We start from the raw sequence: 288,358 nt of genomic DNA, 5'->3' as shown, positions 1-288,358 counted from the left end.
GGAGCAGGCGGTGGGCTATCATGAGAGGCAGCTTCCACCTGCGTGGGGGCGAGCCACAGGGAATTCGGTGCAAGTTGGTTTGCCCGGTGGTGTCAGCTCCTCCCTGGCCTGTTGGGATTTTTGCCTGAATGCAAATGCTCTGACCTCTCCTTTCTGCAAATCCGTTGCCCTTCTGAGCCAGGACTGTGTCACAGGGCGAGGAGCGGGGTCATATATACGTGAGAAATGTATTTGAACGCAGACAGTACATCACTGAGGCTGCTTTCTTTTCTGCACTGATGTCTTTCACTGAGGCTCAGATAACTCGATTTGGCACCATTCACGGCTAAGTTTTCCATACCAACCGCAGCTGAGCTTTGTTTAAATGAGGTTTGCTGAAGCTGTGCTGCGAGCGAGTTTAAAGGTTCACGGTCTCTGGAGCCGATCCAGGAGGCTCTTTGTGCCTTCAGCTCCCTTGGAAACTGCCAGGGGCCGGGGGAAGATTTGCATGAGCAGGCTGTCCCCCAGCCTCTGCTCAAGTGCAGAGGGGAGCAGAGAGCAACAGCAGAAATTGCACGTCGTTGGCCAGATCCTTCTCCTCCAGACTGCCTTATCTCACTGTCTTTACTACTGTGGTCTAGCAGTGCTCGAAACACGTGTACACGGCGGCACAGGCTGCAAGCAGCGAGCAATCAAGCAGTTGTGGGGATGAGAAACCCTGCCCTGTGTTGTGGCGGTCGGAGAGGAGGAGGCTAATTTTGCTCAGAGGATTTAGGTAGGCAGGCGCCTTTAGCCCCGACTGCTTTAAGGGCAGCTGCACCTGCGGCGCTGAGTGCCGAGCGTGCTGCTTTGCAGCTGCCATAGCAAACATACTTGGTGGCCCCCCAGCTTTCTTCTCCTGCAGTCAGCTCCTCGCTGAGGAAGCAAGCTGCTGAACAATGTGGAAGTTGTTGTTTTTGTATCTGGTGTGCCTTTGTTCTCCATTCTCTCAGGGGGAAAAAAGAAAGCCTGGTCAACCTGCCTCTCTGGAGCCCACAGAGAACTTCAGATTTGCCAAGAAATACAACCCATACTAGAAAACTGCCCCTAGCCTGCACAGGAGAAGGATTAGTTGAATAAAAGATGATTTTTACCTTCCCCAAAGGTATCATCTTCTTCTCCGGGTGCAGTCGGGTCTTCTTGGGCGTGCTGCATCACGGCGAGGACGCAGCTTGGGGCAGCAGCCAGAGCTGAGTGCCTGAACCGGCCCCTACGCTACTGAGAGACTGCTTCCTTTCACCAGTTTCCTAAACATCGTGGTTGTAACAGCTTCCGCATCTGCCCCAATGAAAACAGGCTCATTCATACAAGTAACGCTCCTCGTCGCAACCCACAACCCCTGAGGTGGGGCATCCTCCCTACTGCTGTGAGGGAGAGGAGGGGAGAGGAGGGGAGAGGAGAGGAGAGGAGAGGAGAGGAGAGGAGAGGAGAGGAGAGGAGAGGAGAGGAGAGGAGAGGAGAGGAGAGGAGAGGAGAGGAGAGGAGAGGAGAGGAGAGGAGAGGAGAGGAGAGGAGAGGAGAGGAGAGGAGAGGAGGGGACGGGACGGGACGGGACGGGACGGGACGGGACGGGACGGGACGGGACGGGACGGGAGAGAGGTTTTCCCAAGTCACTTTCTTTGGAGCTTTACCAAGCCTAAAGACCTTTCTGATGATCAGGTGAATGATATAAAAACATCTGGAGCAAAACCAGTGATAGGCACATTATTTGGACATCGCTGTCATTGCTGATTCTGCAACACACCATCACCCTTTTCTGAATTTTATGAAGCAAGTTGACTCTCTCCCACCAGTCTCAGTTTATGAGAGGACCATGCCCACAAACTGACTTACTCTGGACTGGCACAAACATACATCTGGGCTTCAGGTAATGCCTGAGCCTTGGATAGTCCTGCTGGCTCCATGGGGCTGCTCACGTGTTGTTCATGTGCATGTGAATGCACATACAGGTGTGGGGCCTGAAACTGGTAGCCTGTAACATCTCTGCTGTCAGCATAACTCAGTGGACTGAGCTTTGATTACCCTGTCTTGTAATTGCATGTGTCACCACACCCTTGAAAGTGAGATTCCCAGCACAGCGATGGTGGTCGCTGCAGCTTCCAGTAGATGAGTCACAACCAGATATGAGCTCATCCCTAATTAATCTAGGTTTTTCATTATTTATTTATTTATTGAAAGCTCTACCGCTGGGTTTCTGCAGGGCTGAAAACGGAGACAGCTGGCCAGTGAGTGGGAGAGAAGACTTGGCTCTGGCCCCGCTGGACAGGCTTGGGGAAAACACTTCTCACTAAACTTCCTCCCTCACCCTCTTTCCCGTCCAGTCTGTACACAGCAATTTCTTCAGGTGGGGACCATCTCTGATGAGGTCTGGTGGCTGCAGCCTATAACGCTCCAGGGGAGCATCCCTCTGCCTCAGTGAGGCTCTCTGGCCTCTTGAGCAGTGGGAAGTAAATGAAGAAAGGGGTAAAAAGAGAGAAGCACCACTATGGGATGCTGAGAGGAAACAAAACAGGAGAAGGGATCAGTAAGAGAGAGGAGAGAAATGTCACAACAGGAGTAAAGTGATGGAGAAATGAGAGCTGGGGAGAAAAAGCACTGATCTGGAGGGAGGGAACGGCACCACCGTGGCTGTCCCCAAAGCACATGTGGGGACAGAGGTGGAAGTGCTGAGCTCACAGGGGTGGTGGGAGCCGGCCGTGAGAAGGCTGCTGGGGGTAAGGGAAAGGAGAAGTGCAGAAGGAAGGGCAGCCACAGGATGTACCTTGCATTAAAGCGCTTCCTGGCAAGAGCTGCTCCTGGCAATGGGCGGCCACTGCCCTATCATTTCCTTGAAACAGCAGGAGGTGGGTGAGAGAAACCTCCAGCCCTGTAAGGACATGGGGTGCCATGGAGCCCATCAGCCTCTGAGGACCAGGGAGGGCTAAAATGACTTTGCTAATCTTAATGATTTTTTTTTCTTTTTTTTTCTTTTGTGGGCTCGATTCAAGTAAGTCTTAAGGTGAGCAATGCTGCACATACAGGTGCAAAGCACTCAAACCCCGCAGCCAACTTTACAGAAAGAAACCTGGAGAAAATACTCTGCTCACTAAAATACAAACGCTAACTTTTCTGTGCTTCCCTGAAATGGGAACTCATTTGTAAATTGGGCATGGAAAGTTTTAGCCATTTACTGCTTCCTTCAGAAAGATGAAGGAGCGAGCCACACTATCCTGGTGATTGTGGCAGTTCCCTTTTGTGCTGCATTTCCCTGAGACTTAAAGTTATTTCCTTACCCACTGCTTTCCCTCAGCCTCTCCGGATGCCTGTTACCTTGACAGCCCTTTTTTCTTTTAGTTTTGGGAATTAAAAGACATCAAAAGCTGTCCTCTCTCCCGAAAACAGCTGTCACCAGAATGAGCACACCAGCCGGGCTGGTGATGAATGGTAATGACTCAGCCTCCATTGCTAATGCACAAAGACGAGTCGCTTTGATTCGTTCCCGTTTGCCCCATCGGTTCCTGATGGCAACCTCACCTACATTGCCCACAGCATTCGATGTTCCTCCCATCCCCGAGGCGATCGCTGTGCTCCTTCCCTCGAGGTGGGATAATTCATCATGTACAGAAAGCCCACCTTGCTATGGTGCCTGGCCCCCTTTGCCCTGCCCCATCTTTGCATCTAGGGAGGTGTAGTTTTGCCCTGTGGGTTTGTGTGCTCATGTCTCTGCTGTTCACTGACCCCAGCCATCCAAACTAACAAAGTGGTTTCCTCCCAGCTTTATTTTGTAACACCTCAGCTTTTCTTCTGCCCTCTGAATGCACGAGAAGTATTTCTGTCTCAAACCTGTTGAGATCTTTCAAATCCTAGTAGCTTTTCTTTTCACCTGTTGGCTCATGAAGCCCCACTCCACACCCAAAAAAAAAAAAAAAAAAAAAAAAAAGAAAGAAAAACAACCTAATCAGCTCTGCAGTCACTGTAAAGCCCTCATGTATGTGGTTTTCATGTAACCACATCTGATGCTTGCTATCAGAAAAAGCCACCACCCATCCTCTAAGAGCCTGTCAACAAAGAGCGGGGGCGACAAGGGCAATGTCAAAAACAAGGGTGGATCAAGCACGAGCAAGCAGCCTTTAGAGAAGCTCTTTTTAAATTGCCCTAAACCTACTCCTCTTTCCCTGCAACTTTATTTAAGCAATGCCCTGCTCCGCAACCTGTCCTGCCACCCCAGCTGATGGGTGGTGTGTAAGTTGAACCTCCACGTGTGTGCTGTTCTGAGAGCCACGTCTTCTCCAGAGGAGACTTCTGGGTCTTACTAGTGTCCTCAGGAAAGGACACAGGGTCTGAGCGGGATGCATTAGTCATGCGCTAAATATGGGATAAAAATAGCCATTTAGCACTTGCAAAGAGGGCAGAAGTTGCATCGTGGGTAACGTGCAGCCCCAGAGAGTGGAATTATGTTCAGTACCACAGTGTAGACAGGAAAATTGCCTTCAGTGGTGAAGGGCTGGGTTCTTGGACAACATTTCTACCACTTTGTAGGTGGCCTTCCCGAGGAAGATATTTGCCACGCCGAGGAAAGAAAGTATTTTGCATTTGTGGGGTTTGTTTGCTTGTTTGTATTTTCTACAAGAAGTATGAAGTACTACACCAACTAATCTGTATCAGACAGCAGTGCTGAGTGAATAAGGATTTCTGACCCAGGAGAAAAATCTGTTATTCTGGCATTTTATTTGTAAATACAAGCCATGATGTTTTTTCTTTAAAAAGGTCTAAAAAAGTACGCCATTTATCACTGTCAGATGGGGTTGTTTTAATTCATCCTTATGTTAGATTCAACATGTCCACAAGCAGCAGGAGAGAAGGTTTGGACCTGGGGTCAGCATCTGCTTTATACACATCCCCTCCTGCTCCATTGCAAGGGGAAGGCCCAAGACACAGCAAGGTCATGACCCAAAGTGTTTGTTAGTGCTCTTTTGTTGTTGTTGTTGTTTTTGTTTGTTTGTTTGTTTGTTTGTTTTTGTTTTTGTTTTGTTTTATTTTGTTTTTATGGGGCTATCGAAGAGTGAAAATTGCCCTGGGGGGAGAACCTACACAGCAAACAAGGAGAAAAAATCAGGGGGGGAAGGCAGGTGATAAAGGAATGGCAGGTGACCCTGGTGAAGCAAGTTGGAGCAAGGTGGAGCAAGTATGAAAGGGCCATAGGAAAGGTGTTTGAGGCTACTTACTGGTCAGTTGTGGAAAGGAACTGCCCACATGGGCTTAAAGTACCTGTATAAATTTTGCTCTGGATATTGCTGCATTATCAGTTCTCCTCATAAACATCCTCCTTAGAAACCTCGAGGACTGAGTTACAATATCATGTCTAGCTGTTAACTCATTCGCAAGTTACAGGGACTCCCGGGACTTGGATTATATTTAGGCAGTCTGTGGCAGTGAGTGACTGAGCTTAGTATAATTTTTTCTTTGCCAAACTTTGAAACTTTTTACTTTTTTTTTTTTTACTTTTTTTTTTTTTACTTTTTTTTTTTTTTTTTTAATAGGGATATTCAACTCCAGAGAAAACTTGGCAGAAATACTCCCTTCTGCTGTGAGGGAGAAGAGTCAGCAGGCCAGGACAGTAAAAGGTACGAGTGACCCACTCCACACACCTTTACAAATTTTAGACCTGTGCAAAGATCTTCATAAGGATACAAAATAAAAACCATCTATTTTGGAAAACTGAAAAAAGGGCAAGGTCCAGGAACTGGTCACCCACAGGAGAAGACAGTGATTTCTGAGGAACCTTGTACTGTTTTAGGCAGTGGAGATAAATGTATGAGCTGACCTGCAGGAAATCCAAACTCTTGTGCCAGGGAGGTTATGGTGCCAGTTTGGGATGCAGCTTAATGGATTTGAACTATGCAAAAGTCATGGTGGCTGAAGAACTGTGTGTTGGCTCCCCTAGACCAGCCAGTGCCCACAACTATCTCAGACACCTTAGTTTCAGGTACTGTGGGGATGTCTGCTCGCCATCTTGCAGTTGCTGCCCCAGCAGACATTGCAGTGAGCAGGAACCTTGATGTGTTTTTGGTGCCCTGTTGTTTCTCTTCATGTGCCCCCCATGTTGTGTGCAGTGAATCCGTCACATGCCCTGGAGGTCACTTGTATGTGTATCCATTCAGGTGTGTCACTGCAATTCACAAAGCCTACCACATCCCACCAGGCCCATCAAAGATAACTTTGGCTTTCTTCTTCCGCTCTCTTACCCCATTTTTCAATCAAGCATCCCTTGGCCTATGAAAGTAAATTATTACCTTCTCAAGGCAACATACCATTTCAATTTGAAGGGAGAAAGCAAGACAGCCTGGACGAAACCCCTACAGAATGAGCATAAACTGGAAAATTGTTCTCAATACCTAGTTCCCAGTGGTTCATTATCAAAAAAAAAAGAACATGGCTGAGTGTGATTTTGCAAGGCTCAGCCTTGGATCTGGAATTATCCAATGTACTTTAATACTGTTGATGATAGAACAGATATGATAACACTCATCACATTTGCCTGGCTTCCCAGGAGTGTACATACACTAGAGGACAGAATTAAAATTCAGGCTAATCTTGACAAACTGGAGAAGTGGTCTGGAAAGAATTAAGTGCAATCCAAGAGAGAGAGCTGTGAAGTACTGTGCTCAAGCAAGAATAATTAACCTCACAAATGCAGACTGGTAGCTTAAGTAGCATTTTGGATGGATGGTTGCTTAAGTACCATTTTTTTTTTTTTCCAGAAAAGAGGCTGGAGGCAGCCAAATGTGAGCCAGCTTTAACACCTGAAAACAGCTGACAATGTGCCATCAGGTGTGATCAAAAACAAACATGAGGTAATTCTCTCACTGTGGTCTGGGTCAGCAAGGTCTCTGACAAGGTAGGATGCCATCTTCAGGTATCTCAGTTAAAGGAGAAGAGGGACTATTTGGTGACAGATTTGAGAAGAACAACATCTGATCAGAAGGCTGGAAAACTGGAAATTAAGGAAAATACAGGACAAACTGGAATCCCTTTGCTGGAGGGAGAGGAGATTGAGATGAATAATAAAAGCAGTCCTGAAGACCTCTTTTCAACCAGTGTACAAGGAGTCATGGATTTAGACAGCAGAACAGAAGAGGCAAAATAGGTAGGAAACTAGCAGAAACTAGGAAGAAACAAGTTAGGAAAAAGCTTTCTAACAGTAAAGGCAGTGAAGCGGCAAAATAGTCATTGAGTGAGTCAGTGCTGAGTGAATCAGAACTGCTTTAAACTTGCAAAGCATCCATAGAGCTTTGAAGAACAGAGTAGACAAGTAGCTATCGGGAATAATATAAGAATAGCTGATTCTGCCTTAGGGAAGGGTGGTGGGAGTAGGGGATCTCTTGAGGTTATGCTCAGTGCTATTTTGATAGAGCAGCTATTGAGTAATGCTTGATTTCTACTTGTTGGCTTTCTTTCTCAGTGACACTTAACTGAAAGCTATGTTGTCCCGCTGCTTGAAGGGTTCAGCACATTCCAGTGGCTCGTGGTTGGCATGGGAATATCTCTGCTGTTTCAACTAATTTAAGTAACCCTATCAACTTTGCCTTTATGTAAGAAATCTTCAGATCTTGTTCTTCTGGATCTTCACTCTTTCCTCCTAGTTATTTTCATACGTATTCCTCTGTGATCTGGTGAGGTCATTTTCATCAACAAAGGCTACAAGATGGATTTTTTCACCCTTTGATGATTAAATTCCATGGGTTTTTCTCAGAAGCATTTCAGATTGTTTCCATAAATTGTTAAAGAGAAGCAATCTGCATACAATAACATGCAAACTATCTGATGCTACCCCCAGCAAAACCAATAAATATGCTCAATCCCTGTAAGCATCAAAACCTTATTTTTTAGTAAGAGTTACATAACAACCATGTAATCTTTCTACCAATGTGAACAAATTCTAAAATCAACCAAAGAGGTCTACACCATACTGCAATGATGTTGCCAAATCCACAAGATTTCCCAATTTTCTGTATCATAGCATTTATTAATCAAACATTTTTGCCAAATGCTACTTCTCTTGGGGTTTGGAGGAAATACAGGGGAAAAACTCATCTCATTGTTCAGCTAAATGTCTTCCATCTTAGGCAAAGTAAATTCCAATAGATAAGGGACCCTCTTCTCACCTTCCAGATAAACCACAAGAAATTGAGTGAAAGCTCAGGATCATTTATTTTGGACACTTAGGTCACACTGTCAAACAAATGGAACAAACAGATTAATGCTTCTCCCTCACCTTAAGTTAATTCAGCTTTGGGGACTTTACTGCTCTTCCTTGTGCACTCCCCATTTCTAGTTTCTCCAGTAATTGGAAAGAGTTCAGGAATTGGCCTTCTTCCTCTACTTCTTTCAGCTCCAACCAGCACATCATTCTGCTGCTGTGAGATGGTTTCTCACAGTGCTGACCCCAGGCATTTTTCAAGACATTTTTATTTTATTTATTTATTTACTTATTTTCTGCCAAAGGAATCTTTAAAGACATTTCATCATATTCTTGCAAACCATGGTTAGGATGGGCAGCTTTGGTTGTGTGATGGCACAGACCCTGCCTGTAGGAGCTAGAAAAAGTTGCATGTGTGCATTTTTCTAAGAGAGTCTGACCTAGCCCCTTCCATCACAAGGCCACTGATGGTCTCAAGTCTCAGCATTTCCCCCTTTGCCCACAATGCAGTCTTTTAAGATGTTATAAATGACTGTTTAACATCACTGCTGCTGTCTTACAGAGCACCACCAGCAGGGCCTGGCAGGTATAGGAAATTGCTGCTGATTTCTGTGAAACCTGACTTAGGTGCTTACTTCCAGGCCATATGTTACTCAAACCTGATACCAAGGTCCCAGGGGGGCTGAGCATTTAATTGCAAATTTTGCGATAAAGCCAAGATACATGTTTTTTAGACTTCTGCAGTTGCTTGTTCCCTCCTGTGCATTGCAGTGACCGTGGCACCATCAGCTGTAGGGTTGTGTCAGAACCAAAGCACGGAGCTTGTCTTGGTTTTAGAATGATAATCAAATGCTTATCTCCAAAGGTTGGATAACCTCTCCTATAGTACATTTTGTGAATGTGGTAGCAGATGAGAACTTTTTGTTAAGTACATGAAATGAGGATGTTCTGTTCTGGCTCTCAGCCCATTTTTTTGAGAACTCTTTCTGAAAAATGTCTCCGCTTTGTACTTGCAGACTCTTGGTACATTGGTGCCACTCTGGGATCGAGTTCTCCGAATAATTGCAACAGCAGGATTTACTTCTCTCTTTTTTTTTTTTTTTTTTTTTTTCTATTTTTTTTCTTTTCCTGCAACCCCAGAATAAAAGCATCGCTGAGAACGGAACCTGTGGTAAAGGAAACCTCACCGCAAGGCATCCCCGCCCTGCTTGCCTTCCTCCTTGAGCAAGACATACAGGGCATGCGCAGGGCTGGATGTGCACAGGGCTCTTAATAGCTGTCCTGGAGGGATTGCTTCATTTTTACTCCTACAAAGTAGGACAGAAAAGAGGAATATATATATATATATTTAGCAGTGCCTCACTTTTGCTGAAGTGATTAGCAGTTCAGAAACAGTGTAATGATCACAGCAGACAAATTTAGCATTACTGTTTTTGGTTGCTTTTAAATGAATAACACCTCTCGCTTCCCTTCCACCAAAAGATTTGGTAATCACCAAAGAAAGAAGTGAAGACCCCGATCCATATCTTTAGGGAAGAAATGTTGGTGTCTGAGTGGACAAGCAATGATAATAGCCATAGAATGAGGAACTCCTCTTTGAATGAGGAACTCCCTAAAATCATGTACGTGCATCTGCAATTCCATATCCCATGAAGGTACGGTAGGTTAAGATAGGACGTAAAGAACAGCTTTCCCACCTTCATAGGATGGGTTAGCATGTACTTATTCTGCCTTCTGTTGACCTTGGTATGCTGATCGAATTGCACTTGTAAAATGCACCTAAGGCTTTCTACTGGTGATACATGACAAGGGTTTTGGTCCCATCCTGCTGCACTGCTACATGAATATATAGCTGACTCGAAATAATATAATTACCCACTGCATCAGTGTTTCTTCAGCAGCCTCGATTTTGTTAATCAGTCTTTCTTTCATCTTGGCCTTGTTTGCTGAGAGAACTACCTCACAGAGAGCCTGACAGCACAGAAGAATAAAAATAACAACACGGGTTTCAGCAACATGCGGCATTTCATGCATTTTTTCCCATTTGCAGCTCCTGAATTTTCTTTTTCTAATTGACTTAACTCTCATGTAGAGGCCACCCCCTTCCCCTCCCCCCCCGCCCCCCCAACATATTTAGGCTAGTGAGAGACTCTCCCAAATAGCAGAGGAACATGGAGCTGGCTTCTCAAAGTAAATAAAAAATAGCTCAGCCTGAACTACAAGTGCTAACAGGTGTTAGTATTTTATACAGAGGCAGTTCAGAAATAATATTCGCAACTGACAGAAAATGACATAAGCAGGCCAGAAGGAAAATCTGAAACAAACTAGCTCATCTCCTTGGGCAGACTCTTTGTTCCAGTACAGGACAGTGCTTGGTTGATCTGACAACCTTGGTACAAGCTTTGGTGTTGCAGAACAAACAAGACTCAGCAAAGTGATAGCAGAGTAGCGACTTCCAGCAAATGACAAAGCAGCTATTGTGGGAGATGCACCGGCATGCCCTACTTAATGCTCTGCACATGGAGGGTGCTGCCATCTTTGAAACAGCTTTAGGGGGTGGCTCAGGGGAAGAGAATATTTCATCTCAGTGCCGGTTCATGCTGCCCATTTTGCTTTGAAGCCAGGCAGGGAAACAAAGGTCACAGCCCAGGGATTGCTGCAGGGATGGAGGAGCCCAGGTGCTGGTGCTGATGTGGAACCAGGGGGCTCCTAGAGCAGGGAGCCATGCTTTCAGCAGGCTCCTGAAGCCCCTCATTTGGGACCCACACCTGACAGAGAGAAACATGAAGGACACCCCACTTTGGCCGCAGAAGCTGCAGCCTCCTGGTGGATTAACAGGTCTACCTGCAGGCTAATCACCCCATTCCTCATTACCAAGGCTGTTGCTGCATTCTACCACACTGCAATGACATCTACTGCAAAGCAGTAAGTGGCAACAGTTGTCCACCAGAAGGCTGGAAGGTTTACTTCATCCCTGGTACCTCTCGTGTGCAATAACATCTCCCTCACTGTCTACAAGATGAAGCTGAAAGGATTGTTCTGTCCTGTCCTTCAAAGCCTTCTACAACCCCTCCTCCAAAAGGGAAAAAAGGTTAACATTTTTTTTCATCGTGCTTCTTAGCAACAGCACCTACACGAAGATCTGAGAGTAAGATCTTCTGCTTATCCCCTCCTCACCCCTTTCCGAGCAATTAGCATGCTGAAGCACAGGCAGGAAACAGGATGGCAATGTCAAAACTGGCACACATGAAGTCTGTTGCCTTTTTGCAAGGGTTTTCACCATATGGACCAAATTGACAGAGCAGTTTCTGAATCTTTCTCCTCCCTGTGGAGATCTGTCTCCACAGCAGTTTTGCTAAGTGCCCCAAGCCACCTGCTTTTTGTGATGGTAGTTGTTGCCCAGAAGGTCGCACATTTTCAAACCAAAAAATTCTCCATCCCCAGGTACTGTTGTCCCCAGGCTTCTGATGGGGAAGGTGTGGAAAGACTTTAAAAGTAATGAGCTGGAGAAGCCCAGTCCATGGGTAATTAATTCCAACCATTAATTAATTTAATTTAATTAAATTAATAAACAAGCATTTCATATGAGAAAAATGAAAGAGGCCATGGCAGCGTTGATCACCAGGGGTGTTCCTCTTTCTCACAGCCCTTGTAGGAAAATGCCAAGCAGAGCTCCAAGTTGTGGATCAGTGAAACTGGGTTGTTCAGAAACATCTGAGAAATGTGGAAAATGAAGGCTGCCTGTCTGAAGTTGCTCATCTTTTAGAGCAGAGTAGAGCAGAGAAAAAACGCAGCTGGTGACATATCCAGTGCAAAGCCAGTGCTGTCTGAGCCTTGGTTCATCAGCCAAATCTTAAATTGATCTCAATCTGGTCTCTGAATCTTGATGGCAAATTTTCAGGTAAATTCAAGACTTAAAGGAGGCTAAAAAAGATGCAGGCCAGATAAATTCACATTGGGGTTTCCAGGTATGACCAGAGGTGCCTGGGACACTGTGTTTGTGAGGTTGGGGACTACTGTGGAATGTGTCCCTGTGTGCCCCTCCAGCACCGCATGCCTCTTGCATGGGATTCACACTTAGGGTGGACAGGCAAAGACCCACCCGCTGAAACACAGTGTAGCTGGCCACAAAATAAGGCTGGGTATTCTCATGAGCTGTTTGCCAGGACCTGGATCTTGAACACAGAATCAGGTGAATCCAATCTTTCTGCTTTTGCTGTGTTTTTCTTCCCAGAAGCAAAAACTGTGTGTATATATATCACAGAGTCACAGAGTCACAGAATAGTAGGGGCTGGAAGGGACTTCGAGAGATTGTCAGGTCCAAACCCCCTGCCAAAGCAGGTTCCCTAGAGCAGGTTGCCCAGGTAGGCATCCATATGGACCTTGAATATCTCCAGAATATCTCTTGAATATCTCCAGAGAAGGAGACTACACAACTTCCCTGGGTAGCCAGTTCCAGTGCTCCATCAGCCTCACTGCGCAATTCTTTTGTGTGTTTTGTTATATTTTGCATATAACCCAGGGACAGGAGGAGCACTTCACCCCAACTTGGTGTTGTCTGCAAACTTACATTGCACTCAATTCCCTCATCCAAGTCATCAATAAAAATTTTGAAGAGGATGGGCCCCAACACCAACCCCTGGGGAACACCACTCGTGACGAGTTGCCAGCTGGATTTCACTCCATTCACCACCACTCTCTGGGCCTGGCCGTCCAGCCAGTTTTTAACCCAGCAAAGAGTGTACCTGTCCAAGCCATGGGCTGCCAGCTTCTCCAGGAGAGTGCTGTGGGAGACCGTGTCAAAGGCCTTGCTGAAGTCTAGGTAAACTACATCAACAGGCTTTCCCTCCAGCCTGAATGATGACGAGAGGATAGGAGCCCTCTGGTTTAATGAGCTGTGACAGAGCATCCCTAACATCTCTAACATGCACTCCAGGAAGACAACACACCTCTCTGAAGAGGTTATCCAGATGGCAATATATATATATATATAGAGAGAGAGAAACTGAACTCTCTACAGAAGTTTTCTTTTAATTCCTTCACATTTGTTGAAATTCGCCCTCTGAGTGCCTCATCTGTCTCTTATTTCTCCTCTTGTTCCACAAGGCTTGGACGATGCATAATCCCAGCTCATCCAAACATCCCTTCCCAGAGTGCCCGCTTATCCCTGAGCTGTGTCTGGGGCCTTGTGACTGAGCAAAATAAGAAAACGGATGCTGAATTTAAGATATTAATACAACCCCCAAGAATCCCTGCTTACTTTAGCAGTTCAGTCAGCTTGCTGACCATTTGACCACCACTGTGATGCAAACCTACCTCTCTAAGTGTGCCTGGGTAAGGCTTTTTCTGTTTTCAAGGCCCAACCTCAACTTTTGAGGCAGTCCATAAGCCTGCAATTAAGCCGTTGGAGTAGATTGTGTTTTAGGAGCTGCAGTAACATGTGGAATGAATCATCAAACTGGATGTTGCCAGTTGTGTTTATTTTTTTTCCCCTTAGTGGTCAAGGTTAAGTATGAGAAGAAAGTAACTCAGTGTAGGAGGACCACGAAATATGTTGACAGCATAACAGCAATTGAAGGATTGACCCAGCCCTATGAATCTGTGGGTTTTACTATGTTAATTGCTGTTCTCTCTCCAGGGAACTACTGGAATAGCAGTACTCTGAGCTTTTAGCCCACGTTCTCCCATTCCTTCATCTCAGTCTCACCCTCAGTCAAAGCCAAGTGACTCCACCTGGCCTTAGCATGCTTGAGCAAGCAGCCCTTGCTCAAGCCTTCTTTCCTGAGAACAGGGAAGGCAGAGCAAAGCTGTGCTGCATGGGACAGCCTCTGGCTTTCAGACCGTGTCTCCTAACACACAATAGTGTCATTACATTAATTAAATAAACCTCACAACCCAGAAGCAAACAGCTGACCTCAGAGGGCAGGAAAATAAGGGAGCTATGGCAGATGCCAGTCATGCCACCCAGCCTGTCCCTGTGAGGTTGCGCTTGTCATGGGCCTGAGCCCAGACCCAAACCTCAGCAGAAAATTGTATTTAGCTCCATGCAGGCTTGCCTGGTACTCGTTTTACCTGAACTCGAGGAAAGCCTTTTAAGCAAAGATCTTTGTGTAAGAACAGTGGCCCATCCTGAAGATCAGGGTCATCTTTATTGGCAATGTTCAGAAGCTCTGCTAATGGACATATTAGTGCTGTCTGTAGGTAGCATGCCCTGAGTTACTTAGAGGAAAGGCATCACAAAGCAGAACTGGGCACTTCTCTTGCCTGAGCTGTGTTTAAGATGATGTCTCTCGTGCTCTAAAAGAGAGATGTCCCCAAGAGGACATAAATATATTACAAAGCAGCAGAATGGTCAATAATTAATTTTCAAGCAAGGACAAAATTTTATTTCAGCCAGAACAAAGTAAAAAGCATTTGGATTTGCACCACCTGTAAGTGAAAAGCTGAGACTATTCAATCCAAAGGCTGTCATGAAAGGGCTAAGCCAACATGATCTGATCCCCACGCAGTGACATCCTGACTCTGTTCAGGAACAAATTTAATTTTCAGTGCTGTTTCTCAGTAACAGAAGTGTCAAGCAGCAGATCCCCTTTCAGTCCTTTCATCTTACTTTGCAGTTCAAAATGGTTTTGCAAAGTGCCAGAATTACACCAGCCCGGCGAATTGTGACACTCTTTTCCATCAGCAGTGAACTCTGCTAATTCCTGATGCTACTCCCTGCTCCTATACAGCACATTGGTGCTTTGGGAAATTGAGTGTTTCAAGTACATTAAGGCAGGGAGGGCTGATATATTGTACCAGTACTGCTTTGGATGTATTGTGAACAGCTAAATAATTCCTTTGATGAATTTTTGAGATACAGATGGAAGCTCATGAAGGACTCAGTCTCAGAATGAATGACTCAAATAACTCAGCTCCACTCAAGTAACTCTAGCTGAGGACAAATAACTCTTTTCATGTGCATTTTGAATGGCAGAAGGCAGAGAGGCAGTTATGCTTGTGTAAGAAAGATGAGGTGCCTACATGACATAGCTAGCAGAAGAGAAGTAACAGGAGATTTTCTAAAGATGCAAAAAACCCATGTGAAGGAAACTTCTACAATGCTAGCTATTTTTAGTAATTTTATCAATAGGAAGGTGTATCGGTTACCGACTGAATGACCTATAAACCATCTACGTTAGTCCAGGCAGTCATGTATGCACACTTATGGGACCCAAACATGTAGAAGCTGTGATTCTTCATGGGCATGCAGCAAAACCCAACAACAGATATATGAACAACCCTATGCACTGCATTAATGCAGTTTTCTTTTGCGACTGGGTTTTATACCACTCTGACTCTTATTTTTTGTCATTGCTCATAAATCTTGCCAGGGCAGTAGCTTGGCACCAGCTGGGCTTGTACAGCCCATGGGGCAGTATCTCCTTGTGATGTTTCCTTGGCTCTGCCCCACCTGAGGAGACGTGGGCAGAACTTGTAAAGGGGCAGCCCCAGATCCAGAAGCTGCAATGGCTGCACCAGCCCCAGGCTAAAGCCTAGTAATGCAAATAAAAGCCAGACACACCAGCTCCTGGTGTTACGGCTAAGGTTCAAGCCAGGAAGGTTTCCTGTGAGGTTGGTATTTCCTCACTGCTTTATCCAGAGGGTGTGGAAATTGGAGACAGGGAGGTTCATCTTTGCTGAGAGTGCTGCAATTTAAATGCAGTAACAAAGCCATAACTCCTGCATGACTGACAGCCAGCAACAGGGTTGCAACCCTCCAGCAAGGACTGAAGTGGCTGCAGAAACCGGGTGCACTCATAACCACCTCCCAGCAGATTCAGCAGCAGCTCTACAAGCAAGACGACAACCCCAGTGCTCTCGGAGTAAGGGCTGCCTACACCTTCTGCCATTCCTGCCACCCGTGGTGACATGTTATCTTATGTTATAATATCTTTGTCCACATTTCTATTTGTCCAGTGGTGTTTCTGCTGGGAAAAAGCCATCTCTCTGTTGTACCAGCATTCTGTGAATTCTTATGGGAAATGTTTTAGAGCTCACTTCAACAAGTTTCCTCAGTCTTCCTCAGTATGAAGTGCTGCGTGTTCCTATAATAAGGATGCCACTTGTAGCTAGGAGGTATTTTTCATACATTATTTATTCATGTAGTCTATGTGATGGATGTGGGAGGTGTGGTGAATCCATGATAAGAGACCTGGAAGTAGACTTGTTTGCTCATTGTACTGTGCGATTAAAAAGGAACTCTCTGCTTGCGTAGGCAAGGAAGGTATTGAATTTCTCTTATCGCTGAGATGGTAAAAAACTTCATTTCTTTAATTTCCTCCATCAAGGAAGCAATGACTGCCAGCACAAGCACACAGTGTGATCTGTTCAGAAGATACACAGTTGCCAGACTAGACCTGTTCTCATCACTTGCAAAATGAAGAGCCAGGAAGTTTGCAGTTAGGGGATAAAACTAAATATTTAGGAGATAAAATCTGCATAGAGTGTAAAATGAAAGATTTAATCTGAGCCTTACCTTGAAGACCTAGATCTGATTTCCTGTCTAGGATCTACTGCCCAAATCCAAATGAAATGTTAGAAGATATTATGCTTGGGTTTAGAGAGTGTACAGTTCAAATTTGCCTGCTTTTGGAACTCAGAGGTTTGCTTCTGCTTATGACAGAAATACAGACCATAATAATAAACAGGAGAGAGGGCCAGGGGTTTCATGAAAGTTTAAAAGGGGATAAGTGAAGGCACATCCTTTTGGTTTCTTTATAGCCCTAAAGATTCACCCTCTCTTCACTACAAAAGAACCCAAACCAAAAAAAAAAAAAAAAAAAAAAAAAAAACAAAACCCAAAAACAATCACAAACCTCAGCAACTTGAAAGAAAAAAGAAAAAAGAAAAAAGAAAAAAAAAAAAAGAGGTCAGCCCTTTCTGAAAGCAGGCATGTGGATGTCATTCAGGAAACTGCAGGGAGGACAAACACATAGCAGTGATGCTCCTTAGTGGGGGGGGATACAGGTACCTGCAATCAGCACCAAGAGGTTTGTCTAGATGTGGAACAAAGAACAAAAAAATTTTGTTCACAACCAGTAGCTTGAAGCCACGGAGATGGGAGGAGCAGTCTGATAGGCATGCCCAAGGAGCCAGAAGATGGTGGTCTTCTGAGGCAGAAGACAGTCCTTCTTCAGATAGCTGGTGGTGATGGTTGATGTGATGGTGGCTCAGTAGTCACTCATGGTGGCTTCAGAGACACTGAAGGTGTTATTGGAGAGGCTGCGTGGATGTACTGCTGGAAGCGTGGCAGAAATCTGCTTGGCTGGAAAACACCCAGGGGCTTTCCCTCCACACTTCTGCCTGCTCATGCCCCACAGGTCAGCCATTCCCTCCCTTTGGCAGAAACCTGTTCCAAGAGTCAACAGCACAAAAGTTTTGCACGAAGTTTTCCTCTGCTCAGTTTGCCTGGTTTCACTTCTGACCATGTTCGCAATGTTCCCTTTGATGAATTGTTGCATTTTGTTTCTTAGCATGTAACTTGCTCTTTTGCTGAGTATCTAGTGCTGAAGAAAAGGGCTGGAACAGGGAGATCCAAGGGTATAACATGTCTTTAATCTGGTAGCTCACTGAAGGCCAGGGAGCCTGCAGGCTGGGAGTCCCACACTGCATGGGAAAACCTGCTTATAAGGGCCTGATACACAAAAAAACAATCCTGGCAGTTGGGTTGTGGGCTCCCAAGCCACCTGTAAGCCAAAGAACCATCAGACACAAAACACAGCAGACTGAAACCCATGCTCAAGCTAATATTCAAAAACCTATTAATTTATGTTCTTTGTTTTCTAGAAAAGAGAATAGCAGCCATCAGCAGTCCCACCAACAATAATGCACCTTGCACACAGATATCAGTATGTGGTTTTTGAGCTAGCCTGGTGTTTTTCTGAGGACAAGGAAGCTGTTCTGACACATGGCAGCACTATGCCACTGTCCTGACCTCCTGCTCTCAGCTTTGCCAGACCTTATCCTGGGGCTTACAGAGGCAGTGCAGAGCACAGCTGGCAAATATCTCTCATTCAAAGGCTTTCAGCAAGGTCTTGGTGATGTTCCTTGGGACAGTCCAGTGGTTAAACGGTGCCTTGTGACAGCCAAGAGAGCAGCGTGAAGCCTCACCACCCTCAGCAGCGAGGCTGCCAAGTGTTGGGGACAGATAATGATGCTATCAATCTCAGCATTTCCAGAGCAAGTTGTGAAAATTCACAGCATCACACCCTCGAATGAAGCATCCACAGCTGCTGGGTACAAAACAGCCTAGTGGTCAACCACAGGCTGAAGGTGGGTGGAGAAACAACTTTTCCTGTTACAGCTGTCTTTATGTTGGGAGGGGAGGATGAAGAGCACAAAAAGTTGGGATATATGTACACTTAATCATCACAGAGCAACTGTGAAACGAAGTCTAGTCAGCCCTATTGAAAGCAATGAAAGTTCAAACTATATGTGAAATAAAACATTATTGGTATAGCTTTCTAAGCACGTGTTTACTGATACCAGGTCTCTCCCCTGCTGTTGAAATGGTGGGAGTTGTTTTTTGATTTTGGTGGCAGGAAATGGGATCCAAAGACAGATTTTCTATCACTATGCTTTAAAAGGATGCCAACAACAACAAAAATAAAAATTGACATACAACAACAAAAAGGGACCCACAAAATACCCATAGTGGAAATACAGAGCTATAAAACTTTTTTTCTGTGCAGTTGAAATTCTCATTTAAGAATGCAAGACTTTTTTTTTTTTTTTTTCTATTAAAAACAAAATAAAGAAGAATCGAGTAATTCATACATTTCTAGTACACTGGAGGGTGAATGCAAACACCATGAAATCAGCATGCTCTCAGGGCTGGGAGTTTGGCAAAGCTTTGCTGATGCCCCCATGATCAGGCTGTGTGAGTGATGGCACCTCAGGTTGGGGCTATGAGCACTGGCAGCTCTGGTGGACTCAAGGGTAACTTCTTACATCATTTAACTTGTTATCACTGCTGTCATGAAGACAATTTGTAAGTTATAGATAAGTGATGGGGTTACTGAACTGCACAAGAAGAGTGGTATAGAGCCATGGGTACCAGAGCTACAGCATGGGTACTTCTGAGCCAGATTTTTCTCTAAAGGAGAGGAATAAGAGAAAAGTGACAAGGAAGGAAAGAATTTGGGGAACTGGAATTTAGTATCAGCTAAATATAAAGCCTCTGGCCCAGCTGAGACCCAGCAGCTGGGTGGGAAAGCCACTCCCTGCCAGAAGGCCTCAGAGAGCCACTCCCTGCCGGAAAGAGATGCCGAAATCCTACATGAAAGTTGAAGTTAACCTGAAGTTAAAAATCTCTTCAAGATGATCCCCAGCAACTTTCTCACAGGGCATTTTGCAAAACTATCTCAGTGAAGTTACGCAACTTCTGGTAGAGGCAGAAATGACCATCAGCTATAATTTCCATTCACTGTGAAAATTGTGGTTATTGGGGGAAGAGGGTGTCTGTAAGGGTCCATTTCACCAGAAAACCCTCAGCAGCCATATAACTCTCTCATAAACATTTGAGAGTTGACAAAGCTCAGGCACCCACCAAGAAAATGGTTACCCAAAGTCATCAACAAATCTGTGGGAAGTGAATGGAAGAGTTTGCTGAAGCTGCTTGGCAAAACATCCTCTCAGAGATGAACCTGACTGTGACCAAGTGTCACCTCTGATAATGCAATCGGCAGGAGGACCTCAAAACCTCTGCCTCATGGCAAACACTCCTTCTGATCAGGTCGACAATAAGTCAGTCTTTAAAGAGAAGGAGAAATGCTGAGAGATTAAAATAAAATAAAATAAAATAAAATAAAATAAAATAAAATAAAATAAAATAAAATAAAATAAAATAAAATAAAATAAAATAAAATAAAATAAAATAAAATAAAATAAAATAAAATAATTGATCCAACTGTTTGTAACTTTATGAAGATTTCTGGCCATGGAAACTCTGTGAATAGGCAGGACACCCACCTCGCCTCTCAGTCCTAGGACAGGATCTATAAGTGACAGCCACCCATCATGGACAGGGGACATCAAGTTAAGGACAGAGTTACAGAGGAGAAAATGTAGAAAGTAAAATCATAGAAAAATAAGGCTGGAAGAGACCTCCATAAATTCATTCTCCTGCCCAAAGGCAAGGTTACTCTTGACAGACACCATCTCAATCATTCCCTAAGATATTTGGTGCTGGGGATCTGAGCTTTCCCAAGCAGCCTGTCCCACTGCTTGTTGTCATCTACTGTTAGAAAAAAATAACATAAAGTCTAACTCAAATCTGTCCTGCTGCAGTTTAGGACCAAACAACAATTCAGCATTTACCTTTTAGCAAATAATTTGTATTTATATCCATTTTAAAGGAAATATATTGACTTAATATATTGTGTTTTCCTTTACTTCTCCTGAACAGGATATTTAGGAAGCCTTCATTCACAGCAACCTCAAGCCTTTCCCCTGAATTCCTTGTTAAAAGCAGTCAGCAGCCTGAGGGATGGTGCAAGAGCAGAGATTCTTTCAGAAATCAAAAATGATGACTCCCGTGGGTGAGCAGACCCCTTGCCTTGTGAAACCAAGCCTGTGCTGGTGGCCCCCAGCCCCCAGGAACTCACCCCCACCCTGGCGCCTGCTGCATGCCCTGCCAGAGGCTCCTCCCGCCCCGTCCTGCTCTGACCTCGCAGATGGCCTTGCACAAGCAAAATGAACCACACCTGATCTGTGCTGCTGCCAGGAGGGGAGCTTTCGGATGTTTAAGTGTGGCCACAGCCCGCGCACTTGGCTCTGGTTCAGCTCTGCTTGCTGCCGGCCACTCGAGCTAGCAAGCATCTGATAATGTATGTACATTGAGCTGCAACGGGGAATGAGCTGCCAGGAGGTAGAGGGTGAGGTGGAGAGCAGACAGTCTGAGTGAAGCAGTCCCACATTGGTGGAGGTGGGAAAACTCATTCAGTACATGACAAAGAGGGGCAAAACTTGTGCTGCGTGTGGTGAGGAATGAGTGGGTTGATTCAGCTAAACCGCATCCCACATCATCTGTTGCTGGTCATTTTCACAAGCAAAGGAAATGCTTTGCATAAGTAAAGGATTATTAAAACCAGTAATCAAGCAAATGAAAGCCGGGGAGGTTCATATCTAAGTTAGGACACATTAAGGAATGTGCAATGCCCAGCTGCAAGCACCAGAACTCTCCAACCACCAGCGCAAACAGATGATGCTATGCTGTACTGCTCTCGTTAACGGCTGATTAGAAATGTCTCACTGAGAAAATTGAGGGAAGTCATAAAATTGCAGCAAGTTGTTTATTTGCATGGCTGTCCCAGCAGGAGAACACGGTTTTGCGCAGGGTTTGAAATCCCAGGGAGCAGAGGGTGTGAGCAAGGGAACGCTCACCCAAAATTGCAAAGCACGGACCAGCAACTCCAGCAGGCCCCCAAGGAGAAAAACCCTCCAAAGGAAATGTTTTGCTTGCGTCATCAGTATCACAGGGGGTTTGACAGGAACAAACTCTTTCTGTGTGTTATCAACATCATGAATGAAGCAAAATGGTTATTAAAACTTCTCTAAAGCCACTCCTGGATATCAGCAGTAAGAGGCAGGACTTGGTGTGGCTACATGCATGTTTCTACTGCTTGCTTTACAAGGGTGTGATGTCCAGTTTTGTGGGGTTATGCAACTAGTTTTCCTTCACTTATGTATGGTGTGGTGGAGCTACTGACGTCCTGTTGTCATGGAGTATTTTCTTTAGCCTCTTGTTCAGTGTCAGGCCGAGCATGCTGAGCTTGCCTTGCCATTGCCAAGCACTGTCATCACCCTGGAGCAGCGAGCTCAGATGCTTCTGAGGTGGATAAATGAAGCCCCCTGTTTTTAGTGCCTGTAAAGTTATTGTCTGGGACCTTAGCACTTCAAACTCCTGCCCGTTCCATGGGACAGTGGGAAGTGCCAAAGCTCTTTGCCTAAAGCTGGTTTTCCATAGGTTTCCTTGGTTATAATATGTGCCTCTACCTACTGCAGCACACTTCATGCATGATACACTATTTTTGTGGGTGAGGTATTTCAGTTTCATTGATCTGAAATATGCTGTGGGCATTTCCAAAAAGCCATACATGAGTTATTGTATCATTTAGGGATGCTAGTCACAACCCAGAACTCCTTCCTTTTTATACCCAAACTGGTTAAAGTTGGTTGAGACAAAAACCAGCAGTTCAAACCAAAGCTGGAAAGCCTGTGGCTCTCCTCAAGCTGATTTACTGGAACAGCCCAGCTGTGCTCAGCTCCATCTTCATTAAACGTGGGAGCTCCACAACAGCACAGCCTGTGCTCACAGAGCCTGGCTGCAATTGAGCGCAATCTTTGACTGCAATAAAGAATCTTTAATGATAAGATACACTAAGGAAACATGAAGGAGATAAGATCAAAATAACTTGAAATTGGAAAGCTCTAAAATTTGGCAGAAAATCTGCTTAGAAAGTTTACATGTCAGGGAGGAGTGTGATCCCTCAAATGCTGGGGCTTAAATTTCCAGAATTGCAGCAGGGATATGCAGTAACAACTCCATAATATTTTGATTTGGAAGGAAGCAAATAACATACTGCAGGATGCTGCTTCCATAGCACAGCCCATTGGCAACACCCTCTTCCAAGAAAAAAAGTAAATTAAAATAAAAAGGAAAAAAAGAAATGTTCCCATTGCTTGAAAATATGTGCTGGTAGAATTCAATGCTTAGAGAAGGCATTTTTCAAGAATTCCTTCCCTTGCCACCATTCTCCTCCTTGAACCCATCAAACAACAATCTGTCTTTACAGAAACCCAGTTGTAGCCAAGAAGAAAATCTCTTTAAGACCGTCACAGCCAGTGATGGTTTCTTTGGGATTTAACTGGTCTGACAGGCTTTCCTCCTTTGCTTTTATATAAATTCCCTAATTTATTCTTCATTCCTGGTCAATTCCATTAACACACATCTCTCACACAGTGGCATGCAGTGGCCTCTAGGAGTTGGGAGAGGACAACCTCTTTCTTAATGCTCCATTTCTGACACATGGAGGTTCAGGGCATTTGGGACTGAGGGATAAGACGCAGCCATAGCAGGAACTCAGGAGCTATTCTTTCTTTGCGGGCTAACTTGTTCTTGAAACCAGGTTATTGGGTGTTAAGTAGCACTATCAGTTCCTCTTTCTGGGTGCCAACGTAAAATAGAGAAGTGTCCCAAAAACTGTGTGCCTGTCCAGGGCACAGGAGGAAGGTAATAGGTTATTCTTCCTAATGCTGCAACAACTCTCCGTGCTTAAGTTCTGCTTTCATCCTGGAGGGACTTTCTTGCTGTATCTCATGACAGACCCCAAACCTAAAAAAATAAGGTAGGACTACCTACAAAATATTTCTGAAGACTAGAGTGGAAACTATGGAAACTAAAATTTGTAATTCTACTAATATTAAAAAATAATTAATGCAATAGAAAATTTGATTCCATAGCACATAGTAATTCCCCTATGTCTTATTCCAACTAATTCCTTTATAACGACCCCTCTCTTGCTATCTCTATTACAGGGGCTAATGACTTCCTCACCCTATTTCTGTCTAGTGTTCCCCACTAGTCACAAGCCACCATTTTCTCTGAAGACATCTAAATGATTAGCATTGTTAAGATAAGCTGCAATTTTCTGAAGCTATTGCCTAACTCTGAGTGTGTTTGTCTTGCAGTTAAAACATATTGCTTCCAACCTGAAAAGCTTCTGGGCCCCAAGACATGTCTTTTTATTTGCAGTTACCTCTGTAATTGAATAAGAGAAGGTCCCCTTTGGTCTGGTCTCACTGCAACTGTTAATTTGTTGGTTTCTCCAACAAATGACAGAGCCTTTTGAGCTATTGACTGAACAGTTTTAGTGAGGAAAGCAGCGTGTGTATCTAACAATACAGACTGCTGTGAGAAGTCTCATTTCAGGCAGAGCAACCACCTTGCAGTTAGAGAACAGACTTAGAAAATGCTGAAATTCAGAACTGGGTTATATTCCTGACCCCTCCATTACACAATTTGTATAATTAGGCATAATTGCAAAGTTACTACTTCATATGTGGCATCTGGTCCTCCCACAGACTCTGGTAACTTAATGTAGCTTCATAGATTTCCCGTGTTTTCCTCCCTAAGTGTTCCTATTGCTAAATATTAAATGTCAGCAGTTAGCAAGTAAAACCTCTCACATCTAAATGGTATCCCAGCAGAATGTTTTTCAGTCCAAAACAAATCTTTGGCCTTATTCTTGACAATTTAAAAAAGCTTTTTAACAACCACTAATCTACTTGTAAAGGGTCACTAGAAAATACATAGGTTATCAGTGAAACTATCTTTATACCATCCTTCAAATTGAAATCAGTTCCAAAGTTAATTTTACCAATCCTGAATCCTTTGTGACTGTTGTTACAATGATAAAAACTTTCAGAGGGAAGAAAAGGAAAGGACATTATTTTTCAGAATCATGTGTTGCTACAAATGTAATTTTAAACACAACAAAAGACAGTGAATGAAGTGCAGTGGAAATGTGTTAAAAAGGACTTAGAAAATGTTAAACTAGAATTCCACTGACTCTCTTGTATGATCCTGGTTGCTTATTCATAAAGGACAAGATGAAAAAAAGGAAAATAAAAAAGCATGCCTGAACCTAGAGTACAACTTGGGTTGGACCTGGACACCTCAGTCCACTGATGGCACTGAGACCCAGTCTAGCCAAAGCTCATCAAAGGTGATAGGCACCAAATATTCACCAGTAAGCACATGCATCTGAAGTCTTACTACTGACTCCCAGAGAGGGTACTGAGGATCTCAGCACCTCTCAGACCTGAGGCTGCTTTCAGTGCAGTGTCCAGGTGACCCCAAGAAGCAGGAGGAAGCTCCTTTGCAGCATTAAGCCATTTATGTGAGCCTCGTAGTGCTGCTACCCACCCTGGTGTTGATACCAGTATTCCTCTGTACCCACCATGACCCCTTTGATGGTCTTCAGTCAAGAAAACCCAACCTACAAAAAAACCCCCAGAGCAGCTGGGTCTCCTGGGTGTGCTCATGGTACTCCCAACATATGCACCAGCACGTGGTTTGGCACAGCACAAAGCAGCTGTGTCACTTTATTATTCAAAATACACAATTGTCAGCGGTGCTGGCCGCACCTAAATCCTCTTGTGGCTCTGGGCTTTAATTAGCAACATTTTCAAAATACTTTCAGTGCTTCTGAACAATAGCTATAGGTGTCTGCCGGCATGCCTGATGGTGCCAGCAGCTCTGTCTAAAAGAGAAATGGAGATGAATGTTAATGAATGTCATGGATGCTTAGCGTCACTCACACAAGATAAAGATTTAATTTCTATCAGCGTCTTTATTTATAGCATCTCTGTATATTTCACAGAGAAAAAACAGTGGCAAGTCATTTAAATATATATATATAAAAAAAAAAAGTCAGAAAACAAGGTTTTTAGACCATTTAAAATACGTGAAACTATTGTGGCTGATTAACCTGAAATCAGGAACTGAAGGTAATGAGAACAAAGTCAGCTTCCTCCAAATCACCCCAAAGCTTGACCACACTACTGATGACACACAAATCAAATAAACATAGAGGAGCCGTAGAGCAAACAACCCTCCAGCTACACACCTCACTGCATGCACTTTCCACTTTTGCAGAAAACTCTTCCCTGTGCACACTCAGGGCAGTGCTAACAGGAGGACCTTGACCTTCCTACAGTATTTGGGGTTGTTCACTGTTGCAAGAAATTCACTCTGCTTCCCTCTTGGTCTTTCTATTTTTGCCAAAGCCAAGAAAATGTTTGAACAGTGGCGGTGGGTATCACAGAGCGTCCATGCATGGAGCATCCATGGTGCAGCTATCACCACGCTTCTGCTCCAGCAGGGAGCTGCTGTCTTGTAAGGATCACAGCTCTCAGAAAAACATCTCACGTGGGATGAGACATGCCTTCCTTACAGTCTGACACATTATCTGAACAAAAACGTATTTGTTTGTCTTATCTTGCATTTTAGCTTTATGAGCTGCAACATCTCAGCATGACTGTTTTGGCTTCAGCTGATAATTTTACTAATTTTTATTTCTAAATAAAGCCACACAATATTTAGGAGCAAAAACCAGTCACATTACAATGTGTATTACAGAAATGTTGAATGAGCACTATGAGGAAATCCTTTTGTGATGATTGTCAGCTGCCTTTCTTGGAGCAAACAAGCATAAAGGCATTGTGAATGAGGCAGGCTTCTCTTTTCTCTGAAGAAAGAGGAAATTCTGTTCTACCTATGTCTTCTCTTTTTAAAATCTTCCTTTTTGGACAGACTTGATAATGAATGCTCTATTATTATTATTTTTTCATGGCAATGAGAAGCAAATTGGGTCTCACCTCCCCCAGGCAACACTTTTATAGAGTCACAACTGGTAGTATACAACAGATCATAAATTTTTCAGGAAAGTTTCATGTGTCACAAGCTCTGCCAGACATAGATTCGTTCAGTCAGTGCTGTTAATTCTCTGAGCTCACTGTCTTCCCAACAACATGACATATTTGCTGGAGTTTCACTGAGCCCGAGGTAGGAGGCTCATGAGGTGTTGGTGGCCTCCTGGCACTTGAGTTGTGGCTGGTGGCCCAGGGACAGAACTCCTGGGTGGAGCGAGCCAGGGACCATCCACCTGGGCCAAGTTGCTCAGAGGCTGACTCTTGGGTAGACTGCACCTGACTCACCTTCCTCTTTTCCCCAAACCACAGGAAGAATACCTAAAAGACAAAAAATACCTCTTTGAATTAAAAAGAGCAAGGACATGCCATCTGTGAAGATGTGGGGACAAGTTTTGAGCCCAAGAGGGGGTGACTCTGTAATGAAGGTGCTTTCTGTGGAAGCCAGACTTTGGTGATCTCTTTCTTTTAGACCTATGGCTAAAAGGAGAGTTTATGAGAGTTTTGAGAAAGGTTGTTTCCTTTTAATTGTTCATTCTGTGTGTCTGCACAAGAGATACACCCAGCTGATTGTGATGACCTTGGCAATAGTAGACTGCAGACGCAGATGGTAGGGCCAGAGTGAAGATCTGGTTCTCCTCTTGGTAGGTTCGATGCATGGATCCCTTCAATGCATATGGCTGTGTTCTTTGTTAAGAAGGAGAGGAGGTATGAGCCCTGTTTGGGGGGTGCAGGGTGGGCAGGACAGGCTGCAGGCTGTGCTCCATACCCCTTCCTAAGGAAAGTAAGCAGTCACAGCCTCCTGTGGGACCCATGAGGACTGGAAGGAAAAGGAGTCAAGTTTATCTCACAGGGCATGGACCTCTTGAGCCCCTGATTATTTGCTGTAAAAAACATGTGCCACCAAGAGTTGTGACCAAGGTACTTGCTCTATTCTGTGTTAGTAATGCAAGTGGACCTACCAGGGTGTATAGATTTATTAGGCAGATAATTTATTTCCATTTCTTTAGACTTATCCTGCCTCCAGCTGGATACTTGCAGCTCCGACCTGAGTATTTCTGTGGAGACGTACTTTGTTTCCAGATGACTGAATAACCCTCATGAGGTAACTGAGATTTAAAAAAAAAAAAAAAAGTCCCCTTATTTTTGGCACTTTCTTTAACAGAACTTAATTAGGGGGGTCTGGCATAAGCAACTCAACATCTCTGCCACAGCCACGTTGTAAGGTCACTGCGCAAATGAGGTCATAATTTGGATGCTCATTTTTGCCTTCAAGGAATAAATGCATCCCTAAATGCCATCTGCCACCACAGCAAGAAGGCCTTAAGCTTCTGCTTTTCATCGACAGCAAGAGAAAAACCCACAAAACAACAAAAGTCAGAGAAAGGCCTTCCAAGGGTGACTCATGCTGCAGGATGAGTTGTTTGATGGAACAGAGAGCAATTTAAGGAGAGGGGCTTGCTGGGGCCATGCACAAGTGCAGCTCTGCCATTCCCTTCCCATGCAGGTAAGGTGCACCCAGAGCCTGCTGCCTGAGCATCCAGCATGCTCACGTTGCTCTCATACACATGGAGCCTGTGCTGGAAGAAAATTTAAGCTTAGAAGATATAGCAAACCTGTTATCTTTTTTTGGTGTGTGTGTGTGGTTTGTTTGTTTGTGTTTGTTTGTTTTGTTTTGTTCTTTTGTTGTTGTTGCATTTTTAAAGTAAATTACCTTTAATGAAAATATCTGAGAGACAAAGTACCTTGCTTCCATTTTAATTAGCAATTGTGGTTGCTAATTAGAGTAATATCAAAATAATTGTGTCATGGAACAAAAATAATGCACACATTTTTCCATGCCAGAAAAATAAGATAATGGCCCCCAGTCATAGTTCCAGAACAGACAATGCTTTACTCTAACTTTTACAATGCTTAATTCAACCTTCACGTGACAAAGAAGAACTCTGTAGCTTCTGATGCATGGTGCAGCGTACCATGGCACGTAAAGATGCAGAAAGAGATCATAAAGGTCCCTTTTCTTAGTGTTTCAACACAATTAACCTTTAAGGTTGTAATAATCAGCTTCAAATAATGTCATATTTCTCAGTTCCTTTTTTTTTTTTTTTTTTTTTTTTCTCCAAATCTTCTTTGTATATAAAAATATCATAATCTGTAATCTTGCTGGATTTTCTTTGCCTAGTGCCTTCATTTAGATACATCTTCCACCATTTACTAAGGGAAGCTCTTATATGACAAGACAAGACTGGTTTCCTGCAATTACTAAATAGTCTTTTTTTTTTTTTTTTTTAAGAAAAAAAGAAAGTCACTTCCTCCACAAAAGCTAATTCATGCAGCATGACGCTTTGAATATATAGCCTAGCAATACACAAGTGTTGGAAGTGACACAAAAGAACTCCAGAAAGACCTCTAATTGATTAATTCAGCAGGGTAGCACAGTGTAAATGATTGATTTCAGTCTACCAGGCCTCCCTCTGACCTTTTCTGAGGCTACGTTGATAGGTACTTGAATAGACAAATTTGAATACAAATGGCATTATGACAATAGCATCCAAATTCTTTAAAGCAAAGTTTTTCCATCATTTTTGTGTATCAAAATGACTAAAACAGGTTAAAGATGCCACCAAAGATGAAGGCATTTTTTAAAGATACATTTCTCAGTTAGTAAAAATATTAACACTAGTAGTAATGACTGATCCAAAAAGAGTGATCTGACTGACAAATAATAGGTGATTGTGGTCTTCTTAGACAATAACGAGGCATAACAAACAGGGAGGAGGTAAGGGCTACTAGGACGGGCAGATAAAGCTACAGTAACAGATTTTTTTGGAGGTTATCGTGTTTTCCTGGTTTAGCTGTCTTCGAAGCAGCCTTTGCAGACCTAACCAAGAGCATGCACATCTCCTAAACTTATTTAAACTTAAACTACCCTCACATTGCCAATCAACAGAAAAAAATATTCATTGCATGGGTTGATATATCTGCTGCTCAGCCAGAATTTGAGAGGTGGGTGATAGCTGCACTGATGGCACCCAAAGTGAGAGATGCATGTTGCAAGCAGAGCTATTAGCAGATACCTTTCCAGCTTCAGTCTAGCACCACATTTCTTGCATAAACACCTGCAACAGCATCAAGAGACTTGCTGAATACATTTTCTGAGGATAGGACAGAGGTTATCATCACCTTGTTTCTGCAGCACGCACAGAAGATGGCCCTGCAGTGGGAGCCCCGGCTGGCAGCAAGTCTTGGCTTGGTCCTTCAGGACTGCATGAGGAGGAAGCATGCAAAGTCATGCGTACCGAAGGTACTTAGGTACCTTCTGCTGGTAGTTGCAAAGAGGGATTGGTGCTTTGATGTATTTAGGGGGTCTAAACCTGCTAATGTGGTTTCACATGAGCACTAATGTGGTTTCCAGTGGTGGCCAGCTTCTGTCAGCTCAGTTGTATCTTCTGACCAAGCTTGTGTCATCAGACCCTACAATCTCAATGAGGTTACAAGTGTTTTTCCAGGTATTGTGGTTGAGACTTATTTAGGCTGGCTGGGATTCAGTTTTACATGCATTTCTTTGTCTTAAAACTTGCCAACTTGTTCTCTGGAATCTCAGCTCTTATTTATATCTGTTTTCAAAATCTCTTACCCTTGTGGCTGTAAAGTGAAGTTTTTCACAGAGTGTAACCAAGCAGTATAAGCCCAAGCTATGAGCCCAACCTTGAGTGAGGGGTCAACACAGATGCTTCATGTGGTCACCCAGTGATCCCCTCCCTGCTGCCCTATGGCCTACAGCAACACGTGGCTCAGATGAGGAAAGGACTTCTTCATATGTACCTAAAAATGCTTCCCAGTGAATGACTTAAACAGATGGCATTCCCAATGGAGTGAGGAGCAGCAGCTCCTGGGGGAGCCCTGCTTTCCCCTCCTCTACCTGGGTCATCGGTCAAAAGGGAGGGGCAGAAATCCTTGGTGGCTGGGGCTCAGGTGGCATTGAGGAACCATTAGTCCACCAGGAGGGCTCCTCCCTCACATCTGCTCCCTTCCCTACAGCTCTTGGTCACCTTGCAGTGGGGGTTTCTAGCATAATGTTAATTTTAATTACAGATGCGTCATCAGCTCAACCTCATCTCAACAACAAAAACTGCTGAAAAGCTTGGTGAAGTACTTTGGTGCTTCTGAACAGCTGGATATATTAAAAAGAACCAATATACATATGCAGGTAAAATATTAATTACTGAAGTTTAAAACCATAGTGAGTTTATCCAGCATTCTTGCACTAGGAAAGCAAATGAAATATAAGCAATTACAGGTAAACTGAGTTGTTCTATGTTCTTCTTAGAAGTTTTTTTTTTTTCTCTGTTTCAAGTCGATTTGACATTTTTGGGTTACACTTTAGAAACTCAGTGCGGGAACCTGGCTTTGTACCACCGCTCCAAACAAGCAGTGATTTAATTAGGCACCAGCCCACCCCTTCCCCAAAACTAAACCCTCTCAGATCCCAAACTCCCTTCAGCACAGTTTTTAAATAGAAAGAATAAGTAGGGTAAAGCCGGTTGTGGGAGCTACTTTATCTTCCATATTTTCCACCATCATGCTGATTCCTCTGACCTGGCTGGGCTCTCAGGTCCCTGGCTGTTTTCTCATGTTGGGAAATGCCGATGTCCACCTGTAAATGGCCATGAGTGGGTTCAACTCTTCTCCCCAGTTGTGGGTCCATCCACTATCGTGCTGTGATCTGGTGAATGCAACAGCCATTGTCTCAATACAAAGGTTCAAGTTCGATCTCAGATTTTCTATTAAATAAACAGGCCCAGTTTTGCTGAAGTGTGGTTGTTTAAAAGCATTCTGTGACTCTACAGCCTTAGATATAACAGATACTCTTGCTAAGCAGTTTTGCAAACTTGGTGACAAGGTTACTGCTATTCTTTTATTGCACGCTCTTTCCCTAATACTTGGAATACATTCATCTCTTTTCAGTCATTGTTTTAGTGGCCTAAAATTGGGATGTTACAAACAAAATTGAAGATTTAATTTTAAATTGTAGTTGTTTTCTGAAATGTTAACATGCATCCAAAGAACTTATCCCAGCAATTTCACTCAGATCAGAAGAAGTGGTGTAAATTTTTTGAAAGTGGAAAGTTGTGCTTGTCACAAATAGGAAAACATCTTCTCACGGATATGCTGGAGAACAATTGACATGAAATTTAAAAGTGAAAGCTCACTTCAAAAAAATGGGCAACCCTAAGTAAAGTGAAAACTGTTACATATTTCATTATTTCATGAAACTACTAGAGCTCAGCCATGGCCTACTACATCCCATGCTGGCTTTTGAAAGTGACTTGCACAGAGGACTTCAGGATCCTGTGGCATAACAAACCCTACAAGTGCAGCTGCTGCCCATGGGACAGGATCTACAATGGACTAAAAACCATTTCTGCATAAACACCATGCCTTAGATTCTACCATGATGACACATTTACCATGCTTGGGTTTAAGTCTTCCTCTGACAAGATCTAAATTTGGTTCTTTTTGATCTTTTAAAAAACTAAGTTACGTGTTTGTATCTGGACTTCCCAAACTGTAGTTCAGGTTAGCATCCACTCCATGCCTGGTGACTGCACTACTGCTTTTAGGCAGTGGTGTATTTTGCATTTCTTTAGCCCTGGCATCCTCTGCTCTGCTCAGACATAATCTGTTGTTCCTTTTCATCACTTTCTCTTTGCTTTCCAGCTTAGTTTTCCAACATGTCACTCCTTACTCAGATCAAAAGGATTAACAGAGCTAAAAAGCTTACGTAAACCATTCGCTATATTTGGCGCAGGTTTGCGGTGCCTGTGTTGTGGACATTGTAACCACTCTGTTTAAATGACCAGCTCCGGACCAGCTCATTATTTTCTTCAGCTGACTGCTAATCCCCTACCTATTTTGAAAAAAGTTAGGGTTGAAATCCTCTTTAGCAGATCACTATGAGTGGGATTTACCTTGACTAATTTTATCCCTCTCAAAGTTTTGGGACAAGACTAAGCCTTCACTGTTCTCAGGGAGGAGAGTGGAGGAACCTAGGATCTTCAGCCCCTCCCCTATATAGAGGATGAATTGTTTCCTGGAAGAGCCTGAGCTTGTTTTTCACTGTTGCGTACCAACGGAGCACAAGTAAGCAGTGTAAAAGGGATACCCAGCAATTAGTGGGCTGAAGGAGAATGAACAAAATCCCTGCAATCCTTTGCTGGACTTTGTGCTGGGCTCCTTCTGTCTGCTGTGGCAAGCCACAGCTGCACACCTGAATATCACTCAGGCAAGTTTGACAGGCTGTACTCAGCAAAAGGCAGTGACACAGCCATGTGAATTGTCTAGACTGCTCCCCTCCTTTTATCCTCAGAGAAGGACCTGAGGGGCTGTGTTACTCTCAGACCTGGAGGCGTTCTGCACACCTCACTTGCCAGTAAATGATCTGGGGCATTTCCCCCACTGTGTAACTCAAGGAGTATGTAACTTCTGGTAGTACACAGTAAGTGGGAATTAAGTGAGGTTGGCCTCAGCCCACTGGGGGATTTAATTCCTTTGGATTTTATGTAAGCAGTTATCAAAGATATTTATCCCAGGGCATTAGGTAATGTAACCTGCTGCGAAGAGGCTTGTGGGTTTTCCAAATGTTCACCATCAAGTTCTCTCTTATGAATGCAATGGTTTTACTGCCCCAGGTGTCCTCAGCCTTTCTTCACATGGCCCTGTTACCAGCTTTGTTGCCTGCCTCTGGATGCTTTCAAGGACCTTATCATCTTTTTTATATTGTGGAGCCCAGAGCTGCACACAGTACTCAAGATAAGGCTGGATAAATGGTAAATACAGTGGGAGAATTACCTCTTCTCTCTAGCTATGCTGTGTTTAATGCATCCCAAAATGCAGTTCTCTCTCCTGACTGCCAGGGCACACTGCTGCCTCCTGCCAAGCCTGCTGCTGACCTGCACCCCCGGGTCCCTTTCAGCTGCTCACTCAGCTCCCAGTCTGTACCTGTGCCTGGCATTATTCTGTCTGCCCAGGTGCAGAACCCAGCTGTTACCTTTGTTGGACTTCATGACACTGCTGATTGATTGTCCAGTTCTCCAAGGTATCTAGATCCCTCTGCAAGGCCTCTCATCCCTCCAGAGAGTCAGCAGCACCTCCCAGTTTAGTATCACCAGCAAACTTGCTGAGGATACATTCCACTCTTGCATCCAGATCGTTCATAAAAATGCTGAACAGAACTGCCCTAGAAGTGATCCTAGATAAAACTCACTGTAGGTCACACACATGGTGGGAAATGCTGAGTGGCTGAGCACCTTCCTTTAATTTGGTAGCTGCCTCCTAAGGCCAAGACATTTTTGAAAAGGCTTCAGAGGACATTGGCAAGCTTGTGTTGTATCAGTGAGGAACAGCAGTGCCATCCCAACAAGATAACTATCGCATCAACACCATACTTTCTAACTGAAGGAGAGAGGGATGCCACTATTGCTCTGTATGTGCATTTTCATACTTGCTAATTATTCATCCAAGAATTGCTGAGACTTTCTTGTATCCAAAAGGATGAAATGGAGGGAGGTTTATATGCTAAGCCTAAAACCATGAAGCAGAGCATAACCCTCCCAAAGACGGGAAAACAAAATAACCGTTCCTACTACTTTAAGTTACCAAAGTTTTTGTCTGTCTTGTTCAGATAATTGCAGCTATGACCGTGATCGTATCGTACTGTGATGACCTGTTTCCTAGGAACTCTTGATATTTGCACGTGTGACTTATTGCATTATACAAATGTATCTAGTACATTTTCTTTGCCAGCTGTGCTATCAGGGGGCTGCTGCAGACTCACCATTAAGCTGTCAGAGTCCCTGACTGCAGTGAGTGAATAACAAAGCAGTTCCAGCTTTTCTGAAACACACCTAAAACCACTGAGTGGTGTTGAGGTGACGTTAAGAAAAAAACAGAACAAAATAGGGAAATGTCTTTAGGGTTGCATTCAAAGGCTTGTTGATGTGAAATTCTTAGCATGCTAATTTGGATTCAAAAGGTACCCAGAAGCCCACTGTTATTTGTCAGTTGGTGAAGAACCAAGTGCAGGCATCACATGGGTACCACACTAACAAAGGCTCGGTGGGAAGAGGTTTTGCACAGCAATGGCTGAGCATTAGTCATACTTGCATATTCTTCTTTCCACACGTTAAAGGTCTGCAAAGACAAAGAGCCGTGCCCTTGACGTTTCTGAAATCCATCAGTCTTAGTCGGTTCTCAATGGGCCCCTTGAAGTGGAAAGGCTTTTTGCCCACACACGTATCACAGTGCTGCATGGAGCGTCCCACTGCTGGGTACGTTACAGCATGCTTTCCAGAGAACATTTTCCCGAGGTAGCAGGCAAAATATAGCTCTTGTATCCAATACTGCTTAAAGCCTGCTTGTCTACAGGAAAGCAATCTCCTCCTCCCCTCCCAAAACAAAAACACCATTTAAAGCTGCATTATTGCCAGGAATGAGTAGGACAAACAGTGAGCTCTTTTTTGTTGCCATTTAAGGGTAGTTTAAAGTATGGCTCATCTATTAGCCTATAGAAGATTACTTCCATTTGTGAGCATAAACAATATATCTGCACTGCTTTCACTTACACCATTGACTTCTATAACTTTTTTTTTTCTCCTTTTTGTTCCCCCTATGAACCAACTATATGTACCATGAAACACAGTACGTTTTGATATCATGTGAAGCTATGCAGATCACATATGAATTGAACTTTTGCCATTTTTTTCAGATGATTTTTTTTTTTGCTCCTGGTTTCTTACTTTTCTCCATTTTTATTTTATTTTATTTTATTTTATTTTATTTTATTTTATTTTATTTTATTTTATTTTATTTTATTTTATTTATATATATATATATTTTTTTTTTTTTTGGTGGCCATTGATTGGTGTAGGGTTTTTGTTTGTTTGTTTTTGTGGTTCTGTTTGCTTGTTTGAGTGCTTGTTTGCCATTGAGAGGCAAATCAAAACCCAGTGTAGACATTTGACCAAAGATTTGAGAAAACTTGCCTGCCATCAGTTCATTTTCCTAACAGTTAAAGGCTGTCCGAGCTGCATTAGCAGCAGAAGGGTGTAGATATTCTGGCAAATATATATATATCCCATGTGCAAATGCTATAGTCAGCCCCCTGGTACATAGCAATGCCCTAGGATGGGTTTGTAGTGGTGGCAGGCAGTAACACCAAGGGCCAGACTTCCTCTATGTGATTTTTTTTTTTTTTTTTTTTTTTTTATGCAAACCAAATCTGCTACATTTCAAGAAAAAAAAAGACAGAGAAACCTCCTCCCCAGGGTTTTGACATGTTTCGGTGGCCAGAAGCCAAGTACATATTGGGGAACAAGAGCAAGCAGCTGTTTTTCAGACTCTTCCTAATGCAGCTTTAAGACTTGTTCCACTCCTGCAGTGCATTATTAGCATTATTCAGTCTTAGATTCCAACACTGACATGAGCAGGGCTTTTTAGCCTGCTTTCCTGAGGAAACCTCGTACATGTGATGACACTCTAATCAGTCTTTCCGTCAATGTTTTTGAACCAACTGGCCAGTTTCAGTCAAAGCAGTCGGCCAACAGCTTTGGAAACCAACATTTCTTACAGTGTTCCTGAACCACATGTGGTTGGGCAAGTAAAAACAAAAAGAAAACAAAAACAAAAACAAAAACAAAAACATTCAACCTGAACAAGACCCCAGAGAGACCACAGAGCAGGTGATACATAGATGACCTCCTCCAGGGAAGCTTTCCAATAGTTTTTTTTGTTTGAACACTGGTGCATCCAGCAGAAGAGCAGATGCCATTAGTTCCATTATCATTTTTTACAGCACTATCATGAACTTACACTTTCTTTCCAATTTCTCCCATGTTAATGGAGTCAGCTCTTGCTGCGAGGTGAAAACTGAGAGCAAGCTTTGTAAATGTCAGAGAGCTTCTCTGGCACGAGCTGCACTTGCTTTCCCTCAGCTGGAAGGCACAGCCAGATCCACCAGGACAGCGAGGAAAGCTTTACTCATCATTTGAAAGCATGTCTTTGTTCAAAGAGGCATTTCTGCCATGAGCACACGTGCCTGCAGGGAGCTTCCTTCAGGGACTCAGCTGGAAAATGGGGCCACAGGGGCAGGCACAGAAGTGCTGCAAAATCTTCCCTCTGTTCCTCTGAAAGGCTGCTTTAACAAGAACGTACAGTGACAGCCTGTACTCACAGGGACTACAGAAAACAGCCAGAAGTAGCTTCCTTACTAGATTCTTTTTGTTTGTTTGTTTAATTCTAAAATGCACTTTTATAAGCAGAACAGTGTCCCATCTCCTGGAACATCAGCAGTCCTGCGCCTCAGCAGAAGGCATCTAGGGAGGACAAACAGAGTGCAGACACAAGGAGCCAGGAGTACCAGACCCTGGTGACTGGCCTCAGCACAGGCCAGACCAGCTCACAGAAAGCCGTGCTCCTTCACTGGTGCAGGCTAAAGCGATCTAATTAAGGATGACAGAAATTACCTCTAGTAACAAAGCCAACAAGCATTCTTTCAACTAATTAATATTTTTCAGACATATATGTCTCACTCTTTTTCTTTCTCTTCAGTACTGCACTGCTGCCCAAAAGCTAGAGGCAAAACAAAAGAGGGGCTCTGGGAGATGTGCAGAGACAGCACCATTGTCAACCAAAGGAACCTCCTTCAATTATTCAGTGTCTGCCGTTCTCAGATTTCCCATTCTTACAGCTTGAGCTAAGCAGTGCTGCACGCCTTTGGCAGTAGTTCTTGTTAACTCAGAGGACAGCCAGAGTAAGGTACATATGTATTCATAGGATATTTAATGTTTAAAGATTAATGTTGTGGTAACAAGTTTCCATATACATTCCCAAACTATCTGCCAAATATGTATTTATCAAGAGTAGGGAACCTCAAATGGAAAAGGTAAACATAATCCTAAGCAGACATGAAGCAGAACTGTTCCTTTTTTTTTTTTTTTTTTTTTTTTTTTGTCTACTTCATTAACAACCATAAAATTGATCCTTAAGCTGTGGCACACCAAAGAATGTGCACCAGAGAAGCAAATGCTGAAAACCCGTGAGCAACTGAGTGCAATCAACCAATAACTAAGAAAATCAGTCTTTCTGACATCTACCAACAATATTTTGAATCTGAAAGACAAACTGGAGCTGAATTCACGACAAAACAATATTTAAGAAGATAACGGGATACCTGTGCTGCAATGCTAAGAGACTGAAAGATTCAAACCAATCTTGGTATCTCCAGATAACATGGCTGAACTAGGGAAGGGAAATGACATGAACTCTAGGCAGAGGTGTTGACAGGCAGCATACTGATTTTATCATATTTATCTCTTGGAAGAGTGCTTTGAATGGCATCCTTTTTCCAAATCCCTTTTACAATCTATCTCCCATTTGATAGGAGAGTGGATGCTTCACTTTGCCAGCCAACATGCCCTGTTCTCCTGATCCACTGTGCTACCTCTCTTTTTGACAGACTAGACACTACAATGGCCTAAACCAAGGGCATTGCCCTTTCTGAGTCTCTACAGAACCATAGGCAGCATTTCTCTCCAAGACACCATCTGATGGGAGCCCGAGTACACCAGCTAGAAGTACATGGTTCTCTGCACAGCAACACGCATAGCAGCCTACAGGATCTGCCATGGAAGGCAAGCAAGATACCTCCAGTAAAACCATGATGAAATGAGGAATAATATGTTACAGCAACTTCCAGAAAAGCTATATATATGTTAGCTTGGTGATGTGCACAGCTTCTACCAGTAGAAGAAGGAAAGCTCCCAACATTGTCTCTACAGTCTTACAAGCCACCAATCTGGTTGTGTGTCCTTCAGTCAAACCTGTTTGATTCACGCAGCTGATCAAAAGAAGATGGTGGTGGTGGTATCATTCTTCATTTTTTATATTCCCACCCACCCCCACACCATCTCCTCTTAACACTCCATTAGAAATGTGAAGAAGCACCTATCCATTAAGAAGGAACACTTCCAAGCCACCCTCTCCCACAGGCGACCCATCGGGCAGAGCAGGGAAGGGTGTGAGGAGGGATCTGATGCCACACTTACTGCAGAGCCGCCGCCGCCGGGCCCCGCGTCGACAGAGCCGCGTCCGCACCCACTGCAGGCATGGGGCCAGGTCCATGGCTCCGGGCAGTGCCCGTCCCCGGAGCCCCCTGGGACTCCCTTCTCCCAGCCAGGCAGACCGGCGGCAGCCCCAGGAGAAGCCCCAGCCAGAGGGGAGAATGCCGTGGGCAGCTGCCGAGGCCCTGCCATCCCAGCATCTTCGTCGCGCCATGTTTTATGCATGAAGACGACGGGGCGTAATTTCATCCTAATTCCCTGCGCCTGCTGTGTACGTGAGCTCCTGCGACGACACAAGGGAGACAGAGCATCAGCCAGCGCCTTGGTATCAGGATACCATACAGAAATCTGCATCACAAAAGTGTGTATTAGGATGCCATACAGAAACCTGCACCACAAAAGCATGGCCTGTGTTTGAGGCCCTGCTACTGTGCATCCCTGGCAATGTGTGGAAGCAGAAACTCTTGTTTGTACCACAGTAAAATGGCCTCTACACCAATGAGTTTATAACTTAAGCACATGATCTCCTACCTATAAGCTTTCCATCAACAAATATGTTTGTGTTTCTTACCATAAATGTTCCCTAGATCACAAGAAAGAAGGCACCATTCACACACACCAGCACATCCTAAGAACAAAGCTAGCAAGCAGGTGTGGAGTGTACAAGGTGCTTTGCAGGCCCATAGGCAGTTTTCTCCCTGTAGGACCTCTGGAGCCTCTCCTGACTCAAGGTCCTGCTGTGAGAGTACTGTACAGTGGCCAGGAGGGCTGCAAGCCATGCCAAATGCATCCAGTGTAACTGGAGAGTGGTGACCAACTGAGTTTCTGGTGTCATCAAAATGTGAATCTTGTTGTGGGGTCACCCAAAGGGCCGTGGACGAGTTTTTGGTCTGATGTAACCAGGTAACTCTTGCACTCATTGCAATGATAGACAATAGCCAGCAGATGCCTTTAAGCTTCATTTTAAAGTTCATTGGATTCATTCCAGTCTGGGCTAAAAGTGCTATTTTGAATCCCTGTTGGGAACATGAAAATCTCAGTGATATTTGCACCTGAAATTTGCATTAAAGACCGTGCGTACCTCATTCACACTAGGAATTCACACAGGATTCAGAGTGACAACCCAGAACAGTCTGGAAGTTTAAAAAATATAAAACCCAAATCACTGTCAAGGGAAGCTATATAATTCTGCAGGCTTCCATTTAATTTTGTCAGACATCAGTCACATCAGATTATTCATTCAGTGTTGATCAGAAATGAAAGAAATGGGTAGTGTAAAAACACTTCTGAAACCATGAAGAATTTGCTCCAAGTCTTGAGTTATTGTGCAATAACTTCATCTTGAGACCAGTCAGAGTGAATTAGCCACATGCTGTGGTGGACAGCACCACTGGCATCACAGGGAGCAGCTAACCTAGATTATTTTCTTCACCAACATGCTTCTGATATTTGAATGGGCACCATCATCTATTCCTGTTCCCATCAAGAAGGGCTGACCATGCTATGTCTTGGCTCTGCAGAAATCATTGCTATACCAGGCTGGAAGGGATTGCTGGGTCAGCACGTTTTAGGCAATACAGCCTTAAATAAACTATGTCTCAGATTTAGTCTTCCTGCCCCTCTTGCCCATCTTTAGCTTGAGGAATAAGGAAATACTGGTTGAGGTGACTTTAAGTGGTGCAGAGTCACTTTGGGATTAGAATTCAGCACAGCTGTGATCTCAGTTTCATGCCTTCATTGCAGTGATTCTGATGCACATAATTTAGAGCAATAAATGAGATATAACAGCAGGTATGTGTGGGCTGGAGATAGCAATTAGATCTGAAATGAGAAAGGTATGACAGGTCTGGTGCACTTCGTGCTTAAATGGTGCTTATAATTGTATTTTTATAATCATACAGACAAATAAATAAGAATAATGTTACAGACTAGCTATGTAGCATTCAATTTTGCTTGTTTAAGGAAAATATGTTACAATGACAGTATATTTGTGCTGATGATAGCTTGTTTTCTTGAATATTTGATGTTTGTCCTCCTTTTTGTGCTTTTTTTTTTTTTTTTTTTTTTTAAATCAGAAACTCATCTAAGCTTAGAATAAGATACTTGTAGATCTATTTTTACCCTTGAGCAGGCAGAAGCCAACATTTTTATGCTTGATTGGTTCCGATTCACTGTTATTTTCATCACAACATTTGGGGTGATTTGCATGCAGTCGTGTGGCACCAAAGTGCAAAAGAGAAATTCAGAAAAACTTAAATATGCAAGTCATTTTCTCCAACCCATTTTCTGTAAATGAATGTTGACTTGTCAGAGTCACATAGCAGAGCACACAGTACATATCTTCCTGCACTTCACTTCAAAAATTTCTGTGGAGAGGAAGAGACATGCAGTTACACAGTAGAAATAGGAACCACTGAGTCAGGTTACATCTAGTTGTGTTGCTCCTGTAACTCCAATCAACAAGAGCCACTCTGGAGTACAATGGGGCAACAGCTTCCAGTCATCAGAGTTTCCAAAATTAAAAGTAATCACTCAAGACAGTGTTCATCCTTGACCTCTCAGCCCAAAGTAATTTTCTAGTGGCTGCTATTTCTCTAGAGAGCCCCCTGCAAATGGCAGTGTCCAGAAATTGGTGCCTCAAGCCCTGACATGTGGGCCTGCTACCTTTTTCCTAGCATGATGCTGACAAACAAACATAGTTAATGAACCTTTTCCATCAGCAGATGGGGCTTATTTTGCACTTATGTTCCCCCACTTCTCTTGCAGTCTTTGAGATGCTCTCATGGCAATTCAAACAATATTTTTTCAGGTTAACAAAGCACAAGTCTGCTAAAAAGAGCATTGCGCTTTGGCATGTCAGATGTCTATTTTGATGTACAGTGGAAATCAAACTTATTTAATGCTTGAAAGCAGGTAATAAGGTATAGTGATGTTAGTGGATGTCAAGAGCACGCTGCACTCAGGGAGGAAGTAGCTATTGTTTAGAGGAGAATTTCCACTTACTCTGTGGGCTTCACTGCAATGATTTTTTTTAGTTAGTTAAATCACTAGGCAATAGGTTTTATAAAATACTTTATAAAATACTTGGGAAAGAAAAAGACAGCATTAATGGCACAGAATAAAGCCACTCGCTCAGCTGCAGCCAAGTCCTGTGCTGTTCTTGTGCCACCTACTGACCAGTTCCTTACAGCTTCGAATTCATCACTTCCCTAAATGGAACTTTTTTTTCCCAGTTTATTTGTAAATCTAAATATTTGATTTGTTTTTTGCCTAAGTGATTAATAACTACTTAATACAGTCAGTCTTTGTGTCATGGCAATAATCTTTAGAGCTGAATTACCTATCCTGTGCTTGTTGACTCAGCACAAGAACTGGATGTGGTTGGTGTTACCCAGCATGTCAGACCTGACAGTGCTTTCTGTCCTTAAATATGGAATTCCCGACTGAAATCATTCTGATTGCACAGATGTTCAAAAGCAGGAACCACATGGACAATATGGTCTCTGTCAATAGGAGCTTTTCCTGATACGGCTGAGCTACAGAGAAGGGTTGACTTCTTCCTTCACCAGGAAGAGGTAATGAAATGCAGGCTGTGGGTCCTCACCCACCAGGTGTGCTAGTGAATGGAGAAGTGCTTTTCTTTCACCTTTTCATAAAATCAGGAACTACCCTGCACAATTAAGAAGATACTCTGAACTTTGTAACTGAAAGTCAGGGCAATCACTAAATGGATGTGTGTGTCCACCCTGGGGCATTCCTGAAATTTATACAAGGTGGAAAGCCCTGTTTTAGCTCTAAAGCTACCTGTTTGCACCTATTGTGAGTACGTAAAACACAGACTGGTAGCCTAGCCTGACACTGTGAGGTGGTCTGCTAGTGGCCTGTTTTACCAGTGAAGAGTGGCACATGGATGCAACAAGCCTGGGCCTGGGAGTCTTAAATAGCTGTGGCACCAATCAAAAATTTCTCCAGATTAACAGCATCACTGGACCATACCAGCTGCTCAGGAAGCACATAGTGCTTCTGGAGCTTCTTGTAAGGAAGATGAAGCAGGCTGCAATGGAAGAGGCTGCCCAGAGAGGCTGTGGGGTCTCCTCCTTGGAGATCTCCAGAAGCCGCATTGACATGGTCCTTGGCGACCTACTCTGGGTGTCTCTGCTGGAGCAGGGCTGGGACCAGGTGGCCTCCAGAGGGCCCTGCCAGCCTCAGCCACGCTGTGAATCTGAGGAAAAGTTTATCAGAACAGAACACATGGTCTTAAGTGGTCACTTTGCAGCCAAAGCAGCCTTCATCAGGCCAAGGTGTGATGCTGAGAAGTTGCTTCCTCCAGCTGTGGTTGCTGGTGCTCTCTAGCTGCGATCTTCAGTAGGGCTATGATCTCCTTGTATACTTTTGAAAATGTGCACAAAACAAGATTTCAGCTTTCTTCCTTGCTAAATTTTCTGCTTCTTACAGCTCTGTATTTGGTAGAAAGGTAAAAATGGGAATAAAGGATGACAGGTTTCTTCACACTAATATAAAGCAAAGTGGAAATTTCATATACTCTTTCAAAGGGATCACAAAATCAAAAGGGAACACATACATTTTGTGTTTGGGATCACAGTGTTTTCTTTTAAGTTATTTAAAGAAGAGCACTTTTTTTTTTTTCCTTTTTTTTTTTTTTCTTGCATTAAACTTGAAAATACCCAGCTTCTTGGTATTTTCTTCTAAAATTAGCTGGATTAATCATTCTAGAAATCTTCATGTGAAGACTAAGTATCAACTAAATATTTTTAGAAAGAGTTTTAGAGGTTGACAAACATGTGGATTATCTTAACAATAAACTTGGCACAGCATTGTATTGGGGAAAAAAAAAAGTTTTTTTTTAAGTAATTATGATAGCCTTTTTTTGTTCTGTACTCGACTGTCCCACAGGTACCCACTCTAGAGGCAGTCTGCCACAAAGCACCAAGTAGTTAGGATTTAGAGATAAACCAACTCTATCTCCACTTGCATACCTACATTTGAGTCAGAAATACTGCAGGAAGGTCACCTCTGACCAATAAATAAGTAAATAAATAAAATAAAAAGATTTCAGAATCTATTTCTGGGCCAGAATGACAACAGGAGAAATAAAAGCCATACTTCTTAAAATATTTATTTTAGCATTTTTATTATCAAACATTGAAAATACAGCTGCAACACTTATGGGTCAACAAACAGATATCGTACTTCAGGCACAGGTTTGTTGTTTCCTTAATATTTTCCTAAACTTCCACATCCTCTCTTGCAGACAGCTACTTTATGCAGTAAAGCCAGTTCAGTGAAGGCAACCTTTTGGCAATCTAAACTTAAACAGGTGTAAGAACTAAACCACCTGCTAACCCCTTTCACATGGATAAACTCAGGCCGAATAAGACTGTGCTTCTGTAAAGGAAAAAGCCTAAAATGGGATCTGCTGTGAAAGCAGAGCTTATGTAGAAGCTCCTTATACAGCTTTGCAGTAGTATTCCTTCTTGCAAAGATGCACTCAAGCAAAACATCAAAAAGTACGTAGAAGATTTGTATCTGGTAAGAATGTTTTACTGTGATGTTGTAGCTACTCTTTAATTAGATAAGTAAGCTTCACTATAAAAACCTCTTAATCAATAATAAGTATGCTTTTTAAGTGATATTGCTTCTCAGATTTGCTGAGCTGCTTTTTATCTCTTCCTTTCAAGCCTACTTCCGTTACTTACTTAAAATATTGCTTCTGATTGTCCTCTTAATCATTTGTTTTTATTAATTTAATTTAATTTTTCTGAGTACTAAAAATACTTGATATCTTTCTGAATATTTTTATCTCTTATTCTTTTTAACACATGTAGTTGTCTTAATGTACATCGCTATTTTTCATGGCCAAACACAACACCCCAAGAGCTTTGCGAGGACTACAAAGGTTGGAACATTATTTCCTGTAGTGTCATTATGCATTTACAGGCCCCTTGATATATAGCCCCCTATCACAAGGCAAGGTTATATCCTGTTTGCTTCTTCAATATTTGCAACTGACTTTCTGTAAGGAAATTTATTTCCTAGGATTCTGATTTCATATTTATATGAAAGTGATTATTATTATGCTTCAATAATTTTAATAACACTTTGTGGAATAAACAGTGGTTAGATGTGTCACAGAATTGTCTTAACTCATACTAGAAAAGGAGGCAACACTTAAACTAGCAATAATCTTTTTAAAGGTAAGTTAAAACTTATATTAAAGGCTAGAAGAAATCAAATAATAAATAAATAAATTTGTTGTAAGGTATGGGTCACCTCTTGGAATGCATATAAACAAAAACTGTTATTATTGTAACTAATATAACATAGACTCCTCTGCAATCATTTGGTTTCATGATTTCTGATTTTGTAAAACTGATAGAGATGCTAACGGCATGATTCAAAGCCAAAGAAAGGTGTAAAGCTGTATACTAAATTGTTGTGTTTTCTAAGCAGCACACAAGAAATCTGGTGGTGGGTCTAATTACTCTATAGGCTGATATCAAAATTCCCTTCCACTCATTGATGACTCAGATGCTTTTACTTGTTGACCATCTTAGGAAAAAATTGAAGAAAAATTTCTGGGCATTGTTTCTCCCCCCTTCCCAAAATAATTATTATTATTTTAAATATTTTGGGCTTACTCCAGAGACTTTACAGAGGATCAAAGACTTTAATTAAGACTTCAATCAAAGACTGCATGAGTTGTCATCTGGAGGAAAAAAAAAAAAAGTGTGCAAAGTCATCTTTCAAAAATACTTTTCCTCCACCACATAGACAAAAGGTTCCTTCACTTTCTTCTAAGATTCTGATATTTTAATGTTTCAAAGCTGAAATCTGAAAATTATATCCTAAATATTTGTTATAAAACTGCAAAAGGGGGCGTCCTGTATTTCCAGCGAAGCTGTGGTTTTCAGACCATGAAGTACCAGGGCTGCAAAACATAAATAAACTGTGAGTTAGGCTAGAGCTTCACTTCAAAGCAAAGGCCCTGATCATGGCTTTCTGAAAATATTTCTATATTGAGGCTTGATTTGACATCTTACAATGATTTCTGGAATACCCATAACTCAGAGAATCAGAAAAATAGAGGTTGGAACAGGCTTCAACACATGGCATTCCTGGAAATTAGTGTAATTTAAATGATTAAAAGCACATCTCCACATAGGAGGAAATGCTGGGATCAGTGAGAGATGTTTTAAGCCTGTTACATTTTCCAATTCCTTGAACTAAATAGATTGCAGAGTCCCATTTTACTTATTTTTAATATGGCAATTAAGAAGCCAGAGATTGTAACAGGATCACAAACTTTATATGGAATTTTAATGTCCAAAGCAGAAACAAAATCCGGAATCAGCAGTAACATATCCTGTCCCCTGATTATGGTGCCCCTCTCATGTATTTCTCTTACTTTTCCACCCTCAGGTCTGGTCTCAAATGGGTAGGGGGGACATGGCTGACAGTCTCAGCAGTTTCCATTCTGAGGTTGCACCAGGTGTGCTTGCCCACATCTTGAAAATATTTTCAGTGGAGTAAAAATATCCTTCAAAGGACTAGGTGCAAATCTCCTGGTGAGATGACCCTTGAGTCTGGGTGGAACAAAATCCCCTATCTAGCTGCTGGAGAAGCAAATCGTCCAAAGGTTTTTCTCTCCCTGGAAGAAAGGAAGTTCAATCATACTTAACAATATAAAAACACTCAGGAAAGAGCACAAAGCCACCTTAGTCTGATATTTCTATGACTCTTTAAAAACCTAAATAAACAATGGTTAAAGAAAACCTTGGCCTACAGGGAAAGAATGGCTGGATGATCAAAATGTAATAGGATTATTTTTTCTCTAACACTTTCTGGCCACAAGGTGTCAATCCTTACTCACAAGAAGAACTAATGGCTGGTACATTTCTCTGAAGTAGAACTGTAGCAAGTTTTAAGCTCTTCCAGGAGCAATGGCAATTGAGGAAATAGAAAATGAAAAGGCAGTAGATTCAAAGGATGAATATAGCCCTCAGCTGCAAAATCTCCCTTCATCTTGTAAGGACATCTCATGTATGCTTTGTAGTATTCAATGAGCAGCTGCACCTACTTAGCTAATAAATAGATTAAATCAGAACTCAATGCTGTTGTTATATTTTTGCAATGAGATATTAAGTAGCCGTACTCTCCTGAACATATTTATATTTAACAAACATGTGAAAAATATCAGAAAAAATGAGAACTTTAGAGACATGTCCAGAAACACCTAACACTTCTGAATAACAAGTCACAGAACAAAACAGTAAGGAAAAAATAAATGGGACAGGAAGGCCTTTAAAAAGTTTGGCACCATCTAAATGTCTCATAGCCAGGTTTTCAACAATGCTTTAATAATGAAATAGCCTTTTGCCAACTAATGCTGTTTATACAGCATTTTGTCTTCAGAAATCCTAAAGGAGCAACTGAAATATATCAAAGATATTTTTCAATTCTACCGTAGCTAATGGACACTGTATTCCCTGCAGGTTCATGTGGTGAGCATCATTTGCTCTTAGTAGCAGTCCTGCATGCATGTGTTCACCTTAAGTACTAGCATGGGAGTACAGCACTGATTTACCCAAGAGGGAAAATACACATTACACTCCACGTGCATTTTAGTGTTGGTTTCAACTGCTTGTTTCTATTCTGCTATATTTTTTGACTCTGAGTAAGCGTTGAGTAGTGTGTGAATATGCATGAATTTACGCTCTATGGTGTCACGTTGTTTTCTGGGGACTAGGGAGGCATTTTTGTCTCTCCAAGGATTCTTTCCTGCGTTGGCAAAAAATGGAAAGGGAAGAAAACTCTTCTTGTCCAGTCCACTGCAAAATAGTCCCCTTGCTGAGAGCATCAGCTGATGGCTGTGCAACCAGGATCTGGAGCTTGCCCGCAGGACCCTCGATTGCCAGTGATGATGCATAAAGTGGAAGAAATCCGGCTCAACTGCTGGAGACTGGGCTGAGTTGGCAGCTCAAGAAAAACACTTTCTCCTTGAACCCAAGTGTGTTTCATGTGGAAATCATCACTAGATGTAAACAATGCAAACTCTGAAGGGTCTCTGGGGAGCACAGAGCTGCAGTTCAGCAAGGGAAATAATAACAACTAGATGGTACTTCAAAGGGAATGAGGGAAAAAAATATATAATTTAGTGTCCTTGGTAAAAGCAAAGAGGCTCCTTAATCTGATGAAGCAAAAAGCTGCTGCGTTAATTTGCGTAAACATTGCAGTGAGTGCAGAGGGCTTCACCAGGCTACTTCCAGCCCCTCACACTTCCCTCTTCCCCTATCTGGCTACAGTGTCTGTGCTTGAAGGGTTGAGTGTCTCTTGCTGCCTCACAGCTCAGCAGGCCCATTACATACTGAATTCATTGCATTAAAAGCTGTGGCACATATTGCATTAAATGCTCTAGCGTGTTGCATCTCCTCAAGCTAATTCATGTGCGTTGTGTGCTAGTCCCTGCGCGATTCTCCTTCCTGCATGTGGCAAGGACATCTGGCACACTTTCTCCAACACTGAGGCGAAGGTTTTGTGGCTGAACAAAACTTTTCCTTGTTTTGGAAATACTGCATCACAGGGGCCCAATTCCTTTGCTGAGAAAGGAAATGAGTCGGCTGGGTGTGTGCAACTGGGAAGAGTGAGGAGGAGTGAATCCTTTGTGTCTGTGGCCGTTTTTCCCCTCTTTTTGTTGAATCAGGGTTGTATAAATAAATCAGATCAGGACAGACATAGGATAAAACCTGAAGAGTGCCTCTATGTGTAGGTAAAGCATAACTAAGATCTGCTAAAGGTCTACGTGTGTCTGTGTTCACACTGAGATGCTGACAACGCTCATTTTGCTGCTTATTAAACAACATTAATTTCAGATGCCGTCTGATGCAGAACTGAAAATAGCTACAGCTACTCCCAGAGCAGCAGCAATAAAGTACAGGCTGGTGGAGCTGCTAGCTTGCTGGGGAACGTGCCTACAGCACTGCCCTCGGACAGGTCTGTGCAGCAGCCAGCCCATTTCACACCAGGTTCTGACTGCTTCTGCTCCACTGGGTTGGGAGGAAGCCGTATTGGTCTTGTGACTGCTCTGTTTGCAGCTGGGGTAGAAGAATGCTGCATCTCCTCAATGTTTTCAAATTTTATTTATTTATTTATTTATTCTTTCCCTGATATCCGAACTGTCTCAGCCTATAATAAACAGCCCACCTTTTCCCAGAAAAACAAACAAACAAACAAACAAAAAAAACCAAACAGGTTTCTCTTTTCCAAATCCCAACCTTCGGGCATCCTGCTATCACTGCTGCAGAGCCCAGGTGCCTTGCTGGTTTTTCCACCAGGGCCCTGACTGTGCCGAGCTGAATGCTGAATTAGCTTCTCAACTTTTATTTTCAGCCAAAACCACAGTATGCTACCTCTGCTTCCTTCCAGCCCCGTGTGCAAATATTGCAGTATGTATATTGTACTGCCAGCTTACTGTTTGGGCTATTTTTAAGAAGACTGTTTCCAGCTGTCACTCTCCAGATTTTGCTTTTGAGTTATTGCAAGCTTTACCCTTTGTGTTTCAATGTGCTGCAGTTGAAAGAGTGGTAGGAAAAACAGGGGACCATCTGTCTGCTTGCAGTACATGGAGCAGCACTGCTGCTTCCTTCGTGCTGCCTTGAATGGAGCAGGTCAGAACAGCTCCGCTCCAATGCCTGGGGACCTTGGTGGCAGCCAGCATGGCTCCTTGTTTCCTATGGACCCCTCAATCTGCCACATGCTTACAGTCAGATTTGTAATCTGCATGTATACCCATCAGAAACACACTAAATAATCTAATGGAGGTAGTATGACAAAGATTTTAGGCTTCTGTCATGCTGATTGTAAATGAGAGTGTGTGTAACACTGACCCAGGCGTCCTACAAGGAAGTTACTTCTTTGTAGAAACCTACAGGAACATCTAGCTATTGCTCTTGTTTAAGGTAATAAAAGGATCTCAGGAGCCTCTGTGTGCACAGAAACCAAGAGGCTTTCTTAAGAGTAGGCTAAATAGTAATAAACTGGGCATGGACAGTGGTAAACCACAATCCTCTCTAGGAAATACTCTCTGCTGCCTGACTCATTCAGTATCTCCCAGTGAACTCTTCTTCTGCTGCGTGTTAACTGAAGTAACAGCCTAGGTATTTGACATTGGGGAGCACTGGAATTTTCCAAAGCACAAAATTTAATGGGTTGTTACAAAACAAAACTCGCTTTTGACCTCTTGCTGAAGAATGTGGAGCTAATGCTTTCTATCAGCAGAGAGCTGTTAACGCGCTGGAAAGATGACGCTGATTCCTTGATGGGGCTGCAAATGAATTAGAATGAGGGGAAGAAAATTGTCATCTCGTACTGAGCACCTCATAATTTTGCTGTCACTTGAAGAGCTAAGATTACTGCCAGCAGCAGATAATACACAGCGAAAGGAACCAAAAGAAACAAGTTGGAGAAGAAGGAAGGAGAAGAAAAAAAAAAAAAAAAAAAGAGGAGAGCACTTGTGCAGTGAGGCAGGGAAGGAAGAAAGGGTAATAAAAACCTGTTCTGAACAGTAAATTAACCACTTGGAGTGGACTGAAGGCTGCTAAAATCTGCTACGTTCTTTCTGTAGAAATGAAGATGAAAAAAATAAAATAATATCCAAAGTCATCCTCAATGCTGTTTTGTTTTACAGTACATAATCATAATAAACCAATACATTTGTGCTTTGAGAAACTGCGTTAGAGGAAATGACAGCCAAGGCTGGTGACAGGGGAAAATGCTTCCAAAAATCTCTAATCAAATCCATGAGCAGGTTTTGAGTTCACCATGGGAGTAACCATTCCATAATTGTTTTCAGAGATCATTTGAGCACTTGAACTTGATTAGAACTGGTGCTCGTATGCTAAAAGCAAACTTCAGGCTGATTGTGAAATACGCTGTCCTTGTTGTGCTGCTTTATTATGCAAATCGTCCAGAGGGGGAGCAGAAATGACATGATTTGACCTATGTCACTGACTGAAAAGTGCAGATAGCAAATTGTGAATGTTACAGCCAGCTATAGGGTTCTGTATTTTCCATTTCTATGTCCTGACCTAAATAATACAGTCTTGTTTCTGCTGCCCTAGCTGGGAGGTGTCTGTAACAGATCAAAATGTGAGATGAAGATTATAAACTGCAAATATTTATTCTTAAAATTGTATTTTGCAATTCACTGATGATTTTCTGGAGTAGTTCTTTTTTTTAATAGCCTATACGTTCAGTAAGATTGTGGTATTTTCAAAGGTAGTTTATGACTTAGAGGAATGAAAGTGAAGAGTGTTTTGCTGGTGGGGTAGCAGGGAGTTGCAACACAGTCTTCCCTTCTGGGACCTTGTCACATCTGTGGTTTATCTCAGGAATTTTACAAGTGTTTTTCCTTCTGCTGTTCTCGTAGAGCTCCTTTGGCACCTCTGCCTTGGCATTGTTGACTCTCCAGCAAAATGTCCAGTGATTTCATTGCACCGAAGAAGTCCTCTGAGCACCCTGTATCAACCTGAAATAAACCATGCCAACAACAGTGCCCAGCCCCTGAAAAGCATTAAAAAGCTGCTCCACTGATGTGATGAACTTCTGCTGATGTGGTGAATCTTCCCTCTCCTTCACTGAAGAGCAAAACACCTAACTGGACTGCGAGGTGAGGACAATTGCTTCCCTGCTGTACCCTGTGAGGGCCGCGATAAATGGCAAGGACAGTTTCTGTCCCCCTTTAGCAAACCAGAACCTCTCACAGCATTTGGCTAGATGATGGCATTTGTCCCCAAATACTGGCCACTTTTAGGTATTAGACGTGGGGTGTGGAATTAACAGCCTAAAGACATTTTTTCATTAATACCAAGTAAATGGCTTTAGGTGGAGGTAAATCTTCACAGAGGAGCATATGAATCTACACCAGTGATAAGAAGTTGTGTGTGCTGGTGATAATTCTGTGGGAGATTTTTCATATCTAAAAAGCAATTATTTGAATAGCACTTTTAAAAATAATCTGCCCCAGATTATTGGTGACATATATGTGTCCAGAAAATTGGTGTGACCTCAACTTTACTGTTAGTCAGCCCTTATGTTAGCATCCTGTTATGGCCAGGCCCAGGAACAGCAACCTCATTTTGCCAGTAAATTCTTATTACATTGTAATATCAGATCTGATGCTGTTTTTACTGTAAAACATGCAGCTAGGGTGTTCTGTTTGCTCATATCACTTTCCCTGCTTGCTGATTCCTCTATATGTTTGTGAAACTTTCATAAGTTGTCCAGATGACAAGATGACTGATTTTCCTTACTTTATTTTATAACATGTCTAGGACAACACAGGACACCACAGCAATGGCACAGATCCCCCTAGAAGGATCTCGTTCTCACATGGAGCTTTCCTGAAGCCAATAAGGCACCCATGGATTTTACAAAATTCAGAAGGCTTAGTGTATTTAGAAAGCTTTTTGATACTTAAAATTTGCCTGTAATTGTTGTCAGTCTTCTCTTTTTCACCATAAAGTCAACTTTTTCTGCTCCCAAGGCAGAAATGTTCAAGAAAAATTTTTATCCATGCTTTTCACCCTCTCTTCCCTGTCTCTAGGGCCATCACATGGTGAGCTAGAGGTTTATTTATCAACCCATCTAGGCTTAGCACATGCATTTAAAGGTTCTTGTTGACAAACTGCATGGTCAATGACCTCTCCAGAAAGTACTGCTTAGAGCTAAAGAACATATTTTTTGCAGCGGGGGTTTTTAGGTTGGATGAACAATATTGGTATTGATAGAAAGGCTGTTAGTACTTTCTGTGGGGGAAGAAATAAGGATAGTAAAAGTGGAGAGTGAAGTTCAAACTTCTAAAAGGGAGAGAAAGAATCATGTTCGGTTTGAAATTTAGGTCAGAACTACTCCAGATTTATTTTTGTACAGGTTCATTTCCACCTGCTTCACTGGCCATGAAGAAAATCTGTCTTCTTTTTCAGTTATTTCAGACAGTACAAATAATGTGTATGGAGCATGTTTCACCACCTCGATTTCAAGGGGTTGTTAATCTCTCAAGGCTGACGGAAACCCAATCAAGAGGTGTTGTTTGATTAAGCTGGAGTCAACAGTAAGAAAAAGGAGCTTGCTGAGATACTGGATGCATGAAGGCCTGTACTGGAGGAGAAATGGGATTTCACAAAAATGGGGCGCTTTGACTTAGTGACAGATGAGCTGAGGAGCTGCAACACTCACAGACCTGTTTTAAATGGATTAAAATGTTTTATTTCCATTTGGGATCTTGCTAAGTGTATTCCAAGCATCACTAGTTATGCCTGGTACGGAACAGAGGAAGTTAGGACCCCGGTTTAGGTTCTGTATTTAAGAATCATTTGTTTTTGCTCTCCAGTTCCACATCTGAAGTCATAAAAATTGTAACAGTTTCTAACTAAATGTGATGGGATATGCAAAGGATTATGCTTTCACGTGAGAGCTAAGTAGCAGAAGCAGATGAGCTCTTAAGAAACAATGATCCCGGTTTTATGCAAATAGGCCTGCTAAAAGCGAATGAGGGAAGAGGAATATGGAAATAGATGATAATAATAATACAGTAGAGTAACCAGAATTATTCTGAATAGATTCCTCCTATTAAGATTTTCACGAAGCGTCAGCTGCTCTTTGTAATTCTTTTCTTAACATTACCATCAAAGTATGCCTTATCAAAATATACATCTTTGCTGCTGCATTTATAGTCACCTTATTTAAAATCAAGACAAAATACTTTTTTTTCTTTTTTTCTTTTTTTTTCTTTTTGTTGCAGGGTACTGAAGCAATTGTAAAAGCGTACGGCATGGCAGCCCAGAGTAAAGGGTTTGAAAAGTGTGTCATTTCCTTTACCAAGCTAGTAATTGATGGAGGATGTGCATTTTTCCCTATTAATTTTGTCACAACTGGTGAATTCAAAACCAGGCATCCAATTGGGGAAACCCTGGCTGCACGTACAGACTGGGCAATGAGACGCTGGAGAGCAGCCTAGAAGAGAGGGATCTGGGGGTCGTGGTAGACAGCAAGTTGAATATGAGCCAGCAGTGTGCCCTGGCAGCCAGGAGGGCCAATCGTATCCTGGGGTGCATCAAGCACGGCATCGCTAGTAGGTCAAGGGAGGTGATTGTCCCGCTCTACTCTGCGCTGGTGCGGCCTCACCTCGAGTACTGTGTGCAGTTCTGGGCACCACAGTATAAAAAGGACATGAAACTGTTGGAAAGTGTCCAGAGGAGGGCTACGAAGATGGTGAAAGGCCTTGAGGGGAAGACGTACGAGGAACGGCTGAGGTCACTGGGCCTGTTCAGCCTGGAGAAGAGGAGGCTGAGGGGAGACCTCATCGCAGTCTACAACTTCCTCGTAAGGGGTTGTCAAGAGGCAGGAGACCTTTTCTCCATTAACACTAGTGACAGGACCCGCGGGAACGGGGTTAAGCTGAGGCAGGGGAAATTTAGGCTGGACGTCAGGAGGGGGTTCTTCACAGAGAGGGTGGTTGCACACTGGAACAGGCTCCCCAGGGAAGTGGTCACTGCACCGAGCCTGTCTGAATTTAAGAAGAGATTGGACTGTGAACTTAGGCACATGGTCTGAACTTTTGGGTAGACCTGTGCGGTGTCGAGAGTTGGACTTGATGATCCTTAAGGGTCCCTTCCAACTCAGGATATTCTATGATTCTATGATTCTATGATTCTATGAATCGTTTACCAATAAGATACCTTTATTATTTTGCAATTAGCTAGCAAATTGTTTTATGCCTTTTTTTTTATTATTTTTTTCTAATGAACATTTCATGTCAAAATATTCCTAAGTCCTGGGTCATCTACAGGTTTCTGACCAGATGTGGTCAATGTCCAGGACTCAAATATCACATTTAATAGTGTCACCAAACATAGGCAATTCAAATATAATTATAAAATTGGACAAAATAATTAGAACCAAATACCTGGAGAGATCCGAAAACTGGAAGTGCTAAAAATCATTTTTAGGCTGAGCAGAAATAAAGCTGGTATGGATTGGTAGACCTTGTGTACTTCTGAGCTCCCACATAGTTGAAAGTATGTGACTTAATTGTACTTTGCATACTTCCATACAGTTGCAGGTTAGCTGCCTGTTGGTCTTTAAAATGCTCATAATAATTCCAGTGATTGAAAAGGAACACTTCTTTAAACAATGCTGCTCTTGGCAATGTCTGACTGGCTAGGATGGTGGCAGATGAGAATGTGTGGCCCAATTTGACTTCATTCACTCAATGTAGTGTACAATACCTGTGGAGTTGTGAGGGGATAGCTGGAAAAGAAACCCACCCCTTTTAATTTATTCTTAGAAATGCAACTAGCAAGGCTGGATCATCTATATCTAGAGCTGTTTTCTGCCCTGTTTTTCATAGACATGAGTTTTTGCTGCACATTGCAAGGCAGCTTTGCAAATCAGATTTGATCACCTGATTCCTCCTACCCTGATGCTGCTCTGCAGCAGGATGACTCCGTGGTGTGACTCGAATGTCAGTCTGGCACCCGCTGTCAGCAACAGAAATCTTTCCACTGGCTTCAGCAGGAATAGGATCGTGCTACAGATCGCATCATAATATTGTTCACATCATGCTCCTAAGGAAAAAAGATTGAGATTCAACAGTGCTAAAGCCTCGGTCCAAGTGACAGAGAAGATAGCAGGGAGGACATTCAGCAGTAGAGACTACAAGTAGCCTACCTTATGGCAGTGAGTGTGGCTTGGCACCAGCTCACATTGACACCTGCCTGATCTGCAGGAGAAGACAGTATTTCAGCTGAGAAGGAGGATGAGGGCAGCAGAAGGGCTGGAAAACAGAAATACAACAGAGTATGTGTCAATGCAGGGTGTGACATACCCTAATAACATAGAGACCTGTGAGAGGTGGTCAGAAATTCTTTGTGAGCTACTTCTTATAATTTATGGTTAATCTGATACATGAACACACAGTTCTGAGGACATCCCCCTCCTCCCCCAACCACCACCTTTTTCTATCTCAAATGTCTCCCTGCTCAGAGTCTTCTGATGTCCCCAGTTCTCCCCTGCTCTGTTACTGTCAGTTAAGTCTAAGCTGTGGATGCTGTTCTGTTCCCCGCAGCAATTTAACTGGTGCACGATCCAACCCACTGTTCTCGTCAGCATTTTTGTCACACCAGACACTACAGTAGCTTGAACAATCTTTAGAGGAAAAAAAAAATAAAAATCTACAAGCAAACCACACAGCTCCCATTTCTGTGGCAGGCAAGTTGGTTATCCTCTGAATGACTTATTTTAAAATGACTTCCTGGGTCTGCTCTGGTGGAAGAAAATGTAGCCTCCTTCCTTTTCAGTAGGCCTGCTGCACACATGATATGCAAATGCTACATGACTACTGTAGTGTGATCCTAGCTAGGACATCAAGCCATGATAATTTTTACCACTGCAGGTAACATAAGATGAGGAGAGCCCACTGACAGACATAGCAATGACTGCTCGGGAGCAGCTCGGGGTAAGAGCTGCACCCTAGGGTTACAGGAATACAACTGAGCTCATATAGAAACCCAGCTCCATTTGCCTCAGCCACCCCAGTTTCACTTGGACACCTCTGTTCTTCTCAGCTGTACTGATGTGCCTCTGTTGGGGGGGTGGTGTGGCTTTTCCTTTAAGCTGTAGAGGACAGTCTCCATTTGGGAGGCTCTGGGAGCCAAATGTTTGGGACCCCTGGGGAGGTGGTCCAGGCTTCTCTGCTCTGGGAGGTGGAAACATCCTTCTTTTCACAGGGCTTGCTGATGTTGCAATAGCGCCAGTATCCAGGCACTACTACAGCTGCAGCTTGCCTGAGCGACCATTTCCTGCCTCCTCTCTAGGGAATAAGGAGTGGGAAATGATGCAATCTGCTGATTGAATCTGACCTTGGGGGCATTAACCCACCCAAATTTAGTCTACCTTCCCTCCCTTGAACCAGGTTAGTCTTCTGGGCTCCCAAAAGGAATGATACAGTAGCCTTGGCAGTACTACTTCATTAGCTTGTTATGGTGGCGATTAAACAACAGAACAGAAAAAACACTGCCTGCTACCACCATTCTTTTTGTTTGTTTTCTTTATTTTTCTGTATGTATCCTAGCTTTGCTGTGCTGGCTGGTTCGTGTGAAAGGAAGCAGAGATGGAGGGGTGCTCGCAGTACCCAGCAGAGTGCTGCAGGCAGGCCGGCCTGGAAGGAGCACATCGCTTCTGCAGCTGGTGCACACTGAGAGGCCTACAGTCGTGTGGCAGGAGCCAGGAAAGCAAGATCCGCACTTCAAGTACTGTTTCAGATAGAAATGAGGCAATGAAACTGCTTCTGCTTCATGTATGAGCTGTCATAGTTCCAAAAACATTCATTTTTGCAGAGTAAGTAAATAGTGATGGAAGAGAAGGTATCTTTTGGGGAAGTTTTAGTCAAACACAGGTCATTAGACTCAATACAGAAGTAACTGCATGAAATTATATATCCTTTCTTATGCAGACCTAATAATCTGATTTTTGCTTCCTGGGTATTAGAAAAGATATGAACTTCAGAATTCCTATTTTGTTGTTGTTGTTTTTGTTTTGTTTTCTGCCCAAAGATGCTCAGATTCCTCAGTTGGAAGTAAGCTTGCTTATGTGCAACAAGCAAAAAATGCATATTTGTGCTGAGCTATGAGGAAAGACTGTCAGGTATTCTGCAGAGAAAGGAAAAGGATGCAGATACAGTGAAGAAGAGGGAGCAGAGGACCATCAACAAGCAGGTATAGAGCTCTCTTTCTAGGCATATATATGGCCAGGTAAGGTTTGACTGGCTGTGCTGTGTGTTAAAAGCACACAGCTTCTTTTACCAATATACCCTATATTTACTGTTTGTTTATTTTCTTTAAAGAATGTCCCTATTTGCTTCCTGTAGTTAAACAACAAAAAGGAAAGGCAGCAAATTTGTATCTATTTCTGTAGTAATTGTATCTGTGTTGGTAAGATAATAGCTAAAGTTATTTAGTGTGCTGGTTGTTGCTGTGGGGAATCATAAAATTGTTTCACAAGTCGCAACAATTTCAAACTGCTAGTTATGTTTCTTTTGAAGACCGGGGAATGTGTAGTCCCCTAGATGCACAGAGCAGCAGCACAGCATTTTACCAGGAAAATAAGTCATCTTCTTGGATTTGTGCTGTTGCTCTCACTGAATGCATTTCAGGCGTCTTAAATAGGCATAAATGACTTTGATGTTGCAGATCCGTCACTCACTTGTAGAGCGCCTGAAATATGAGGTTTATGCAGTAATCCACCCCTTCAGGATGCAGGAGGACCAATCACAGTCCTGCTGCAGTGAAAATGATCTTCTCATTGAAACTGTGCGTCGCTACCAGGAGCAAGCTGAAGTATTTCCAGAGCTGCCTAGCCTCTTCCTCTCCCCTCATCCAATGAGCTTCTTTCTGCCCTTATTTTTATAGGCACAATTAGGCAGCTCACGTGCTGTGTTTCTGTAACGCGTCTGTTGCACATAACAAAAATGCTCAACAGCACAGTGCAACAAGCAAAACACTGCTATTTGTGGGTTTTTCTTTGATCCTGGGGAAGGAGGCATGCTTCTGGTTTCCTTCAGTCTAGCATAAGCCCAGATATTTGCCTTTCCCCTCACAAGGCATTCGCTAAACAACCCATAACAAGGGCATCACCTTAGAACAGGTGACATCCCTGTGGTGATGAGGTGGGGGAGTGCAGAAGAGGCAGATGAGCTCTGGATCAGAGGTTATCCTTCGCCGGGGTTTAAAGCGATCCAGCCTTGGCGATCTCTTTCCCAGGCAGCAGGAAACGAGGGCTGACTTGATGGTTACAACCACTCCCTTTACAGCGTCAACCTTTTTTTTAAAGAAACACACGAGAAGGAGCACTCCTCTGGGGCAAGGCCAGCGGGTGCATCTGCCGAGGATGAGGACCTGTTGAGGAGGGCCAGCAGTGAGACCTTGAGACCTTGTTGCTGTAGGCGGCTCTGCATGGCTCCTGTGCTGAGTGGCGCTGGCTGGAGAGGCCACGTCCATGGAGCACCATGTCCTGCGGGACCTCACGGTGGCTGAGCACAGGCTGCAAACATCTGCGCTTGGTGCTGTAGCAGTGTTGCAATGCTTCCTCTTGGCGCTCAGGGCTTGTCAACAGCCAGCACCAGCACAGCCAAACCGTGGAAGAGGAGACGGTTCATCCATGCAAGAGGCTTCCTGCGAGCCAAGGACCGGGCAGCTCAGCCCTCATGCTGCTGGCGCAGTTATTTATTTACCTGTACTTGGGTCATGCCCAGGCTGTCACCACGGCCCCTCTGTAGGGCCAGGGCCTCAATGGTGAGCCCAAATCAGACCCCAGACTCTGCCTGGAGGGAGAAGGAGGCAGAGAGCAGGGACCAAAGCGGAGCCTGGGGCCGGGAAGCCCTTGGGGGCCGCGCCATGGCCGCTCTCCCCGGGGGCTGTGGCTGCGGGTGGGAGCGGCGGCGGCCGGCAGGTGGCCCCCGTGGCCGCCCTCCCCTCACCCCGGGGGGCTACGGGGGGGCTGGGGGGGCTGCATTTCCCTGCCTTCCCCTGCCCTGCCGGCCGTGGGCACCACGGTTCCCCTTTCGGGAGCTGCGGAGGCCGGGGGAGGGCACCCTCCCTCCATCCATCCATCCCTCCCTCCTTCATCCTGCCGCGGCGAGGGGGAAGGAGGGCGGGCAGCCCCCGCCCGGCTCCCTCCTCCTCCCTTCTTCTCCTCCCTCCCTCCCTGCCTGCCTCGGGGCTGGCTTCCTCCCCGGGAAATGCCCCTCCCGGCCGCTCTCTGAAGATCCCCATCCCCTTTTCCCTCCGCTCTCGCACGGCACCCCGGCGCAGGGCCAGCCCTCTTCGCCCTCCTCCTCCTCCTCCTTCTCCCCCGCCCCGCGGCTCGCATGCTCGCCCGGCCCTGCGGAGGGGCGGCCAGCCGCTGAAGCAGCCCCGCCGCCCGGCATGGCCGAGGAGAGCTCCGAGCTCCCCCGGGAGCTGATAGGTGAGGGCCGGGGGTGCCGGGCGGGGGGCACCGGGGGGCTGCGGGCTCCCCGGGGGACGGGAGGGCCGGGGGACGAGGCCCCGCTGCTGCCTGCGGGGACCCGAGCCGGGGGGGATCCGGGGGGGCTCTCCAGTGGGGGTGCAGGATGTGGAGGTCCTGGGGGGCTCCCGGGGGTCCCCCGGGGCACGGACACGCGTGGGGAAGGGCCGGTAGCAGTCGTGCTGTCAGCCTCCAAGCTTCGCCCGGGGGGGGGGTTACATGATGTTTTTTCCCCCCCCCTCCCACCCCACTGGGCTTGTTTAAAACTCATTTTTTTTTCGTCTGTGTGCACGTCCGAGAGGCTATTTGTAATTAAAGTTTAATGGCTGCATGGGGTGACCTCCCCCCCATACCCCCCCCCATGTTCCACGGTCTGTGCTTAAGCAACGCTGGCTGATGGCGAGGACCTCCTGAAAATGCTGTCATCGCTACTTGGGAGTGCTCAGTACATGGCGATACGGGCTGCTGGCAACCGGTGTCATTTGGGGATAACAGGTCTGATGCTTTAGGATCCAGCTGTTCTGCTCAGGCCAGGCGCCCACTGGTTTTAGATGCCGGGTCGCCTGTTGAAGGGCAATACGAAGCTCTCACCTACACTGGAATTAATTTAAAGTACTGCCTCAGTGACAGATGGAAACAGATTTGTCATGCAACCAGGTACATGTTGCACTGAATGCAGCTCTTACAAACATCACCTAGCTCATTTATACTGTTGCTTTGCCTTTGATTGCTACAGGCAGTGCTTTTGCTGGGAATTAGTTTGAGTGTTTATAAAATATCGGCAAAAATCTGGATGGCAAGTTGCATTTGTCACAGATATTTTTTTCCTCTGTATAGAAAAAATAGCTTTATTTATGGTCTTTTTAATGTGCAAACCATGGGGGGTTACTAGTGTTAGTATGTAGCCTGGCTACTGGGAAGTGATGAGCTATGTTCAAAACTGATTTTTTTTTTCTTCTTTTTTTTAATACATTTGAGATACTAACACATGATAGTAATTGTTGTGCATCTGCACTGTACCATACTATACCATAGGGGGGATGTAGTGCACATTAAGGAGAAAGGCAAAGCTGAACATCCCAATGCATCCCATCCTCCAGTGGCTTTGGACAATTTTAAGTGCTTCCCCCCACCCCCAATCCTGTCGCCCTGTGCCCACCCACTGCACTTTGTCAGGGCTCTTTAGGGGCTTGTGGGCCAGTTCAAGTGGGAGGGTTTGATTTCTCCCAGCATTTTGGCATCTGCATGTTAAAATGTAACCTGATAAACAGACTTTTTGGAATAACCCTATGCTTTGGGAACAGGATGGAAGGATGTGCCTTATACCGTAGTGATTACAGTGTGGAGATTAAACCGGGAGTGAGAATTGTCAGAACTGCAGGTTTTTGTTGTTACTCACTTCCTGCATGACCTTTGCTAGGTCAGGAAGGTTGAAGTCTTAAAAAAAAAAATAAAAAATCAAATCTCTGTATTAATGTTGGCTTACCTGGATCTGTTCCCCTGAGGTGCTGGTGTCTGAACATAGGCAGTCATAGCCACAGGTGTTAAAAATGAGTGAGTACGTGAGAACTGGAGCCTTAACTTTGTGCTCCTTAATTGCTTGCAAACTACTTTGCAAGTCCACCCGCGGCCAGTGTGTTTGGAAGAGCCCTCAGTTACACGGGAGAGACCTGTGAAGCTGAAACCTTAACTTTGTGCAGAAAAGTCCCCAGCCCCTTCAGGCAGGTGGTGGTGTCCTGGTGCCTGGCCGAGCCACAGGTCCCAGGCCTCTCCCCAGCTGTGCTGGAGCTGCCGACCTGCGGTCCTTTTCACTGTTGCTGCGTGGCACCTGTGGGATACTGAGGGAAGTGGGTCTCACTCCCCAGAGGAGGAAATACCCTGCTTGCCCGAGAGGAGAAACCAAAAGGCAGAGGCTGGGGGTGGAAGTACAGGAGCAGCGACCCCCACAGCACCTTTCCTTCTGCGAGGAGAGCGGGCTTTCCTTTATGAAAAGGGCTCTGTGGTCAGCTTGCTCCTCAGCTACCACCCAGGGACAGAAAGAGCAGGACTGGGCGTTATTGGTGCAAGAGGAAGCTTTGGAAAAACAGCTTGCCTCGGGAGGGAGGACGGGGCTGGACTTTCCCCCGGGCCCTGCTTACCTGGCTGCTCAGGGAGCTGGCTGCCTGGCTCCCTACCAAGCAGTTGCCCTGGGAGCCGGGCGCGCTGGCAGCCTGCCACAGGGCTGCCGCCGCTCGGGGACGGCCTTCTCCGGGCTCGCTCGCTGCTGCCGAGGAGCTTTTGTTTCCTGAGAGGAAAATTGAAATTCCTGGGGAAAAAAACAAAAAACATTCGGATTTTGCAGAAGGAATGCTTTCTGGCAGAGAGTCGCGCTGACCGGGCGTGTTTGTGTCCTGTGTGCCCTTCTGCCTTGCAGGCAGAGCTCCTAGGCTGGAGAAATGATGTTTTGCCTGAACGAATGTATTGGGCAAATGGCTGAAAATTGTGTGGAAAAAGTAGCATTCTGTAATTAAAAGCCTTACGAAGAGTCTATTATCTTCGGTTTTAGCCTTTAAACTTTACTCTGCACAAGGGCGAAGTGTGTGCGTCTGGGGAGGGTGGAGACTTGCCATTTAAAGGTTCCAGTAGTGGTGCGGGAAATAGGTTAATGTGTTTAAAAGATTTCTTCCTCAGCCCTTGTCTGGGGGGGCTGGGGAGTGAAATGTGCGGAAGGTGCCAAATTGGCTCGTCCAGATGAGCTCCTCTGTTTATCTACCGCTTACATCAGTTGTATAAGCTTTCTGACACGATTCCATGTGTGTATGTTCCCTTCAGTACAGGGTTCAAGCCTTTAGGGGAAAGGCTGGTTCATGTGGTGCTTGGCAGAGACTGTCTATGTGTGAGTATGCCTGTACATATAAAAAAAAAAACTATGGCAATTAATGCAACTTTGGCACCATGAGGTGCCTACAGCGACTTGGGCTGAGACCAGCGCTGCCTTCCACAGCATCCGCTGCATAGCTGTCAGGTGTTAGTGGCTGGAAATCTGACCGGTTGGCTTTGCATCTTGAATGTGCAAGTACCAAATGTGCAAACTCTAGGTTTATCCATCATCCCCCTTCTCCCAGTATCAATAAAAAGCAAGCATCTTTGCGGTACAAGGAGTTAATTGGCTTTAGCAAGCTTTTCAGGTACGAATAATAGCAAGTGAGGAATTCTCTCTCTTTTCCTTGAGCAGAGCTAAGCAGTGCTGGGGCTTGTCTTGGGAATGCTTTTGATGTGTAACTAGCACTGGAAAGAAATATGCGATTATGTTTAGAATGCTGGCATATGAAAGCTCTAACCCCACCATAATAGAAGTAAATTATGGTGTGGATGGTGTACTTCTTACAAAAGTTGTGTTAGTTGGTGTTTAGTACTGTTACGTGTGCATGAGAGTTCTGTGAGTGCAAGCAGTTGAGCAACATAGCTGTGAGTCTTCCTGAAAACAGGACTGTGGTGTTTCCTTCTCATGTTGACAATAAAAGTGTTTAATCAAAGTGTTTTCTTTTATTTCAGAAAGTGCCAGGGATGTTATTGGGAGGAAAATCAAAATTTCGGTCAAGAAGAAAGTAAAGCTGGAAACCAAGGGAGATAAAGTGGAGAACAAAATATTGGTGAGTAAGTAGAGTGAGTGATTCAGTTTGTGGAGGAAAAGCCAATATATTTTCAGAAGGCATCAATTCTCCTCTTGAAAGATTCTTTGAACTTTTGTTGTACTGTAAGATTCGCATACCTCTTACTTCCTTGCTAGCCTGCATAGCAAGTTGGTGTGTGGTATGCACGTGTACGCACACATGTTTATCACTGAGTTATTCTTCAGGGTTTAGGGTATGGTGTTGTGGATTGATGCTAAGACTAGTTATTATTAGAACCTGTTCTACAATAATTTGATGCCTTTGCTGGTGAGGTTTCCCATCTACATCAATAGGAATTTTGAGTGGACAAGAAATGCAAAATGAAGCATGTAGAATTATTTATCTTTTGAGAATCTCTTGAAGCTGTTACATGGGGAAGAATAATTGTAAAGCTGTTGTGCTTCTTATAGTCAAATGACTATTTGTACTTTTTAGTATTCTCTGAGTCATTATCTGCGTTTTAAAAGAAATGCTTACTGTGTGGGATCTTCCATTGTCATTCCTAAAACTGTAGTGGGGGAAAGTGTCAGATTAATCTCACTGAAGCACGCTTTCCTGTTTTCTCAAGAATAGTTTTGCTGGCCTCTTTTGATAAGAAGAGAGCTGCAGTAATGAGCTGGTATGCGTGCATACTATCTTGAATACTTGGGTATGCAAAAAGAGATGGAACTTCATTTCTTCTTTCCTTTGATACCTCTCTATCAGGAAAATAACAAATGCAAATAACTACAATGCTACTATAATACTTCGCAAGATGTTTGGTGCTTTGTGTCAATAAGAATGCTATTGTACGTTTGAAAGTTTCATTGCCAAGACTTTGTTTGAGATTTTAGGTACCTTCCACATGTCAATGTTGTGTTTTTATATTAAAAGAAGCAACTAATTAATCAGTTCTGAATTATCTTCAGAAAATACACGTTGCTTGTTCTAGGGCAGTAAGACTGTTGATAATGGCCTACCTTCAAGTGAGAGCAGCTACTTATGGAATTTGAAATATTTTCTGCGTAATATCTACCCATTTTATTTATAGCTCCTGGGTTAACAGGTTGTTTCTCTACTGGAAATAGGTCGAGTGTTTGAATGTTGATTGATCATCTCTGTTTATTTGAAAGCCACGTGTAGAGGGAAGGCTGACAGTTTCACTGAAGCAGTAACACTTGATTGACTTTTTGGCTTATTCCGAATCATTACTGATATCAATAGTGAAATACACTGTGGAAATACTGTAGTACTGTTCTGATCTGATGGGACCAAAAGAATGTCAAGTTCTGAATCCTCAGTGAAGCTTCTGAGGGATGTACTGCTCAGCAGTAAAATGCCTAAATGTGACGACTCAGATCATTTTTCTCAGTCATCTCCTAAGCTCTCAGGTGTCAGACTTTAACCTTTTATGGCTGGAGAGATACTGAAAGGGAAGGAACATCTTTAAAGGGTTCACAAGTTTTTTGAGCAGTTCTTGTATGCTTGCATGATGCCTCCAGTGTACAGGATAAGTCTTTCAAGAATATGAAGGGGGTTGTTGTCCAATAGAACCATTTGTTCTCTGATACAACCATGCAGAGGACTTATGTTGCAAGGAAAAAGAGAATGCTTTCATGGTTAGGGAAATTGACAGTTGACTGCTGGGGTTGGATTTCATGTTTTCTTCGGCTTCAGATTCCCTGTGTGAAGCTGTACAAATCACTAATGTAATTTTTTTTTTTTTTACAATGTTTCTTTGACTGCATGTGTGCATCTTTATTTTATGTGGTTTTCTTTGCAGAAGTGCTGAGTGTTCTCTGCAGTGGCTGAGGCCAGTAGAGGCTATGGTTTCTTTTGAGAACAGAGTTCTCTGAGAAGCAGAGCACTCTGAAAAAAATGACATCAGTGACACCTTAAGTTGGGTACCTTAAATTAGTGGAGACTTTTAGGCCTTACTGTGTCTACAGACTGTCATTTCTTGCATGTGACACAGAGGAGATGAACCCTCCTATCCTCAAAAGTTTCTGAAAATAAATGACCTTACTTCAAATATATGTGGGTGCTTAATGCTAAACACCATTGGAAAGCGCCCAATAAAGCTGAGAAATTTGTAATCCAACCTAGGATTTAACAGTACTCAGTAAATAACGCATATGGCTGTGTGCTGTCCAATGCAGGTAAAAGTGGCTACTGAATGCTGTGCCTTGACCAAGCATGCAAACTGAATGCTGAATAAAATGTTGGCAGCAAAAACACTTCCACGATTAAATACTATATCCTTAAGTGCATGCACCACAAGGCTCAAATGCGATTCCATGGCCAACCTTCGTGCCAGCACTGCTTGATACCTGGGAGCTTACTTCTGAATTGTTAATAATCTTCTGAGCATGGCCTCTTGAGTTCATGTGTAGCAATTAATTATTTTAAGATTTAGATTAAAATTGTATTAGTAGCTGTGTGTTTACAAGCAAATCTGTTAGCATGCATTGGGTCCAGCACTTATTAAATAGAAAATGCCAGTTGCTCTTGGTCTAGCTAACCCCAGCGCTGTTTTGGAACGTACTCAAGATTTTAGAAGAGGATGATCATAGAGGTTGAATGATCTCTCATCCTTTCTTCCTAGGAAATTCCAGCAAAATGAGTGACACTTTGAGAAAGGAAGATTATTTAAAAATTGTTGCTTTTTGCAGATAACTGTAGAAACATTTGACCTCTGGCCCTGTTGTCCATGGTATATTCAAGATGCAAAGTGCTGGAATATAGATATAACTATCCAGTCAAGTCACTCTACTCTAGCAAATTCCTCTGATAAGTAAGATGGAAATTTCTCTAAAGAGAAAAGTGCGAAAAGAAAATTGATGTTGTTTAAAATGAGGTTCCTATGTTAAGACAGTGACGTTGGTGGATAAAGTCCATGCATGCCTTAAGGTAGCTTTAGGATCTCAAGTTTGGGTGTCAGAGTCTGGAATTTTATGACTTGGGAGTTTTGAAGTAAGACTGGTTTATCACTGCACAACAAGCTTGCTGCCTCAGTAATCTCAATTTGCAGTTATTTACCTTTTCAGTTACTCATAATGATACAAACCAATAAACATGGCGGGCGGCTTAACTGACTCTGATTTGTGGCGTTGTGTCTGGCCACAGGTGTGCAGGCCGCAAACTGGAGACCAACCCTGAAAAGTCAATAACCGACTTGAAAAACCAACAACCACTCTGAATGGGCTTCAGATCAGTCCTCAAGCAATTAGGGTGAAACCCCAGCCCTCAACAAGTCTTCTTTATATTGCTCTAGTAGAGCAAAGCTGCCCAGAGGGAGGATCAGGAAATAACCCGTGTGGCCCTGTGTGTAAGGCTGAGCACTGTTGCAAGGGCAGCCATCACTTCTTCTGGGTCAATAGGGTTCTTCCAAAGTAGGCTTACTGGGTTAAAATCAATAGCATCTTGTAATCACGTTAACAATTGCTTTGGTCTTGTGGGATTTTTTTTTTTCCTTTTGTTTAAACATGGTTTCTCTGAGAACAAGGCTTAAGGCATCATGTCCAGTGGCTGATGTGTTTCTCCTCACACTGACAACTTCTGGGCATCGTGGCTGGTTTCAGCCGAAGCTGGTGGATGTGTAGAGGTCTAAGTTGTGATGATAACACTGTGGGTTTTGTGGAAAAAAGCAGTCAGAAAAAGAAGAAAAACTTCATGCTTATTCACCCTGAGGGCCCCATGTTTTGGCACCCTAAAGGATCTCAGAGAGTGCCCTGTCCATAAGAAAAAAATTCAGTGTTGTGTTGTTTATTAATCCAGAGGCTTTGGTGTTTATCGGATTATCACCCACAGAAAAACCCTGGTAGGAAATGGGGCTTCTTAATTTCACTGTTCGTGATGCTACTCTTTTCCTCCTCAAAACCAAAGCTATCTGTATAGTGTTTTGCTGGATATTTCCCATTGCAGTTCGTTCCCGTTATACATACTGTAATTAATAGCAATCATTGAGAAGTTGAAATTGTAAGATAAAGGCAGTATGTTAAATACATCTGATCAGCTCATTATAAAATACTTACATTTTTAGGAGGGATTCATAACAGGTAAAAATTCCAGGGTCCTGTTACTTTTTCTTTCTTTATTATTAATAAAAGGGAACAATTGTAGCATAGTTTTGTTTTAGATTTGTTTTTCTTTTGAAAATAAAATAATTTTAGATATTAAAGATGAAGAAATATTGGCATTTCATACATACTGCAAATGACCATGCTTCCTGTATGGCGGGTCTGTTGTATATGTGCTTGTGTTTCTTTTTTTTTTCTTTTCTCCAGTGTTTTCTTAACCTTAAGGTCAGAATAGTGTGATGTGACGTAGATATCAAGAGCACTTTATTAGGAAATCCCATTGAGGAGTCTCGGTTACGCTGCTGCCCCAGGTCGTTTACATTCCCCTTGTTAAAATATCACAGTGCTGCTTCTGGAACCATGACAGTTGCCTTGGCAGGTGGCTCTCCTTGAAATGTTCTATATGCCCAATATGGATTTACTGGGAGTAATTTGTATGCCCTTGTCACTTTCTTTGGGGCATATGTTGCCGTGGTCTTCTAAAGCAAAATTTCTAGTTGAATCCTGTCAAAAAGGTTTATATTTATTGTGTGCACAGGACCTAAGATTTCATGTTCTACTTCTACACAGTTGCATGTATAGAGTGAATTTCTATTAAAAAGATGTACCTGTATTTACTTTTAAAGGAGCAGTTATGGGCATCTTGTGCACCGACCGTGTGGCTGCTTTAACAACTTGGCTGACTTTACTGAAGTAGCTGAGAAAAGCTGAACAGGCACAGCAGCTCATACAAGCTATAAGGATAGCAATCTCGGCGTGGAGGCAGTAATGTTTTGCACTGCCAAAACTATTTTGGGATGAAAAGCTCTGGCGTTAGTTTCCCATTGCTCATCTTTTTGTCTTAATCCATCAATGATAATTTATTTGAATACAGATTCTATATCTGTTTAGGTGTATTGCCTTTAAAATATTCACTCATTTTAAATCTCTAAGAGCATGAAGCTTACAGGGTTGTCCAAGGTTAGTTTTACATAAAATGTGTGTGATCTCACAAGTTATATCGTGACAGCTGGTGTGTGATAATGATCTTAAATACGGACATTCTTGTAGAATAATGGTGTTTCCTCTTCTGTGCCCTGAACACTGAGTGTTATGACATATCTGAAGTGTGTTTTTATGAAGATGACATGAAGTAGGTGTTGGTACATCCCTTATGTCAGAAAGTCTAAATAGAATGAGGTACAATAATAAAAAATACATAAAAATATATTTTAATCAATTTACAAGGGGTCTCTTCAAAAGCACTTGAATTGTCTTAAATTCAAAAGATCACTACAGAAAACTGAAATACGAAGAGTAAAGTTCTCTGGAAAGAGAACTCAAAAATCTAGTTGTATTATGCAGTTTGTTTATTAATGCAATTGTATATAAATTTGTTAAAGTGGTTGTACGTAGTCCCCAAAAAGGAAATGTTTTAAAAAATAATCATTTCTGTCTACGTTTTAAATAAATCTACATATACATTGTACACTGATCTATAGTGTCCCTTTTTAACCTTTGTGAGGTTTTACAAATGTAACATTCTCACGCTCTGATAGTGCATGCAAATGTTAAAATCATCTTTCTTGAGATGTTTCCACTTGCAGGAAGGGAAATTGATCAGTCAATGCGATTAACCAAGTGGAGAGGAACGCAGACTTTTGCTTTGGGTTTGTGAGGCTGGGAATTGCATTTATCTCCTCAGTCTCTGCTTATGCTTCCAGTTTTGTTCTCCCTCCTCACCTTCCTTATTTCTAGCCTCTCCCTCACTGAAAACACCCACTGCAGGTGGAACAGTGTGTCTTGTGTTTAAATCAGTGTTGACACACTTGTATAGCTTTTTAGTATAATAACAATATGAATAAAATGTGAGGCAGTGCTTGGACATTCTGCTCCTTTCCCTCATGTCTGTCTGCCTTAAGGCTAAGGTGCAATCTACTCTTTTAATTAAATTGGCCTTTGACCAAACTGAAACAGTCCTTTTTCTTTGTCTACCCAAGCGAAAATGTGGATTTCTACAGTCCTGGCACTTCTGTGTCCTTTTGAGTGCAGCTCTGCCTAGAGTTGTATGCTTTCTTTGACACTGGTTCAAGCATAGATATCTTGCTCACTGAGAGTACGGTATATTCTTATATTCTCTGTAGCACACACTTTGGGAGGATAGTGTTACGACTGTATCAGAAGGGCAGCTTGCTTGCACTCATCGTCTTTAGTGTTGGACAACTGGTACATATAGAAAAAGGTAAGAAAAGGTGACTCAGCTTTCACTTGCCTGGAAAGCAGCTGCCTTTGTTCTGTCTCAGGTACTCTGTGCTCACCTGCATGCATATGCCCTTATCTGTGTCCTGGAAGGAGGATCACCTCACTTTCAGTGGCTTCTGGTTGTCAGTTCACAGCTCTACCAGCTGTCAGAAAAACAGGAGTGGTGTGAAGCAGGACTCCACTATGGCTCTGAATGGTTCATAGGATCTTTTCTTCTATCAGTTTTTCATAATCCAATAAACCAATGTGATTTTTAAACCATCATACTCTTTCTACTTCTTTTACTGAATATATAATGTACCAAAGTGGTTTGCTAATGTACTTTTGTTTCTAGAGTGCCTGACTCCTTGCCACCATTATTTATGAAATGGAATCTTTCTAAGCAAGGATTTGCATTGAAATCTGTGCATAAAAGTGGCAGAAGAGTCAATATTACATATAATTTCCAAAAAGCTGGAAATGAAAAAATAGAAAATGAGCATTAGGGTCAACTTCTCGTCTCTGTCACTCTGCTCTACTGATGGCTGCTTTATCAAGAAAGAAAAGCCTTGGAAGGGAACAGAATGCATGTTATTAGATGGACCAATACAAATGCAAAAAGCTTGTCTGTGGTGTGTGTATTTTTAAATATCTAGTGGCTTGTTTAGTCTGCCTGGAGATACTCAAAGAGCAGTGCATCTTGCACATGGAATGTGGTTCATTTTACTCTGAGTGGAGGAGGATGCAGTAAACTTGAAAAAGGCTGGAAAGGCTGCTAATTGAAAAGTTAGTGCACCACATGGTGAAAAATACTTCTTATTGGTCTGAGCCCCTCTCTTCAGCCATTGTTGTGGTGGAAGAATTGGTGAACATCAACAATTTTTTCTGTTTATTAAAATATTTACTTTGGATCACCTACATCACCTGCTTTTTTTTGCTTTTTTTTTTTTTTTTTTTTTTTTTTTTTTTTTTTTTTGTCCTTGTGGTGATGGTAATTTAATTCAGTGTAAAGTAATTACAGGCCCAGGATGTAAAATTATTTGTTAAATATAATTGCTGCTAAATGTGCTCTGTATTGCTGCCACGGTCCCCAAGCTGATTTTTGCCCTTTCTAATCATTCTCGATCTCCATAACACCCACTCTGCCATAACGTGTGAGTGGTATCTTTTGGTTAATGATAGGTTCCTTAATTCGAACAGTTAAGATGACAAGCTATTGCTATGAAAATTTAATTACAAAAGCTAGGGCCTGATAACCCAGCACTCCTGAAATAAGCTTAACAAAATTAATTGGCCTGCTCGGGTTTGGGGAGCCAGGGTAGCAGAGTAAGGTCCAGATATCTGCAGGTTGGGATTTTAACATCAGCGAATGAAGCAAGTTTCTTCATTTGGTTGGTGCAAAACAAGGAGAAAAGGTCACAGCCTGCAGGATGGAAACCAAAAGCAAGTGAGGAACAGCTCTTACATGGATGGGTTATATTTCTGGGTTGCAGAATCATAGAATCATTAAGGTTGGAAGAGACCTCCAAGATCATCCGGTCCAACCATCCCCCTACCACCAATGTCACCACCATGTCCCTAAGCACCAGGTCCAACCTGTCCTCAAACACCCCCAGGGACGGTGTGACTCCACCACCTCCTCGGGCAAGCTGTTCCAAGCCTGACTGCTCTTTCTGAGAAGAAATGTCTCTTCATGTCTAATCTAAACCTCCCCTGGTGTCTTCTCTGCATAGTGGCTTTTGTAAAAAATTGAAAACCATGTGCTGGATGTTCTGCAGCTTATTCCCTGTCTGACACATGGCATTTGTAGAAGATGTAGTAGAAGGCCTGTGTGACAGGAGGATGAGCTTAGAAGAGTACGCAAATAGGGATGGAGAACAACAGCATTAAGGCTGGGTCTAGGTCTTCTTTCCCTTTAAGAGTTCTGTCCTGCATTGGTTTTGTTTGTTTCTTTGTTTTTCCCAGAGGTGTCTATGCTTTGCTTTTTAGATGGGTCAATAACTTCATTTAACTTTTTCCCCTCTGTGCAGTTAGCACAGTGGTTAGCACCAGGCAGCCTGCAAGGGCGTTTAGGGTCACTGGAAGGTCTCTCATAGCTGCTGCTTAGGAGGTTGAGGTCACCTGGAACAAGCCATTTCCATGTCATGCTCCTGAATGCCTGGAAGAAGCATGCCAGAGGCACATATTTATGAAATAAGTGCTTCAGGTATGTGCCTCTTCCTCTAAACACATCCTCGGATCTCTGATCGAACAGCATCCCACGCTTGTGCGTAACATTTTGCCAATCCACTGCTTCTGTAGTGCTTCATGAAACATGGATTTGAGCTCAGCTATCAATACCTACTTATTCCTGGGGGCTGGGAGGAAAACAGGAAGGCAATATAGTTGCGACAGAGCAAGTTTCTACTCGGATCTGATTAGGGGAAATGAATGGCTGTTGACCCTTATCTGAATCGGGAGACAGGGCACTGCTGTGTTTGTTCAGGGTTGACCTCTGAATGAAAAGGCTTCTCTCTCTCTGCCTCCAAGGCCATTAGCAAGACTGAAACTATTCATACAGAGCTATTGATAAAGGGGAAACCTTTCCAAGGCTCATCCCTTAACAAGCACTTGAGCCTGGTGCTTAAGAATGATACTGTCTTCAAGCCAGTGAGCTTCTGCAGATGCAGAGCTGGAGGAGGCTTAGGTGTGGAGCAGTGAAGGTAGGACAGTGTTTGTTTGGATTTGTACTGCAGAAAACTGCAGCTGAAGATCTTTTTTTTTTTTTTTTTTTTTTTTTCCTGGTCTTTACAATGCTGCCAGTAAATATTTGAGGAAATGCTAACTTTGTAAAGTGCTGATGCATAGATGAGAAATAATTTCTGACATCTCGGTAAGTTTATTCATACTCCACAACTAAATTACATATTTTATATTATTATTTAAAAAAAAAGTAACATGAAAAATGTATTTTAAATATAAAGAATAGTTTTTTTGACTGCATCACTGTTCACGTCTGTACCTTGCAAGTATCAGAAAAGCAGGGTTTGTGCTCTGGGCTTTCTGTTCTCTCATCTCACAAAGGTGCTGGAATACCTGCAGATTTTGTGAAGCATATCCCTGTATGCTTTGTATACTTGTTGCATTCACTACTGCTGTCTTTATACTCCCTTTCCATCTCCCTCTTTGCTGTCCTTCTGTCTCTGCTTCAGCAAGTCCCTGAAAACTTTTATATGTGTAGATTGCTCTCAGGGCTCATGTTTGCTTTTTAGCCTGCCCCTCCACTTACACTAGCATCACCATTTTCCCAGCGGTGTTTTTCCCCACTTTTGTTTCCTTTCCTTACAGGGATAATGCTGGGGTCACAGAGATAATATTGATAGTGCCACAGCAGTCTGAAATATTGTGAAATAGTTTTAAAATGGTTTCCTCTGTGAGTAGAGTGTTGAGATACCCAATTTTTATAGATTTTTCTTTGCTTTGGGAAGACATTTTTCTAAATTTTTTGACAATGAATTTAACTGCACCTTATGCAGTCTGTACCATTTCCCTCACAAAGGATTTCACAGCCACTTTTCTGCCACTTACTTGCTTGGCTGCACCATGTAGGAACACTACAAGAGCCGCTGAATGCCACTCAGACTTCTTATAGATACGTCAACTGGCTTGGAAAAGCTGGTTATCTGGGGAAGAGTGGTGTTCAGTCTTTAGCCAAATGCTAAGAAAAGTCTTCAGAAATGGCCAACAGAGACATATGTTTTGTTTCAGTTGGAAACTGCTGCTGTTTTTTTTGCCTGCACTGAGCGCTGTTGAAAATGGTAAGATGCACAGGACTCAACTTTTCACATTTGCATATTCAAATCAGATGTTAGGTGGCTGCAGGATTATTGCCAACACTGAAAACACCTTGCCTTTTTGACCTCTCATTGTTAAACTGTGATCTTTATCAGCAAAGATTTATTAAACTTAGTAGATGCTTTTTGGAAGCTTTCAGAATACATTTTCCCTGTTAAATAATTTGAAAACAGCCCAAAATACAACAGCTGAAGATTGAGTTAGTGTCGTGAGCTATTTCCAGTGTAACACTATCCTTTTACTGAATTTTTATCCTAAGTACTTCCCATAACATGATTAGATCGATCTGCTGTTGTTTATATGTGCGTGAAATTGTGTGAAATTAAAATCCTGCAGGTTTTTGTACGGTATTAATTTATTGCAAATGTAGCCCTAATGCAATTTTAGTAGGTCTTTGTTCAACCTGAATGGTTAACAAATTTACCCAAATTACTGTTGTTCTTTTTGTCTTTTTTTTTTCTTTTTTTCTATTTTTATCTTGCATTGTTTATTTTAGGGTACTCATTATGTTGTTTTTCTTTTGTGGGGGCCTTTTTACTCTTGTCATAAAGAAAATGTTGCAGATAATTGTTTAAAATCAAGACTGGCTTTAGGGATATATGCATGATTTAAGGAAACATTGGCAAGCCAGCTACTCTGCCTCCTTTTTCACCTCTCCTAGTGTTACAGTTTTCCCCAGCTCCTCAGGATATGATTTGTATGGTGCTGATGGTGTCTCTCCCTTCTGCCACAAGCAGCATTGAGCTTGCTGAAAAGGAGGTCGGTGCATTTGTGCTCGACACTGAGTATTAAGGACCACATTTTCTTGCCTTCCCTGGTGCCATAGCCAGAGCTACCTGTTGCTCTCCAGCTGAGTAAATGCAGTGTGGTGTCAGGGTTGCTGAGATCCTAACGAGAGAAGTTCTGCCATCACGCTTACACCTCGAGATGTGCTACAGAGAAAGCTTTGCTGTGGAGTAACCCACGTATCATGAAGTTCACAGCCGTTCCTTGTGTAACCTTGTCTGTGTGCCAGAGCCCAGGAGAGGTGGAAGAGACGGGGCTGTGCAGAAGGAGGAGGTGCCTCTGCTTGCACAATTCCTTCCATAACACCGCTAGACATCTCTCTTGCCAGATGCACGAATCTGCACGGTGCTGCCTGACTTCAGGGCTGGATGGGAACGAGGCATTCACTAGCGGTGCTGCTTTTTCAGAGCACCAAAGAATTAAGTCAGGGAGTTTTATCAGAAGGGCTGCATTTTCTCACCATCCGTTTCATTGTGCATACCCTATGGGGAGCCAACATCAGAAGTGTTTTGCCAGATAATCTTCATCCGATTTTATTAAGTTTTATCAGTCATTTCTTTTTTTGGGAAACAAAAAAAAAAAGTCTCAGTTTGTGCAAAAGGGGATATACAGCCTGACAGAACTGGCAAAAAGGAGAGGAATAACTTTCTCTGCCTCCCTGTGTCACTGTTTCTGAAGTGGTAATAGCAGCTTTTCCTGGAACACAGGGGAAGAGCTGGCACAGACATCAGACTTTCAGGCTGGCAGGAATTAAGCAAGTCTCCTCAGTTGTTCTTATGTTTTTGTGCGCTCTTGAAATAGGTTTTCCATGGATCGGGCAAAGGGACTGGTTCTAAATAATGTACCATTCTCACAGGACTTTCGTTCTCAGTAAAGTAATTTGAAATCCTTTGATAAAAGGCTGTTATTTCTATACCTTTGTTTATTTACACCATCATAGTTACCTTTGAAAGAAAAGTGTTTGTGAGTATGATGAACTGGATGGCCTTTATTTCTGTAGGAATAGCATTGTGGTAAATATAGGAAATCGAGGGAGGGTCTCAGAACCACTCAAAATACATGAGAGACCTTCTACAGTGCTGCTCCTCCTTCCCCCAAAACTGTTTCAAGCTGGGCATTAACTTTGAGGTCCTGCTCTCTGCATTAAGTCTTGAGTCAAGGAATCATTAAGGTTGGAAGAGACCTTCAGGATCATCTGGTCCAACCATCACCCTATTACCCACATCTCCCACTAAACCATGTTCCTAAGCACCAGGTCCAACCTTCCTTGGACACCCCCCAAATAACAGATTTGTTATTTTTTATTTATTAAAATAACAAAGCATGATGAGAAAATCCCTAAAACGCATAGGGTCTAGATGCATCTTTGGGAAGTTATCTGAGTTGTTTAGTACAGCACAGTTCTTGCCATCTCATATCTTTAAGGACACTGAGTAAGTTTACAGCTTTACAGTCATTGCTATCAGATGGCCCTCCCTTGGGAAGCAGGGGGGGTTTCATAATTGACCTTTGGATAATCTGATTGCTTTTTCTGAGAGAACAAACCCCCCAAAAAATGTGGTCACGTGGAATTTGTCCTGCCATAGTTTAAACTTGGGCAGTGGAAATCCATTAAATGCTGATCTGCCATGCTTCTTCTGCAGTTTCTGTGTAAACCATCTGCTCAGGTAGGTTGAACAGCATCTGCTCAAGATGTGCCCAAAACCCAATTCTGGTTTCTGAGCTCTCATCTCTCCTGGTATAAGTCTAGAGCACTCCCAGGTGGCGTTCAGAGCCTGGAGCTGCAAGGTGAGGAGTGGATCGGATTGCTCTGTTCAGGGTTTTGTGCGCAGCCGGAGGATTAGTGGATCTGTTGGTGCATGGTGGAGCCAAGCCAGTTGGACTCGGCATTAGGTTAATGCTTAGGGCACTGTGGCTGCATTGACAGGAGGAAATTTAGTATCTGGGTTACAGTAGCTTCTGGCAGCAGCGTTAAGCTGCTAGTGTAAGAATATACTCCTTTTCTATTTTTTTATTTATTTTTTTAAAATCCCATGTAATGGAAAATCTGTCCTGAGCTGATTTTAGCATTACACGGAGGTAAAAATACCTAACGGTTTGCTGTTATCAGTCTATCACTGTGTGGCAAGGTTGCTTTCAAGCATCTGAAATGGGGATATTGATGTTTTTCCTCTCCTGTAGGCAGAGTTCATGCGTAAAATTAATGTTGAGCTTCTAAGTGTGCTTAATAACCACCCCTCCCGTGAAGATGTACCAATGCACATAATGTTATGCATACTGGTGTTTTAGATTGGACAATGTCTTAAAGAGCCAGTTTATTATATATTAGCCAACAAACACACAAAGATTATACACATTTCAAAGATTGTTACACTCTTATTTTATTTTCAGATCAATAGAGTAACCGAAATAAGAGGCAATACAATAAAATATTCTGAGCCCAGCATGTTGCCTCTTGCATGAAGATGACGTTCGGTTGCTACATGTGTGGTTTCCACAGACAGCGAGCGTGTCAGCAGGTTCTGGATTGCCCATTTGTTTCAGCCAGAGCACAGCCCCCTGTCGCCACATGCTGTGAAATCCCGTAGCCTGGCTCACCTTCTGTGCTGCTGACTTCTTGTAGCTCTATCTGCTTCGTTTATTCATTATTGAACACATGCTTTCTGCTTGACAAGTGCTATAAAATCCCTTTCACTCTGGCTGAACCCAAGAACCTCCACTGAGAGTCTGGAAGGGTTGTTATTATTTTTTTTTAAATGCAAATACTGTGTATTTCTGCTTTCCACTGAAGTGCTCTTCACAGCAGACTACTTAAAAGGCTGGGAGAGTGGCTCTGCCCCATCCTTTAAGCAGTGGATTCATGTAAAAATGGAGTCCTAGATGTTTCCAGATTTCTGTTAAGCACAGGAACATGAATACTTCATGTCTGAAAATGTTCCTAGAGGTCTGATATTGTATTGTGTCTGTATGATAAATGAGTGTTCATACTATGTAATATGCACTGGTATATGTACTTCTGTATTAAGGTTGCTTGTACGCAATCCCCATGAAGAACACATGCACTGCATATAACTAAAGGGCATGCTTTACTGACATGAGCTACTAAGGTCTGAGCTTTCTGAAATTTTAATTTTGAAGTACGTGGTTTAGACATCCAGTGTTACAGGTTTTTTGATTTATTTTAACCTTTATGATTGTTTGAGACCAACAAACAAACGGAGGCTTTGTATTTCCTTCCTAAACTCTATCTTGTGTAAGCTCTGGCTTGTCTTTCTGTTTTTATTGAGCATGTTCCGACTCATTTTTCTTGCATTATACAGAGCCTTTTTATTTGTTCTTTCTTAGATGAACATTCTAGTGTTTGGGAGCAATAACCATACCTGGTGCTAATCCAAGGCACCAGCTTTTGATCCAAAGGGGGAAGAACAGAGTTAATCATTAATCTATGAGAAGATCCCTTTCTAAATATAGACTTTTTGGTGCTGATTTTTCTTGGAAAATATAGCCGTGGTGAATTTAGCTCAGTCTTCACATGTATGTTTGTATTTGCCTTTAAAATATCCCATTTGAGACCTTTTTGTAAGATTCTTCTCTTGGGTCAAGAGAGGTAGCCTCAGGACTTCTCAGGCAGTTGGATGTAACACCAGCAGTGACCTGAGACAGTAGTTTTGCTGTCGGAATATCTAGCAGTGGAAGAACTGACTTGTCCCCCAGAAAAGAGCAAAGAAGCAGATGGGAGGCTGTCTGGAGAATATTTAAAAAAAAAAAAAAAAAAAAAAAAAGGCCAAGGAAAGGGAGATCAAGGCCAAAGGAATTACTCACAGTCAAGCCAGTCTCCCTCTTGTTTTCTGTACTCGACAGACTGTAGCTGTGAACCTTGTCCTTCTGCACAAGGCCAGGATGGAGAGGCATACTTTCCTTTTTTTTCAGAATAGGGGTCAACAGATGTCTCCCTAATTGGGCTAACAGAAGCTGAAAAGAAGGTGATGGAGCTCAAGTGGCTTTGGTGAACTTGATCAGGCTATGTGCTAAACGTTTCTATGGCCCTTATTAGTAAACAAGTGCGAGGAATGAAGTCTACCCATGCCTCAAACATGGGTTTTATCCTCTCTCAGCTGTGTTCATCTTTTCTGTGCCATGGCTTCACTCCTACCTGGCTGAGTCTTGGTGAAAGAGCTGATGAAATAGCCACAGGATCAGCCATGAGCAAGGCAGGTGGTGTGCTGGTGTGCAGGTCTCCTCAAAGTGCTGTAAACCAAGCTGGACACCAGAAAACGGTTTCTGCTCCTGAGTGGTAAACTTCTGGCCCCCAACCCAGCGTTGAAGCTGTCAGATGGTTCCTTCTGGGCCATAATGTCTCCTTAGAGAAGAGATGTGGGATTCCTGGGGAATTGTGTGGCTAAGGTCCCTGGCTTTTGGTAGGCACCAGATCTACCATTGCCTCTGTCTATTAAGGAACACTGGTTCAGTGCTTTAAGCACAACTGTTGGGTGCAGGCTCTTTCCTCTTTGCTAGATCTACTGGAAAGCCTTGTTTCCAAGGCATAGGATCAAACTTTCCTCTTTGTTTTAGTGCTGCAAAAGCCATGCTAGGTTTGGGAGCTCTAACTGGAACCATGTGCGCCATCTGCATCAGATAAAGGATTGGATAGATGTGTAGCCTTACTTCCTCCAGCTGGTTATGTGTTTACAGAAATGCCATGGTGTTTGTTTTTCAGGTGGATTTAACACCTCTTCCTTGGAAATCTCAGACATATGTGCAGAACCCACTGTTCAGATGCTTGACTGTGACTTATTGGGTAATTGTCTGAACTTCGTTTCCACACCCAAACTTGATGCTGGAAGCATTTCTGGTGTGAATATTAGTGTTCATCTCCTGTGAAGGCTCATATGGGCAAAGCCCCAGTGCTGTTTCTGCCAGTGCTTTTTCAGTGAATGCTGTTTCTCAAAGATCTATAGAAGGAGTGTGGGCTTGTGTGAGAATACCAGCCTGTATGGCTGTTGATACTTGCTGAGAATGGTGTGTAGTTGTTGGCTTAGCCTTGTTCTCTAAAAATGAGACTTTGCTAAGATTTTTGCTGCTTTTCTTCTGTTCTCTCTGCCTTTTTTTTTTTTTTTTTTTTCACATGGTGGGAAATGATCGTGAACAAATTAAAACTTGAAAAAAACACCCAACCTTTTTTCTATTTTTGTGCGTCTGATGCTGTTATGTCAGAGTACATGAGGATGGCATTAACTCTTGAATTATACTGTGCTTTAGCTGTTGTGTTTATGGGTGAAGATTTAGGGAGCCAGGACCTGTCATGCGCTCATTTATAATGTCTGTTTCTAGTGACAGAAAGCCAGAAGGATAATCTGTTACCTCAGGTCATATTGGCAGTCATGTCTGCTGTTGCAATCATTTCTTTGGATTTAATGATAATAAAAATGCCTGAACATAAGCTCTGAGAAGTGTATTGATAAAGGAGTGAATGATAAGTAAGATTATTTAATAGCATTAAATACTTATGTGAAGATGTATACATCTACAAATATATATATATATATATATATATGCAAAAAAACCTCTAGCCAGCAGCATCCAATAATCAAATGGGGCTGTCAGTTTACTGTAGCTGTCACATAAATCCTCTTATACCCATTCATGCTGGGTGTATACCTTGGGTCTTTCCCCACATTCCCAAACAAACAAACAAACAAAAATATATGTATTTTTGTGGTTGCTGGCTTTTTTTCCATACCAGATTCAAACATGATTAGGTGGATGGAGCGAGGGGGATGGTTTAATGACAAGGGGATAAGATCTTCAAACCTAGAGACATAAATGATACTGGGAGCTTTCAGCAGCTGTTTATTTTCATAAGAAGGCAGACTCTTTTGGAAAGACTCTTACTGTGCAGCTGGGAAAACACATATCAAGCAAAAATGCAGTTTGAGTTGGGCTTGACAAGCCAGCTCTTTTTTTAAATACTCCTCTTTCAACACTAAGTCTGTGCTCTCATCACGTAGGTGACTGTGGTGTAGTTCAGTACTTCCCAGTCTGTGCTTCCCCAGTGAAGCCCGTGTGATAAGCTCTGCATTATCTTTGCAGGGAGACTTCATGTGTCTGTGCGTTGTCCTGATGAGCTGTGATATGTTGGGGTATTCAAGGCAGGCAAACCCACTGACTGGGACAAATAAATCTAAAGTTAAATAATTTTTTCTCTTATGCTAATGTAGGATTTCCTTCTGCTTTCAAAATACTAATATTTCTTATCAGATCTGTATGATTTGCTTGCACATGGTATCAAACTTCATATCTTGGAATATGTTTTTTTTAAAAAACAAAACAAAACAAAACAAAAACAACAACAACAACAACAACAAACCAAACAAACAAACAAACAAACAGAAACAAAAACAAAAAAACAGAAATATACTGTTTTGGAGTGTCTGACTCTAGGGAATATCACCTGCAACTGAGATGTAAAAATCTTCCCTGAAGTGAAACTCCATGCAGATTTATTGTTATTAAGTAGGGGAAAAAACATATTGTGAGGCACAAGCATTTAACAGGTTATAATAAACAAACAGTATGCAAGGACAAGAAAAAATATTTATAGCACTACAGGTCTGCTAGTTTTTCAAGTGACCTTGAGAATATGCAAGTGTAGCTGTTCTTGTTAAACTAACAGTAAATAATCCTTTATTAGAAAAACGTGAGTCTGAGGGCTGGCTCAGATCCTTGCAAGTAAAAATCATGAAAGTAGCGACTGGTGACCTTAGCAGCTGGTTGCAGTGAGCTGGAAAGAACCAGGGGTTTGAAGCAGATTTTAGGATGACGTTTTATGATTTGGGAGACATCCCTGAGTATTTATCTGGTCTTGACTGATCAGAGAGGGAAAGGGATAACATTGGCAAGAAAGCAGCATGAAAGCAACACTGCAGCTTCTGAAGAAGCAGCCATTGCTCCCTCACAGTTAAGCAGTGAATATGAGCTACTGAAATTGTTGTTGGAGAAACTGCATGTTTTCTAACTTCTTAGCCCCCATGTAGTTTTGGGATTGATTCCTGAAATGGAAGAGATCTGCAAAAGAGGCTATCAACTTCATGTGGTGTAATTCAGTAGAAAGAAAATATTTACATGCCTAGAAAGGGTTTTGTCACCAGGTAAGGGTAGAGAAGGGCTATATTGAATGGTCATCAGTGCTGAAGGCTTTAATTTCTTTGCACATCTCAGTTGTCTGTGTGCATATTGAATAACCTGACCGACCTTGAATTTTATGTGTGATTGTGTAAGAAGAGATTGTTCAGTTATGACTTGTTGAATACTGAGCAGGATTAAGGTTTTACTCAGTCTGGAAACTTTTCCCATATATGGAGGAACATGTAGTATAATTCTGTCTCTAGAAGTTTCAATTTAAACACTAATGACCTTTAAATTATATTTGGAAAGTTGTTGCTACTAACTTTGGGAAGTTGTATGCTGTCAGAGTTGTTCTGCTGAGCAGCTAATGAGTGGCTAAACCAAATTCCCTGGGCTCTCTGACAGTTTTATCTTTTCAGGGTAATATAGTGAAGAAACTGCTTCACCTGATTTATTCTCCTCTGTTGGGGAATCCATTGATCCCCTGAAAAGTTGATGCAATGGTCATGTTTCGTTGTGTAAAGAACTATTCCCTTTGCACTTTCCTTCATCTGATTAATTGCAATTTCTTAATACATGATCCCTTCTAGCAAGGCATTGCCCTCAGATTTAAAATTGACAGGATGCTTTACTGAGGGGAAAAAGCATGTGGTATTGGTGCTGAGGTGGATATTTTTTCGACTGAGTGATGAGTGACCTAATGTCAAGCCACACTTGGATTTTGCAGGTTTTCACTTACCTGTTTAAAAAATGAAAAGCCCTAATCTTTTTGTAATCCCCCCATAAGAGAGAGAGAGAAGCAACAACCTGTGGATGTTTTTGAAAGAATAAAACCACAGAAGTGTAGGTGTGAACCCTCTCCTTATGCTGGAAGCTCTGTTTTGTTATTTCTAGCCCCATGCAAGAGACCAGCCTACTTGTGGTGGGCTTTCATCTTTCATTGGAAATCAGAAGAGGGCAGGGGGAAAAGGCTTTCCTGCTGGAGTAGCTGCCCGTTCCTGTGCGCTTCTCTTCTTCCCTGAGTGGGATTTCATGATGAGAGGAGGGATGGATAGTGAGCCAGCTGACTAGACCAAGACTACTGCAGGGCAGTCTGACCTGTTTGTGTAGACTCAAGCCAGGTAGGAAATCAGAACATGGTGGAATAGCTCTTGCAAGCTGGAACTAGTGGGCTTCACAGTGCCAAGAAGGAAAAAGCAGATTGAAATGTTCAAATGTGTTTCCTCCCTCCCCCTTTCACGTCTCTTTTATTTCAGCTAGTAATGGAAGTCTGTGTACTGGGTTTTGAATGAACAGCTTACACTGCGCTAGTGTGAAGTACCTAATGAGCCTCGTTTCTAAGAGATCTTTCAGTCTGCCTCAGTTAACCCAGCAGCTTTTTTTAGAAATACTTGCTTTGGCAGAGGCTTTTCTGTGTGTATGAAGAATGCGCAAATAAACCATTGCACAATTTGCAATTAAAAAGGAGGACGTAGGGAATGGGAGGTTTTTAAACCAGGAGGTTGCCAAGCCAAGTAAAACAATCGCTTGGTACCATGTTTATGTTAGACCCCTGTCTCAACAAGACCTGGGTGCCTGCATTTCACATCGAGGAGTGGAAGTGTGAGCTCAAGCTGGGGGAGTTCTGCACCGCCTGTCAGGACCCAGTGTTTTCTTCCCTTTGCATAGGGGTCTTGAACAGTTGTTTCCTGGGTATTCTTCTGTTTTAAAAATCGTTTTTCTTTCAGGATGATCAGGAATGTCAAGGCATAACTCCGCAGGTTAAAAATGCCAGCTATGGGCTCCACAAACAATTTCCTATGCTACATTTCTGGCATAGCTCCTACAGCTGGCATTCGCCTTCCTGCCTGCTCTTACTCTGTGACAAGTCCTCGGTGACCTCCCCAGTCCACTGGTCAGCCTCTTGTTCCTCCTGCCATGCTGGACACATATATGCCATTGCATACGGATTGTGTGCTGTGCCCAGATTCCTGTGGCAGTGCTTTAGTGTGTACTGTAAGCTTACATCTCCGTCTGGATGAAAAGACCACACTCAGCTCTTGGCGAGTCATTTGGGCAAGGTAAAGCCTGCTACACGTTTCGTTGGCTCAAAGCAAAGGGTGTCATTTGAGCTAAGTCACAAATCTGAGGCAGGTGGGGTGAATCACCCTCTATCTATAGAGGGACTGAAGGGGTCACCTAGACTTCAGTCTAGGCTAAACGCCTATCTTATAGGTGACTCAAGTTGAACAAAATGGTTTTTCAACTTGCCTCTCTGTGCTTTGCTTTTATGTTTGTGAAACGGAAGAATTGCTCTGTGCTGCCTCGCAGAATAACAATTCTTTTGCCTCCAGTGGTGTATCGTGCTTGCTCACAGGATGTCCTTATTGCAGCAGATGTCCATGGATGTGCGATACTCGGCTGTGCTGCTCATCTCTCCATTTATCTTGCCGTAGCATGTTGTAATTGTGGCTTCTGGTCTTCTGCTGAAGCCTGTAATGGTGGACAGGGAAGCCTTCTGTGGCCTGTGGCTGTATAGTTAGCAGATGTTTTGTGGAGTCTGATAGACACCCCTTTCACCTCCTAGTGATTCCTCAAGTGTGTCCAGCACTGCTTTTCTCTCTCCATAGCTCAGAGGCAAGCAGGAACAAGTTGGTCACACAAGTTGAACATATTTAGAGGCCTAGTACAGGTGCAGTATAATGCTAGAGTACTGCAGTAGGGATCCCAGCTCTGATAAAAGGAATGATGTCACACGTTGGTAGTGAAGAAAAGGAATATGGTTGGGAAATGCTGTAGAAACAGCCTTGTAAAACCTGGATTGAGAAAGAACAGGAGGCATTTTAAGATTCTTGTGTAGGAGGTGAGTGGCTGGCCACGGAGCGTGGCTCAGGTAGGAAGCAAGACATTGGGTGAGGATCATCTACAGCAATCAAACTGCTTTTAGAAGAGCTGAGGCAAATGCTTCCAAATCAGAGATGAACAGAGAGAAATGTTGTCTAATCCATCACCCAAACCCAGTTTTACTAGAATAGCAAGAGTTGCAAGGGGTCAGCCTTGCAAGAGCAGGTAGGCTGGTTCAGGGAACAGCCTGTGTTTGTCATCGTCTTTCCTCATGCAGTCATTCCTTGTCTCGGTGCTGGTAGCGATCAAGCCTCTCGAAATGCAGCCCCTGAACTGGTGACTGGCTTTGCTCTGAGTTAGCAAGTTTTTGAAAGTCCAGCTGTGAGTCTACTTTATTAACCGTGGGACCCTATTTTGTATTCACTGAGTGTTTACTTAAATGTAATATCCTGGAAAGGCTAATAATCCATTGTAAATATGATATAGCCATTGAATGCCTTATTTAATGGAATTCCTAGTCTTCCTCCCTTCCCCCAAGAACTTTAATTATTTCTCTGGGCTCCTCATGCAGTTACTGTCTGTAAATATGTGGATTTATTTCAGTATTCTCTCCCTCCTTTTGAAACCCCTGCTGTTTGTTGTACTGCAACGTCCAGTCTGAAATGTTGAAAGCTGTGGGGTGTGATGTTGATTTTCAAGCAGGACAATGCACTCTGAGCCCTGAAGGGGTTTGTAGGTGCTGTGTGAATGGAAATAATAATAAAACGTGATGTGTTTGTGGTGATGTGTTTAGTTTGGGGTATAAAAAAGGGAGAAGTTTAATGACTAACTATTGAAAAATCCTAACATTGCAAAAACTCAAAAATGTCTGGAATCCAGAGCATTTTTTCCTTGTATACGACATTTCTTGCTTATATTTCATCAACGCCAAAAAATAGGCTTTAAGCTTTGCTGTTGTCCAAGACATTTGGCAGATGTGGTGGTGACAACCAGAATGTCACAGTCCTCTGGTGAATGGGGCAATGGTGGCCATTTGTCAGACAATTGGCAAGCCAGGAGACTGGGAACCTCTGCAAATTGCAGTGAGCCAGGGGGTTAAGAATGCACATGGTGACACGATGCTTGGGGCAATCATGGTGACAGCAAAGTGAGCTGGACAGTCTGCAGGGTCAAGGGTGATGCTTTCTGGGTGCGTGAGGTACCTGAACAATGATCCTTCTTCCCATGGATGGATGTGGTCAGCAAGGGTGCCACATAAGTAGGTCATTTATATGTCGGATATATATTTGTTATTGTGGGAGTACCAATAAGTAGCTTGCAAATGCTTTGTTGTATATATGTGTTGGTCACAGAAAAGTTTATTATTGTATTAATAGGTTGTTAAGGCTATTTTTTTTGTTTGCTTTTTCTTTACACTTACATGGCAGATAGCACTATTACTTTATCTTTCCGTATCTCAGCAGTATCATGCATGTCTCAAATGTGGTATCTCAGTGCTGTTTCAATACTTTGTCTCACTTTCCAGAGGATTTGGGTTAGAATCATCAGGTATCAAAACCAACCAACCCAACAAAAACCCACTACCCCACAAACAAACTAAAATCACCAAAAAAGACACTCCAAACCCTACAAAACCCTTGCTGAGAAAGAGCATGCAGTTTGTATGCAGGAGTCACGGCTTCTTCTGCCTGGCCTTTGACCTAGCCAGACTGCAGTCAGATGAACAAGCTTTTGGTTTGCTTTTCTCCTTGTTCTTTCGGAGAATGACTTCTTAAGGCTAGATTTGTAATGGCTTGTTTATTCCCTCTCCTGAGGCTGCCAAGGGTGATTTGATCTTTAGATGCCTTTCTCACAACATTTTTCCTCTTTCTCCGTATTTCTTGTCTATGTTACATAGTTTTGAACAGACATAAGCAGCAAGTGGTGCTTGGTGTGGTTTAGTAGCAATTGCAGCCAGTTCCAAATTGAAATAATAAACTATTTTCATCAACGTATAGAGTGCAATCACTTGTGAGATATTAATTCCATAGGAGTGAGCCTTGGGTACCCCCCTTCAGTGTGGTTACAAATGTACCTGCCTCTCAGGTCAGCTCCAACAATTCCTAACCCCGTGTTTGTATTCCTGTTACATGTTAATGTATTTCAAGCAGGAGAGGTGTTGGGGAAGTATGTTGGCATGGATGGGTGAGAGAAGGAAGCTCGCTGCACCAAACAGCAATGGCAAAGGGAGCTTTTGCTAAAATCTCCATCAGATGCATTGAGTGTCCAGTGTCCCTGTTACAGCTAGAGCCGACATGGCTAAATGAGTGAGGGGTTATTGGCGTGGGAGTGCAATTTGGGACAAGGATTGAGGCTGTTACACAATGCTAAATTAATATATATGTGTATATACATGTATACATGTGTGTATGTAAGTATACAGGGTTAGCAGGGCTCATGTCTGCTCTGATGTGTGTAGCACCATACAGTCCCACCTCCTGTTGGCTTCAGTGATGACAAATTTCATCTTTCAAGGCTCTATACAAAACTGCTGTTTTTAAACTCAGGTTAGAAATGTAGTACAGACCTCCCGTTTTGTTTTAGTGCTGGGATTTCTCACAGGAAGAAAACTGTCAGGAAGAGAATACACCTGCGTCCTTGGAAAGGCACAGCTAGGAGCTGAATAATAGAGAAATAATTTAATGCCACATCTTCCATTAAATTGTCAACATTCACCCCATGGGAAGGCCTTAAAGTGTTTTCTTGCTTGTCACCTTATCTCTAACTGCTGGTTGAATCCTACTTTTCCAATTTATTTACATATTTCCAAGAGGTACATATATTAGGTTTATTGTATACATAGTACAGCAAACAAAGAAAGTTTCTTTTTTCGTAGGGCTGCTAACTAAGTGGTATTAACTAGGTGTGGTTACGTGTGGATATGACTGAAAGCAATTCCGTATTTCTTGCTTTTTTAATTATTTTTGAATACAAGGGTGAGATTTTCAGGCTCTTAAAGTAAAGGGCATCATGGACCTAGCTTGCCTAGATCTTTTTGAAATCCACCTTGGTTCATGGCTGCATTTATAACTTTTGGAAACCTGCTTGATAGCTTGTAGCTACTAGAAAATAAGAGTAGAAAATCCATTTGTTTGCATTATTTGTAAGATTCAATAAAGTAAAAAGTTTTGGGGGAAAAACGTCACAAAAGGATGCTTGTACTTAATGGTCCTGGACTTGAAAACCAAAGCCGTTTATTATCAGTTACTTGACCTCTTGACTAATGCTGAAAACCTAGTATATCTTTCAGAATAATATTGCAAGTGTAGTAATAAAGCTGCTGCCTCAACCTGAAGAATAATATCCAAAGCAGTTGTGATAACCAAAAACCAGAAGAGAAAATAAATGTATTTGTGATGGAAGGCTAGAGCAGGAGGGTAAATAAAGCCACTCAAATTGATCTCATGAGGCTCCCTCAGTTATCAATGTATAGATAAATGAGCTTCTCCCAAAAGCAATTCAGAGAATGCAGATAAAGCTCTCCTGAACACAGCCATGGAGATTGCTGTATCTTCTGATGATGATGGCTTACCATTAATTTAGATGCTTAGTTACCCGGCTGCACCTCAGCCATAGGAATTCCTCTGCTGTCACGACCTGAAATGCAAAGACTTGGAAGGGGTGAGGTGGCTTGGGAGGGGATACACCCAGCACGCTCCTCTACCACCACAGAAGTTAAGGTACAGTGTGAGGAATAGGTGCAAACATTTCCTACGGTGTCAATGGCAGGGGCTTTAAACTTCCCTTGGAATGCTTTGCCTTGACAGTTCATTAGTTGTATTGCTCCAGGTCTGGAAGCAACCCAGGCAGCCTAAATGTCAGTGTGGTAATGAAGACTCTATTCGTTACTCTTAGAATAAAAAGCTACCTGTGTAATTTAAATGCTGCATATTGGTAAGTGCGGTTCTCAGTCTCTGAAACCGCTTGGTGGATCCGTGTAAATCTCTCTCATTAAGTAGTTATAGAAGTGTTGCTTCCAGAAGGAATCTGTTGTTCCAAATCAGTGCTGGAGTACAGGTCCTCTCCAGGGAATGTTGCGAGGGGCCACGCATGGTTTTGTCACGCGCTGCACTTACAGATGATGAAATAGTCACTTGTCGGTATACTGCTGGGTGATCACACCAGAGAGGAATGCCACTGCATGGCAGGGGGAAGGTTATTCACTAACTAGCAAGGGCAGAAATGTAAGATTTTCAGAACAGAAGAGGAATAGGTGACTCTTGTATCCCATTTTCATGTGTGTTGTGTTAAGAATTGAAGTACTAGTCCCCAAACAGCATAGAGTATATAATGTATCTTCGTAGCATATTAAATATTGTTTTTTCCCTACTACTTTATTATATTTTTAATTATTTTTTTTTTACAATTTAAAAAGTAAATAGCATTAACTGGCTCAGTGGATTTATAATGAAAAAAATTAATAGCTAGATAGGCCCTTGTTTAATATTCATAGTATGGTATTTTCTAGGAAATGAGATTAAGCTGTTAAAGCATCCAGAATGCACCCACCCTCCCCCTTTTTTTTCCTTCCCTGGGACCTGCGCTCACATTCAATTATGTATTTTTATCCTTACCGATGAGCATGTCGTGTATCTTTGGCCTTAAACTGTTGTGCACAAAAATTATTTACTGTTTCATGGCTGATGAAATTAACAGAGGCAGGTTCGCTCCGGTTGTAGGAAGGTGGTGGAGCTCCCTGTGTTGTATAAATCATGGAGACTTACCTAATGATGACCAGAGGAGCAGCACAGCCATAATGCATTCAGGCCAGTATTTTCCAGCATCCCCTGTAAACCCTGCATACTACCTTAGCAGTAAGTGTCTTGCAAAGAGTTGTATCATGGTCCAAAGGTGAGAGAGGTAGATTTGTTTGCATGGCTGTACTCTAAGAGAAAATGTGCCATCATACTCTCAGTTGCTGAGCTCTAGCAGAGCCACTAAAAGCTCGAGGAGACCCTCAATTGCCAGAGCAGTCCCCTATAGTCTTCCTAACCCAGGTATTTTAAAAAGGTGTGTTGTAGGATGTATCCAGAAATTTTTGTGCCTTTTTCAGAAGGGTGGGTTTTATCCCTTGGGGTTCCAGGGTCTTCCTGCCTCTACAGCAGGAGCTGAGGAGCTCAGGGGTCCTGGAAGAAATTTCATCCCTGGACTGGGTGGTTTGTGTGCTGCTGCATTCTCGCCTCTCAGGAGTTATGCACAGAATGGCATCGTGTTGGGTTGCTACAGTGGATGCTGCAGAGGAATTTTTCTTGTTTTTCAGCTGAGATGCTTGTCTCTTTCAGGCATGGTAGCTGTTGCTTACATCTGATAAAGGCTGTCTGGAACTGAAGGATTTGCAGCTTTTTGAGGGTGATGCTTTTGATTATATATTTTTTTCTCCATATTTTCATACTTATAGGTAAGCCTTGAAACAGTACACATTTCTAGACTAGAAAAGTTAATAAAAATGGGGGGAAATCATGATAAATGGGAACAATAAAAAATGTGCTTTCAGAAAGTGGAGTAGGTGATAGCTCGGAAATAGCAGCGGGTTGCCACATGGTGGACATGGTTGAAAACAGGTTGGAATACTGCAGTTATCCCAAAGGACAGGGTGTTAGCAGCAGCTCTGGAATCATTCAGTCAGCCTGGGGACAGCAGTGTGCTGTGAAGGGACCAGATGTGCCATGGGTAGAAATAGAGAAACAGAGTTTTGCACAAGAGTACCCTTCATGGTCTCTGTCCATAGCTGTTTTACTTGTGCAGGGAGAATCTATGTGCTTAAAATGTGTTACCATTGAGATTTTTATTCATCAGATTGGAGGAAGGTTGGATAATGGTCATTAAAGGGAATATGATGCAGTTGCCACTAGTTCCCAAGGCTTTGCCCTTTCTAATTTGTGTGAATATCTGCTAAACCAGCCGGCTTCCTGGCAGACCTTCAGTTCTGCGTCTCTTGCTTAACAGCACATTTCTCAGTTTACTGTGGAGAAGTAATCAAGACCGTAAGGCTTTGTTTACAAGACGTTAGGAAAAAAAAAAAAAAACAGTCATGTTATCAAGACATCCTCAAGGCTCATCCTATAAGGATGATTTCTTATCCTGATAATTATAAGGATAAGCTATGCTCTTCAGGAATTCTGTGATTATTTTTTCAGGTGATATCAAGGCCAACAGTGATGCTAAATATCTGAGGCTTTTGCAAAACTGCCCACTGTATGCAAAGATTTAAGAGTAAAAGAGTCTGATCTTGGGAAGAGCTGCACAGGTGAGGATTATGCATTTCAGCAGACCTGACCTCTCTTTCCTTACTAATAAAAGCTAGTGAATTTGTTGCTCTGAAGGCTTTTGATTTGGGGTGAAAATAACCCCCCAGATCACGTCTGCACTTGTTTGTCCAGCTCTCCCTGTAGCCATGCACAGAAATGCCGTCTCCACTGCCGCAGCACGCGAGTGGCCAGGAAGTGATGCAGGTCTGTGAATATCATCGGGCTGCCAGAACAGGACGTTCAGATCACGAAGGAACACTAACTTGCCTACTTTTTTGGGTTTTATCCTCTATTGTTTAAAACTAACCTGCTGCTTTATTAGCTGGTGTCATTTTCTAGGTGAATGTGAATTCCGTCATTGTAAATTTCCATCTAAGAAAAAAGTAATTCTAGCAGTTTCATGATCAGGAATCCAAATGCTTTTGTTCAGAGGACGAATTTTGCCCCAACAAGGGAGCAAAATGTATCAGTAAGCTGGACACTAATTTTTTCACTGCCAGGTAACTCTGCTGAAAGCAGGTCTGTGTTTATGCTTTGTCATCATATCGCCGAATTGGGTCCTGATTTTCCTACCTTTTGCTCCTTAGCACGTTAAGCCAAGTGAGTCTACTCTTTCTTTGGCAGTCAGCTCTCTATTTTCCATACCTTTGGGATATGGATGCACAGTGCTCTTACAAAAAGCCTATTTCAAGGCTATTTCAAGGGATTTTCCCATTCTTAATGAACATTGCAGTGAAAATCACTACTTATTTATTTGCAACTGCTGTTCAACAGTAGACAGTACTTTCCTCTTAGAAAGTAATGCATGTTTTTATGGCTTTCCACTTTGTATGTTTGCAGTTGCCTCATTAAATATTTCTGTTGGAATACTCATAAAAATCACCAAGTGAAAATAAACTTCTATTTGTTTTCTAATGCTCACTGGCTTCATATCTAAAATGGGACTCAGTGAGAAGTTAATTTTTGCTTCATTTTAGTATGACCAAGACCATTTTTTTTTGTAACTAACATAGCAGGACTAAAGTGATAGCATTGCTTTACTTCTGAGAAACTGCAGTCATTCGACAGTAAATTTCTAAAGTGAAAGCCTTATGTTTATGAGCTTCTTAAATCACAACTTAGAGCTGAACCAAAAATAGTGCAACCTACCCCTTCCTAGCTTTGCACAGTATGTGATTTCCCTGCCCCCTTTTAAACTGTATGGGAATCTAACCCATGTACGTAGTATGGCTGCTGCCACTTCACCATTATTCAGTCCAGCTGCCTGGTGGGGCAGGCAGATGTTGTTGGGACATGAACTACACCTGAGAGGTTAAATGACTTGCCCAGGAATGAGCTAGCAGAGCAGAATTTGGGCATCAAGACCAGGTCAACAAGTAGAAGGTGGGGCTGGAAGACCTCAGTTTGCACCTTGAGACAGAGCAAACTGTTGTGAAATGGGGAAGGATGAGTGTCCCTCTTGCAGATGGGAATTGTGGCACCAGTAAGTGACTTGACCATTGTTACAAAGGAGGCAGTCTGAATCAGTTCTGAATTTTGAACTGATGTCTTAATCCCTGCTATCTGGACTCCTGACTTCAATACAAAACATATGAAGTATTTTACCTGTTTTATCTGTTTAGTGAGATAGTTTCTCCAGTTTTTTGCTCTGATAGAATATTATTTATTGGCAAGCATTGCAGGTACAGAAACCAGTATCATAACTGCTTGTCACCACTGAGCATTGTTGCAGAAAGAATGGTACTGGTAGTTACTGGAGGAAAGAAAGTACAGTAGCAACCTAAATCAGAAACGGAGCTTTGCAAACTGGTTGTTAATGCCAAAAGTCAGGTCTCTGTGCGTTGGACTCAATTGCTCTCCAGCTACGTTCCTGTGGGCTCTCCGCCTCCTCATGCATGTGCATTCTCCAGCAGTACGTAGTTTGTATCCTAGCCAAAATTCGTCTCATAACCTGGCAGGAATTCCTAAAGGAAAGGCTCCCAAAGGAGGACAGTACTTTCTCATTATTAACATGATCAACTCGTATTCAAGTGAGAGGCTGTATTGTAATAAACATTTAGAAGATTTCAGCAGAAATAGTGTCAGCTCAAAAGCAATAGGAAAAGCTGATTGCTTAAATTGTCAGAGCCCTTAAAACAGAACAGGGAGTTACCTGTGTCCTACAGCAGGGGTAGATTTTACAGCCTGGCAGGGAGAGAGGTAGAGACGAATGCAGCAAATGAGGTTCATTTGAAATAAATCAGTGTTAGTATTCCCTCCTAATACATGCAGAGTTTCTGCTTTTATAGTCTGAAATCATATTAAAATAGAAAATATGTACATTTTAATAAAAAATGAAAAGTAGAACTGCTTTGTTTTACAGTTACTGCTAGTCTTACAGCAAACACAGTTATGCCCTGGGCTTGCAAATGTCATGTACATTGGAAGAGGGTCTGAAATAAGCCAATGACAGCAAATAAATTCCATACTGACACTGCCTACTATTAATTAGGCTTTACCTAGCAGGCACAATTGTAGCATTCTGCATTGTGCTGCAGTTTTGTCAGCAAGCATCTTGGGAAGGTTAAGATCAACTTACTGCTAGCCTTAGAGATGGACAAGCAGCTTGAGGAGCCAGAGTGACAGTTCTTGGGTGTCATAGTTCTTTCAGAGTCATTAGGCTGGTGACAGGGTTACAGGCACATGGTGCTGCCTCTTGGAGAGTGTGATGGGCTGTTCATGGCCATCCTGGCTTCACAGGTTTGTTGGCAGTTTTTGCTGGAGTAGCAGTGCTCAATTCCTATCCTCAAGTCTTACAGTGAGCTGCTGACCAAAGTGCTATGTTTTCAGAGGAATCTGCATGTCCATGAGGAAGTACAGCTTCTACGTGTTTGAGTCCCAAACGTGTACACATGCGACTCCCCAAACTAATACATTGAGCTCCATGGAGCTGTGTGCGTGTGCTGTGCTCATGTGTATGTGGTACATACAAAATAAATGCTTAAATGTCTTCTAGGATTTCATCAGTAAGTAATTAATCAGTCTGCAATGTACTCAATAAGTATACAAGGCATTTATTTGCCTATGATGTGAGATAGGGTAACGATGAGGTCATTCTTTGAAAGCCCAGACGCTCAGCATCCTGCCTGTGTGCTTTGTAAGTGATTGGGATGGAGAGCTTAGAAAAGACTTTGTAAGTCTGTGAGGCAGCTTGAGAAGCTACAGTGTCAGCGAGTTTTAAATCTGTACAATCAAGAAATGACTTTGATGAATGTACTTTAAGTGGTTCTGGGGTATTTGGGGAAAACAGCTGGTTTTTTCACTCAGCTAGACACAGATATATAGCAGTGTTGTACATTAATGTTTTCTAGTTGATTTTTAGATACAGGTATGCTGTAGTTTAGTGTTTGGAAAACAAAACTAAACAGATTGTTTTCTGACAGTGTACTGGTAACTATATCATCCCATTAACAGCTTAGCTAACATAGAATATTTCTTAGAGAGGAAAGGTTTAAACTCGTAAATGTCTTCCTTAACTGTAAAAAAACAAAGAGGTATCTATAAAGGAAACAAATGCCATGGACAGACAGGCAGAAACTGATAATGTATACAAGTTATTTTAAGGTTTAGACAGCCAAGTCATGTCCAGGAATAGGACTTCCATTAGAGTTTTACAAAGCACTTCCTACATGAAGCGCTTCAGCCTTCTTAGGGTGCTGCTACTTCCCTTTGGAGGGTCTGGAAATCTGGTTGGTCCTTTCTATTCATTTTTGAAATCATGATTTCTTCTGTATTAAACCTGATACGCACACTTTGGATGCCCATTCCATAAATTCTTAGTACACTTATTCCAGAACACAAATTCCAGAACTCCTATACTATAGGAGCAGGTACTATGTTGAGGGATCCAGGGCTTTAGTGGATTACATGACTGGTAGTATCACTCATTGAAACTTTAATCTTCTGTTTGAAGCTGGAATAAAGCAAAAGGAAGAAGCAGCTTACACTAATGACTTATTTTTAATTCTCCTTTTTGGCATTGAGAGGGTGCTGTGCTAAATTCTATGCATCGCTACAGTTTGGGTGTTTTTGAGCAGAAAAATGCATGCAGCAAGGTTAAATAAATCTTGTTATTGAGAATATATGAGTGTAATATTACAACTTGGAGGAAGAATTTGGAGGAATTTTGGAAAAGAGCTATGACAAGTACTTTTTGTTCTGTACATTTATCTTTGTCTTGTGTGACAAAACTGAACATACTTCTTAAAATAATCCAGACACTTTTGCAGCATAACAAAAGTGAAGGGAGGTGAAATATTCCTACAGAAGGTGAGGATATGAGAGAGTGCAACCCAAACATCAGGGAAAAGTAGTTGTAGGACATAATAGCTGTATGTGTTTAATACAAGCTAAAACATGGATGAGAGAAGTCTCCTCAACTCCATTCTTGTAGTTACAAGCCTGATGTCTCAATCTTGCTTCCTCTTTAGCCCCTGAGAGACTGGATTTTGGCTGGAAAATAAGAGCAAAGCCTAGGAGGCTGGTTTCAGGAGCCTGGGCTATACAGAATGAGAGAGAGCAAGCAGTGTACTTCAGCTGACATGGAGAAATTGGCTCAGGGGCTGGAGAGAACTCGAGACAGCAAAAAATGTGAGGCTGAGTCTTTTAATCCACTCTAGCATATCTCTCTGTATCCTTTTTTTTTTTTTTTCCTGATACAAAGTTTGATTTTATTCTGCAGTCACATAGTTAAAGATCCTGACCCTTTCATTTTTCTCAGTTTTAGAGCAAATGGTGTGTTTCGTTCTCCTTTTCCCCCAGTAACAGAAAGCCGAGAACTTTGGGAGCGTTCAGGCAGCGGGCAGAGAATCGCTGCCTTTGTGTCTGCTTGGGCTGCCAGCCCCAGGGTGGCAGAACTGGGTTCCCATTGTCTGCCGAGAAACATTCACCAAAAATACCTCTTATGGAAAGTAAACAAACAGGGCTTGCAGGCACGTGGATCTGTTTCTAGAGAGTTTACTGTTCGAGCTCGAGTCTTATGTCCGTGGCAATGCTGATTCGACAAACTCAAAGGGCTGCCGGTGCAAGTTCATTCCACTGTAAATGTTCATTGCAGCTGACAGCGAGGGCTGGGGCTTGTGCTACTGGGGCTTTCTTCACGCCTCTGTGACAAGAGTGACAAAGAAATGCTTTCCAGGGCAGTGTCGAGGATACCAAGGTTTGGCTGAGACACGGTAACCTCATGCAGTTTTATTACTGTAGAAGAGGAGTCCCTGATGAAGAATCATAGAATTGTAGGTCCCTTCCAACTCAGGATATTTTACAAGGATCACTGAGTCTAACTCCACACAGGCCCACACAAAAACCAAACCCTGTATCTGAGAGCGTTGTCCAAATGCTTCTTGAACTCTGGTGAGCTCAGTGCCATGACCGCATCCCTGGGGAGCCTGTCCCAGTGCCCGACCACCCTCTGGGTGCAGACCCTTTCCCTAACCCCCAGCCTGACCCTCCCCTGTCCCAGCTCCATGCCGTTCCCTCGGGTCCTGTCACTGTCCCCAGAGAGCAGAGCTCAGCGCCTGCCCCTCCGCTCCCCTTGTGAGGGAGCTGCAGGCCGCCATGAGGCCTCCCCTCAGCCTGCTCTGCTCGGGGCTGAGCAAACTCAGGGACCTCAGCTGCTCCTCATACACCTTGCCCTCTAGACCCTTCACCATCTTTGTAGCCCTCCTTTGGACACTCTCTAATAGATCTATGTCCTTTTTATAATGTCCTTTTTATACTGTGGTGCCCCAAACTCCACACAATACGTGAGGTGAAGCTGCACCAGCACAAGATAGAGTGGGACAATCACTTAAGAAACATAGAAAAAAAACCAATTAATTCACTTGAGGGGGCTGGAGGAGCTTCTGTTGTCCTTCTCCATCGGAGCAGGACATGCCAGCCCACAGGACTCCTCACAGCATTCTCCCTTCACACATCCCCGCTGCCCCTCCAGTGTGCTGACCAGAATAGGTTTTAGTCCCGTTTACATTAGTTTGTGCTACCGTTTTGCTGAGTTCTCGTGCGTGGTGTGGAGCAATGAACATCAAGAAGCACTGCGGGGCAAGCATGCCTCTGAGGGGGCTGTTACACATTTTATTGGTGTTGGCAGAGGCTTTGAATGCCTCTCTGAACAAAGCCAAGATAAGCGTTCTTGTAATAAAGTGAGATGAAATTTGTTTAGGTACTGCCTCTGCTCGTCCCTTCTGAATGTGTAAAATAAACCTTGTAAAGATTAACAGTATAATAAACACCAAAACACTTATTTCCCAGTATCTCTGCAGCAAATTCTGTGGTAGCTGTAGCACTTGATGGCAATGTGCTGGAGACCGGAGATAGCACAGAAATGAGCTTCCAGTTGGTGCTGTAAATGTGCCTTGTCTTGGTTTCTGCCACTCATAATCTACTTTTTCTTTTCTTTAGCAGCTCACTTTCAAATCTGACATCAAATTGTTAGTTTTGAGAATCAGTTTCTTCTTATGTGTACAGAATACATCCACTGATACCTAGCATTGCTTAAAAAAGCCAAGCATATTTCTGTGAAGTATACCTAAGCTCTGTAACTCATTTATTTTTTTAAATGATCTTGTGCTTGGACTTCTGTGCTTAACTGACCTTTTCATAGTTACTACCGCTTTATAAGTCATTACTAGAAGGCTTTTAAAATATCATATTAATATTTTTTCATAATAGAATGTTTTTTCTCAAAGACTTTGAGTGCATTTATGCCTTATGGAGGACAGAAAAGGAGATTAGCAAACCTTGTAGAGTGTTGCTGTAGCGTAAAATATTTCAAGTTTTAATTGCAATGAAGAATTAGTTTCTGTAAAGCACAATTAAAGAGTTTCTTAGAGTTCAAATTAAGATTCACATTAGCTTTAAAATTAATTTGATAGAAATCAAACAAATTAGACGTGTCAGCAATTAAAAAAGAAAAGACTGTGATCAAATTTGTCAGATGCAGTAGAAGATATTTTCCAAGTTTATCAACTACACAGTGACTTTGAAAATTGTCCTATAAAATGTTGATATATTAAGGGGTAAAAAAGCAATGCTGTGTGAAATACTGTGTGCTTTTTTGTGCTTTTTTTTTTTTCTGACATGAGCCTAATATAGTGCTACTTGCTGAAAAAATGAAATGGTTTTGTTGCTTTAGTTTGCCAGGTCTATCTGAGGTTTTTCTTGACAGAAATTTTCTGGAAAGTGTCAGCCTTGTGCAGTAGTTGAGGTCCATCTGTTAGATGCTTCCCATCTCCTGGTTATGAAGTAGCATTTGTTTCTGCTCTGTGATTACCCTGGAGTCCTTTCTTCCTTTTGTAATTTACTGTAGTGGTACTTTTTTCTCCTCCCCTTTGGGATTAAGACATCAGCCTTTCTATTCACTTCTATTGTATCAGAAGTTCCTTGTGAATGTTATTTGATCCTTTTGACTTCACTGCAAAGACAGAATATTTTACAAATTGGCAAGTCACCATTCCTCTACATCAAAGAACCGAGACCTCTTCAACCCAGTGAGCTGATGACAGTACTATCCAGCCTTCCTAGGCAGTTGGTCTCTCTCATGATCATTATAATGCTTACTGCCATCAGTAATCAAGAGAGGGAGAAATCCTCAATAATTCTAGCTGTTCCCCATTCTCTCTTCCTCTCCTTTTTAAATATAGCCTGTATGATGTAGCTGTGCTGAACATGCTTAATCTGCAATATGGCTCTCTATGGGAAGTTGTCTGAGCCATGCAGCTTATAGGTGTCAATCCGCAGCACGTCCCAGGCTTGTGCTGCCCTCCAGCAGTCTCGCCTTCCGCCTAAAGCTGATGTGTCAGCACTGGTATGCTTGATTTCTGAATTAATTAGGCATTCTGCTACTGGGCTTGTATGGTTAGCAGAATTCATGAATTAATAATTTTATGCTTTCCGTGGAGGAGAGAAGGTGATATGTTTTCTGTCCAGCAGGTTTTTTTTTAAATTTCATTTCTTGCTAAAGTTAAATTACTGAATGGGCAACAATAAAAGCATTGTTGTTGGGTCAGTATTGTATAATTATGATTGTTTTCTGAATTAAATTGTTCCTTCCAGCCCTTTTCCCGTTCTGTACTAGTATTTATTTTAGAGAGAGTTTTTGCTAGCTGTTTTAATGAAGATTTGATTTAAACATTTTACTTAAGTTGGAAAAACTTCAATACTAAGCAAAAGCCTTTTTTTTTTTTCTGTCCCTCTTCCTCTTATTGTTTTTTACACTCTCTGCACCAGCATCCAGTGTCTGCTTTTCTGAAAGCAGCAGGAGCAGAGCAAAGACAAATAGGGCTTAGGTCATTTTTCTCCTGGCAGGCCCAACAGGGGAGAGGTGGAGCTGTGGCACAGGAGGACTGGCTGTCGGGACACAGTGTTCATCTTCACTGATGCTCTGGGCTCTTGTCCTTGAGAGCCCACACACGGTTGTGCATCTTCTGCTCTAGGACCTCATTTTCATATTTTCAGAATGGAAAAGTGGCAGCATGTGAAGGATAATAAAGAACAAATCACTACTGCACACCTGAAGACCAGGTATATGTCTGCTTGGAACACATAGCACAAAGCTAATACAGTAACAGGGAGCAATTCGGAGGTGATATGGTGTACAGTTACTGCAGTTTATTTTGGAAAGTGTGTATCTCTTGCTGTAAAGCCATCCCAGATTCTTAAAGTAAGTTTTTCTCAACTGTTGGAGGTGCGGTGTTGTTTAGGTTTGTCATTTTCACAACCAAGTGGCAAGGGTGCTGCAAGAAATGTATCAGATAGGCCTTCAGTGACATACATAAACATTTATTCCATAATCCCAGTTACTAGCAGATTGTTCACTGTAAGAATAAGAGAAATTCTGCATTAATGTTCTTCAGGGTAAAATCAAGCTTTTCAATGAATGCAAACAGACTGTGCAGTTTAATTTGCTGGGGGTGGCCCTAACCTACAGCAGGGCTGCGTATTGAATCTTAAAGAGTGAATGATGATTGATCTTTGTTTCTTCTAGTTTGGATAATGTCTCTTACATGCAATGCAGCTGAGCTTCATAGGGAGGAGGAGTCTGTAAGCTGCCTTCCTTCATGGGGAAATATTTTGTGGAGAGACAGTAGTCTTCATTTCTAGAGGAATTATTAGAGAGGTTATACAGGGCGGAGTAAAAACCAGAAAAAAAAAAACTGGGATTGGGGCATGGAAGAGAGGGTCATCAAGAAGAAAGCTCGGTAAGAAAGAGATGGTTGGTAGGAAGGAAAGCATCATCCTTCTGGCTGGGCAGGACTGGGATGGAAATAGTGTTGCATGCCTTTCCATGTTGTTAAGTAAAATCCTTACACAGTTGTACTTTGAATGGCAAGCTGGTAGAGCATATTAACCTACCCTGCAGACAGGTAAAAAATAAAATAAAATCAGGAAATATATTACTAAGTACATGGGTACTTTATTGAAGTAGAAATAATTCATGAAATCAGCAATTCTTAAACTTGCTTTTCTGTCTTTGAGTACCGTTTTCAGGCATGTGTCCTTCTCTTTCAGGCTCAGCATTCCAAGCATGAGTCTAAAGCACTGTATTTCTGCTAAAAGGTGTTGTGGTCTTTTCTTCGGAATGGTGGCATTGGATTGAATTTTTTTTTTTTTTTAAACGACTGATGCTACATTTCTCCGTATGGTCTAGGTTGTCTTTTCACTTCTGTTTTTCAAATAAGCAGTAATGTTGAGGAATGATTTAGGGAAGGCTGAAAACAAGATGAACCTTGAACTGGCTGAATAGAAAATTAGACCAGACCTTTAAGGTATTTCTTTTGATGTGTGGGATTCTTTTTTTTAAGCCTGCCATTGCTAGCAATGGTTAAATGACCTTAGGCTGACCTCCATCGTTTGTCTGAAGGTTGTTTTTCAATATTTTCTGTACTGCTGTAAGAGGAAGTTCCTGAACAAGTTTATGATTTACATTGTGATACATATCCCTCCACGTTGCTTTTCCTTTAACCTCTGACTAAAAGCACGCGACCTCATGGAGTGCAAATACCTTGCAGACCTTGTAAATCAGTGGCAAGTTAAATGTTTGCTGATGTTTTTTAAACAGATGCAGATGTCTCTTTTAGGTCTCAAAACAGTAAGCTTGGTCGTCTAATTAAGTATATGGCTTTTATGCCAGACAGTTGTATAAAAATTTAATAAGTTACCTGGGCACCATTTCAGCAAAGTAGGTAAGTACATGCCTAAATCCAGCAATTCAGGTAGCACCTGTAGAGTTGCGTGTTCAAGTAACTTTTCAGTCAAGACTGGAAGAATTTTAAGTGTTTTTTTTTTTTTTTTTTAATTATTATTACTATTATTATTTGAAAAACATCAGTGTGACTAGAGACTTAACTGTGCTCTACAAATCGTCTTAGGTTTATTCTTGCTATCTTAGTAATTAATGTGTGTTTGGGGACATTTTTTTTTTCTGTGCTGCTATAATCTGAACTTTAGCAGTCTGAAGTCTTATTTAATAATTGATATTTTGACATTGAGATAACTTGTTTCTGGGCAGCTGGAAGATACCATTTGTCTTCTGAAGTGTTGGAAGTCATTTGGATGTGCCTGCTTAATTGCTTTGGGATGGAAAGGAAAGGTGTGTTAAGTGGTACTGCACCAGCACCTTGCTTACTTGATAGGCATTAGGAAACATTCAAATATTGCCTAATGTTTGCTGAAGTGTGTTTCCATCTACTTTGGGCTCTTGATGGTGATGAAACAACAGCACACAAACAGAGGATTTCTTTCTGGTTCTCTGCCAGAGGACCAAAGCGGTGGTTTCAGAGCAGAGGGTAATGGGGCTGTGGGTTTGTACAAAGCCGCTTTGCCTCAGTGAAGCTGTTTCTGAGGCATGGCATAAACCCAGAGAAAAGGGGGCATCCCACAGTGTCCTGGGATAACTTGTGAAGAGACGGGCTCCAGAGAGCTTTGTCTGTTGGGGCTGCTGTCTGGCACGCAGCAGGCAGCTCTGGGCGGCTGTTGGCAAGCCTGGAAAAGAAATTTGCAGGAAGTGAGGAGCTGTCTCAGTCTGGGGTGCACTGATGGATGGTGTTTTGTATTCGGACGATTTCTTTTCAACATTTGTGTCTAGAGTGGTTACCAAAGCTGTTCATTAGCTTACAGAGTCTGTGGCGTTTGTTCCTGTCCCATTTGTGGGGTGTCTGCAGCGCCGGGCCTGACAGAACCGTGTTGCATCCTTAGTGCTGTGTGTGGGGCAGCTGCTGTAACAGCACAAAGTTTTTCTTCTTTGCCACTGTCTCTGCACTTCTTTTCCTGACATGTTAATGTCTCATTGTGTAAACAAGCTGTGTGAAGGGGGAAAGTTGTGCTCTGCTGTCAGAAACCTTGATGGGAGCGACCATCTTAGAGGGGCTGGCACAGTAGAAATGACAGCTTGCCAGAGATGTCCTTGGGGCAGTGCTGCAGGGCAGAGAAGGCAATAACAGCTCCTAATGACTTCATCCTGACAGTGACACGTGCTGAGCAGCTCTGGATTTTGGACGCTTCATTAAAGCAACCGTTTATGAGGTACGTGGCCATGTTCACCCAAATCTTAGTCAGCCAAGGATGGGGGCTGTTCACAGCTGTTTCATTAACCACTTTGCATTCAAAACCAACTCGTGATGCGTTGGCTAGGATCTCTCGCACAGATGTCTCTCCCATGTGCATCTTCTCCTGCGGCCAAGCTTTTTGAAGTGTTTTATGACTTCTGACAAGGAAACTTGTAGCCCTTGCTGTTTGCAACAGTGTGAGGTACCCAGTGTGATTTTAGTATTGTCCCATTCTCAACAAGGAGATTCTTTTCTGTAGTTCTGTTTCTTCAGCAATCAGAAGACCTGCAAGGTACATTAACTGATCCTTAAAAAAGACTTTTATTAGCAATTGTATTTTGAGTATTTCAGTATGAATTTTTGTCTTTGCATTTTAAAATGTTCTGTGTGATAGGAGAAAATCTTGTCATATAACCTGTTCATTAGAAACTTCTTATTGAAACAATTAGTGTGGTAAAATATGAAGTAAATGACTTGTATAAAGATTATAGAAGAATAACTAAGTATAATTGGTATCAAGAACTTTTCCCTGATGCAACTGAGGGGTAACTTCACCTTTGGGGAAAGATTCCTTTACAGACATTAGGAAAACAACTCTTTTCCGTAAGAAATGTAAATTATAAATGCTTGAAAGATATCACTCTGTTAAACCTCAAATATGCTGCAATATATCTAATAACAGGTGAAGAGCTTTTAAGTTCTGCCTGTGTCTGAACAATGGTAAAGTTTATAGGACTATGGAGAAAACCATCCTTTGTTGTCATCAGAGAATAAGATGAATAATATCTGTCCTGAGTAATCATTTTCATTTTGCTTCATCAAACAAGGCACTGATTAGATACATTCTAAAAAAAGTCATGATGCTCGTATGCTCTTGGTAGCTTTTTGTTTCTTGTAACACCAACTGTATACTTGAGTTGATTACAGCAGAGCAAGAACAGCTATGATAACGCTAATGATGTCTTAATACATTTAAACCCTATAGTACTCACGTGACAGAAATCCTGCATTTATTCTACTTCCCGAAGAGTAAATTTGCATAATAATTTCTGATATGTTTACACAGTGAGGTACAACAATGTGAAATATAAAGTTCCCAAATATTCCTTCCCCCCTTCTGTCTCTCTCGCCACCTTCTTCTGGTTATTCTGTAACTATTCTGACCCACTCCTACAGAATTCAATAGGAGTGAAATTATTTCAAACACTAGTCTCACAAAATCTCAATGAATGAAGAAGAGAGGAAAGTGGGCTCACTAAAGGTTGTGTAAAACTAAGCACACATGTAGCCTGCGGATTCAGAAGCCTAATTGTAGGCTCAAGGCATTCTGATAATGAGATGGAAAAAAATAATGTATCAATAAAGAGTAAAAAAGCAATTGTTTTGCATTGCAAAACATGAATGTAGAATGCTCTTAACTTTATTCCTGAGTGTAACTGCTGGAAAACTTTGCTGACATGTCTAGAGAAAGTTAGTTGCTACATCATCCTAAATAGAAGACATTATTCTCTACTCTCATTTTTCAAAAAGCAAGCAATATTCTTAAACTTGTAAAATCATTACTTTAGAAGGGAAATGGAAGACTCCAGGATATGCAGTTTTGAAATACATTAAAAGATGTAGTTTTTGAAAAGGAAGGTAGGGCAGTTTGGCAAATTAACTTTCTTCAACCCTGTGAATAGGGGTTACTTTGATGTTCGAAGTTAGCAACAGAGCAGACTTTAAGATGAGCAGACTTGTTTTAAAGGAATTAAGTTAAGTGACGTGCTAATATTGAAGACTGATTCTGCTCTGGATTTATGCATTTATTGGATATATTGGTTCTGACAACTATTAAACTGAAAAACTAGCCAACTGAAAGGCTTTTCATCCTTATTTAAATGCCAACTTTCAAGTGGCTTTCTCAGTGAGAGGCTATAGAACATGCAAAAGGAAAAACAATATGCTAAGAAAGGAGATGTTTTTAATGCTAGCAGAAGAATCGAATTAAAAACAAACAAAAACAGACTAAACTACACAATGTTATTAAATTGGCCAAATGTAGGCTGGCCACCCTCAATCACAGCCAAGTTTTAAATTCCTTTATGCACCAAATGTTTATAACAAGAGTGCTGCTGTACAGTAAATGCTATTTCTCTTCTGCAGTGAGCGATAGATGGTAAAGACAACGCTATAGAGCTTTCTTTGAGAAAGAGCTGAATTAGCCAAAAAATGTTCCGTCTCTCTTCTGCAGCATTGGACCACACAGATCCTGCACGTTTACAGTTTTCAAAATCCTCTACTTTAATGTAAGCATGCGTGCACGCTGATATTCAGCTGGTTACGAGCGTCTAATTACTGTGATTATATGCATGCATACTTCATCACTTTTTTTCTAATGAAGCTGGCAGTGCAAGAGAAGCTTGGCATTTTATCTACTGTATAATTTGCTTGTTTTTATGCTTAGTGTAACAGCTTGCTGAATGTGTGCTGAAGTGAGACTTCGATAAATAGCAAGGGGAGGGCAGGCGCACAGACATGTGGAGCACTAGTGGTCATTGCACCCATCCAAAAAGACATATCAAACAGGTATGAGGAAGGCCAAAAAAGTGAGAGTAATTCACAAGTAATTTTTGTTTCTTGCGCACATTGTCACTTGCGTCTTCAATTTCTTTTTCCTTTGGGAAGTAATTTCTCATTGGATGTATGCAATCTACTTCTTGTTACTTTCAAGAGGATTCCTGCTACGACCCAGGGTACACTCAGCTGTAGGTATAGCCTGGTGGGCACAGCAGTTCTTGGCTGGAACAAAAACCACACACCCTAACATGGTATTTAACAGAGCATTACGTTTTAGCAGGTAGGTGGAGGGGAAGACCTCCTTTTTGAGAGTTTACCTGCTGCCCTCGATTCTGGGATGGAGGCAGTGAGGTCAGGGAGAATTAATTGGCTACCTCTAAAAGGTCACTAGGTTGCAGTAATAATCATTGGCTTGTGATAATATTGTATTTTTTTCATAGCTTGTCCTCTTGGAGAATTAAACCAAGAGCAGGGCCTGGCCTCTAGGTTGGCCATTGCAGGTTAATGTGCTGGGAGAGGTAGTTGCCACAATCTAAGTATCTTAAGATAGCTTAAACCCAAAAGAAACATATAAATAAATATAAAGGAGAGGGAGGGCTAAGAATATATAATAAGAATTTAACCATTTAAATCGTTCCAATACCAGGTTATCATCTATACTCTCCTAACCCCCAGGTCACACTACCTCTGCTGAGCTGACAGAAGCAATCTGTTTTCAAAGCCACTGGTGGGTGGAAGTAAAACAGCCACCCCTTCTGCCTCTCCTCCTTCCTGCCCACCGGAGCTGCTAACCAAAGTCTTTACCTGCTTGAGGGCCACCAACAGCAGTGCCTGCTCCACTGGGGTGGAGCTGGTGGGCAGAAGAGCCCCGAGGGGTAATTTGCTGTCAAGATGTGGTGTTGGCTCCTCAGTTGTCTTGTGGTACCTCTGCAGTAGAGGGCTGTAATAGAATCGTAGAATCACTGAGGTTGGAAGAGACCTCCAAGGTCATCTGGTCCAACCATCACCCTACCACCAATGTCACCCACTAAACCATGTCCCTAAGCACCAGCTCCTTATGTGAGGTGTGCATTGCAAAAATACCGCGTTTCACCCACTCTTCTGGCAGAGCAGGTGGAGCTGTGCTGGGAGCCTTCATTCGCAGTCCGACCAACCGAGGAGCTCAGGTTTTAAGGCTGTGCATCATGTCCTCCAGAACTGTGCATTTTCACTTGATAATTTTCTGGGTTTTGAGTTGAAAAATTGGTGATGTTTGCACTTGTTCTTAAAGCAGTGGGTGTTTTTTATTTGTGTTCTGATTTCTTAGCTTTTGGAATGAACTTCAGAAGCATATCCAGGTTTTTCTCTGTAAGCCTGAAGTCTCATGCTCAGATGGTTTTAGAGAATTTACAAAAGCATTTGATATTATGAGACTTGGCAGTAAAATGAGGAAAGGTAGGTTAACCTCCATTCTCAGTTCTGCCTGGAGTGAGCTCATGTAAATTCTCGGTTACCTCTTAGAGGTCACCAGGTTGCAGTATGAGTCACTGGCTTGTGATGATATTGAAGTTTGCTCCTATTTTGTCCTGTTGGGAATTCTAGCATTGTGACAGGAAATTAATGTTTTCTTATCTAAACTTAGGGAAAAAAAAAGGCACCAATATTTTGGAAAGTATTCTCAAAATGAGAATTGTGAAATACTGGCGCAGGTTGCACAGAGCAGCTGTGGATGCCCCATCTCTGGAGGTGCTCAAGGCCAGGCTGGATGGGGCTGTGGGCAACCTGGTCTGGTGGGAGGTGTCCCTGCCCATGGCAGGGGGTTGAAACTGGGTGGGCTTTAAGGTCCCTTCCAACCCAAACCATTCTGTGATTCTGTTATTCTATTTTTGGGGAGCCATTGAAATGTTAAATTTAATAATGATGTGAAACTTTTTTTAATTAATAGTTTAAGGTACCTGTTAGAAATAAGGCACAGGACTACTCTTGTGAATAAAGAGATAGAGAGCAATTGGCACAGAAATGACATATTTTAATTTATGTTAGTTGAAAATGTAAAGTTTTTATATGAAGTATTTTTTACTGTCACTTTCTTTTTCTCCTTTGCCCCCCGCCCCATTTTTTTTTTCATCTGCCATATGCTGCATGTCTTCTTGCAAGAGCACTGGAGATGGATCAGATCTAAATATACTTTTTCTCAGCTTTAGCACAATGTGGCTATGATCCTGATTGGGACTTGAAAGTTCTTGAGGATAAAAATATTAAGGAATCTGATGCCATATTTTAAATGGGTCCTTTATGAATATGGGAGGTGCTTTGAGCCTTCCGCAGAATCAGCATTTCTCCAAAATGTCCTGATATTTCAATTGAATAATGTATCAACCAAACCCAAGAGATATTAAGTAACAGATAAAAAAACAATTGTTTCTGCTTTTTAGTCAGCTTTCATATATATGGTATATACGGGCATTCTTCTATGAATTTTACATGCCCTGAATGAAAAGGTAAGAAAGGTAGATATGTATTTGGACCATTTTTAAAAATCTAATGTTCAAAAAAGGAAAACAAAATTTGAAGATGTGATAAATAAAATTGCCCTTTGAAACTTTTTTTTTTTTTTAAACTAATTAAAGCAACTCCTTCTGTAGAGCAGGGTCTTGAAGCAGCTCTGACATGTTTTAACGCTGGTATGTTGAAGCAGCCACATCCATTGGAAGTGCATGGTTTGATGAAGGCTGTCCTGTGTATTTGTGCTGTGCATTTTTTTCATCCCAAGCAGGTCTTGTGGCTGCTGTGGGTTACTCAGAGCAGGTAAGCAGGAGTCATAAGCTAAGGTAGCACAGTCTGAATTGCTGGGAGGAATCATAGCCGTGCCAGAGTGCTGTGTGGCCATTTCCTAGGTAGGTAAGAGTAAGCAGGGAGTTTGTCTGAGCTCTGTTCTGCCTTGGCCTGGAAAACAAACAAACAAACAAGATATTTCAAGGCAACCTGTTCTTCTGTTATTTATAATTATAATGGTGTCTAAATGCATTTTTCAAATGCAGCTATCCACAGGATTCAATGTGATGGGGAAAGACCACACTAAGTTGGATACTGGAAGCTGTATAGCAAAGAAAGGAGGAGCTGAGAGCAGCCAACACTTGCTTTGTCATGCCATGGCTGGGCTGCTTCCAGGAACCTGAGCTAGTTTGTTTTTTTTTTGTATGCTACAGTTTGTGCCACATAAACATAACTACATACTTATTGCCCAAGGCATTATCCCTTCCACAAAATAGGCAAGGTAAAGAAAGATGATAAGAGGGTACTCTGAAGTACAGGGACTTGCTTGGGTTTACTGAAAAGGTCCTGGACAGGCTGAGATCTCACACATCAGGGTCCTGCCTGTTAGCTGGGACAACCTCTTTGTAGGTTGTTCCCTGATCACTGATCTTCATCAGTGGATGAAGAAACAGCTCTTAGTTTAAATGGAGGTAGAGAAATGCAACAAGATATAAGCCTGGTGCAGATAGCAGTTAGGGGAATGGCAAGCGAGTTTCCTTTGTCCTTTTGTTTATTTGTTTTGGGGTATGCTGCAGCATTGTAGACTGTGGAAAGGAAAGCTCACCCTGTGAGATTCCAAATGCAGCTAAATATGGGTGAAGGTCCAGACTTAGTTATTGCAGCAGGATAGAGGGAAATGCAGTATATATCTAGCCTTACAGCTAATTTTATAGCACTTATGTGTATGCAGAAGCACTTAAATTTCACAATTCTGTGCTGTCCAAGAATGCACAGGAGCTTTTATTTAGCAAGACTAATAAGAAATAGAAACCTACTTTGATTTATTAGATGAGCATGATTTTCACCTTCTTTACCTTCTTGCCTTTTCACTTACTCTCTGTCAACTGTTTTGGATTTGTAGCTGTTCATTTCATTCTGTTAGTTTCTTTTTTTTCTTTTTTTCTTTTCTTTTTTTCTTTTTTTTTTTTTTTCTGCAGCAGAGGAATCTAGAAGTACAGCTGGGTTTTGTTTTAAATCTTGGTAATGAATAAATAAATAAAAATAATTAATTTCTTCTGAAGTACACAATCTTTCGGTGTAGAATTTCGGGCTTGGTGTTTATATAAAATAAACAATAACTTCCAGTTCAGGAATGTTATTGTTCATGTTACTGCAGCTTTCTGGAAGAAATAAGATCTGATTTACTGACTCATTTTAAGGATATTTTCATTCTTCTTTCTAAATCAAGCAACTGTTTTGTGGATTTTTGTTGTTGTTTATTTATTACTGCTCACATCTTGGCAGCTAATTCTGTGTCTCTTACTTATCATGCTGTTCTGAATCCGTTGTTTGTGGGTGGAGGTTTTTTGCTAGCCTTTTTTTTTTTTTACTTTTTTCTCATGGCTCATATTAAATCTTTTTCCCATCATAGCATCTGCATTTCCCCATCTTCACAATGAGATGCGTTGGTAAGAATGTTCTCATATAACTGAATTGGAATATTGATGTTTGCTTTCTGTGGGTATCTGACAAAATTCTATGGGCAGAGGAAGACTGAGTGCTGCTGGACCTGCCTACATGCAGCTGAGGCTACACATCCTTTTTGCTCTGCCCCTGTGTGGAGAACATGTGCCAGGTGTTGCTGTCCTGAAGCCAGTCCCAGAACTTGTTCCCACAGGGACTTTGAGGCTTGTTCAGAGCAAGGAGGCATAATATGGGTTAAAACAAACAAGGCAATTTCCCTTCCCCTCCAGAAAGTGGTGTTTTCATGGCATTATCACTGTGTGGAAATACTTAACTAAAAAGTTAGTGCAACTGCAATCTCCAAGTCTTTCAGCAAGCAGTACTGTGCAAGTACCTGTTTGAATAAGCTCTTGTGGAATAGGAGGCATCCACCTATATCAAAATCTGTTAAAATATTTATGAATGAAAGAAACCCTCACTAGGGAGGTCTGGTTCACTGAGTCCAGTCCCCTGCTGTTACGGGCACCCCACACCATATGATAGGGCTCATGTATTAACCAAGCTCCACCTTAGGCTTCCTGCCTCCACCTCTCCCATCTGATGTCTCCCTTTCCTGGTGTGAGGAACCTTCTAATTTCAGGCACAGATGCACTCACAGTCAATTTAGCCATACTTCTTCTTGTGCCAGATTAAATCATTTTTAAATCAAATTTAAGTAGCTCTTCTTTTTTTCAAGGCTTACTGAATAAATATGAGGGACACTTAGAGCCATCTTGGAATGCAAATACACCACAGTCTGGTATCCGAGCACACGAGTAGTTATTTTTCCCCTTAATCACTTCTTGATGAGACTTTTAGACTTAATGCTGAGGATATGCTGGCAAATCATGTTTCAGTGTCCTAGAGGAAAAGTTGACTTGTGCAGTGGTCTGGTCTTTGTAGGAGCCTCCTAGCAAGTGTCCTACCCACCTTAATATTCTTCTTAATTGCCATCTCCACTCCATCAGAGTCCTTCACGCTGCTGAGTTAGGACTGACATATTTTCTTTGCCTAAAAAATGAGCTACTGTGTTTAAAAAGAGCGTCATGTGGTCTGTGAATTGATTTTATTTTATTTTTTCCTGGTGCTGGCAAACTAGTGCTGTGTTTTATTCTGTTTTCCTTTAACCTCTTTCTTTAATTATGCCTCCCGTTACAGCATGTTCCAATGCCATATGCTTCTGCTGAGGTGATTTTTATTAGCAGCAGTTGCCTGGATTAGTTGTTTTTGTTTTCTGCTTCCTCTGATTTTTTTCTTTTTTTTTTTTTTTTTTTTTTTTTTTTTGTTTGAATGGATTTGTTGTGTTTGAACACTTTAGAATAATATATCACCCTATATTTAACAGTTTTATTGAAGTCCTTGCACCTAGCCTTGCAATTTCATTTGCCCGTTCCTAAAGAATCCATAGACGGTGATTACTGAGGTGTATCTGGTTTTCAGTGCATTAAGATCTTTGGACTTGCTTCTGTTTTCATGCTCTGTGCCTCACAGGCATCTTGGATTTCCCAGGCTGGAAAATGAGAAGGATAATTCCATTTGGAGACTGTTGAAAGTTGCCTGTAGGACACGCTGACGTCAGATTCTCTGTGCAAGTGTTACGGGATCCCTAAATGAAATTTTCATTTCATTGTTTAAAAGACACGATGATGCTGTAGAAAAATCTAAAACCGTGTTTTGACTTATTTTTTCATCCCAGTAGAGTATTTCTCCAAGTCTTCATCCAGCCTCTGTGCTGTGCTATGTGCTTTGAAAGCTGCAGCAATTCCTCTTCCCAGGACTGCCCCCCTCCAGGTGACCCTTCCAGGCACCATGTCCTTTTGCCCAGAAAGAGGCTTGTGCTCGCACAGCTGCCTTGCTGAACTCTGTCAGTGTAAAAGGAAACAATTTCTCTGCTACCTGTCAGGATTTTGCAAGTACAAAAGAGGCAGAAACATATGGCTGGGTTAAGAAACGTGAACGGGATGTGAGTATTACCTCCACCTCACCCCAACATGCCCTTTGGATGTGTGGAGTACAGCTAGGAGTGGGTGAGATGTGAATGATGGCAAGAGCCAGACTGACTCAATTTGGTGACTTTAAATAGGCCATGAGGTTTCCATTGGGGGCTTTGTTCATGGCATGTTGAAGTCCTTTCAGGTTCGTAAGCAGCGTTTCCCCTTCTAATGAGGTGAGCGAATCTAGATGGTCTCCAGTTTCACTGCAGAACTGTAGAGCAGGCATAAGCAGGTAAGAAAATGAAGCCAGCAGAAAAAGTGTATCTGAAAAACAATTGTGATTTTACATGGTGGTTCTTCCACTACTTCTCTTAAAAATAAAAATTTGAAGCTCAGCAGATGGTCACATATGCTGCTGAGGCTTTAAAGATGGAGGCTGAAGGTGCTCCAAACCTTAGAAAGCAGTTACAAATCCCATTAAATTCAGGTGGCTGTTTTCAGAGGGAGGCTGGAGGGCTTTGGGCAAGGAAGGTTTTTGAAGCACACGCAACATCAAATCTCTAGCAATGGTGTTTTCCTTTTTCCTCCTCCAGGGGCTAGGACTGAATCATACAGATTAAAATTTTAGGATTTGATTTTAAAATGTACAGTTTTCAAATCACCAGACGTGAGAAAGCAAGGGCTGTCATTCAGAACACTAGAAGTTATGCAGTGGGAGGGATGCTATTGCTTCAACAACTGCCTGCCCCGGGACCTTTCTCTTTTGGAGTGCCACTGGAGAGGCTTGTTCAACTCTAATGTTTTTTGTCATTGTCAAGCCAACTTTTAGTCTTTCACAGAGCAGAGAAGGAAAGCCTAGCTCACATTTTAAAGAGCATTTGAAACCTATAGCTGCCTCAAGCTGTAGCTTCCTGTGCTGTGTGGTAGTGTCTGATAATGAAAGATGAAAGCTTTCTATTTTGGTCCTGTGAATGTGGCTCATGTTTCGTGTTTGTGGGCCAGATTGGTTGATTTTTGTGTGTTCCTTTTCAGTGCATTCTTTTATCTTGGGAAAAGGGGAAGGAGGGAATAGCAACTTCATTGAGATGCTAAATTTAGAGTGTTTAGAAAAAAAATGTGTGTGTGTATTCAGGGTCTTTCCAGCATTTCAGACTCAAGGCACCTGAAAAGGCTGATTTATGACTCAGCACATGAAGCTGAAAGGAGGGTGTCCGGGCACCAGAAGCCCCCTTGCTCTTCTCCCCAGCAAATCTATCACAGGTTGCAAATCTGTGCACCCTGTGACACACAAAGACAATCTTTCTCCGTTTGTCATTTGAAGCATACGCTGCAGATATAGCTGTCAGTGGAGTGTTTCGATCTTGACACGCTTTAAAATACACTTTTAAAGCACACCCAAAATCAATTGCATATTTTTAAATTTTATCTGCCTCATATAGTGAAGAGCTTGACACAATACAATATTTTTTATTTTCATAAAAGCAGTTTCTAAGATGAGATACAGCAGATTTGTGCTTTTTTTTTCCAGCCATGCAAAGTACAGAGATAATGTTCAGTGGGAGAGGGTGAGTGTGGAAAGAGGAAATAGAGGAGGACTCATCGTATTCTGCCTCTTGGGTGTTGCATTTTCTTCCCTAGATTTACTGGGAAACTTGATGGTCCGAACTGTAGCTATCCAAGTACTTCTCTTGTACAAGCATAAAACCACAATGTGGTTTGTATTTTATTTTTCTAAGACTTTTTTCGTTGGGTTGTACTCCCACCTCGCTTTGCTCTCAGATGTTACAATTCCCACATTCTTTTCTAAGTTGGTCGATACCTTCATAAAAAGCATCTCTGCACTAGCGTTGTGGACTGAAATACTGTATCTCATGGTTTGCTCCTTCTCTAGGAATATTCCTGTGGAGACAGAAGCCGTGTACTTGTGTGTCCAGTGGTTTAGAGCAGATGCTCTTGTTCTCCAGGAGGCTGTAGCCCAGGATGAGATTCTGGCTGCAAACCCAATCCAAGAAGCTTTACTGCTCAGGTTGCCCTCTCCCTGTTCACAACTATCCCCTTCCAGACAACTTTTTGACATTTTATATGATGAGCTCCCAGCTTAGGAAGGTGAGAACAGTAGAAACGACAATGGTAAAGCTTTGTACAAGAGCTGACTTCATGTTTGTTCTGAAATGTGAGCTCCGTGTTTGGTTTTACCTGGTTATGAAAATACAAGGTTCTTACATCTTCCTATCTATCCACACTTACAAAATAGCATAAAGGGCATCTTACAGGTTTTTCTTTTGATCTTCCGTGTTGTAATTTGAGGTACTGTATTCAGAAAAAAACATACAAAAGTGCAGTTTATTCAGAAACAAAGTGATGAAAAGGAATAGATGCTTGAGAGCTGTGTTTGGAGTATACTTGTAGGGAGTTGCTGCTGTGCTCTCTCTGTGCTCTGAGACTAACAGCCTCTTGCCGCTACAAGACCTTTGCACACCAGTTCCCCACCACTCCCCAGCACTTTAGGAAATTAATGTACCCTGGCATTACGTACACTTAACTGGCATCGTGATAAGTGAAAGAGGTCACGCTGAAGCCCGAGCGGAAGCAGACTACGGCTGGTGTGCACGATACAAAGCAGGCGTCACTCGGTGAGCCCCAGTCTGCAGCTGGGTGTGCGTGCTGGCCGTGCTGTCCCAGCGAGATAAAATCACAGGAGGGTGACTAAGAAGCCTGGCTAAACATTTACGGAATCTGGTTAAGCTGTGGCAGATTGATCATTCACGAAAATAATTGGCTGTTATGTCTGCTCTGCTTGTTTAACGTGAGACAGGGAATTGTTACGCTGTGCGCTGCGGGCTGGTTTTGTACAGCTTGGTACCTGCTACTTTCCCACGTGCACAAACTTTTTCAGCACTGCTGGAACTAAATATTTTTCCCTTTAAATTAAATATGTCCACAGCTAAACAAAATCCCTAGGTGAGCCAGGTATCCTGGTACCCATGGGATTGCTGGAAGGTGGCCAGCGGGGCTCGCTGACTGAGGATGAGAGTGGGAAAGCAGCAGATTTTAAGCCTAGCAATGGGAAATGCTGAATCCTGGTGGTAGTTGGCTATGCACAGCCAGAAGCACTTTGGGAGCAGAGTCTGAGCTCCATAAAACAGCTGGTGACATGTCTGTAGTTGAAAGATGGTTTTGGCTTACAACCCACAGCCCCATTCAATGAGTTACAGAGCAAACTGCAATTATTTTTTTTGCATTTTGTTTGGTAGATGGCTCTTTTTCAATGGTGTTTGGGATAAATGGTGCTCTTCCCTTTTTCCTGTCTCCCTCCCCTCTAACAATATAGTGTAGTTATTTCTCTGCAGGCTTACTGCTTTCCCTTGGCTTTCTTCCCTTTCTCCTGCTTGCTGCTTGGAGCTGAGTCAGTAACTGGTATCGCCTTCTTCAGAGCAGAGCAAGGAAAGGAGGTGATCCAATGGCATCTTACAAACTTGGGCATCAGCAAAGTCCCGCACTGCATCGGTGGGGTATTTCCCCTGTTAAAAGGGGTTTTACACAGGGGGGAAGAGCTCTGTCAGAGTCAAGTTCGGCTGCAAGAAGGGCTGGGTAAAACCCCAGAGGAGTCCTTATTAGCCAATGCCTGTTTGTTAATGGTCCCATCTTCATGACAAATTGGAGTTGTGGAGGGAGATACAGCTACAGGAATTGGCTGGGAATTACTCTAAGTGGAAACACCCCCAATCATTAATGAATTGGCAATGTAAAGTCTTTATTAAAGAAAGCATCCTTTTTTTTTTATTATTCTGAGAGGCAATAATAATGAGCGGCAGTAGTTCTAATATTGGTTACAGTGTCTAAATGAAAGCAAAATAAACGTTTGCAGCAGTAAATTACTGCTTTTATTTATTTATTTATTAGTGGCACTACTAATACTGTTTCGGTATTGCAAACCTCCGCTGTTGTCTAGATGTATGCCTGCTGAACTGAGGGGGAAATCACAGCAGCTCAGCAAAACTGAATGCATGAAAGAACTGAAATGTGTACTTAATGTAAAAACATTGAAGCACGCCCAGAGGAAGAGCTGGTGTGCTGCCTGGAGTAATGCTCACCTCTTTGTAGGAAGGAGATTGCATTGCTGGAAGATTTTTCTGGAATTCTTTGTGTTTTTGAGATAAATTTTTGCTTTCTGTAAAGCAACGATGGTGGAAAGCAATGAGCTGAAACTTTCTGCTGATAACTTCTAATAATTTGCAGAAGAACTTTATTTAATATCCTTGCTGAGCAAATTTAATTATTGCTGATGAAAATTGGGGGTTTAATACATATGTGACCTAAGGCAAATAATTTTGAAACAAGCCCATTCCTGAACTTTTCAGTTTTAGCAGATGCCTCATTTCAGACAAAACTTCACTTACCCATGACTCATGGCCACCAACCAGAAGTATTTTGTTGTTCCTAAGGGTAAAAAGCAATCTCTTTTGTGTTTTGGGCAGTGATTCATGGCTGAAAAGCATGCCATTAGTGCTTCTAAAGGTAAATGGGATGCTGTCATTCTGTGGATGGAGTTTTTTTTGTGTGTGTGTAGGGATGGCCTCTGGTTTGGATTCTCAAGCTGCTCTTCGTGTGGTTTCTCCTGTTTTGGGGTCACCAAGATTCAACGGTGTGGGGACTCTCACAGCCGGTTCAGAGACTGTGATGGGAAGATGTAGTCGATAGTTGGCATCTGTTTGGCACATCTCCCTCGTGGGGAGCATCAGGGCAACAGGCATCAACTAAGCAAACGGGCAGAATTTGCCCAGCTTCTGGAGTGCAAGAATTTCACCGTTCCTGGGTAGCTGGGCAAAAGACTGCAATCCCCCGTGTCTCCTTCCTCAGAGGCACGAATTTGGTTTCGTGAAGGGTGTGGACTGCAGCTGACTTCCCCAGTGGCTCCTCTCATCTGCTGACAGTGTTGTAGACGGAAGATAAATTGCTCGTCATTGCAGTCTGACGGCTGCCTAGGGAGCAGAGCGGGATTAATTCCCAGAGTTATTCCCTGTTTCATCTACCTGCATGGATGCTCACTGCTGAATTTCTAACTCCTTTACAGCAATGAAAAGTAATAAAACAATCCGTCCTGTTCATTTGGCGTACAGTTAACATCTCACATAATACAATTAGTACGTTGTTATTTGGATCTACAAGGGAAAAATCTGGATTGTTAAAATAAGCTGGTAATGCAGCCCTGTTGTATATGGTGGAGGCCTTGGGGTGTGACTCGTGTCATTGCCTTGACCTCCAGCGATGACAACCTTGCAGTTTTCCATCTTTGCTCTTCGGCAGGTGCACTGCCATTCTTATTACCTACCTCTGCGGTTTGTTCGGGGCAATAGCGGATATCAGGCAGTTGTGTATTTTTATTGTGTTTATACAAGGCTCCTCTCTGATGATGAACCTAACTCTGGAGCTGTTTTATTTATTTATTTTTTATTTATTTACTTATTTATTTTAATGCATGTGGCAATGTACAGCTGCTCTGTAATTAAGAACAGGCAGTGAGGCTTGTTTACCTTGCACTGCAGCTCTCAGTTAACTATTCGGGTGTTACTGCACGGATGTGGAGAAGCAGTAGCAAAACAATAGCCTGCACGAAGATAGAAGATAGATCCCGAAGAGCCTCAGGGGCGGTTAATAGACTGTTCCTGAGCTTTTAGCTGTTAAGTCAGCTCTGGCCAGGTTACAAAACATGTTTTGTCTGGCAGCGGCAAGGTTCAGTGAGCCAAAGGCTTGCGAACAGTTAAAAGGAGCCTTTCTGACTGAGCAGAGCTCAGGCAGCTGGTGGAGAAGAGCCTTGAAGAGGAGGAGGTCGGATCTTCCCTGGGTTTCCAGCACTGGATGTTGATGGTCATTTAGGTAAGGTGGGTTTGCGGTACTTCTTGTTTCAAAGCCGTATTTCTCTCGTGTTTGCTTTCTACTGGCAGGATTAAATACTGGGTGGAGGAGTTGAATACAGCTGGTAGCTGCCAGGAGGGAGAGGGTGCTGCTGGGGGTGTGCAGCACGGGGCTCCTGACAGTCAGGGCCCTACATCCCCTGTGTCAACATCCTATGTGCTGCTTTATGGACGTATCAAAAGGAACCCCTGGAGGATGTTGTGTATTAAAATGTCTGGTTTTAGGTTGCAATGTATTCGCAATTTTTGCCGAAGAGGAGAGTCAGCTGTTGGTTTTGCTGGGTGGGAGTCTGTTTATTTGGGACTTTGAAAGGGAAAATTCTTTCATAAAGTGAAGCCTCGTGGCTGCATACAGCTCTGGGAGAGATGCTGTGTGTTTTCAGACTGCTCTCATCGGAAAGCAGTATAGCTGCAGCACTGCTAAATGCTGGGACTCACCTAAGATACTCTTACTACATTCTCTGTAAGATTTTATGCACTCAAGCACATTACCTTTTATGGAAAGAGCATTAGCTAATTTTATTTTAGTAATCTGTAAGGAGTTGCTAAGTATACCTGACAAATGGACTGCTACCTGTGTTGTTGCGAAAAATATCATAAGAAAAACTCGATTATGTTTTCAGCTTACTTAGTACCAAAGAAGTTCTGAACAAAAATGTACACTTTTTTATTTTCACCCTCCACTGTGTGCTTTTCTGTTAATGTACCTCTATGAGAAAAAAGAAATCTGAAAAATGCCTTGGTTTTACTTTCCCTCTATCTGGTTATTACTATCAATACTTTAGAAGTAAGAGGACTACCAGGCTGTATGCTTTCATGTTTTCCCTTTCTATTTCACCATCTGAATATATAATCTATACTTCTTGTATTAGAAAAGTTTTTACTTCTTAGTCTCAGTGGAAACAAAGTCGTCTTCCATGATGCTGTCAAAGGTACTATATACATGACCATTGCAAGCAAAGCAAACTGTGTGTGAGCACAGTCAAACATTTTTCTGATTAAAAGCATCATTTTTTTTTTTCTTTAAACAGTATGAACCTTTTAGAAAACTGCTTTAAGTGTAAATGTGCTTGTCTTGGCCGAAGTGATAGCCTAAATGGAAACTAAAAGCACACTTCAGAAACCACTTGTGTATTGGGAACTGTCAGGAGTGCCAGCGTTACAACCGACTTGACCAAGATGACATGCTTTAGGTATGTTAGGGCATATGAACTAGGCATGCTACCAGGTTAATTAGCCCAAGCTTGAAGGTTATTTTACAGTTAACTCCTTTCTTTTCTTCAGTCTTCTTGAATTTGCTTTTCAATTCTGTGAATTAGCATCAATACACATGGGAGGACATTTTCTTTGGATCCTGCACTAAATTATTCTGAACGATGTAGAAGCTCTGACACTGAGAGGAGTTGAATGTCTCCCCATCTATGCTGTTAATAGGCTTTTCACAGTATATTTTTGCACCTATTTGAAGAAGTGATATTAGCCTTCCAATTACTGTCCAATCTCTTTGATTATGCCGATGAGCAGTTATGCAACATGTCTGAGTAGCTTCCTTTCTCTGAAGAGCGGGCAAGGGCTGACAGGACAAGTGTTCACTCCTGCATTCAAATTAACTCTTGAATTGAAATTCAGAGCTCAGGCTGTGGATCCTCTGGGCAGGTACCCGGTAAATTAGGAGAAGAGGCTGCTAGCTCTTACAGAATGAATGTGATATGGTAGCACAGCGTCAGCAGAGCTGAGTTGCACTCTGGTGCTTCTGAAACATGGAGTGTAAATTCATACAGCGTTTTCATCTTCCATCCATTGTAGGAAGGGGTGACTTTTTGTTTTCTTTTTAAGGTTAATCAGCCCAAATGGTACTGACTGTTGTAGCGGTTGAACAAATATCTGAACCCTTCTGTGTGGGCTCGTTCCTGTGCTTCTCAGTGCCCTCATGACCTGCTGTTCCAGCTTTCCAGCCTCTGCTACTCCTTCCGGGACCTCCACGGCTCCTCTACTGCAGCCCTTTGGACGTGGAAGAGCTTTGCCAGACTTATCGGCAGAGACGTTTCCAAATGAGCCTTCTGTGTCTGTTACAGCACTTGGGGATGAGCTTCCAGATGATAATTACCAGAGTGGAGGGCTGCCAGGGCTTGGTCTATGTACCTAAATCACAGCATGACTCAAAGTCATCCAGCTGTGGTATATTGCTGGCTTATCTAGATGTGCAATTGCATCACCCTCTCTCTTCTGCAGTAAAAATACCCACCTCATATTTGTCCCTTAAAAAAAAAAACAAAAAAAAAAAACAAAAAAAACATTTTCTTTATGGGTTTGTCCTCTTGATGACAACATGTAGAAAAGCAAAAGGGTGGCAATTAAAATAGTTGGATTTGTCCAGCTCCCTAGTGAGGACCTTCCCTCCAATACTAAGTGGCCAAGCTCTGGATGATCTAATTGTGCTAATTTTTGGAAAATTCCACCACTGTTTGTCATCTTCCCCTTTGGCAGAGGTTGCTGCTTTGCTACCAGGGTGGGTGACGTTGACTTGGGCATCCATACTTGCATTGGGCGCTATCATTGGGAACTGCCACAGCAGTTCACAGTGCACTGTTATGCCACAATTAATCTGGATTAATTGCAATCCTAAATGCAGATATTTAACTCTCATGGAGACCCGATTCGGTGTGCATATATGTGATAGCTCCTGCTTAGATGAGTGGACCTTTGTAGGTGGCTGGGTGGTGGTAGCATTGCTGGTACTGGAGCAAAGTGGAAGGATTTGCCCTTTTAGTGTTAGCCCTGTGGTTACACCGGGTGAGCTGTATTATGAAACTGCATGGTAAGGCTGCATATTGGCATGTGAACTTCTAATTAACTCCTTCACTTTCTTTAATGCTTCATTTGTGACCTAGAAGATGGATGTTGAGGCTTATTTAGTGTTCCTTGTGCTTCAAACAGTTTTATGTATTAATACGAGGTATGAATTTAGCTGTGGTCTTCAACCATCTACAATGAAATACTCCTTTTGCTACTGAAAAGGACTATGTTTCTAACATGAGTCAGTTCAAAGGGTCAAAACGTTCTCCAGTTAAAGTGACCTGGAAATAAACATTTCCATTATTTTTTTTGTTGTCGCTATTTTTCATTCATTTTTCCCCCACAGAGATGTTCTTTTGTTTTGTTTGTTGGTTTTGTTGGTTTTAGAAGCTTCCTGGCTTTTCTGTAAGAATTATTTAGTGTCCCAGATCTGCCAATTATGAGCTTCTCAAGCTAGGGGCATAGGAACAAGGGGGCGAACCTCCAGGCATAAACCTGGTGCAAATAGCACTGAAACAGCTGCAGACAAAAGGGCAGGCTGTGCATTTGAAAACATTAGATCTGAGTGCACTGGGATTGAAATGTAGGCATATGAAAGGTGACAAATTTAGCCCAGGGTAAACTTGCCTTTGGGAGAGAGCTGAGTCTCTAGGACAGGTCATGTGTTCACAGCTTTTAAATCAGGACAGGCTGACTTAGCACAGATTAACCCTTTTGAGAACCCCCTTACTCAGTCTCTCTAACCCATATTATGATTTGGTTTCTCTGGTCATGTGATCTGTTTTCATTTGGCAGAAAAAAACAAACCAAACCAAACCAAGCAAACAAACAAACAAAAAACCTGAATGAAATATTGAAGGCTTGGTGTGTTTCTCCTTCATTTCCAAGTCTGTTTTGGTCCAGTTGAAAATATGCCTCTGAAGTGTATCCTGGACCTGTGGAGTTCACAGTCACATCTATTCACGGTATAGATATAACTTGTTATGCATAACAAGTAAAAATCCTGGTATTGGGCATCTTTTCTTCAAAGGGTTATGCCTACCTGCTTCTGGCATCTGCATTTTTAAATTTGGGCCTTAATCACGTTTATATTATATATTTTATGATCACGACAGTGTACACTAAGTTTGAGGTAAAAAGCCAGTTTTATTTATTCTTCTAAGTATATTGGGTAGTGCTCTAGCTTGATCAAAATAACATCCCCTGGAGCTTCCTTGCTCAGCGTGAAGTAGATGTAAGTAGAGTGTCCCATTGGTTCCTTCTCCCTTACCTCTACTTTAAGAAAAATTTGTAGCTGGGGGCAGAAGATCTCTTAATTTATTTTCTAACAAATGTCAAACGGGAAATAGTGGCCCTTTCAGAATTACTAGAAACTCTGCAATGTGATGGAGTTTTGAAAGTCAAAATGCCTCTGCAGACATGTTGACATGGGTACTTTCTTCTTGTCTTCATTTCTTGTCTTGTCTTGCATTTTCTGTGTAAGAAATGCTAGGGTTAAGAAAGGGAGAGAGAAGACATCTCTATCCAGTCCATGCAAGAAAATAAAAAATGGTGGTGTAGACAAATTGAGTGATCACAGCACCCCAACCTAGAAGAAACAGAAGGTAGAACAAGGCAGTGGGGTTTTTGCTTCCATGTTTCCAGTGGTGTAGAAGGTCTTGGGGTTGTATTTTACGGACATCACTGGTGTTCCTATCTGAATAACGGCATTAATAGTCAGGTAACACAAGAGTTCTTGTGTGGGTAGAGTTCAAATCTTCATCATATCTGGTGCTATGCTGGGTACAATTTTCTGCAAACCAGTTAATGAGACCATGGATTGTCCATAGACTGTGGATCTTCCATTCACAGTGCATTTGGAAGCTGATCTGTGTAATTCAAAGGCTTTTTACTTTTTTTTTTTTTTTTATTGAAGTTCTATTTTTATTTGGGCAATATTTCTGTCTTGATGGAAAGATCAAACCTCAACAAAAAGAAAATAAAACATGCTTAGAATTTTAGACAAAAGATCTTGAGAAGACATAAAAAATAAGTGGTTTGAGAAGTCATAACTTACATATATTAATCAGTAATTTAAACAGCTTGAATGAATTATCAATTTCTTTCTGACTTGTGTGAGAAGATGAGCAAAATTGACTGAATCAAGTTTGTTAAGTACTTGGTGGATGATTTATAAATCCAGCAATAGCTGATCAATGGTATTGAGAATTTTGTTAGGCTAAGGATGATAGTCACATTAGAAGCAAATTTGGCTAAATTGGTGTGTATGTTAGTACCATTCTTTATAACTGCTGTAAACTCGAGCTTGCAATTGCAAGCATTGGTCTTGAAAGTGAAGATGGATTGTTTGTAAATCAAACTATAGCTTTACTCATGAGGTCTTGTTCTACCTAAACTAAGTATAAAAATCACACCTGAAGATAAAATATGACAGGAAAAGGTATCAGTAGCAACTGGATGGCCTCCATACTAAAAACTGAATGTTTGCAGTAGTTGGTCTGAAGGGAAAGCATTTCCACGTTATTGTGGAATATTGTTACCAACATTTAGTTTTGGTCTTGCAGTTAAAATAAACAAACAAATAAATACATAAATCATTCACCAGCATTAAGAATCAAAGAAACCTCAACTTGGAAGAGAAAAAAAAAAGGGGGGGGGGGGGGGGGGGGGGGAGGAATAACAGCAATACTTAAGATAGTTAAGATAGGGCCAACCGTGTCCTGTGGTGTATCAAGCACGGCATCACTAGTAGGTCAAGGGAGGTGATTGTCCCGCTCTACTCTGCGCTGGTGCGGCCTCGCCTCGAGTACTGTGTGCAGTTCTGGGCACCACAGTATAAAAAGGACATGAAACTGTTGGAGAGTGTCCAGAGGAGGGCTACGAAGATGGTGAAAGGCCTGGAGGGGAAGACGTACAAAGAACGGCTGAGGTCACTGGGCCTGTTCAGCCTGGAGAAGAGGAGGCTGAGGGGAGACCTCATCACAGTCTACAACTTCCTCGTAAGGGGGTGTTGAGAGGCAGGAGACCTTTTCTCCATTAACACCAGTGACAGGACCCACGGGAACGGGGTTAAGCTGAGGCAGGGGAAATTTAGGCTTGACATCAGGAGGGGGTTCTTCACAGAGAGGGTGGTTGCACACTGGAACAGGCTCCCCAGGGAAGTGGTCACTGCACCGAGCCTGTCTGAATTTAAGAAGAGATTGGACTGTGCACTTAGTCACATGGTCTGAACTTTTGGGTAGACCTGTGCGGTGTCAAGAGTTGGACTTGATGATCCTTAAGGGTCCCTTCCAACTCAGGATATTCTATGATTCTATTCTATGATTCTATGATAGTTCAAATGATTCTTGTCTGGTTTTCTCTCACTTGCATTGGCTTTGAAGCCGTGATGATAACATGCTGGGGTTAAAGTTGTGTTCAAAGGTTCTCTATAGCGGGCTGATGGCCTTTGTGGTTTTCTTGTTGTTTCATTTTGTGTTTTTTATCCCAGCGGTTCAGTTAACTGTATCTCAGGAACAAAGTAAAGACACATATGATGTGTGTAAATGTCCCATGTCAGAGTTGAAAAAGTAAGGCATTGAAAAAAACACATGAAAAGTTTCGTCTATCGAGTGTTGAATTTCATGTGAACACTTCCCAGCTTTATTAAAAGCAATACATCTCCCGCAGTAGGAGAGACAGCATTTGTAGCCATACTATTGAACAGGCAGCAAAACAGTCCTAGCAATCGTGTGCTTAAAGTTTTATAGATCCTGGCTTCTTGGAGTTTTGTCTGTATGAATTCACTGTTTTCATCATTAGTGGAGCTGTGTCAATAGCAGGAGTGTGTTGTTTGGAAAAACAAGCCTAGAAAGGGCAGGCTATAAACTGTCAGGATGCCTTGTCACTTGCGTTGCCATCTTCCAGGAAGCCATAAGTTTCCTAGCTTGTATTTCAAAAAACAGGATGACTTCAAGCAGGGCAGAGCATGCTCTCACCTAGAAGACCATGGGAGGCAGTTTCTAGACGGTTAGCTCATACAGAGCACCATGTTCCTGTGGCTTCACTGCTGGTGGTAGTCGAGCTGGCTCATTCAGACAGCCTAGGCCTGTTGGGATCACCGACTTGCCCACAGATGAGGCTGGCCTGTGGTTGTGCTGGGCCCGTCCTGTGGCACTGGTGGCATGTGAGGTCTAGGCTGGGGGGAGCTGCTCCCACCTCAGCTGGGCTCAGCAACCTCAGCACAAACCCTGCTGCTGAGCCAGGCAGGTCCTGACCCTCACCTCTTTTCCATGGCCTTGTGTCAGCTTTTCAGTTACGTCTTTTGAATCTGTGCTGTCTAACCAGGGTTGATTTTAGGGTGCATGCAGGAGCGATCTCTTGAGATTAGCATCAGACATGCAGGAAGCAAGCTGGGAAGGATCTAGTTCTCCTTACACTTCTGTTGCTTGTACTGACAGGGTGAGTCTGTGGTTTAAGGCTGCCGTAGTGAGGTAACCTTTTAAAATTAAATAGCTCTCTTGTTCAAGACTCTTGTGCCACGGTTTTGAAATGAACAATGATTAAGAAGCATCAAGCGTGTGGTTCATGGCTTACAGAACCAAAACTTCTCACCCACAGAAGTGACCCGAGAGACAGTTTGACTTAGAAGACCTTTGCATCTAAGTCTTTTGCAGATTTTATTGGAAGAAAGCTGTGGGTTTTTTTATGATTTATTTTTATTTTTATATTTTTATTTCAGAGGCAAGGGTAGTTTACAAAGCATTAGTGTCCTCTGTATAGCTAGCAGAGCTGGCTCAGGTGATTTTTTGGGGTAACAAGCATAATACCTTCTATTTGACTCCTAAGGTCAAAGAGCAGAATTATTTGTCAATTTTGCATTTGATGTACTGTAATTTTAAAGTTTTAGAGTGGTTTCTGCCACTTTTGGAAGTTTAATCTCCATTTGGCCATTATAAGTCGATGTTCTTCCAAAATAAATAGGGGTATTTTGTTATTACATGCAAGAATCTGTGTGAATAAAACACTGGTAACATGTGCGACACGTTTAAGAAAAATCCTTACAAAAGTAGAAAACAATAAAATATCTTTTATATGGGGCGGGAGCATACTCATTTTTAATAATAAACAGCATTAGGTAATTGACATATATGTTTTTTAAAAAAAGTATATATAATAATAACCCTCTAACAACAGTTACTTCATGGTTTTTGCCCAGTCTGTGCAGTGAATGCTTCTCAGGCAGACAGGGCAGTGTATCTGTGGGGACTGGGGTGAAACCCTGTAAGCATTTTTTGCAGGACGTTGGAGGCAAAATTGCTGTTCTGGAATGTGGCAATTCCTGAATTTCCGTCTAGCTGGAAGACAAAGGCAATCAGCTGTGTCACTGCCTGAATCTGTAAAGCTGGCCTAGCCTCCAGGCTTCCTGCTTGCAGATTTCTCAACTATTATGTGCAGAGAGCAAGCAGGTGGAGGGAGTACAAACTGGGATTCATCTAACTGGTGCAGAATTTCATAAGAAAGAAACTTCTGTATGACAGCGTGCCTGTATGACCCGGTTGGACCTATGTGGGGGCAGTGGGGCTATTGCACATACCTGATTTTTATGACTGCTGTGGCTGTAAGGGTGGTGGGTTTGCCAAAGGAGCTTTTGTGTTTCCCCCAGGAAGCACCAGTTACTAACTGGTCAAGCTGCTGGGTGAGTGCGGTCAGCACTGGTTCAGCCAGCAGAGGATGTCTCAGCCATCTTCGGTTCGCAGGGGTTCAAAATAAGGCACCAGAGCTGTGGGAAAGCTGTTTTGTGAGGGGATGGCAATGGGCAGTGAAATGGACGGGATCCCGCTAGTTCTGCTTTCCTGTGGAAGGAGAGGGAATAGCTCCTTCTCTTCCCACTTCTGGAAGGCACATTTAAGCTCTAAAATAAATGATCTCTTTAGCAGAGGGGAAATGTGACACCCTAGGAATAAACTAAGAGTAAAATGATTTTCTTATAAGATGTGAAACAGTTTAACAAAAATCCAGGTTTGGGGGTTGGGAGTATCGTGGTGGCTTTTAAGGCTTTTAAACGACCAAGCGTCTGGTTCCAGCACTAAGCACCATTCCTCCCTTGAGAGACTGAAAGTCTTAAGATGCCGATATAAAAAGAGATGAAGATTTGCAGCATACCTCAGATGATTAAGGATGGAGTGGCTGTCATAGTCATCTTAGTGCCGATGTGTACTTTGTATTATACAGATGGAAAAAGTGTTCTGTGGAGAAGCAAAAGCAGGAAAAGGAAATCAGAGTGCACCTGAGGACTGCACTGAAGCTGCTGAAGTGATGTAGAGGGGCAGATCTTCTGTAACCCCCTCTGGAGATGCTCAGGAAGAGGGTGTTGTCTTGCACCCTCAGCACTGGCTGCTTTAGGAAAGAGCTGTCTTGGCTTGGAGATTTTCATAGCTCTCCAACCATTGGTTTGGTTTTGTATTTCAGTTTGCCTGGGACATGGGATTGGGGGGAGAGAGAGAATTTAATTCTACAAATTTATTAAACAGACATCTTTTACTGTCCCTTAATTCTTGCTGTTATCCAAGACTAAGGTTGTTGAGACTGCGGTTTATGGCACTGTGTATTGAGGAAAATTGTTTTACCGTGCTTGTTTGTTTTACTTTGGGGAAGTGTGGCTTATGGTCTAAACAGAACATAGTTTACAATCTAAAATACATTTTATTATTAAGTGGAGCTAAGTGCACTTCACTAATTGAATCTTCTTATAATTGTTGATAACTAAAAGCCAAGTGCAAAGGGTTATGGAAGAGTTCCTTATAAAATGCTTGCATTGTGGATCAAATTGCAATTCTCCTGTCTCTGAAGTTTTTGTTTTGCTTTCTGATCTTTAACATTTTTCATAGGGATTGTGTATAGCATGCTTACAAAGAGAGCAACCCTCTCTCCAAAGAACCCCGTTTGCAAAATATGTAATATGGCATTTTTGCAAGATGAAATTAAAGAAGATAAGAATAAAAGTACTGCAGAAGCAAAATCTATTTCCAGCTGCCTCTGCATAGAAACAGCATCCTATGCAGCCCACCAAACTGCTTCCAGTCTTATCTGCTGCCCATTAACCCAGAAAGAAGCTCATGATGAGAAGAAGGGTGTACAGACATATGTTCAGTCCCTTATATCTTCAGAGGCTTAAACCAAAAGCAGGTGCTCAAAAGTGCACAAGGAAACTTGCTGTCAATGCCAGGGATAGGTAGTGTTAGGGTTTTTCTGAAGAGAGCAGGGTCTTCTGAGTTACAAGTCACCTGAATGTTTTTGACCTACTATTTAAAATTAGTACTGGGGGTTTGGATGTTGTGAAAGGATAATATGTGGGAAATGCGTTCTGGTACACAGTGCTTTGTAAGGTGAACCTGAGCAGTGAATCTGTATTGTGTCTCTGTATAGAGGTGAGCAAAAGTGGAAAAATATCTAAACTAAACATGTATTCTCACTAATGTGCTACTGAGCTATTTATGTGTAACAGACGCAGAAGGAAACCCCCTTTCGGATTATATGGCTCACTGGTAAGTTAAAAAGTAACGTGTGTTATTCCCCCCTTCTCTGTGCCAGCCATGGAGCAAAATGCTGCAGCTCTCTGTTTCCTGTTTTTGTGGCTCAGAGCAGGCTGTGTGTTGAGAGGAACAGCAGGGAAGTTTTGCAGTCTGTAGGGGTTGCCTTGGCTCCAGCACTTGGTATTGGGCATTGCTCACAACGTGGTGAAAATTCGTGTCATGACTGCATGACCAGCTCTGCGGTTAGTGAAAAAGGTAGGATACAATACCAAAGTCTCGAGTGCAAGTCGGGGTTCCAGTCTGCACCACTAGTGACCACATCCCAAGCTGCTTCACTGACCCTGGCTACCCTTGGGGTGCTCCTGTTGCTGCCATTGCTGGAACCTGGCCAAAGGTACGAGCCTGTCTCAGCATCTTCTGGGATCTCACCTGTACCAGGGTAGCGAGGTCAGTTACGCACTGCAGACAGGGTTATACGTAGTATATGAATGTGTATGTTTCTTTGTTCTTCGTGTGTTAAAGAAGCACCCTTTACAAATCATTCTCGAAGCTAGGATGCTGCCTAAAGGTGATAATAGTAGAGTTCTTAGCTCATAGAGCTGTATGAGAAGGTACTGAAAAAAATGTTGTGGTCATCAGACCTTGTTTTAAGTTGCTGACAAACCTCCATGCCCCATTGTTTCCTCTCTCAGGCCAGAATTAGCAGCGGTTTATTTCAAGCTTCTCTTTCAAGCTTTGCTACTTATTTTGCCTTTTTGTTTATTTGTATTCAAGCCTCGTTTTGTCAGCTTTAAAATAAGGATGGATTTTTTAACCTCCTCTTCTGAGGAGGGCTTGTTCATTGCTGTCTGTGAAGTAGAAACTCTTCTGGATATTGCAACAGCTCTCCAATAGCTAAGTAAGCATTTCTATTTAAATAGGTCTACTATAACTTAGCCTGAAAGGTAAATTTAAACGAAGCACTCCATTGTGCCATCTTGTGGTGTTCCCTGTCTTGTTCTGTAAATTAATTTGAAACATGCTTCACTTCTCCTGAAACGCAGTGGGTTTGTTACCAGCTGTTCTGACATCTGACCCCACTATTTTTCTGTAAAAACCCATTTCAACTAACAATTGTTCTCCATACCATCCTTTGCTGTCCAGAAAACATGGACAGAAGGAAAACTGGTGGGCCATAACAGAACAGCTCTGAGTTTTTAATGCAGTGCTGCAGTAGTGAAGAGCAGTGAAGGTTTGTGCCCTGTACAGAGTGCCTGAGGTTTCCTTACCAAGGGGTATGCAAAACTACACCTGGGGTGTGTTTCGCATAGGTATTTGGGCAGCTACAAAGGCATCAATGATGTAGACAAACCTGTGAGTATGTTCAACACAGCTGAGGTGGACTGAGGGAGGGAGAAATTGTGGTGTTTGCAAGTGAATGCTAAGAGGTAAATGTCATGAACGCATGCTCCAGGTTTTCCCCAGCTCAGGAAGACCTCTTTAGTGCTGCTGGATAAATGAATATGTCCTTGGAATGAGAGCAAATAAGGTTTTCTGATGTCTTTATCCCAGATGACACTTTAAAAGTAGCCAAACCCAAACGATGGCAGCCAAATTTGGGCTTGGAGGACTGCGGGTGAAGGTGGTGCTGCCATCAGCCCTTGGGGCAGCCTCGAGCTGAGCTGCTCTGCTGGAGCCAGAGGAACAGAGGAGAACCCATCGTGGGCACAGGGAAAACATCCCTGAAGTAACGCACGTGTTCCTGCAGAGCCTAAACTAACCAGCCCTCCAAAAAGGCCTTCAGGATGTCAGCTAGCCTCTTCGTACAGGGAGACACTGTGCTTTTAGCAGAAATTGCCTTGGTCGAAACTCGCTCAAATCTCTCTCAAATCCCTCTGACACAGTGCTGGAAAGGGCCTTTTATCTGATCGAACTCCGGTCACTTCGGGATGGAGGCATTTACAAAGCCAGACATGCAGCACAGGAAATGAACAGGCCATCCTGGAGGGACCGAAAGAGACTGGATGGCCTAACACATATTGATTCATCCATATATTAACAAAACAAAACGTATATTAGTGCTGCTGCTTTACTTTATGTTATTATGTATGCATTAGGTATTGAACCAGTGGTAGTAATGGAGAGCTTCTGATAGAAATCATAGAGCAGCTAGTAAGCATGGACTGGAAAAATAATCACAACTGGGATAATTATGATAATGAATAATGACAAAAACAGGAATGGTGTAACTATGAAGTATATAGAAAAGATTGACTGTCTTCTGGACTTCAAGGAATTCTCTAAATGATATATTTCTAAATAAGAAAGCCTGTCACAAATGCTTCTTTCATGAAGTAAATTGTGATGGAAGAGACTGAAGCACTTTGAGGCTGACAAAATGGCAAATGTTAGGGGGAAAAGGAACTGAAGGCATCAGAGAGTGTATTTTAAAAGGGAAAACTGCAACATTTCATCAGAAAATTAGAAAGTTTTTTTTTTTTTTTTGGTGTCTGTCAATCAGTTTTCAGCAAGAGAAAAGAAATTGGCTTTTATTTATGTGTTTATTTATTCATAAACATTTCAGCAAAGGGCAGTTTCCAGCCATGGAGTGAATGGGGTGAGCATCATGCACCTTCCTGTGGCTAGCAAAGTGCTGGGGTTGTTTCATGTTATTTTATTTCATCACAAAGCTGTGTATATGATCACGGTGTACATCATCATTGAGTTTTCCAGAACTCTTTATTCCAAGGCATTTTGAGTAGGGTAGTGGTTTTTAAAAGATTTGTTTCATTTGCTTGAGAATTTGAAACCACTTTAAATATAGATGAGATTGCTGGAGTTGCTGTGGTCTGTCTGGCAAAACAGATGCATTAGAGCAACTAATGACCTTCCCGAGACTGATGGACAGGTAGTCTGCTGGGTTAACCCAGTGCAGCCCTGGTAATTAAACTTACAGTGCCAAAATATGGCTAGAATTTGTCAATAAATCACAAGATGCATCTGTGTATTTGTTCTCTTGAGTCTCACTGAGAATCTGTGCTCAAATTGTATTTACTGAAGCAAATTATTTTTTCTGGTAAATAAAAGATGACCTTGTAGGCCACGAATCTCTGCAGAAATAACTTGCAGGGTATGTTTTTGGTGAATGTTTCCAAATTAATTTTCAATTTTTAGCTTATTTCACATACATTTAAGAGGTGGAGTGTCACAGAGTTGAGAATGATAAAAACATTAAGAAATTGTCAACTTTGGGGTATCTGCGTGTGAGTAGGAGTCATTTAACGTTCAAATAATAATCCTGCTTTGTGCTTAAAAAAAGGCAGAGTAGGAAGACAGACTGAAGCAACTGCACACTAAATATACTTCTCCTTTATCATCCCTTTCACGCAGCAGCAGCCTGAGTGTGCTTGCTTGCTTCGATCCCTGTCACAGCAGTCATTTGCAAGTCTTTGGGCATACAGGTGTGTTAAAGCATGAGTCTTTACACCACATGTGTTTATATTTTGACAGGGTCTTTTAACTTTATTAATGATTGAATACCACTTGTGACCAAATGATGTGGTTATGGAGGAATGAGGTCGCAGCTTGGTGAGCTGAACACGTGAATGTTTCTTTATCTGAAGGAAAAGGAGGTTAAACACCGTGCCTGGCCCGTGCTTCTGGCACAGCCTAAGCCAGGGCATGCTTTGTGCTGCTGATGGATAAGTGTTTTTCTGAGTGACTGGTTTTTGATGTGACTTTGACCGAGACACTGTTTTTCTTGTAATTAAGGTGCCTCAAGTGCCAAATAAGCATAATGGTAGCAGAATCCTCTTAGTAAAATGCTTGAGAACTGCTGGAGAGTAGCTAGGGGCTACCTTTTGCTTTTTATTTTCTTTATGGGAAGAAATTAAAAACTCCAGGAAATCTAGAATCTAGCTATTCATAAAACTCAACACCGCTGGAAACCTTGGAAAGCCCTGGACAATTATGCAATTAAGCACACACTCATTATTCATGTTAGAGGAATGCACGGAGACCTGGGACTTCGCTCGCAAAATAACTCTGTGCTTCAACAGGGAGATGAACGGTGAGTGTGAAAACACCTCCGGTGCCTCTGCGTTTGGCATCAGCATCGCATTTCACAGGGTGGGAAGAGGGGGTGATGCATTCTTGTAAGAGTCCACAATATGTGTTGTGTTGCTCTTGCAAGCAGTATCGTTATTGCAGAGACCTACTCACAGGGAAAGGGGCAAGCTGGGATCTATTTGTTTATGTGCTGCAACTGGATCAAGGAGAAAGAGGGCACCAAAAACTGGTAATGTTTCTCAGCTTATCAGAAGAACCTCGAGTGGCTTTGGGGTAGAGACTGCTGTGTTTCCAAACATGAACAAACATGTTGATGTTAAAGTGCAGATGTTGCATAAAACTGTGAAAAAAAGATGGATTAAAGAGAAAGCAGTGAACTAATGGTGATCCTGTCAAAGGTCAGTATGCATATTCATGGATTTTAGCAGCTGAAATTGTGATAAATGCCAGGCCTCCTCTTGGCCAATTCTACCGTTTTTGAAAGAAGCCTGGTTCTGCTGTTGTCAAAATGGGACGTTAATTTTGCAGTAATCGTTGACCTTGTCTTTGACTGACCTCGGGTAAAAATCAAACTCTTACATGTACTTGCTTCTGACAGTCCCAACTGCGGAAACTGTAGAAATCTCAGTGTTACTGGATGAAAGGGCTCAGGCTGCTTTTGTACTGCTTTATTGCTCAAGAATTGTTTGTGGGATGAATAAGGGGCATCATCCTACAACAGTTCTCTGTATGTAAATACGTTTTCTTAAGGCAAATAGGTGCTTGGCTTTGGCAGGATCACTCTGGGAGTCTCTGTGCATCCAACACATGGGGATGCACTGACCTATGCTCTGTTGGAACATCCTTTTCCAATATAACCATGTTACAGCCTTCTGGTTACCTGGTTTGCATTTACCTTTGCTACTTGGGCTGATCACGTTTATTGTAATCATGTTAAAGGGAGCCTTTGTAAGCAGCACTATCCAACACAATGGTGTGACTGAGGGTTTAATCCTTCCCAGAGATACCCAGGAGCATTGCATGAAAATACTGTGGGCAGCTGCTCTTAGGAAGAGCAGTGAAAGAGTGGAAGGAATCCAGGTTTTATTCCGTGAGACCCTTCCCTGTCCTTTGTATGCAGGATTGTAGAAGGAGTGCTTGTAATCATGCATCTTGAAAGTGAGCAGGACAGAATTTTTCTCTCCCCAAGGTGAGTGCAAGGGGACAAGGCTGATCTGTCTGGTAGGGTTGGGATGTTTCATCGCCCTGGGTTGCAGCAAAGGTGTGCCAGACAGCAAAATGGGACTTCAGGTGATGGATGGGTGTTAAAAGGAGGTAAGGTAATGTTTGTCTTCAACAGCAGTGTGGCCCTAACTCAGTGATAACTGAAGCACTGTCTCTGTTCACTTCAGCTCTGAGAGATTCTGCTAACATCAAACATTAGTATTTGGCGGTATTCATGCCTTTAGGTTTTAGCAAGATGTGTTACTGTAAAAAAAAGGATACTGGGTCCTAGATGTAAAATCCACCAGGAGCCGATGTGAATGATACAAAGCACCCAGGCTCCCTTGCTTCCCTTCAGGTTTCATGCTGCCTTTCACACCAGCACCACCGACCCGTCCCTGCTGCACTTCTCCTGCCATGCTGCCGCCCTGCTGTCATCTCCTGGCACCATTTCCTGCTGTAATGCAGGTTGGCTGAGATACAGAGGTTCAAATCCAAACTTTAAAGTGTCTAAAGCATGTTAGGAGCTGGGTGCTGAGTGGGATATGTGTTGTGTTAACCTCCATGTATGGAGAGAAATGGTTATCTAGCATGACTGGATATAGGGGGTCCCAGCTCTGTGGAAATCTCTGCATGTGCTGCAGGGTTTTGATCTTCTGCATGTTTGAATCTAGTTTTGAAAACTGGGATCTTTTATTTTTTTTTGGCTGGAGAAATGTAGGCGACAATAACTAATTCCATAGGTGGGTAAATCAGAAGCCGTGCTGTGGTTTTGCAAAGTGATTCATTGCTCTTGCAAGGCTTTAGATCTGTGAGTGGAAATTGAAGTGGTACTTCTATATATCATTATATTTCGATTGGCAATAACTTTGAAAATATTTCAGTCTCATTGTGTTTTCTCCCCTGAGTCACTGTTCTCACTAATCTAATCACGTTTTTCCATTGTCCTTGCCAGAGAAGAAATGCAGTTGGTGTCACTGAGAAATCTTTGCATTGTTATTCTGGATACACTCTGTGTATCCAAAGGAAAATATTTGCATATAGTCTCTTATATTACTACCATCATATTTATGTTGCATATTTTGGTCACATTTAAGTGCACTGCAGTTCCTGAGAGGACTTCTTACCCTTGCTTCTTTTTAAAGTGTCACTAAGATTGCTATTAGATGTCCTCGAGAGATCGATTAAATACATTTCTTCTAGTTTGATGCTACTATACTAACTACTTGGTAGATGACCAGATTGCAGCAGTCTATTTGCTCAGCTGTACTGGATCGGAGCCCAGTTTTGCTTCCTTCAGTGTATGACAGCAAAGGGAGTCGTCGCTAACTCCACTCGAGGCTTTTTCCCTCTGGTTTCAGGATTTTCCTAGAAGAGATTCTTTAATAATATTACTGATAAATGAAGTATTTCTTACAATTATTATTATTTTTTTTTTTCCTAACAGATTTTGGCATCATGTCGGGCATTTCTTTTAACATCTCGGATTCCCACCAAGGTAAAGCTACCATGTTTCTACAACTATTGTGTATTTTTAGATATAAATGTAAGTTGCATAAACTTAGCATATTGTAGTTACACTTGTGCATATGTTTAAGAATATCATAAGGAATGTTGTTAAGGTGTGTGGTGTTAAATCTGTTAGATGCTTCCATTTATGTCTGTCCTAAATGAGTTGTCAGTTTACACGAACTCTTTTAGAGAAAATTTAACTTCTAGAAATGCAGGTGGCTGAAGTATTAGGCTGGAAACATCAACGTGATGAAGTGAGATATGAGTCTGATGACCTTTGTAGTGCTGCAGTTTCAAACAAGCTGATTGGCATTATGCGCTGTAGAGTTTCTAATGTCAAATAGGGATATAGTTGATTTGGAGACAGAAATTATGTTGAGTTTTACTAAATTCCCCTGTTTTCCGATGATTTCTGTGGAGATTGCAGTTCATTTTGAAACGTGTCTTTATAACTATCCTTACCAAAGCCACTGAATTATTATTATTCCCAGAAGAATTTGTAATGATTGTTGTAGCAGTGAAAGAAAATTTCCACGTGAACGAAAATGACTGATGTGGAAGATCATCTCTTGTCCAGATTGGAATTGGTGAATGTGAATTTGACACACATTCTATATTGTGTTTCACATGTATATATGGGTGTGTTACACACGTGTGCCTAAGTATGTGTATACGTAGATATGCTTTATAGAAATACTTGGATCAATAGATTGAAAGATTGATGTAAGATTTTTAATTATGGTCACTGCTATATGTGACTGCCCTTACATATAATTTGAAGATTCTGACTGACAGATCAGATACCTCCAGCTTGAATTTCTGCTGAAGTTTATTTCCCATTGTTGATCACCCTGTCCATGTGACACGGATGTCTGTTGGGTTTTGGGTTGTAGTGGTTTACAGCCTGGTTTTCAGACAGAATTTGGTGACTGGTTGCATGGAAACAGTCAGCTGATGAACAACTCAGGTGTCAGTGCAATGGCAGAATGACAGACAGATGTTGGTGGCGACCTTCTTAAATAACCCATAGCAAAGCCGTTGTAATTCAGCACAAAGCCATTGAAGATATGGACTTGGTATGCTAAGAAATAGCTGTGCTTCCAGTTTAGCATCACAGGTGCCTCTCAAAATACCATTTTTATTTTTTATTTTTTATTTTTTTTAATGGAGTTACTTAGTTGAAGAACTTCATTCTGTTTTCATGGAAAATCTAGAATATGTGCTAACAAAATTGTGACTTCAGTGATTACAAATGGAAGAAAGATGATCAGAGGAAACCGTTCATGATCCTATGTCAAAATTCAACAAGTATATCTTGATAATTACTAGGATGGTTGAAAATACGTTTCTTTTGTAGAAAGACTAACCAAACTCACTGAAGTTTATGAATTCTGTTGTATTTTCAGAAGAAGCTCAGCAGCTTTCTGAGCCTGAGAGCTTCCTTACAACTAACACACAGTCACTCCTAGCAAGACAGCTGAGAACATACAGCAAAGATGTTTTATTCCTCCAGGGCGCTCTCACAAAGTTGAGTGCACTCAGAGACGGTGGTTTTGGAGTGACTCTTACTACTACATCTGATTGCAAGCTTCACCTTTCTTTAAACACCGCTGTTGAGCCCTCCCTATAATCTACTAAGCAAGAATGAAAGTTTAAAGGGAAAAAAGTTGTCTAAGTGAAATATCCACTTAATGAATATCCTTAGAGAACGGATATTACTATGGTCAGCTCATAACTTTATGTTGTGGTCCAATCAGTTCATTTCCACTAATCTAGATAGGTTAATAGAAAAGGAAGTGCAGTACTTAAAGCCTCCTAATTCTTGCTACAGTCTGTATAAAACATAGTTGCAACATCACTAAAAGTCGGATGTGTCATCTGGCCCACAGATAAGTGTCTGAAGTACTTGTGGGTATGTAATTGTTTGCAAACATGTTTCTAGTGCCAGCTTTCAGTACGTTATGATTGAAAAAAATTGAAAGCTTTTAAATCAGCTGTCTTGGTAACTACAGGGTCTCTAAATGAAACATACTTTTAAAAGGAGTATTTAGAACGTAATTTTAGGTAATAAATAAGATTATGAATTGTGAAATTCTGTAAAGATGATTTCATAGTTTCAGGTAGATGTGTTCTATGTTTTTTCTGCAAAGCAAGGACTGTAAATCCATGTGTTTAAGTAGAAAAATGAACTGAAGCTTTAGAGACGTGGCTATACTTTCTGGTATTTATTAATTCTAGTCGAGAGGACTTTTGCAGAATGCATTCTTGCATCTGGATCTGTGTAAACTTTTCTCAGGGGTAGAAATGTTTTTTTGGTTGTGTGTGTGTATATGTATGTTTGCACATTAGCAAAAGCGGAACCTTCAATCTGGTAAGTAAATAATTTGCAGATATGGAGGATTTCAATCACAGAGACTTTTTCCTAACATTTCAGTTCAATTTGGGGAAATAAATGTCAAATAGTCTCCTGTTTAATTGCTTAATTTAATTAGCACCAGAGAAAAAGAGCCTTTTACTTCTATATGTGTAGTCTAGTCTAACAAGCAAGAGCTGCTCTGGATTTTATTTAATTATTTTCTGGTCTGAATGAAATGCATGGGGCTGTGTGCTGTCATCAAGAACAAATGCCAGTCCTAGCTGGGAAATCAGGAACCGGTGAGGCCTGAGGAGAAGTGGATGTCTTACTCTTGCAAGAATGCAACACACTGGTGTGGAGAAGGGGAAGATGCTTTCATTGTTTCTGTCTCATGTGCCTCAACTCTTCGATAATGAGCCTTTTTAGATACTTACTTAATAACAAATCTTAGCTAGTTGTCAAGTTTGGAAACTGATTTGTGTTTGCCATCTTTGTGCAGGGGCATTCTTTAGACTTACACTTGGTTACTGAACGCTTCAGGAGTGTTTCAGGATTTTTTTTTAAGGATTGCCACCAATGTAGAGGTAGAATAACATGGTGTTTGCTGGTTAGTCTGCAAGCAGGCAGGTTGTGAATCTAGGATAAGATAAAGTAGGAGAGACTTCATATATACAATTCTAACAGGCTGCACAATCACAATGATTTTGATGATAAATAAAAGGAAATGACCGTGCTAGTGACTTACCCTGTGGTTCTGATTCATTCCAAGAGATTTGTTTCATTCTTTATATATGAGCTGTCAAGACGTTTGTCCACGTGGTTGTGAATTCAGACCTTGGCAAACTTCCTGAAGCCTTAGAATTGTCCTCAGAGCAGAGGGTTTTCCTGCCTCTGCATCTTCTAAAGGTCCATTTGGATTAAATAACTGCACTGTTCTTCACTGCCTAACCTGAATGTTGTCCAGATAACCCAGTCAGGAAAAGATAATGTATTTTTTTCCTTCTAGAAAACTTAAAATTTCTAGACACGCTAAGATAGTCTTGAGCATTTCTATTTTTATAATTATATATATGTATCTTTTAATATGTATATATAAATAGTGTAATATGTCCTTTCAGCTTCTACACGGTAAAATTTTCATGTCTGTGATCAGTGTAACTAATGAAAGAGTAATATGTGTTGCTGTTAAGTATTCTACTCCATGATTATTCAATCACAAGTGTATAATCAGTAGGATATTGTATAAACAATGATGCTTTCTAAGGTAAAGTTTTGTCCTCAAACTTGTTAAAAGTTTGTGCTTATAGCTTGCAGTAAAATGCTCAATGTGATATCCCTGTAACCTCTAATTGAACCTGCAACAAGCAAATGTGTAAAAAAAAAAATACAAATCTAAGTGCATAATGCGATCAGATATTAACAAATATTTAACATCTATTACAGAAATCGACGTAAAAAGCCAGTAGCCTTGCTCAAGGATTTTTAACTTTTTTAAAATCAGACAGTGTTTGTACTAATGTGGCATTTTCTTTTTTGACTGCAGTTAGAACTAACTTTCAGCTACTTGGAAATCCAAGGAGTAACTTCCTGTAAACCCGGTCAGGTGAGTGTTTTCAGACTTAAGAGAAATCAGGCTGTGACACACTGATACGTGTTACCACCAGCAGTATTCTAGATAAAAAGACACTTGTTTGCTCATTGCTAAATCTGTTCCAGTCATGGAGGTAGTGCTCTAACATGTAGGTGTCCCGATCTGGTGATCACGTTGTACATTTGAATTCTTGGGTTCGTGCTGATTGTAAAGTTTGACAATAGAGATAAGGATTTAAAGAGTCAATTTTGGGAACCTGCTGTATGGGTGGGATAAGAAATACTGGTTTTTTCATAGCTCAGTTGGAGCAGAACAAGTTTTAATTTGTTTCGTAAGTGCATATTTTTTCTCAGAGATAATAAAACAGTGGTGGCTGGTATTACAGTCATCACTTGGATGATTATAAGTTTTCAAGTTTGAAAGACTTTTGTGGTGTATACCATTATGGTGAAACCAAGTGCTACTGCATACATTGCAGACAGACTTCTATCGTCGCCTACTCTATAAAGCACTCTGTACATAACACAAAATAGGTTTGGCAGCAGGTAATGTGCTCCCAAAAAAGTGAATGTCAGAGAAGGTGGCAGGAAGAAAAACATTTTTGATACATTGTTCATTCATAAGATGAACATGTTGATAAGATTTGAAGTCCAATTTTATCAAAGTCTTCATGTGGTTCATATATATTTGGCTTTTAATTTTTTTTTTTTTTTCAGAAATAAGAGAATCTGGCACTTTATTTGAACTCTGAAAAGTTCTCTTTGTATTTAACACATCGTATTTTTAACATGGCTTTTGAAGCGCTCTGTAAAGGGGAAAAAAACAAGTCTACATGTTTACTTTTTTGATAGCAAAACATTTAGTAAACTGTGTTGGTTTTGTGACCTTATTTATTTCAGGTAATAAAATGCCATGGTAGCTAATGCTAATTATCATTAGTCCCATAGAAGATCATTGCTGTATCAGGATTTATGAGGGAAAGTCCTGATTCAGCTTCATTTAGCATACCATTTTCCTAAAATAACTTCTAAAGTGTAAATGTTTACATCTGCTTGTGTTATAAATGTGTAAGGCATACAGCTGAAGGCAGGTGGAACTGTTGGTTATTCCTCGTGGGACAAATGTTGGTGCTGCAGTTTTCCTGCAAGAAGCACATTGTCTTTGTGATGTCTGAAGGACTTAATGTCATGCTAGACATCTCACAGAAAGCTTCCAAGTATAAGATAATAAATGGACAGAGTGATGTAGGAAGTAATATTGGTGGTGAAGAAAAACAGCACGATGTTGCCCACTTGTTCACCTTTGGAGTGTGACAGCAACTCTCTGAAAGGAGTTGAATTAGTGGCAAAAGGTGTGAATATTCTCCTTGTGCTTTTGGGATAAAGCAGCCTCTTCTGGAGTTAACCTGGTACTGATCATAGATGTGAACTAAGAACTGAAAGTGCTCCAAGTACCAGTTTCAAATAAAAAATAATAATTTCTGTTGCATATTGTGCAGTGTCCCCATTAGGATTAAGACAGAAATGTACAGAGACAATGCTAATGTTAAGAGCGGGCTTCTTATTTTGTATATGCTGTACCTAACCTCAAAGTGTTTGACTTGGGCTTGTTGGTTGCTCTAAATATACACATTGGAGAAGACAGAAGTATTACACGGCTTCCTGTGACACGGCCAAAAGCAGCAGCAGACCTGATGTGTCAGTCATACAGCAACCCAGTTGTATTCTGAACACTCATATATATGTATATATGTGTGTGTGTGTGTATAGATATATTTATATATGTATTATTGCAGAGAAGGGTAGCAGAAGGCTTTATTTCTCCCCCTAGTTGAAGCACGTATTCCCCAGACAGGAGGCCTGTTAAGTTAGCTGAATTGCTGCATCCTTTGAACTGGGACATTGTATTACCCTAACATTTTCTTAAACAGCACAGATCAAAGCATTAGAGCTTTTACAGAGAATTGCAGCTGTTAAAGACTTTCCCTTTTTGCTCAAGGAAGCAGGCCCTGTTTGTTCAATAGTTTCCTGTCAGGCTGCGCTCACTTCTCCTGGTGTTCTGGGATGTGGTTCAAAACAGGACAATACTGTGAAAAGTTCTTGGTTTTGGAAGTGCTAACTGAGGTCAAGATCTTTGGAAGCCTTTATTCCCGTGGGAAGCAGGGCGCTTTTAGGAAAAGCAAAGTTTGAGTACGCAGTTCTTGTACATTCAAGAAGCTCAGAACCTCTGCCTGGAACATTGTCATGGCATGTATCACAGAGTAACAGATCCTTGCTGGCATGCAAAGCATTCAGCCGGCATTCAAAATGCTATCCTTTTTCCATGGATATGAATTAGATGACATCCAATTCCTGCCCTCATGCTCTCTTGTTTACAGCTGATTATGGAAACAGAGAAATGCAGCATCTCCATGAAGATGGCGTCCTCGGAGGATGTGAACGAGGTGCTGGCACACATCGGAACCTGCCTCAGGAAGATATTCCCTGGACTCTCTCCAGTGTAAGTGTCTTGTAGGCCAACTGTAGCATGAGCAGATTGTGTGTAAGGGTGACAAGCCACCGCCTTTTGTCCTTGCATCAGATGTGCACTGAGGGTACAAAAAAGACCTTGAGGCAAGCACTAAGTCTTCATTAGGTCTTTTGAGGTATACACGAGAGCTGTGACATGGTGCAGACCATAGCTCAGGCATGCTCTGTAGGGTCAAAAAAGCCTTTAGTTTGAAGGGGTTAATACAGGTAGTTAAGAGTCGTAAGTTTTTATTTTAACTTATATTGTCTGTCCAACCTTAGGCAATTTAGGTTGTAGTTTTTGGCTTGAGTGTATTCCTTTCCTCATAACCAATTGTGATACTCAGTGGGTTTTGCCACCTTTTATTGTTTTTTTCTCCCCAGCAGTAAATCCGAGTTGGAAGTAGAGCAAGAGGTTCTGTTTACTTTGAATTTTGTGCAATGATTCACAGGGTTGGGAGCCTTGCACTTCAACACCAAGTCCTGGACGTTGTCATATACTTTTTGTGGAATAACTGGCTCCTTGGATCATACATCTGATTTTCTTGCCTTTTTTTTTTTTTCTTTTTTCTTTCTGTATTGTTTTCACATTTTTTTTCTTGTATTTGTGCTCTCCTCTGCCTCTGAATTTTATTATCTTGCAGCAATGCTCTGTAGTTTTCCTTCATTTTATTTTCTTCTCTCTACCCTTGCCTCATCTTCATCACTGTCTACAAGATAAAGCAGCTCTACTATTATTCTCTTCAGCTCCTGGTTGTTAGCAATATTAGAGAAAATGGACCGTGTAAGAGTTTTCCAGGATGCATTTATTTTTGAGTGTAATTTTGTAACAGACATTAAATGTAAGTGGTCAGGCTAAATTTACATGTTTTATTTAGGGTGTGTGTCTATTATTCACCTTTCCTTTAGGAGGAGTAGGAATTTTAAATTCATAAACTCTAGCTGGCGGCTCTTTTATTTCCACTTTATCTCTGTGGCAGTATTTTTAACTTCCCTAATGGAGATGGAGATCTTCCTTCAAGAAGCATAAATACAAGTGAATATTTGTGAGCAGAGTTGCCATAAAACCGCAGTAATTATGTGAGAAATGTAAGCAAAAGGAGCAGAGCGAAGAAGGCCGCAAGGCTGTACGTGTTTTTGTCAGCATTTGTGAAGGCCTTGAGCTGTATACATGTTTTTTCTGGGCTTTCTGGAGAACATCGCTGGGGCATTTTGTATAGCAGTATATAGATTGCTTGGTTCCCAGAAAAGAAATCAAATTTCTTGCTCTTTTCTCAGATGGCATAGTTTTCCAAAATGAGGATGCTGGAGTTATGTAGCTGATATAAGATGGGAAAAGGCAACAAGAGGGAAAGAGGTTTCTCCTATTAATATCTCATTATTTTTTTTCCTCTGTTTTATGGAATTCTGGAATCTAAGACTGTTCTGTCATTCAAAAGAACAGATACTTTCAATTTTTAAGACCAAGAAAGGTGTGTTTTTGCCTAGAAGAGGAAGAACACTAAAAATTACAACAATTAGAGCTAGGAGTGCAGCTTAGAGGCCATGAGTAGGTAGCTACTCAGTGAGCTCTGTAGCTCTTCACACTATGAGGCTTTCACTGTATAAAAGCACTTGAGTAGATGGCAGTAGTTTCAGGGTAGCCAGTAATACTATGTCTTCCTCCTATTTTAGGCATCTTTGTCATAGTCAGGGAGCACAAGTCTAGTTAGCTTGAGTGATCCTGTCACAGAAATGGGCTCAGTTGTTCCAGGAGTCACAGAGTTAATTCTTGGAAGGAAAGAAGAGACAAATAAACGTTATTCCTGCTACCTGCATCATGATATGTTTGACTTTCAGGCAGAGAATTGAGTTGTATTAAAGATGGTAAGACTTCCTATACGCAGGAACTGGAAATTTAAAACCATACTTGAAATAAATTAGATTGGTGGGTGCATATAGTGATACAGGTTTAAAAATATTTTAAAGTCATGAATACTTTTTCCCTTTTGCTTTCAGGAGGATTATGAAAAAAGTAACTATGGAGCCTTCAGAAAGACTGACCAATCTCCAGGCCCTGTGGGACAGTCAGACAGTGGCAGAACTTGGACCTTGTGGTGAGAATGAATTTAGAGGCTCAAATATAAAAAGGTTGGAATTGCAGTGTCAGGAAGTCTAATTCTATTTCTGGTAGGAGCTTGTAAAGGTGTAATTAGTTTTAAGGTGTAATTAGTATGGAGCAGACTTCTGATTGGTAGGTGAAAGCACTATTTTAAGCTTTCTTGCAACCTGCTGGGTGTTACAAAGATAGGATGGTCAGTTTCTTTCAGCAGCACAATGGACACACTTCTGAGAGAAAAAGACAGTGAGTTTTGACAGTGTGCTTTTAGATGTCTTCTTGTTTGTTTTTCGATTATGTTGAATACTTTCTTGGGTCATTTCTAGGAGGCTTTTCGCAGATGTATGCATGTGTGTGTGATTGGCTTGGATTTCCCTACAGAGAAGAAGTACAATGGGTAAGTACAAGTCTTGTGCTGGAGCTCATTTCAGCTAACTGTACAAATGATGAAGGAGCAGATAAGTCATAATATGTGGGGAAGGGAGGAAATACATTCGATAAAGATGTATTTGGTTATGTATTTTTAACAGGATGTTGACACAATTTATCTGACACAAGATACAAGAGAGTTGAATTTGCAAGACTTCAGCCATCTTGACCACAGGTAAACAATATGCAGTAATCATGGTAATACTTAGCAAATTTTCCTTGTCTCTTAACCTGTCCTTCCAATAGAATTTGCCTGTCCTTGCTAAAGCCCGATACTTCCATAGCTGTCACTTGAATGTCTAGACCTCTGAAATGACCATCTATAGCATTTTTAGTTTTCAGCACAAAGATGCTGTTTTTACGCAAAAGCCCCATAAAGAGCACATTTCATTGTGAAGATAAATATATTTTGCTACTGGAAGCACTCCAAAAAGATAGCAGATAGAAAACATGCAACTACATTGGCAGGGAAAATAAAAAAGGAAATTATGTAGCATTTATTTTTGCAGAATATTTCTCGTGGGGTATACAGTAAAGGAAATTAATTTTTTCAGCAAGTCAGTTGAAGTTTTAAGTTATTCAGCTGAAATCCAGCCAGTAGTTTCTCCACTGACAAAAGATGCTATCAAAAATATGTACTTTCAGAAAGGCATTTATTGAGGGTAATTTTACTATAAGATGCTGAAACTTAGTTAAGTGTTGTATTTGGTTTACTGATTTTATCTGGCTGAGAAAATTGGATTCTAAGAACACTGAATCTGAAGATATTTAAGTAAGAAGAAGTGGTAAAGAGTCTTAATTAAAATCCATCATAATACAAGAAAAATGCCAATTTAAAGAAACTGTAAATAAAACAGTGTGTTTGCTTCTTTGGGAAAGCCCAAGGGAAGAATTAAGAATCTGTCAGAGATACAATGTTAAAATGTAACAGAAAGGATGAACTTGGAGGTTGGTAAATAAGAGTATTTTGGCTAAGCATTCTTTGCAGCTTTAAGCTACATAGTGTGTAAACTCACACACACATACACACAAAAAGCCAACAACAAAAAAAAGTTGCATATTTACTCAGCTTTTGTGGTGTTTTCACTGTCCATACTGAATTCCATGGTGATGTTAGTACCCATGTTGGCTAATTCAGTAGTAACTTAAGGTAGAATACAGGGCTTCATGACAGGTGTAGCCAAATAATTTCATCGGTTAAGCCTTGTGGAGAGAAGCTAAGGAAAGGAGTACTATTTAGCACAAGCAAATGTGGGACAAGAACACAAGAATGGTTAAAATTATTGTGCTGAGAAGAACGTAAGTCATTCTTGAAAAAGGGACTTGCAGATACTCATATTCAGCAGAAATTTAACACTAGAACAAGTTACTAGTAGTGAAAAACACTACTTGTTAACGAAAACTATAAGTGTTTTAAGTATTTAAAGCATCTTATCTGGTTCAAATGAGCTGTAGCTTAACTGAAGGTTTTCACTGAAATATACCTTACAAAATTCACATCACCAAGGAAATATATTTGTGTTGTTAATAAAAGTTTTTATTAAATGTCTCATGATTGCATAAGTCCAAAGATTCAAAACAATTTTAGATCCATTTACATGCGTTAGAACCCAACTTGAGATTACGGTTTCTTAGTACTGAGACTGGAACTGAGAAAAAGGTTCTAGATTGAAATTTTCAAGAAAAATGATTTTTTTTTTAGGAAGTCAAAACCATATGTTATTCATTACAAGTAAAAATTAGGATCTGAGATCCCATATAATTCAAGAGTGTAAGCAAGTGTTTTGTCAGATATTTAGTAAAGTAAGAAGACTACATTAACAACATGCCGATGTCTCTTTGATTTTGAGAAACTTGTACATCTTGTCCACCTGATTTCCGAGATAACTGAAACTGTATACTTCATGCTGTGGAGTAGCTCTGAGGTGAGGTAGGATGAATATTCAGTTATCTAGATAAAAGGGCTATGCATTGCAAAAACTAAACTATTTGTGCTTTTCCCTTGTGAAGTATTTCTGTTAGAGGTCAACATAAGATGGCATGAATTTTAGATGAATTTAAGTTCCCAGAGTGCCTGACACTTAGAGTGCATAACATGGCTTGCCACTTGGGAACATGACTTCTGAGGTTTTATCTGAAGTTATGTTGTGCTGTGAACCATATAATTGTGTAACATAAAAAAAAAGAAAAAGAAAAAAAAAAGGCAAATAGCACTTATGTTAAGTCTGCAGCAAAATTTTCATCTGTGTTTTAGCCTTCAAAAATGTGGACATTCACAAAATCTGTTGTCAGAAAAGTGTGATTAGTTAGATTTTTTTTTCTTCGCTGTTTAGATTTCCTGTCATCTTAAATACACTGGGGGACTGAATTGTCAAAAAAAAAAAAAAAAAAAAAAGTGAAGGCACTGGCAAAGTTTGAATGTTGTTGAAGCTTGGAGAGATTTTCTGCATTCCAGAAGAACAAAATCTGTTTTCATTTAAGATGGCACATATTTACATTTTGTACAGTCTGTAAATCTTTATTCTGGATGGTAATTTAGCAAGCAGACTAATAAATAAACGTAAGCAATTCAATATAACTTGGTGAAGGAATGTTAGGAGATGTCCTTGCTTTTGGAAATGGTCATTAGCATTCTTTCTTACTGCAAAAGAATTTCTAATTTTCTAATTTCTAATTTCTAATTTTTTTATTTCAATTTTTCTAACTTTCTAATGCAAAAGAATTCTGATCATTGTTAGTACCACATCTAGAATTTAATAGAAATAAAGTGAAAAGAAGAGCAGTATATCATTTTGAAAAGGAAAAATCAAGAATAAGTACAATAAGGTTAGGTATGCTTAAAGTAAGACAAGGAATAGAGCTAAATTCCACAAGGATTCTCATTGGTAGGAAACACCTTCAAAAATTTAAACAAAATGAAAAATAAAATTAAACTATGTAACTTTAACTTTCTCTAACTTTGTTTAACTATTAAATTTTCTCTTTAAAATTGGATGGTAAAGTGAAGAAGAATTTGATAGACAAAAGTTTCTAGACAGAATACTGCAGGAAAGGCAGATGTTCCACTATCTTCAAGCATGTAGAGGAAGGGAGATGATTTTTTTTTTGCTGTTTTTTCTCCTCCAGTTGGTATTACAGAATTATACCAGTATCTGTGCTTGTCTGAAGTTTGAACAAACAGGCCTTGAATACTGCAGAAGACTAAACTATTTAAAGATGAGAATTTGCAAATCAGCAGGCTTGATTTATTTTAAATTATTCCTGTCCTGCTGTAGCAATGTTTCTTTAACTTCTTGAAAGCACAGCAGCTTTTTTCCACCAACTCCAAACACCCCCTGTGCTTCGACTGTTTTCATCCCAGGCTTGGGAAGGAGAGGAGAGAAAGGGACAGCCTCAAGCAGGCTCTGCCTGCGGTCACCCTCCTGCCCAGGAGGTGCTGAGCTCTTGCCAGCTGCCCAAGCTGGTTTACCCAGGTAGTGTAAATACATGCAGCCAGTAATCGCTGCTCATTGTCCCTCTGTTCCTTTGGAGGAACTGGGCTGCTGTCCACCGCTGACATGTAACCACCAGAGGTGTTCTCTGCCCCTTTTGGGGTGGCTGTCCACAGCACGAAGAGCATTGTTTTTTTTTTTTTCCACCCTAACATCTCACTAGTCAGTCACTTTTTTAAAATTAAAAAAAAAAAAAAAAAAAAGTGTAATGAAAAAATATAAGTGTGGTAGGTGGAAATAAATCCGTATAGTTGATGAAGTTTGTAAGACTACCATGTCAGAAATGAATTCACAGTGAGACTTGATGCATGCTGCAAACAACGTGGAAGGTAGGCTTAATCCTTGAAGGGCACTTCACTCTATATCTCCTCTACAGGTGTTTTTGGGAGCTTCACAGTTGGTGGGCTACAGTGTTTTGCTGCAAAGTGCCACAGCTTCTTACTGTCATCTCTGTGATGGGCTTGTACTTCCAAGTGCACCAGCCTCAGTTCTCAATATATAGCCTGCAGAAAGTTTGTCCATAGGATGTTGCCATGTCTCTTGGCTTTCTTACATGCTTAGTGATCACCCTGCAGCGTTTGAATGTTCGTGGAGGAAAGTGAAGGAGAGGAAGAAGGAGGAGGAGGATGTGCTGCATGCTTAGTGCAGATCTATGCCTACCTGCATATGTCCTGAGTGAAACGCTTGGGGGTGGTACTAGCTTATAAAAGCTAATAATTTTAAATTTCTCCCTGCAAAAACTGAGGCTCACACAGCACTATTTTGCTGATCGTGTACATTCACATACATCACAGCTCTTTGTTATGTTATAAATGCAAGGGGTTTCTAAGTAACTGTTGAGTCTGCGTGTGGGTGTATATATGTATTTAATGCGTTGTGTATAAATGATCCAAGTGCTGTGCTGCTAAGTGGTCTGCCTGTGCTTGATGAATGATTCTGCTGGGGGGTGGCATGCAGACATGGTATTTGTCAATGTCTGTTACTGGCGGAATTTAGCAGAGGGGGAGCAGATCAAATTAAGAGGCTTGGAATAAAGAGAACGGGAATAATTTAGAATTTCATTTGTGAAATCCCTGTTACAATTAAGGAGGGTTTGTGCTGGAAGTCGCATTATCCTTTTGCAGGTCTCCTGCTTCCTAGGGGAATTTAACTATAGAGATGAGACAAGGATATGTTCTCTAGAAGCATTCAGTCACGGGATTATATTAAATCATCAGACTGCCAAAAAGCTTTTTAGCGTCACGCTCAATTATAATTAGAGGAGATTAAGAAGCTTAAATATGTCACAGGCTGAAGAAAAAGTAATGCTGAAAGTAGGAATGGCAGCACAGACAAATTTCGTGTTTAAAAATTCATGCTAGAATGGATGTCAGTTGGCCAGTCAAAAATTTGTATTAAAATTCAGGCAAGTCACACAGCTGCTCTTTTTTTTTTTATTTTTCAGAATGCAGAGCTTTCTGTAATGCTGATGGCAGTCAATTAGCATTGCAAAAGCAGAGGAAATTAGATATGAAGAGCACTTAAGAGACTGTTTCAAATGACCCAAACTGACAGTTATATGAAATGTGTGTAAAAGTGTTTTTCTTTTTCTAGAGACTTAATACCTATAGTTGCTGCTCTGGAGTATAATCAGTGGTTTACAAAGCTGTCCTCCAAGGATCTGAAATTAGTAAGTAACAAATTGAAATTGTATATCTGCTCTTACTAGGCTGTGCTGTGCCTTAGAGGATGCCATTAAATTTTTTAAGGTGAACTTTTTGAGGTAAATACGACTGGGCAGTCTTATTTGAAAATTGAAAATTGTTTCTCCATTAATTGTATTAGGAAATTATAGAAAGTTGGATGGTTCATTCATGCTGTAGAAACACTACTGAGAGCCAGGTCTTGCCAAAATTTCACATGAATAAAGTTTGAAAATTTTATTTGGCCATAATGGTAGCATGTAAAGCTGCTCTATCAGGTGCTACCAGCTCCCTCAAACAATATGAGGTGACTAAACAGGAGACAAACTGTAAAGCAGCTAGAAATATCTGTGGCTTTATGGAGGTGTAAGAAAAATACCAAGATTCTTTTTTTTTTTTTTTTTTTTTTAACCTCACATCATGGAACAGGCTTTTCTTGTAATTTTCATCTCATCTTGATGATTTTTATCTCCCAGTTGTCTGAAACTATCCCTTTAAAGTATGTAGTGACATGTGATGATGATATTCTTCCCCAACAGCATTCTTTTTGGAAAGTAAAAAGTGGGGAAACAAGTTGGACAACTGAAGAAAATACCAAGAAAATAAGTAATTAAGTGTCTTATTAAATATATGAAAATACACCTTTAACCTGAAAGCCAATAGTTACAGGTTGAATTAGTGGTTTGAGAAACTGTTTTCTCTTAAGTTACTTATTTTAATTTGGGGGATTTTTTTAGCAACTTTTATATAATAAGCAAATAAACTTTGTCAATCTTGAAACTGTATCAGTCCTTAAAACAAACAAACAAAACAAAACAAAACAAAACAAAACAAAAAACCAAAACACAATCTTTCATACATTCAAATTTCAGTCAAAAATACCAGGAAAATACAAACTGTTGGACAGTAACTCCATGCCACAGGGACACTGCTGAGGGTCAGTGTGAGGTCAGACATATCCAGAGGCCACTGAATGTATTGTTCTGCTTTGTGAGTCCCACTCTGACATTGTGTTTGATAGACATGATCTGTAGTGTTTTTACAGTGCATGCATGAAACTTTCCACTTGCAATCGCTCTGCTGCAGAAACACCATGATGATGTTCTGAATTATTAAAATATGAAAGGCAAAGATATAATTGGAGAGAGAGTTGAATTGTCAATCTTTAGAAAACACTGTCACCTTTACTGTGTAAAGGATTAATAAGATTTCTGTGTGTGCTAGAGCATTTTTTTTTTTCCTTTTAGGAGTTTCAGCAAGTTTATGGCATCAAAAATGCCATACTGTCATTAGAGATAAAAATGTCCCAAGTATGAATGCCAGATTTTAAGGGTGGATGACAAAGAATAGTTTCAGCGCTTCATGATCATGACTAAAGTTCAGTTTTGGACTTCATCTGAATGTGTGCTGTGAAAAAAGACTAAGAATCAAAATAAGAGATTATAATACAAGGTGATGAGATACAGAGCTCACTGTAGAGCTTTTGTAACCTTGAGGTTTTATCTCTGTCTGAATGAGCACAGCAAGCAAACCATTTTGTTATGTTTGGATCATGGTACTTGTAAATGTCTGTGCAAATTCCAGAATTCAGCAGGAGTATGATCATGAGATGTGATTTATTCTGTGTAGGCTGGCACAACTCATGCTGAAATACAATCACCCTTCAACACTAGTCCCTAAGCAATCTTTGGAGGACATGTATCTAGAGTGCTCTTGCTCTTGAAATTTTTGTTTCCTTTTTGTCAGCCTTAAAACATCTTCCTCGGTGTTTAGTTGTTGTTCCTGGTCAGGCTTTATTCTCCATTGCACTAGTTGTAATTTTTTTCTGAGGGATTAGCATCTATGTGAATAAGATTTCTTCAAAAACTATATGAGTGTGTTTTTCTGAGTCCCAGGGTCTGGGGTGATGGTTTCTTTATATATTTTACTATAATTTAAAAAAATCTGCCCCTTATGATTAGGTGGCCTGTTTCATAAATGACTCGCTTTTAGTTTGCCCTTTATTTTTCTGAGTCTTTTCTAGATGTCCTCTCTTGCCATCTGACTCTCTCTGGGATGTTCCTGGTATTCTTATTTATGTATGACAAGAAGCAGCTCATAGCCTGAATCCTGTTATGACGTACAGCTTATAGCTAGCTAACTAACCAACCATATGTTCTATGTTTGCGTTCTTTAACACTCTTCTGTCTTTTTTGTGGCAGTCCACTGATGTCTGTGAGCAGATTCTGCGAGTGGTGAGTAGGTCCAATCGATTGGAAGAACTGGTATTAGAGAATGCCGGGCTTAGAACGTAAGTAATTTCTTCAAAACGTTGCATTAGATGCTGCTTACTCTCAGCAAAAAGGATGTGTGATGTGTGTTAGCCAGAATAAGCATTAGAAAAGCTCAAGCTTAATGTCTAGCTTGCTCTGAGGAGTCTGTAGTCACGAACGTGTCATTAAGTTTAGGTTCCTTATGGTCCAGAAAATCTGGACCAAAAATATCTAAACTGATATTTTTTTAAGGTTCAGCCTGGAAAATTGGGTTAAGTGGAGCAAAATGGGTTGGATAAAAGATAAACCCTAAACAAACTCACACTGTTCCTCTCCAAGTAGACTTACCAAGAGAAGTATGAAAACTTTTTTGTCATTTCAAAGTACTCAAGGTTTTGTTAAAAAGTGTATCATTCCATCTTGTATAACAGATTATAGTTTAATTCCCAAGAAAGCTGTTTTTACCTTTTGAGGACTACATTTGTGGTTCAAATTTAGTAATACCTCTACTTTAGCAACTTTTTTTTTTTTTTTTTTTTAAAGAAGCAAGAAAGTAGATGATTGTTTAATCCTTTGCTATAGCCTTAAAAGAAAAGTATGTTAAAGTAAGATGTGCAGTATAATTCTTGTATGTGTTTTAAATACAGTAAGTTATAGCTACTAGGTATTTTTTTTCTTCTTCTCTTCAGAGCAAATAGATGCAAAGTTCAAATTACAAACTAGCCCTGATGGAAGTATGTGTAACTTGTTGTGGTGTTAGAGTAGCATCCGAGACTATGTAAACAAAATAAGCTCTAGTACTGATTCATGTCTGTGTTAAGAAACAAAGTATTGGAAAGGGAGAAAAAAAAAAGGCAAACAAGCACAGGGAAACGCTGTGGCATCAATTATTTTTCCTCCTCTTCCACTGTTTGTTGCTTTTTCATCCTTTTTCAAAATTGGCTTTGCACTGAAATACCTCTGGAAGAGAATTGCCTAAATGACTCAGGAAAATTGTGGTGGAGTTTGGAATTACACCCAAGCTTTCTGATCACAATGTCCTTAAAAGCTGTCATTCAAATATGAACACCTGATTTTAATCTTGTTTTTCTTGTACTTTGTGCTATGAAACGCAGTGCTAATCATGAATATCAAAAGATATATTGACTTACATTTGCACGCTGCCTACAGTGACTTATAACTTGGAGCTGGTGTCAGTTTTAATAGGACTTGACAGATAATCAACCTGTGACTTTGGTTTTCATGCCTCCATCTACATGCACAGTGTTTGGCATTTTGCCCCGGTGTGTATCTGCTCTGATCAGCATTGTCTGTCTGTTTTTGTCAAGGACGCATTTGTCAGTTTTGCCAGTTATCATATCTGCTCACTAGGAGGAAATCCTATTGTTACTGGGCCTCTTCACGTCACATAGCTCACCAACCAGCCATTTTTAATGAGCTGTGACAGACTGCCAGGCCAGTGTTGAGAAAGAGCTACCAAGATCAATGCTTTCAGAAACACCTGAGCAGCTGCAAGAGCATGTTTCCTCTGGTGGTAGGATCAGTTTAAGATGATTGCATTCTTTTCTATCTCCAGGCATTCATGTCTGTGATTTGGTGTGGGACAAGGATCCATAAACAGTTGTCATCCTCCCGACTGATGGGATAGCAAGCTGTCATACAGTAGCAGCAGTAGTAGTAGTAAGGACACAGGACTAGGCAAGTGTGGACTTGCTGTTGGGGAAAAGTGGGCTGTCAAATGAAGCCCCCGTGTATGATAAGATTTCTGCCAATGTAGATGTTCTAGAAAATGTCGTTCCCATTGCTATTTCTTTAGCAGACTTAAAGAATGTGGTCTAGATTATTTTGGACGGCTTTAATGCATTAAGAGGACAGTAATGTTTTGATAATTGTTAGGATGCTAACTTAGGGATGTGATTATCCAGATTTCAGTGAAAGGAGAGTAGTTCAGGGTGACTTGAACAAATGAGCTTGAAAAGAGTTCCATATTCATGAACTGCTTTAGAGGAATAGGGTAATATGTAATAACCAGCAGATTTTTTTTTGCATGAACCTACAAGATTCTCCAGTCTGGAAAGGCTTGTTTGCAGGAGCTGGTAAAAATCATCTGTTTGTTGTGCTTAATTCCTCTGCAAGCTGGCAGACAGGCTGTCCCTACCACCATCCACACTGACTCTTGCTGCCCTGTTTCACAGGGAATGGATGCTACAACAGAGAGGGAACAGATGTGCCCATAGTGGTGCAAGGAGGGCCTCAGAGAGGTGTTGCAGCTCATCTTCCCCTGCTGAGTGGGCTCTGAATGTCCTTACATCACATTAGTTCTTCCCACATACACCTTCTGCTTCTGTTTCGGAGATGTTGTCTAGACAGATCTTGAGGAATTTCTGTCTGAGATTTCCTGATTTAAGTACGAAATTTATTGTTGAGTGTTTGTGTTTACATGCTGTTTATATTTTAGGATAAGAACATGCTTGTCCTAAAGGCAGCTCATCATCCTGCCTTTGCAGCATTGGAACCTGTTCTGCCCTCAGGAGTCCCTCTAAGGAAATGGGGTTTCAAAAGGAAATTAAACTTTCCTGGAACATCTCTGTACCTGAGCACACCTTGCAACAACAGAGACCAAAGCTATGAGGCTATTACTGTCCAATCTCTGCTCTTTTCCAGAGCATGGAAGAGGGAGAAGATTGCTGTGTAAAGGAAGCTCAAGGGATGTTTTTTGATTCTTAACTCAATGTCTAACATAGATAAAGCATAAGAACATTAAAAGTATGGTCTCAGATTAACAAAACTGCATGGTAGGGTTAGGCCCTTAATACATGATTGCTTCCCAGTAGGTACAAGGACAGATTTGAGGAATTCGCTTAGAGCTGGAAACAGCCAACAGCCTTCTGACATAAAGTGAGGAATATGTCTCCACCAGATTCTGGCAGTGTTGTCATGTAGAGAAACCAAGCCAGCTTTGAACTTAATACTGTGAGCAGTGGTAGTCCAGCCACAGCAGAATGCTCTCAAAGAGGGTTAACATTCCCTTGCCTCTCAAGTACTTTTGGAACAGGATTTTGTGGAAGTGGATTTTGGTCATGCTCTACAGCTACCTATGACACTTAGTTAAAAGTTTGAAGCTATCTGTGCTACTTGACCTGGCTGTTAGGGGCTTTATGCAACTTGACATATCATCAGTCTCTCTCGACATACATTGCTGGGTCTGTGGTCAATGTGGTCAATGCTTCTCAATGTAAAAAGAAGCGAGCAAAGACTGGTTTCAGTGTCCTTCTGTTGTTTGAGAGAGCTGCTCCTGCTGTTTTACAAGATCAGAATACCCTTGCTTTGTTGACCTTCTGATATGTTGCAAGGCCCATCTTTTTGAGTGATTGTTGGTATAGTTGCTGCAAGCTCGGAGGGGGGAGGATTAGCTTTGTGAGTGTGGGAGATAATGGTATGGAAGTTAACATATATGTCCCACCCATGCATGACATGGAGGAGACAGAAATCTGTTAAATTCCGATTTTATATCATCAGATCTTTATCAAAAGTAGCTTGAGCTTTGAGTGAGTGTCCTTCAGTCTCTTATATTACAGAATAAACAAATAATAATATAACCTGCTTTGAAAGATAGCAAATTAGCCAGATAAGCGTTGTTTAAAACTATGAAGGATCAGTAGGGTAAGTTGGCTTCTTCTGTCTGCTAGTCCTTTGGCACTCTTAAGCCTCTGATTGTTCTGTTGACAGAGGAGATAACAGAACTCTTTCTCCCTCTGTATTCTTTTCTTCCAGAGATTTTGCACAGAAACTAGCCAGTGCCCTAGCCCACAATCCCAACTCAGGACTTCATACAATCAACCTTGCTAGCAATCCGCTTGAAGACCGAGGTACTGTAACATTTCTGTTTTCCTCTTTCTACAAACGTAATAAGGGGATTACTGCTGCTCCATTCAGCTTTGCCTGAATAACAGGTTATTGTTCTGTGTGTAATGCCATTGTAAATATCTGTTGTTCACAAATGACTGAGAATTGCTATTCTTTTTGCTTATTACATATCCATTAGCTTGTGGAGAAGTATTTAAATGTCTTAAACCAACCGTGGATTTCATTAGATTTCATTACACTTTCATAGAGGTTTCTTTTAAAGGAAGATGGAATGCAGTGAATGTTTAGAGCTAGAGAGAAAATAAAATGGTTTCTACATGCATATTTTTAAAGGCAATATAATCACTTTAAAGCTGAAGTGTGAGACGACTTTGTTGCTTGGATTATATTTTTCTGATGGTTTTGCATTTTTATTTTAGCCATAATTCCATAATTATTTCTGGTATTGAAGCTGTTCTTTTTCAGCTTTGTTCTAGTCCATAATGTTGCCAATTCTTTGTGATGTTCTGTAGTACTTACATAGCTGGCATCCTTATGTAGCTGAATACTGTTGACTCTGCAAGATGAAAAATCAAGCTGAATAGCCCAGCTTTTCTCCAACTAGACACTGCTAGGCATGATTTCAGTACATATCAAGTCAAATCATTCCCCTCCCTTGTCTATTTTCTTTTCACCCAGGGCATTTATTTTTTAAAATAAGGTTACATTCTTTCAGTCTGCCGTTGACCCTTCTGCGCTGCCCACGTGAGATTTCCATTTGTTTCGCTTAATGCATTCCAAGCACATCATGTTCTTGGGATCAGACTAGCGTGTGCTCCTGTTGGGCCAGAAGTGAAATAGGAATTTTATGCAGTGAACCTTTTCTTGTGTTATTTGGTTTGTTTTGACAAAATTTTCCAGTCTCTTGGCTGACATGATTCAAAATGGAAAAAATCTTCGTTTGGTTACAACCTGACTGACTCAGAATGTTGTTTGTAGGTGTGTCTCCTTTTTCTTCATTTTGGTGAGGGGAAAAGAGATGCAAAGGGTATTTTTCCTCTCCCTCTTTTGTATCTCTTCTCCTTTTCACCAGAATCAAGTATGAAAATATTTTTGCTTTTAATACATTTGGAGTAGTTTTTTATTTAAAATTGTTCACGTGAATTGCTAAACTCTTCTGACTATCCCTTGCCTGGTTCTTGAAAACTCCCTATCATGTGAAAGCCAATGCTTTGCTGCAGAACATTATTATTGCAGTGTGCTGCAGGCCTAACTGCATTATTCAATGTTTTCTCTTGCAAGTTGGAAAAAAGGCTGTCATATTGTTGATTCTACTTTGAAAGAAGTGTATTTAGGTTGTGTTTTATGAAAGGTTTCTTTTAAAAAGAACTAGGTTTGGTATTTTTTTGTTTGTGTTTCTTTTTTTGTTTGTTTGTTTTGTTTTTTTGATGTTTTGTTTGTTTTAAATCTTGAAGCCAAACAAATGACGAAAGCATTCAGTAGCTATTCTACAATGCAAGGATATTTTTAAAAGCATATCAGTGTGAGTACTTTCTTTGCAATAAAGCTATTTATTCAAGCAATTTTGGAGGAGCCACATACAAGATTTAAAAAAAAATGCAGAAGGTAATACTTGGAGAAATTAGTAGAAATTTATTATTATCTCAGTCTCTCCTATCATATCCAATTACAGTTTGACCTTTTAGTTAGAGAATTAGCCAAGTTATATAGGTACTTAAAAAGAAATTAACTATAATTGCAATGTGCAAATATTACAGTTTTCTGGTTTAAGAAGGATTTTCATGTCCTGTGATCTGATATTCACGGAGTGCAAATTAGATTTGACTTTATTAAGCCGAAGGGGCAGCGATCATTTCACAGGTAAAAGCTTGCATAATGAAGATTTATGTAAACATATGGATTTTATAAAATATCTCTGGAAAAGTCATCTCTTCGGGCTCTAGGAGTACAACCAGATTATTTTGTAGTTATGAGGGAAACAATGCCGAACTGTGTGAATAATGGAGAAGAATCTATCCTTGTCCCTTGCTTAGACAAAGAAAAAAACAAACACAAGCCACTAAGCTGTTTGTATGCTATTGAGTACCAAAAAGTAAAGAGATTATATTATAATATTAATGCAACTGCCTGTGTTCCAATAGCAGGACTGTTCTTTTTAACTCAGACATAGGACCCAGCTTCATTTGAAATATAAAGCAGTGTTCACAAGATACAGTTTTGCACCAAGATCAGCCTCTTAATTTGTGATTAGCTTCCCTTAACAATACTGTCAGTTTTTGTGAGGTTAACACTTGGAAAGTTTGTTATTAATATTGTCTTTAAAATCTAGTCATGCTGAAGTGATGGAAGCTTTGCTTTTGACTTGACTAGGATCATATTTTCTAAAAAATAATACAAAAACAAGCTAAAATTTGGAAATACTCAAAACCCAATCTATGTGGTTGGATGTGTTGAAGTCTACTTCTAAATCTGTGTGGTCAGATGTGTTGAAGTCTACTTCTGCTATTAGCTATTAGAGCTCAGCTCTGCTAGGAGGTTAGCACAAGTGGGTTGCTTCAAGAACATCCTAGGGCCTGAGTTACCAGAGTTTATCTTTTCTGCACCTGATTCCTGTATCTTAAAACATAACAGATACTTCTCCCCCAGTGCTGGTAAGACGGTAAAATTCTTCAGCTTTGTTGGAGTGATAAGAAATATGTAGGTTGTTTGCTAAACATAAAGATGGAGAGGAAAAATTACTTGCTGCACCTCTTACCCAAAATGCTTTGTAATAAAAATTACACTTAAGATGTCTTTAGTGATTCTCTTGGTATTCCTTTTCCTCCTCTTTTGCCAGCAGAACTCTACCTTGAGTTTGAAACTATATATTGTGTCCAAAGCAGCTGAACAAGAGTGAACAGTCCATCACAGAATTTAAGTTCTGAGTCTGTCTTAAGACAGATTGATCCTCCTTCAGAGGAGCTATAGATTTATTTGTTTATTTATTTATTTATCAAAGTAGGGGAGTTAGGAATGCAAATCCTGTTAATACGACTTGATGCATTCTTGCAGAAAGTTAAAGACATGGTTACCATTGTGTTTTACAGTAAATGATGTCAAGATGTCATCGGCCTAATGTTTTGGCAAGACAAATAAAATACAGCATGTTGTTTTAAGCTGCATAGAAGATGCACCTCTGACCAGCATGTACACCATGCTTTTCATAGAAGGTTAAAAAAACAACACTGCAACAAAAAAACTTATGTCAGCAATATATCTATGTTCTCTTTTATTATTGATAGTAGAAGGTGATAAAAGCAGAGTAAACGTGTATGTGACATACCACCAGCCTGTTTAATGTCTGCTTATGTGGAGAATGGTATCAGCTTTTTTATTTAATTGTGTTTGGAGCAAGTAAAAGGCTTTACTTGCTTCTCTTTCCCCTTTTCTTGCCAAGTGATTTGCAATAGAGGACTATATTTCACACTCAGGTTAAGACTTGAGTTTCTATGTTGATTTAATCCTATAATAAATATTTCATAAAGTGATTCAATTGTTATTTAGGATGTGCTTTCTCAATCAAATTTCAGTCTTTTCTTGAACTGGGGATTATATTTATGGACTGTGGAACTTGGATACACTGAGAAGGGGCTTTAATGAAAAGACATGAAAAGAGATGTTGGATTTATGCTGAAGTAGTCAGCATATGAATGAATTTTTACTGTTTTTGATCCCAAACAATTGTAATGTTTCCAAGTCTGCGTACTGGCTGGTAAGCTACAGGCTGCTGTAATGAAATGAGATAAGTGGCCATTATAACTTGGTGGAGGTTTCAGGTTTTCAGGGAAAGTCCTCAGCCACTATACGTGTATCATAGTTTCTTTTATGTGAAGTGCATACTCTTCCTCAGGACTATTTCAGATGGCTGGTGCTTGTCTGTGTTTTTGAACAACCTCTTACTCTTTTATTCAACAAAGAACAGGGTTAGTTGAGGAAAAGAAGGCAGTATTAGCTAATATGTACATGTCTCTCTTGCCTTGATATTGCTTCCTTTTAAAAGAAAAGGTTTTGAAGTTTCATGCAAACTACCATTCCACTCTTGGGGTTTATTTATTAATTTTTTTTTTTTTTTTTTTTTTTTTTTTTTTTTTTTTTGGCCAAACCATAAAGCTTCCAGTTTTCCTCAGTACTAACTTTTGGACATGTATATTTTGCCTTTGACCCCTTCTCAAAAGTGTGTGTTTATTGTTTAGTTTCTAAACTACTTAGAAGTGAGTCAGTGATAATCAACAACAAAGTTCGCTGTGTGTTCAGTAGTTAGCAAAGATGGGATCCTGACAAAATCAGTCATTTCAAAGTTTTATGATCATAAAAAGCGTAATTTTGAGCTCCAAAGTTAGTACAGTTCCTCCTCTAACAGAGTTTGGCCTGCTCTGAATTTGATACCAGTGTAATTGCTGGCTGCTCTTGGAAGGGCCAGGAAAATCTGAGATCACATGGTTGAACTGAAAACATCCTGAAAAATTCTGCTTTCTCTTTATTCCCCAACAGGTGTATCATCTTTAAGCATCCAGTTTGCCAAACTTCCAAAGGGACTGAAACATTTAAATTTATCTAAAACCTCCTTGTCACCTAAAGGTATGCTTTACAAATATGCTTGTTTTTCTGTTGTAAAAGTTTCAGACTTTCATCTTAATAATACCTTTTGTTACAAGATTAAGTCAATTACAGAATTGATTACTTTATATATGTGTATTCTAAACAGTGCAGCTGCTTTTTTACCATTCCAGGTTGCTGAGCTGTGGGTGCAGAACTTTAACCCATCCAGTGCTTTGAGAAATAAACTACTTGCCCTAGATACGAGCTTGAACCTGTACAGTAAAGAAAGATTTAATTTAGAATTGGAATACATTGTATGTTTCTTTTATGCTTCAGAAAATGTTTGAAGCAAAAATGTGCAGGAAATTTTCCAAATAGCATTCGGAAAACTACTCAAATGTTTTTTGTGTGATTGCTTCATTTGACTACTTCATGAAATCAAGTGTTTTGACAGTGCTTGATAAGTGATTTGCTCTGACTAGAGACTTTTGCTTTGTAATTTGCATGTCTGACTTGATATAGTAGTTGAAACATACATATATTTTTAAAGTGAATTTATTCACTCATCATTTTCGTTAAAAAGAATTTATTCAACTCTTGTGGTTTTTTTATTCTATGTTAGTTCCAGTTTTTTGGTGACATGCAACTGATTAAGAATCTTGACTAACCTTGCATGTACTCTTGAGAGTAGATGGTTGTGAATTTGACAGATAGTCATGCATTTCTGGTATGTTCATTCAGCCTGTTTTCTTCTTCATGTGATCTGAATGATTTCAGAAAGTGCTTTTGACTGTTGAGTCAAGAGAACCCTCTAACTGCATTGCCTTTATAAAGAGCAAATGCCTGCTTGATGAAGCTAATCAACAAAATTCTTGTCAGTAAAAATGAATTTTGATGTTATAAAAATAATTTGGAAGATTTTTAATGATCTTTTCAAAAACAATCTTTAAACAAAAGCTGCAAATACATTCCAGCTTCTCTGCTGCTGACCTTATAAGAATCCTAGTCCAGGCTGCATAGGCCATCCTAACCCATAACTATCTATCTGTTCTCCAGAGTGCAACAGGTCACTATTGCTCCATGGGAGCTCCTCAAAATTCCAGTAAAAAGTATAGGTGAAGTCTTAAAATTGGAATTGTTATAGAAGAATACGAAAAATCTCAGTTTCACCTCTTTGCTTGTCTGCAAAGCTGTCTATCTTAGCCAGTTTTCCTTCACCTTAAGAAGATGGTAGTGAATTGGTTTGTGACTTGGAAGGCTACTTTAGAACTCCCAATACTGAGGTATTTTGTTGGTTTGCTTTTTTTGTCTGGGGGAAGCCTGGCTGTAGAGGAGACAGTGACATTGTTTAGGGAGGTTCTTTGCTGACCTTGGATTCAGTAGACTCTAGGGTACATGGATTATTTTTACAGCATGTTTTCACCTCCAGAGAGATGCCCACACCACCATCACTTTTTTCTTATTATTTTTAGCTTTTTAATTTCAGAAATTCTGTACAATTCCTCACTGGTTTTGACCTTATTTCAAGATAGGTTTCTAAGATGGAGAAGGGAAGTTCAGATGGTAACTTCCCAGCTGATCTTTCTTCAAATATTGTATCTCAAGGTTCCTAAGAGCTATTAACACTCTGAGCCTCCTGAGAGCAGTAAAAGAGCATGATAGATTGCCTGCAAATGAAAGTGAGATTACTGTCAAAGTATAGAACGAGGTAGGTGAAATTCAAACAAAAGTTTATTGATCTGAAGGTTCTGGTTAAATGGAAAATTTTAGTATTTTTTTAGTATTTACTCATTCAAAGACAGGGCTGGATTTTCTGAACCCGAGCCAAAGGCTAATTAAAAATCCGTCATTCACATCATTTGGACTAAGCCTTCAAAGATGTGGCTGATTTGGGGCAGTTGGCTCTTTTTAAACATGAAACAAGCATAAACAGTATGGATTGTTTTATAGCTGTTCTTCGTCCCCAGTCAGTGACAATTCCTAAATTCTCAGAATTGTATTTCAATAGTATATGCTGAACTGTTCATAATATATTACATTAATTTCAACTTGTTGATTATAAATGCTCTAGAAGTTAAATAGACCTTTTAGATCTTTAAAAGTTTCAAAAAGTTTTCATTTGCTGTTTACCTTTAGGGATAGGGTACAGATTCAGCAATGCAATGTTAAGAAAAAAGAAAAAACACACTGAAAATAAAAGTTTCAAGACTTGGCAAAGATGGCATTGTGCTGCAGTTCTTTTCAGTATCAAAAATCTCCTGAAACTAACAGCCACACTACTAACATGGGAGTATTTCTTAATATTTGGAAGCTTGGAAAACTAGAACACTGACTGGGGATATATTTTGGTTTCCAGTGACTTGCTAGCTGCTTCCCCCACATGCTGGTAAATCCATTTCATAATAGTTTTTAAGTGACGAGTGGATATGCTCTATCTATTGAATGCCAGTCCACCTTTACTGATCAGGAACTTTGAGAAGTTGCACTTTAATGTGTTGTAGATCAAAACACGTGCCTGCTTCATTGTTCTGGCTAGGTACTTATGAGAAAATAAATTCATTTGCTAAAGGAGACAGTGATACTTATATAAGAAATACAAACATGTAGCACTTGAAAGGCAGCAAGCTTCTACAATAAATTAAGAACTTGGTAATAAGCTGCAGAGCTCTCAGATGAAAGTTAGATTTGCTGGAAATAGCCACATCCTAATTTGTATTTGGAAAAGTTGGAGGACTTGAGGGAAAAAGAGCCCTGACTGGTTTGTTCCCAATGTGAGCTTTTTAATTTTAATGGGAAAAACATGTATTTTTCCTCAACAGGAAGTGACTCTTAATGCATCTCTTGATATTTTAATTAGCTAACTGTTTTTCTGAAATTACAGGCAAATACATAATTGAAATATTTTTAACTTCTAGGTCTTGTCAGTCGCTTTTGAAGTTCTGGCAAATTATAATTGTTAATGTACTTGGGCTTCCACAGATACTTTTATCTAAATGTTATTTTTTGAGAGAGGACATTGCCTTACCATTATGAAGTAAATTCTCTTTTAAAAACCTGTTCCAAGATACAGTTGCACTGTTAAAGCCACTGCAGACATGGCAAAAATATTTATTCTGTGGATCTAGGACCTGTAACACACTGTGCCCTGTTTTATCAGAGGCACAGAGAGCACTCAGTTTCCAGAGCAGCTGATGAAACGTGGCCCACGCAAAAACAGATCTTCTGTGACAAAGAGAAGTCTTGTATCTCCCAGGTGATCTGTCCTCCTCTGCTGCAGTATAGTGGTGGCAACAGGAGGTCATTAAACATTTATGTATGACTGTGTTCACTGAAACTGTGCTCTTGCAGGATATGGCATTGGAGAAATTGGATACTGAGTTTGTTTTGTTTGTTTTGTTTTGTTTTGTTTTGTTTTTCAGGGGTGAATAGCCTTTCCCAGTCACTGAGTGCCAACTCGCTGATAGCGAGCACGCTCGTCTATCTTGACCTCTCAGGGAACGCTCTCCGTGGGGATGATCTCTCAGTAAGCACGTGCTTTTTATTTGGGAATTAATGAAAGGATGTTTTAATTTATTATTAGAAGGGCAAAACCATTTTATTTAGATTCTCTTTTGCTTTTATTTTAGTACAGTTTTATTAGGGATAGAAAACAATATTTTGATCTCTGTTTTTCAGTATATACTCAGAAGCTTAACACAAGTAAACAGATCCACAGATCCACTGATCCAAATATCCATTGTTTAGTTGCCCCACACAACTAAACAGATCCACATAATCCATTCATGCTTTTAGTTCTTGGCTTTTACTGATAAATGAGAAAACTGCAAGTGAGTTGCTTGTTTCAGTCAACTTAGCATGCTCTCTGAATTCTATTAAAAAGACTCATCTTCTTTCTAGTGACGTATATTACAATTTTTTTATTGGAAGTTTAAAATTAATTGAATTATTTTGACTTGGAAAGACTTGATTCTTTTTTCATTTTGACTATTTTTGTCTGTATAAATAAATCTGTGCATCTCCTTGATACATGCTATTGAAACTCATGATTTCTTGAACAAACTTAATTATTTCTGGAATTCTGTTGTTTAGTTCAGTTGCCATTGAGGTGCAGCTCTATTTTCTGTTAAAAAAAAAAAAAAAGAGAGAGCACTTTAGTTCTCAATTTGTATATATTTGTTTTTTGACTATCACATATTTTTTGATATGTGATAGTCATATTTTTGACATCCATATTTCTCTCTTACATCAACAGTTGTGTGAATGTAACTGTCAGTTTTTGAGTTCTTTAAGTGTGAAGCATCTAAAATATGCAACACCGGAGGCACCCAATCTGATCATTTAAAGTCCTCAGACTTTATCTGCCTATGACTTTTGTGTGACTTTTTTTTTCACAAATCTTACTAGTTTCAGATTCATCAACACATTCAAAGAACTAGTCTTTTCAGACATGAGATGAAAGTTTCAGCAGGACAAGAGGATTTAAAAGGTAGCACATAGTTAAATGACACACAGTGAATTATTCTCAAAGAGAGAAGAACATACACAACTTTTATAGGGAATGGCTAAAGATATCAGATGTTTACCTACAATATTTTTAGGAAGATAAATACAATACATCTTTTCTTAGTCTGTCAGAGAGAAAGTTGATTCAAAGAAGATTCTTAATACTGAGATCTCTTAATCTGTGGAGCAGTTTTCAAACAGGAGCAAAGAAATCCTGTTATTTGCATTTAAAATAAACCCTAGCGAAGCACAGGGATTTTTAGACTAGGGACCTTTCTTGCATGGTTAGGTATATGGGCTAAATGACCTAATTTTAGAAAGATGAATCTATTTTTGAAATGTTGAACATTCTCTGTCTGGATGTCATGTGGAGTTGTGTTCCATGTTTCTGTGAATTAGGTCATACCTTTTTCCATTCTGTATTGTTCTGAGAGACTAACAAATAAATACAATAAAGCAGCGTATAGTAAGAACTTTTATGTACACTAACATTTTCATGACATAGTCTATGTAGTACTTAATTCATTGATATTAAGTGTATTACTAGGTTACTTCTTCTGTATTTTGCCTTAAACTTCTAATGCACAGCTGATATAAAGAATTAACCATAATCTTCAGATGCAATTTAGTTGCTTCCCTCATGCTTAAAAGGTCTAGCGTAAACTTTCAGACCAACTAGCCTCTCTGAAATATAATGGCAATCTGAGTGACATTCCAAGGTATTTATAACTAAACTAAATATCATTTCCTGTGAAAGCATATTGCAAGGTAACTCACATTAAGTACATTAAGATTACTGTTTGGCAGATGTGGTCTGGGCACTGTTTTTTCCAGTTCTTCCTAAAAAATTACAGCCTTCAAAAGTAAAACAGGTTGTATTGATTGGGTGAAAAGAAGTTTCAGACACAACTCTTGTAGTGCAATTTTATAAGAAAAGCCTAAAATGTATTTGAGAAGTAGTGATACAGTAATCTGTGTCATAATATCAGAAGTAACGTTGATAATTTATTTTTTTTTTCTCCATTAATTGTAGAGCCTGTACAATTTTTTGGCCCAACCAAATGCCCTTGTCCATCTGGATTTATCCAACACAGAGTGTGCTCTAGATATGGTAAGGCTGTTTTTTTTTGTGGAGATTCAAATACTAAGGAAACGTTGCCCACCTTCTGTCCTTAGAAAAGTGCATCTTCCTTATTTTAAACCAGGTGTGTGGAGCCCTCCTTCGTGGATGTCTTCAGCATCTAGCTGTCCTTAGCCTCTCTAGGACGCTTTTTTCTCACAGGTACAGTTTAAATGTCATTTCTCTCAACTTCTGCAAAATTTTGCTTTATAATTGCTTGGCTTTGAGCTGCACCTTTCTTTTTAAGAAGAAACATAAGACTTTATAAATGGCCTATACAAAAGAGGTATTATTTATTCCAAGCAAAAGATTTTTTTTCACTTTCCACTTTTTTGTTAGACAGCTGTAAAATAAGCTACCTTGTCTAATACGTTTTTTTTTTTTTTTTTTTTTTTTTTTTTTTTTTTTTTTTTGTGATCCTGATGCAGCAGAACATCTATATACATCTTTTGTCATAATATCAGGCTTTGAAGTCTGTCTTGACTCCTCTTTAAGTTTGTTTTTTTTTAACGTACTTATTTTTCATGATCTGGTGACAGTTAAAAATGATATTTTATTCCTTCCTTCTTCATTCTTTTTTTGGAGAGGAAGTACCTCTGAAAGTCTTTGAGACTGAACACTGACTTTGCAGAGTACTTGCATCGTAGGATATAGTAACATTAGCTTCCTTTTTTCTTCAAATCAATGGCTTGAGTCCATATTGGAGGTGACAGCTAGTTGAGGGTAAGCTACTATATTGTTAAGTAATGGTTTATAGTGGTGAAAAGGCAATGTCAGTGTGTTTGTAACATTGTTTGATCTTTTGCTTGATAGATATAAGTACATTCACTGTTAATCGGGTCTAAATGATCATTTCTTGTTGTTCACCAAACAAAAGCTAGATAGTAATGTCTTTCGAGCAGCAGTGTAATTGAGGATTGTTTGTTGAATCAACATTTTGATGGCATTGTATTTCCAAGTTAACCAAGAGCCACTGATTACAGAGTTGTTAAAGGTACAGCAAATTAAACATGTAAAAGATTGTTAAAATTCTGACTGCTTGTATTCACTATTTATTGGAATGAGGAGTATGTAGGTACTACTTCTTAATTAATTTATTTACTTTCAGAAAAGGAAAAGAAGTTCCTCCCTCCTTCAAACAGTTTTTCAGCAGCTCACTTGCTTTGATGCAGATTAATCTGTCGGGAACAAAACTCCCTCCTGAGCCTCTAAAGTAAGAATTTAATTTCATCTTCTCCCATTGCCTAAAACCTAGTTCGCATTGTTATTACGTGAGTGCTTTATATTGAAAATATAATTTAAAATGTAAGAGGAAAATATTTATTTGCATTATTTTTCCATTTGTACATTATTGTTATTCCAAGAGTGAGTTTCATAATGATCACACAGTTAAGAAATGTTGTTTCCATCTCACAGTTAAGGCTATTAATCGTATTTTGTTCTGTGTGAATGTCACAGCTGTTTTGTTTCCATCAACTTTTTTGTGATATATTTCTTACTTTGTGGCTTACAAACAAAACTGTTTGCTTCACAGTTAAATGGGATTATGTACTTGTGTGAGTGCCCTTCCTTTGGGGCTGCAGTATTGCAACAACCATTGCTCAAATGAAGCTGTTGCAGTGCTTGAGAGAAGAGACCTATTGCACAAATCTATGCTTTCCTTTGAGTGGGAGAGACGACAGCAGCAACTTCTAGGGGTGCTTCTCTTTCCTGTATGTCACCCACCCTACAGATAACAGGTTCTGTTTTTGTGGTTTGGGCAACTCCATTGATCCCACCTAATGATTGAGAGGAATTCTTCTTATAGAGTAATGCAGATGAGGGAAATTGTGTAGCACTTTGCCACCCTTTCTACAATGTGTGCAGTTTTGAACTGTAATGAAATTTCCAGATCTGGAATTTAAAGGCATGTTTTAAAATCAAGATCAGCCTAGGTAGGTCTAATTTCAGTAGGTCATTCTGTGATTTTGGCAGAATCCTTGTGGTTTGGGGGCTGAATTAAAGAAAGGCTCTTCACAAAGGTTCAACTTGCTAGCTGCCATGTATTAAATCATATATAACCATTTCTAGTATCCATAGAAGAAATCTAGGCATGTTCCCCAACCATTCCTGGGAACGCACCTCTAATATCCTAAGCTGGACATCGATAAACATATACATACATATACCTATGTGTGTGTGTGTACATATATATATCTGTACGTATATATTTGTGTCATTAGGAGCCTGTTTCCTGAGGAAGAATAGGGAAGGGAAGTCAGCAATAACTCACCAAGGAAGCACCTAGCTAATGAATGGGAGTTGAAGGCAAAATCAGAGATAAGGGAGTTAGCGAGTACTGGATGGAAAACTTCCAGTAAAATCTGGGGGAAGCTAAAGGAGAGAAAAGCGACAAGTACCACACATGAAATAATAGCATGCGTAGTTTTGGGATATTTTTTTCTTAATGCAATCTGACATTGGATAGAAACACCACAACATGATGCTTAAGTGAGATGGAATAGATTGAAGTCCATATTCTGCATCAGGAGTTTAGTGTTTGTAGCTCTGATTTTTCAGTGTTCTGTATGATCTTCTTGCTTACAGTCTTGCTTGCTTAGACTTTGCTAAGATTAGGGTGGCATAGTATCGATGGTCTGATGGTCACAGAAAAATGATTATTGATAGATACATTGGTTGATTCTGAGTAATTTAGGGATATTGATTCTGTGGTGGAGGGCAGCAGGGAACTATGTTTAAGGAAGCTAGAAGAACAGAGGCTGTACATGACAGATACATAGGTCAATCTTACCAGTAGTACAGGAAAAATAAAAAAAAGAATGCTGTGAGACATTGAATATATCTAGAGAGGCCAGGAAGGGTGAGAAGTTCTAGCCACTAAGGTTCAAATTTAGCTTTACTCCTTGGCATGTTGAGTATCTCCTGTGGTGTGAGGAGTTTTGGCAGGTATCTGCACTCATGGAAGGTGTTGCATGAATGTATCCCAAATACTAGATCTGCCAATTGTGCAGCAAACATGAGACCTTCCTAGTCCTTTTCAGCAAAAAAGCTACTCTGTTGATAATGTGTAAGCTAATCTGGTTCAATTTGACTGAATTGGGTTAGAGGGAGTTACTCGCATGAGTGCTGTTGGTAGAAATAAAGAGAAAGTGGTAAGTAGCATAGAGTGAGGTGACAACTGTAACTTGCATCACTAGCACAGACAGCTCCAGGAAGGAGCATCTGTCCAAAATCTACCTAGACACAGATGGTCTCAGAATATCCCCCAGAATACCCATCCACACTCACTTGGCTGGCAATTTGGCATGAGCTTCATTTGTTTTGCCCTGACAGCAATGTTCATCACTGCCTAGGGGTTAACAGGGAGCTGTTAATGCTGCTTGGTAGTTTCCTCGATGTGCTTTTTCTCTGACCCGAGCATTTCTTCAGTCTGAGCTGAGTGTCTCTGTCAACACTGCAGAAAACTATGATCTGCAGTACATCTTGCTTTCCCTCTTAAAGCAACCCGTATGGCTTGACTAATACATTTCAGAAGCATCTTTTTGAAGTTAATTTGGTGTTAAAGGGACTGAGGATGTGCCATAACCTGGGGCATCTGCTTAGCCTTTTCATCTAAACTGTAAGAAACTAGAAAACTTCTACAGAACAATCAAGATCATGGGGTGCATTAAAGACAAGAAGATTGAAACATTGGTTTTCAGTCAGACTTATTTGTCATTGCCAAGACTGCAATAACAGATGAAGGATGATTTCTAGAAGGAAAACTAATACAAGGTGTGATAATAGTACTTCTTTAGCATTTTTGATCAGTGCATGCCGAAAAGCATTTGACAGCTTGGGCCTTGTAACTATCCTCTGAGAAAGAAGTTCCTGTTTTGTGTCCATGAACATGAAGCTTGCCTCTGAGGGGTAAAATAAAACAAAACTAAACTAAACTAAAACACAAAAAAGGACCACACCAACCAAAAAATAGAGATACCTGACATAGTGAATCCCAAATTCCCCTTTTGGGGATAAATTGGTTAATTTATTGCCTGATAGCTTTGACTAATTTGGTTATTTGATTCCTTTCATATCAGCTTCCTCTAGATGTGTAGTTTCAGTGTGTTTAATCACATCTGCTGACTCAGTGATTTTAACGATACTGGTTAATCAGTGCACTCAGGGAGGGAGATGATCTTGTTTGTAAAGCGATAGGCCTATTAATATAAGCCAAGCCTCTCAGGGAAGAAGTTTGCTAATAAAGCTGTGCTGCTGGGATGCCATTTAGCGGGTGGAGAAAGGCTGCTTTTAGTTCTTATACATAGTTAATATAGTTTATGTTCCATCACTGTTTTTTTTCTTTTTTTTTTTTTTTTTTTTTAAATTTTTGAAAGCAGATGAAGTAGTTTATATGCTCTTTTCCTTGTTTTAATATATGTTAGCATTTTTCTTCATTTACTGACGTTGCCAGAAATTTTATTTTGATCTGTCAGGGCTGTAACAAGACAAGTTGCTGATATGCTTCTCATCCAAATTGTAATTACAAGGCCAATTCTTGCCTTCTGCATGCACCACAGTTGACGAGACCTTTCCAAGTATTGCTGTGTGTGTGATTTCAACTCAGTGACTTAGTACAGATATGTCTGCCTTCAGTGTCTTTGTTTGGTGGTGCTGTTTCAGGAGAAAGAAGTGAGAAATTGTGAGGTTTTTCTTAGGATGAGTTTATAGGCCAAAAGGTTTGGTGTGGGAAATATTTTTTTTTTTTTTTACCTCTGAATAAGGCATATTTGAAGCATCAGTGAGTCTCTTTTTTTTAAAAAAAAAAAAAAAAAAAAAAAAAAAATAAAAGAAAAAGTTTGTTTTTTAATTTATTTTTTTAATGGTTGCACTGCATTTTTTAAGCTCCCTCCCTCAAAATGTTAAGGGAATTACTTGCAAAGTTATCAGTCACTAACTTTGCATAAAATCATGCTCAGGAAGGACATACAGATGGGGAATGATCTAAAAAAATGTAAAAACCATTGCAGAGCTTCCACATTTTTCTTCAAGTCTGTATTTTAATAGCTTAAGAAGTAAACAAGCTCAAGATACTCTCTTTTGCTAACAGCAAAGGTCTGATCGTCATTTATACCTGCAGGACAGATATAACTAGGTTTAAATGAAAAACCTTCCTGGCACAGGCATTTTACATGCAGCTTTTACATGCTGCTTACATAGCAAGTGTTCAGGTAAACAGCTCAGCAAAATTGATTGTTTTTTTTACATCCATGCATTGGTAGTTTGGATTCTGTTTGGCTGAAATGAAGCTTGAGAAGGAAGCCCTTCTGTTTCTCTGTTCAACAACTGATTCAAAGCAGCACCTATTCTAAAAACACCAGAAGGTGTGCACTGATTGTGTTTGCTTCTTCTCTTAAGACATGTACTGTTTTGCTTGCTGGTTTGACAGAATTAGTAGAAACGTGATATTATTGCTAACTTTTGTATGTGGAAAAAAAAAATCTGTAAGGCTTTAAAGGTGATTTTATGAAGATTTTAATTGGCCATTGCTACACTTGTTTGCCATTCTGCCTAATGACAAAGGATACCATTGTTTGGGAGTATCATTTATAAATCCCTAAATATTTATAGGGGTGCAGAAACAGAGACTTCAACATGATACAGTGTTTGAGTGTTAATAGGCACTGTGCTTGGCTGAAATGGCTGGCTGCAATGCATCTTATATATATCAAAAGCACGTTTTTTGGTGAATTTTGGAAAATTAGAGACTCAAAATGGTTGTAAATAGAACGCTCCTTTTGTAATCATTTGATGTTCTTTTAAAGCGTATGTTGAAGACAAATCATCTGAGATGAATCTTATTAAATGTTGATATAGAATTAGTTTTACTATTTGCTTCTTTGCATTGCAGTTTATGATGCTGCTGGGGTATTAGTATGGCACAGCAGGTTTGTACTGCGTTATCATTTAAGAAGTAACAGCTCAGCTGATGTGGTTTTCTTTTGAAATGGTTCTTCGCATTATTAGCTGTATTAACCTGTGATTACTTAGATGATGATGATGTTGTAAAGCTGCTTAAAAAAAAAAAAAAATGGTTCTAATATTGATCTCTTTCAGAGCGCTTTTATTAGGCCTGGCTTGCAATCACAATCTGAAGGAGGTGTCTTTAGATCTCAGTAGCTGTGAGGTAAGGATTATTCATCAGGATGTGTTCAAAAGATGTAATGATGGGGAGTTAGAGTTGTCATGTAATCCACTGGGCTAGATGTTCTTCCTCTCCACTCAGAAGTTGTGGGAAAGGTAGAGTCATGGTAAAGTGATCTGCTGTGTGTTGCTATGCCATAAATAAGGAGGGCAGAGCACCTGCAGCACCTCACTGGCAACATGCCCCTTGCAGTAGCGACTGTGGATGCTGAGCCAGCGCGTTGTTCACTGCTGGGCAGCTTCTGCCCTCTGGGGCTGTGATTATAGGGGACCCTGAAGCAAGATTTTTGAGGTGCCCAGGTTAGAATGGGTCACAGGAAGGTGCATACCCTGAAGGTGTGTCTCTGGTTTGAATGTCTTCCTTCAAAATGTCTGTGCTGGAGGCATGAATACTCTTCTGCAGGTTCACTTTTAAATCTTGGGAGAAACTCTGCTTTTTTAATCAATTAACCAATTCAGGCCAATAGGGAACTTCTGTAAGAGATGATTGAAGCATGCCATTAATTTAAAAGGCATTGCACAAATGGCTTTAAATATTACAACTATCAATTAAAAAAAATAAAAAAAAAATAATTTTTTTAAATTAAAAAAAAAAAAAGCAGCAGCTTGATTTGCTTTATCTCACTTCCTCTTGCTTCTCTGTGCTTTGCTGTGCACTTTGTTTCTCAGGATTGTCCACACGTGCAGGATGATAATTGTATGGCTACAGATTATAACAAGAAATCATCCATGATCCTGGGAGTTAGTGAGGCAAAGTTACATGGAGAACTGGGGATATTTACCAAAACCAACATGAAGCTTTAGCCTTCCGGAGCTGAGTGGCCACCCTTTCCTTTTTAAGCTGCAAAGAAAGCCTCTTGTTAGGCAGATCTTTCCAGGACCATCACTTGTGTATTAGCTCCTTGTGGTAGTGCCTTTCAAACGCAATGGTTTCCCTTTAAATAGAAAGCATGCAATGTCATGGACATGGTGAGGTGTAGTAATCCTTCCCTTAGGTTTATAGTTGATTGCTTTTGGAATGTGCTTAATTTCCTTACAAAGGAAAAAAAAAATAAATAAATCACCGTGAATACATTTCATAGTTTGTTTTGATATTTGATACTTTTTTAAAAAATGGCTTTACTTTGAAGAACATTACATGTAAATTCCAAATAGAAAAGCTTTCAAGTCAGGTATTCATGCTTCTGACTTCTGAGTAAATAGATCTGAAGGATGATAATGTTTCTTTCAGAGGGAGGAAGAAGAAGGGAGGAGTAATTAAAGTAATAAACACGGAGTCCTGTAATCATAACCTTAAATAAATAAATAAATAAATGACACGCATACTTAGGTAATGAGAGTGTAAATTAGCATGTAAATCAAGCAGGGCTGAGAAGAGTGAAGGCTTAAGCCTGTCTGCTGGGCCTGGAACTGAGTGCCATTCATTAAATAGCCCCCAGGATGGGTTACGGGGGAGTCATTAGCTGCACTGGACACCAAAGCAAAAGCAGTGGTGGCTGACTGCTGTAGCAGAAAGGAAGGAGTCACACCTAGCCTGAGATCTTTCATTCCCCTCCATGATTTGGTTGCTTCAGCACTTGCTAGGTGTAGGCAGCATTTTTCTGAAGAAAACTGGGAATACACAGGAGAGACGGTCTGTAGCTGGGCCCTCCAAGCCACCAACGCTTCCTGAGATCCTTCCCTCAACATTTTGTTTTCCACATCACTGAGCTTTATCCATTCTCACACGCTTTGGAAAGAAGAAATTACGCTTCCACCAGCAGAGGGATCGAAGTGCCAGGAGCTGGAAGCACTCTCCATGGCCCAGCACCTCCTGCCTCTGCTCCACTTCTCCCTCTCCTGCTGTGAGCCAGACAGGGTGATCTGTACCCAGAGCAGAACAGTGGGAAGCTGGGAGCTGGTGCCCTGCGCTTCTTTCTGCTTCTTCAAGCACACGCTGTCTGGAGGCTAGAAAGCTGACACTTCAGCTTTGCCTGCCTTCCTACACCAGGCAAGCTGCACTCAACTATGGAAGGATAAATCTCGGTTCCTTCCCTCTCCCACCACTTTTAATTTGCTCCCATAATTTTCTGATATACTTATTCCAAGCTTAATCACTTTATATTTGCTTGTTTGTTTGTTTTTATTATTTTTTATTATGAAAATTACATTTTTATTTCTACCTGCTCAGCACTGATGTATTTCACTCTTTTCCCTTCTGCTTCCCTTAGCTTGGTCACTGTGTAAGTACCCTCCACGCTTTACCTTAATTCTTAAATCAATAAAAAGATTTGTTTCCCCTTCCCATATACTTCAGAGTTTTGAGCACACTTGGCTTTTTTAACTGTTGAAGGGCTTGTTCTACAGTTTCTAAATAGAAGTTTGTATTCATAGACTCATTAGTGTGTCATATAGGAGATGTTGCAGAGTTTTGTCTTCAGTATCACAGTCCTCATTGGCATATAGCCCTTCAGTTAATATCTCCTTTTATATATATGATTTTAATACAATTGCAATAAAATCTGATCCTAGAAGTCAAGTGGTTACCAACACACCCTCAGATTAGACAGATATCAGCATTGCACACAATGAATGTTTGTGTATTTATTATTTTGTGTTACCAGTACAAGATTGAAAGCTGCTCCGGAAAAGTTGCCCACTTAAACAGTTAAAATATATATGTAATTTTTTGTGTGTGTAGACCTTTTACCATACCAACAAACAATCCTTTTGATGATAGATAATCCTTATTATCTAAAAATGAAAATGTCTATAATGGAAACTAAAGTTTAATGCTGAAATGTTAGTACAAGTATTATAAAAATATTTTTGATTTTTCTTAAAATAAATCCTAATATCCTTTACAGTTAAGTATATCCTTTCTAGGGCACTCCGGAGCTTTGGCTCCAGTGAAAATCAAATTGCAACACAGCGAAAATAGTTTTTTATATAAATCACTTTTTTAACTGTGACAAGACCATGTATAACCTGCCAGTTCCAGAGATGCTGCAACAATTGATGTGGCACTCTGTGTGAAATGGTTGTCTCATAGTGGGCGACTCTGTGAGAGAATCAGAGAGCGAAACTGAATGATTTTGGCATTTGTACAGCCAGCAAGTATTACAAATGCTCTTACACAAACAACATTGAGTTAAAACTGCACCAGTTTTGGCCCAGATACAAACTGCAAATTCAACTTCTAAAGAAGATAGGGCTAAGTAGGCTTTGTTTTATGCAAAAGGGGAAGGGCATCTTCTGTTTTCTTATGCTTCCAGAAGTGACTTATGGTTTATATGTTGTCTTTAACCACTGCTGTTCTTAAAATACTCAGAGCAAGTTATTGAACTGTTTGCTTACCAGTCACAAATGTTGAACTTTCTAAAAAGTGCCAATTCGACACCTTATTGAAAATACTCTCAGAAGGTTGCTTAATTATAGCATTGATAAAAAAAAACATTCACAGAAATGTCATCAGATTAGTTCAAGAAATTTGGTCAAGTGAGTGAACTAAGTGAAATATTACTCATTTTTTATGCACAAGAAGTAAAATGGAAGTTTAAAGTTTGAAAAAGCTTTGCATTACTTTAAAGCAATAAAAGTGAAAATGGAAAACGTTTTTGCAAAAGTTGAATTTTAGCAGAACTTTTTCCTTCTTTTGCTTAAGTCTTTCTGGGTGATGATTATGAAGGGACGTATATTTTGTGTAGCTTGTGTAACTGCAAGAAATAAGAAAATGCTTTTGCTTCTTTGGAAAAATTATGTTCTGTTGTTCAATTCAGTAGCGTTAGTAACTAAGAATGTAGCTTTTCATAACTTTGATTCCTAATGTTGATATTTTCTGTTAGGCTACTTCATTTTTTTTTCTCACTAAATCCTGAAATTTCTTTTACATTTATTTAGTATTTCAGATTAATAATATAATAATACCTTACATGTAGGCATTTTTGTTGTTGGCTTTCTCTTTTATTCCTATTTCAAAATCAGGCATAAGGTAAATTACTGATTACTGTTGCTTATGGTGTTTTGTGACCATTTTAGAATAGGATTATTTTAAAATTCTTTTAAGTGACAGGGAAACATAATTTCATTGATTTTGATTTGGCTTCTCCTCTTTTAACTGGGCACATGGTCATTGTGCTTGCTATACATAAAGCTTGCAACATGCTTTTGCCATAAGACTTGACTGCAGTAGAATTCAAGGGTGATAGTGTCGCATATTTCTTTACTGAGACAAGCTTTTTTTCCTCTCTGGAAATCAAAAATGTCCTTCATTTTTGCCCAGGACAGAAATGTTCTGGAGAACCTGCACCAAAGTCCTGCAGTCGCTGCCCAGCAGAAGTGCTAATTTTATTTATTTATTTATTATTTTTTGTCTGTACCACTTGCATTAGATATAACTGCTGAATAGTAAAGCTGGAGCTTTTCTCATTTATATGCAACCAGTGAGAGTGAAGGATGAGAATAGTAGCAATGTGTGCATAGTCATTCTGATGTCTGTAACTTCTGTCGCTGTTGTTTTTGCTGCTGGTAGTGCCCTCTGTATTCGCAAAGCTCCTACCAGTGTTTTCTGTGTAATCTCAAAACCATAACTAGTTTGCAAAAATGGTTGATGTTTTGTCTCTAGTTAAGATCGGGAGGTGCACAAGTCTTGGAAGGATGCATAGCAGAAATACGCAATATCACCAGCCTAGATATTTCAGACAATGGTAAGTATACAGAACAGGAGCGGAGGGCCTTGCAGGTCCCAAATCTGAGATGTATTTTTTGTTTCAGCTCTCAATATAATCAAGGGTGGTTGCACTTGCTTTATAATAATTTGCAATAAGTTATGGAAAAGTCTCAGACCAAGACTCTCATTGCTATAAAGTGTAAAAGATATGTTAATAGAGTAACTCTACTCTTAGAGGTTTATGTTGTTTGAAGTAAGTGTAACGCAGCAGCAGAAGTTGAAAGCAGCAAGCATCGTGTTAATAGTATTTTGTATTAATAGTATTTTGTTCAAAGTGAGTTTAAGTAAGAGAGGATAAGAAGCTAATTGGGGAATGAAAGTGTAGTGAAAGAAGAAAGGCAGAGGAAAGACCAGATATGGAGTGAAGCTGAGGTTGTGACACTGAAGAAGCAAGAGAAGGAGATTCAGAGCATGTGGTCAACCAGCTTCAGGTCATAGAAAGCCTACTAGTATCTTTGGAAAAGTCTTGGACTGTTGCTGATTTGTAGGCTCTGTGCTTCATAGCTAGAAATACCAGTTGAGTTCTTGTCTTGCAAGCTCAAATTGTAGATATGTGGAATGGAACAACTTGCGTAGCTGGGCTTGCCTCTCTGACAGCAAAATACAGAATTATTTCAGAAAATGGTTCCCAGTACAACTGAAAAAACAGAATGGTGGGATTAGCAGGTGGAAAGCTTTAGGAGGTATTCATCCAAATTATGTAAAGAGATTGGATAAATAAATGTATTTAGTATCATGAATTATCTCATGAACCTGGATCCTAACTCAGTAATCTAACAATACCCTTCAGTTCCACCAAACTAGTATTTAGGAATACAGTAGCACAACAAGTTATTTTTCTTACTCAGGAGTAGCATGAAGTTTGGCTTGTTTCTTCACATCATTTTATTCATAGCCTGTTTAAAACCTGCAGGCTTTGAGAGCTTGTTGGTACACAGCTCTGCTGAGACTGAACAGAAATTAGCATGGTCTCTAAATCCTCAAAGGAACTTTGCCTGACAGTGCAAGGAACCTACCCTTGGGTGACTGGACTGTGGATAAGGGACTACATTTCCCTTCCGTCTGTCTGAGAGATGCTTTCAATGGCTAATTAGGATAGTAATTTAAAAGGCTCATTTTAGAGAACACATTTATTCTCATGGAAAAACAGATGAAAAAGCTGTATAAATAGAAGAATTTTTTTTTTTTTTCCCCTAGAACTCTTTGAATTAGCACACTGATAATTACTTGAATGAATTTAGCTTTAATAATTGGACCCTGTCAGGGACTTTTGAAAAAAAAAAAAAAAAGGTAAAAAAGTGTTTTAATTCTTAATCTGATCTGATTCTTTACAGGCCTAGAATCTGACCTCTCAACCCTTGTAGTCTGGCTTAGTAAAAACCGATCGATAAGGCACTTGGCTTTAGGCAAAAACTTTAACAACATGAAATCCAAGTAAGGCTTTTTCTTCTTTTAAATAACAAAAGAATGAATGAGGAGAAGCTGCTGATTTCATCATCTTCCTAACTTTTCTTCCCTCAGAAATCTCACTCCAGTACTTGATAATTTAGTTCAGATGATTCAAGACGAGGATTCAGTGAGTATCTTTCTGCCTACTATCATCATGTGTATTTGTACCTTCACAGTCTATTTCCGATAATTTTCTTCACTGTGTTAATTTTCTGCATAAAATTTGATCATGATCCTGCACAATGACATCCAACATCTCATGGTATATTTTTTTCCAAATAATAATTTGAATTATGTGTAGCATGTAGGTAAATGTTTCTTAAGATAGTCTTAGGATCTGTGCTTGCTGAAAAAATAACCCAAATAGTTGGATGTGCTTAGCCTTGTTTGCCCTAGGTCTAAGTTATAGGACATTATGATGGTAGTGTTCCCTGGGTGGTGATATTCCTTAAATAGCAGATTTATTTTATTTTACTTTATTTATTCATTTATTTTAGCTAATAAAATGGACAATTTCTTGACGACTGTTCTTGGGGGGGTTTGGCTTTTTTTTTTTCTTGACAAAATGCAAAATCACTGTAGCAATGTCCCAGAACTACTTTCTTCATCAGAAGGTGCACATAAAACAATCACTATGCTGTTCTTTATTTTTCTGGTACATTTATCACAGAAGCAATTTCATAAAACTCTTTCACAGTGCCATGCTGGGATCCTTGCCCACTTCTTTTTGTTTCCATGCCCTCTCCTGATTCCTAAAGACTTATGTGGTTGGGTTTACTTTCTTTCCTTTCCTTGGCATCCTAGTTTTGGCTAGAAGTGAATCTTAAGAGTCTCTGTTGGTCTCATGCTTGTCAAATTTTATTAATCATTCTTAGTCCTTTCTTTCTCCTTCATGCCCCTTGCAAATACCAAGCAATTTCCTCATTCCTGTTTCCCTCATTCTCCAAAAATAGCTGACTGTAGACTTCAGTTCTCTTAACACCTGCTATTCCTTTCGTCCTTATTGTCTCACCTCCAGGTTCATGGTCCACACTAACAGCTTACATATTTTCTCCTACCATCTGTGTCTGTACCCTGCAATTCAGTGGAGTGGGGTTTCCGATGTCTCCTTCTGTACAAGACGATTAGACCCGTATTCTATGTTTATCTTTTCTCACTACTCTGAAGTGATTTGTTAAACTAGTCCTCCCTCCTTTCTGTGCCCTTGTAATTGGGATTAGTGGTACTGCTTTTTTTTGGTTCTTTGCCTACCTCTTCCTCACCTTGATCGTTAAATACGAGATGTCTGTGTGACACAGTGAAGTGCTGCATATAGATACCAGAGCTAATTCTAATTGAGTTAGCACCAGGAATGAATGCAGTAAGTTCTTCTGTGCACAAGTCAAATAGAAGATTATTCTAAGTGTATTGGTAGATCTCTATATTACTTCTTGTTGCAAACTATAGCCTTTTAATTTTGTGTTGTGTGACCACCTCCTTCTATTCTGTCTCTGAACAGAATGGTGCAGGACTCGCTTTCCCTACTGTTGTTTTTTTTTGTTTTTTCCTATTGATACTGTACTGGCGGTGGTATCATTTCATCAGATAACGTCTGCTTATTATCTTTGGACATTTGTCTCTGTCCTGCCCTGTATCTCATATGAAATCATCACAGCATTCCTCAAAGGTGGTTGTTTAAAATCAGACTAATCACAAGAACATTTAATTTGGTGTTTTTTTCACAGTTTTCTTTATCCTTTTGCTTTGTTGCAGGTGAATGTTTCTTCCCATGCAGGTGATACCCTAAAATACCTCTTCAACACATAGTGTCCTCCCCTTTCATTATCCAAACCTTCTTCTCAAATGTGCAGTATTTCTTTCTGTTTATATGACTATCCTCTTCATAATATCTGTCCACAAAGGTAAAACTTTCCAATTCCAATTTTGAAGTCTCCGGGTCTTATAAAAAGTAGCTGCTAAATTTTGTATGTATGGTTCTCACAGTTCACCCTGCCTTGCATCACCAGCTTCAGCTTCTTGTGCTCCTTTTCTTTTCAGCTTATGGGTGACAGTAGCCATTGTTTCATTTTCTGACTTCTCCACAGCCAGGTGGGCTCCTGTAATTCTTATTCAACATGTCTTTTTTTGAGCTAACTTACAAAAACCTGCTCTTTAGTCTCATCCTGTTTTCAAAGCATTGAAAGGAAATAATCCACAAAAAAGATTTTTTTTTTTTTTTTGTTACTTAAAATAACTGTTTCTTCATGTCCTGCATTAACCTTTGGGATATAGGCTACTTGCTGTTACCCTCTCTCTTCTCTCCCCATTTTGTAGTCTCTTGTTAATCCTCTCTAGTGAAAGAATCTTGTTTCTTCCTGTCTCATCTGATGCTAAAATCAATCAAAAACATCTCCTAGCAGCTAAATAATGGAGAACAGACTATGTAGCACTGTGGGAAAAAGATGTGTTGCAGATAGCTGCCTAGGATGGCCCTCACTCCACCTGGAGATAGTGCAAGGCTTAGAATAATTGTTTCAAGTTTTATAGCTGTTTATGTTTGGTTTTGAATCCTAAATGGAGAGGTCCTTGTTGTACCACTACTATGCATTTACTGCCACAGGACACTAAAAAGTTGCAATGGAACCGGAGAGAGCAGGGGATGGTGTTGCCCAGAACACATAGTGCATGATCAATATTGCTTGCAGGCTGGTGCAGCCTGGGGACCACGCATTATCTGCGTGGAAAGCTGGAATGAGAGGCTGTAATCTAAAACAGTCGTATGCCAAATGCTTCTTCATGTATTTATACACGCTTAAAATAGATCTGTTGCTGTGTTAATGTGAGTCATGAGTAATATGATTTAAACAATCAATAGCTTGGTTTGATAACTGGAAAAAAATACAGCCAGGCACAGATGTAATTCTACACAACTTAAAAACAGTGGTAGTAACCTAAACAGCAACATTTCCTAGGTATTTAATATAAACAAGAATGTAATATTGAGATTAAAAATACATATATTTGTCTTTATTTAGCTACATGCTGTACAGTGCAGTCTATAATTGTGTGTTCTTATTAGTATAGCAGGAGGTGTCTGAAGCTGGATGCTTACTGTGCCATTTCTTTACCTCATGAAAAAATGGATGTTATGCTGCAGTGTAGCATTACTCAGAGTAGCAGTCAGTCCTGCATAGGTGCAGAGAATTATCACAGAGCTGAAGATCTTTAGTTTTTAGTTCACTGTTTGTTGAAGAATTGGCCTTTTGAGTGATTTTAAGAATTCCTTCTCCTTAATAAGATTGTTCTAAGATGTCTTCAGTGCTATTGGCAGGGTATCTGCTTTCTGCAGCAGGGCCACTGTAGTGCTTGTCAGATACCCGGTTTCTTCACATCCAGATAAAACTATAAAACTCTGTTGTTACAAGAAGTCAATGTAGGTTTTTCGTTGTCAGGGGTGGAGGGGTGGGTTGTGGTTTGTTTTTTTTTTGATTTTGTTTTAATGTAATGGTCAGGTAGTTTCGTGAGTGTTTAGAAGTGATGTTACGTTAATCACAGTCATATTCTGATTCTAGTTTGCATTCAGACTGCCAAATCAGTCCAGAAGTGTTGTTCCTTTCTCATAATAAACAATAACAGTAAACAATAGGGGTAGTTGTGCAAGAAAATTAGCAATTCATCCACTTCAAAGACACTGCCACCATAGCAGGGTTTTTTACTCTCGTGTACGTATATTTCTTAGGTGGTAATACTGATGTATAAATATCAGTCCTTGCAGAACATAGTGCAGAAGTCTTTCCAAAGTATATATTTTTCTGTCAGAGTGTTGGAATAAGTGAGATGAGAAATCATTTCCTGAGAAGGTATTTGAGGTTTAGAAAATCTGATATGTGGGAGTGAGCATTTCCAGTGAAGTTCCTAGAATGACCCTTTCTAAAGTGACACACAAAAAACAGAAGAAACTTCTCTTTCACAAACTTATTGGTGATTTCTGCTTCTGATTGCTGTGTGGTAGTGCTTTTCTATGAATCTGTCACAGGAGGTCTTCTCAGACTTGTGCCAAGAACACTAAATACCTTTCTAATGCGATGTTAATATTCTTTAGGGTACATAATGTAGTGAAACAGGGGAACATAGACAGATTAAGGACATTAACATAGTAATTTAATAACTTCCATTTAAAATAAAATCAGCATGTGGCTCGTGTTACTGTTAGACTTTTTAATTATAAACCTGCTGTGCCTCCAAATTTTTATGTATTTTCTCACTTATAAATGCATTTCTTAGTGTTGCAAACTTTTTGGTTATCCCTGTCATCCAGTGGTGTCTGGAAGCTAGAGTCCCATTGTATAGCAGGTGCCATGCAAACTTCTCAGATCCTGGAAGGTGTGCACATATAGCTCAGCTGGTTTATTTATGTTAATCTAAGCCTTAGGCATCTAATTTAGTTGCTTTGATTCATCCTTCTGAGGTGTTGATTTTCCCATATATGAGTAATTTGGAGGTTTTAGGTTCCTAAAATTCATCCTCTTGATACATGACTAAGTTGGTGTATAGTGACAAAGCTCTTCTCCATATGAGCTCACACTTAGGCAAGGGAAAATGTTTCGTGGAGCTATTGTATATCAACAAAGACAAATTACAATCCTGGCAACTGTGGTAGCTCTGCAAGGTGTGGTGATGGATAGAATAGCTCTTAAGCTCCTGCTTTTGAGTACTGGGACACTAAGAATGGAGGGAAGACATAAGATCACTGACAAAGGTGTTTTTAAAAGTTTTCTTAAGGCTTTAGTGTGTGATTTGCAGGAACCCAATAGCTAGTTTCAGGTTAGCATAGGGTGTGTGTGTGTATACATAAAAAGCTGCATAAAGGTTTTGCAATCACAGGTGTCAGAACATTGCTGTGAATAATATCCATTGGCTTACCCTTGATACTAGATACTCTTCTTACTGCTTTTAATTTCAGACCTGTTATGTTTTTTTTCTCTCTTCCCTCCCAAATGTCCATGTTGAAGATATGCAGATATGCAAAAATGATCCTTGAAATAACAATAATAAAACAGTTTAAAGGAATTAGTTTTGTTTTAATAATGTCTCAGGTCCTAATTTGCCCTGGGGATAAACTTTCCAGTCTGAGTGAGAGGATTGTGTTAGATATTTTTATTTCTCACTGGCAGGGAAGCATGCTGGTTAAGCAAAACTCACTGGACACCAGTGGTTGTCATGTGAAGCTGATTGTTGCTGTCTTGCCTCTTTTCAGGTTACTGCTGTATTCAGTACTTAGTGGGACACAGAAAATAGGAGTCATTGTCACTTAATGTTTTTTTCAGGGTGTAACTTAATCTTTGTTTGTGTCTTTGACACCTGTGCTGTAAATTGCTGAATCCTACTTTGTTGCGTGTACCGTACATGCAGCAAACACAGAAGTAATTCTTTGATGCTCAGTGTCATCTTCAAGAGTTTCGTGAACTTCTTCTGGTGGATGTGCATGCGCTATCAGTTGCTATTATCCGTGCCTTTTCTGTGCTCCACAGCCTCTGCAGTCATTGTCCCTCGCAGATTCCAAGCTGAAGACTGAGGTCACCATCATTATTAATGCTTTGGGCAGCAATACATCTCTTACAAAGGTGGATATTAGTGGAAATGCCATGGGAGATATGGGAGCAAAGATGCTGGCAAAAGCCCTACAGATAAACACCAAGCTCAGGTAAGGGAAACATATTTGCAGTAAATGATATAATAGCTTAATAATAATGAAATTGTTGGCATATCAAGCTTTGTCTCTTCAGAACTGCTGGAAAAAGCCAAGCTATAATGCATCTATTTGGAAAACTTCTCATCTCTTTTTTTTTTTTTTTTTTTTCTAAAAAGGAAGAGGAAAAAAATATATGGAAATTTTCTCTGAAAAAAATATCTCCAGAACTGAAACTGGAGCAAAACTGCATCCAATTAGAAGGGTATTTTGTGGTTTAGGATTAGGTACAGAATTTGATTTGCTCATCGACTTCAAAATCGGGGGAGAATGATGTGTTTTTGACAGATAGTGCATAGGCATAGCTCTTTCCTGTTTTCAAGGCAAAATCCAAACCCATTTTCATCCAGTTTCAGCTCCAAAAAGACTTAAGCCTTCTTGCTCATATTAGCCTACTTTTGAAGAGATGGTATCTTTCTGTTGTGACAAGGCAGCTCTAAATTTCCTGGTATCATAAGAATGATTACATTGGTATGGAGCTCTGGATGTCACCTAATCCAACCTCCTTCTCAAAGCAGGGCCAGCCTTAAAGCTCGGTTGCTCAGAGCCTTCTCCTTTGAAGATCTTCACGTGCAACAGAGATTCCACAACTTCTCTGGGGAACCTCTTCCAGTGCTCAGCCACCCGGTTCTGCTCTCTCTTTTCTATTGGAGGCTTTCCCAGCAGAGAAAATTCTGATACTTGGGTGGGAAATAAAAATAAACTATTCTTTGTCTAATGTAGTATCACTTTGTAGGAGCATTAAGAGCTTGTTGAATTCAGAAAGGGTAGCAGCATGGACCATCCCTTCCTTTCCCTCTCCCCCCACCTATAGTGCTGATGGACCTTGGCATCACTTCTCTGCATCTTCATCCACCTGACAACTTCACTGTTTTTTTAGCACATGGCTGGCACTGATGGCTACAGTGTATCACATTTTTTCTATCCAGGATGGGATTAGCAAATGGTAAACCTTCAATCAACATGTATCTTGATGGGAACCTCTAAATATGTCACCATCATCAGGAAAACCAATACTCACTCCTCCTCTTGTCAGACTGTGCAGATGAACCTTCCACAGTGTATTGTCTGTGTGAAGAGACCACTATGCTTGGTCTCCAAGAGTTTGTTCCCTACAGGATAAGAAATTCTTCAGAACAGTCCTAGCAGTTTTGCTAAGATACAGAGATCTTGGCATTCGCTTTGCTATTCCCAAACTGAACATTGAAAATGTTAAGGAAATGCTGGAGAGGTAGCTGGGTTTTGTTCAATGTGTTAACCTGAAATATCCACCAGTACCTGAAGCCTTGAAGGCATTCAGGATGGCAGACTGAAATGTGCCACGGCACACTGAAAGTTATTGCTGTATTTTGTGGTAGGATTACAAACTGAGTGATGCGATGGTAACTGGCTGTGCTTAAAATACTATAAAATTATGTCCTGGTAGAAATGTAAATAGTTCTTCAAACAACAGAAGTATCCAATATCTGACCTTGGACATTTCTGACCTTTGGAAGATAGGTGTAGAATCTACTTTCCTCTCTTCCTTACCTCCATCTTTGTATTTTCAAAAAACCAAAGGGATTATTCTGCAATAGCAGAAGGGTGTTACTACCCGTGAAATCCTGCATCTACATTTTTTTTGCACACCAGAACTCATTGTTTATGTCTTTCTTTTTTAAGCACAGCTACAACTAGTGCTCGTGCATGAGCAAGATTTATCTGCATGACTGTCTCTTCTGACTACTAATGAGATCTTTGAACATGTGTTCACAAATTGTCAGGCAGTCTGCCTGAGTGGTCTAAACTGGGGGAGGAGGGGAAAGACTTGATCACTCCTATCACAGAGTTTTGTATTCAGAAGAGCTGCAATTCATGCACCTAACCTAATGGTACATACTAGCAGCTAGTTACATTCCATGTGAAATCGCAGGAGCTGTGCAAAGAGCTGATACAGGATTGAATGTAAAATAGCCTGAAAATTTTGACCTGGAATCAGCATGATTTTTAAAATTATTTTTTTTTTTCTGCAACTTTGGTGATATAGCCTGGGTGGATTTCAGTTTTGGTTTTCAGTATGGGCCTGCAGAGCAGACAGTTGAACTTTGTTTTGATGCCATTTCTGGAAAAAGCTGAAATTTTATCTCCAAATCTTTCTATTAACTATGTTTTAGAAAGGTTATGTTTAGGTAGTAATAATAGAAAATATAGTACAGAGTTCTCTTGGAAGAAACAGGAACTCAGTTTTGTAATATCTTTGTCCCTCACTTCAGTCATTCTAAGCTTTTAATGTATGAATAGAGACTGTTATTTGTAAAAATGTTGCCAGCGCTATGCAGTTTTGGACATACAACTCTGTGTTATTTCAATATTGATCCTTGTGGGTCCCTTCCAACTCAGTATACTCTATGAATATGCAAAGTTTCAGTATAGATTTATTTGACTCATCTGTGGTTATTGGTTTTTTTTTTTTTTTTTTTTTTCTTCCTCTCAGAACTGTAATATGGGACAAGAATAACATCACTGCGCAGGGCTTCCAGGACATAGCTGTGGCACTGGAAAAGTAAGTCCTCAAGCAACTGAATGACTGATGAAGAAAGAGGTCAAACACTTAGATCCTGAGTGATCTGAGCAGCTGCAGTTTTCACTGCAGCCCGTGTGATTTAAAGATACTGAATGCTCTCAATTTTTGAGCATCAGGGTGCTTAATCTACAGGCAGACATGACTTCACATCCTTCAAAAGGATGAGAAGAGGCTCTGTGGCTCTTTCGTGCATACACTGTTGTCAGCATTAAGAATGTTGAGTTCTGCTGTTGACGTTAAAATTTAACATTTGAGAATATTTTCCCTTTTTCTTCATTCTCTTGTGTTGGTATCATGCAGAAATTCTATTCTTGTCAATGAATGAAGCTGTCTATAATAACAGAAAATTACTGAAGCATGCCTTTGTGGTCTGATTTTTTTTTTTCTTTCCCCCAGCAAGTTGAAACTAATAGTGATGATCTCAGAAAATGCAGTTGTTCATTGTAGTCTCCATGGTCTGGGTCCTCTTGCTTCCCTGAGCTCACTTGCAGTTGCAGCAGTTAGCAGTGATAGATGCTAAATGACTTTCATCTCTCTGCCTCCATCACATTTCTTTATATGTGATTATTACTTTTCTGAAGAGGGAAAAATTACAGATTTAAATTAAGCAGCAGTTGCAGTTGTTTCACGTCATTAAATCCCTCAGACAGGAACAAAGGGTCTCTTTAGAAGGTGAAGCTAATATACCATTGCTAGTTTCTAGACAAAATGTCTTGCAAAACTGTATAACTACTATAGGGAGCATCTTAACCCTCGGAGGGGTCATAGCTCTATAGAGCTTATAAAGTTACTTGTTTTATGAAACTGCTGTAGTTAATATGCTTTGTTTCAAAATGAATTCAGTGGCACTGGTGGGGAAAATTATATAAATGATGTATAATTAAACAAATCATCTTGGAGTGATTCCATTGATAGTTGTGAATAAGAATTTGCAAAGGTTATTTGTCAGCTTGCAGACATTTTCAGAGAGCAATATCATGTGCGTTTGTGAGAAAGTCTGGTAGAAAAGAATATATGATTATTTTCTGGTTAGCATCAACTTTACGTTTCTGTTCTGAAGTGGTTGGATAAGTAAAAAAATAAGGAGGGAGACATCCTAAGGCGAAAGCAAATAATCTAAGCAGGAAAAGGAATGTTACTGATAATTCTCTGACATTACACATTGTTGAGGTGATGTCTCATTTATTTAGCTTGGAAGCTGAGGTCACTTTATGTCTCTGCTAACATTTAAAAATTATTAAAATCGTTGATAATATCATAGCCTAAGTCACAAACAACAAAGGTTTAATCTTGCAAGAGAAGGACTGTCAATGTTGGCTGAAAACAATTAGCCTTTAAGCAATCCATCTCAAAGACATATTCAGAACATCCTATGCCATATGTTTCCTAAAAATACACGAAACCAGCAATATTCTGTAGGAACGAACTGTTGCTCAAGATGCATTGAAATATACTGAAGATGCTTGGGGGTGTGTTGTGTCTGTTTTGGTTTTTGTTCTTAACAAAAATAGTCATATACTGAACCACAAAAGAGAAGAAAACTGGGCTTCCAGAGAATGAGGCTGAGGAGGACTGGGAGGGATTCTAACAAACTTTTAACCAGATTGAAGTAATCTGAACATTTTCTTTGTTTGTTATTCCCCCCCCCCCCCCCCCCCCCCACACACACACCTTTTCTTCATCATTTTAAAGTTGTGTGAAACCATTATTCCTGTGAGGGAATTTGGCCATTAACAGATTTGCCACAAAGGACATCCCAGACAGCTGACATGAGCTGAGAGGGGTTTCTGTAGAGTCCTCTAAAAGTGTCTATTCAGGAGAGCAGTGTACATCCTCTTCAGCCTGGCCATTAAATATGGATTTGTATCTCAGTAATTTTGATATGGAAATGAGTATGTGCTTGTGTGCTTTGCAATCTAGAGCCTACTCTGTCATAGAAATGTGTGATATTGCCCCATATTTATTTCTGAGAGACTTGTTTGCATGGACTGACTGAAGAAATAATTCAGGCTCTAAAAGCTGATATGAAATGCTGGAATTGAGTAGAGAGCTAGAAATCCTTCCTTTTTTCAGTGTTACAGAATTCACATACCCAAGCCTGCAAAACAGATGATGTTATTCCCACAAAAAAAGAAAGGCAGTAAAATCATGGTGCTGCAGCAATGAATGTACGTCACGAATGGAGCAGGAGTTACTCCAGGAGAAGTAATGTGAGGAAATGTAGGACTATTGTCACATATGCTATATGTAAGGGAATAAACAAATTTTTAAGACATCCTTTACCAGTCACTGAGTACTTCCCTGAAATGTAACTTTCTTTTTATGTAGGTATTTTGCTGAGAGTATTTATGAAATTACCGAGTGTTATGAAATTACTAGATTATTGAGTCGGTAGAGAAAGGTGCTCCATTAAAAAGAGAGAATTGGAGTCTTAGAAAAGAAGAATGGAACAATATTTGGGGAAACAGAAAAATGGAACATGAAGATAAATGTTTCTCTAATGATCAAAGTTGAAAGCAAGCTTTAAATTCTTGATATTTGTCCCTAAGAGCTGCTTCATTTTCACATGCAAAAAGGCTAGCATTCCAATAGTGCTGCTTGTCCAAAGGACCCATTATAGGGCCTTCCTCAGTGGTCTTTTAAAGTTCTACCTCTGTCCGTGAAGTGTCCTCGTCTTTCATTTCTGTGTGTGAGGGAGTGAGAGGGAGCGCTAAGCTTTTGACTAAATTGAATTTAGCATATGATTAGTAGCATGAGGGCTAACAGTTATAGATTTCAGTGAATGTGATGTATTAAATGTCAAACAGATGCATAGATCCTTGGCAATCTACCTTTTTTTTTCTTTTTAAACAAATAAATGCACACCGCACCTGCCAGGTAGTATCAGGCAATCAGCAACTTCTGTAATTATTCTCTCTCTGACATTTTGTTCTGGGTTAACCTGGCAGGCAGCTCAGCACCACACAGCCGCTTGCTCACTCCCACTGAGTAGGATGGGGGAGAGAAGCAGAAAGGTAAAAGTGCAAGAACTCGTGGGCTGAGATAAAGCCAGCTTAATAGGTAAAGAAAAAGCCATGGGTGCAAGCAAAGCAAAACAGGGAAGCATGAGGAACAGGAAAGGCCTTGGCTCTGCTCTGCAGCAACTGAAACAGCCCTGTGTTATCAACACTGTTTTCCTCACAAATCCAAAACACAGCACCATACCAGCTACCACAAATTAATTCTGTCCTGACCAAAACCAGTACACATTGAAAATTAGTCTCCATGTTGATGGTCAGCCAGTCATTCCTTGTTTTGTATTACATGGGGACACACAGCAGTGTCTGTGTAGTAGATGCAGTTCTTTTGAAGGAGAAGACAACTAGAAAGAAGAGTTAATTTTTTTTTGGCTATGAATAATGTGTTCCCCTTTGGGAAGAAAAGTCGAAGCCTCACCTGAATATGCAATGTAAAATGTTGACTAGTATCAGTGAGGAATCAATGGGATAGATAGGTGGTTCAAAAGTCCTTCAGAGAGTGATGTTTTATGTGCCTAAGCAAGTGGTGGGATAGGAGTTGAAAGAATATTGGAGCTAGTTAAGTAGTTAAGGTGTCTGTTGTTAAAGCTAGTGCATACAACGAGGGATCGGTCCTTTGAAGTCAATGGAGTAAGCTCACTTGAAACTGTCATCTGTAAGGTGCTCAGAAATAGAGGCCTCTAGGCATACATAAGGAGCTCTGGATGGAATAGAAACAGACGGTTTGCAGGATGTTTGCAGACAGCTGAAGAAGAAGGAAGAGGTGTTTGCAAACAGTGAAGGCTAATTGAAAACAGGCAGAATAATTGCTTTTCCAGTTTCTAAGAACTGCTTGCTTTTTTTTTTTTTTGCTCTTATTGAAATATAAAAGTATACGGACATACCACTGCATATAACATGATAGGCTTAACCATGCTAGTCAAGCTATATTCTCAAGGTTTAAACACAATTTTCACTTGACAAAACCCTATCTTTATTGTATTGTAGCAGATGGATGAAGCTATGGAAATATTTTGCAAACAAATAAGCAAAATACAGGGAGCAATTGTTTGCATAAAGCAGTGTGGAGATGCCGCACTTGTTTTGCCAGCTTTTATTAAAAATTCAGCAAGTGTCTGCAATTTGTTGTAAACACAAGGAGCAATTAAATACTAAATTTTCAAAACTCAGTCTCTTGGTCACTGTTTTATCTATTACTGAATATTTCTGTTTAGACTTAGATCTGATAGAATTGCTAGTAGGCACTGAGACTTTCTGTTCTGTTTCGACATAGGAAAGAAATAATCCAACCTTGTGGGCAAAAGCACAGAGGACAGCATGACCTTTAATTGGCAGCCACTGGGCACTGGCCATTTAACTGTACTTTGTGCTTTTTTTAGATCTCCACTTCTACCTAGTGGCAAAGAATAAGCAAAATAAAAGGAGCATACATGCCTCCAGATAGTCCACTTAAAATGTGAAAGATAGTCTTAGTACCTTCTATAGCCAGGCTAGATGCATTTTCTCTTCCTCTCCTAGCTCATTCTTCATGAAGAGATGCAGCAATTAGGATACGTTTTACTAATAAAGACTTTATTTTTTTTTATTTTTTATTTTTCTTTAGGAATTATACTTTGAGATTCATGCCTATACCTATGAATGATGCTTCCCAAGCACTCAAAACAAACCCTGAGAAAACAGAAGAGGCACTGCAAAAGGTATTGCCTATACCACCCCCATATAGAAATAAAGCCAATCCAAAAAAAAAAAAAAAGTAATAATTTTAAGTGGCTGTGATTTCATGCTTGGCTGAATAAGAATTCTTGGCTAGTTTCATTGATTGTTTGATTTGCATGAGCATATGTGTGGTAATCAAGTGCTGCAAGGCATGTAAATCTTTTTATTCCAAAGTGCTTAAAGTGAAGGGGTGATGGAATGCAATGGTGTCATATCAGAAAGTCAAACCAGTGCAAGCTAGACCTTTTATTTCTGTACATCTGAGAGTCAGAGTCAGGGAGAGTCAGAAGCAGCCATATTTGTTACAGATGTGCATGTTTTTATTTCCACATGCATAGAATTCATGGTATGCATTTTTTCCTGTTGGGGCAGAAGAAGTGCAGTCAGCTCAGCACAAGACAAAGGATGCTCTTAAATTTGGGGGAGGATAAAAACATTTACTGCCTGTGTTTTATATTGGATGTATAAAATTCACACACTGCATTGCCATAAATGAACAACTGCACCAACATGTTCTTTTGGATGAAAGTGGTGTTGACAGCACGTGTAGTTGTTCCACTTGCACGGGCTGTACAACTCCCAGCTGAGTTTTAATACAGTAAATCTTGCAAGCTCCAGACGAGCCTCTTGCTCAATCAGAAAACATACAGTTCACAAGTCTTTAATGAGTAGCTTTCCCTCAGCCAGGGTAGGGTCATAAAAACCTTATAAATAGTTCTCACAGACAGTTGTGATTAAAAAGCAAATGCCTATGATCCTTATTAGAAAATAAATTGTCAGGAAAGTGATTCTCAAAGGGAAAAGTGCTAGTAGTTAGCCCCTTTTTCTTTGATGCATGAAAATTATCTAAATTCTGCCTTAAAAAATCTGGATCATGGGGGGTGGTTATATTTCTTGCATCTTGTTTAATGTAATTTTAGATAAGTTCATGTCTGGAATGATAAATGCATCTCTGAAAAATACAAATTCTATGTGTTAATTAGGCATTACTTACAAAGAGCATTTTCTTTTGTTCATTTCAAAGTTGCTAACACTTTTTGGACCTCAGTTTGTTTTAACTTATGGTGTTTAAGCTTTGTTTATACAATATGAAGCAGCTCTCTCCAAAAAAAAAAGACAAATCTTTGTGGAGTGGTGCTGTGAAAGCTGCCAGTTCCCCACAGGCAGGAACACCTGCCCACACTAGCTGAACTGTGGAGCCCAGTGTAGGGACACCTGAACTGACCAACTGGCATTTCAGGAGGGTCCACAAACTTCAGCACACCACAGCTTGAATACAACGAGAGTGCTCCTGACCCCAATCCACCAATAGACAGCTATAGTAGCTAACCTCCCCAGCTCTAGGATCTCCACAACTTACGGTGTGGATGAGCTGCATAAGCCTTGTATTACTCCTGAAAGCCTAACGGGGGGCATGGTCAGACTGCCCCAGTCCTTGCAGGTTAAGTGATGCAGGTTAAGAGGTGCCTGTCAGCCCCTGGTAGCCTCTGCCTCACAACCTGCTGGCTACCACACCTGTCTGTTTCCATTTTCTTCCTCTCAGACCAGGTCCATCATTGGAGATGGACCTTAAACAGTTTACTAGTTGGGTTTTGGACTTGACTGAGTTTGACAGAACTGGGTTAAGTGGTTATTCCATGTCCCATTAAGCTGGCTGACAGTAGGTGGTGACTTACGGTGACAGTTGTGGTGGGCTGTGACCAGCGGCTGTAGGTAGAAATTACTTTTCCCTGAACAGCACTCATTGGTTGGTTAGCCCTAAGTAATTTTTGAACTGCATTTCTTGGATCAGTTAGGCACTTCCAGGTAATTTATCTTCTCTCAAGTCCATAGTGTTGTTTAAACCCTCTTTGAAACGGGACAAATGAATCTAAGGGTATCATCTGTCTTCTGTCATCATGGTCTCTACAGCAACACCTGAAGGACAGATTCCCTGTAGATATTTCTCAAATCTGGATCTACTCCTTTTGCCAACATAGCTTACTAAGTTGTTCAGAAGAGATGACTAACTCAGGAAGCACTGGCAAAAGCACAGTGTTTAACAAAGTTTCACCACTGAGTGAGTGAATATTTGCCAATGTGATTATCCAGCATTGAGACACATAGAATAAGGTTTGCAGATAACAAACAAAATGATACTGAAGCAATTGTTACTGTTAGTTCTCATTTCTGATACAGCGTGGATGAACTGCATGAACCCTGCATTACTGTTGAAGGCCTAATCAGGGACACAGTGTGAAAGCAAATTACAATCCAGAGTCAAATCAGTTTCCTAATCTGGCTTTGTTTTTTAGATAGAAAACTACTTGCTTCGTAATCATGAGACCAGAAAGTACCTACAAGAGCAAGCATACCGGCTGCAGCAAGGCATTGTAACTAGTACCACTCAGCAGGTGAGCACCTCATTCCTTGTTGGTACTCCTTTGGTTTTAAGATCTGTTTGGGGGACAGAATTATCTTGCTTTTCCTTCAGAGTAGCTTAAAGCAGAATGTGTTTTGAAGATGATACTTGGTTTCTCAAAAAAAATAGTAATGATCAGCGATAATATTTTTGGAAAAGGTAGGTCTTATGTATAGTACCTTTTTACTGTGTACAGAAAGACCCAAGCTATCTCTGAGTAAACTACGGTTGGAACCAGGAACAGTTCAGTTCATTTGTGCTCAGGAGTCTGACCTTTTCAGCAGGCTTTCATTGTTGTGGCAAGTATCATCATAAGGCTGTTCCACTTCTGGTGCCTGAGTTAGATCCAGTGTCTCTGCATAGCACTGAGCTGCCATGTATATATGCCCGTTGATACCACTGGAGCCAATAGCCTTAGAGCGTATGTTTGTCCTTAGACCTTCAAAATTTCAGGTATCATGGGAAGCTTTGCTTAGGTGAATGAAGCAAAGGAAAGTGGAAATCTTCTGTGCTCTTTATATTGTGGACAAACGGAAAGGCTTCCTGTCTAACACAGTCCTAAATACTGCTCAAAGTTGGGAAAGTTTTTTGGTTTGTTAACAAATTACATCACTACCTAAGCACCTCCCAAGCACTCCCAAGCACCAAGTGGTAAGACAAGAGGAAATGGCCTTAAGTTTTGCCAGGGGAGGTTTAGGTTGGATGTTAGGAAGACCTTCATTGAAAGGGTTGTGAAGTATTGGAACAGACTGCCCAGGTAAGTAGTTGAGTCACCATGCCTGGAGGTCTTCAGAAAACGTGTAGATGTAGTGCTTAGTGACATAGTTTAAGGGTGGACTTGGCAGTGGTGGGTTAAAGGTTGGGCTGTCTAGATGACCTTAGAGGTCTTTTTCAACCTAAATGATTCTTCAATTCTAAGTTTGCTGAAGCGCAACATGTTATTTTTGTATGTTTTTTGTGGTTTTTTTTTTTTTTCTTTTTCCCCTTTTGGTGATGTAAGCAGAATAAAAGTTGTCACAGCCTTTGTCTTAAATTTACTCATGTGTTTCCACTAGTTGTGTTCCCATGCAAACAGAAGACTCCAGCATACTGGAGGAGGAAAAAATGAGAGCAGTGCTTGTTTTGCTCTTCAGCTGAGTCAAAAAAGTTTCTCTGTGTTGTCTTAATTTTTGAGAGGTGAATTTTAATTCAAAATAGCTTTTTCTACCTACATCATTAAAAGTTAATGGGACAGAGTTTTATTACTACAGCCTGAAATTATATTGTAACCTCTCAGCAGAGAAAATGGTTCATGGAGATGTACTGGCAGTAAAAACTGCAAGAGCAGCATCACTTTATTTTATTTTAGTCATTTTTCTGTTCCAATGCCATCTTTTTTCCCGTGTTAGTAATCTCCGTATCAATTAAGTTTAGATCTTTTTATAGCTTGGTGGATTTAGTTGTGCTTTTCTCCCAACAACCACACACACAGCAGGCTTCAGTAAATGTAATTTATTATTGTTTCAAAAGTAGAGTAAAATTACTCATTTCTATATTAAATTGTGCTTGGTAGGGATTGATTTTTGCAAACAGTGTTAAAAGAGAGCTGGAAAAGATTCTGTAGTTACTGTAGTGGAATTACGTTATTATTCCCAGAGTATGTTTTTTTTTCCAGTCCAGATGTCCCAGTGAGACCTTCCACTATCTAATAATTAATTAGCTTTTTGTACTTATACAAAAAAAAAAAAAAAAAAAACACCCAAAACTCTTTGAAGAGGAAGAGTCATGTGGAGCAGAAAAAGAGCATGCTGTGAAATTATTTCAGTTCTCATTGGTAATGATATAAGATGTAAGAACTCGAGGCTTTATATGATTATGACAACATGTGCACACAGATGTTGCTTCAAAATGTCAAATTGGCAGTTTTACTGAATACTGTGTAGGCCAATAAAGACTTTTAATTAGTGTATGTTCCTGCCCTGTATCTCGTATTCAAAACTCTCTATATATGTCAGCCAATCTATGGTCCTTCTTGTAAGGATACAGATAAAGCACCTGCCTTGTACTTGCAGCGTGTTGAATGAAATGTTACCAATGAAGATGAAGTTCGTTTTATCTCACAGTGAAAGATCTGATGGAAACTTCTGCTTTGGCAGTTATAGTTTCCCTTGACACCAGGAATACTCACATTGTGAAAGAAATCCCCCAAAGCCTGCACAACAGCATTTTGCTTAAATAGGAGAAATCTCTGCTGATGTTTGTTGAATGGATTGTGACAGAGCTTTCTTTTAGTGTCTGAACTTCTTAACAATTCACCAGCCATCAAAGCTAAGGCTTAGATGTAACAACAACTGCAGTGCTAAACTTGTTCTGAAAATCTAAACAAGACCTAAACTGGGTAACTTGTTGGTTATTTGCAGTTATCCTAGAGATAATCATGAGAGAAGTACGCCAAAGAATTCTTTTATTTTTTTTTAATGGCAAAGTTTTATTTATTTTTCTACTGTTCAAGTGTGTTTATAAGAGATATGATGCCTTCTTTCAGTACTATTGATGTACCTCTGAGCAATGATCATGCATTTCCAGATCATTATATTGTCACTCCAAATCTCATCATGGTAGTATTGATTTGCTACCTGGACTGGATTCAGCATTCTGATGTTTTATCTTTCCTATTTCTTTTGTTCAAGTAGATGATTGACAGAATATGCGTTAAAGTGCAAGATCATCTCAACTCTTTAAGAAACTGTGGTGTGGATGCTGTACAGGAAGATGTCAAATCTGCAGAAAGGCTTATGCGAGATGCTAAGAACTCCAAAACAGTAAGCTTTTCTCAGCATACTGGTAATACTGAATGCTGTTCAATGTGTGCTTGCAGCCTTCTCTTTTCAAGGGGTTATAGTAACAGTGTGTCAAAAAGGAGTATTTTCTTTAGATGATCAGCTTTAGGTGGTATTTAAAGTAACAAAATAATTCTAATTTATACAGACTTGGATTTACCAGAGGGGTTTCATCCTGTTGTCCAGATTTGAAAACAGGTAGCAAAGAACCTACATGTACTTCCCAAAGATACTCTTTTTTGTCTTACAGCTCTTACCAAATCTGTACCACCTTGGTGGGGCTTCTTGGGCAGGAGCAAATGGTTCACTCTCCAATCCAATCCAAGAGACACTTGAATCCATGGCTGGAGAAGTCACAAGGGTTGTGGATGAGCAGCTTAAGGTCTGTGGGTAGCTTTTTTATTGTCTCTCACAACAGAAATAATGCCTGAGATCTTCTGTTCATATTAAAATGCAAATATACCATACAGATTTTCATCTCTCCCTTCCTTCCTCTCTCCCTTTCTCCCAGTATATATATTTGTACTTAAGTTATCTCTTTGTTATTAGTTTCTTACAGGTTTGTGCCTTAATATCTGGATACTTGCCCAGTTGGAATGAAAAAATTAGTTTAGTGTTTGCAGTAGCAGAAGGAGCGTATACTGTTTATATCAAATGCAATTTCCATGACAACAGACCACAGGCACCACATGTCCTTTCTGGGAATCTTTTAGGAGAGGGAGTGTTGTTGATTGCTCCTTAGACCCTCAATAAAGCTCTCTCAAGCACCCTAAAAAATCTCATGTCCTGGAGAAAAGTAGTCCCTAGTTAAGGTATCCCACTGAAGCAAAAGCTGCTTTTCTGTAGCTTCCACTGCAGATTTTTTATCCCAGTGAACACTTCTGAAGCTGGTGCAGAATTTCCACTTTAACTGTTAGGTTTGGATAACGTGTGTGTATTGAGAGTGCCCCAAGAATACTCCAGGCAGCTTTACAGGAAATCCTTTCACAAGTTTCCTGTCAAACATCAGTTCTTGAAATAGAGGTAATGGATCTGCAAATATTCCCATCTGTGAACTCAGCCAGCACTTGTGCAGTAACCTATATGTTCGGTTATGTTAGGCCTTACTGTATAATAAATAAAGAAGAGCCATTCATGCAGCATGTGAAGAGGCAGCAGTCCAGCAAGAAGGCAGGGTGGAGTAACTTGAGCAACTGATGGTATTTTTATAGAAGCTGATGAATTGAAAAATATGGTTCTGAGTCAATTCAAAGCAACCTAAGATTATGACTAAGCTACCTGCCCGTGTTTTGTTGCTGTATTTAGACTGTCAAAGAATCTGAAAGTACAGACTGAAATGTTCAGTTCAATCAACATGAAAATGCTTTAGTCAGTGGGATTGTAGTGAAGAACAATAATAATAACACATTACTAATTACTTTTTCTAAATTGAAAAGTTAATGAGGAAGAAAATGGTGCTGATTTTTTAGTATTTTCCCCCTTTCCCCATTATATGAAATAAGGTGACAATTGGCTTTCACTTCCTTAATTTTTGTGGACGTGAAAGCAATTTAGCTACAGGATTCTTCCCAGTGTTGCTTCTGGGCTGTTACTGGGCAGGCATAGCCAGGTCTGCCCTTTGCATAGGGCTCACACACTTAAATAATTCCTGTGCATTTTGGAGAGTCTTAAAGAATAAAAGTACTCTTCAGCATTTGGAATGTTATTTATAGTTCCTGGCATAAGACTGAGTTAATGGGCCTTTGATTTATGCTTTTACACATTTACAGCAAAAGGCACTTTAGCTCTACCATTCTAAACTTCATTTATTTTTATGATTTGCAGCATCAAAGTTTAAGTGTCTTACAAAAAAAACTGTAAGGTCATAATGCTCTTTGTATATTGGAACACCCATTTGTATTAATTTTACACAATGATTTTCTTTTAACTACTATGGTGATGCAAAGTGATCCACTTTGCATGGTGGAGAAAATGTTGAACACAGAATAGGATTATTTTTTTTTAATTATTTTTCATTTATTTAGGCCATTTCAGAGCATTGTGTAGGTTTTATATATATGTGCTGGGGGTAAAAACCTTTTTATATGCCATAAGTGGAGTTTCGATTTTTAGCTTCCATAGCAACCAGAGAGCCTGGTTCTGGAAAGGATTGTTTGGAAATTAGGTAAAGGCAAGGAGCACTTTTCAGGCAAATAAGAGGTTTGTAAATCTCAAAGAATGGAAGGGAAGTGAAGGGAGAAGTAGAATAAGGAAAAACAACATCTTGGAGTGAGTTGAGTTTGGCCAAAGGAGAAATAATAGCAAGGCTTTTGCATTTCTCTTCCCCTGCTGGTTTCACTGTTGACATACAGAACCCAGAGATGGTTTATTCAGTAAGCAAAGGCCCAAGAGAAAAATGTTAGGCAAGACAAATGGTGCTTAAGCAAAGGGAAGATTGTAAAGACAGAATGAGTGTTTGAACTATTTTTCCTCGGTTCCATCTTGGTGCAATGGATTTGTTGGCTCTATTACTTGCCCACACTCTATTTTTTTTTCTCTAGATATCAGCAGCCTTCAGTCCTTACATTCACCTTTTTTTTTTTTTTTATTCTGATTGTTAAAGAGTTGTTAATTGTGATCAGGACTTCATTTTCTTCTTCATGCACACCTGCTGACTGACACTTGTGGCTTTCTGACTGAAATATTTGCTACTCCACAGTCAATGCTGTTAACTGTGAGTTTCCATCACTGAAAGGTTCAGGGATGGAAATAGTGAGCAAAGAAAGTTTTCTTTTTTGTAAATTAGTAATATCCATGTGATATGTCACCAGTTGAAATCCACCAATGAAGAAATTTTGCTCAGCTATGTACTTAAAAAAAGGCATTCAAATTCTATTTAATTTCTTAAATGGCACATTCTCTGAGTATTTTGAGTAAAAATTAATTCTGAAATCACCAGTAACTTTGGTCTTTTGTCCTACTTCCCACTTAAACCTTCAAGCAACTTTTTTTCACATGATCCATTTTGAAAGATCATGCTTAGTCTGCAGATGCAATTAAATAAAGCAGGTGTATAATTTTCATGATTGTGGTCTTTAGGGGAGGGTCAGTGTGATATGTTTTTTTCCCCAGGATAGACTAAACAATAGCATGGGAAAAAGTGGATGTGTCAGTAATTTTCATTAGTTTCCTTGGCTCAGTTGTCTCTGCCATTGGAGTTCATCATCCTCCACGCGGATATGGTCACAAGGGCTTGAAAGGCCCTTCATTATGACCCCAGAATCTGCTTGGGGATCAACAGAGGGAATGTGGGATGAGTCCATGAAGTGCAGAGAGCTTGGGAACACAGAACTAACCCCCATGCTAGCTGTAAAGGAAGTTTTTGATTCATAGGTGGATGATTGTGTGAGGGACTGTGAGGCCCTCTCCTGCACCTATTGTGAAGGCTCTTTCATCTTCTAGACAGAACTGGGTTTTGGAAAGGAAACCAGTAGGTGATTCAACCAGATTTAAACTAAAATTACCTTTTCTCACAGGCACGGGTAGATTAGGTAAATCCAACAGTAAGTAGATACACCCAGTGTAGTCAAAAGGTGCTTCATAACTCAGCTTCACTGAGGTACATATGAAAGATTTTTCTAAGAGAGAGTCTGAGTCTGTTCTATTCCATCAGCAGAGGAGACCTTACTTTAAGAAAGTTGAGAGGGTTGAAGGGTAACATAGTCCTGTTTCCAGAATACACATTATCTTCTGTCTTGTTTTGGGTTTTTTGATCAGTTATTTAATATATATATATATATATTATTAACTGCATCTACTTCATTGTGGAATTCCAAGTACATGAGATCCATACATTATAAGCTTTATGCCCCGTGTAAATCATATTTCCAGCTACATCTTAGTATATATCTATAAGTTTGCACAGCATCCCAAGTTCTTTTGAGTGTCCTTTCTTCATGAACAGATGCCCCTTGAAAAAAAGGGCAGGTCTAGTGCACCGATGAAATTTGCCGGTTCAGGGCAGAGTTTAGAGCAAAGGCTGGTACAGCGGAGGAGCCTCTGCTTGTGCAGCATGTGGTAGGTACGTAAGGGCAGCTATTGTTCTGACAGTTAAACACACAAAAATGTAAATGTTTCGGATTTGAAAAGGCAAACAAGTACGGTTATAGGTAGTTTTCAAAACAAGTATGTTGTTCTTCCTCAGCTTTGTTTTCTAAAAGGCCTTTTATATTGCCTCTGGGTTGCAAAATGGATTAGAGTTTAGGAAGTAAAATTGTAAAAATTGCAAGTCTAGAAGTATCATAGTGCTATGCAACAGAGTAATGGGATGATCTAACTAATGAAGACATCCTTACCTGATGTTTACTTTTGCTTACTGTGCCACAGACGCTCCTTGAATCCATGGTGGATGCAGCGGAAAACCTTTGCCCAAATGTAATGAAGAAAGCTCATATCCGTGAAGACCTGATAGAGGCCAGCACTGAGAAGATTTCCATCCCACGCACTTTTGTGAAAAATGTCCTTTTGGAGCAATCTGGAATTGATATCCTCAATAAAATCAGGTACTTGAAAAAGCTAAACTAATAAAATTGGCTATAGAGTTTGGAGAGGACTCTATTTTGAGTGCATGTGTGTGTTTGTGCAGTAGAAGAATTTTAGAATGCTTTTCTGAGTCACAAGACACTGTATTAAGACATTCAAAGAGCAGGAAATTGTTGTATGGATCCAGTGAATTTAGTTCAGGAAATTCAAATATTTGGAATCTACAGGGATGTTAACTTGAGCATTAATGCATGTGTTTCAGGTTTCTTTAATAAAAGTTTGGGTTTATGCTGCACAAATAACATTTTCATGACTGGTACATTTTTTTTAACCTGTTGATATCCTCAGGTAGCACTAAATTACTGTAATAGAAGGAAATTGCACTTGTTTGCTTTTAGTATTGACAGTGCTTTGCCAGTTGCTGCATTTGGTCTTGCCCTGTAGCTATAGCAATCACTTTAAACCTTTTTTAGTGAGGGAGATGAAAAACAGAAACTTGGATATTCAAACCGGAGCAAGAAGTTACTTTAAACAGCTTCCAATTCCCTCTAAACAACAAAAAGAGGGAGAGAGAGAAAGGTGTGGCTTTTACCCGACCCTCTACCACATATTTATTTTCACATTAAATGTATAAAAGAGTACATATTTATGCCATATAACATGGTTAGCCCGTACTTAAACCTTTGCAGTTGCCATCAGTTGGCTAAGAAATCCTTTCTACATGATGGAAAAACATGTCATTTTGGATGGAGATGCTTATATATTTGCAGAAGAGGAAGAAGTGCTTATTTTTAAAAACAGTAAGACTTAGAATTTAGTTTTGCTGGGTGCAGCAAAATTGGCAGGAAAACGTGTTAAAGACTTTAGCTATGCCTTCAGAGTGTTTAAAATGGTTCAGGGAGTTATTTTTCTTCACTTTAATCCTATCAAACAAATCTGTCCTGAGACAGTAACAGTGTCCCTTCCCCCCTTCCACCTATAAAGTGAAGACTGTCAGTGGGGTGAGGGTGTCACACAGTAACCCTTCCTGCTTTATAATATCTAAAGTCACTATGAAGATAATGGAGGGAAATCTCCACTCTCATTCTCTTCTCACTGTGGCTTGGTCATTAGACTACCTCTATTGTATTGCATCACCTTTTGAAGGAGTTTCTTACCTTTCTTCCTCAGGCTTCCTGCAGCAATAATTCTAGCGCCAGACAGAAGTTGCTTTGTTATTCCAAAGCAACTCAATTCATGCTTAAGAACCTTACAATAAAGTTGTGGTACTTAAGAGGGTCAGCTGAAGCAGCAGACCTTGAAACCAAAGGCTCAGGAGAGATGGAGCTTCAGGCTGCAGTTCAGGCTTACATGCTTGTCAGCTGTAAAACCACCCTCCACAGCCTGAGCCTTTTGTACTCTGGCCAAATAAGGGACCCCAAGGGAGCAATTCAAGGCACACATTTCCTTGATGGGAAGTTATTAGCGAAACCTCAGTCAAGTGTACTGATGTGCTGGTGTCCCGTGTAGTTTGGTGTAATAGGAATAGCTGACACAAAGCTTGTAAGACAGAAAGTGGTTGCTTAGGGCAAAAAGACCAAGCAATGTGTAACCAAGTTGTGATGGCAAAGACTGGAGAATCAGTGTTGTACAGTTGCCCTTCAAGTGGCAAATACAAAAAGAAGTTGAGGAAATGTCTGGAAATGGATCGTAATTGTTCAGTGTAGTAGTGTTAGGCAATGCTTTCCTATTCATCTGACATTTGTGTTTCTCTGACTTCAGTGGTGGAGTGTTCCTTACTGCATTTCATATGTGGTTTTTGTACAGCTCGTACCCAGATGTTTTCGTTTCAGCTGTTAGAAGAATGTTAGAAGGTTAAATATGGTACAGAGGCTCTTGTGTTTGTGTGATTCATAAGTTTATTTCTGAAACCTGCAGTCATGTATCCTCACACCCTCTAATATTTTATTTCAAATGAAGTGACAACACCAGGGATAATCGTTGTACTGTTGAACGTGTCATAAAGACAAAATTCTCCTCCATGAATTAAAAATTTCTGTCTCGTTTTTAATCCTCACACAGTGAAGTAAAGCTGACAGTGGCTTCTTTCCTGTCTGACCGAGTTGTGGATGAAATTCTGGATGCACTTTCCCACTGCCATCACAAACTGGTGAGTATTTGCATGGCTAATATCTGAATACACCGGGTATCTCAACAGTGCTGTTACATTCATGACTTTGTTATTCCCTAGCATGGTTCCATTTTGAAATTGGTCTTATTTTCACTGGTATCACTGACATAATTTGACAAATAATCATGGGATTTGTGCTGCTTTGCTTTAAGCCTCAAAAAGGCTGTGTCACATATTTGCTTTATTACCTTTTTCAGTATTTTTGTATATAGAGCTAAAAATGCCTTTGAGACGTAAGATTGACTCTTAAGTGCCCATAGTTGTCCTGGCAAGATGATGGGGATTGGTTGCTCTTGAAAGGAGTGAAATCTCATTCTTTAGAGGGAAGCTGCTGAGACCTTATTTCCTGAATGAATACATCTTGAGACTACTTCAGAAATGTAGGTATCAAGTTTCAAGAGAAAGGAGTGGAAACACAGGAAAGGAAATGCTCTGGGTGTTATTTGAAGGTACTAAGCTGCCAGGAGGCACTGTTATTTGTGATAAAGGTACTTGCTTCAACAAGAGAAGGACAAATAAACATTTTTTTATCCACAGAAAAACATTATGATTTCTTATGTAGTGGGACTCTGTGAGGAGAATCCAGTACTGTTTTTTAAAGAAGCCAGTGGGTGGTCATTCTCTTGATTGAAATTGCTTTCCTTTACAAATTGATATTTCTCTGGCTTCAGCTTTCAGTCATGAGATTTTCAGATGCTTTTCTCCATAAGATTAGAGAACCATAAATTCCTCTTTATTTCTTCTCTACCATTCTATACAGGAATCAAAACACTATTTTTTTTTTTTAAAAAAAAAAAAAAAACAACTTTTAGTTTATTTAAAAAAAAAAAAAGTCTGAGTTATTTAAGGGTGTGTCCCCATGATACAGAGCAGCATTGTGTAAAGATACAACCTCTGGCCTCAGGAGCTATGTAACAGCATCAGGCTGCTGTGTGAGTGGCATGTTCATTAGCTCCGGGTGGTTCTGGAGCAGGCTCAGCTGGCAGGAGCTTTGGGCTGTCTTTGTCTCGTGGCATTGCAAAACTTGGGCATACCCTGACTCCTGCACAGTAAGTCATTTTCTCCAGCCTTTGAGTCTCTTCAGTGACAATCCTGGGCACTTTCTCCATCTGTTTAGCAGTCTCTTTTAAAATACAGAATCCGACAGGCTATTCCAGCCTGGGTTTTAGCCAACAGGGAATAGAGGAGTGAAATTATTTTTGCCCAATGTTCTTTTCTCCTCATATTTATACAGCTAAAGACATAACAAACCCTTCTTTTTGTTGGAGTTTCAGTGGTAGCTCATTTTCAGGACTCGTTTTGGATCTAGATTTGATCTCCTCCCCAGCAATGGCTTCTGGACGCTTGTCAGTCTCTTCTTTTCAGGATGGTGTCCATAGCTAGTGGCCAGTGCTCTTTGTTCTTAAGGAGCTGTACACCTGATTTGAGTTGATTTAGTATGTGATCCATTGTGGCCTGCATAAGTAGCGTGTCCTTTTTACTGTTTAGCACTCTCCCATCTCTCTGCTAGCTGCAGATTTTTTCAGGTAATGCCATTGATGACGATGTTGAAGAGCATGGATCTCAAAAATGCTCGTGAAGAACTGTGAAATTTGTCAGTGTTAATCTCCAATTGAGAGCTGCAATTTGAGAGTTGACAGCTAGATCTTAATAAAGCAAAGATTAAATGCATTGATACAGTTCTGTGACAACTCCTTAAATTGGAGTGTCAGGCAGTAGTAATTCAGCCACCTACAAACATCTATGTGTGCTGTGTTGACACAGTTGTGTTTGAGGCACATTTGAGAAATGAGCCTTGCTTGACAATACCTGTGTTTGCCTAAAGTGGTGATGATTAGCATTTGTTATTATTCCAGCTATTTTAGTGTGATTAAAGAAAAATCCGTAACAGCTCTCCAATTGTTTTTGCCTAAACAGATGCTAGACTAAATGAGCTATAATTTACTCGGGTCATCTGTTTACCCTTTTGATGTTAAACAGAACTACAATCCACTGGTTGTCTGGAGTTCTGCTGATGCTGAGCAGTGGACTACAGCTCTCCCTAGCTGTCACTTCTAAAGCTTCTGTAACTAACTTATTTGGGTCAGCTGGTCTTCAATCACTTGCTCTTAATGAATATTATGTAGTATTCTCTTTACCAACAGAACTAGAAAATATTTCATGATTTTACTGACTACATGAACTCACTCTGTTTTAATCACAGTCCAGAGTATTTTCTATAGTATTCTCTATATTCTTAGCAACAATTTTTGGTTATGCAGATCTGATAATGCATTTTATTATTGTTTGAGTTTTTCCTCTCAGATACTTAAAAAACAACAACAACAAAACACCCTTATCATATGGATCTATCAATTTCCTTTTTTTTTTTCTTTCTGTGTTAATTCCTACCTATTTCTTCAGCGAAACAGAACCGAAGCTGTCCCATTTTTTAAATAAGGATCATAGCATTTTGACCGTCTAATGAACATGAAAGAATTCCTGCTCTTCAATCCTTTTTTTTCAATTTTTATTTTTTCCTTTTTTCCATACTACTCTCACTTGGATGTTGATCATTTGCCATCAGGCTACTGAAAATTTGCCTTAGCTTTGGTATTCTGCTCAAAGATGCTTATTGCTTGGGGTGGGAATTTGTACTCCTGGTTGGGTAATCTTTGTACCCAGTCAAGAGTACAATTTGTACTTTTGCTAATAAAGATTTTAATTGGGTTGTGGTCACTGGTCTCTGAACAGCCGTCATTCCAGTCCAGTGACAAATTCACCTTCATCCAATAGGAAGTAACTGTTTTGCATAATAATTATTAGATGGAGAACAAATTATTCTACCTTTTCTTTTCACATATACAGTATGCTTACAATTTTGACATTAACTGAAATTGTAAGTCTCTGTATTATTTAATTTAAAAAAAAAAAAAAGATACATAACAAAGTTTCTCTTCCACCCCTTTTGTTTTCTTTATCATAAAGACGGGATAAATGCTGAGGAAGACCCTTAATATTATTATAAGATAAAAGTATGATGTCTTTTATTTTACTTTTTTTTTTTTTTAATTAGACTTTTCCCTTCCTTCTTGGAATGTGTAATGGAAGGGTTTTTCCATCAAAAAATCCTTGCCCCAAAACTGTGTGAAGATGAACATACACAACCAACCTTTTAAAATGATCTTCTAGGATCCGTGATTGCTCCCCCACATTTTCTCATTTGGTTTGGTTTGTCTTCTTTAACTTTGACTGATATGTTCCTGTCTTTATCCTGACTGACCATTTTGATCCAGGCTGACCATTTGACCAGACGTGGCAAACCGCTTCCACAGCAGGAATCACTGGAAATTGAGTTAGCTGAAGAAAAACCAACTAAACGCTCGATCATCATGGTTGAGGAGTTGACAGAGGTAGAACGTTTAGAGGATCTGGACACCTGTATGGTAAGACACATTTCCTCAGCCTGTTTAGTTTACAAATTACTGGAAGACAAATGTTTCTAAAAGTGCCATTTGGCTGTTTCATGGAATCAGGAAACAGAAGGTAAGAGTTGGCTTCTGGAAGAAAAAAAAACGACACGTTAGCTTGTGAACGTTTTGTCTGAGTTACATATTGCTGCTAAGCAAAGGAAAATATTTTTTTTTCCTACTTCTCCTTTCCTAGTATCTATTCAAAGGTCATTCTCTTGCATGCAGTGTTATAATAACACAAATACAACAAATGTCTCATTCATTGGCCACAGTTTCATAGAGGTTCAGTTGCAGGAATAAATTGGACCATGCTATTCTTTGACTGCATGCTGATTTCTGCTTTTGTCTTCATTCTACTTGAGGTGGATTTATATGAACCATGACAAAAATTGCTGCTGCCTGGAAGTCATATTTTTGGCCGTGAACATAAGTTGATGTTTTTAAATCAGTTTCTGGATGCATAGAAGAAGTCTTAAAACCTTAAGACCAGGCTGCAAGTGATCCTACAGGGCAAGCTTTTCAAAAGTAATTGAGTTAGGAGGAGTGTGAGATTTAGTAAGAATGCTGAACATAGATCATTCAAGTGCCTTATAAAATCCCATTGTGACTTTATAATAAAGATGGCTCCATGCCGTCCTTTACAAGACGTAAACTGATAGAATTCCAAATAAATAGGTTGCTAACTGTTTTCAATCTCAAATTCACCTCCACCCAGCTCAGTCTTTTGTGGAACTCTACTGCAAATGGGAATTTGAGGTAGCACTTCCATATTATAACTTAGTCAGTATAATAGGTGGTCACTGCTGTACATGACAGTCTTCCTCCTCTGCCCTCCTACCTGGCTCCTTGTCTGTGTACTTTCACAAGAAGATAAAATAGCAGAAAAAAAAAAAGGGTTACATCTTTTTGTAGATGAAGTTCTGTTGACTCACCTCTTTGAACAGATTAACTGCAGAGTCAGACAAGTACAGCTGAAGGGAAGGAGCAGGATTGCTCTTCTCTGCAGCAATTGTCTGTAAGTCTGGCTTAGGTACAAAAAGAAAGCACACCAACATTGGAAATACCAGCTTTAAATAGTTCTCTCTCCCTTCCAAATTTCATACCTTACCAACATCTGATTTGATGCAATATTTGTCTGAACATCACGAATGCCTGTGAGGCATGCGTTGTGGACTGCATCAGCTGGCTCATCAGTGGTACTATCAAGTTGCATAAGCTTTCTATAGCTAACATTCAGTAATCATTTGGAACCCTAAATCCTGTGGGAGGGAAACATTCCAGTAAAATATCTAGCATCTGAACCCTGTACCTGCAAGTTTTTTTTTTTTTTTTTTTTTGCATGCTGTCTTTGTATATATTAAAAAAAAGAAAAAAGCTAAGTGCTCATTTTGGCCCCCACCTTCCCTCTTTAAATTTATTCTTGCAGGTTGTAAAAAACAGTCATACTGAAAATTTTAAAAATAGCTCTTGTCTCTACCTCACATCACCATGGTTATCTGAAAGAATCATATTGCTGTGTTGTTATCTTTCACTTTGGTCATATTAAAATAATGGGATTGTGATGATGTCTGTACTCTAAAAGATACATTAGATGTTAACTGTACTTACCTTGAGAAGTGTTTATATATCTCTTCATTTGCCTCATTTGCCCTCATCACACACAGAGATTCAAACACCCCTGTGACCCAGATTCTCAGCATTACCTGATTTCTAAAGAGAATGTGAAGCATCAAATAAACACAAGGCGGTAATCTTAGCCAATGCTAAAGAATCCATTTATTAAAATCTGCAATCATTTTTTAAGAGCTGCTTTTTGCATCCTGGGTGCAAGTAATATTGGTTGCTGTTGTAAAAATACACAGATAAATAGATAGCCCCGGGAGGCGGAGTAATGCAGGTATTTTTACTGAGCTAGTGCTCTTTTTACTACTAAAAGCATCTTAAGAACAGATTTCTTACGTGAAGTTACTAACTCCACCTAGAAGGGTAGTACTTTACAAGTCATGTATTTAAGCTATGGGAAAATTGTATGAATTTCACATACTGTCTTAGAAAAAATCACAAGATTTGTGGCATTTAAGCATCATGCATGGAAATGAGCAGTCTTCTAAAGGGGATAGCAGTAAATGCTTTGTGAGCTGGTCAGTGCAGGAAACGGATATGCTCCTGAAAGATTTTACTAGAAAGAGAAGCATATGGTTTTATGAACCAGAATTATGAACCTAATTTCCTTTGATTATTTTTTTAATCTTAAACAAGAAATAGCTATTTAGAGCCCACATCCAAAATGGCATTCATCCAGAACACTGCCTTGTTTGGCCACTGGAAATCCCTAAGCACGTCTTTGCTGTGCGAGTAGCTTGTGCACCTGGCTGTGTATTCTGCAAACCTCAAATGGGAAACATTGGTTTGCAGCTTGGTGTTCTGCATGTTTGTGCACCTATCTCCTGTTATCAAAAGATTATTAAATATGCAATGAGACTGATCGTGTCACTGGGATGAGAAAACTCCTCTTCTGAGCAGTTCATTTTCCACAAATCCTTATTACTTTCCTCCAGTTATTTGGCAAAATGTTTGGGCAAGAAGAGATTTTGGGCTTGTTGGAGAAGTGCTGAGCTTGGACCACCATTTTGGCAGAGCTGGTTTTTGCACAACTGGATTGACGTGCAAGACCATTATTTTTAGCAAGCCTGTTGTTCTTCTTGTTCTTGTTTTCTTCAGTGAGCCTTTTGAGGATCAGTTTTCTGGCTGAGGCAATGTATACAACAGCTTGTTGTTATGCGCCAGCCCCCCCTTGAAACTGTATTTGAACAAATTGGAGAAAGTCTGGTTCTGGGTTCAGTTTTGATTTTTGATTGGTCTTTTGGTTACAGAGAGATTGTGAAGCTCTGTAACTAGGTGAATAATTTTGAGTGAGGTAGATTTATTTGGAATAAAATGCTTATGAGCTATTTGTTCTTATGCACTGACTGAAATTGTAAGACAGGAAGGTTTATTGGACTGCCAGAGTACTGGTCTGAAACTTCAGATGATGGAGACAAAGCAAACAAACAGGTACTGGTCTGTTATAAAGCCTACCCACGTGTTCTCAAGTAGGGTGAAGATCAGCTGCAGCCCAGGGGATTCCCATGCCAGGGTAGAGAGTTGCCATCCGTTCACTTCTGAGTTTGATATCCCTCAACTGATAAGACAGAATGAAATATCACAAATATGCCTTTAAAATGCACTGAGGAGGAGAGGGGAAAAAAATAAAATAAAAAGGATTTTTCAATCTTATTTCTGTTTTTATTTTTTGTTGTGGGAATTAGGACATACTAAATAGCATACAGTAATTGAGTAGTTAAAGCTGATTAGCTTCAGTGTAGGACTTGGTTCTCATCCTAGCCTTTAACAGTGTCCAGAGAGACCAAGATATGAAAGACTTGTCAGTTGTATTTGTCAGTTGTATCAGAGTTTGCTAGTCCATTAAAGGGGTTGTGAAGAGCATTGAGGGTGATTGAGTGGTCTGGCGTGGGACATGCTAGCTTGAATGTTACTGATTTGAGAACCTCTGATCTCCCAGAGCCACAGTGCAGTAAACTGATGCTTCCATAATCCACAGCTGTCTTACTTGTCTACATTTAATTAGAGCTGCATCGATGGTAATAAGTCATTAGATAAAAGTTGCATGCAAATAAAATGGAATGCAAAAAATTACTTGTTTTTCTCAGGTTAAAGGAAAAACTGTGGCCTGCTTTTCAAAGCTTAGACTCAATCAAGAATTAACTTCATAAAAGGGCAGATTTTTTCAGAATGTTTGTGTGTATATGACAAGTGATACATTTTAAAATAATACATGTATTTTAAAACTAAACAGAACACCCCTGGTTGTTCTGTTTAGAGGTTGAATATCATGAACCTTGGTACATGTAATTGTTTAGGTAGATACTGGCTGATTTCATTGGGTTTAATGCATCTAGTTGTAATTTATTCTTTCATAGATGTTATTTCTTTGCAGAAGTAAGAGTTACTGAATAGTGCTTAATTCCTCAACAAAAAGTGACAGTGCATCTTTGTTAGACTGCTAGACAGTTGCATTGTAAAGGCCTTTTTAAAAAAAATAAAACTAAAAATTGTTTGTTTTTAAATTCTCAAGCTAAAAGCTTGAGGAAAGCTTTAAAACAGACCATTCCCTGTTAGTTTGCTGTATGTCCATCATTTGAGGTTCCATACCAGTATTTGGTCTTCTGAATACAAAAAGGAGGTCACCAGAGCTAAGCCACAATGTAAAGAAAAGTTTTGAGGGCCATAGTTTTTTGTTTGTTTGTTTGTTTTTACTGGAAATCTGTGTACTTTTCCTCTATAAAATATCCATTTCAGTTCTATATTGTTATTACTGTAGTCAGTGACAAGCATACAGCCACACTAAGTATTTTATTTTTTTTTTTAGAGCAAAGCAGAGGTCACTTTATCTGCGTTATGAAGGGGCATTGTAGGAATTTGTTTGAAAAATGAAGAGGAATTGTAGGTTGTAATACACAGCAAGTCTGCTTATAAATCTTCTTTAAAGGATTTCAGTGTAAGATTGAAATGCTGGAACAGTGAACTATGTATTTGCAAAAATGCTTGTAGCTAATAGGAAAGGACTGCCTGTGATGAATGTTGAATCGTAGTCATTTCTGATCGATTTCTAACTTTAACCATAGAAATGGTGCTATGGCTTTAATGGAAGAAAGCTTCTTTAGAAACAAACAAAACACAAGCAAACAAAACAACAATAACAAAAATCCCATCTGCATTATATTAATATTATAGCTTTTATTGAACAACAGGTTTCACCTGTATAATAGAAAAGATAATTTGCAGAACTAACAGAACTTTTGTAGGGAGGTGCATGTATTTTTTTCCTGGAAATGGGCTAACTACCCATTGTCAAAAATTTAGCACATTGAGTTCATCTCCAGATGAAGACCAATCAATCCATAGGTACTGGAAGACTAAGTGTATGTAGATCTCAGTGTTTGCAGGAATAAGTGAGAAATTTAATTCATCACACCAAAATTCAGAAAATTCATAAAAGCACTACCTGAAAGCCCCATATCCCCAAAAGCCAAAACAAATTAGAGCAACAGAAAACCCTCCAGTCAGTTTCACTAGAGGAAGGAGAAAAGGTAAAGATGTGTTCATATGTACACGTGTGCTAAAACTGTAGGAAGAAAAACTGAAATATGTAGGTCCCTCACCTACTACCACATCTGATTCTTGATGTTCTGTTGCATGCAGCAGAATTCTCTCAGGCATAGATAAGCAGCTTTTTGGAAGAAAGACTAAACACTTGCTAGAAAAAAAGAAAAAAAAAGAAAAAGAAAAAAAAAGCAAACATTCCTGTTGGATTCCTTATGTTCTCCCTTGCTAGAAAAAAAAAGTCTTTAGCACTACAACCAGCTTAATCCAGCAAAAAACATTGTTCTGGCTGTAAAGGGCATTTCCATTTCTCCTGTACAGTTTCTTTTTTCCAGCCCGCACACTCACGCTTGTACTAGAGTTCATGCAGCCACGTTACAAACTGGGTATGGGAATTCATTCACCTTAAAATTAGGCTTTCTCCAGAGGTTTCCTTTCCTGGGTCAGTTTGCAGGGTGCTTGGTCCTTTGGTTGAGTGCCCGGAACAACCCCTGAGCAGCAGGAACGAGCAGTCAGGGATGAGGGCAATAGCAGCAGCCCGGATGAATGCCAGATGGAATCGATGGGGACATCTTAGCTTTTCCCTTACATACATTAGCAGAAAAGGGCCATTTATGTACAGCAAATACAGTGCTTTGTGGGAAGCTAGGAATTGGCACAATGGCATATGAGAATATTTTGGGCTTCTGAAAAGGCTCCATCACAAGCCTGCAAGCAAATCTACCTCCGTGGGAGACTAGTAATATTTCTGACTCAGCCCAAACTAGCGTATGAAAACATCACCAGGAGGCACACAGCTAAGCCTTCCCCAAACATACAGCACCAAGTCTGAGAAAGCAAGAGACAAAGGGAGCTGGTGTGATAATTTGGCAGAATCCGGGAGTATCTTGTTCATTTGCAAGTTTGTGTGTTAGCCTAACCATCAGTATTATGATTACATTAATTTTAATTGCAAGTATTTGTTACCTGTTGCAAACATATTTGTTATCTTTCCCTGAGTGCCTTTACATAGAGTATTGCAGTGACCTTACAACCCTTAGAGGTCCTTATGTGTGGTTGTTCAATGCCTGTTACATGCATTGAACACATACTACATTCTTTTTCTGGCTCATGAGGGGTTATGTGTTCCCAGCTGAAACAATTTAAAAGATTACTAACTTTCATTGCCTTTTCTTGGTGTCTCTGAGTGGAAGGAGGCAGTAGATAATTGCTATAGAATGTATTTTTCTTAAACCAACGGAGATTTCTGAGTGAGAGTCCAGAGTTCTTCCTCACAATTTACGGTATGTTGCTGCTGCAATGTGAAATAAATGAAGGCAGTGGTGAATTGCTTCTAGTAATAGCACTACATGCTTGGGTTTAAATAAATAAATAAATTGCAGACTGTTTTCTCTTTAGATTAAAACGAATGGCATGAACTGCAGCTGTTGGGTGTTCTGTTTGCATTGTGACACTTCTCTATTGTGAGCTTGTCTTCCCCCAGCAGCAATGCTATGTTTTGCATGAACAGACCCAGACTTATACTGAGGATGGAGAGGAGGCTGTGTATGTTTGTCTTTTGTGGCAGTAGTTGTCTTGCAGTTACTGAGTTTCCATCATTTTATTTCACATGGTGAAAAAGTCACACTAAAGGAGCATTCAAAGCGCTCACTGAAACTTGAGGGTTAGCTCTCCTGCCGTGGTTTTAAGAGGGAGATTACTACTAAGAAGTTAGTCTGTGGTAGACAAAGGTATTCCTCGTGTAGCTGTGAAATCTACAGATCATGCCACCCCTGGCTGCTCCATCCCATCCAGAATTCACCTTTCCACAGCTCCTGTTTAAAAAAACATGCCTGGTATTTCCCATAGCTGATTAGCAGGAGCTCCTTTGGAGGAGTTCTTGGCAAAACCTAGATTCAGGAGCCCTCAGCAGAGAGACAGTAGCAAAGAGCTTGAGAATAACCTCTGGTGGTGCTGCTCCTATAGCACACATCTGTCTGCAGCCTTAGTGCTTCTTGATTCAATTAATACCTGGTAAATTGACCTTCTCAGGGGGCTGAGGGGCTTTCAGTATGGGTTCTGCTGCTTTTTGATTCTGCCAGTGTCTCAAATGAATAGCTTGCTCCAGGTTACTTGTCTGCATTGTGTGGAGCAGGCTTGTTTACTCTGAAATCTGGAAAGCCTCCTAAAAATAGCACATGCACAATTCTGTCTTCCTGGGAGTACTTCATTGCTCCTGTTTCATGCAGAACAGGAAGCTTGTGATTTTCTGCTTGGCAAGACTGAGACCTCATATTGTGGCGTGAAGAACAGTTGCTCACAGGAAGAAGAGAGAGAGTGTCAGAACTAAGGAAGGCAGTTATAGAGCTATGTTTTGTCATCAAAAAAGGAGGCTAAAATGAACTAGATTACTGGACTCAGAAATTATAAAATAAAGCAGGTGTGCATAGTGCCAGAAGGCTGAGAGAGAGCTTCTGAGTCATCAAATCTCATCCCTGCTATCACAGACAACTGTGTCACATAATCCTATATAAAAATTTATCATGCTTTCTCTCAGAACTTTTCTCTCAGACTAGAGGGAAACTTAGAGGTAAATAGATTCTTTTTTCTCCTGTTATTCAGGTCAGCTAAATCCTCATTGCAAAATGGTGGGTATCTCCCTGCTTTAAGATCTTACTTCATGGGAGTAAAGATTAAATTACTGTGAATTTTTGAAGTCAGAAGTGATGACAGGATTGGAATGCTGATCTGAAACCAAAAGCACATAAAGTGGTGAAAAAAAGCCCTATAAGCAGATGTTGAAGAGAACTAAAAACATTGAGCAGAAAAGGAGGACAAAGTGATTGAAGAGTCAGGATAGTTTCATTTGGAGCTAATCTGAGCATCTTTTTATCTTGTACATATTAGCTGTGGGTCCTTTCCAATACCATGGCATTTGGATATTCCGGGGGAAGTTTGTGCCTATGTGCTCCAGGTAATTGCAAAACCTGATGGTTTGTTGCTTGCCAGCTTTTAGTTCTTCACATGCAGGTGAGCAGTTCTGTCTTGCAGGGTAGGCATCTTCCCCTTCTTTCCTGGTGTTTCTGTCTCCCCTAGGCTTGTGTGCTCTCCCATGACTGTCTGGCCAACCATCATTATTACAATTGTGTATCCTATTTACATGCTAGCTCTGTATAGATCAGCCTTCGAGTTTTGCCATCCTCTCTTTGATATTTATGATTGACCCTGTCTGTCAGTTTGTTTTAGAGAAGAAACTGTAGTTTTGAAACAAAATGTCTGTCTACTCAAATATTTCTGCCTTCCATACAAGGAATAGAATATTTGGTATTTTGCTATCAAGATATCTCCCTATCAAAAAGGGTGGGTATATCGAATTGTTCTCTATTGAGACATCTCCCCATCTTAATAGGGAGATATCTTGGTATAGTAATTTCTGACAAGACTTAAAATTGAGAAGATACGCTTTTTTAATCTTTATATTCACAAAGTATATCTCAAAAGTGGCTGAAGGACATTAAAAATTACTGTGTCCTAGGAAGGTGTCTGAGGCAAATTTCAGGAAGAAAGGAGCAGCAGCTCAAGTAAGCCTGAGGGAAAAAGAGGCCATCATAATTCTGAGCAGAGAGGCTACTAGTCTCCATCCAGGGTAATCTGCATCTGATTCTTTATGATGGTTTTCTTCCCTTTACTGTTTCTCATTTGAAATATCACTGCTGCAGAGCAAGCAAAACTGTCGCATTATCTGCCCTCAGTGGGTATAATGATGGTGGGAAGATGACTGGTGGCTTTTGCCTGGGTAAATATTTTTCCTTTTGGGAGGCTTTTGTCCACTTAAGAGTGTAGAGAAAGGAGAGGTACTGAGGTCGTGCTGGTTCTCGGTCCTGGGAAGCTGTAGGGCAGCCAGGTACAACAGTTCCCATTCAGTAGGACCTTGCCTCAAACCTGCTCTGAAGATGTTCTTGCCCAGGGCACATGATAAGCATATGATCATTGTCTTTAAAGAATTTCCTGAGAATATCTTTAAAAACTGCCCATGCCTCACTGTTTGCTCAAATCAAGAGCTTTTTTGTCTTATTATATGGAAGTTTGGGTCATGAACCAAGTAATTTTTGAATTAGCATTTGCTAGCTGAAAGTAATGAACAATCATAAGCACGCAGGCTTAAAAAATGGTTTTTGCCATCTGATTTGCAGCAGCTCCCCATTTTGTACTTAATTTTTAAGTGAAGTAAATCAGTTGGAACCATCCTGTTTGTTTGTTTTCAGCTGCCGCAGAAGATGCTAACCTCTTCATGAGCAACTGGAAAACAGCACTGATAATGGATAATGCTGGGAATTGCTTTTTCTTGTGCAGGTGACATAGTTGCAGGCAGGCTTCTTTGTGGGATAATCATTCAGAAGAAGAAATAAATAATTCAGTTTCATAGTTTTAGAAACTGTTCAGTTTAACTAATGCAACTTTTTTTTTTTTTTTTGACTCTTTATAATAAAGGCCTTGGATATCCATATGCAGGAATACTTATTAGCAGAGATTCTACATGACTTGAAAGATGAAAGTGCAGAATTATTAATTACAAGAATACATGGAAATACTTGGCAAAATATCGTACAGTCCATTAGCCACATTTCAGCAAGTAGGAGGAAAAAAAAAAAAAAAAGGTTTATTGGCTAGCAAAATGAAAGAGCTCAAGGCCAAGTCTATTGAGCTTATTTTAATGCAGCACTACACTTTTTCTTTCAGAAAACATTACTGTACAAAGTGACTCTAAAGGTCAGGGTGGTTTAGATGAGACTAATTGAATTAATCCTGAACCACAGCTTTCTCTAGAAATGTAACTCTTAGGGAGGGAAAAGAAAAGAAGCAGACTCCTTAAATTCATGTGTGGATTATTTGTATGCCATATTTATCTACTCTATATAAATGGATAGTACTTCCATACAAAGGACAAAACTGTGAAATAAAAGGTCAGGACTGGGTCCTCTGCTGGTGTAAAAATGCCATAGTCCCTGCATTCAGGACTGCTGTGCCAACAAACAGCAGCCTAACACAGGTTGGCCTTGGATTCCAAACTGTGTTATTAGTGGCTGTGCTCTCACCCCTCCTCTAAAACTCATCCATCCTCTGAAACACTCAGCTGGCTGTCCTGTGTTCTGGCATTGCAGTTAACTTCCCAAGGACAATGGCGCTCAAGGGGGAGATTCTAAGGATGGTGGTGGTTCAGGACCCCAGCATGGCTGGTAGGAAATACATCACTGAATTTCTGCAAGCTATGCCAAGGGTTTTACCCTGGAAATCACGTTATAAAACATTCAGCGGTTGAAGCAAGCAGTAGCAACTTTCTATTTTCTAAGACTTTTATTGGGATAGTAAGATATCTGTGTGTCCAAAGATTGAGATGCAAAAAAGCAAAGTTGGTCAATTTACTGCTCTGTTTTATGACAAGCACCGGAAGGTTGTTTGTTTTGTTTCTGAATGAGACAACAGATGTGTGACCTCTCTGTCAGAAGTAGTTACTAGAGGAACCTTGGTGATTGGTGTCATGGCAGTTTAGCAGGTCAGGTTCTTTACAGGAGGAAAAAAAAAAAAAAAAAAAAGCAAAAAACAAAACGCACAAAACAAGGACTTATGACAAGATGCCAGTTCCCAAGACATGGCTTGCAAAACACATACCTCTGAAATAATTTAGCAGTGGTTTAAAATGTTCTGGGAGTAGGCTCCCTGCGGTGCAGTCAGACTCCTAGGTGGCTTCAGGCAAGTCCCTTTGCCTCTGCTTTGCTTAATGGTGTTCCCTGTCTAGCCTTTCACCTGCTGCGTGCTTCCCCCTCCTCCTTCTCCTTCCTTACTCAAGCTGTTTGGCAACTTTTAACTTTTAAGCAGCTCAGGAGTCACACTCAGGTGAGATCACTGGAGCCTGGAAGGTGGGAACTTCCATAGGTCCTTGCTGGGACCAGGACCACAGGCTGTAAACTCCCCCAAACCTGGGATTGTTTCCTGGTATGTGCAGAGCTTTGCACTTCGGTCCTAATCTCACATCCAGCTGCTTGTATAATAAAAATAACTTCCCTGCCTATGCATTACCTACACAGAACGTGCTGGAGTACTACCAAGAGCACTGCCTGAAAGAGAAGCTGAGGTACAGAATGGTTTTTCAAGTGTGCTGGAGATCTATTTCTAAGAAGGTTTTGGTTTTATTAATGTTTCTCTCAATTCTGCAGTCTCTCTGAGAGCCTCAGACTTCCTAGTGACAGGTAGTGTAGAAGATGGGCAGGAGAGAGAACATGGGGTCTGGCAGGGAAAGGGGGAGAGGAAAAGAGAAGATAGCATAAAGAAACAGGAGCAATGAGGAGGTTTGCCTGAATCACTGGTAGATGGGAACTCCTGCACAAATTTTCCGATGGTAAGAGAAAATAAAAATAAAAACCCTGAGGACAATTGGAAAAAAAGTCCTCTGGTTCTGTGTGCGCCAGTGCTGCTTGTGCCATTCAGAGATTTCCAGTCTGATCCTTAAAACTTCTAGCTGCAGTTAAGCTTAGAAGTATGAACTGTGACAAGTTGGTCATTACTGCTGAAAATGTCAAAGCATTGAATAATTGGCCTTTGTGCCTCCTCAACAACTAAAAAATGAACTTTGTGTTATGAGCAGATTGTTTATGGTGCTGGCAATTAAACCCCAGTACAATATACATTTAAAAATGCAGCACTCCCCTGCTGAGCAGTTTAAGCCAGAGCACGATATTGACTTCTGCCACAAACACTGTACAAATATCTGCAGTTCTCATTTGACTTGAAGATGAAACCACACTCCTAATAACTGTTTTCTCATACTCTAAATTGAGAAGGAGTGTGACTGGATGGGTAATCTGCCACCAAAGAGATGGGCTATGGAATCGCTTCATTTCATATGATGGCTGTGCTTTTTCTTTATAAATTTTGGAGGGGAGAGGTAAGGTCATCCTTTATTAATGGCTTAGCATCATTCCAATGTGCCAAAAGTGCTTGAAAGGTCTGCACCTATAAAACTTTGTATGGAAAGGAGAAATACTGTCACTTTGGTTCTCTTTATTATAGTAGGATTATTTCAGCCTTAAAAGAACGTACACACACATTCCTTTTCAGCCTTTCAAGAGAGGTTTTGTTTTGTTTTCCACACTCCTGTTTTCCAAAATAAACTACAAATCTGTAATTTAGAAGCCTCCTTCAGACTAGGACGTATCAGAATAAAACCTCTCTCACTGCTGGTTCCAGCAAATTGAAAAAACACAGTAAATTAGGACAGCAGGTGGCAGGTTGGCACCATTGGTGAGTGCCATATACTGGAAACACACATCTGAAAATCTGAGTTTGTCCCAGTATAGATAAAGCAAGAGAGATCACATCCGTCCCTGGAAACACAAAGTGTATAGCACCTCCAAATGCAAAGGATTTTTACCTCATTCTTGCATGTCACCTTTCCTGCTAAGACTTTTAAGTGTTTTGGCTTTAGTTTTCTTTATTTTGGTGAGCTCTGGTTTTGCCTCCTTTCCTGAAAACTGCTGTTGCTTTGTCTTCCCCATTCATATTCTTTTTTCTTTCTTTTTTGCTGCATGGAGACTCTCTGCTGTACAAGTGTAAGTATTTTTTTAGCTCTGCTGTTTCTGGCCTACTTGTTTGCGTTTTTGTGCTCCATTTGCCTCTGTACTACTGTGTTAGTCTCCTGGGAGACTCTAGTGCCATCCATCTGCACTTACAAAAAGAAATAGGCAGCAGTTTAGGAATGAGATTGGATTTTACAAGAAGGCTCAGCCAGCACAGCCTTTGAATTTAAAGCATCCCTTGACTTTGAGACCAAACCAAAGCAGAGTGCTGATGAGATCTAAGCAGCAGTGTTACTGCTCAGAAAGAGAATCCATCACTTGGGTTTTCTGTTCAAGCATCACTCAGCTTGATGAAACAACGGCTTAAGAGTGAGCATAAACTAGGGTTTTCTTGACATAGCAAGTTCCAGGTGGAAGAGATGTCATGGGTTATCTCTGAGTTTGAGCAGGTGTGTTTTCTTTGTCTGATTGAATCACTTTGAGATTTTGAATGCTGCCACCCTTAATGTCTGAAAATCCTTATGTAGTTTTGCAGGAAGGAGGGCTGGGAGTTGATGGGTCTGGGAGCTGAATTTTGAGAGAGAGGGAGAAGTTGTTCATTAATTCAAGTCTTTCAAGAGGGCGATGACAGGAGAGTCATGGAGGATCTCTATTAGGATTGAATATAAATGATTCTGGAGGAGGAGGAGAAAAAGATGGGAATGGGCATATTCCTGAGCACTGAGAGCAGTTCCCATTAACTGTACCATCAAGGAATGTAGTGTCTAAGACCCTGTTGCTAAAGGCATATAATTTTCTAGCACTGGAAACAAAGCTTCAAGCATTTTAAATGTGATCTTAGTTGTTTTTAAGCCCTAAGAAACTGATGTTCTTCCATATTCGGTAATACAACTTAAGAAAACTCAAGAGTGTTCAGATAGCTTTGTGAAGAAGGGAGTTGAGAAGAAATCTGGAGCAGTGATCCATTTAAGAAGAGATCTTAGTAGTTTATAGGTAGCTTGGACACATGAAACTGCCTAACTCTAAATTGCCCTCTATGTACACCTGAGGGGTAACTCCATGGAGCCATCCCCAGAGAGAGCTGTGGCATGAGTGCATGCAGACTTCCACGAGGACTTCTGAGAAATAGAGGTACACAGTTGATCTTTTGAGCTGTTCTGCCAGACAGCTGCTGTGTGCTCACAGAAAAATAGGCAAAGCAAGGAAAAAGTTCAGGAGTTGGCCTGCTGTGGTGGAAAGTTGCTGGAAGATGTGGAAACTGTCAAGGAGGGGATGTCCCCTCCTTGTTGATGCCAACAGCTATTCCCCTGGACAGGCCTTGGCTTGAAAGGTGAGGCAGTAGAGCTGAGCTGTGTTTGTATGGCCAGAGGTGGTGTGAAGGCACAAGCTGTGCGTGTGCCCAACCTGAGCTGCTCCCTTCAACTATGGGAAGTGGGGCTGAGACTGAGGAGAGCCAAGATCCTTCCCTAGGAGTTCAGACATCTCCTCTGGTAGTGAGACGTGCTGTGCTGCTGTAGCGTGCTTCACACTGGCTGAGATATGAAGCAGAGATTGTTTAATATTTCGTAGAAGGAGCACACTGGCCTATTTAAATTAGTGCTTTGACCCATTTTGTTCTGCGTGCTCTCTAGAAAGTTCACTTAACAAGAAGTGTTTCATCTGTGCACTTCCTAAACAGGCTAGAAAACAGAATGTTTTCCAATAAAAGTGTGTGCGTAGCTGCTATATTCATGCTGTTAAAACAAATGGCAGGCATCTCTGTCCCTCTGCCTTTATCCCCAGCAACCAAGCTGCTGATGGATCATGCCAGGCTGACGGGAAGTTACAGCAATGATAAAGGGTTATGAGCACCAGCACAGGCTCTGCAGTGTCATCTGGGGGCTCTTTCTCATTTAGGAAGGAAGACGGAGTCATCCTGTTCCTGGCTGTCAGAATCTGTATCTTGGAGAGTTAAGTCACTACACAGAGGCCTCAAAACTTGCCCAATGCAGGGCTCTCAGCTTGTCTGCGTTCATACAAGAGCACTCCAGACATGGACGTGCAGTTCCTGACCTGTCAGAAGTCTCCCGTCAGCCTTGTTTCCCGTCTTCCTTCCTGATCTTCTTCAGCACATGAATCGCAGCATTATCCTGATATAATTTCCAGTTGCACCACCAGAAAGAAGTTGCAAGCAGGCCAAAATGAGTGTAAATATACATTAGCAGGAGAAATAGTGTGCAGATGGAAGTGCAACTGGTGGTGACTCCTAATTGCTGTACCCCAAATGCTGAGCTGCTTCAGCTCGTCATCGCGTGAGGTGCAAATGCCTTCTGCTGTTCCAGTTTCGGATGAGCCCAGTTTTATCATGAGACAAACCCTGCATTTGGTTTATTGCTAGCTCTCAAAGTAGCATCTGACCTTTTACTGCAGTAAGCACTTTGCCTGCTCATTAGTTTTGTGGTACATCTCCTCAGGTAGCAAGCTATTTCCTGTCTGATCACAGAGTTACTTTATTATGAACTGATGCTTGTCAAATGTCATGTAGAAACCTGCAGCTGAAGGTATCTTTTTCTCCCAGTAATATTCATGGCAGCAAAAACACAGCTCTGTCGCATGGGCAGTGCTATCACTGCCCGCTCTGTAATCTGGCTGCCCATTTCTGATGTTGAGAAGACAGGTAATACCTCTCCCATTCTAAAAATCTGTCATAACCCTGAGCAAAACCCTGTGAATAGTGATATAATAATCCTTCTCACTGCTTCAGATGGGAACATAAATTCAGTACATGTGAGCATGGGCACTGAACTTTCCATAAGGAAAAACTATTACATACCTAACTTTAAAAATTCACAATGCCTGAAGTTTCAGTACCAGCTATGCCTTTTCTGGCTCTCCTAAAACTGATAATACTAAATTTGATTAACAATTCTGTTGATGAGTTGTGAGCTGTAACAAAACCCAGCTTCCTGACTGGCACTCCACATTTGAAGTCATGAGATAGGGCTAGATGGTAAGTGGAAGTATTCAAAGTATACAGATGTCACTGAAGCCAGCACATATGACTCTGCCACAAAGAGAACCTATCTTTACAGGAGCCAAATAACTTTAAATTAACTCCTTGGGAAACATGCAGCTCAGCTGTTGGTTTACAAGGCTCACAATGCTGAGCTATGTTAAGAGGTTCAGAATTGACGACACACAGTTTCCTGTAGCAAAAAGTCTTTATTGCCACACAGACTTTCAGAAGAGGCTAGGTAAGAAAATAAGGGCAGCTTTCTTCCAAAAATAACAAAACCAGGTCTTAAGTCTGGGTATTTGTGCTCTAAAGGCAGCATATTCCTTTTTCTGGTAATGTGAAGGTGAGAAGAAAAGCACGTAACTTATCGTAGATACACTGAATGTATGTAAAGGCAACTTTACAACTTAGCATATCTAAAGTCCAGGGAAGTTATATGTTTGCTGGTGGTATTGCTAACCCTGGCATGGTATTTATGGTATTTTGAAGGGCTGCATGCTCCAAGACTGTATTTTCCTAGGGAAGCTTGGTGAGCTGTGTGATTGTATCCAGAGGCATAGACACCTGGATTTTAATCATTCCCAGAGGCATGTCACTAACTGAGGAATTGTATTTTGTATCAAAAGTAAAGGCCAGAAAGAACAAGGAAGAGACAGTCGATGGTATTGTCATTAACTGCAATAGAGGACACAGTAATTACTTAAGTTTTCTGTGTCTCGTAATCCCATATGCAAAGGTGTCGTTTTAATAGTTACCTTGTTTTACAGTTGGGGATCAATGAATTAATGCTTGGACAATTAAATTAATTATCCTGTTTACAACATGAGATTTTAATGGGAAGAATAACTGCCTCCCTGTTTCGTTTTCAAAGTCAGTTCAACAAAATGCCAATTTAGAAAAAGTTATGAATGTTTGAGAAGGGGAGGAAAAAAAAACATTCCTTCCTGCTATTAAATCCAATCAGATCTTGAGAGCAGATTTGCTGTGTAGAAAGGAAAAAGTGTTCCTTGTTATTTCTTCTGTCTGCTGAAGTCCTTTGTTTTTATTTTATATTGACAGATGACTCCTAAGTCAAAAAGGAAAAGCATCCACAGCAGAATGCTCCGGCCGGTGTCCAGAGCTTTTGGTAAGTGAGAATTTCTTAAAACCTTTCTGCTTCTTTGCTTGCTGAGATTCTTCTAGATAGTTCTTTATTCAGAAGCACAGAAGACTGTCCCTCCCTCCGGAGTGCATTTGAGGCCATGTTGCTTGCTTTGTTTCGTGAATCTTCTGGTGTGTCTGGTAGTAAGTGCTTGCTCGCAATGCTCTGTCTGCTCACGAACGTGTTGTGGCTGAGCACATTCTCTAAACGTGTTCATAACTGTTTACCCCCAAAGAGAGGAATGGCATTGTCTTTTTGTTTTAAACAGCATGTTAAGTCTAATTAGAAAGTTTTGATTTCTCTTAGAAATGGAATTTGATCTAGATAAAGCACTGGAAGAAGTACCTATCCATATAGAAGACCCACCGTTTCCTTCCAGCAGGCCAGACAAACGAACTTCTGGATTCATTTCAGAGCTGCCATCAGAAGAAGGGAGAAAACTCGAACACTTCACAAAATTAAGGCCCAAAAGGAATAAAAAGCAGCAGCCCAGCCAAGCAGCAGTGAGTCTACATTGAAATCCTGTTGTTGATGTTGTCTGTTGATTGCTTTTTGCCATGAGTCATGTCTTGCAAAGTAATGAGGACAAATGTTAAAGTTTTAAAAGCTATAGACAACTTCTTAGTTTTTCTTCTGGTATTCAGGTATTTCAGTGTGCAATCCCCATTACAATCCCTGTGTCTTGTTTGACACAGCCTAAGCCCAGGGTTGCTTTTATCCTTTTTTATTTACTTTTGTTTTTTAATGGGAGCAGTTTCTGGAAGTACGTGGAGCTTTCACAGGAAGCTCATGAAATACAATGAAACATTTCAATTACATTGCAAGGGTTTAAGTCCTAATTTTTTTTTTTTTTCTGCCTGCTTCAAGACTTGGTAACTTGGCATGGATTCCTATTTCTATCAGCTCTCAGAGGAGCTACCCTGTGACACCCAGCTTCCCACAGCTCCCTAGCTGAAGGTGATGTTTGGGCCAGCAAACATCACACAGATCTGCTTTTCATGCTGGAGCCTGCCTTAGAAAAGCAAAACAGAGCACTATCTGTCTATTAAAGGCATTGGTGTGAACCCAAGTATACGTGTATGGAGTTCCCACAGTTCCATTTCCTTGGCATACCACATCAATGAAGATTCATTTCTGTGATGGTATATCCTCAGGGTATGTAAGGACAGATCTGGAGGAGTTACAGAGCTATCTCCTGGCAACAGAGCAGAGCTGATATGATAAAATAACCCTTATCTGGGGGCAGATATTGCTTCTCTGAATTATAATGCCTAGTAATGAATGTCTGTGGCCTCGTCTGCTGCCTTAGGATTGTTGGAAGAGAGGACCCTTGAAAATTTCCTTAATGCTGGGAAAGATCACATAAGGCAGGTTTTTGCACCACTTGGGAGTGGAGAAACCTTGAAGGAAAGGGGGATATGCAAGCCAACTTTCCATTCCCTTGCCCTTTACAGAGAAGTATAGAGGTAGAAGGAGCACAGACTGGTCTTCACGTTGTAGGGAAAATGCATCTGTGTTTACTCCATCTGATTCCAACTGTGCAGAATGCACGTGTTTTCCCCATTGCTAAGCTTGCTTCCCATCTGAACATGCTCAGTGCATCCTGTGCCACCTGCGTAAGCGTGGGGAAGGAGCAGGGGCACGGGAGGACAAGTGCTCTGCTAATAGGCTGGCAACCAGAAAATAAAATATCTTGCTTGACAGAAACAAAAAGCTTACCTCTTGTTAAGAGGAAGTGCCTTACCTCTTGTTAAGAGGAAGTGCTACTTCCCATGACAAAGCAATGTTCTGGGAACACTCATCCATATTGAATTAATTAGGAAATAGAGAGTTAATAGTTGCAGAAATTGAAACAAAGGGTTTTTTTTTTTGTTTGTTTGTTTGTTTGTTTTTTAATTTTTTTACTTAAACTCATTTGTCCCTGTCTGGTTTTATGGACCATTTAATTCCTTAGTTGTTCAGACCTAATAACAAATCTAAACAAAACTTTAAAAGACTTGAGATGTTTACTCAATGCTTCCAAAAATGAGACAGACAAATTTTCAAGTCTGGAGTCACAAGTGGACTCTGTTATTGTTTGCAAGGTTGATTTGCTGATGTTTTTGCCACTTTGATGCTATAGAAAGCAATGGCTAGAAGCACTTCAGAAGCAAGAGGCACAATCTCAGATCCACACTTTGCCCAGTATGGATCTGGGATTTCAGTCAAGGTTTTGTGTTTTTTGCCCTTGCAAGTCATGATTTTCATAGCCAAATTTATGGCTTCATGTCCACCCAGAACAAATGTTTTGGGGGTGTGGTAACTGAATCAAAAGATTAAACTATTTGCATAGCTTTTTTCTTTTTCTTTAAACTTTTATACTGCTTAAAGCAGGACTATTTGGTTGTTTTCTGTTCCCATTATTTCCATTGGGTAATTTAAGGAATCTTAAATGATAGCTGTACTTCTCTGGCTTTGTTGGAAAACAGACTTGTACTCTGTGAGTTGCTGTAGCCTGGAAGCTAAAAAGGAGAAAATGTAAATTTTTAACTTGGAGTGGATGGGCAGAAGAAAGCTTTATAGCTCTGTCAGGGTGTATACTGAAGTGTATACTCTGAAATGAGTGTTGAGAGAAAGAGAAAAGAAGAACTCATCATCCCTGGTAAGCTTCTACATAATATGATGAAACAGTTGTTTATAATTTAGTTTTTGGTGAGATCTTCACCTGATGGGTTCTTCAATCATGTGTGAAGCTCTAGTACAAGAAAGAGATGAGCACGTAACAAGCAGACTGTGATTCACTTTATTTCTTCTTTCAAGCCTGATTCTTCCTTAGTGAAGAACATAGAGGGCTCACCTTTAAAGTCAGGCTAAAAGAAATGTGATAAACACAAACTTACCACCTTTCCCCTTTTCTTTCCCCTTCCCCTAGCATTAGGAGCCTAACAGATGATATAAGCGGGATCTTAGTCTTCTACTTTAACATTGAACATTAACAGGAATTAAAATAAACATCTATAAGAAAATTCTGTGCCTTGCGTACCTTATTAGACTCCCAAATTTGTGTACATCCTTAGTACATTTTTAGGAACTTGCTGCTTTTTCAGTTGCAAAATGTTTTCTGTTTTGAGGTAGATCTCATTTGCAGTGGATTATTGGATTCTTGCATTGCTTCAGGAAATGGACTTGCCTTTAATACGTAGATGCTTTTTCGTACTGTCTAGAGAAACAGTTTAATATTCATCCTTAGAAACCATCGAATACTTTCTTATTTCTGCTGATGTCAGTGTCAACCACTTTTTGTCAGGGAAGTCTTACCTTGGGACACTGATATGACTTTGATCACTGATATGACCAAAACAGATGTCAGGGCATGCATGGTTGCCTAGGTTCAGATCTTCCATCTGAATCTTCATCTTCAGATCTTCCATCTAAACAAAATCTCTGGAAAGATAACAATGGTGTCAAGAGTTGGAAGTCTGAGAAATCATTGTGCTTCTTAGGATAAAATTTTTATTTTTATTTTTATATTTTTTAGAAACCATGTGCTTTTTTAAAGTGAAAACATGCAGGTAATAGAGCAGTCTTTACCAAATAGCCTCTTGTCTGATTAGAATTACATTAATACAGCAAGTATCTATAAAGTATTAATTGTTATCTCTGATGACCAGGTAAATACTAGGCTTCTAACAGGATTCAGCCACTGGAAACTAAAAAGTTTCACAGATGTGTCAAAGCTTTAGTTCATATGCAGTCTGTCTTCCTGGATTAATGAGGCTGGGTTTTATGTTAACTGAGTTTTTAGAGTGTTTGTTTTTCTTTTTAGAGGCTTGGAAACAGGTCTGTATTCCAGCTGAAAAGGGAAGCTAGTATTACCCTGAACTGCTGTGGCAACTAGCAGGTTCCTTGACTTAAATTATTTCAAATCATGAATCCTACTATTTTGTGGCAGACTAATTCCTGGTCATTAACACTACCAAGAATACAACTGGGTTGGGTCTTGTGGCATCCTTTGTAGTCACCTGAAAGGGTTTCATATGTCCTTTAAATTGAAGGAAGTTTCTCTGCTCGTAATAGAGCTTTTCATCAAAGCCACATACAGGAGCTAGACCGTATGCAAATTCCTTCCAGGAGATGGCATGTTTGATCTTCAGGAGGCTACAGAGACACCAAGTAATCTTCACAGGGCCTTGGTGGTTGGCAGGTACTGCTAACTCAGCTTCTTTTGGATGCCTTCAGTCATCCACATTCAAAATATGGATGCTGAAACCAAAGAAAGGGGGCAGGTTTTCAGATGCTTGGTGAAAATCTGTGTTTGATTCCTGGAGTGAAACACCAGATTCTGTATTTAGACTCTCTGCTACTGGATGTTGTGGATTGAATGAATTTTAAAAGGCTCTGTTAGCCCACTGGAGCTCTGTTTCTAAATCTCCAAATCCAGAACATAGTTTTTCTTTGAATAGGGAAACAAATAGCTGTTGACAATACTTCCTCTGCAGGTGACCACTGCAAACACACAGAGTAGGATTTTTTTTAACTGTTTTCTTCATTTCTGTCTTAATTAGTGCTCTACTCGCACAAGCCCAAGACATTCAATTTCTGGTCTCATCCAGTATTTGGTTGCACGACCCAGTTTGCCACTGTTGATTTGTGTTACTTTGTGTTTGATACAATGGGGCAACTGGCCTGAGTAAAGGAGGGATTCTAATAGGGCTTCCATTGGCTGAGGTTTGGCTGGCACATGTAACTTTAATAATGTCTTAATTATGAATAATTATCATTTAAACAAATGCACTTGAATTATTTTACACTAGAGAGATATTTTCTTCTGTCAGGTATCTGCTGGAGTGGCTCCAGAAGGGGATCAGAACGGTCTCATGGGAAGAGTGGATGAAGGTGTGGATGAATTTTTCACTAAGAAAGTCACAAAAATGGATACAAAGTAAGTTAATTGAAAAAGAAAATATTAAAATAAACTATCCTGATAGCTGGGAAACTAGCAATTCTAAGTCGTATTTGATTTCTGCTCCCAATATTCAGGGTTGCTTTTGTAAAAGTCAGAAAATACCTTAATAGTCTAAGATATTGTGAATTCAATTACCCTCCATTAACAATGACTACTTTGAAATAAATTGCTTTGGTATGCCATGTGGAGAGGATTATTGACTAGCAGGTATTTGTATAACTCAGTTGGCTTCATATTACCCTTCAGTGGAGCTCATTAGAGCTGAAGCAGAGTGGTGTATTGGTTGAGGCTCTCCTCTCTAGTGCCAGTAGTGCCCACATGGATGTGGCTATCTAGTAAGGATTGATTAGGCACACTGTTGGGGTCAATGACAGTAGATTTATGCTGTTTAAGAAATATACGTTGAAGATGCATTTAACCAGTTTGTAGTACTCCAGATTTAGGAAATATATTTGTTTGGAATATATGCGTGTATTTATCTAGTTTTGTATAGGGGGAAAAATCTGGCTTACACAATTGCTTTTTGCCTGGTTGTTTATTTGCAAGTGCATGCATCTAGAAGTTCTGGCGTTAATGTATGTTTGGGTTTATACATTAATGCATACATCAATACTTCCATAAATAAATGAGGAAGCTAGGGCAAATTCTGGACAGCTTGGAGTGACCCCTTCTGTGCTGTATGAGATGTCCATTAAGGAAAATGGTAGGTGTGAGCTGGTAGACAGCAGTGGCAGGAAAAGCAAGTGTTTTAAAGTCAGTGTGTTGCAAATATTTGTAGTGACATGTGAAGCCATGTGTGACATACTCTGTGTAGTGGTAAAATTGTGGTAGCTTTGAAAAATGGATACACCAGGTTAAGTTCAGGGGACTGGCAGGCTGTGGTATCCTCCTGTGCTTCCCTTGGGCTCCTGCCAGCTGCTCATTTCAGATGTCCCTGTGAACTTGCACATCCCACGTGCATGGCTCGGGGATCTTTTGACAGCCCCCATTAGCTGTCTCCATTTGCTCCACTGGTGGCTCTTCCCAGTTGGGGTGCTTGTATGCAGAAATGCTCTGTACTCAGCTTTCCCTTCAAGTGTGAATGCTCTGCCTGCAAGATGCAGTTTGTAATTTAGACGTGCCAGCTAATTAGTGAGCCCAGGGCAACACATAGATCATACAAAAGGTTGGCTTTGCCCAGGAGAAGTCATTCAGTGCTATTTAAAAGAGAAGGGGGAGGGGAGTGGCGGAGAGATTGAAATGTCCATGTCTTTTATCAGGAGACCGTCAACTAAAAGTTCAGATGGCAGCGAGCCCAGTGAAGCAGGTGATGAGAAGAAGAAAAGGGACTCAAGGAAGAGTGGCTTCCTTAACTTAATCAAATCAAGGGGCTCCAAATCTGAACGTCCCCAGACTGTGGTGGTGGCTGAGGAGCCCTCCTCACCCAAGGTTGCTGCGAAAAGCCCAGCTGTGGATACAAATAAGAAGGAGCCAAAACCTGCAGAGCAGAACGGTGGTACGGAGCGATCCGAGGAATTAAAGACGCCAGACTCACTGGAGGAGGCACAGCCAGATGATGCTGCAAAGGCTGAGAGGGGTGACAGCAAAGGAAGCCCTCAAGGAGGCCGGAGGTATGGCGTGCAGGTGATGGGCAGTGGACTTCTCGCAGAAATGAAAGCCAAGCAGGAGAAGAGAGCAGCCTCTGCTCAGAAGGTGAAGGCAGTTTGATTTCTCTTGAGTTGTTGTAAAAAATGGATGAGAGCTAGGTGTCTCCAGGGGAGGGGCTACAGGGGCTGGTGGCTGGGGCTTGTCACATCAACCCTGCTTTCCACCAGGGGTTACAGAGTTCTTGAAGGAGGATTGTTCAGTGCTGGCTGGGGTGGTTGACCATGAATGGACCAGGCTGCACACAAGAGAAGACATGCCCTTAAGCCTGCACTTCTTCTCCTTGTGCAGAGGAGGCAAAGCCAGCTCTTGCAGTTGGTGTCAGGCCACCACAAGCACAGTAGAGGACACGTAACCGTTTGCACATATTACAGGGTAATTTGGGAGCAACTAGTGAGCACAGTTTGGATGTCTGCACTCTATATGGTGTGTGGTTTGCTCAAATGTAATGGAAGCATGCTTAGCATAAAGCCAGGAACAAGTGTTTACTGTGATGCTCTGCACACTGTACCCTCAGGTGTTTGGCAGAGTTAACTACACACTTCACTTTTGGAAGGTGATGTAGCAAGTTGGAGAGATGTGTCATATTTTAAATTACATATCCCATGTGGCAAAGTAAATCTGGTTTCCAGACACTGTTTATAGCTATCCAGCTCATGTTTTTTTTGTTACATTTCTTAATTTTATGCCCTTTTGTACCACACCTAATTATTCTTACGCCTTGGTTTTCTGTGTTTCAAATACTAACACTCAAAACAATAACACATTTAAAAAAATACACAACCTATTCTCCACAGTCTTCATGTTATCCTCATGTTGTAATATCCTCATGTAACTCCAAAGCTTTTTGTGCCAAAATATTTTGCCTGATGCCCATTTCCAATTGACCTTACCGCTGTCAGACCCTGTTTCCTCCCAGCTGCAGTTCTCATGTCATAAAGTTACCAAAGGATCAGTGATTTCCTCCTCCTCTCTTCCTCTCTGGCATGCTGTCCATTCCTCACCATTTACCCTCAACAATCTGGAAGATTCATGGCAAAACTCATCTGCAAGCTTTGCCATGTTTTCCTTTAGAATTCTGCACAGTTACCTAACTGGATCTGAGCAAGACACTCAAATGTTATTTTTACATCTCTTCTCACTCTTACAGTACTTGCTGTCATGTCTGAACTATTGCTGCAAACCCTGAGGTCTTAATAATAAGACCTCAGCATATGGCTAATAAGCTGTGTGCTCGTTAAAGTGATCCTCTGCACAAAAACGATTTTTCTAAGGAAATGACCTATTCCCACCTTTCTGATTGGTGCTGAGTAGTGCCCATGAATAGTCTCATTGATTTCTATGACACCAAGTTTTCAAGTAAAATGCTAGATGATTGTAAATAAGACTGTTACAGTCTGCATAAAACACTGACTTACACCAGATAATATAGATATATTTATTTATATAATTGCATAAATGGTTTACTTGGTGCTCTTCAATTTCTTAACACTTGTCCTCTAAATTTAGTCCCATCTGGGGTGATGTGTTTGAGGTAGACTATTAGCAGACATACTTTTTTTTTTTTTTTTTGAAAGTGGAGAGAGTAAAAGTCTGCTTCCATTGATTAGCTTTCACAGCATTGATTGAAAACCTGAATTTCAGCTATCCAAAAGGAAAACTGTTACCTTTTCCCAGTATTATGTTTTTCACCCTTTGAGTTTTTTTTTTGCCAGCTTGGAAAGGTTACCCCTCTCCTTTCATGTTTATTATTAGTTTCCCGTTCTCTTTATGTTAGTGTATGAATATAAAAGAGAGAAACTGTTAAGAAAACAGTTGGTTTGGAATTAAAAAAAAAAAAAAATTATTCTGTTTTGCAAAATTTGATAGTTATAAAATGCACAAGTAGGTCATTTGTTTTTTTTTTTTTTTTTTTTTTTTTTTAATTTTGTTTTTAATAATAACAAGAAAGCTGAATTGAAATAGGAATCTATACACGGCAGGTTAGTGACTTGCTATTTCTTAATGTTGCCCCCACCACAGAAAATTGAACGGCTGTTCAAAAGAATTTTTCACGTACTTCATCCTAGATTGCAACAGCAGACAGTTTAGTTTTGCACTTCCATTTATGACATTCCTGAAGCTGCAAATCATACAGTATCCTGATGGTTGAGCTGCAGAAGAAAGCATCCCACTACTGTGAAATTGCTTAGGATGGGTATGACACCAACTTCCCTAATATCTTCAAATTTATCAGAATTCTGGAGTCACAGAAAATTGTATTTTCCTTTAAGGTACAGATGGCTGCTTATATTCTGAGTTCTTTTACGTGAAAACAAAGCCAGAAGGAATTTACTATTCCATTCATACCCTCCTGCAGTCTTGTTACAGATACAAGTGATGAGCAGGTGCACAGTAGATGGAAAGATGGTAAATGCTTTTTTGTTTTCTTTTGCTTAGAATACAACGTGAGAATTGGCATTAATGGTGGAGATAAATATGTGCAATTAGTGTAACTGCTAGGCATGCCTAAAAAGATCTTTTAGCTCCATCTAGTGTTTACAGGCTGCATTTTTAAATACCTTGAGCAAGACCTAGGAGCAGACAAGCTCATTTGTAACCTGTTTATTCACTCGCCATTGCACCCAACAGAAGTATTTCCCAATCCTGCGCATGTTCCTTATAAAAGTAGAGCCTGGTCACTATTTATCTGCATGATAAATTTCCCTGCATTTATCTGACATGACTGACAGCTTCTCAGGGTATATTTTTGCAGTAAGTGCTTAGTGTTGTCTCAGGACTGTAAGCAGTTTGTAATGTGTTTACACTAGTTAGCCAAACATGCTGACATTGCATTTTTAAAGTACTGCATTAAATGCCAGCACTGGCTTTTGTGTTTGTCTCGGTACGTGATAGTATTTCCCCAGCAATCCCATAACTAGAGAGGGAAGTTACAGAGAAATTAGTTTTCATATTGTCCTAAAGCTCTTTTAAAGTCACTTACTGTAGCTAAACCTTTAGTATATATCTTCAATATGTACCTAGAAAAATCAGTTTTGGTGAAAGTTCATAAGAATTCATATTCCATGAAAAAATTGTTAGTAATTCAGTTGTCAAAGAGTTCGTTTGCTAAGGTATGGGAAAAAGACCCAGTAAATGGAGAGTGGCATTCCCTTCAAAAATACGTAGCCAAGATTGTCTTACAAAGAAATACCTAATTTTAGGAGGTAGAGAGGTGAGAATTGAGCCAAAATGCCATTGACAGACAAGAAATGGGAATAAAAATAAACCTGGAGCTCTCACCTAGTGGTACAAAGCACAACATTCCTGCTAGATTTGGATGGGACTTTATTTTGTTGATACAGGCAATGTAGCTTACAACTCTAGCTCTTCAAGTCATCGTGTTTCTAGAGTGCTTCTGATGGGAGAACAATTTGTTTTGCTTACATGTGGTTTTTAACATACAGATGACTTCATACTTAAAACCTGTAGTACAATCCCTTAGACTGGATTGCTGCACGGTGTCAAGGTGATTTAACAGTACAGGAAGTTTTATTTTGATTCTAATTACATCCTCCTTAATGCAGTGTGCCATTTAAGCGTGCACCTATCCTTAGAGGAGAGATAGGAAGACAGACACATCCTATACAGGAATTGCAGGCATTCAGCACCTCCATCCTTTTCTTTGTTGCATTAAAGAGTTGCTTTGTTTTACGAGCTGTGTGATTATATGAGCAAAATGGAGGTATCCATAAATCTGTAAGGCCAACCATGCTGTTTTCTCTATCACCCCCCAAAATCTGCTTCTCCTAAATTTGCTGAATTACCACCACAGGGGAAAGACACATGGACAGCATATTTAGACATCACTCCTTTATGTTTATACTTACAATACTATTTCAGTCTAAATCTGTGCTCCTGCTACTGTGACTGTTCTCTTCCTTCCCACCTTTCTGTTGTCCAATTTTTATCTACAAATAGGATATACAAATGCAGATCTTTGGAAAAAAATGCTTTTCCTTTTAAACCTAAATGAAAAATGTTTATATATGGAGCTGTCTTTGGGGAAAAGACTTTGTTAGTTTTAATTCTGTTATCTGAGCCTTTAGTTTCAACTCCTGTACATTAGTAGACCTGTCACTTAGGAGGCAAGGTGTCACTGCAGTTTTGCTAGGCATCAGTGCTAGTGATCAATTCAGTGTAATTTATTTTCCACTTGGATTTCCAGGACATGGAGAATAAACAAGGAAGTGCATTCAGCAGTCAGTACTTGCAGTTTTTTTGCCTTAGGGTTTCCAAATCGGTGCTTTTTTCTAACAGAACCACCAAGTTGTATTAATCATAGATCTATTATTAACATGAGACCTTTTCTCATTCTTTCAGAAACTTGGAAATGACACAGCTTCCAGGGAGTCTTCTGACACAGCAATGAGCTCAGAACGATTGGATGGAAGTGGTACAGGTACAGTCTAGGTTTCCTGGTATAAACTCTTTCTGGAAAAAAAAAAAAAGTTCAAAATCACTCTTTCCTCTCCGAATTGTGTACCTAACAATTGCTTAAGCAAAACATGAACTTATGCTAAGTGAACAAGATTAAAAACAAGCTCGCTTTTGTACTGTGTTTGACAGTGCTGCTTGTCAAGTCAGCTCAAGAGCTGTGCTGATGGCTGGTTGTTTTACTCCTGTGCTTCACACTGCAAAGGAGGGAAAGGACTCGGTGTATGTGCCTCAGGCTCTTTCTAATGGGTCGTGATTTGTAACAGAATTGGCAAAGCTGGAGCTGAACCCAGGAGCCAGCAAAAATGTCTGCACACAAAGTGAAACTCCTGAATACATCTGAAGACCTCAGTACAACCAGTTTGCAAGGTTAATAGTAGTCAGTGTGGGTACCAGCTTGAGTAGTCCCAGCTTCTGGTTATCAGAAAACACATCTCACAGGCAATGGAGGCTGGCTTTTCCCAGGCTTTAAATGGCTTGAGCAAAATCAAGGCTGTCTGAAAAGCTGTGGAGGCCCAGGGACACTGCCTGCATGCAGAAAATACTTAAATAAACTTGGTACTTACAGCACTGAATCACTCTGCAGCTAGGCCTGCTGTGTACTGGCTGAGGGCCCTTGTCAGGCTGTAGTGCTGGGCCCTGGAATGGCAGTGCTTTCTTTACCACTTTTGCTTGAGAGCTCTCCAAGGCTGCTCTTTGCTATTGTGGCCACAGTTTGTCTTTGGCTTGGGTTAATTTATTTCAACTTGCTGGCTTCTAATAATATTAGCAGGCCTGAGGTTAGGAAGGCAAGAAAGAGAGTTAATGGAAAATTGCTGGATGTTGCTACAGGAAAACTACAGATCATGATACAGAAGGAGAATAAGTTGTTGATATTATTCTTATTTTTATTCCTTTTTTCATACCTGGGTATCACCTGCTCTTCTGTATGCACACAGACACAGGTGGAGAAAGCATCCTGCTGTTTTGCTGACAGCACAAAGGTCTACTGCATGCCTGCAGACATGAACTCCCCCTCTCACACACTCACACAAATACGTACTTAAGCACACAACTCTCTCTAGTTAGCCAGAGTTTAACTCTGACTGGGCTGAAAAACAGCTATGCAGGCTGGAAGAATGTATTGGAGATTGGCTTGCAACAAAATACATCCAACATGCCCCTCCCGTTGCCACTAAAATGTCTGTGCTCAGCACTCTCATAACAAGCAGGGTTTCTGGATGGGAATAGCAGGTAGGTAGGTCAAGGGAAATCTGTGAGCCTTGCCAGGTACCAAGGCAACCAGTCTGCATTTCAGTTAGTGCGTCATTCTGTTCCTGAGAATAAAGATGTGACAGTTGTTGAAAGTCCCAAGCTAGCATACAAGTTTCAAGATTATTGTTACAGCTGAGATGTCCAAGCTTTCGGTGTCCTCAAAGCTGCAAAGTAGGAAAGTGGGGCAGGCATTTTGCTTGTTTGCAACCTAATGTCCAGCAGGCTTTCTACCAACTGGCATAGCTAAATAAAACTGATTCATCTCTTGGAAATGAATGTAGTTTTATGCATAAATACTTAGATCTTTGTTTGGGATAGTATGTTGATAAGCCTGCTAATGTGTAGGAACTGTAGTCCCTATACAGTGTTATTACATTTATCAAAATATTATCTAAAGAACACTTTAACCTCTACCAAGTTTCCAAATCTCCTCTAGAGCCTGCTAAAAGCAACAAATAACAAGACGTAGCCTGCTGTTCACAGGTTTGGGATTAATTTTCTGGGCCAGGATTTCTCTGTTGATTTTGGACAGCCAACCTTTTGTCTGTAGGGCTGCCTTTTCTACTGATCCAGTGCTGCTTTCTCAGCAAGTAGGCCATACCATCTGCTCCCACAAAGATGAAGGGAGGATAAAGTCCAGCCAGCCATCAACCTGAATGTATTAAAAAGGCTGGAGGTGCCATTGCCTCTGAGGCAATTGAATTATGAAGTTTAGCACGTGTAGAATCAGTGCGTCTAGATGCTCCGCTTGCAGTGATTCTAAATGAGATACCAGGGGTCACTTTGCAATTGCTACACAGCTGTGTGAGTGTATATGTGAATGAGTAAAGGTATGTTCTACATGAGGGCTCTGTGTACCGGCACCTTAATTTACATTTCTGTTTATTTTAGTGCCTAAACTCCAGCAGACCCTTCCAGAGAGTCGGTTTGCTTCCAATAAAGGTGACTCCGTCTCAGCATTATCTGAAAAAAATGCAAAAGCTGAACCAAAGGCAGAAGCTGCAGCGAAAGCAAGAGGTTCTTCCAATACGACCAGCCCCAAACCCCCACCGCAATCTGCAAAGCCCAGCCTGGCAGGACGACCCACGGTGCCACAGAAGCCACGCTCTGCCTCTCGTACGGGTGAGGAGCTCTTCTGGGCGTTCTTAGCCCCAGCTGGGTACTTCTGCACAGAGTTTGGGTGGGCCTTGAAGGAGGCAAGCAGGGCCACATCCTGGACAGGAGTTAAATGTAGAAGGAAAGGCTCTTTGGTCTCTTGTTCTTGTCTTGTTTCCTTCTTTTCCATCTCCCTCTGTCCTAATTCAAATAAACTTATTAAAACATTTTAGCCTGTCATAACACCTGGCTTTAAATACTGAAGTCCTTAGGGGCTTTCTGGCAGGCTGCTCTTAGCCCTGTGAGCAAATGCCTGTTATTCCTAATAATTAACACAAACTACTGTTTCTCACTCTCTTTTCCCTTGTTTTGCCCGTGATTCTTTTCTTATTGCTTTTGATTGGAAATAATTGTAGCTGTGCTCTTATAACCCTTGCTCGGCTGCCTGCTGAATGGCTGTTAACTTCAGCTCTGTCCTAACCTTCTGCCCAGACATTACCTGAAGATTTCCAGTAGCTTCAGCAGATTTCCTATACGCTGTCTGTTCGCTATTTAATAGGCCAGTGACACAACCCCTTCTTTCCAAAGCATAGCCACGGCAGTAGAGAGGAATTACATGCTAGTTACTCACTCTCCCAGTGGCTATGGCAAATAGAGCTTATTAATTACCACTGACTGAAAAATGGGAGCACAGCCATTTGTAAGAGCTCTCCGACTTCCAGGCTTTTCCCGTGCTCACCACTGACCTTAGAAAGATGTAATTTGTGCTGGGGGTGAGGGGGCAGCTGGATGTTACAGCTTCTTCCCTGTCCTTGGTGTGTACCTGAGCGTTACTTGGTCTGTGTCTGCACTCTAGTGGGTATTTATTTTACTGGTCATTTAAAAAATGGTCACAGAAGTGAGAGGTGTTGGGCAAGGTACTCCTGAAGATGAATACAATAGGAAAGCATGGCTTATTTGGTGATGCTTAATCTGTAATATAAGCAGCATGTTATCTCAAAATGTTTTGTATCAAACAGACATAAACTATCTATTTCTGCCAGCTCATATTTCCTGCAGGGAGAGCATACCGTGGGCTTAACAGAGAGAACAATTAGTATTTGCTAGTAATAGGCCAGCTCGTCAGGTGGCAGCAACAGCAGCACCATCTCTGCTGCAGTCTAACTTCAGTCCTGGTGCTTGTATCAACTTGCTGGCTAAGCACATCCAGGGGATGTGATGGAGAAGCCAAGCAATAATCCTATTTACGTTCTTGCTCCTGCTGTTGCTTATGGTGATGTGGCCAAACAAATGGTAGCAAATTTTTGCTAAGTAATCTGAGGGCAAAGGAGCACAGCTCAGATGGCTTCAAATTAGCAAAGACTGAGAGTGGTTCCTCAGTAAAGCATGTTGTATCAGCTTTTAAAGCATGGTATGTCAGCTTTAGTTCAGTGCTCATGCATGCGTTGATACCAAGCTTCCTAAAGCATGTGGCCTCACAGGCACGTCAAATGTGTGGAGAAAGTCTTGAGAATTAGCGTGTCCATTCAGACCGAGTTGCATTTGGAAGGCCATTGCTTCCCTTAGCTGAAATTAAAATGATTGACTCTTTTGTGATGGCCTATTTATGTTGACAGTGAGATAGATTCCTATTAATTTCCGATATGCAACTGAATTAACTCATGTTCCAAGTATGCAATATACATTACTTGATACTGTGAGCTCCTTTTTGCTTCTGTCAATACTAATGTAGCTTCCTAGCTGCTCTGCTGGATACATATGCCAACGTTTATTCCTTGGGAAACAAATATACAAGAAGTTTAAGTAACCCATTATAGACTTCGTTTGGACAGGAGGGAAGTCCCTGTCTGCTTTAAGATTGAAAAGGTCTTCTTGTAAGGACTGTAAAGATGGTAGTCAATATGCCATATATAAATGCATCCAATCTTTAAGAGAAACAACATATCCAGATGGTTTAAACTATAGATTTGAATTTAAATTTCAGATTTCCTGAGAGTCTAGCAGACTTTTTATTTTATTTTTCTGTTTAGAAAATCGTTACAGATGCTCTCGTGCTATATATACTGGCAATTTATTCCTGGAAGTATAGACTTCTGCAGGCTACTTACAGAATTTGTTCCACTGATTCACTTTTATGCCTTACAACTGTGAAACAGGACATCTAACTTGATCAGTTCATTATGTCTGAGAACAATAAAAACAGGAATAGAACAAATATTTCCAAAAATCCATCCAAAACAAATTTCAGCTGTTCTTTACAAACTGCATGCTTACGCCTTGCATGAAATTCAGTTGGTCCCATCAGATTTCTGTTTCTGCTGCAATAGTAACATACATTAAAAGTGCTGAAATTGAGATCTTCACTTTGGCTATCAAAATTCTTGCAGCTGGACTGAGGGCCATCACATGTTCTCTTAACATGATGTAAATTCCTGATTCCTTCTTTTTCTGGCACAGATTCTAGCTGTTTCTTGATTATTTTTTTTTGTGTTGTGTTGAGCTGCAGCCCCATCATAAAAGTGTCCTTTCTGTCAACTAAATAAAACTTCTCACCTTTTTGTTCATGATACTCCACAGAGGATGCTCCAGAGTCTCCCTCTGGCCCCAGTTCCCCCAAAGTTGCCCTGCTTCCACCGGTGCTGAAGAAGGTTCCTTCTGATAAAGAAAAGGATGGTCAGAGCAGCCCCACAATCAGATCATTTTCTCAAGAAGGTAGGAGGGCTGGTATGACTGTTGGTCCAGCATGCCTTTCTTCTACTAGGAAACAGTGTGTCATTGTTCCCTGTTTGGTTTCCTCTTGAAAGGGAAGAGGGTTATTCATTTTGAGGAAAAGAGAGGGAGAAGAGTGAATCTGGTCACCTGCCCCTCGTCCATCATCTGGTCCCATCCTCCCTCTCCCTTCACCCATGGGCTGGTGCTTTACATTTTCTTCCTTTCATCAAACCAAGTGAAATAAGATGAATCCCTTGCTATTAATAATGCATTTGAACTATTAATGACCTCTTGTATTATGTATATTATTCATTAGTTTATTATTTATTAGTTTAGTTTAGTCTGAGTCGAGATGCTGGATGGTGTTGGTCATGCATAAACGTGAAACACAGCTCTGTTGATTAGCAGATTTCCAGGGAAGCAGCCATGCCTGTTCCTTGCAGCCAGCCTGTTGCTTTGTTTGTATTTCTCCTTTCCATGGGATCAATGCACGTGACTGAGCTCAACTCACCCTTGTCTTCGTGTGCCAGGGCAGGGCTTGGTGCCTTTTACGCACAATAATAGACTGCTGCCATCTCTTCGCTGCTTTTCGTATCTGCTCTGGATTTCTAATTTTGCTGGTGCATCTCCTTGACCCACAGTTGGCTCTCAGAAGAGCTAAAGCTTCCTCTGAAAGTATAGAACATATGGAGAAATAGTCACAGAAATACCATTCAGCGTGGTGTTAGCTGGCACAAAACCAATATTGTAAATCTGAGTGTGTGACCTCCTCCTTCCTTGGACTCTTCTCAAGAAAGACAGTGAGCCCCATTTCCATCCCAACGTGATTCCCACCACATCCAGACTGGAAAAATCACATAAGTCGTGGTGCCCTTTCAGTACTCTGCCAGCAGGTTTTGGAGTATAGGATGGGGGCTGACGAGTCAGGGCAGATATTTAATGCTGGGTTGTGAAGAGGAAGCAGTTGTGCTGCCTGCAGAGCCCATTACCCTCTAGATGAGAGGCAAAGTCATCCACAGAAAGGGAGTGTCCAGAGGTATATTTTGAGAAGTTTGTCCATTTCTCCCCTAAAACTACCATTTCCTTAATGAAACAGTCTACCTCCCAGTCTGGTTGATGCTCCTCTTGGAAAATTGTTGGTGTGGTGGCTCCAGTTTGGTGATCACATGTCAGACCATGCTATGTGGCATCTGTCTACAGATTTTGGCTCTCCCTTCAGCCATCTGTATGATCCTGTTGGGCTGCTCTTGTGGTGTAAAGGTAGCCCAGAAGAATGACCACGGTCTTGCTGAGGTGTGTGGAGCTAGCAGGGCATGGCACACCCAAAGATCTCTCCTTTGCCTGGAAAGGGCTGAGGGTTTGGACAGTCTGTTTTGCCAAAAGGTTGGCCTTTTGTATAACAGCAACCTCTAACACAGCAGAGATTCAACAAGTTTTTGCTGTTTGTGATTGTCACGTGAGAAGAGGGACCGTCACTTAATTTTTAAAATCTGTTTGCTGTTCCCAAAATGTTACACAAAACGAGTTGGATGCTGTGCCTTCCTCACTCCTTGCTCACTTACAGCTTGCCTCCACAGCAGATTCAGCCACGCTGAGGCTCCTAGTTGCTGCTGCACTGCACTGTGAGAATTTTAATAATAGCTTGGAATGGCTCAAATTGGGTTTCTGGGTCCTTACAGAGCTGCTACGTTTTGCATAATGTTGTTTGGGAAAGGCTAAATTCTGTTTCTTTGGGTTGTTATTCTTCATTCAAGTTATCCTTCCTTGTTGCTGCACTCCTTTCTCTTGTAGCCATTCCTCTTTCCTTGCGTTCTGCTTCCTTTCAGACTGCCATGCTCAATTTGCTTTTGCAACTGGTAAATCACTACAAATCTGCCTAAGTTAGTAAACAAAATTACATCTACTGCAAAAAAGAAAGCCGCACATTAGATGATACTTAATTATAAAATTGCTTTACGTTAATGATTTTAACTGTGCTGCATGGGACAATCTCCAAGTGCTCCTCCTTACGCAGAGTACCTGTAAGATGGGGCTGCAGTTACCAACGTATGCAAATATCTGGCCTAAATTTAAGCCAGCCTCCGGCGTATTGATTGCTACTCTTTGAATAATTGATTAAACGGGATGAATAAGTGAAACTGTTTACACTACTCATTACTTGCCATATACGGCCCTACAGCTTAGGGGTATAAATGAATCCTTTTCCCTGCTAGAGCAAACAGGAGATGGGCAAAAGAGAGATGCAGACCATGACCGTGCAAAGCCGCCTGGCGGAGGGGGAGCCGCAGCGGGGCAGTGTTCTGCCAGTGCAGAAGAGGAAGGCAGTGAGCTTGGGCAGAGGAAGGCACAGCCAGCTCCTGGTTAGCAGTTTCCTATTTCATTTTTCATCACGACAGTGCTCGACAGCTGGCACTAGCAATCATGAAGATACGGTGATAGCAGAGAAGCCTTGAAATGGTGCTGGTCTGTCCCTGAAGTATGAGAAGGGTAAAAACCTCAAAAACCTAAACATTTGAAAAAAAAAATTGCTAATGAAAGATGTGTTTGCATATCTTCTTCACAGCAGCACCAGTGACCAGTAAGTACCTTGTAGTACCTGCAGGCCCCCTGTGGAGGAGGGCTCTTTACAAACTATTACTGCTCATTACAGAGGCAGTGGCACGCTGCTAAGTCCTCTCCAGGTCGAGGCTCTCTGCTGCTCTGTGTGTGCAATTCCTTCGTAAGATGCATTCATTGAAGTATTTCAAACCACGTTTCAGCCTCCAAATTGTTAGTGCCAGCTTCAGCACAGTCACTCACACAGCCATTTGAGAACTGGGTAAATCAGCTTGTTTTGTTACAGCACCTTGTCCTTGTTTGGCATAAATACGAAAAAAAACACAAAGAAGCACAAGACCCTAAACCCAGCACTGTGCTGAACTTCCTGATGAGCAGCTTTGACTGACAGTGAACTCATTCAGAAAACTTCAAAAATAATTGGTTGAACCGCGTGTTTTTTTAAATATAAAAACTCTCGTTCCCAAATGGCATGTGTCTACATATCCCCTTTACCTCTTAACTAGTTTTCTTAAACAGTGATTCAGTAATACTTTTTTTCTGCAGCATTTTAATGAGGCGTTTGAATATCTTATTCAATTGCGTTTACAGCCAGTTCTTCTATTTGCAAGGCATCGTGTATCCCTTCTGAAAACTTCCCATCATCAGGGAAAGAAACACCCCATCCGCCCTTCTCTAGCCTTAGCCCAGAAGGCATAAACTGATTTTCTTTTCATATTGTGGAATCAAACTTAGCCCACTGAAATTCAGAATCTCTACTCACTACCATAATCAGATTATTTTAATTAATTCTAGGACGGCTCACTGGTAAAGTAAGTTTCAAAAGCTGAAATGCTGCCGTAGATCTACACAAGTCCCCTTTCTGTGGCTCCATGGGGACTACACATGAGCAAGAGGCAGCTCTGGTGGTGTAAGCCTGGCTGCAGCATGTGGACTTAAGTGCCCAGTGTATTTTTCAGGCGTTTTGGGGGGCAAACTACCCATCTTGCTTTATTAGGCCATAAAATAGAACAGCTGCTGCAGCATGTGTTGTGGGTTTTGTTTGAAGAGTGAATGGAAGCTCAAACAACAGCCAGGTAATTACTAGCAGGTATAATTATAAAAAATGACTCCAAACCACCAGGCACCTATTTCTTTGAACAGCAGTGGTGTTTGAGGAGATGAAAATGCATTTTATTTTATTTTATTTTATTTTATTTTATTTTATTTTATTTTATTTTATTTTATTTTATTTTATTTTATTTTATTTTATTCTTACAGAATTTAGGTATCTGAAATTGTCAACATAAACTAAATAGCTTTAAAAATACCAACTTTCTCAAAATCCTTTTCTCTTCTTTCCCAACTTGCAAAGCAGGAATAAGAAAGTGATTTTGTAGCTGCTGGCTCTTGTTTCATCCCTCGCTTTGGCTAGCACAAATAAAGGAACTGTTACTTTGGAGTCAGGAGGCTTATTTGGATAAGCAATGTGCCGTGTGTGCAAAGGTGGGTCTCGCGGGATGCGTGCTGGATGCGTCCCTTCTGCTCTCGTCCCAGGAGAGATGTGGAGCTGGACGAGGTCTGTGCCAAATGAAAATAGGACAGAGCTTTCTGGCACATCTGAGTGTCCCTGTGGCCTGACTCATGGCCTCTAGGCAGGGCTGGGGCTAGGGGAAGGGACAGGAGGTGTTTCATAGCCACTCTGGCTGGTGGCACCTTGTTCCGCAATGTGCACACATGGCCACAAGGTCCAGCGTGGACCAAAGCCAGGCATCCTCACCTGAAATGGTGGAGTAAAACTCTTGTAGCTAACACGACTTGCAGCGAAGGCACATTTGAGGATCACTGTGTGTGTAAAGGTTTGTTTTGATCGGAAGCATGAGATTTCCAAAGCCATCAACCCTTGCATAACCTCACTCCAGCTGATGTGCGTAATAAAACTCTTGTTTCCGTAGCAATGTTAGACCACTAATCCATCCAATCGGATATATTAACAAGGTTTGAAAACCTTTCTTTTCATTTCATTTCAAGGCTTCTAGGTTTGGGGGGGAGGGAACCACTGGCCTTATTGAGATTTGTGCTGGGCGAACAGAATGGGTGCTGCTTGCTTTTCGATCAAGGGGAGCAGGGACATTCCTCTGCTTTCTCCACTGCCGAGGATGGTGAGGTGCAGAGCCGTGGTCTCAGCTGGAAGGATGCAGGTTGGGCTCAGTGTCCTGCAGAGGAGAAAGGCTTGGGATGTGCACTGCTGATCTGAGAAGTGCCCAGCTGAGAGACCCGAGCAGTCAGGTGGCCATCACCTGTAACCTAGCTCAGCTGGGGAAGAAAAGTGCTGTTTTGTTTTGAAGTGATGTGAGGAGGAGGAAGTTTCCAGACCTTTTCTACCTGTAATGCAGAAAAGAAATGTAATGTGTCACGCTGAAGTACTGGGTTTCATGTTCCAGGTTTGTCTGCTTGCCAGCCAATGGCAGAATAAAGCTTGTTCCACTTTTTTCCTTCTCTCCCTCCCTGTCTCTCACCTTTTTTGTGGGTTGAAGAACTAACGAATCTGTGTTACTCCCCCTAGTTCAAATTAATTCAGTGGGAGCGGGAGCAGGTCTTACATGCATGAGTGACTTTTTTTCCTTCCCTTCCCTCCCTCCTACAGTCCTCCTTTAGTAAGACCTATTTCTGTGTTTTGTGCAGCTGCAAAAAGAAGCCCCGGGCAGCAGTCCCACGAGTTCCAGGAGCTGAAGCAGAGGTCCTTGAGTAAAGACGGCCATCAGGGAAGCAAGTCCAGTGACTCTGGCGAAGAAGCAGATAAAGATTTTATTTTTGTTTAGCAATCAGTGCAAGCGCTTCGTAGTGCGAGAGCTTTTATAACAATCAGGGTACAGCAATCGACAGCCCTCCTAGCCAGCTGCTCGGTCACCACAGGTACACTCCCATGCAGAAAAGCTGATCTTCCAAACACGAATTACTGTGCAATCGGTTGGCATTGATTCGGCCCTTAATCTCTGTCCTGTACACTTCAGGCCTTCCTTCCCATGCCTTTGCTAAAGCCAGCAATTCCTTCGTGTATTCTACTTGAATTTCTCCGAAGCAGCTACAGAGAAGTGCCCTGCATTAGGGCATGTAGAAAGCAAAGCAAGTTAACTGGACACTGTCGTACACTAATACACTGTACAGCAGGTAATGTGTTGTACTGCTGAATGTAAATGTGTCAAATCTGCACGTGACTGACCTATAAATATATCCTTGCGGTATGCAATTGCACATTGTAATTATATTAAAAGAGCACACTAATAAAATAATTTGTATAGATTATATATATTAAATGCTTGGGTATGGTTTTTACATTCTCCCACCGGGAGCTTCTTTCTTCCTGTTATTGTACTGTACATAAAGCTCCCGCGCTTACATTTGTGTACTGTCAAAAAGCACAAGAGAGAAGGATTTGAATGATATATAATCTTGTTATGCTTCCACATTCATATATTAATGTACATAGTTGGTTGGAATGAGGGCAACTGAAATTTTATTAATATTGGTGTTTTCTAGAGGCCTTCTTCGGTTCTGTCTGCATATTCGCTTCCTTTCAATGTGTAATTCTCCGAGAAGAACAGTTTGACATCTGTAAAAACATTTCTGCTTTGGGGGGAGGGGGCGCAGATTTCACAGGTATCCACTTACGTTACAGGTTGAAGGGATTTTATTCATATGTATATTTGTAACAATAAAATGATTTTACAACTGAAATGGAACTCCTCATTTTTGTAGCACTATTTTTGATAGACAAAGAACACAGTCAAGACAAAAGCCATATCGTCTTTCTGCTCGTGGTAAAAAGCCTGTTCCTCTTTAAAGGGGCACATAGACATCAACTTCATAAAGTCACTGAAAGAAGATCTCTTTGCTTGTCTCCTCACTCATGATTTTTGCTAAAGAAGCCTTCAGGTGAGCCAGAGGTGTCTGCTCTCCAGTTCTGTGGTTTGGATCCATAGGACAGAGCAAACTTGGGTCAGTGACTCGCTCCCAAGAGTGATTGTCCTGAGCTTGCTGTGGCCTCTTGCATGGGTAGAAGGGCTCAGATGCCTCTGTCAAATTAGCTTTCTGCTGCCCCCCGGGAACAAGCTCTTGCTACCCCTGCTATCCTGCTGTAGAGGGGCTGCTACAGCCAAACACTGGTCTTTTCTACCAAGACCTTCCAGAGGCACTTTGCAGAGATTTGCATCTCCAAGTAAAGCAGGAGGCCGTGGGAAACAGGTTGTAAAGTCTGGGGTTTCATACCTACCTGCCACAAGTTTTGCATTGTTTTGGAATTCTGCACCCATCTACAATCATTAAGAGAAATTATCCATTTTCACAGGCATTCAGTCTTTATTTGTTGGACATCCTGCTCAGAAGAACTTGAGATTGTATTAGAAAATAAAACCAATCCATGAATTGTCTGCTGCAATTGTCATTCACACAGAACGTGGAAAAGATAACTGTGTAAGTCTAAGTATTCAGGAAGGGTTCCCTGATTTGCAGGCTTCATGAATTTAAGATTTATTGAACCCCAAGGTTTATGTTAGTAGTAAGCAGGAATAGACTCTGACTTTCAGCTGCTGGGAACCTCTCTGAGCTTGCAGCCCTTACCAACCATCCATGTGTTGTACAGTTCCTGCTGCAAGGCACCTGGTGATAGCATGTGCACATCGCCCTAGCGTTAGTAAACCAAAGAAGGGGTTTCTGAGATGCTGTAGAGAAAGGGTGTGCTGGCCCTGCTGTGTTAGAGGAAAAGCTGTAGTACTATAGAAGAGTTGTCTGCTGTAGCATAGAGGTTCCATTAGACAGCAATGCTTTTTTTTTTTTCTCCTCATGGTGTAACTCATTTCCAGCAGTTATTCCAGACATTGTTGTGTTGGGCAGGCTGGATGGTGGGGAAAGCATGAAAGGGAGTGCTAGCAAGCTCTCAGAGACCTGAGACTCACGTGCATGTGTCTGGGTATAGCGAGGAAGTGTCTGGGTGTGAGGAGGAAGGTCACTTTGTTTCTGTGCTGCCTGCCTGGCACTGTCAGCCTGGGGTGCAGGATGGTTTGTTGCCCGAGGAAATTGTGATCCCCACTAGCCCCATGCCCTGTCATCAAGACCTGCTTCCCGCTCCCTGCTAAAGCAGCTTGAAGTCCGGGTGATGGATTTTGAGTGTTCTCAAGTGCTCCCTGGTGTGCAGTAACAACAGCAAATATCTGCTTCCTCAAATGAGAACAGCAATCGCCTTAAATTCCTTCCCCCTCCAGCAGAGCTGCCCTGGGCTGATTCAGGCATTAGTGTGGCCCATTAATTGCAACCTTCGTGCTCCATGCGACCGCTGCACTTAACGGGGAGCTGTCATCAATGTTAGCTCGTGCTGCCGCTGCACACCGTGCGCTTATTCATTGATTAACGCGGGGATGGTTGTGCTCTTCTCTTGTATAGAAAAGAGCTGCTGAGAAGGATTATTTTTCTAAGAAAACAGCAGAAAGGCTCTTCGAAGTGCTGGTTTTCCCCAGGTGCAAGGATGCCAGCAGTGGTGCAGGCAGTGGCTGCGTCCTGGCTCTAGAGATCATGCTCTGCTCTGGTTATAGCATCATCCTCTGCTCCATCCAGAGGAGTGATGCTGCTCTTCGCTTCTCCTGGAGCTGTGTTAAAACACGGTGGGTGCTCAGGAAGGGAGGGAGGCAGCACCCAGCCCTGCTCAGCCGTGCAGTTCTCTCATTCCCTCTTGCCAGCGGATCTTACTTGTGCCTCCCCCAAACATTTGGATTGATGGTTGCATTTTCCAGGAGCCTCATGAACCATGCAGGAAACAAGTTTACTAGGAAATCGCGTGTATGCTGCTTGAAACCTATTTTATACACCCAGGTTCACACAAAAAACAAAGAAGGGCATTTCTTACTCCTTGATGTGTAATTGCCACAACCTGAAAATAAACTGATAAAAGAAACATCTGCACTAACTATCTGCCATCACAAAGGCCTAATGGAAAATATAATCCCATCAAATATTATTAGATTAAAGCCATTTCTGAAGTTAGAAAAAAAAAAAAAAAAAAAAAAAAAAAAAACAGTGATGTGTTTTTCAAAAGATGTATCTTTAAAAATCTATAATGCTATGAAGAACCAAAAAATCAATTGTTTGTTTGTTTTTTTTCTCAGCTTTTCAAAACAAGGGTTTGAATTCCTCCACCTCGAGAGTTCCTGTCTACTACAAAGCCAGAGCTGAAGAAGTCATTAAATGAAAGCACCCCCCACTTTTGAAAATGCTGCCAACCTTTAATTCTTATTTATTCCCGTAAGGAAACAAGGCAAGGCAAAGCAATGGGAGTTTGGTACATGAGCTGTGCGTGCAGCAGAAGGCATGTTCCTCTTGTCCCTTTAATGCCAATGGCTATAAACCCAAAGTTCAATGCGCTCCTCAAGTTTACAGTACCCTGCACAGTGCCCTGCCCAAGTAATATAACATGCTCTGAGCCCCTTTCTTTAATTCTTGCTTTATTGGGTAACAAAAAACAGCCGGAGAAGCCTAAACCCATTTTAACCATGCAGAATTTAAGCTTTAAGGTAATTTAATTGATATTGCTGCAGATCATTTCAGTGTCACCTGTATTTAAAAGGACCTGCTGATGTTTCCGAGGGATGTTTGAGTACTTGCTCGTGCTTTTAAAGAACAAAATGTATTTTTCTCATACTGGATTGTCACCCAAGTCCATTGCAGCATTTATATTACCCCCTACATTTACAGGGTACGCTGGGGGCAGGATTTGAGGGAGCAAAGACATGGGGGATCTCTGGGATGGGGTCAAGAATCAGGAAAAAAATGAAAGCCTGTGGGTTGAGATGAAGACAGTTTATTGGGACAGAAAAGAAAGGAAAATAATGCTAATAGTACTACTACTAATAATATGTATGAAACAAGTGATGCACAATGCAATTGCTCACCACCCACTGACCGATGCCCAGCCTATCCCTGAGCAGCTGGCGCCCCCACGCCAGCTAGCCACCCCTATATATTGTTTAGGGATAATGCCAGATGATACAGAATACCCCTTTGGCCAGTTTGGGTCAGCTGTCCTGGGTCTATCCCCTCCCAGCTCCTGCTGCACCCCCAGCCTGCCTGCTGGCAGGACAGAGCGAGAAGCTGAAATGTCCTTGACTTGGTGTAAGCAGTGCTCTGCAACAATCACATCAGTGTGGTATCAACATTATTGTCATCCTAAATCCCAAACACAGCACCCTACCAGCTACTAGGAGGAAAAATTAACTCTATCCTAGCTGAAACCAGGACAGGAAACAAAATAAGCCTGGAAAAAACTCTCTGTAAGACGACTGGGAGGAGATAATGACATTGCCAGAGATGATGTGGGGAGCAGGCTAAAGTACTGTGGCGCCAGAGTCCAGCCGCAGGTAGCAGAAGTTTGAAGGCGGCGTTACGCGCAGCCCGGCTCTTTCAAACCCATGCGGGACCCCCCACGCCGTGATTTAGACACGGGACCATACCACAAGCGTGGTGGGGGGGCTCTGCCATCTTCCTGCCCCCCGTGGGGCCGCCCCCGGGGCGGGGCCGCCGTCCTCAAAGCCGGAGCGGGCGGCGGGCGGCGGGCGGCGGGCAGAAGCTGCGCGGGTCCTGCGCGGTATTTGCGCGGCCGGGGCAGCACCATGGAGAGCGGCGCGGCCGCACGCCTGGACGCCGCCGCCTTCCTGGGCGCCTGGCGCCGCTTCGACGCCGACGGCAAGTTTTTTGGGGAGGGGGGGACACGCGTGGGGGGACCCCACGGCGGGAGGGGGGGTGCCTGTGAGAGGGTGGGTGTCCCCCCGGGTGGGAGCACGAGTGGTCGGTGAGCAGTGTCTCCGAGCATCGCCCATGGTGTCCCGTGGGTGTTTTGGCTTCCCTCTTCCTCCGCGTCGTGTCCAAACTTCCCCCGTTTCGCCCCCAAAGTTTTCTCCTTTTTCATCTCCTCCCCACCCCTCCTGCTCTGTTGGCTCTTGGCTTCCCCGTTTGTGTTTTCCCTGAAAAGTTTTCTGTAATGAGAACTACGGGATCCCCACAGTGTTGTTCCCACCACCCCATAAGAGCAAAGTGATCAAATGGGACACAAAACCCCCTGAGCAGGCAGGAAAGGGGTCCCCCACCCCGCAGCCTCGGCACAGCGTGTAGTCGCCATAACGCCCTGCCGCTGAGATGTTTTACTTGCCTTTAGACAACGGCTACATAGAAGGGAAGGAGCTCGACAACTTCTTTCACCACCTCCTGGAGAAACTGGGACCAGAAGTAAGTACTGTGCCGTGCTCATCGTGCACAGAGTCCACATAACAAGGCAGTTATATTAGGGGTTATTTGTATTTATTGTCCTCGGGTTGCTAGCTTCCCTAGCAATCCCTGAGGTAAAGAGCTCCTCGCTTAGCAACGCGGTGGCATTTAGGCAGGTAAAGCAACAGGTGCAAAATGTTGGAGCATTTGTTTTCGGTCCAACATCTGCTCTCGCCGTGAGGCTGCAGCTGGCACCAGCCAAAGACGCTGATAGGAAGCATGGAGAGAAAGTCATTTACTGCCACCGAAACACGTGAACAAGCAGTGCCATGCAGCCTGGCAGGACGAGGGGCAGCACCACGGTGATGTTTTATTCCAGCAGGTGCTGATGAGCTTTGTTAATGAGAGGGGTTTATTTCCAAGGTCAATTCTTAACAAATATTGTGTCATTAATTTTAAATAGTGCTTAGGAAGAAGAAGGACGTCTGTATGGCTGAAAACAGCCAGAGGCCAGATAGGAGTCAATTACTTTGCTTGTAAGGTCAAGACCTGCCTCCCAAGTGTTTCTGCTTTTCTCCCCTGGTTTACTTTTCTACTTGTGGCAGCCTTTCCCCATTTCACTCTCTGCACTACAACCAGAAGTTGCACAACAATTTACAGGGGATAGTTTCCCCAGCTCCAGCCGTACTTTGCCTTCCACTGCTTCTGCCAGTTAAATACAAATCCTGCCTCTCGGATTGTTTGATCAGAAGTATCTAAAGTACATGTTGGTAATGGTCCTACCATTTTCACTATGCAGCCTATGGTCAACCAGTAAAAGAAAAGGAGTAAGTGTCTTCCAAATGGAAAGGAAGGGTATGCCAAAAAAAAAAAACAAACAGATATTTAAGCAACAAGTAATTAATGAAAAGGGAAAAGGTAGCTAATGAAAGGCATAAAGTCATGACTATCAAGTGTAAAATCAAAATTACACTTAGAAGCTGAGTAGGAGTCTTGGGTCTTCAGGGCTACAATAAGAAAAGATGCTGTGAGTCGCTTTTTTATCAAGTTTTTGTTTAACTTGCAAGTGGGTTGAAATACTGGCAGTTTCTGCAGAAATGTTTCTCCAGAGCTCAGATGGTTAGACAAACAGATAAGCACACAGAGTTTAAAGCAAATCAGAAAAGACTCAAAGATAAGCGCAAAGAATCACTAGGAACCCAGAAAAGCAGTTCTGAAGAGAAACTGGAAACCTTGTGGTGGGTTTGGACAGGGATGCCAAACTGCCTTCAGCTCCCGGATGATTAGAGGTCCAGAGGAATCTCCCAGCCCTGCTCCATCCCATAGCTGCCCCTCTCAAAATCCCATCCCATGTCCCCACATTTTGGCAGCAACCTCACACCAGCTGGGTGCAAACTCGGTGTGTTACAGCAGTTTTGGCAGCCTTGCTGCCATCAGTGTGAACTGTACTACACCGGGCTCTCCTAGCTGGTACCTCACTTGCTTTTGCTCTCTAGGTTTAGCCATTAAAAGAAAAAGCTTAGCACAGAAGGAATGGAGAAATAATCATCTCTCCCCCCCCCTCTCTCCTAAATGGAAGAAATGAATAGGTTAAACCTGGAATAAAGTGCTTGCTAGCTGCCAGGGCACTCAGGCAGGCTCCGAAGTGTTTCAGGTGTTCTCCCCTGGTTTTCTGTCACACGTCTGACAGCATTTCTTCTCAGGCAATGTTACCTTGGGTAGTAAGACAACCTGCTGTCTTCTTCCCCTTGCTGACAGCCTGTTTGCTGTCCTCACAGTTTTATTTGGGGACAGGCAGCACCAGAGCAGCTTGTCTCCTGCTCTGCATGCAGGGCATAGCTGCCCTGTATGTGAGATCACCTGCAGCATTGCATAGAGCACACTTCTCTACCTGCTTTGTACAACAACTTTGTGTAACGGTTTTCACCCATTTTGCTCTTTTTCACACGCTTTATTTTGTACAGGCTTGTGGTTATTGTGGGAGGGGTAAAGAGTTCCCCCTGCAATGCTTTTCACTGCACTAGAGAATGGTAATGGCATCAGTGACATGAGCAGTGAGCTGGGGCTGAGCATCCCTCTGCTTTAGGGCTCATTTTGACACTTAGTTCTTCTGTGGCCTCTTGACATCTCTGTTCTCTTGCACTGTAAAAGAGAGAGACAGTAATATGTACTGGTGTAACTTCCAGATGTGTCGCAAGGATTAATTAGTGACTGCATCTGAAGTGCTCTACAAGTGATAAATAATGTTATCAGCTCTGGAAGTTGTCTCTGCTTGAATAGCAAATGGTCTCATAATTATATTTTTTCAGCCTGCACTCTCTAAGCTGTTATTTCTGTTAATGACCACTGTAGTCCTTCAGCTCTGTTTTTCTTCCCAGCGACTCAGCAGCATCCCCAGCTGACACTAAATGCCAGGGGATCAGAGCAGCTGGGAAAACAATGCAGAGTGAGCCCTCAGCAATCTGGGAGTCAGATTTCTTGGTGACGGGGCTGAGCAAGGAAGGAAACTTGAAATGCCATCCAGCGAGGGAGGCTAATGCAATGTCTTTTACTGAACTATCAGGAAGCCAGGGAGAAAAGCAAAACTTTGAGGCAAGGGTAGACCTGAGTTTTGCCAATGCCTTTTAACTTTATAATAAACAGACCCAAATCCCAGATGCTGATTTCTGTCTTCCCCCGTCCAGCAAGGGGCAGTTCTAAGAAAATGCCTTTGATTTCCAGATGTGCATTACGTGTGTAGAAGGGGTAAGTGCAACACAGTGGATTTATGGCACTGATGTACTCAAGTGAGGTTTTTTTTTTTTTGATAATTTAAAGATTATCAAAGTTTGTGAGCTGCTGTCTTTATACATCTGCTGCTGCCATCACTCCCATGACTTCTCTCAAACCACTTCAGCCTCCAGCTTCACTGCACAGGTGCCGTGAGCTGCCTGTGCTCTCTTCTCCCACTTGCTCATAAACCTCTTTCTTCTACATTATGGGAACACTTCCATTTGTAAAATCCATTATCTTGCAGTGAAAATTTAGTTTTCTTGCAGCACTGAAAAAGTAGTTTTATTGTAACAAGAAATACTGCCCCTATATTTCTCTCTTACATCACTATGCATCTTTCTTTATGGAAAAGATTTAGGACCTTCCTTGCTTCTTCTTTGCTATAGTTTTAATGAAGCTCTATGTATGTTCTGATAAAAATTAGATAAGGAAAGGTTTCTAGATGAACACTGTAAATTTCGGATTGGCCTTTTACTGAAAATTTCTATAAAATTGTGTAGATACAAGAGGAATTGTACATTACCATTTCACTTTTAAGGTTCATTCACAGGAAGGCCTTTGTTTAAATTGGAGTAAAATTAAGCAGAGATTTAGGAACAACAGACTTTCAGATAAAAGTCTGTTGCCATCACCCAACTGAAAGTGTGTAAGAGGCCATGCGTGGAAGTCTTTGAAGTGCAAATTTGTTCAGGTAAGACAGGTATTAGCCTTGATATAATCCCCGCTCCCCCAAACCACCTAGATAGTTATGACTGGGAGGGGCTGAAGTTAATCTTCAGGAGCTCAGCCTGAACAGCTGTAGAGGATTTGTCTTTTATTGTTACTTCCAAAGATGATCAGCCCCCAGCCTCTCGTGCATGTCAGTCTTGCCTTGCACAATGTCTTATTTGTCTAAATCGTGTGTTTAACTTGGTGGTGAGATGACATGGTCAGGAACAGCTAGTTGCTCAAACCAAATTTAATGTCCAAAATATCAGCCAGCCTCAGAGCCACCCAAAGCAGACTGCCCCTATATTGGACCACCCCAACAGAGCCAGGGTCACAGAGCAGGTCTCTGGTGACCAGCAGGTCAAGTAAGAGCAAGAAGACCCCTACCAAAAAGCATTCATGTTGCAGCTTCCTCCAGGCTAACTCAGAAATCTAAACCCTGAGTCAATTCTGGTAATTGCCCAAATAAATACATTTGTTTATTTAGGTGTGGCTTTTGTCGGCCTTGATTATCCCAACCAATTCCTATTCCAGTTGCTGCAAGTTAAGGCAGAGCACTGCAAACACCTGGAAGTATCTATAATTGCAAGTTTGACACGCCCATGGGAATAACAGGCAAAACTGATGTGTTTTCGTTGCCCAAAGGCATGTCAAAAAGCATTCAGCCTAGTGGAAAGGGCAGAACAAAGAACCTGTCCAAAGCCTAACCACAGAAACGTGACGGCACAGGGAAGGCTGCAATACCCTTTGTTCGATGCTGGTGTCTTCTATGTGAAAAAAAGATTTCCCACATATGTGCTGATGAGAGCTAAAGCAAAATAAGCAATGAAAGCCCGCAAGGGATGACACTGTAAGTGCTCATCTATTGTAGCAGGCAGGATTGTAGTAAATCCTAACCAAAGTACAGGGCCAAGTCCTCCAGCAATAGCACTGCAGGTCAGTCAGCAAGATTGGCCCAGTAGCTTTGGGTGAAATCACATGCTAACAAAGACAAAGAAGTCCAGCATACAACTACACGCATAAAGTGAAATCATTCATGAATATAGAGATTTTTTAACACTACAGGATTTAAAGAACAAATGTTTGGCCAAAAAAAGTTCTCCTTCTAAAGTCGAAGTGTATGTTTCTGACGTCTTGTCTGGTCTTCACTGGCCTTCCATCATTACTATGTGTTTTTTGGCATGGTAATTATTGTCAAGGTTGTTTTCCAACTGTCATTCTTGGCATATGTAATTTATTTTCATAGATCTTGTAGGAACTTGATATCTCTGAGACCCTTTGCACTTCTATCAAATTTGGCTGAAACGTTGTTAGGAGAAACATGTGCTTAAGATGAGCTTCATTTTTTTTCAAGGAACAGGCTACAATAGTCACTTACATTTAATTTCTTCTTGCTTTTTATACCATAATCAGTATAGGGACTGGCTTCCAAAAATCATGTCAAGAAGGAAAAGAAAAAAACTTACAACAAGGCTGTCTTGATCAGCAAGGATTAAGTGAGGCTGCCCCTTTCATCAAATAGTCAGGTCTGCACAGCGCTGCATGCATTCACTTTTTGCTCCCCCAAAACAAATGACTCATAGCTGTATTTTCATCATGAAAAGCTGCTGACAAGCACATGGATCCCTTAAGGAGTAAAAATTTAATCAGAAAGCATGGGGCAAGAGTACAACAATATGAAAGGAATAGGTTAACAAAAGGGACAGATTACAGCCAGGTTTCCAAAGAATCATAATCAACCTTGACAAAGAAATTAAATGCTGTGTGGATTAAAAAAATGTGAACATGCCCTTTCCATTATTACAAACTGTATTAAAAATTAAATTACCTTTGTGATGCTAAATATTTCTGAAAGGTTTCCACAAAAGGAAAGATGAAGACTGGACTTGGAAAAGAGAAAGCAGAAAATTCATTTGTTATGGCAATTTCAATTATAGAAGCTCTCCTCTTCAAAATTATGTGGAAGAACATCCGTAGAAAGAAATTTACTGCTCAGCCCTGAGATATGTATGAACAAAGTCACAGCAATATTTTAAACTGTACTTTTATGAGGAAAAAAGTGACGTGTCCTCTTTCTCACAGGGCATAGTAAGGATTTATTCCTTGACCGGGCAGCACAAGCATGCAACAGAGCTTAGAAACCATGCAGCATCCAACCTGTGAGGGACTTTATATTCATATAGAATAGAGATTCATATGTATAAGGAATATGTATATACATTTTAGATTTTATAAAGCCTGAGCTTCATATGAAGCAACCTACAAAGGGATTAGAGCATCCCTCTGTTCCAGGCTAGTTTTTATCATCATTACAGCCCAATGAAGATCGTATGTTTTGGGATTAGCAGAGAATTGCAACAGCATTTGCTTTCAGAAGCTTTCACAAAAGCAGAAGTTTATCGAGCTGCTAACAAGTTTGCAAGATTTTAGCCCAAGCATTGAACACTTCTGAAAACTTTGCAAACCTTTGAAAGCAGGGAGAGAGGCTTAAAATGGAGATGTTGCCTGAGACAGGCAACATGGTCAAGACAGCACTAGCTTTTAAGAAGAAAAAAAAAAAAAAAAAAAAAAAAAAAGGGTGTGCTCAGCTACAGTGCAATCAGTCCTCAGAGAATGGTGTCCTCGAGACTGAATTTTTTCCCTACTCCCCTTGTAATCCATAGAGGATTGAATAAATAGACTGTGAGCCTGAGGCATTTGCAACAAGCACATGTTTGGCTTTGGCTTTCCTGCTTGCCTCAACCTTTAGTTGAACAGCAAATTAATAATTACAGGGGAGGGAAGGAAGCAAGGAAGGAAGGAAGGAAGAAAGGAAAAAACAAAATTTCTGGGAAATCTGGTGGCCATAGCACTGCGAGCAGCACGTATGTAAATGGCATCCATCCTTGCCTGTGCCTATCTGTAGTGCTCTCCTTCTTGCTAATCAGCCTCTGCCCCTTCTCCCTTTATTGTAAGACTTGCCCTGATCTGGGAGGCAAGGAAATATTTGTAAGAGCCTAAAGGCAACTGGAATATAACATAGACGATACTTTTGTCCAAATATTTTTGAGAAAGGGATTGGCATCTTCATCCATGGTCCTGGCTCTTCCTTGCAGCCTGCTCAGGCTGCCCCACAGCAACCTACAGACCTCCAAAGTCAGATTTCAGAGTGAGCAAGTACAACAGGAGTCTGCAGTTCCTGTCCTTGCTTGGAGAAATGGAACAAGTCATGCAGACTACGTACAGGCTTTTTTCCACCCTTTTTGTGACTGAAAGGCAATTGGAACAACCTACTGGTCTGCTCGCTCCCTCCCTTGGTTTGTGAACACCACCTTTAAAACCTAATGGTCATACTCTGAGAAGATATATCATACATAGTGGAAAAATCTGTAATATAAAAATTATTTTGCTTTGAGTGTGCATCTTGGGAAAGCCCATTTGTACAGCATCTTTTACTTCCCTTTTATTCCTTGAAAGCAAAAATTGCTTTTTAGCAGATGCCTCTACCTTTTGTGTTTCATAAGCAGCGTATTTATGATATAGCTTGTCCAATATGAAAAATACACTACACCTCTCGGACTAAAACCTATTGGAGCTGTGTTTCTGTACATTCCAGATTTGGGGTATTGACTTGACGAATTCCATAGCTTTAATCAGTTAAAAAAGAAAAAAAAAAAAAAAAAAAAGGAAAGGACGCAGTCTTATTTTTATGCAGATAACATTCCTGCCACACAAAGTTCAATGAAGTAGTGGTTAAAAGCTGACACGAAGTTGAACATTTAACAAATGACTAGTCTGAACTCTGCAGCACATTTTGTAAAATATCAGCTCTGATTATAGTTTCAGAAATAACTTATCCTACTGGGCCTGGAGGAGGATAATTTCAGAGTACTTTGCAAGCCTATTGAAGTCAGCAACTGATAGGCTTGCCTAATGCCTGGGAAGTGTCTGGAAGCGTCAAGGTGCAGTCAGGAGGCAATTTAAATGGCACGAGGATCGTGAGCTATAATGCCGAGGGGATGGCCCTCTGGGGCATCTCCCCTGCGGCGCTGCGCCCTAAGGGATGTGCTCCACCTGCCCTACAAAGGGCCGCCTGGGTGCCCCTGTCCTCCCATTCCCCCTCCCAAATCCCCAGATTTTCCTTCATCTGGCTCATCCTCTGTTACCACAGATAGTGACAAGATAAAAGAGGTTCGCTTGCTCTAAGCAGAGCCCCCCTCCCAGTTACTTTGACTTGACACTTATAAATCGAAGCCAATTAACATTTTCTCCCTGGTTTCAACATAGGATCCTCTGCATGGCCCATGCTATTAACGACTGATATTACACCATGCTGTGAAAGATTTTTGTGTGAGCCCATAATGACTGTGTGCAAGCAGATGCTCATGAGCTCAGAGTCTGCTCTGAAGTAAGGTGAAGGCAAATTAAATGATACTATAAATGATCAGTCATACTGTCTGACTACCCATTTAACTCCAGAAATCTTCTTTGTGTTATCACTAGCAGCAAATTAAGGCTTATGGAAAATACCAGTCACACCTAAACATGTGGGAAAAGCTGGTGACGACGCGGGGGTCGAAATAACCCTTAGCTTAACGAGCTTAATCAGAAGATATGATATCTCACTGCCTTTCTAATGACTTCATCTGTGACATCCTGGTGTGTCTCTCCAGCCCAGTCACTGTACAAATCCCCTGCAGCAGAATTGCTTGAGAGCAGCTGGGAATAGCATTATCAGCTGGCTGCTACTGAGTATGGGCAAGGCCAGGAAGGTTTCGGAGCAACAGGCACGTGCAGGTCTCTTTGTGGTGGTTTCAAACACCCATCTCAAGCAAGAAGATGAGCTGCATGGGCAGCCCTGTTACTCTGCTCAGAGGGGCTCCAAAAGTAGATGAAAAAGAGAAGCTGGGTTAGGAGACCCTGAAGGACACTGCTATATCCGTAACTCCACCCAGATGTTGAGAAGATAAAGCCTTTCGAGGGCTTTTCTACAGAGGTGGCAAGGATTTAATGTATGCTCTTGTAAAAATGATAGAAAATTATGCAGAGAGATGGATGGGGTCAGAACCAGGAGCTGGCCGATGCAGGTGCAGAGGGAAATGTGACGTGGTGAGCACTGCTGAGGGATTCACCAGCTGGGCTTCCCAGCCCAGCCACAAAGCTTGTCTCTCCAGAAGGCTGTCCCCAGGCTGGGAAGGTCAGGCTTTGTGTAGCCAAGTCAGACCAGGTACCCTAAAGGTTACCATTTTAAGAAGTCATGCCTGGTTAACCTACACGATGTGTTTCACCTGCCCCAGCAATGCCTGTCAAAACATGTAACCTGACAAATCCTGAGAGCTCCTCACTACGAATGAATCGATTATGGGGTCAATCAGATGCAAAGGGAATGCGAATTGCTTAAAATCCTATGTTATTAACCCAGAAATGCTGACGGGGCTTAGTGCCAGGTCTGGAACCGGCTGACTGGCAATAATAAGCAACCATCTCGCCCCACAGACAATTTTCAAGGCTGATGATTTAGTGAACTACAGAGATGTTCTTCAAGGATAAGGGTGTCTTGTTGAATGAAACAAAATGAGAATTAGCAGCATCTGAACTTCTGTAATACAAATTCAAGCAAAACCCAACCCCAGGGATACAGTGGGAATAGTTGGCTAAAGAAGCAGCATCACTGAAATGTTTTAGGGTCTCCAAGCACTGGTCTCCCAACTGATAGCTTAGTTGCCCCAAAGTTATGTGTAGAACTTATTTCCAGATGTTCAACTGAGGCGGTGTGTGTGGACTTTGAGAAGCATTGGCCCCCAGCTGTAAGGATGCAGTGTTCCTGGTGGTTACCTGTGGGTGAGACTTCCTCCAGGAGGCTAGAAGTGCACTGGAAGTGCCCCCAGCAACTTCCATGCACGTGTTGTTTTCCCCATGGCAGGACACCATCACGGAAGAAAAAGTTCAGAGGATGAAGGAGCAGTTCATGTCCGCCTACAATGTCAGCACCGATGGCCGCTTGCAAATCCAAGAGGTATCTCTCCTCACTCCCAGCTCAGGGTTTCTTTTACAGAAGGAGGGAGGATGAGGGCCTGGAGCGGACCTGGGAGATGTGAGAGATAGAGCTGGGTGGCGAGGGGGTGAGTCACGGAGGGACTACGTAGCCAGATCTCTTGCTCTGGGGTTTATCTCCATGGCAGCTTCTATTTCTCATACTGCATCTGCCGCCGTCCAAGCTTTCCTTATCTTTACTTTCCCTGTTTTTTCAGCTTGCTAATATGATCTTGCCAGATGATGAAAACTTCCTGCTGCTTTTCCGCCGAGAAACTCCCTTGGACAACAGTGTGGAGTTCATGCGGGTCTGTATCTCTGCCTGGCCCTTTCCCCTTGCACACCAATAGCTTCTTCAATACATGCACCCCAACCACCTTACCCTGAAGAGTTAGGACAGGCTGTGAAGGCACACAAACGCATCCCTGCCCTATCCAGGGACACGGAGAAACTCATCCTTGGCAGAATGGGCACAAGAACAATTGTGAAATACAAACTCATTTTTTTTTCTCTGCAAGTTCCTTCAGTTGAAATTTTTGACTGCTTTTCAAAGCAGTCAAAGATTTCAAAGACTGCTTGCAGTTGCTTTTATTTTCAGTTCAGACTGAGGGCTCCTGCAGATCTATGGCCAGCTGTGTGCCAACCTATAGTCAAGGCAATAACCACACTGAGAAGCTGCGTGTACAAATTAGGTAAGAAATGCAGGCCCATTTCTCAGTCTTTTCTTCCATTTATAGAAAGCATGTCTGCGTTAAATACGTGATTGCAGCATGTCACACATACAGCATCCAAATGAGAGTAAACACTATTGTGTGGAAAGTTTATTTTATTTTGTCCACAATTAGTTAAACATTGGGTAACACAACAGCTTGCTCATTAGGGAAGTCCCAGTTCAGATCTTTACTATCTCCAGCGTTGGTGATTAATTGCAATATTTATGCAGTTGTATCCATCTATCCCTATCCAGATCTGGCGCAGCTACGATGCTGATAGCAGTGGATTTATTTCAGCTGGCGAGCTCAAAGTAAGTTATTCTAACCCGTCTCCTGGGGCTTGATCTACGGCTCACAGATGTCAACGGGAGCCCTTCCGTCGCCTTTACCAATTTGCTGCCTTTTTGTGCAGATGACAAATGGCACTTCTAGCTTGTTCACAGCCAGTTTAAGGGCAGGGAACCCTCTGGCCTACTGGCGCAGCTGCAGGGACCATGCTGGGCTGAAAGAGGCTCTGCTGTCACCCCTGCTGTCCCACCGCCCCCTTGCCCTGCCCCATGACCCTAAGGAGCTGCCTCACCTTGGCTTTGCTCATGCACCTCTCCCAGCCTTGCTGAACAGAATTGTCCTTTATTAATGGTGTTTCTTCATAATCTCTTCCTGAACCTGTGGATTTTTTGAATGCTGATTTTTTTTAAAGGCTTCTGAGGCAGATGCCTGTTCAGAAACCACCATGCACATGCTTTGAGCAGTCCCTGGGCTGCAGCCTCCATGTGCAGCCCCACACAGGCAGATACTGAAGTGTTTTGCTGAATGGAGACTATTTTCACCTGAGATCAGTTAGCAAATACTGTAGGACTTATGTTATCTTTGCAGATGATTTTTTTTCATTACAACTGATTCTGCTATGCCTGCTCGGTGGAAATCTGGTTATTTTCTAATGTATTCATAAAAAAACATGCTTCAACTTAAAATGTGAGTTTTACATGAAATTGAAGATGCTGGTACTAATCAGGAATGTGAAGTAAGATTCATGTGCCCCTGATGAATGTGGATCTAGTTTCTTACTGCTCCTTCTTGAATTTACTCTGCAGAGTAACATTTGACTCTTTCCTGACTACAGGATTTCCTGCGAGATCTCTTTTTGCAGCATAACAAGGTGGTTGCTGAAGTAAAGCTGGAAGAATATACTGACACGATGGTAAGAAAAGAGAGCAATAATGTTGTTTGGATTATAGTACTGCCTAAAAATCCCCCTGAGGGTAAATGTCCCGGTATGTGGTGTCACAGATGCCCTCTCAAAGGCTGTTTCTTCTCCAGGAGATCCCTGTGGGAAGTTAAGCAGCACATGCTGCTGCTGCTTCTTTGCACTGTACTGGACATCAGCCGTGAACTGCATTTCAATTATTTTTGCTTTGGGTTGAATGGTTTATTATGAGAAAACAGCTTGACTTTGTGCCACAGCAAACTAAGCCCTAAACCTGTTCAAAAAAAGATGGGTGAGGTGCATGTATCCTTCTTCAGGGGAGGTTCAGCCTCAGATAGGTCCCCAGCTCCTTCTCTCCCTCCCTCCTAGCAAAACCTTCTGTTCTCAAGAGATGAAGGTATCCATCTCTTCTCGTCTGCAAAACCTAGAAAGCCTTGCTGGCTCCCTGCTGCTTCCCTGAAAGGCTGGGAGCTTGAAGGCTTGAAGGCTTTGTCTTGTCCCCTGCCTTCTCACAATGTAGCTTTAATCCTGCAATCATCAGCAATATAATATTTGGTGTAAATTTAGCATCAGTCACCTCGATTTCAGAGCAACTTATTTTATCTAACCATCTGAAAACAAGAAGGAAAAAAAAAAAAGCCCATTTCTGATGTCATTATCAAGGGTATCATTTGAGTTCCACCAGAAGACACCTACTGTTGCAATTTTCTAAATGATTTTCACATGGGACTATCTTGCTTCTTGGCACAAAATCTGTGTTTGTACCTACAGAAGAGCTTGCTATGCAAGCAAATGAGGAGCTGCCCATGTATTTTGCAATACCACATTATGAATGCATGAAGGATCAGTGACTAAAAATGAGACCCTTGAAAGCAAAGTGAAAAACTGTACCTAATGGTGTACAAAGGTGTGTATGTCTTTTTGTATTTATAGAACAATGAAGGGAGAGGAAAGCAGACTGCAGGAATTATTTTCCAGCTGGAAGAGCTTGAAAACAATAAAAATCCAGAAGCTACAGCCAGAACGAAAATCTTTCCAGCAGTGTTTGTAGGTAGCAAACAGCTTTTAGGCTGCTCCATTAAGGCTCCCTTCCCCAGCGGCTCATCTCTGACCGAGGGCTGCTGGTGGATAGGTGATCTGAAGCGTGTAGACATTGGGCGGCTCATTTCCTCTAACTTTTTTCCCTTTCCAATAATTTCCCAAGAAATACCTGTGATTTCTGCCACCCCAGTGCAGCTAGATAGCAACGCAGTTGGGAAGAAATGTGGTGTGGTGATGCAGTCCAGGGCTGACAGCCAGGGGGCCTGGTTTCTATTCCCATATTTTTTATAGATTGGCTTTGTGTCTTTGAAGAAACAGTTTAGTCTCTATGCTGCAGAATAAGATTTGATCTGGGAAAGGGAATGCTTCATGTATCTGGGAAAACCTATGACTTGAAATGCAAGTCTGGCTCATGAGGACAAAAGTTTGCAAGCCATAATGCCAAAAGGATCACAGATGTTATTAGAAAATTAGGATGTGGCATATGTCTTTTTCGCCTTATGATTCTTTGCTATAAAGATTGAGGAGGTCTACAAAGACACCTGATCCCAAGAGCTAAGGTGGGATGTGAAATCACAGAGTAACATCACAGGTGCTGCAATATCCTGCAGCAAAATGGAGGGTATGCATCATGTGTGTCACGGCAAGGTAGGAACATCCACGTGGACAGCATCTCTACAGTAGCAGCTGCACTGCAAAAAGTGATTGCATGGGAAGTTGTCTGAAGCAGTTGTGCAATATTATAGGGAGGGAAGAAAAATTCAGTCTTACATTATCAGTGTATTAAAAAGAGAGAAAATTGTATTAAAAAGGGGAGAAAAAATGACTCGAGGTGCCAAGAACAAAGGTATGATGCCAAGACCCAGGTGATAAGAGCACTCTGCTTTCTCTTCCTGTTTTCTGCACAGAGCAGGAATGTCCCACCGGGAAACTTCTTCCATCACCACTGTCAGGGTGATAGAGGCCCTGACATATTTGGCCGGAAAGCCAGAGCCTCACACTTCATTTCTGAGGCTTTTAACAGGCTTTCTGTTGCATCTCTAGCAACCATCAACACCATCAAAAATTCCTTTAGTGCAGAATGGAAATATTTGTATTTCTTTGCCCCCCTACTTTGTTCCCACTCTCGCTTAGAGCACAAGGTCTTCTGGATGAGGACCTTTTTTTTCCACCACAGCTACAGAGTGTATAATGGTGGCCCATCCATCCTGTTCAAGGCTTTTAAGTGCCACCGTAATAACTTTCGGCTGAAAGAAGCAGCATCCCAAGGAGCAGTAATCCCATCTGTCTCCACAGGCATTTACAGATCTTTGTCCTCTTTTCCCTGCACTCCACAGCTGGCTGCATATATCTTAAGCAGCTACTGACACACTGAGTGGGTCCTCAAGCTTTCTGGCAATAGGGATGAAGGGGAAAAGATAGAAAAGATCTTTTTAAGGAAGATAGCCAAGGTAGAAAGTATTTCTTTTGGAAGTATTGCTTTTGTTTGTTGCTTTAAGGAGCCAGAGATGTCACTAGTGCCTCAAAAAAAGAAGGGCCCTTCTCTCTCTGACCTAGGTTTAATGTAGCGCCACAAATGTTTCTCCTGAGTAAATGTTAAGGAATATGGAAGAGAATATTAATATTAATATTAATGCTCACTGTCATTGGTGAAGGCTCTCTCAAGGCTTAATGGATTTTGGACCCAGCTACGAGTCTTATTTCCAAATTTGTGGTGTAGGCTCTTCAGACTTCTCAGATTCAGATGCATTTACATATATAGACTGATTCATGGTATATATGTATACACACATACATATTAATATTTTATATCATTCTAATGTTATATTTTATATATATTTACACATTTATATGTATGAACACATTTCTCATTCTTTATCTTTAGCCACTTCAAGTCAGACATAGGTGAAACCAGAGTATCTGAGGTAGTGTTTTTGCTCTGCTTCACTGTTACTTGAAGCACTTTCCCATTTTTAACATGTGTATATTGGCTGTCTGCAGAAAGTAGCATCGCTTTATCAAGTTGCTTAGAAGCCATTTGTTAGCAGACTATTCTATTTCCTTGTGACCTTGACATCCCTTCTTCAGAGAGCACTGATTTAGTGATAGATAATCAGGGATTAGATGAACAAATAATGAACCCTTGGGAAGAAAAGCAGTAGGGAATTTGTTGGCATTGAACAAGCACTATGAGTTTGTTAAATCAAATCTTAAGGAGAACCAAAGTCACTGAGTAATGCTGTGAAAGAACATCTGAGTTCTCAAGGCTTTTGGTGAGGGAATGAAAGTAGCAATTCTGTGCTGAGGAAGCCCTTTTGCAGGGTTTCTGTTAGTTTTTTTTGCTTAAAGATATATGTGTATATATATATATTTGCTTGTATTGATAGTCATTAAGGGTGTATTAATATTTTCTTTCACGCAAGCATTTGCATGAGAATATAAACACTGATGTGCTGTTCCAAATCTTTGAAAAAGTCTGTGGGCTTGTCTTCTTCCAGAAGAGACAAACCACAGATGACTTCTAGCCTGAGAGTTGTGGGCAGGGAGCAAAGTGCTTAGAGGCAGAAGCAAAGCTTTGGATTGCTCTGAGCCTCTCTGGGCAATGAGAAGATGTCTGGGAGATGGGGTGGGGGAAGGGATGTAATTGAAAGTGGAGGCTTTTGATAGTGTGGTAAGAATATTATGCCTTCTTTAAGCAACACAAAATGGAGAAATGAAAACTTGCCCCATTACTACTTCATCATGAGGAGTGTGGAGGATGGCAGTAGTACTAACAACCTTTCCCATGCTCCTGGTGAAGTTTCAGACCATGCACACCCAGTTTATGCTTACAGCATTTTGTCACGAGTGGCAGCTTCCATACACATCCATGCACGTAGCTGTGTACTTCAGCAGAATGTTGTAAATGCCTGAATATGAACCAGATTTAAGATGTAGCTTTTGATGAAATTAAGTATTCATCCCTTGTCTTCTGTAAGAACAAAATTCACACTCAGCTCTTGCATTTTGGCATACATTATTACCTTGTTGATCAGTAGTTCATAGCTTCCCAGATAGCAGCATGCTACTCTAATTGGTAATCCCAGTGTCTACAAGCCACATGCAGGGGAAAGCTCAATACTGAGGCAAAGTTCAGCAAATTATGTTACATATACTGCTGAAATAGTCACTCACAGAACACCGATACTTACTTTTTGAATTGCTTTATGTTGTTATAATCAGGCTGAGCATTAAAATGTCCTGTAATTTGAGCATTTTAGCAAAATATAAAGGATAAAAATAACCAAACCAGAATATACTCTTTGCCCACCACAAACTAAATTTCTAGGAAGGCAGTAATGTAAGTGCAGTGACTAGTAATTCAATAAGTATTGGTCATGAACTGCAACATCTGAAGAAAATTAGTATATGGATATGGCTGAGGATGAAATCTTATCTCCAGAGAAGTCAATAGAGCAATCCTCCCAGCTATAATGCTGCCATAGTTTAACCATGCTTATCTGCAGAAGTTCTGGGGATGGAGCTGTGTATCCTGAGCAATCATTGCCCACACATGTGAACCCACAGCTGACTAGGTGAGGGCTCTTGTTCTTCTCAGTGCAAAGGGAAACAGGCGCACTTCTCCCTGAAGATGCTCTGTGTCCATGTGAATTGTGTACTACCTTTATTTTGTGTTGGTGGACTATTGGTGGTTTTGTGGTTGCTGGCTGTCCCCTCTGCAAAGACTGGATGCTCAACATGGTTACTTCTTCATCTGTGAAGTTCTGTCTTTCTGTCTGTGCTCTTTGCCAATGCCTGTGTATTTACACAGGGAAAATCCAGGTGGTGTACTTCCTTAGCACCTTATTGAGCAAGCTAGCTTATCCATATAAATTAAGTCATTTATGACCACCATACAGAGCAGTGCAATGGAAAGACATCTTTATTATGATGACAAAAGCCTAAACAGAGCCTGATATGTTTCTTAATACATCCTAATCCAATTTCCCAAAGCCCTAGAAATATGATAGTGGAGTATGGCCTAAGACTGGTGGTTTAGGGGAGAGTTCTTTGTACTTCCCTTCTCATGATAGTGGTCCATGCTGGCCTTCATCCCAGGTTGCTCTGTATGAATGCTGTAACTACAAGAGACTGTGTCTCCAGTTCTGCATTGGCACTGCAGCCACCGAGCCTCCTAACACCAGCCATCACACTGGGAGCCCTCCCTGAGCACTTCCTCGTGGCTCTGGGTCAGTGCGACTCCTCTCACTGCAGAAAGGCTGCCTTGTTGTGTGAGATAAAGGGAGGGTTCCCACATAGCTCATGAAGGGTTCCCACATACCTTGTGAACACCATGGAGATAAATCTGGCTCCTATGTCACTTCTGGACTTAATCCCAGTGGTTCTGTCGTCTCCAGTTTTGCACTGTGCTTGCTGTGACGTAAGCCAACAGAGGCAGAAAATCACATTTCAGCTCAACGCTCACTTCTAAAGATCAAAACCCATGGACTGCAGATGCCTGCAGGGTTTTGAAAATCAGGTAACAGTCTTTCAAGAACCGAAAGACTCTTAGAAACCCTATACAAAATGACTTACCTAGATTATACAGGCAATCTGGTGGGGCAGAAAAATGAACTTCTGTTCCAGGGGTCCCACAGGGCCCTCCAGGGCTCTGCAAAAGCCTCTGGGCCACCATCCTTCCCCACAGAAATAAGCAGTCTTACTGCTTGGACATGTGTCTTTGGTCTTTGTTTATACACATGTAGTAACGTTTTTTACTCCTTGGCTATTTTAGTTATAGCTGATGTGATATAGGTGGTCGAGATGTACATTTTTAGAAGGTAGATGGTCAGGGAAGAGACAACTCTCCCTGTGTCTTCCCCCAGGGATAATACACTTCATTACACATCAGAGAAGGGACAGAAAAGTGTTTAAAAGCCAGCTTTAGTAATTCCACTGATGACAAACCTATTTATTTTGGTTGTTTACTTCTCTCCTTATCTCTGTCACAGAAAATAATTTGGGTTTATAATCTTATATGGCTCTTCAAAGCATGTGTGAGCTTGTCATATCTTGGTGTTTCAGTGGCCTTCTTTACAACACCTGATTGAGGAGGCAGAAATATTTTTTTTTTTGCTGAATTCAAAGCCAATGGCAGTTTTAATTTAGCACTTGAAATGCAAGATGTAGCAACTTTCATTTTGTGAAACCAAATTTCACTTACGCTCTGTCTGCCTCAGAGTACACAGACTAAATTCAGACAAACAGAGCTAAGACTTCCCTGGTGCACTGCCATTAAAACGTCAGAGAATTAATTTGTGCAAACATTGGGTAGCTTGACAGTAAAACAAATGCATCATTTTATAAAGCATACTGCAGAATGCAACAAAGCTTTTAATGAAATTGAGTGTTATTTAAACATGCCAGACCTTATCCTTAACCACATGGAGATGTTGCATATCAGCCTGGCAGCATAAATACACCTTTTGAGAATGTAAACTGAAAATCCATCAAGTTTAACATATCAAGATGGTGTGCAAAGGCAAAAGGTTCAATTAGAAACAATCTCATAATAATTTAGAATACCTACTTCTCCCACAAGGTATGCATCATCATATGGGGTGGGTACCCTCTGTCATTCTTTGTGTGCTTATGTACACAATTAGCAGATCAGATCAAACACTTGCACGCTTGAAATTTGAAAGTTTAATTAATGAACATTTCCCTAGGCTTTTCCATCCCAAGATTGCCATATAGCGCGTATGCATGAGCTACAGTTGTCCAAATAATAGGATTAGGTCTATCTTGTTAGCTGTGGTACCTGAACTAATTCAGTGAATGCTATTCCATCTTCCCTACGTGTTTTCCATCTTTCATGTGGAATTCACAATGCAAGAATTAGACCGAACTAGCTCTTCCAGCAAGAAGTTTTTTTTGTATGGGCAACAAAAACATCTCATAGGTTTGAAAATTTCATTTAGAATGTTTCCTGCAAGGAAAAAAAAAAAAAAAAAAAAAAAGGAGAATTTGAAAATGCAAAGATTCTCTCTTGATATTGCAAAAACAGAGATGAATGAAAGAGGGCAGAGAGGAGAGCTGTTTAGATATAAGTAGACATGGTAAACCACTGGAAGTTTACTGTTAAGCTCAAAGATTGAGTGCAAACGAAGCAAATTGATTGGGGACGTTGTTTTTCAGTAAGCATTCCACTAAGGGATGTATTATCTCTGTAGTTAAATTTGTTTTAATGGAGTCTGCAATGCTGCTGGAAAATTGCAAAGGGTTCAGAAATGGGTAGAGTTGAAAACCACTGGCTCAGAAAATTGATAACGGAGCAGAAAGGCTTTCACAACTAAACCATCACCTCTAATCTAGCCTGTTTCATTAAGGGCACACAAAGCTCTCCAGCTTCTCACAGCTATTTGAGACTTCCAAAACCATGAAAACACTTTGTACCCACAACATAAAGCAAGTGCAGGGCAGGTGGGACACTTGAAAGTCCCAGGAAAAATATGGCTACACTAGGGTAGCTTATTTTTTATGATAAATGAGATGTGACTTGAGATGTTTCATGGGAAACAAAACTCATGGCTTGTCTTAGACAGGTCTACCTAAAATGAAAAATGGGCCTAAGACTGCTTCTTGGATTGGGGACCAATTCTGTTCTGGTCCCAGAAGTTATCGTCATGGTCAGCATTTATGTATGTTTATTAGCATGATTGTACAGTGGTTAGGAACACATTGTCATGGAGCTGAGCTTCTCCCAGGAGCTCTGTGTGTTTACTTTCTTGAGGAATCACAGTGGGAATGGCACATCTTGAACCCTGTTGGAATCCAAAGTCTAGGCTGAAACACAGGCTTTTAAGTCTCAAGAGAGTACTTCTGAAATGTCACGGAGAATAGAGGGAAAAAAAACTTATTTGGGAACTCAGAAAATACGTGTAGGAGGATCTGGGTGGAGTTCAAAGAGTTCAAAGGCCGTAATTTCCAGCGTGTTCTGATAAGGGACTTGTGTCTCTACGTGAGGACTAGGCCAGCACCTTCAGCTCAGCCTGCTCTGTCCTGGGCAGGCTGAGCTCATCCCAGAGGGGCAGAGCATCCGCAAAACGCTGCCTTCGAGGCTATCCATCTTATGGTGGTTTCTTACAGACCTGTGGATACTGTCGGGGTCACTAATGCTCCTCAGCAGCCTATATGGAGAGAATTAGAGAAACATTTTCAAAAGCTGTTGATTCACTAGACAGCCAAGGGGCTATGGCATCCCTACTACCCACATTTTGGCACCTTCTTTAGCTGGCTAAATAGGAGTTCATCTCCATAAGCTTCCTTTATGGAGTATTTTTCAGAGTAATTGTGCAAGCCGGATGTTGTAAGGCAGCCTGCGAGGGCTCCTCTGCAGAAGGAGCTATTATGGTTATCTCCCTCTCTCCTCATACAACATACAAAAACGGCTTAGCCACTAATGTGGTCATTTGGAAAGAGGTTTTTAAAATGTGATCTGTGGTCATTTACCTCTACAGGGAACATTAACCATTTTCTATTGCCTGCAGAAATACTGCTTTATCTGCAAAGAACTGAAAGCTCAGCTTTTTCTCTCCGATGGCAGTGGGATGCTGTCATTGCAAGGACATTTCAATCCCTCAGTGGCACCAGTGTGGGCAGCTCCCACACCCTGCCTCCAGCCTTGCCCTGTTGTGGCCCAAGCAGACACCAGGGAAATATCCTCACATTGCAGTGGGACAAACTAAGGGGCAGAATGCAAGGTGGAAGTAGTAGCTAAGATGGAGAGGGACATCTTGGATTGACCCAATCTGAGAGAAATCCTCAGGATGGTTCAACAGCTTTAATTTTCTCTCTTTAATTTGCTCTAGGCAAAAAGGAAAAGTGGGAAAGTGTCTTTCCTTGTGCCACTGAATATCTGCATTGGTATCAGGACATGAGTTTTCCAAAGATCTCAGTATGGACCTTCAGTTGTCCATATGAATTTTACACTTTCTGTCAATAGCTGAAAAAGTGAGCCCGTACCAAGTGTTCATCAAAACTCCCATCCAAACCTCAGTACTGTAAATCACAGAAGAATTAATAAAAACCTGCTGCAGTATCTTATTTACTCCCAGCACAACAGAGGGCTACCACAGACTCACCAACCTAAGTACAAGCACCAGAGCAAGGGGCAGGGATCTGACAAAAAAAGAGGCATTGTGTTTACTCAGTGGCACCCCAAGAAACATCAGAGGATGGTCCCTGTGAACCTATGGAGTATGTGCCTGCCCCAGCAGTGTGCTACCACACCAAAGGTTTTTGGTGATTTGGCTGCTTGTAACCACCAAAAAGAAATGAGGTTCATGGAACAAAGACCAATGAATGTTTTGTTATTGACAAAGAATGACAATCCATCTTAGGAAAATATGTGTTTTTTCCCCCATTCATATACTGAATACATTTTTTCCTTTTAGCTTTGAGCCATAAGTTATTCATGTCTGCAACCCATTACACTCTTCCCCCATAACTTATTTGTGCCTTATAGGGAAACACAGTACCAAATACATTAAATAAACAGATAATATCTGGCGGTGACTCACCAAAAAGATTGCATTAAGAAAAAAATAATATTCGGGAAAGGAAAACTTTTGCACTCACCCAAATTAACCTCTTGAGATTGGCAGCATGAATCTTCTTTAGAAGATTCAATGCTAGCCAACTTTATTTCAGGGCACAGCAAAATGTCTATCAGCTTTTTTTGTATGTCTCCTCCTCATGGCCTATCTATTTCATGGTGACACTGTCTTCTTGATTTTTAGATGAAAATCTTTGACAAAAACAAGGATGGACGGCTGGACCTGAATGACCTGGCAAGGTAGGCTTCAATTACAATGATGCATTTTTCAGCTTGCAATGCAGATCTAGGCAAGGTGATGACTTAAAGCAGTAATATCTCTCTGGGAACATGCATTTGCATCCTAAATTACATCAGGCACTCTCACGTAGGCATCTCAGGTCTCTGACACGTGGTACTTACTGTGATAGCCTGTGAGTGCTTAGTGCTGATGACACTGAGCAATGCTAGGAGTGGTTCTGGGTCACCAACTTATTCTGGTATGGCTTGTGCCCCCCCAGCACGGCTCCCCAGGAGGTGGCAAAGAAGCCAGTAGTGCTGCTCCTCCAAAAGGTTGGCAGTCCCTCTCAACAGAGGACAAGCATTTGTTTCATATTGCCCTGTGCAGCACAGATGGCAAAGAGGTTTTGCTCCTTTATTGAGGAGTCAAGGCACCACTGCTGGTGAGTTTGGCCATGTCAACAGGAGAGGATTTGGAGAGACAAGGTGAATGAAACACATTTGTGATTGAAACACATTTCTTGCACCTTGAGCCCTTCAGTTTGTGGAAGCGTTTTGGCACACCCCAAAACTACCAGCTCTCAGAGCCTCGAGGCAAGCAGAGCAGCTGGGAAGATGAAAGCTTTCATCAGTGCTGTGAGGGACTTGTGCAGAAAGTGTGGGTTGGGAAGGAGTGTAATTTGTGTGGCCTCAGAGCTCAGGCCAACATTACTTCATCCCTTCCTTTTCCAGCCAGCAATTCTTCCTCGAAAAGAGGGTGATAAATTACAATTTCCTGTAACACAGCACAATAACCCAGTCGCAGAGGAATAATAGTCTGGCAGCTCTCATGTCAGAGGCTGGCAGCCTCCACTGCAGTGGGCCATCAGGAACAAAAGCGAGAGGCAGTGGTGCTAAGAAACCCAGTTTTTGGTGAGCCAAGGAAGACCTGCGGCTCCCCATCAGACAGGGAGGGAGGCACATGCTTACTGAACAGCACCCATGAATAACCTGCAGGAGGTTTTCTATTTTAAAGGCCCGTAATCTCAAATCCTCCAATGACCTGGAATAGTTCAGAGCAGTTTGTGTGAAGATGACAAAGTGGCAAGATCGTAATTTAAATCTCTCTTTTCAGGATTCTGGCGCTTCAGGAAAATTTCCTTCTTCAATTTAAAATGGATGTAAGTATTTTTGATGCATTCCTCCCATCTCTCTCAGCTAAGATAACCTGTGCCAAAACCCGAATCTCTTTTTTTTTTTTCTCTTTCTTTTTCATTTGTTTCTCCTCCCTGCATGCAGGCTTGCAGCACAGAGGAAAGAAGAAGAGATTTTGAGAAAATCTTTGCACACTATGATGTTGTGAGTCCTAAAGGCTGTTTCTTTGTGGTCTTTACATGACACTGATTAAATACAAGCTGCTAACAGTTCCTGTCCCTGGTGGGTGCTGTGGGTTGCAGCAGTGCCAGATCCCGTGGGCCAGAGGTGTACAGGTGGGGCGAGCAGAGCTGGCTGATGCTCAGAGGCCAACTGGCAAAGGACACATTTTCACTTTTTCAATCAGCACAGCCAGTACTGCTGCATTAACAATATCTCTCTGCAGGAGGTGCAAGGGCTGCAGAAAAATTAAATCCCTTCCAGTACCGAGCCAAGAGTAATTCTAAACCTGGCCCTGGGCAGACAGAAATGCCCAATCATTGGTTAGAAAATAGCAATCCAGAGCCACTTCTGCCATTCACACGATGGTGTGGTGGGATGACTAGCAAGCCTCACTAAATGGTGGGAGATGTTGCTGCCATTTGAGCGGAAGAGATGCTTTGGAGAAAAGGAAGGGATCCTAGCATTATTGAGCTCAGTGACAAGGTGGATCTACTGACTAGTAAACATTTCTGTGGTTTTGACTTTCTGGAGGGTTTTGATGTTTCTTCCATCTTTCAGAGTAAAACAGGAGCTCTTGAAGGCCCAGAAGTGGATGGGTTTGTCAAAGACATGATGGAACTGGTCAAGGTATCTTCATGGCTCTTACTATTTATTAACACCCTATATGTCCTATAATAATTCAGTGTTATTCTGGTAAAGTTATGTAAATAGAGTGGTTAGTGGGAACAGAGAGTCAAATTTCACTTTGATCAGAAGCAGAAACAGAAGTCATCATCTCAACATAAACACTGTAGAGCATTTCACCATATCACAGAAATTCTGCCTGACAAATTAACACAGCTTGACTCAGCAGTTGTATTTAAGAAAAGTCCATTCTAACTCATGCTCTGGGCTGAGCAGATATTATGGTATCACAAACAGTTTATGAAAATTTAATCACCACCTACTCTACCCACACAGACATATTTTTTACTCTAAAGACATTAGTATTTAGGATAAAATAGCTGAAGGGTGTGAAGTTAGCTGAAAGAAAAATTGGAATGAGTAATACGTGCCTCTGCCTTTTCATATCATATTTGAGTGAAAAGCAAGGTAATGCTGGTCAGAGATGGGAGCCCCCAGCTCCCACTGACAGTGACACTAACTGACGGTTCCCAGAGCATCATGAAGCTCAGCTGAAACTTCAGGAAGTTCATATGTAGGATCCTTGGTGGTTGTGATTTTGTAAGGCCACACAATCAGCTTTAGAGGACGATATTGATAGAGCTGCCTCTGCAACAGAAATCTTCTTTGACTAAGAGCAAACCATTTCCCTTATTATTCTGCCTTCAGGCTGCTGGAACAGCTGTTCAGAGAGGACAGGGCAATTCATATTCAGGAGGTGGTAACAGTAGTACAAATGTTTATACATAAAAACAAAAAACACAACAGTTGTTACTCCTAAATTCTGCCTTCTCAATGATGAGCAAGTATACCTGTATTGATATCGATCAGCCTACAGTCCCAAGTCCATTTGGCAGACACCAAAGACCTCACCTGTGTGCAGGCAGCTGAAAGTCTGTGTATGTTGTAGCCATGGCATGTAGGGAAGGGTGTGAGGACAAATGGACCACTGGGCTTGTGCTCTGTGCATGTGTGTGCAAAGAAGCGAGGATTGTACTTGCCCTAGGGGCCTTTCTTCATCAGCATCACTCCTGAGCACCACTAGCTGTGTGCGTGCATTTGATCTCCTCATTAGGAAGTGGAGAGCAGGGAAGTGGTACAGCATTAACAGCAGGCAGAGGCAAGGTGGCCTGTAAAGTATGCCTTTAGCATTCATTTGATCCACTAAAAGTATTTCTAAGCTGCAGACTGGCTTGTAAAATAGTGAACTGGCAACAGAAATGCCATGTGTAACATGTGCCTCCGTGGGCAACAGGTCTGAGAGAGGAAACAATGAAAGCAGAGGGCCAGACCTTTCTGCAGACACTTGTTTGAAGCAGATTAAATACTGCTGATCCTAAGGGCAAAAACCATCTCACATTTCCTTGTGGGACTCACCATGCCATAAGCTTAACCATGCCCGTATTTGCAGGGCCTCATTTACCCCTTCCCTGTTCACTTCCCCACTCTAATGAGCTGATGTGGGGTCAGGCCACTTGGTTGCTCACCCTTTGTGGCATCTCCCTGCAGCTGCACTGCCTCCTGCTTTTCAGAGCTGCTAAAATCCGGAGCTGTTTTCCCTCTTCACAATATTGTTCTCTTTTGCCTGCAGCCCAGCATCAGCGGGGTGGACCTGGACAAATTCCGCCAGATTCTGCTCAACCACTGCGATGTGAACAGGGATGGGAAGATTCAGAAATCGGAACTGGCCTTGTGTCTTGGACTTAAAATGTCCCCATAGCTGTGGCACTGCTTGTGGCTGTGTTTTCCTTGTGAGATTGCCTGCTACTCCTGGTGAAAGTGTGCTGTGTAAGCAGGCAGGTGGCAGAGCAGGGGGGCATTTGTATGAAGGGGCAGCAGATTGGGAAGACAGTTTTATCAGTGTATTTAAATACCTGAAGGGAGGGTGCAAGGAGGATGGAGCCAGGCTCTTTTCAGTGGTTCCCAGTGCCAGGTCAAGAGGCATTGGGCACAAATTGGAAATCAAGGGTGTCCCTGCTGGAGTAGGGCTGGGACCAAGCAGCCTCCAGAGGACACCTCAGCCATGCTGTGAGTCTGTGACAAGTGTCAGTGGGTGGTATTCAGTAGATGCCATGGCTTGTGGGCCCCTCCAGCAGCTTCTTTGCCCACAAGGACACCATTTGCTCAGAAAAGGTGCTGCTCACCTACTCCTGCCCCCGTGAAACACTGCCCAGCCTGTCTGCTAGAGTAGGGACAAGCATCTCCTAATGTCAGTGCTCTTGGGCTGCTGCTGCTGTGTGTTTCTGATGGTTACCTTCCATGTGAAGTCATTTCTTTGGTGAGCATTGTGCTTTTGTTTGTGCAGTTAAAATATTGGATGATTGACAGTGTATTTGTGCAGAAATAAAAACAACAACAACAACAAAAAAAGGCAGTTACAGAAAATCAGAAAGACTGGAGTTCGTGTGTTATGTACGGAAAGCCATATGTTGCAGGCTGACAGAGTAGCCATTTTACGTAAAACCCATCAAATGGCAAGAGGTTTTGCAATGCCTGTCAGCTGTGGTGGTTTTCAAGTCTGCCAACAAATGAAACACATTCGTTTCTTCCCATGGGGAAACAAAACATAACAGGAACTAATATTACCTCTAGAATGAAGTTGCAGGGTAACACCACTTGTGGAGGAAGCCTTTCTTAATAATAAAGTATTAAACAAGGTTTCCATAAATTGAGAAATTGGAAGAAGTCTAATTAAAGAAAAGCTCATAAACACAGGCGTATGTTTTTTTAAAATCCACAGGAATTAGCAAATTCTTGCAAGCTTTGTTGAACTTGAAGCTTTTTCTCACTCCCAGGCCATAAATGTAATCCTCAAGCTTAAAGGCATCAGCGTCATTTGTGCCATGTATTTTCCTATTCCAAAGGATTTGACCGCATATTCAGAAAGTGCCACACCTACACTATCATGCCCAGGTAATACTTTCTTCATTTCAAATGAGAGTTGCTGCGGTAGGGCTGTCAGCAAAACTTGCACACACTTCAGCATTTATGTCTCCTGCAGATGAGGGACCCAGACGTGACACTACAAGTTTCTTTCTGGTTATGTTCTTTGCACAAGATGGCAAAATGAAACACTCCCTTTATACTCTGCTTTATCAAAACTAATCAGAAATTGCCTTCAGTCAACACACACAGAGATGGTGATTCAATAAAGCACTGAAGAACATATACAGCTTTAGGGAGATGCTCATTTTCCGTTTACACCCATGATGATAAGCTCGTAGACAAAGTGCTAAGTGCGTGTTTAAGCACAGCACTGAACTAGGCCCTTAAGCTTTTAGCTGCATTTTATCCCCATGGCAGCAACTCAAATCACAACCCCAATAACAGAGCTTCACAGCAGTTCAGAAAAAACATAAGCGAGAAATCAGACCTGAGCCACAGCTCCACAAGCCACCAGGGACATGCTTTAACTCCCAGCCACTTGCGTCTGAGGGAAGAGCAGTGTTCAGGAGCAGACGATGACAGGGAGGAAGCTGAATGGAAAAATCCCATGTGCTGCTTACCAGACGTGCATTACCACCATCCTGAACAATTCACCACAAACTTCGTGGGGGACGTCACCAAACATCTTTTCGTCATGCCTCAAGAAGGTATGACTTGCCAGCCTGAATAACTATGCCTTTAAGTACATTCTTCTATTGCATTCTCTTCTGTCAGCCTTAATATCATTCTCATTGTTATTTCCATTTTATTAAACTACAGTTTCTACTAATTTGGACAGCAGATCGATTCCTGTACCATTCCCTACAGAAAACTTCCACTTTTATCATCTTTATACTGTTTTCATGATAAAAGGTCCACTTTGTTTCACCCATATTTAATCCTATCAATATAAGTAGAACTATTTTTCATTTATTAAAGTATAAGTTTCAGAGTGTCCTGCTCTGCTTCACCAAAAATATAGAAAATTTTAACCTAAAATAAGAAGAGTCTCTTATGGACTGTATACAAGCACAGCTGTTATTTCAAGCATTGCATAACGCTGCACCTTTACTGAAACCTTACACTTTTCACATCCTCCTTAGCCAACAGTTTTTCTGACAGACACTAAGTGGTAATGAATTTGATATGTTGTCGTCACAACGTGATTTGCTTCTTTTGTACAAATTTGTGGATTTTTTTTTAGTGATGAGTCTGCAAAAAACCTTCATCTCTGCAAGTTCATGCAACTGGTTTTATTAGCTTTAGATAAGTGCCTGAAATAGGTGCATTTACAAGGGTATTTCATAAAACCTAATCAAAAAGTAGTTGGGGATGGTGGATGAAAACCTCACATGAGGGCCTCAGAAGCATTTTTTTAATATAAGTAATATACAAGAAAGTTCCACATTCCCATTAAGAATTGTTTGTGTCCAGAGCAGAGAGGAGGAATCGGGATGGCTGGCATGCACCCTGCCCTGTTTGCAAGGACCATGGGGGAGAGCTGCATCCCAGTGAGCTGCGGGTCCCCCAGAAGCAAGGAAAAATGTGAGCTGATGCCGTGGGATTCGAGCCCAGGCTAGAAAGGTCAGCAAGGCAATTATTAACGAGCCATGGCCTTATAACCCTGTAGCCTCTAAAAGTCAATGTTATCACAGGAGGCAGGCGTTTTGAGACTTCCTGTGGAGAAAAATGTGTTCCTTGCTTGCAGAATTGTGGTTTGTTTTTGTTTTTTTTTGTTTTGTTTTGTTTTGGTTTGGTTTTTTTTTGTTTGTTTGTTTTTTTTTGTTTTGTTTTTTTTTTTTAATATTACTATATTCGCTTGAATAATGAATGATCTGTAAGCCCCTTTGGTCCCGGGCTTGCCTGTAGTAGCCCTGGTGATTTCATCCCTCTGAAGTGCTACGGATACATGGACAGGTAATACATTTTGACGAAACACTGCTATCGCCCATTCTGCGAACAAAAAAGGTACTTTTATGTGCAGTGTGGATTCCCTTATGCACCAAAATGTGAGATAGTTTCACATTTGAATGGTTACATGAACAAACCTGTTTTGTATGAATTATATGAAAACATCTTGCCTACAAAACCAAAGGCACTTACAGACCACGATGCCTTCAGTGCTGTAAATATATTGAAGATACACAAGGAAAGTTTGGGGCTGTTTAATTGGTATATTCTCTGCCAAGAAAACTCTGCCAGTATCACGCTATTTAGGAGCTTGTATCATGGTAAGCAGAATTTGATAACAGAAAGTGAATGAAAATGTTTGCCAAGATACTTTCCCTTGGTATTTTCATCTTTTTCTCGAGGAAACTGTGATTAAGGGATTCACAGTTTTCTCTTTGTTCAGAGTATGCAAATTTGCCAAAATCAATTTTATCTGACTTATATCATCATATTTAATAGGTATACTTCCAATACTTTTAGCTAAGACAAGCATAGTGGTCAATATTCACCGCACTCCCAAATGCAAAATTTATTTTTTTTCTCCCCTTACTTGTTGAATTGGCAAACTGTTGGATCTGGAAATCAAAGGGTGAATCTGCTTAGTGTTTCTTAGCTGGTCCTTTGCCTCTCTTCATCTGTGAGTTATTGGAAATCGTGCCCTGGTCTCCTGTCATGCTCCCTGCTCATCCTGACCCTTCTCATTTTCAGCACCTGATGCAGTTTTGTTCTGGATGACTTGTCATGACAACTCTGTCAGGAGACTGCCTCTGACAGCTTCAGCTGAATGTGCAGAACTCATACCGGGGAAAAATGAACATTTATAGGGCTTTTAATTCAAATCCATCCTTGCTTAACTCCATTGGTTTCCCTGGAAATAGTGTTATAGAGACACAATCTTTTCTCCTGTCACTTTAAACCTCAACGAGCCACCTCCCAAGCCATCCCCATGGAGATCTGCCCTTGGAGACACAGAAGTTCCTGGACCAGCCTTGCAGTCACAAATCGCTTGCGTCCCATCTCGTCCCATGCTCTGTGCAATTTTTCCCTGGAATAATGAGCCCTTATATACATACTCGCTTCATTCCCCAGCTGGAACACACTGCAGCAGTCTCACATCATTGATGCTGAAGCTGGAACCAGATGAGGTGTGTACAAAGCATAACATATAAGTTTCATCACTGCTTTATTTTCCAATTTTTGGTGAAAGAATTCTTTTCCTTTGTTCTCTCCACAAGGTTTTAAACAACGTAGGTGAAGCTGCCTGCATCTCTTATGAAAACTGCATTTTAGTCTTACTCAGAGCTAAGAATTGAGCAAAAGCCCCAACAAAGGGCTCAGAGCACAGGGAACCAGCACAATATTTTGATCAATGTGCTTTTCTGTTTGTGTGGCAAGAGAATAGTGTCAATAGTAATGAAAACAATTGTGACTAATGCAACCAACAAGACTATCATGGGATCATCTGCCATGTTATAATAGTAACCCATCAGGAGAAACACCTTAATTACAGCTATTATCTCTTAAAAGGGCTGGGTAACTCTTACATTAATCTGATTTGAAAGAGCATGTTGCCGTTATGTAGTGAAATGTTAAATGGGGCTTTGCTGTGTAATTACACGGGCCAAAGTAACTATGAATGACATTTTTGTGTGAGGGCTACCCTGACTGACAGTGAAAAGCTCCGCACCTGTATTTTCAGTAAACCCACAGAGGATTATCTCTCATTTTAAGGAACATATGAACTTGGGAAAAGGAGGGCAAAAAAGAGTGCTAGTTCTCTGTTATGAGAACTGTTATGAGAGAAGACAAGGGAAGCATTTGCCTAATGCCAAGAGGCACCTGCAAGGAGCTCCCACTGGGTCCCAGGGGTTAAAGCCATTCCCAAGTTTGCTTGGGTGATGGGAGAAATGGAGCAGATGTCTCTGCCCAGGGAGAACGTTTGGCACCACAGCCCACAACATGCTGACAAATTCTTGGGCTACATCTCAAAGCCTCAGCCTGTTGACAAGGAAGTTTCTGTACTAATTGCTCTGGGATACGGCAATTTTTGGTGCCAGCTGTAAGAGCTGCAAATCTGCAATCCTTTGGCAGGGGCATGCTCCCCAGAGGATGTAACCCATGAGCTATCTGGCTGCCAGAGGTGGCCAGAGGAAAGAAAAACAAGAGAGAAATGGGATTTGTTCCTTTTTCTTTTTCTTTTTCTTTTTCTTTTTCTTTTTCTTTTTCTTTTTCTTTTTCTTTTTCTTTTTCTTTTTCTTTTTCTTTTTCTTTTTCTTTTTCTTTTTCCTTTTCTTTTTCTTTTTCTTTTTCTTTTTTTATTATTATTTATTTTATGTATATATATTTTATTTTCTTTTTGTCTGGCATCTGTTCATACAACGTTTCAGGAAAAAGAAGAAAAAAAAAAGAAAAAGAAAAAAGAGGAATTCATTTGGATTTGACACAGTCACCACAGACCACATTTTGGCCCACTAACATTATTATTTATTATTAGGCAACATAGCTTGGAGAACAGGCATCTGCCCCAGGCTTTGACAGACCTGGTGTGGGGTCACTGCTCTGCTCAGCATGATGGTTGTAAAGCTCAAGTGCCTTTGACCAGCTCAGCCTTACCAGGAGAAGGTTTCTGCTGTGGATGATGACAGCACATAACCGCATGTTGGAAATTAGCTGTCTTGGTTTGGAAGTGTACTTGCAGTGGGTATATTTAAAATAATGGGCATCAAGTTTCCAACTTCAGGAGTGCTGAAGCTGCTTTCTCCAGGGCTGGTTCCCATAACCAGCATGAGAGCTGCCCACTGCAGGGCATACCCCAGCCCATCTTTTTGAGATCCTTCTGCAGCAGGCTATGGTGACAAAGCCCAGGGAAGGAGCTCAAGGCAGCTATGGGTGGGCAGCAATAAAATAATGATGTTATAGGAGGGGAATGTGTGAAACTCAAGCCCTGAATTAATTCTGAATCCAGATGAGGTCTGTATCAGTATTCGTGCCAACTTTTCATGGTGCTGCCTTGTAAAATAATTAACACCAGAGCCTAAAGAGAGAGAAATGGGTCACAGTTGGTGGAGTCAGGAGAAAGCATGGTTTTAATGTGGCTGTGGAAGTAGAAATTGCATGAGGCTGCCAAAACACTTGGGTCTCTGCCATCAGCTGGGACAACCTGGCCCCAGTGCAGCTGGGCCAGTGTAGGACAGCCCAAGATGTGGCCATGAGCTTCATGCAACCAAATTGTGCAAGGGTTTCTTGCGGTTGTTAAAGCTAAGGATAGCATGTTCTTGTTCTTTGCTTCCCTGCAAAGTCTTGTGTGAGACATTATTCCTCATGCCTCATAAAGAGGAAGATGGAGAAAGAGAAACATGCTCAAAAATCCCATTCAGGTTGCTGTTTGAGCAGATTGTTGTCATCTGTTAGTTTGGCTAGCATGTGTCTAACTTTGATGGTGTGGCCAAACACAGTTTTTATTTATCACTGTTAATTCTTAGGAAACAGGTTCATTTCCCTGGAAGACAAAAACCGGGAGCTAGCAGACTGCCAGGGCTTCCTTTGCCAGCAAGGAATTAGGATATATCTGGAGAATATCTCTTGTTTTTAGCGAGACATCCAAGGGGGAGCTGGGCGATGGAGCCTGGAGGAGCCAAGATCCCTGCTGCCTCAGGGGAGCTTCAGGTGAGCCCTGCATCAGCCGCAGCCCCGCAGAGCACGGCTGTGGCATGGGGAAGAGTGGGAACTTCTCCAGACACGCTACTGGGGCCATTTGCAAACCCACGAGCACACATGAGGCCTCGGATGGCGTGCGGTGCTTGCCAAGTGCTCCACAATAACCTGATTGTTTGCCTAAGAGCTAATTAATGAGGTGGTCAAAGGCAACCGTTTCCTCCTTCCTGATGCACGTAAATGAGCACGGGAGCGTGGGTATGAGTCCAGGACATTTCCTGGTCATTAGGCTGAGAGTGTTCTGCTTGGGTTCGGGCCACATGGAAGAAGATTACAAATAAATCAATAGATACTTGCTTTTATAGCATAAGGCATAAAAAGCTAATAGGCATGGCATGTTGCGAGGACCTTAGGTGACTGACAGAATGGCAGGATGCTACTGAAAGACTTGTTCCAGGATTTCTTTTACCATCTCTGTATAATACAATGATGGTGTTTTTTTTTTTATTTAGTGAAAATTCCTTTTTATATCTAAAAAAAGTAAAAGATGCAATTGGCCTACAGTTAATGACACTTGGATGGTTATGTTTTGATTTTTAAGAGAGAGAAATTGCCTGATTTTACAAGTCCCTTGCAGGTGAACCCCTTTTAGGTTCTAATAAATTATAGCACATTTTCTGCTTGGTGCCTATGAAAGTTAGCTTGTGATATTTCAGACCATTTCCACTCTCCTGCTGGTGGGATCCAGAAGTGCTACAGCCCACACCTTGAACACAACCGCTACAAATCAGGCCACACAAGATCAAGCAGCTGTCTTTACAACTCATGAAATCTCTTTTATTTTTCCTCTCCTTTCTTTGCCTTCCCTCATCTTTGCCTTGCTTTTCCTTTTTATGGGAAACCGTGGGATTGTTTCTTCCGTGCCTTTTGGGTCTGCAGCCCCCAGGCTGCCACACCTGCCAGCTGTGCTCTGCTAGCTCTGCTTACTGCTGTTTTTATTACTTTCCAGGAAGCTGTGACTCTCCCCTAGTCTCCCCATTTCAGTCAGCGAGGCTCAGGAGCAATTCCCTACATCATGAGCCTGCTCCTTCTGCCCCTTCATGGGAGACGGAAATGCAGAGAGCTGGGTGGGAAGAAGAAAGGCAAGGCAGCAGTATGCCAACCCACGATGTCAATAGATGCCGTGCCATCACCCAAGGTGCCCAAATTCACATGCTTCAGGATCTCTGTCAGCTCCCCCAGCATTGCAGCTCTACTTTTGCACTTGGAGTTGCCTCTTGTTAAAGCTGCTGGGCTGCTGGTTAAAATCTTCCCAGTCTCACACCAGAGCTCAAGGAAGCGGGGTTTGTACCACTCGTTGGACCCCATGGAGAGGGGCCAGGAGGGATGTCTGAGGCTTTCCTTCAATTATTTCGTTCCTCTGCCTCCGAGGTTTCTGGTGATGGGGGTGTTCTCTGTTGCAGCCTTAAATCCATGCTCCTCATTTTCAATGAAGTCTTGTGACTTTTTGTCATTTCACTCATTCTGTGCCTGTCTCTGGCAATGTCTCCAGCTGCCTCAGACAGAGGCAGCTCTTCCTGCCCCAGCTGCCTGATGCCTTTTTAAGGCACCACAGGTGCAACTCCTGGCTTTGAGGAGCCCAAACAAAATAAAGCTCTCCCTTCCCATAACTAGGTAGGCACTGTCCTTCCTGTGCAGCAACTAATGGGTCGGCAAAAATGCTGGGAAGTAGGAGTCCCTGAAACCCTGCTGTATATGGGTAAGACTGAATTGAGATGAGTGATGGATTGAGACAGGTGATGGTGGGTGATAAAGATGTTTTGTGCCCTGCTGGAAGAATAGCAAAAATCAATGTCTTGTGTTAGCATCCTGTGTATGTGTGTGTGATCTTCCACTGGATAGTGACACGTTAGTATGATAAAGTACAGACACGTTAGCATGATAAAGTACAGCATGTGCTGTACTTCTGTCTTCTTCAGGAGATTGCTTGTTTTTTTTTTTTGTTTGTTTTGTTTTGTTTTGTTTTCTTATTTTTAAATCAAAAGCTGGTTCAGTAAGGAGCAGCTTCCTACCACACAGCTTATTCCTTCGGTTCTGGTAGGGAAGGACCCACACAGCAGCCACCAGCTCCAGACCTAGGGAGGCTCCTCCACCTCTCCATTTGACTCATCATCATTGCGAACTCAGCATCCGCAGGAAAATAATAGGAATCTCTGCTTATTTTATCAGGCATAGATAGGCCTCTCAATCTCCAGGACATAAAAGGCTTCTCACAAATAATTGGTAGTGAATAATTTATGCAATTAAATATCCATTTTTTTTTTTCCATCCACAGGAGCAGATCGTTCATTCTGATTGTTCCAGTGCTTTCCTGGGGATCTTTGATCAGCTTTGTACGGCACACTGCTGTACATTTCCATTTTCTGCTTCAGATAAGTTTTATCATTGGGCAGAGGGCTTAAGGAATTAATTTAGCCCATGAGTCTGTCAGGCTTAGGTTTCAATCTAGGAAGAAATGGAAATTTTTAAAATGTCAAAGCCTTTCTTTAAGGGCCGTGTCAGCCTGCCTTGGGCAACCCTCTTAGAAAAATGAGTGCTCTATAAAATGTGGTGCTTGGGTGTGGAGCTAACGTTTAATTCTCTTCTATCAAATTCACACAGCTACCAGAGCCCATTTTGGGCATAGCTGCACCATTCATTTGTTCCTGTCTGGTTTAATGGTCCTTTTTGAGACTCTTAAGCCCAGCCACTAAATAAATAGCTTCATGTACATGCATTTTTTAGGAAGTATTATTACAGTAAAGGGAGTTCTTTGAAAGAGAGGGAAATTAGTGACTGCTTATCTTAAATCGCTGCACATCTCATTTTAGAGTGGTGTTAAGGGTACTTAGAGCATCCAGATCTCAGCTCTGCTGACACTACTGTAAATTACAATATTACATGCATATAAAGTCACAACAATTTGTAACACCAGTTTTGAAAAACCTGACTGCATCTTCATCTGGCTTATTTGAGTCCCTAGGGCAATTTTCCAGCATGGACTATTTCACAGTCTTGAAGCTGACTTACCTCAAGCAAGTGTCAAAGGCAGACTTCACCCAGCTGTAAGTGTACACATAGAGAAACAGCTGAGGCCAGTGGCTGGAGCCCTTTTAAATTGCAGCCAGGGCTCGTGGAAACATTTTCACATCTTCACTTCTACATAAAGTTGCACATGGGCCACTATTAAGACAAATTACAGCTCTGGGCTGTAGTAGGCTCTTCCTTCCATGTGTAGGAACTGTTTCCTTCTTGTCAGCTGAGAACTTACTTGCAACTCTGCATTGAGCACCAATGCAACCGATGCCTGTCATGCACAGCTCATCCTCCCATCCAGCCTTTCCCCTAGGAGCAATTGGATTTGCCGTGGTTTGGTGTGCTGGGATTTTGTAATCAATGTAAGGGACTGCCAGGAAAAGCAGCTGGAGTTCCCAGGTTAAATCTCTACAACAGACGTGAGCTAATGAAAATTAACGTTAAGTGAAATTAACTTTAACTGGATGACATTATATCTGAGAATCAACCCAAGTGAAATGACTCCCCGTTTCCTTCCCATGATGTTTTCTGACAGTAATGCTGTCGCTTAAAGGTCATGCTATCTCTCTCGAGCTTCATGCTTTTTCAGAGTGCTTTGGTGAGGTTTCTGCTTTGCCAATACTTCCAGTCCCAGCTCCCAGATGCACATCAGTCTCTGCTTGCATGTTCGAGCTGCCTTGCCTGCAGACACGATTCCTCATGCAAACAAGAATTGGAGACCAGAAATCAGGAAATCAGGTGTGATTGTCTCGTGGCACTCAAGGAAATGTCCATTTCTTGTACAAATGGGAGGTTTTCCACAGGTAAACATGCAGAGTAACTGGGAAAATGCCACCTGTAGCATTTGCTCCATGTGCAGGATATGTCCAATAACACTTTTTAAGGTGTCAACTTAAGCTTGTGCTACCTCTTGTTTCATGAGTGATGCGCTTGCTTGCTAAGAGCAGACTAGGCAGACTTCTACTGAGTGCAGCAGAGCCATTAGCGATATCTGCATGATTTTGACTACAGTACAAGCTGCCACTTGTGCCTTCACCCCATGGCACGTGGCAAAAGTGTGGCATCTCACAAGGGTCAGCCCAATGTGCCCATCCCACCAGTGGGACTTTGCCCACCCTGTCCTGTGCCTCATTTACCAGGAGGTGACCAGTCCCTTCCTCTCCTTTTTGTTCTGTGCTTCTCTCCTTTAAGAACAAGAAACTGGGTTCCTTCATTTCCTTTTTGAAAATAATGCTGAAGGACAGTGGCAGCTATGATGTGCAGCTGTAATGAGCCATATGCTGCTGCACAGCATAACCAAAGACAGAGGAGCAGTGAAAGCCAAGAGACCAGTTTGGGTAATTACAAGGGGTGAGGAAGACATGCGGATCTCAGCCAAGAAGACTTTCATTGCTCGCCTCTCACCTTGCAGGAATGCTGTCAGGAGAGCTCGTGCAGAACTAGCAAGGCTTATCCAGGCACTCTGGACATCCAGCCCTTCTCCAGGGTGCTCCCAAATGGCTTGGGCAGGGCAGGGAAACACGGGGGGCTCGGGGAGGTGCAGGTGATGGGGATGCAGCCAGGCACTATGGCAGCATTTGTGCTGCTTGGTCATCATTTGGCAGAACAGAAGAAAAAAACTTTTTTCCTCACTGGTCAGAGAGTACAGCTTAGTGGCACTGGCTTTGGGCTGGGGCTACATTCATTTAATGCTACAAATGCCACATTAATAACTTCCAGTTTTTCAGATCTGATCAAACTTGGAGCAAATATTTTGCAGAAGGCATTTGAGGATGACTGTAAGCGAGCTCCTGGTCTGAAAGTGTATGTGGAAAAGTCAGGGCAGAGATCCTAAAGGCTGATGGTTAGGAGGAACAAAAAATACACTTTACTTCCACACTGCCCTCAAAATAAATCACGTGCTCCTGATTTTTCTTCTGTGTTTTCTCATCTATCTTATTTACCCTGTTTTGCTAACACAGATTCATCCTTCTGCTTATGTCTGTACGAGGAGGGAGCCACACTCGATAAGCTTGCCAGATTTACTTGGCTCAGTACCACTTTCCAGTGGGTGCAGTCGGGGCTGAGAAAGCCTGCCTCTGGCTTTTGAAGCCCCACGTACAAACAGGGTGTGAGTGCTGGTGGCTCTGGGGGTGTGCAAGAGGTCTTCATGGGTAGGAATCAAAATCCAGATATAACACAAACAAGACAACCCCAGGTTTTGAGGTACAACTTTACATTACTCGCAGGTTGTTGCATATGTGTACTTCCAGTGGCTGTGGATGTGCCACTATATATCCACAATATGTGGATATTAACACGTGTACATGGATTAAATGCCAACATTTCTCTGTTTGTGCATAGTATTTAAGCATACACTTTTTCTTTTTTTTTTTTTTTTAATTTTGAGGTTGCGTGTACCCTTCAATTAAAGTGGAAAACAAGAGGGATGGGGACAACCATTACAGATGCATGCACAGGATGCCAGAGACACAGTGAAATTACTCTTTAAGCAATTCAAACCTCCTGGAGGTTTGCTGTACGCTGTAATTTAGCATTCCTGGCGTAACAACTCAGCCAGACCGACATCTAGCACTGATGGTTTGGAACCAGGGAGCTGCCACGGGGCTGGGAAAAGCTGGCTGCCACCGAGTCTGGCCCTGACATCCCTCCTCTGCAGCTGCACGAGTGGCAGCACACGGTCACCAGCCACGTGGACGAGGAGATTTCGGATGGCTTTCGGAAGAGGGGAAGGGTCCCTGAGCAAACAGGGCCTGGCACTCGCAGCGCCTCTTGGGCTGGACGGCTGTCGAAGCTATGATATGTAATTATTAGTGTGTGGATTATAATTATTAGTAACAAGCCACTATTAAATTAGGCTTGCAAACCTCGTTGTGCCAGCTCCTGAGCAAATACAGATGAGGAAAGACGTCCCAGCCCCGAGCTGGGTGGCTGCTCCCGGGGTGGGGAGTGATTTGAGAGCCGCCAGCAGCCCTCGCAAACCCCACCTGCCCCACAGCCAGCGGCTGCTCTGACTCACACAGGTGAGCTGGCAGAGGGAAAGCTGGCAAAAAGCCTCGCCAACAAACCCAGGGACTCCAAACAATGTGTTTTGAGGTCTCAGGAGCAATTTAATCTCAACTCTGGGCTGCTGCTTGCTCCCCGCAGCTGGCCGATTGCACTGCTGTCCTTGGGGAGGGATGGGCACAGCCAGTGTTTGGTAACAAAGCGTGTAAAGCAGTAAAAAACTGCAAAATATGACATGTGATGCCCATTCCCTTGGGGATCGGCATCTCCTTCTGCTCTCAATCCTGTGTCTCAAATGGAGATCATGAAAAGGCAAAGCTTCTTCAGGTGTGTGCTTGCTGGCGGGTTGTGAAAGCCCCCCTGAGCAGAAGCCAGCCAGATGGGTGGCATCCCAGCATGAATCCTGAAAATACATTGCTGCAAGGTCATTCTGCAGGGCTGCTTGGTCAGAAAATCCATTTACCCCATGCACTGCTGAAAGAGATATGTCTGGATCATTCCCTTAAATCTTTGGCTTTAATTTATGAAATCTACTGTGTTATTTCACCTGGGATTGTTTGTCCATGAAACATCAGCCTCATTGTTCTCAAAGTAATGGTATTTAAAATGCATTGCTGTGGGGATGCCAAATTGGATCGGGGTCACTGCAGTGCCAGGCACTATACGTGCAGAGAAGTAGCTGCCTGTCAGGGAGGATTTCAGACTCTTTTCCTCTTAACTTCTCTCTACCAGACCTTCAGATGCTTGCTGATGGTGACTGTGGTGGTTACAGTCTGGCTGACCACAGGGGAAAAAAATCACATGCATTTGAGAGGAGGTAGAAACTCCCTTGCTGCAATGTACAGCTCATCATACGCTGCCGTAACCACCCACCCTCAGCCTCATTCAGATACAGCCATGCTACATACAACATTAAGGGGACATGCCACTACCCAGTGGAGGTCTCCCCTGTTCGCTAACCACAGAGCACTTTCCTAAGAGCAAACGCCTTTTTTACCATTTTTTTATTCTAGCAAACATGTAAAGGCACCAAGGTCTCTTGTCACAATATTATGAATTTTTTTCACTCCTGAATGGGTACTGAGGACACAGGCACTGTGGCAGCTGCAGGTGGATCTGCTGTCTGTCACTGGTGATGGGGCTGATGGAAACACGCTGGGCTGCTTCTGTACCTTGTACCGTGATGATTTTCACCAGATATAAAGGCATATCCACGAAAACCAGCATATAAAACCTCTGCCACTTTATCAGAGCCCTCCCTGTGCTACGAGGTTTCCAAAGGCCACAGACAAATCACTGGCTTTGAATATCCCCTGGCTGCTA

General features: G+C 41.2%; 2 protein-coding genes across 9 annotated transcripts; both read left to right on the top strand.

The window, feature by feature from the left end:
* Positions 1–59,607: 59,607 nt before the first annotated feature.
* Positions 59,608–244,631, top strand: CARMIL1 (capping protein regulator and myosin 1 linker 1). Of its 8 annotated transcripts, XM_032182934.1 has the most exons (40): positions 59,608–59,829; positions 63,403–63,500; positions 134,110–134,160; positions 138,074–138,133; positions 140,499–140,620; positions 142,627–142,724; positions 143,053–143,123; positions 143,257–143,330; positions 148,240–148,315; positions 150,530–150,618; positions 154,355–154,449; positions 158,978–159,064; positions 162,445–162,548; positions 164,562–164,639; positions 164,734–164,810; positions 165,757–165,861; positions 170,745–170,814; positions 173,042–173,053; positions 175,435–175,516; positions 176,874–176,973; positions 177,061–177,115; positions 182,499–182,671; positions 185,190–185,258; positions 189,900–189,993; positions 192,307–192,405; positions 195,086–195,214; positions 195,483–195,614; positions 199,598–199,773; positions 201,815–201,902; positions 205,199–205,348; positions 218,107–218,124; positions 222,146–222,212; positions 222,534–222,730; positions 227,042–227,148; positions 228,432–228,864; positions 233,179–233,257; positions 235,438–235,668; positions 238,219–238,353; positions 240,567–240,713; positions 243,574–244,631. In XM_032182934.1, the coding sequence occupies exons 1-40, from the start codon at positions 59,790–59,792 to the stop codon at positions 243,708–243,710; spliced, it is 4,305 nt and encodes a 1,434-aa protein (XP_032038825.1). In that variant the 5' UTR covers positions 59,608–59,789; the 3' UTR covers positions 243,711–244,631. The 8 variants fall into 8 exon arrangements, with proteins under 8 accessions (XP_032038825.1, XP_032038826.1, XP_032038827.1 ...); XM_032182935.1 differs by lacking the exon at positions 173,042–173,053; XM_032182936.1 differs by lacking the exon at positions 218,107–218,124.
* Positions 244,632–248,523: 3,892 nt separating this feature from the next.
* Positions 248,524–274,792, top strand: SCGN (secretagogin, EF-hand calcium binding protein). The gene is made up of 11 exons (XM_032182149.1): positions 248,524–248,619; positions 249,089–249,159; positions 258,521–258,613; positions 258,849–258,938; positions 259,598–259,654; positions 260,467–260,544; positions 270,372–270,427; positions 271,521–271,566; positions 271,685–271,744; positions 272,321–272,389; positions 274,017–274,792. Exons 1-11 carry the CDS (start codon positions 248,547–248,549, stop codon positions 274,143–274,145), a joined length of 822 nt encoding a protein of 273 aa, XP_032038040.1. The 5' UTR covers positions 248,524–248,546; the 3' UTR covers positions 274,146–274,792.
* The last annotated feature ends 13,566 nt before the right edge of the window (positions 274,793–288,358 follow it).

This window comes from Aythya fuligula, chromosome 2 (assembly GCF_009819795.1).
Source record: "Aythya fuligula isolate bAytFul2 chromosome 2, bAytFul2.pri, whole genome shotgun sequence".
NCBI classification, from domain to species: domain Eukaryota; kingdom Metazoa; phylum Chordata; class Aves; order Anseriformes; family Anatidae; genus Aythya; species Aythya fuligula.
This window is presented reverse-complemented; position numbering and strand designations above follow the sequence as displayed.

What these genes read in the sequence shown, in the direction of transcription:
- CARMIL1 (XM_032182934.1), top strand. Translation starts at nt 59,790, where the DNA reads ATGGCCGAGGAGAGCTCCGAGCTCCCCCGGGAGCTGATAG. An exon ending in CAATCCGCTTGAAGACCGAG is followed by an intron (nt 154,450 to 158,977) that starts GTACTGTAACAT and finishes ATTCCCCAACAG; the next exon opens with GTGTATCATCTTTAAGCATC. An exon ending in TTTAACAACATGAAATCCAA is followed by an intron (nt 176,974 to 177,060) that starts GTAAGGCTTTTT and finishes TTCTTCCCTCAG; the next exon opens with AAATCTCACTCCAGTACTTG.
- SCGN (XM_032182149.1), top strand. Translation starts at nt 248,547, where the DNA reads ATGGAGAGCGGCGCGGCCGCACGCCTGGACGCCGCCGCCTTCCTGGGC. An exon ending in GCGCCGCTTCGACGCCGACG is followed by an intron (nt 248,620 to 249,088) that starts GCAAGTTTTTTG and finishes ACTTGCCTTTAG; the next exon opens with ACAACGGCTACATAGAAGGG. An exon ending in GACCTGAATGACCTGGCAAG is followed by an intron (nt 270,428 to 271,520) that starts GTAGGCTTCAAT and finishes CTCTCTTTTCAG; the next exon opens with GATTCTGGCGCTTCAGGAAA.